Source organism: Oncorhynchus mykiss, chromosome 15 (assembly GCF_057628025.1).
Source record: "Oncorhynchus mykiss isolate SJ-2025 chromosome 15, ASM5762802v1, whole genome shotgun sequence".
In the NCBI taxonomy this organism is placed as follows: Eukaryota; Metazoa; Chordata; class Actinopteri; order Salmoniformes; family Salmonidae; genus Oncorhynchus; species Oncorhynchus mykiss.
In genome coordinates, this window is record NC_143036.1 from 32,074,724 (window position 1) to 32,363,081 (window position 288,358).

The 288,358-nt window shown below is 42.9% G+C and overlaps 2 protein-coding genes across 2 annotated transcripts; one reads left to right on the plus strand and one right to left on the minus strand.

Moving 5' to 3' along the window:
- Positions 1-1,667: 1,667 nt before the first annotated feature.
- nrn1a (neuritin 1a) lies at positions 1,668-7,595 on the plus strand. The gene is made up of 3 exons (XM_036944298.2): positions 1,668-1,923; positions 4,781-4,925; positions 6,117-7,595. The coding sequence occupies exons 1-3, from the start codon at positions 1,869-1,871 to the stop codon at positions 6,343-6,345; spliced, it is 429 nt and encodes a 142-aa protein (XP_036800193.2). The 5' UTR covers positions 1,668-1,868; the 3' UTR covers positions 6,346-7,595.
- Positions 7,596-67,978: 60,383 nt separating this feature from the next.
- On the minus strand, positions 67,979-187,749 carry fars2 (phenylalanyl-tRNA synthetase 2, mitochondrial). Its single transcript, XM_090199015.1, is given in 14 exon segments — positions 67,979-71,287; positions 129,452-129,542; positions 129,545-129,576; positions 138,576-138,586; positions 142,519-142,673; positions 160,691-160,712; positions 175,065-175,180; positions 175,593-175,643; positions 175,646-175,718; positions 176,351-176,473; positions 176,475-176,752; positions 176,755-176,804; positions 187,389-187,467; positions 187,587-187,749. Coding segments are annotated over 14 exon segments (1,383 nt in total). The 3' UTR covers positions 67,979-71,148.
- Positions 187,750-288,358: the final 100,609 nt, after the last annotated feature.

Here is a 288,358-nt window from a genome sequence, read left to right on the forward strand (position 1 = left end):
ACACGCCCGCACACACACACACGGCTCAGCTTCCCATAAGACACCTTGCGACAGACACTGAATCTAAAATGAATGTGTAAGTGGGTTCGTCATTCACATCAGTGTTAATTTCGAGGAAAGGTTTTCTTTTCCTTGTCGGTAGCTAGGTTTCCATCCAATTGGCGACAGATTTCCATGCGAATATAATAAAAAAAATCTACATAAAAACCAAACGCGCATTTTCCCACCATTTGTGTTTCCATCAAATTGACGTGTTACGGATAAAAGTATGTGCGTGATGAGGTAGTGTACATAAAAATACCCTTTGCAGTAAAATTCCCATGTACCGAATAAAAAATACATCACATTTTCAACTCTACTGATCGTTTTCTCACAAAAAAATGTTGTGTTATATAGCGATGTGCCCACTCTGGTATTGTCACTTGCGCTCTAGCCGCAGATACAATGCAGGTAAAACCATACATGATGTGATTATTATGGACAAAAATATAAGATAATTTGTATTTGTCAAATGGCAGCCAAGCATCAATGATCACGTCACCAGAATAAGATATTTATTGGACAGGAGCATCAAGCTCATCACCTTGCACTTTACCTTTCAAGTTCATCATAACTTGTTTCATCTGTAGCCTAATAAACTGCATGCTTTCTCGACGAGTCATAGTGGAACGACCACCAAACGTGTAATCGCGTGAATCAAAGTTTACTTCGATTTGATGATTATTATATATCAATAGTTGCGCATAAAAGCGTTTCCACCGACATTTCTCGCATAAATAATTTTACTGACAAAAAAATCCCATTGTTTTCGTAGATGTTTGGAAGGTTTACCGACACATTTCCTATTTCCATCAGGCATGTCATGACATGTTTTATCCGACATGTACAGTTCTCGCATAAAAAGGTTCGACGGAAACCTGGTTACAAATGTGAAGAAAACATTTTGCGAATATTTACACTCTGTACCAGCGAGGGCTTTCCAATAGGCATTTCAGAATAGCCTACGACTAAACAAATTTGTCAAATGTGAGAGAATATGTAGTTTATCTGGACTTGGATTAAAGTATTTTAACAGCATTCGTTTCCAGAGGTCAGACAGGATAGCGTTGCTGCGTTGATGAATAAAGAATTGCATTCCCATGCAATGAGCTATATCTGGGCTACATCTCACATATGGCTGTCCTAACTCATCTGCTTTTCCTATCATAGACTGTCGTGAGAAATTAGGGTTTACTTAGCTTAGAAAAGAATAGCCTAAACGCAAGGTCACCGATTTGGCTCTTGGATAATGTAAAGGCATATGGACACATTTCTAGTAGCATGATAAACAGCGTTTTTTGGCAGAAAATATGTATTTTTTGTCCATAGTAAACATAAATATTTATATATAACACCACAACTATACAAATCAGATAAATATTGGCATATTCGTATTAGTTCTCTGTCGATGGCACAAAGAAAAGGGGCATTTGGTCACTTCTGAGTCCATAGTCTCATAGTCGCACGTGTGCCCTTGACCCAGATATCACTACAGGTCTTTTAATGACTGTATGTGTAAGGTGTGGGCTAGGGGGATGAAGGGGGAGTCCAACAGTCACCTTTACGTCAAGCATGCGATGTGGGCGTGAAGCAGAGCGAGAGATGGGGAGAAAGTGAAAAAAAGAGCCATCACCGCCCTCGCTTTACAAGGGGTGCACCATTTCACTCCTCTTCGCCACACTGTGAGTGTAACAGGCAACGGGAGAAAAAGCAAGAGTCTGTGAATGCTGCTGGAAGTTGATGGCTATGTGTGATGCCCAGACCTCAACATCGTTTTTCCTTCCAAGTTTTTAAGATCTGCATACGCCAATGGTTTTACCACACGTAGAATGGGATTAACTTGGTCCGGCAAATATATCTCACTGTTTCTTGCTGTTCAGTTAGGTGAGTGACTCTTTCACGGTCGATTAGTTATTGTTTTATATTTGACTCAACAATGATTAGCGAATTGTTAAGAATGAAAGCCAAACTATTTGCAGGGTGACATTTAAGGTCATTGCTCTTGGACTGGAGGCAGCTCTGCAGATTGGTCATTTTTCAGAATTTAGCTCATTTTGATTTTGCAATTGGCTAATCTAGCGGAAATCGCACAGATCTGACTCCAGGGCAAGATTCATAATGATAAATGTTAACCTGCAAACTATTTGTAATCAACTGTTCGATCGTTTCTTCCAGGAACAAGTCTGTATTTTTTTTTATTGCAATGAATGCATGAGATTAGTTTATTATCTGGCTATATACCATGGTATGCATGAGCTAATTTCGTCCAAAAATAATAGACATAACAAACAAAAGGCTATGTTACATTTCACGTTTTTTTTCCATTCGTTATAAAGGAGATTCTAAACAAAAAAAATGATTTTAAACAAAAAATGTATTTTCTTTTTTACATTCTAGAAGAATGCACCTGTAATTTCGATTGGAAACGTGTACGGGGACGTTCGCACGAATAGGCCAGTGTTTCGTTTGCATTGCGTAACGCAAACGCTGCCGAAGTCAGACAACTGCTCCTCAGAATCCTGTAGTGGCAAGGGATTTATAAATAATTCAGCAGCCGAGCCATTGTGAAAAAAAGACTAAACATAAATGCTTTGACTTGACATGCTTTGTGAATGAAAATTTGAACTAAAAGACACGCAGCATCTAAAGACAAGCTCTTTCGAAATATGAGTGCCTAGCAGGTGCATCGTTTATTTTTTGTAACGAAATACATTGAGCATAGGTTAGCGATATGATAATTGTCTAATGTTAAATAGGATTTAGATCATTTTTCATTAACGAATATGACTATTAGACTATATTTGGTCTACGAACATAAAATGTCTTTAAAAATATAGTTTATTTTGATGAAGACGCTTTCTATTCAGCAAAAGAATGTAGGCGACTATAGAGAGAAAACAACTATATCTATGGGGCTATTTGGCCTAATCCATTTGGAGGATATATTTCGATTATAGCTATGGTGTCACGTTGTCCCGTAAAAATGTAGGCTAGCCATATCAATGTATTGCAGCGCTTATTTGAGATGTGGTATCGCTAACATTTAACATTAGCCTACGAAACGAGAACGTAATAGGCTATGGATAGTCGTTTTTATCATTTGGATATTAGGTGTTTTGTCTTTGACTGGGTCGTCCGCAGAGTTGGTCATTCTGAGGGTTTATTCTATGTTTATGTGCCGTGTACATTTTTTGCGGGTTAACGCTGCTTTACCTATATCTATAGTGTGGGTGTGACTGTTAGTAGTATTCAGGCTACTGTAGCTATATAGCTATCTATTGGAGCTGAAAGCTGAGGTAGCCTATATGATACATGTGAGAAACACGTGTGATAGATTATCTAGGCAATGTCTTAATTTCACACATTTAGCTGAAATTGTCCTTAAAAGGAAAATGGGATAGAGGGCATAGTCATTTCAACCCTGTTATTGCACGTGTAAAAATAATTAGGGTACCACATTTTACAAGAGATTTTTCAAACATGGTCTGTGCCAAGTGAGAGCGGCACACGTTGAAGTAATATATGGGGGCTATGTGTAATTTTACAATGCAAGTGCGATAATATCATCTCGCGAGTTGCCCCTTTGTAAAAATCCCTGCAAAAATAATTTGCAATCCGCTTGCTCGAGACGCAGTAACATTCATGAATTACTTGACCTTGTCAGAATCTATTACACATCTCCGCATAGCATATTTGGTGTCATTGGATTGCTTGTGGGCAACATCTTGATTCGATAGGGCATGATGGCAATGACAGTAGCCTCACATTTTTTAAAACGCAATTTAACGAATGATGCCTGTATTATCAACGCATCACCCAGACCTAAATACCTATAACCGAGATTGTTAGTATTTGCTCCTAATACTAGGCTATTCCAGGCTACACTGATGCATTTAAATGAAACAAGTCCATCGCTGTCGTTCCCTTATTATTTATTGATAAATAGCCTAACCGTGTAGCCTTCACGGTGCATTATTCTGCAACCAATCGACATAGGACAACATTGTAACAAATGATCAATCGAGCGAATCTTTTGCTTAACGAACCAGAGATGCTTGGTGCGTCCCACCATTGACAACCTCAACATTGAGCACGAGGGGGTCAAACGGGTTGGATTTAAGGCGTGGACGTTTAGCAACAAACCCTGTCATTTTCTCTGTTCAACAAATTATAAACGGAGAACGCCCATAATAAGGTTGAATAAGCACAGACACAAATATTACTACAATTTACTATAGCGTACCACAAGCCCCCCCCCCCGTCCCCCCCCACCCCCCCACACACACACACACTCACACACAAAAGCCATGCAGTGAGAAACACACCCCCTTTTCCATCTCGGCGGTGCATTACCTCATCCTCCTTTGTCGCTGTTGCACACATTTTCTGGGCTGGGATCACACAATGCCTTCTCCAAAAAGATTGTATGATCAAATGCAGATGTACAATTGTTGGATATGTTAAAACTAGCATTATATTAGGCGAACATGTTTAGACATTTCTTGACAATACGTTATAGGGTTAAGTTTAAAACATTCCCATTTAAACTACCCACAAGGCTAAATTAAGAAAATACATGAATGAATGGACAAGCTGGATCAAATGAAAACGAATCACCATGAAAATCAACTATTAACTTACCCTGTCATTATAAGGTCATAAGACATATGCTATCGAATGTTGGAATGAAAAAAAAAAACATCCTAAAAAAATAATAAATCCATTCTCCCCCCAATTCCAGCTTATCTGCTACAGGCGGTGAGAGCGACAGGGAAATGTGATACAGTATTCAAAGGGTTCTCCAACTGCTTGCTGAAACTCGGGGAGAATATGGCCAACTATCCACAGGAGCTGGACGAGAAGGAAAATCTGCAGACCATCTGCATGTAAGTTTAATTCATTTTTTTTTAAAGGGGGCGGGGTCATGCAGAATTTTATCAAATCCAAAAAGGGTCAGGCGCACTGCACCCCATATACCAAACCGGTTGGTGCCAGATGGCAGTAGAGCCCCCAGTTTAAATCGACAGCTCCATCATGAAAATCGCAGGCAGCAGGAGCACGTTAATAGGCTAGGCTACCCCCCCTATTCGCACTTCACTCCATAATTGCAATGAGATATACTATCGACGTGGCGTGGGGTTGAGGGGGTCAATATCAACAGCCTCGATTAGATTAGATACGGAGTCAGGATCAGGGGGTGCCACGCGCCACTGGGTGTCTCAATATGAATAAAACAATTAAGCAGTGGCTCCTTTGAAATGTATAGCCTTTGCGTGAATGGGATATTATAGCCACTGTTCTTACTATGTTAATGCAACTGTGCATGTGATTGGACGTTGGGGATGTGAGAATGAGGGATGGACGAGCATTCGTGCAGATGACTTTGGCTAGCTAGTTGATGCAAGACAGGCTGGTTGCCTTTGTGTGTGTGTGTGTGTGTGTGTGTGTGTGTGTGGGCGTGAGAGAGAGAGAGACAACCCAGATTTATTTATTTTCCCTTTTGTACTTTAACTATTTGCACATCGCGACAACACTGTCTATGGACATAATATGACATTTGAAATGTCTTTGTTCTTTTGGAACTTGTGTGAGTGTAATGTTTGTTTATATTGTTTATTTCACTTTTGTATATCAATTTCACTTGATTTGGCAATGTAAACACATGTTTCCCATGCCAATAAAGCCCCTTGAATACAATTGAGAGAGAGAGGAGAGAAATTGAAAAAGGGAGCGGTTAGATACAATCACGTGACTTTAGGGAATCGTTCTCAGAGTGTGTAGTTTACAACAAACGTGGTTTTCGTTTAGCCTTCAAGGGAGATGCTAATACTAGACTAGGCTATTCGACCGACTATAGATTACAATACAAAAATAGAATCGGATTCTTCTTCTTATTATTATTATGCATTTATTGGTGGAATTCTTTTTGGCCTAATATTATTACAACTGTGTTGAAAGCAAACTCTTAGGCTATTCGAATATAGCACAGACAACCAATAAGGAGAGAAAACAAGTTGTCAACAGTAGGCTAACATAACGTAAAGCATTTCTTAATTGCTTTTACATTTGATTTGCAGATATTGGGATGACTTCCACTCATGTGCGACCACTGCGCTGGCGGATTGCCAAGAGGGAGCAACAGACCTATGGGAGAAGCTCAAAAAGGAGTCCAGAAACTTGGAGTTCCGAGGGAGCTTGTTTGAACTCTGTGGTGGGGGGAACGGGGCCTCCAAATCCACAGTTCCTTTTGGTCTCACGATGCTTCTAACGGCACTTTCAGCCTTAGTGACTTGGCTTGCATTTTAGCAGAAGAAAAAAAAAAAAAAAAAAGCGGGGAAAAAATTACAAAGAAGAAAAAAAGAAAACGAGTGCTAGCTATCCACACACAAAAAATACAAAACAAAAGACGTTTGAATTCATCTACACCCAAATGGATTTATAGGCTACTTCATCCGGAGAAGGCGACCTGATTTTGCAAGAGACATTGGCAGGCCGTCTTCTGGGACTGCTCCACCATATTTGTCTGACCTGGGGTCAACTACATTAAATATTTAGCAGGTGTTGAGTTGGAATGATAATGAAATTTTGATGGATCCTTGCCCGCATACAATCGTGGAATGGCATAGTATTAAAGTCGACAATGAATTATTTATATTAGTAGCCTTAGACTAGACATCCCTGTTATTTCAGGTGATTGCAGATTGCAAGCTGCTCATACTCTGTAGGCTAATGCGAGACATGCTTACCTCAACGAAATCAACAACAGAAAGGCAATTTGCTCCAGGTCGGTCTCCTATACTCACCATTTAGATATTTTATTTTATTTAATTTGCCAAATTTATAATGTCGAGCCAAGTATAAATCGAAAAGGTTGTTTGTGGATCTGATATTTCTACTTTCATATGATGTCTATAACCATCACCCTAGGAAAAAATAAATATAAATAGCATAGTAATAAGAATGAAAAAAGAGATCTCAGGAATGACTACAGGCATTCAATGGTACATTTTGATGGTTGGTTATTACGTAAAAATGATGGCAATACGATGACTTAAACTTGGCCAATGTAGCGAACGAAAACAATGGCTGAAGAGTGATATGACTGTTGCCATTCTATGTTAGCACATTACCATCCATTTATGAAGAAATATAGGCTACCCCTAGGCCTAGGGTATAACCTACATGAAACCATACATCCCAAAAGAACAGTAGCACGAGAATACTCAGAATGCGAAATCAATCGCTGGATGAAGCGACATTTTGCTAGCTTTTATTGATGTTGCCAAGGCATAGACCCGGTTTCACTGCCTTCAAAAATATGTGTATTATGTTTGTTTGTTTGTTTGTTTTGGGGATGTTGCATATAATACCTGACTATTCCAAATCATTTAAGTAAATAAGAGACTATGTATATCAAATGAATTTTGAAAAAAATGATAAGAGTCTACTTTATCCCAAACAGTTTAAAAAACAGATTGATTATTATCCAGGTATATAAAAAAAACAGATTGCTAAAATTATGAAGAATATTAAATAAAACAGTTAATGTTTGAAAATAAGTGTGTGCTTCTATTCTTAGTTATGCTCCCAAAATGTATACATTGGTGGTGTGTAAACGGCAAAGCTGATGATGACAGGTGTCTTTGTGTGTTGGGTCCATTCATGGCTTTGAAGCAATCATTTAGGATTCACACACACACACACACGCGCCCGCGCGCGCTTTTTGCATTATTAATAAGAAAGAGTCAGCCCTGCAAGAACTACAGCTTCGAGTATTGATTTGGGGAGGGGAGACACATCAACCTACCAACTATTGCTGTTTGTCTATCTGAGCAAAAGCGTTAAATCTGAAAGTGACTTGGCTAATGTGGGTTGGAAAAATAGCAACATTGAAACAGGCTACAGTATTTCGAATAAACAAATCCTTCTGTCTCTCTCCGAAAAGCATCTTAATACACGGGTCCATTGCCGTGCAAAATATTACATGGAATCGAGAATAGGAGTGGCAGGTGGCAGGTTTTTGCGTGGCATGAGCCCTAGTGTTAAAACAACACATTTAGCACGTGATTTTTTAAATATTGAGGCCTATATGTTAAAAAGTGGTAAAGCAAGATGAAACATTCATTGGTAAAGCAAATAGGCTAAAAACATTGTTTGACGAATATTGCTTACATATAATCAGAATCGGATTTGTATTTCCTGTCACAAACGGAATACAGATTCGACTTCAAAAGCGTGCTCCTGCATTAATATGGATGAAAGTTTAATGAATGACCATCTCTCTTTCCAAGAAGAGAGATAAGCGTACAATCTGCCTCTATTTTCTATTTGTTTTCTTTAAATACTTTTTTATTTGCGCAAAAGGTTGACATTGCATACAGCCTTTGTTGGTTTGATTTTCTTATGGGTAGGGCCTATAACGTCAAGCCTATTACGTCATACGCTATCTCTCTCGAAATACTATAGTCTGCTTAATTTCGTCTCCATATTTTCTACTGGATAATAGCGTAATAACAAAACCACAAGCTCAAATATAAACATTTGAGCGGCTGTTATCGCCTCGGCGAGGTATATTCCTGAAATCCTCATTAACATGCATTCTATTCCGGAGCTTCTCCCTAGTTCTATTCAAGCTCACCGTTGTTAACGAAGCACCGCCTGTTATAGCCTATAAAGAGGCAAATGTTGTGAAATGTCCTAGGAGTAGTAGCCTAATAGATATATTATTATAATGACGAAACCCCTATATCAGTACAATTTCAATACTGCATAAAAACAGCTTCATATATTTCTTCAAACGAAGCACGATACAATATTTGGTTAAAATTAAAAGTTGCATATTTCTTTTTGCATATTTAGGCTTATGAGTTGAAGAATTTAAGCAGGCTGAGTCACCATGGCAGGTGTTCGTTATTAAAGCATGACAGAAAATTAAGACTATATCGAGCTTCTTCTTAATTCAAACTAGTCGACTGATGAAAAACAACACATATTCACATTTGATTGTCTTACATGGCACATGCTTACTACATACACTATGTAAAGTATACAAAAGTACACCCGTTACTGACGGGTATACAATCGAGCACACAGCCATGTAATCTCCATAGACAAACATTGGCAGTAGTATAGCCTTACTGAAGAGCTTAGTGACTTTAAACGTGGCACCGTAAACAGGATGCCACCTTTCCAACAAATCTGTTTGACAAATATCTGCCCTGCTTGAGCTGCTCTGGTCAACTGTAAGTGCTTTTATTGCGAAGTGGAAACGTCTAGGAGCAACAACGGCTCAACTGCGAAGTGGTAGGCCACACAAGCACTGGACAGAGCCCTGACCTCAACGCAATCTAACACCTTTGGGATGAATTGCAACGCCGACTGCGCGCCAGGCCTAATCGCCCAACATCAGTGCTCGACCTTACTAATGCTCTTGTGGCGCAATAGAAGCAAGTCCTTGCAGCAATGTTCCAACATCTAGTGGAAATCCTTCCCAGAAGAGTGGAGGCTGTTATTGCAGCAAAGAGGGGACCCACTTCATATTAATGCCCATGATTTTGGAATGAGATGTTCAACGAGCAGGTGTCCACATACCTTTGGTCATGTAGTGTCTATCAGAATTAGCCTATATAGGCCTATACAATTTTATCAAAGTATAGGCCTATACTTCTCTAATGCATGTTTCTATCCACGTTTAATGCTAGGTCATTTTGTTTCTTCGGCTATTTTATATTTAAGCAATAAGGCCAGAGAGGGTGTGGTATATGGCCTATATACCACCTCTATGTGCTGTTCTTAGGCACAATGAAATAAGACACCCCCGAGGTGCCTTATTGCTATTATAAACTGGTTATCAAAGCAATTAAAGCAGTAAAAATAAATTATTTGTCATACCTGTGGTATACGGTCTGATATACCACGGCTTTCAGCCAATCAGCATTCATGGCTCGAACCATACAGTTTATAATTGTCTGTGAATCATTCAATCAATCAAATGTATTTATAAAGCCCTTCTTATATCAGCTGATGTCACAAAGTGCTTTACAGAAACCCAGCCTAAAACCCCAAACAGCAAGCGTGTGCACATGAACCATGTGCAGTCAGAATACTAAGTAACCTATTCCTATTTGAACCATGTGATTTAATGCAAAAGATAGCTTACCATATTCCAAGTTCAAAAAGAAAAAGCAACCAAAAAGATATGAAAGATTAACAAGGGAAAAAATGTCCATGCACATCAAAAAAAGATAAAGAATAAGCTATTTATGTTTTCAAAAGATATAGTTCAACAAGATCAGAATATAATGCAGACTGAGGAATTTTGAAGAGCAAGAGGACGAATACCCATTTTGGTCACTTCAGCAAACAATTACATATTTCAAGTTGATGTTGGCAGACATCCAATGTACCTATGCCTGTGCCAGTCTCAATAAGATTCTGCCTCACCTTTCAAGGTCTCCTCTTACAAAGAGAGCCCTCTCACTGTATCAAAGTAGCATATTGCGGCCAACATGGCCTTAGGATCTTGCTTCAGCAATTAACTATTTACCACGAGTTGCATTGATGTACCCAGTAGAAGCTTCCTGTAGTAGTTTCTCTGAAGAACATCTGATCTTTGTTTGAACATGGTAGATAAGAATGGCAGGTTGTAGCAGCCAAAGTATTGAACATGGGAGAAGATATGGTGAAAAGCCCTGCTTTCCGTTTAGTACCTGTAGTCTTTAAGGACCCACCCAGTCCTGCTGTTCATTCAGCACCATGTACATGTAGGTCTAAGCCATAGAGATAGATAGAGGACACATCTTTATATCTGTTCCATTATAGCGTCTGTGACAGCATGTGCAGCACCATTGAGGCTACAAGCCATAGGAATCCCCACCTAGCTGATAACTTTGACTACTTTAAAATAGTGGAAGCGTGGTGGAACCCTCAATGGCCACAAGTGGCACTGCATCTCAGTGCAAGAGGCATCACTACAGTCCCTGGTTCGAATCCAGGCTGTATCACATCCGGCCGTGATTGGGAGTCCCATAGGGACCGCACAATTGGCCTAGCATCGTCTGGGTTTGGTAGGCCGTCATTGTAAATAAGAGTTTGTTCTTAACTGACTTACCTAGTTAAATAAAAATTCAAATAAATGAAATAAAAAATGGTGCTGACCATGCTGAAACGGCCTTTTGGCCACTAGAGGCTTCTATCATTCTTTATTGTCTTAGCCAATCGTTCAGTCAGTTAGGACCAAGGAGAGTTCCTACATTAACAAGCCAGGGATGGGCAACTCCAGGGCTGCATTCAGTACAAAAAAAAAACACAATAGAACGTTCAATTGAACGGAAACAGTGCTGTACTGAACGACCAGTTGAAAAAATAGGGAGGGGTTAGGTTTTGCGTTCAAAATGCACCACCATTTAAATACGTCACTCATTGCTTAAAGCCACAATGGAGGAAACGTATCTCAAAGTCTGTTCAAGAACGTACAAGAATGTTTTGGGAAAACGTGTCATTCAGTCCAAACCGTTCCGTTCCGCAAAGTAACAAACATTGATTCAACCTCAGTCCTCAGGGGCCTGTGAGGTGTCACACCACTTTTTCCCAATCCCTAGACTAAGCTAAGTGCATTCTAAACAGAAGATCCTGATTAGTTGATTATTGGAGTCAGGTGTGTTAGTTTGAGCTAGACAGTTCCTAGCCTTACTTGCAAAGCTTAGTGCAGAGCAACAACTACAACTCAATCTTAGCTCACAACACCGTCACTCTCCTGCAGTAGACGAGTCAGTAATAGGCCTGATAGAGAATGCAAGGGTCCTCACAGTAGACACTTATCCCTAAGATCAACAATGGCATGAGAACCTCTGCTAAGTTTGGTCTTTGCTCAGAAACGTATCCCAATACTCTTTTCCAAAACAGTAGAATCCTCATAAAAAATATGACATTCAGATATAGTTTTTCAAAATACACAGTTGTCTGTTCTTAGAAAAGATTTAGGCTTGTATACATTCTCGGCAATGATATTGTACTATCATAGGTTACACAAACATACAGAAGCTGTACAAACTATGTAATTTAAAAAAAATGGTTTTATGGTTTGGGCCATAAAATAGCTTGGCATCATTGCAAAAATGAACTGGTGAAACCCTTTGGAGATCCTTGCAGAGTTCACAGAAGAGGACATTGACATTACAGCAGAAACTGGGGGCAGTGAAGTACTGGTAATCCGTGTCTTAACACAAATTGATAGGTGTCAGCAATCATCTGTCACATAGTTTTCACCAATCCAGCCATGGCAGATCAGTGAATTCCTCCAGGAGGAGAGGAAGGAACGACCTTCGAAAAGGGCCTGTTTCTTCTGGAATGCACCCCTTTCAAAGAACACAGGGAAATGACACTCACAAGAGAAAAAAAGCCTTCCTCTACAAACCAGTTCTGCGTATTGACTCTCACCTGAGAAACCATAACTGCCATTAATCATAGGGCTGGGACGATACCGGTATTGAGCTACTCGTTAGTATAGTGGCAAGGAAACAAAACAAAAAGCAGATTTAACTTCTTTAGGAGAACCCCCACTGCTGGAAACAAACATCATTACGTTGTCATCTAGAGTTACATTTTTTTTCAAGGTATATCACATAATATTTTACATACAGCAGGTTTTTAGAGGACCAAAGAGTTTGATCTGCTTCGTGTTTTCATTTTTCCCATGGAAAAAATATTGCGATATTGGTATCGTCGCAGCCCTAATTAATCATCTGTCACTTTTGGGGCTTTGTAGGGGGGATAGGAGCGAGAGAGTGAGAGCTAACATTTGTCCTCAACACAAAAGCTCCTGGCTGCTGGGGTGTGGGGAGTCGACTAATTACTTTATTAATCATAGGGCTGGGACGATACCGGTATTGAGATACTCGTTAGTATAGTGGCAAGGAAACAAAACACCAAGCAGATTTAACTTCTTTAAGGAGAACCCCAACTGCTGGAAACAAACATCATTACGTTGTCATCTAGAGTTACATTTTTTTTCAAGGTATATCACATAATATTTTACATACAGCAGGTTTTTAGAGGACCAAAGAGTTTGATCTGTTTCGTGTTTTCATTTTTCCCATGGAAAAAATATTGCGATACTGGTATCGTCGCAGCCCTAATTAATCGTCTGTCACTTTTGGGGCTTTGTAGGGGGGAGAGAGCGAGAGAGTGGGGGCTAGCATTTGTCCTCAACACAAAAGCTCCTGGCTGCTGAGGTGTGGGGAGTCGACTAATTACTTTATCACATTTTGTCTTCAGACAATAAATGAACAAATCAATGAAGCGAACATCTGTGGAGCACCTTGTAATAGCACATGTGCCTCCTTAGCAGATTTCACACTGGGAGAGAATGGGCTGGACAGCGAAGGTGTAGGAGATATTTTTTCGGATGCCAGGTGTCAGTGTCAAGGGATGGGCTTCGACTCAAATATGTGATCAGCAGGACAATGAAAACCAGGGATCTATCCCAAATGGCACCAGATTTATAGTGTGATTCTTTTGAAAAGGGCCCATAAGACTATGTTAAAAAGTAGTGCACGAATAGGGTGCCATTCGGGACACTTTCTAAGGAATAAAATAATATTAGTTTGGAGGTAGGTACATTTCAAAGGATGTAGGACTAGAAGGTGCTATAGGACATCAGAAATTCAGAATAAGAGAACATTTCATCTTTTTTGACTGTATTTGGTAAGCAAACACATTGATCTAATATAAAAAGACTGAGGTGAAGATTTTTAGATATGAACCTATTATTTCTCTTCTTGGTATGATACATCAATGTCTGACCAGAGGTCTCTCTCAACTGGACAAGTTTATAATCATATTTAATAAAGAACCTGGGCTGTGTTCCCACATAAAACAATTTGCAACAGAAAGAGAACATGAGTGATTATTACTGGAACAAACCCAGGTTGACCCTCCACTTTCTGCCTTTAGGTACATAATGTACACGACACTGATGACTCATAAACATTAGCGGTAGTTTAACCCTCCTTATTGAAACACATTTATTTCATACCAAGATGAACCAAGACAAACCCAATTGGAACATGTTGATGTGATGATTGATTGGTCAAGATAAAGACAAACGTAAAAGGGATCTATAATGCACAACATGTTATCCAATCTTAATTAGATATAATTTTATCATGGACATATTAAATTAATTAGGCTTATACTGTTTGCCCCCAAGCATTACTAGTGTTGTCTGGTAATCCATCAAGATGTCATTTTATCAGCAAGTTCTCTCAGTACTTTCCATTGCTATTTTTTGACATAACATTTTGATTTGAGTATTGGCTGTATGTTTCGTAAATATAATTGTAATAATGGGGCGTTGAGTCAGAAGCAGGTGCAGGTGAAACTTTTGAATAAAACAACAAAACCAAGAACACGCCACTAACATAAGGCAGACCACCGATACACAAGAACAATGCCAACTGGTGAGTGAACCTGGGAGAGTGACCTATAAAGGGGAGGAAATAATGAAGGTAATGGAGTCCAGGTGGGAATCATAATGATTCACAGGTGCGCGTAATGATGAGTGCCAGGTGTACGTAATGATGAATCCCAGGACCGGTGGTTAGTACTCTGGCAAAGTCGTACGCCGGAGGGGAGGAACAGGAGCAGATGTGACCCCCCCCCCCCCCCCCCCCCCGACGTGCGGCTCCAGCCGCAGGACGACGCCGACCAGGGGGACGACCCCGAGGATGAGGAGCGGGTCTGTGGAAATCACGGATGATGTTGGGGTCCAGAATGTCCTCCACCGGAACCCAACACTGCTTCTCTGGGCCATACCCCTCCCAGTACACAAGATACTGGAGCCGACCCCCACAACATCGGGAGTCCAGTAGGGATCTGACAGAGTACGCCGGAGGGGAGGAGCAGGAGCAGACGTGACAATAATATTAATCAATTTATTAACTCATGAAATCACACAAATCCTTAGTTTCAGGTAAATGTATATATATTTTCTCACGGTTGTGGGGAAGTGTGCAATGAGGTATTTTATGAACAATATTCCTGTCCATATTGAGGATCCTTTTTGCACCCCCAGAAGCAAAATATTGCCTTTTTAACGTACTGTTGTCATAGTATATTTGACATGACTACAATTGTTTTCAGTAAAAAGAGCAGAAACACCCAAATAAAGAGAAACACCCAACTGCATTCGCCATCCACAGTCATAACTGACAACTCCTAATATCATGGCTGACTTAAGATGTGCTCGTCACATCCGCCCGGCGACTAACCTTCTCTGGCCAATCTTAATCGGATAAGAAATCCTCCCAATGTCCTGCCTGCTTGTCCTGAAAAGGTGAGTGTTTTGGAGATGATGTAGGTAGAATCCATAACCAAACCTTAGCCCACTTTTCAATTTTGTTCACGTCCCTCTTATCGGGTTGGGAAACTCCAACCTGATATAAGGGACGTGTTCATTCAGCACCAAATGAAGGGACTACCTTGACTTGTCCAATAATAAATTCTCATTTTTGTTTTCCGTTACAAATCATTTCAAAACGTTTCCATTATTTATTTAATTTATTTAACATGTCAGAACATTGTGAGCTTCACCCCCTCTAACCAGCTGAAGTAATGTCAACCACCACCTGAAACCAGTCAAACCTATCAACTGCCTTTTCTCTCAGCAGTGCCAACATGAGAACATGAGTTTATTTTATTTAACTAGGCAAGTCAGTTAAGAACAAATTCTTATTTTCAATGACGGCCTAGGAACAGTGGGTTAACTGCCTGTTCAGGGGCAGAACGACAGATTTGTACCTTGTCAGCTTGGGGGTTTGAACTTGCAACCTTCCGGTTACTAGTCCAACCACTAGGCTACCCTGCCGCCCCATTATGTGCCCTAATAAACATAAGCCACACAGGAATATATCTCCACAGCAAGACACGTCCCCTCAGTAAATTGCCAGTGAGATTGTATTAAAAGCAAGCCAGCATCATGGGGTTCTCTGCCAGTGAAAAAATTACATTTTGACCTATTGAACATCAGTGGGGAGGCTCGTCGTTGATTTCGGAGAGCGGCCGAGTGCACTGCGGTGGGCTTGATTAATGCTGAGCTCCCTCCCACTTCAAATATTTCCCTGAGTCATTAAGAATTGCACTTGTTAAAAGTGGAGTTTTCTGTCGACAATGAAACTTTCCCTCTCTCTGCCTATTACTAATTGACGAGGTCAATTCCACTTGTCTATAAGGATTCACTCAGGAGTCTAAAGATGTCTTTCCAGAGTTCTGAGTAAAGAGACACCTCTGTCATCCAAATGACGCCCTTGAAGTGTTAATCCTGCAGTGACTGATGTCTTTGTAATGTCTAATTGCTGCTGAAATAATTTTTAGATCATGAGGTATCAATCTCAAAGACTCAAACTACTTTGACTGAAAGGAGAACAAGGGGTTGTCAAAAATATCCCAAATTAACTTGATTGCAATAATGCACAGTCAAAGATTTACAGAGATTTTAGAGTTTATGTGAGCTTAAAGGGGTAGGTCACCCAAATTACAACATGATATATTGGTTTCCAGTCTACGGACTAAATGCTCATGTCTGTCCCATGACTTGAATGGGATTTGTGCTACTAATGCTAAAATATGAAAACGCTGCCAGGGAAACTAAACCAAAGCATGAATTGCTGTCATGCCTTGTCCATAGACTGCTTACAGGGTAAGGAAACCAATCCCAATGGGCGCACACTGGTTGAATCAACATTGTTTCCACAGCATTTCAATTAAATTACGTTGAACCAATGTGGAATAGATGTTGAATTGACGTCTGTGCCCAGTGAGATGTCATTTTGTAATTTGGGTGAATTATCCCTTATCCCTAAGTCTACAAGATAAGTTGTATTGTCAAATATAAGTGTAGGAAACTACAACCCAATGCCTTATATTGACTCCAACCACATCCAAAATCTGGCAACTGTGATTATGTGTGTGATTTTGCAACGATCAAGACATTGTCAACTCATCCACTCAAGGTAACCGTGGGTAACTTTTGTGAGATAATTAAGTGTAGAATCGTTCCACAAGTTCCATTCCCCTGAGGTCAGTTTCATTGTTTACATAATTTCCCCCCCTCAGACACGGGCTCTCTCTCATCTACAGGAAAAGCACTTCGTCATAATCGTCTTGATTGAGAGAGATGGGAAGAGAGAGAAAGAGAGATGAAGAGAGAAAGAAAGCGAGAGGGAACGAATGAGATAGATAGTGAGAGAGAGAAGATTGACAAAAAAGAGAGCGAGAGATAAATAGATAGATAGAGAGAGATTAATAGATACCAAGAGGAAAAGGGAGATGCAGAGCGAGAGAGCAAGAGAGAAAGATGAATAGCTGCGGAGAGGAAGAGAGAGGAAGAAACAGAACGAGAGAGAGGTAGAGGGAGGGAAGCTGCACTAATTGCCTGGGCTCTGGGGGTGCCCGGTCGTCTGAAGCTGCGCGGTGACATTAAAATTGATTTCTTCTCTCCTGCGCAGCTGCCACGGATCACCTGCACCCTGGGAGATAAATCACAGTCACGCCACAACCTCGGCGCTGCCGGCCAGGAGGACAGGAGAGGGAGCAGGGGGACACGAGGTCAGCACTGCAGCCCTCGGCAGCTGCGCATGCAGGGATGCAACGTGTGTGTGTGTGTGTGTGTGTGTGTGTGTGTGTGTGTGTGTGTGTGTAAGAGTATGAGTGAGTCTCTATGTGTGTGTGTTTGTATGAGAGAGAGAGAGAGTATGAGCGTGTATGTTGTATTTGTGTCAAAAGGATATCTACAATGCAAGTCTGTGGCATGGGCAGCTATCAAGGATGTGTTTCTTGCTTGTACAGTCGAGGGGTTGACATGACTTATGTAGACCACAAGTTCTCTCTTTAAACCCCTACAACTTTCTAATTCCCTTACTGTAAATTGCAAACCAGAACCCCTACACTGGGTACGATTAGTGGGCCTTTCTGCAATAACATCCTCTGCCAACTTTATAGTACCTTTGTCTGGCACTAAGGCTGCTAGCCTGCTACCTTTACAGCTCTCTTTTCTCAATCTCTCCATCTTATCTCTTTCTTTCTCACTCACCATTCTGAAGGGGGATAAAAGTTGTGCGGAGGTTCTCACATCTGTTGCATCTGATCAAGAATTCCTCAGCTGTGCACCATGGTAAAACGTCTTCATCAGTATCTGTCAGAAGAGAGCTTTGCTGCGAATCCAGACCTCTTCAGATGCTCAAGGCAGAACACGCCGCCATGTGAAGTGAGATGCTGCTTCCTTCTAAAAAATACCTGCTCTGAATTTGCTAAACTAACACCCAGGAAGCCCCCCATGGGACCAGCGAACCTCAAACCCACTGAGCGCGTTCGCACTTCTGTTGACGAAGATGACAGCTAATGGTCGGTGTTCCTCATTTTTACAAGGTGGTGCGCTCTAATATTTAATTGTTTGGTTGTGAGTGATTTCAAGGAACCAAAAGAGCTCTCTTGTGATCAACTCCCCCATAAACTAGTCCCGGTGAATGAGGATTACTCAGAGAGGGAGATGAGAGGTTGTGTTAGGGAAGAACACTGATAATTACTCACAGTATTGTTTCTGTAGGCTACTGAATTCATACAAAGCATTCATTACCATTCAATCTGTCAGTCTATTTGGAGCTCCTCTATAGGATATCATATGAGAGAAAAATATGGTATTGATATCAGTATCAATTGGCTGGTGTGAACTCTGCAAGATATAGGTTTATCACATCCAATGTGCAGCAAGGATAAATTAAATCAGTGTATAGCCATGATGTTCACAATACATTGCAATGAAATATTAAAAGGTACAACCTGGTCTCAGCTCATTTCGTATGATTCTGTACATAAATCAGAGACACTCCATTTAGTATGATATGTTTTGTTTCGTATGGTACGTATTCATTTGTGGATGTCCATAACCCATTTTGTATGATATGTTATGAATTACAATTCTTATTATATGTTACGAATTTGCAAAACGTACAATATGTTATGGTTTTGAAAAACGTATGATATGTTACGAATTCTATCTAGGTGGCTAGTTGGCTAATGTTAGCTAGCTCGCATATGTTAGCTAAGGGTTAGGGGTTATAGGTTAGGGTTAGGATTAGGGGAAGGGTTAGCTAAAAGGGTTAAGGTTAGGTGAAGTGTTAGTCAAAAAGGCAAAGGAAGGGTTAGCTAACATGCTAAGTAGTTGCAAAGTAGCTAAAAAGTAGTAAGCAGTTGAAAAGTTGCTAATGAACAAAAATGCTAAAGTTGTCCGTGATAAGATTCGAACTCGCAATCTTTGTGTTGCTAGATGTTTGTGTCATACTCCTACCCACGCTCCTTTGGTTTTTGCTTTAAGTAATCATCTGTCTTATGTAACCATACCAAACATAACATATGATTGTAAATGTGACCCAGCACCTCTTTTCAGTCTTATGTAGCAACATTTTAAATTGTATTTTTTACATTGGATAAAAGTACAGACTCAGAGCTAGAAAATTGTATATCATACACTGCAGTTCAGGAACAATGGGGAAGTAATTCTGCTTTGAAAGTTGATAAACTTGTAACCCCACTTTTGAGAAAATTGCCCTTGATGTTTTTTACACCTACTAGAGCGCTCTTCTTTGTCTACACCCATTCAGCGTTGTTCACACCCTCTTAAGCCTTAGCCCCAGGTAAAAATACACTTTATCTAGTCCTTAGCCTATATCCTAATCTGACTTTGGTGCAGGTCATGTTGTTCTCCACATTACCGTCTCTGGAAAACACACACTATATCAAATAAAATATAAGTGTATTTCTCACAAGCACAGGATACAGACGGCATAAACAGTGAAATGGCTAGCTAGTTAGCGGCGGTGCGCGCTAATAGCGTTTCAATCGGGTGACGTCACTTGCTCTGAGACCTGAAGTAGTTGTTCCCCTTGCTCTTCAAGGGCGGAGGCTTTTGTAGAGCGATGGGAAACGATGCTTCACGGGTGTCAGTTGTCTATGTGTGCAGAGGGTCCCTGGTTCGAGCCCAGGTTGGGGTGAGGAGAGGGACGGAAGCTATACTGTTACATTGATGCTATTGACCCGGATCACTGGTTGCTGCGGAAAAGGAGAAGGTCAAAAGGGGGGTGAGTGTAACGGATGTGAAATGGCTAGCGATGGGTAACGATGCTTCGTGGGTGTCAGTTGTCTATGTGTGCAGAGGGTCCCTGGTTCGAGGGGACGGACTAAAGTTACACTGTTACAGTAGCTGTATCAAAAATAGAACGTGTCCAGATGAAAACATTTTATAATTATTAGATGATGCTTACCCAGACACACTTGTCTAAATTGATAGGTCATGTGAAAGAAATTCTAACCACCCCCCAGGCCAGAAGTGGATGGGTCACTATTGTCTAGACATGTACACACGTGCATGAAATGCAATAGATGACCATAATAACCCCCAGACACACCAGACTAACTTGATGGGTCATGTGAAAGAGAGGCTATAAACACCAAACAGCCTTTTCTAGCTAAGTGGATTGGAATCTACATAAGGTGTAAACGGTACAGTGTAATGGTTACTTGCATATTTGTATAGTAGCAATATCAACAAACAAAAAAAGAACACAAAGCGTCAATGCCAGTAGAGAAAGAACAAAATAATATACAGTATGTAAAAGAACAATATCAGTGATATTGGTGATAGTTTGAGGTACTGTAGTTATATGCATACAATCTGGAGTAAAGTGGCTGAGCAGCAGGATAAAACAAAATAGTACCAGCAATGTATGGCGTGTGTTAGGAGAGAGTCATGTGAATGTGCGTAGATGCACTGCAGATAGTCAGTTTGACTGGGAACACCCCCAGTGGTGAAGTGATCTGTCCGCACCACGAATGAACAAGGAAATCTATATTCGGAGAGCCAGTTTCTGTCATGCCCTTGACTTCGGTGCACGGCATGTGATGTCCATGCCCTGTTCTTTGCAAAACTCCCTGACTTTCTCAAAAAGATACAAGTACGTTTATCTAGTTGTGTCCATTCCAGGTGGTGCTTGTACAGGCAGACCATCTATCGGAGGAAGGACATCAGCGTTGCGCAGCAGCTGAAGCTTGTTCCCAACTGAGTCAGAACGCTCCTTGGAAACAACACCACGCTCCAGAGCATTGAAGCGGTAAAACAGGAAAATAGACCCCCAAAAATGTAGAAGACATTACAACATTGCATAACATCAGTTCACTTCCCAAGTTTAGATAATAAGAATAACTTCCTACAATGCAATGAGAATGATATTCACTTGAAGTGCTGGAAAACTTGGTGTGGCCTGTGATCAGGAAGTGAAGGTTACAGACTGTGGTGGAGCTTGTGCATAATACAATTCCAGCAGTACACTGTGATGGAACATTTTATGTTTCTGTTTTTCTAATAACATATTTCTGTGTTCATGCAAGTGACTGATTGAACAATCCTCACTATCAGTATCTGCAACTTGGCAGTATGCCCAAAACCTTGTTTGAGAACGAAAGGATATCTCAGTTTCAAGTTCTCAGCTTGGAGAGAAGAAGCCTCGTGAGGTATTGGTGGGTCACATGCATGAACCAAATGTTAATGATAAATGAATTATGATTAATGAATAACCTAATCATGCAAATATAACTTGTCTGTGTAAGCAGTATATAAGAGAACTAACAGGACTGCCGCAGGGGAGCCATCACATCAGACCGGTACTTTATGCATCTAAGTTTGACTGTGACCTAAGTTTGACTGTGTTGCTGATAATGGGCCTCTGTACACCTATGTATATATTCCATAAAAACATCAGCTGTTTCCAGATACAATAGTCATTTACAACATAAAAAATATCTACACTGTATTTCTGATCAACTTGATGCTATTTTAATGGACAAAAAAATGTGTTTTTCTTTCAAAAACAAGGACATTTCTCAGTGACCCCAACCTTTAACGGTAGTGTACAGCATATGGTGCATAGGAAGTAACACCAGAGAATTTTTGATGATGCACATGGGGTAATAAAGGAGAATGCCGAGTGTGTTTGGGAATAATACTAAGTGAATGAAGATCAGCTCTACTGGTAGAGGATAACATGTCTCAGGATCTCATTCGATGGAAACATGCCTCAGAGGATAACATGTTTCATTAGTAATGAGGATAACATGTCTCAGAGGGTAACATGACTCATTAGAGATAACGAGGATAACGAGGATAACATGTCTCATCAGTGGAGATTGATGGTAAAACATTATTATGTATGTGGAGATAAAAAAGGAGAAAGTACTATTCCTGAATACGCTGTTACTAGAGAACACTAGTGTAAAGGAAGTATAATAGTTTACTAGAGATAAAGTAACATATGAAGAGTATAATCGCTTACGAGATTTCATGAAGTAGAAATAGAAAGAAATATAATAATATACAACTTGTACACCCACATGTAAGTGGTGCAAAAACTATTAAGATAAATTAATAGTATAATGGTTACTAGATTTGATAAAGTAACAATGTATGAATATATAATGGGTTACTAGAGTTTAACTTGCTAGGTAGAGACTTAGTATGGACAGAGCACACCACCTATTGTGACTCATAGACAGTGCCAGCCCACTTATTGTGAAAGTTGATCCCAGAAAGAGACTCTAGTCTTGAGAGCGACCTTAAAAAAGGAAACTCCCTCCAAATCTTCTCTTCCCTTCTGAATTGGCTGATGCATTTTCTAAATTCAGCGCATTACATGTTAATCTTAAAATAATAGACATTTAATAAGTGTGACGCAGAAAGTGAATATCCAACAGAAATTGGTAAAAAATACATAGAGTAAAACTGTTAGGGTAGACTAAAATTAAAACAATGCCTTCCGATATGGAGAAAGTTATCATGTTTGTTTTGTATTTAAACCTTGCAATAGGGGGGAAAGCAGACCATTTGAGAGTGATCCGACTATATTAGCAGTAGAGATTGAGAAGGTCTTCCTATGGGGAAGAAGGGAGCCCTAGTTGAAGGAAACAGATATGGAGACAGGTGAAAGTAACAAAGTGAATGGTAAAGTTAGTGGCTTTCAGATAGCACTCTAGTAATGCAATGTCTTAGTAATTTGTAAAAGTAAAATTAAATGTTTCAACAAAAGGTCACATGACAAACAGAGGGATTGAGCATTGGGACTGATATTAAATTAGAGGCCGCCATCTGTTATTTGGGTTAAAGATCAGCTTCCTGTGGAAAATAAGTAGTACTCACTGAACTCAAACAGGCTGTAAGGGACACAGTGGGACATTTGGTTTAAATAATTGAATAAGAGACATTTTTGACATTTTCAAATTATTATTACTGAATTCTATAGTTTGGGTAGCACCAGTGATTTAAGTTAGAAGGTAATGTCTTCTAAAACAATAATTTGTTTTGATTACATGGAACTGTGTCCAGAATTGAAGTGGCTCCAAGTAAATGTTTTAGTACCGAATATTGAGCTGATAAGCTAGCACCAACATTTTGAAGGTCGTAGGAGATTTGTTAAACAACAGGTTTCATATTTTGACTATTTTATGTCCCAGGTACCAAATTATTATCCAACAGGTACAAAATTATAAGATTAAAAGAGAGGGGCTCTGGGATTTTTACTTTAGAAGGTGCCTATTCCGCTTGTCAGGACACTGTATCATCTGATGTGTCTGAAGTATAATTCTGTATACGCATGGTTTAATCGAGACTCCCTGCCCAAGATGCAGTAAACTCAATTAAGATTAAGAATTTTTAGGACTGATTCAATTTTTTATTTTCTTTCTTCCAAGATGTAACGACAGATTTCCTCTTCGTCTGAAGAGGAGTAACAGGGATCGAACCAAAACGCAGCGTTGTAAGTGTCCATGTTTTAATAGTATAAACTGAACATGACAGAATACAAAATAACAAAGTGAATATAAATGAAACAGTCCCATGTGGCACAAACACTGACACAGGAAACAAACACCCACAAACAAACAGTGAAACCCAGGCTACCTAAGTATGATTCTCAATCAGAGACAACTAACGACACCTGCCTCTGATTGAGAACCATACTAGGCCGAAACCGAAACCAAACATAGAAACACAAACATAGACTGCCCACCCCAACTCACGCCCTGACCATACTAAATAAAGAAAAAACAAAGGAAATAAAGGTCAGAACGTGACAGTACCCCTCCCCCCCAAAGGTGCGGACTCCGGCCGCAAAACCTGAACCTATAGGGGAGGGTCTGGGTGGGCGTCTGTCCGCGGTGGCGGTTCTGGCGCGAGACATGGACCCCACTTCACCATAGTTCTAGTGCGCCTCTTTGCCCGCCTCCGTGGCCTCTTTAAAGCGGCGACCCTCGCCACCGACCCTGGACTGGGGACCCTAGAAATGGGTCCCGAATAGGCGGGAGACTCCGGCAGCGCCAGACAGGCGGGAGACTCTGGCAGCTCCGGAGTGAAGGGCGATTCTGGCATCGCCTGGCTGACTGACGGCTCTGGCAGATCCTGGCTGACTGACGGCTCTGGCAGATCCTGGCTGACTGACGGCTCTGGCAGATCCTGGCTGACTGACGGCTCTGGCGGCGCCTGGCTGGCTGACGGCTCTGGCGGCGCCTGGCTGGCTAGCGGCTCTGGCGGCTCCTGGCTGGCTGGCGGCTCTGGCGGCTCCTGGCTGACTGACGGCTCTGGAGGCTCCTGGCTGACTGACGGCTCTGGCGGCTCCTGGCTGGCGGCTCCTGGCTGGCTGACGGCTCTGGCGGCACATGGCTGGCTGACGGCTCTGGCGGCACATGGCTGACTGGCGGCTCTGGCGGATCCTGGCTGACTGGCGGCACCTACAAACCAACAGTGAAACCCAGGCTACCTAAGTATGATTCTCAATCAGAGAGAACTAACGACACCTGCCTCTGATTGACAACCATACTAGGCCGAAACAGAAACCAAACATAGAAACACAAACATAGACTGCCCACCCCAACTCACGCCCTGACCATACTAAATAAAGACAAAACAAAGGAAATAAAGGTCAGAACGTGACACAAGACTTATGGAATGTTCACTATCAAGTTTTCTGATCAGTTTAACATTGATTCTGTATCTCTCCCTTTGAAATGCTTTCTGAGGCAGGTGCCTTGGGAGAACAGTTAGTATAAAGGTACCCAGGACCGGTTGTTAAGGGAGCTCTCAAATTATGTAAGGCCTGGCCATTTTGTTTGTTTTTATCCTACGTTTCACCACACACAACATTTTCTGAAGTATCTAATGTCCGAGTTTTGGTTGCACAAATGTTCATTCTCTTGATAAGAAATATACTGAAAAACCCAACATAAACCTGATTTACAAAATGTTTGAAATATATTTAAATAATTTCTGAGGTACAGGGAAAGAAACACCCACTTAATGGGGTAGAATGACTTCGGACCTCTGTTCTGACTTTCTGGTGAAGCCTGGTCACCCTTACTAGATAGACAAGAGACATTGGGTGAGATTTAAATGGACTATGTACACACTAATAATTAGGAAGAAGTTTATAATTCATAAATAGTCCAATGTGTGATTCGTACCATGAGAACCACAGAGAGAAAGCGCTGCCCCTGAATGAGGGACACCTGTCTCTAGTCCTTGAATTACCTTTTGGGATACAATTAAGTTAAGGTGGAGTCATCAAGGGTTATGATTCTAATTTTATCTGTTATATTGATTTAACAAGCAGTGTTGTTGTTTTGTTTGTCTAAAGGGGGAATTACCAGTCCCCCGGGGCCCTTTGGTAAATATGCAAATTTATTTTGTTCACATCCCTGCCTGTAAAAGGAAGTGTATTGCTGTTGTTTGTTTTGTTTTTGTCTTGCTTCATTATAAATCTCACCAGATTGGGTCTGGTGGATCGTTGGGATTTCTCCCTAAGGATTAGCCCTCTAGCTCCCTGACCCTGTAACTCTGCGTAGAGGTCCTCAAGATGATAACGGAGGCAATATAAAGGCAATTTGAAAAAAATATTGTTTCAACTATGACATTTGTCTTAGACATTTGTATTAAGAATACTGGTAGTAGAAATAATTTGTTGTCTGGATTTCCTGATTCAGTAATTCCCAAAACTAAACTGTTGTTCTGGTCTGTCCTCTCTCGGGGTTATGGCGAAGGTGACCCCAGATGGTATCTAGACGCATGGAGGCAATAACTCAACTGAGAACATTGTGAGCTTCACCCTCTCTAACCAGCTGAAGTAATGTCGACCACCACCTGAAACCAGTCAAACCTATCAACTGCCTTTTCTCTCAGCAGTGTCCACCGTTTTTATTTGATTTAACTAGGAAAGTCAGTTAAGAACAAATTCTTATTTTCAATGACAGCCTAGGAACAGTGGGGTTAACTGCCTTGTTCAGGGGCAGAGCAACAGATTTATACCTTGTCAGCGCAGGGATTCAAACTTGCAACCTTTCAGTTACTAGTCCAATGCTCTAACCACTAGGCTACGCTGCCGCCCACAGTGGGCATGGAGACAGATCCCGTCCAAACTTCTCTCATGCAGCTGGTGTACTGGTAGGAAAATGGACTGGACATAATGGACCGTAAACAACATTGGCGGCTCAGGTGAGAGATTCGTCTGCTTTGAAATTGGGACATTGTCAAGGGCCATCCACTTTGAACATGTGTGCCATTGGGAGGACGAACTGTAAAGCTATCTGAAGAAGAAAATTAAAAAACGGCAGAAGAAAGAGTGCCTTGGAGGGGGTGGTCAATCGTGCCCATAATTGATTTAGGCTTGTCCAAAATTGTACATTTGGGGTATCAGGTTGATTGTGGAGGTCTGCACACTGCAAAATGTATAGTAATTTAGACTAAGAATGCATTGAGATACCAATCTGTCATTATCACAAATGGGGGCCGTGATGAGAAAAGTTTATGCTAAAAATATATGAATGACTTCTGTGCAAATGTTTTTGTGGCCGGAGGCGAAGTAGAAGGAGTCCTGAGTGAAAGGGACCAATGCTGGTCATCGTGTGTCATAAGTGTAGAGAGAAGTAAGCAGTCACAGGTTTAGAACTACAGAATTTATTAACGCACTATATAGTATATAAAAGCAGGACGAAACCCAAAGTGCAAATAATAAAGTACTCAGGAGATAGTAGGAGAGATTTCTCTCAGGAAAACAAGAAACATTTACAATGACCGACAAAGGCAAATGACAGAGGGAGTATATATACAGTGATAGATTGGAGATTGGAACCAGGTGTGTGTTATGATGACGAGACAAGTCCGGGGTTGATGAGTGAAACACGTTTGCCAGCAGGAAGTTTGGCAGCAGCTAGAAGGCCGGCGACCCCGAATGCCTGAGCTGGACAGAAGGGGGAGCCAAAGTGAAGGCTGGTGTGACAGTACTCCCCCCTGAGGCTCTGTGCACCGCCGACCTTGTGGACGACCCCGGAGACGCGGTGCAGGTCAGTCGGGACGATGCCTGTGGAAGTCCCGAATGAGAGAACGGTCCAGGACATCCCGTGCCGGAACCCAGCACCGCTCCTCGAGTCTGTACCCCTCCCAGTCGAACAGGTACTAGAGAGACCCCCCACAAGGCCTGGAGTCCAACAGGCTGTGGACGGAGTACGCCGGGGCCCCCTCGACTTCCAAGGGAGGAGGAGGTGTGTCATGGGGTCCAGCACTAATCAAGGGATCAGCTGCCACCGGCTTGAGGAGAGGTGCATGAAATGAGGGTGAGATACAGTAATTGACAGGGAGCTGTAATCTGTACTCCACATCATTGATTCTCCTCGGGACTTTGAACGGCCCCACAAACCGCGGGCTCAGCTTCCGGCAGGGCAGGCTGAAGGGAAGGTCCTTTGTAAAAAGGCAGACCCTGCCACCGGGGTGAAAGACCGGGGCCACACAGCGGAGACGATCAGCCTGCGCCTTCTGCTGGAGGACGACATGCGCTGTATTCCATACCTCCTCGGTGCGCTGGAACCAATCGCTCAACCCCGGAGCCTCGATCTGACTCTGGTGCCAGGGTGCCAGGGCCAGCTGATAGCCAAGAACACGCTGAAACGGTGTGAGGTTAGTGGAGGAGTGACGGAGGGAGTTTTGTGCATATTCTGCCAAAAGAAGAAATGCAGCCCACCCCCCCTTGCCGGTCCTGACAGTAACTATAAAGGTACCTACCCAGTTCCTGATTTATCCATTCCACCTGCCCATTAGATTGGGCACTGTACGCGGAGGTGACCCCCAGTCGTTCTATGAAGGCCTTCCAGACACGGGAGGTGAACTGAGGACCACGGTCAGACACAATGTCCTCCGGGATCCCGTAGTGCCGTAAGACGTGAGAGAAGAGATCCTCCGTGGTCTGCATGAACATTGGGTAGACCAGGCAGAGAAATCCGAAGAGAGGCTTTGGAAAATGGGTCCACAATAACCAGGAAGGTGGTGTGCCCCTCCGAAGGGGGAAGACCTGTGACAAAATCCACAGAGAGATGGGACCAGGGTCGTTGTGGAACTGGCAGTGGGTGGAGTTTGCTATAGGGGAGGTGTCTCGATGTCTTACTCTGTGCGCAGGTGGAGCAGGAAAAGACGTCCTGGGCCAAGGTGGGCCACCAGTACTTTGCAGAGAGACAGTCGATAGTACAGGCTATACCCGGTGAGAGGGGCCACCACTGTGCTGAAACCCTTAATGAAGCACCTGAACTAGTTGGCCAAACGTAGGAAGCGCTACACCGCACTTATGTTGGATGGAGCAGGCCATGACCGTATTGCACTGACCCTCTGCTCTTCCATCTCCACTCCCGTGGTGGATATCCGATAGCCCAGGAAGGAGACCACCTGCTGAAAGAAAAGGCACTTCTCCGCCTTGGCGTACAGGTGATGCCCTATCAGCCTCTCCAAAATAGACCTGACATGGGAGAAATGTTGCTTGCGAGTAGTACACCAACATGTTGTCTATGTACACCACTACACAGCGACCCAACATGTCTCTAAACACCTCGTCAATGAAGGATTGAAACACAGAGGTTGCATTTGTCAGGCCGTAGGGCATCAACCTATATTAATAGTGCCCGGTGCTGGTGCTGAAGGCAGTCTTCCATTTATCCCCCTCTCTGATGCGCACCAGGTTGTAGGCACTGTGTAAATCCAATTTGGTAAAGTACTGAGCACCGTGCAACTGTTCAATTACAGTGGGTATGAGAGGCAGGGGATAAATGAATTTAACAGTAGCCCTATTCAGTGTCCAGTAATTGATACAGTGGCGGAGACCTCCGTCCTTCTTCTTCACGAAAAAGAGGCTGGAGGAGTCCGGAGAGGTGAACGGACAGAGTAATCCTTGGGCCAGTGCCTCCTGGACGTAGGCCTCCATGGCTTCGGTCTCTGCATGTGAGAGAGGGTAGATGTGCCCCCGCGGGAGGGTAGAACCAGGCAGTTGGTCGATAGTGTAGTCCCATGGGCGATGAGGGGGAGGCACGTGGCACGAGTCTTCGGAAAAGCCACCAGTAGGTCCCGGTATTCCTCCGGGGAGACACCTCTCCTGACACTCCTGCGGCCAACCCAACAACCTAAGCTCTGTCCACAATATCCTGGGGTTATCCTGGGGTTACCAGGGGAAAGCTAATCCTATGGGTTGTGCAGAAGAGTCTAAGATGAGGAAAGTGATACGTTTATGGTGGTTGTGAGCACCTGTGAGGGAAATGGGAATTGTGATCTGGCACACCAGTCCTAGGGGACGGTTGTCTAGAGCATGGACTGGGATAGGGTTTTTTAAAGGGACTAGAGGAATGCGTAATGATAAGGCCACTGGCCGGTCTAGGAAAATGCCTGCAGAACCTGAGTCCACTAGGGCAGGACTCAGTGGGGGGCCAGGATAGTCAGGGAAGGAGATGGCAATGAGGCTATGGCAATGAGCTGGTCCAGCATGAGGTCCTCATCGCGACAGGCCAGCTTGGTCTGGACGTCTGTCTGTAGCACGCTGCGGAAAACCATCAACAGGGCCAGGTCGTTCCACCCAGTGGATGCAGCCACCGTCCATAAATCCAGAGTGTACTCAGACGCTGTCCTAGAACCCTGGCGTAGTCGGAGGAGACACTCACCCCCCTCTCGGCCCTCTGTAGGGTGGTTGAGAGTTGGGTGCGCTCATAGGACTGCACTTCTTGACCGTCCCTCTCCCAGACAGCGTGCACCCACTCCAGAGCCTGTCAGCACCAAGATCACCAAGGCCACCTTGTCCCTCTCACAGGCCGTCCTAGCATGACGGGCAAGGTGAAGGTCACACTGAAAGAGAAACCCCCTACAGTGAGCTGGGGTGCTGTCAAACTGCTCCTGGAGGGGCAGGTGGACGTTGCTGATCGGACTGGGCGATGTAGATGGTAGTGGGGTGGCTGGAACGACCTCAGGGAGCTGATAAGGTGGTGGTGTAGCTTGCAGCTGGCGTATGGTCCGAAGCACCTTGTCCATGGCAGTCCTGAGGTGCTCCACGCACGAGTCGCTGCTATAGTGGAGAGGTCGGATGTCCTGCTGCTTCCTGTTTTCTTTGGTCGGTCATTCTGTCACAAGTGTAGAGAGGAGTAGACAGGAGGCAGTCGCAGGTTTAGAACTACTGAATTTATTAACACACTATATATATATAAAAGCGCGACGAAGCCCGAAGTGCAAAATAATAAAGTACTCAGGAGATAGTAGGAAAGATTCCTCTCAAGAAAACAAGCAGAATTTACAATGACCGATGAAGACAAATGATGGAGGGAGTATATACAGTACACAGTGATAGAGTGTGGATTGGAACCAGGTGTGTGTAGTGATGACGTGACAAGTCCAGGGTTGATGAGTGAAGGGCGTTTGCAGCAGGTTCGGCAACAGGTAGGCCTGTAACGCTGAATGCCTGAGCTGGACAGGAGGGGGAGCCAAAGCGAAGGCTGGTGTGAAGGAGAGCCCTGTGTGGCCCTGGGTTGTGTCCGGTTAAGTGGTGAACTGTGCTTTAGCATTGAAAAGAAAAATGCCTTTTAAGACTCTGACAATCAGTGCCCTAGACCAAATTCAGAAGATCTCTAGAGACGTAGAGAAAATTGGGAATGTTAAAAGAATTGCGTACATTGGTTCTGCAAAACAGAGAGGCTTTTGGCGGGTGAAGGGGGCACTTGTGCAATCATTGGCGATGAATGTTGTACTTTTGTCCCACTTCACTCTTCTAATATGACTGATCTCGAATACACTGCCACTGTTGCTGAGAAAAATTCCCCACAACCAGAGTGGACGCCTCCAACTTGGTTGGAATCCCTGTTTGGAAGTTGGGGACCCCAAATTGCCAAATGGGCACGTGTTGATTTTCCTTACTTCAATAGAAGTATAGAACCAATTGAAAGAAGCTATAATCTAATGCTTACCTTAACATTTCATTATATTTATCACAGATTGAGTGATAAGAGGAGGGAATGTGATGGAAAATATAATGTTTGTGCTCACCTAATAACCAATTCCTGGGTTCTATGTTTGTGGTTTTCTAATAACCAATTTCTGTGTTCATGCAAGTGACAGATTGATCGAATCCTCACTATCAGTACCTGAAATTTGGCAAATGCAAATGGATTTCTGAGATACAAATACTATTGCTACACAGATCATACACTTACAGTGGGGCAAAAAAAGATTTAGTCAGCCACCAATTGTGCAAGTTCTCCCACTTAAAAAGATGAGAGAGGCCTGTAATTTTCATCATAGGTACACTATGACAGACAAAATGAGAAGAAAAAATCCAGAAAATCACATTGTAGGATTTTTTTAATGAATTTAGTTGCAAATTATGGTGAAAAATAAGTATTTGGTCACCTACAAACAAGCATGCTTTCTGGCTTTCACAGACCTGTAACTCCTTCATTAAGAGGCTCCTCTGTCCTCCACTCGTTACCTGTATTAATGGCACCTGTTTGAACTTGTTATCAGTATAAAAGACACCTGTCCACAACCTCAAACAGTCACAGTCCAAACTCCGCTATGGCCAAGGCCAAAGAGCTGTCAAAGGACACCAGAAACAAAATTGTAGACCTGCACCAGGCTGGGAAGACTGAATCTGCAATAGGTATGCAGGTTGGTTTGAAGAAATCAACTGTGGGAGCAATTATTAGGAAATGGAAGACATACAAGACCACTGATAATCTCCCTCGATCTGGGGCTACACGCAAGATCTCACCCCGTGGGGTCAAAATGATCTGACTAAATACTTTTTTGCCCCACTGTATGCCCCCTTTATTTATCCCACGGTTCTGACTTGGTGTACAGGGAGAATACTGTGATAACGGCCCATGTTCTGAATTCTATCGCTTTAAATGTCTAAAGCTCTGAACAAATAGTTATATTGACTATGTCCGTCTTAGCTCGCTCATTAATGTCTCAATCGAAATTACAGATGGCCTCTTATCCGCTCTTCTTCCCCTTATGCTATAGTTTGTACTTCTTAATTGTCAGCAGAAACCAAGTTTGTTTAAGCAAGTCAGCCATATCAGGTATGTTTTTTAAAGGCAGTAAATTAGTCTGAATGAACTGTTTTGCTGCCAGACAAGGCTCAGTTGATAGCCAGGTGAAGCAGTGGTAAGGTGTTGGGACTCTGCTGTTGGGACAGCTTTATATAAGGGCACAAGGCAAGACTTAAAAAATGCAGACACAGGAGGCAGATGGTAGAGTGCCGATATTTATTATAACAAAGGGAGTAGGCAAAGGCAGGTCGGGGAAAAGCAAGAGTTCATAAACCAGGTCAGAGTCCAAACAGTAACAGACAATAGGCAGTCTCGAGATCAGGCCAGGCAGGGGTCAGAAACCAGGTCCAAGTCCAAAAACAGTACAAAGGGATAGGCAGGCTGGTAGCCAGAACAGGCAGAGTGGTCAGGCAGGCAGGAGGGTTCAGAGTCAGGACAGGCAATGGTCGAATTCAGGAGGACTAGAAACAAACAGAGACTGGGGAAAAATAGGAGCAATAAAATCTGCTGGTTGACTTGGCAAACAAGACGAACTGGCACAGAGAGACAGGAAACACCGGGATAAATACGCCGGGGATAATAAGCGACACCTGGAGGGGGTGGAGACAATTACAAGGACAGGTGAACCAGATCAGGGTGTGACACTTTATGTAGATCCTAACAGTCTGTGGGCACCGTTTGTCACCGTTATAGCCCAATGAATGTATTGTTTAGTGTTATGTTGTGTAGTGATTTTGCTGGCATGCGTAAAACAATTATAATAATGTTTGCCCCACCAAGGTTTACATGCTAAAGTCCCCACTGATCTATTGACATCCTACGATGCAAAACGCATTATCATGATGATGTGGCAAGTGACACTGCTTCCTGACAATTCTATATATAGAAAACTTGACTGCTGACAAGTAATTTTTTTTTGTTGTTAAAATAAAAATATTTCTGAACTGTTCTGCAAAAATCTGATGAAATAAATAACATTTTGGTAACCACAGCCTTCTTCTGTGGATCAACTCCACATGTTTTGAATACAAATTAGCCAGGCATTAATTACGGTGATTGAAATGTTCTTTTTTTTGTATTTTACCCAGTTTTTATCCCCAATTTCGTGGTATCCAATTACGATCTTGTCTCATCACTGTAACTCCCAAACGGGCTTGGGAGAGGAGAAGGTCGAGTCATACATCCTCCAAAACCTGACCCGCCAAACCGCACTTCTTAACACCCGCCAGCTTAAACACCCGCCCGCTTAAACCGGAAGCCAGCTGCACCAGGAAACACCTCTATTCAACTGACGACCGAAGTCAGCCTGAGGAGTCACTAAGGCGCGATGAGCCAAATCGGACCAAACGATTCAAATAAATAGTACAAAAATTGGACATATGGTGTCAAAATAAGTCAGCTTCAACATTAACACATGAGTTGGCACTCATACGCATGGTGGGGGAAAAAAAACTGTTAGAAACAACTGTGAGCTCATCCTTTTCTGGGAAAAAAAGGAGCTGGATGTAAAACGAGCTGAATTACCATGGCAACCTATTTTAACTGCTCTAGCTTCCAATTTCGTTACACCCATTCCTTGTCTTTCTGGCTCCGTACATATGGTGTCAAAATAAGTCTGCTTCTGGCTCTGGAGCGTCCGTGCACAAAACGATGTGAGGTTAAGTCATTCATCTATTGCCAAATCACGCAGCTAGCTATCGCTAGAGCAGATCTTCTATTAGTTTGTGGCTGTGGTACCCCATCTGTTTAGGTAACATCCAGAAAGCTTAACTTCTTAGCTTTGTATGCCCATATTTCTTTAGTGTTGCAGTCTTAGGTTTCCACAACAATCCTCTTCAATCATGTGATGTATTACTACTTATTATCAGTTAATACTACACAGATTACTACACAGACTACTTGATCTTTTTTTGCCTTGCAATGCAATAAGAAATGTAGGTTGAGTAATAGGGCTACAGGTGATCATGGCCTGCTATGCCATGGCTGAGATATGAGTCTATGGCTACATGAGCCCAATGATCGCTTGTAGACAAGCCTATGTGTGAGATCAACACCTGTCTGAGCGGGTGGGTTTGTGCTGTCGCCCTGTGTAATGCTTATAGATCTCAGTCAAAACATTCAGGGGAATTTATGAGCTGCCAGGCCTGTGAGATGTGACATAAAATGACTGCAGACCACAGTTGTAGTAGCCTCTTGTTACAGACGAAAACATTAAAATGTCTGTCAGTCTATGATCATTACTCCAGTCCAGTGAGCTGGATTTGCATCAATGTAATAGTTGGACAAATCATTATTTTGCATAGATGCCCCCTACAGCTAACACCTTTGGAATTTTCAGAAGGGGAGAGGTATTTTGGCAGAGGTAATCAAGGGCACTTCTAGCCACCAAAGAGGTTATTAGCTGACACTTTAGCATTTAGTCCAAACCTCACATTCCATGTCCAGTAACAAATCAAGTAGCTGCAGCGCTCACATAAGATTTGGTACTGGGCTGCCAAGCTTACGGTTAGGTCCAATTCCATTTCAGTAAATTCATTGGTATTGAAATTTCAGGTTACTTTCTGAATTGACTGAAATAAAACAGAACACAAATTAACTCCCCTTCCCCTTACGCCCGACTGCTATCTGCGCTGGTTTGCAGGGAGCTTTGTCTTGATCCTAGTAGAACCACATGTCAACACATCTCCCCAATGCCTCCAAACCAAGGGGAAGAGGGAGTCTGCAAAGCACATTGGACACCAGCTCTCTTAAAAGTCACAGAAAGCTGAATATTAATGTATCAATTACTAACAGGCTATTTTTAAAAGCGATGCCATAAAGCAAATGAAGCAAAAGCTCATTTTAATTGCAGAACAAATTAACTCGCTGACACATTCAAGGGTAAGGTGGCCTGAGCTGAACTGCTTGGGATGCTAAAAATGGCAAGGATGCGCCATACTCATTTCTGTACAGGCATAATCCAATACAGATTCTAGCAAGCTTTTAATATTGCATTGTAAGATTTAGGCACACACTCAACCCATATAACCACTCCTCTGTTTAATGAACAATGTTTATTCAAGTCTGTTTAGTCTAAAATGGAATCTTGCCCTCCCAGCAAAGCAAGGCTCAAATGTTCTTTTCCTCCCCTCTACAGAATTATCTGAGCTTTGTATATTTGGTGCTATATTTGGTTCAGACAATTTAACCCCTGCCATATTGGAAACAGGTTACTGCGGGGTTAATGGATGAATTCTGTGGTGGCCCTGAATCTACAAATACATTTTAAACCATGTTCTAGCTGTGTAGGAAATGTGGTGCTCCATAACTAAAGTCACAATCCAAAAACATTGCTGCCCCACTAAATATCATTATATATCTATTGGTTAAGCTTCCAACATTCTAATGTTGAATGCAGTATTTTGTCAGTTTTTTTTTAACAATAATTGCAGCTTTTGCTTTCAAAGTTGGATATATCATTTGAAAAGGTAATTGAATGACCTTTTGGAACCACTTGTCAAACAAAGTTTAAAACTGAATAGGGCTTAATTTTTGTTATATTACCCAGAGGTCATAGGTTCTGATCACCTAAACATTGTGATCTAAGTATTGCAATGATAGATGATTAAAGTTGCAACCCGAACAAATTCACATAGAAATGTGAGTTATAGATCTATCACTCTCATTGAAACCAAGTCTAAGAAGCGGTAGATCTGTTCCATGTGTTTCGTTTTTGCATTTTTTACTATCGGTTTTGAACAGCAGCTGAAAATACAATATTTGAAGTTATTGAAAATATATTTCACGGTGGTTTAGATGGTACAATGATTATCTACACTATACATGCTTGTTTTGTCACATTTAAGCGACTTGTTAGAATTTTAGCAACCGGGAAATGCCAGAGTGATTTCTTCATACTGCACATTTAAAGGGTATTTTGAGCAATAACTTGTTGTATAGTGACATTGTTCTTAATAGGGTAAAATCCTTATGGGAAAAATGAATGGGATGGAGGTAGGAGTGATAACACTTAGAAAGCATAGATCTTAAAAAAAAAAAATCACTATGAGACATCTTCACCCCAAGTCAGGGCTCTTCAACCCTGGGGCCTCATTTATGAAACAGATTTACGATACATTTAGAACTTAAGTATGACTTCAGCAGGAAACCACGTATAAGTAGTTAATTATAAAATCTTACTTTGACGTGGAAATGATCTTATCTCTACGCCAAGTCTAGACTTGACGCAAGTGATTTTCCTGCTGGTTGTAGGGGTATTGCAGTTCGGGACGCATATGCTTCCAAGCCTGTGATGAACTTTGCATTAGCTTTATGAACAATTTGTTAGGAATGATCCATTTAAAGGTGTGAGGAATTCATTGCCAGATGCAAGGTGTTTTGAATTAAAAACTGGATGCGATGTTCTATAAATAGTGTGTCAAATGAGAAAAAGTAACCATGGCTGTTCTTGCGTTATTGGAAGACATTGAAAGCTTTTAGAAGGGAGAGAGTTTTCAGAGACCGAAATGACATTTTTGCGCATGATGATTCATGGCTTATAAATTGCTATCCTCTCCCAAGAAATGTTCTGTGAGATTTGTGCATAGATTTAGCCCCTAATCTGGAAAGGAAGACATGCTGTAATCATGCTACCCGTATCTATCCAAGTACTGTCCACTCTGGGATTCCTCCCTACTGGGACACTCCAGAGGGAAATGAGTCACGGGTCGGGTACATCACAGCCATCATTCAGCCGCATCCTGCCACAAGTGATCGAGGCCATTCTACACGTTGACTTGAGCCGAGTTTGTCCGCTCATTTTATTCCCCAGGGGTCATAGGTGCAGTTGACTGCACGCATATTGCCTTGCGCATACCGTCTGTAGATGAACATGTATTTGTTAACAGGAAGAATTTCCATTCGTTGAAGGTTCAGATCATCTGCGATGCCCGTATCCAACTACTCAATGTATGCTCCATGTGGCCAGGGTCTACGCACGACTCTTTCATTCTGCGCCACAGAGGAGTAGGCCTGTGTCTAGAAGCTGGTGAGAGTGGAGGCGGTGGCGTTGGATTGATGCATCAGCTGCAACATATACCAACATTATATGTTTAGCATTTTATTGAAATTGCACACCCAAAGGTTCTGGACAAATAGCTGAAAAGTTTTTAATTTGGCCCTGCGGTTACTGTCCCCTTGAAGCTTGTTCATTTTGTAACAATGCTAGTGTAAACAAATGGAATCAGCTGATTCTTATCGTTTCCACTAGCATTGCAACAAAATGCGAACAGATTTCAAGGGGACATCTCAGCAACTGTAGTGTCCATTAGTAGTGCAAGTTTGTTTGACAAGATCATTGTGGTGTGCAATTTCAAACCCAAAATATAAGACGTTGGCCTGGTTTAAGAATGACTTCCCTCCCCAATCAAAGGTGACACGCATAATACTGGCATGCGGTGTGCTCCACAACATAGCTTTGAGGTATGGTATTGAAATGGATGGGGAGATTAGAATGGACCCCCAAGAGCCTCCTAACCCACCACCCAATGGAGCACCCTCCCCGGCTGATGCAGTGAGGAGGCGGCAGCTCATACAGAGATTGGTGATAAGAAACAGAATGCCAGGCAATATACAAAGCATAGATTTTTAAATTATTGTTGTGGAAAACGTTCAACAATTGCATTATGTAAATGAATCAAAACCCTGCATATTCTTCCGAGTTCAGTCACAATCTGCCCAAACAATGTGTGCAACACTCATCTGGTGCACGGGCTGCAATGCAGCTTCCCCCGTTTCTATGTGAATAAAATAATACAAATCAGTGCATGTCTTCTATAATAAGTTACTGACAACCAAGTGTCACATTCTCTTAATTACTTACCGTGATCCAGTGATGCAGTCGTGGGGGTTTTGCCCGCCGACTTCACCGTTTCAGATGTTACTGCTAAACAATGTAAAAGTTGGGATTAAATCATATGAAAAATAAAAATGATTGCCCCGATGCGCTTGTCCATTTGGGAGAGCTCCGGTTTGCCAGGCCCCCATCACCCTGTGCCTTAATGCTGTGGTTATGCATGACTTATTATTTTTTATCCCTTGCAGTTTAAGGTCGAACAATTTCTTTTTCACATCAGCCACTTTCACATCAGTCTTGCTGCCCCCGCCTCGTTTACTGAAGCGGCGACACACTCCCAAGCTACCTGTTTGGCTTTGTTTGTCAACCCACTATTTAGTGCACCGAAGAATACGTGTTGCATGTCTTCAATCTCCTCTACCATCGCTGTGATCTCGTCTTCCAAAAAGTAGGCTTTTCTCTTTTGGTCCATGGCTATTCCTGACTAAACCCTCATTTGTGCTAGCATTCTATAAGTGGAAATCCCTGACTGTAAGGCACGTTCAGGTGCCGTCAATTTTAAGTTAATTTGAGATTTATAGATCACAAGTGTGTAAGTTATAAATGGGCTTCTTAGAACCCGTGTAAGCAAGGTTTTTTATGCTCAGTCTGTTTTATGAATCGAAAGTAAGCACACCGTCGGAAATTATCTAGGGTCGAAGTGAAAACCTAAAGGACGGTAGCTCTCTGGGAACAGGGTTGGAGAGTCCTGCCCCAGATGGTACCGATTGGGCAGGGCCCTGCCCCAGATGGTACATTTGGGGGTCTGGCTCATGGACAATAAGGTTAGTTGTGCCCTTCTAGCTCCTTCTCCCCCTCCCCAGATGGCTGTGCATTTCTCCACCTTTCTCTCGTCCCCTACTATCCCCCACTCCCTAAGGTTGGATGTGTCCTTCTCCCTACATGGTCTATGCTTTCTCCCCCTTTCTCTCCCTAAGGTTGGCTGTTCCTTTCTCCCTCTTTGCCTTCCCTTTTTCCAGAGTTAGTTATGTCCCCTCCCCCCTCATATAGCAGTGCATAGGCCAGTGAAGGGGTGAGATTCCAGATGGAGCTGAAGCCTGGGCGAGATCAATGCGGGTGTCACCAGCGGAGGCGAGTCACCAGTTGGCGGGAGGACCGGGAGAGACACGGTGGGCCTCTTAAACAGCGACTTCCCCTAAAAAACAACTATTCCCTTTGAAAACATCCTATGTGGCATCGACATTTCTAGTATCAAAATTTACTACAGAGTAAACATAGGATAATCTTGGTCATAAAGTCAGTCTCGTCTAAAACTGAGTTTGTAACTTCAGTGCGTCACAATGAAGTTTGGATTACAAATATGTCAACAAATCATGCCCCCTTTGGCCAAGCTGCACGTGTAAATCATCACTCCACGCATGTCACTTCCCTTCATTGAATGGGTCTCCGTCGTTTCATCGCCCCCCCCAACCAACGTGTTCAAATGATCACTGCCAATACGGATTGACCATGCAATTCATACTTCCAGCAGGCTGCACAGCCAACAACTATGGTTTGCTTGCCCTGCCGAACGACTCTATCATCATGATAATCATGCAAAATAGGTGGTTGGGGTTTGTAGGTCCCGAGTGGTGGTGAGTAGACCGGTAATGTTAGCTAGACCTTAGACTGCTGATTATGTATCTGGTTGTGTACTGTATATTTTGATCATCCTTATCACAATCATCACTAGCTAGATATCAACTAGCTAGCCTACCTCACTATAACTTGGATTTGGCTTGGTTACATGGGAGCATTTCAAAAGAAGGCAAATAATATGTAGGAAAAGGTTTTGTCATGATTGGGATGTTGCCAGACTGACTTTAGATTTAGTATAACTTTAGCTAGCTAACTAAGTTTTAGGGGACCACCATATTTTAGCTAGTTATTTGTGGACAAACTTTGCTAGTGAAAGTAATGTCAACATTATAATTTTGACGACATCATAATATGGCAAAGTTGTTTCCTACTAATTATTTGCCTACTTTAGCCATCATTGTATTTCCATGCCTATCGAACATAGTGTAATTTAGACAAAACAGTCCCATTAGCCTCTGAGGTGCAACCCATGTCTAGGGCACAAATAAATATTGGATGCAGCTACTTTATGCTGGTACTAGCTAACTCAAGTCTGACTACAACAGTGTACTAACTAGTAGCAACAAACTCAAACCAACCCAGGGCCATTGCAAAACATGTCACAGTTGGTTGCATAGTATAACGACGTCACCGGCCTGAATGTAATCCAATCTGGAGCCAGTCAGTCTACATCTGTAAAGCATAGAATTAGCTTCCAAACGAGGTTACATTATTTCTCGAGCTATGTTTCTAATTGAGAGATGATGACAATTGTTGACCTGTTTTTCTGTTACACAAAGTACACAGTTGGGTACCAGAGTGATCCCCTGGTCATGAATAGATGCTGGGACCTACCAGAAAGAGCAAAGATGGGTAACATAAGTGTCACGCCTGCTCTTGCTCCCCGTCTCTGGTGCTCGAGGGCGCCAGGCTGCCCGTCATTACGCACATCATGTCACATCTTAACGCGCAGCTGCGCAATATTGGACTCCATTACTTTATTGATTACACCCTCTATCTGTCTGCTCATCAGTTTGTTCCCTGTGTCAGCATTGATGTCGATATTTTTCCCCTGTCCAGACGCTGTTCCTGTCCTGGGTCATGCTCGTTGTTTATTAAATATTCTCCCTGTACCTGCTTCTCATCTCCAGCGCAGATCCTCACAGAATGCTGGCACCACTAAAGGAAGCATAAGGGAGATTTTGTTTTGGTTGGCGACGTCGCGTCTGGGTGCCGTCACCGATGGAACCGGGGGTGCCTCAGCTAGCTTCCACGCCTTACCTGGCTCGAGGTCTTCTTGCCTCAGTTGGCTTGGCAGGCCCCACACCTACCCCACATCGTGCTTCAGCCGGCCCATCAGGCTCCTACGCCTAGGTTTGATCATCAGGATTTCACGCCTCAGTCGGATAGTCAGGCTCCCATGCCTCTACTGGTTCGTCGGGCTTCTACGCCTCGGCCAGCTTTTCCAATGCCCATGCCTTGGCAGGCTTGTCAGCCTCGCCCAGGTGGGACGCCGTGTGGCGCGCCTAGAGGGCGGGGTACTGTCAGGCCTTCTCCCACTCCCCCTCTCTGGCACTCAAGGGCGCCAGGCTGCCCTTCATTACGCACACCTGTCACCATCATTACGCGCAGCTGCGCAATATTGGGTTCACCTGGACTCCATTACTTTGTTGATTACCCTCTCTATATCTGTCTGCTCCTCAGTTTGTTCCCTGTGTCAGCATTGATATCGTTATTTTTCCCTTGTCCAGATGCTGATTCTGTTCTGTTTCAAGTCTGTTGTTTATTAAATGCTCTCCCTGTATCTGCTTCTCATCTCCAGCATCAATGCTCACAATAACATGTCCAGCAATGGGATTGCAATGGTTCAGCCACCTCCAAAAATTATTGTTCAATTGCTTTTTTCACAGCTTGTCAGGAAAGACCTCAGAATAAAAGTGTGCTATGCGCAGTGGCAATTTTAGTATGTAAATCATGGTGGGGCAAACTCCCCATTTTTTTATTTTAGATGCATGCAAGCAAAGCTACTAAACAACACAACACTAAACAATGCATTAATTGGACTATAACAGTGACAAACAGTCCATGCAAAATGTTAGGGCCTCCCTAAAGCTGTCCCAACATCAGAGTCCGACTCATGGTATAATTATAACAACATACAGGAACTCAAGTCCTTTTGTTCACCTGACTTTGAATTCCTAGAAACCATATATCCTGAGGCTGCATTTGTTGTAGTTGGGGATTTTAACAAAGCAAATTTGAGAAAAAGGCTACCTAAATTCTATCAGCATATCGACTGTACCACTCGTGATGGAAAAACACTGGACCATTGTTACTCTAACTTCCGCAATGCATACAAGGCCCTCCCCCACCCTCCTTTTGCCAAATCTGACCACGAATCCATTTTGCTCCTTCGTTCCTATAGGCAGAAACTCAAACAGGAAGTTCACGTGCTAAGGACTATTCAACGCTGGTCTGACCAATCGGAATCCACGCTTCAAGATTGTTTTGATCACGCCGACTGAGATTTGTTCCGAGTAGCCTCAGAGAATAATATTGACGTATACGCTGATTCGGTGAGTGAGTTTATAAGGAAGTGTATAGGAGATGTTGTACCCACTGTGACTATTAAAACCTACCCTAACCAGAAACAGAGAGACTGAAAAACAGCTTCTATCTCAAGGCCATCAGACTGTTAAACAGGCATCACTAGCACAGAGAGGCTGCTGCCTACATACAGACCTGAAATCTTTGGCCACTATAAATGGAACACTAGTCACTTTAATACACTTTAATACTCATCTCATATATACAGTATGCACTGTATTCAATACTATCTATTGCATCTTAGCCTATGCTGCGCTGAAATTGCTCATCCATATATTTATATATTATTTTTCCATCCCTTTACTAAGATTTTTATGTATTGGGTATTTGTTGTGGAATTTTTTAGATATTACTTGTTAGATGTTGCTGCACTGTCGGAACTAAAAAAACAAGCATTTCGCTACACTCGCATTAACATCTGCTTACCATGTGTATAAAATGTGATTTTACATTAGCACTCACCTGGCTATCACCGGAGCCTTGTCTAGCAGCAAAACAGTTAATTCAGCCTCATTTACTGCCTTTAAAACAAACATAGCTGATATGGCTGACTTGCTTAAACAAATGTGGTTTCTGCTGACAATTGAGATGTATAAACTATGGCATAAGGGGACAACGAGCAGATAAGGTGTAATCCGTGACGGACGTAGTCAATATAACTATTTGTTCAGCACTTTTGAAATGTACAGCGACAGAATTCAGAACATGGATCGTTCTTACAGTATTCTCCCTGTACACCAAGTCAGAACCATGGGATAAATAAAGGGGGAATATAAGCAGACAACAAAAGCTCTTACAATATTCGATGATGACATTTCTCTAAAACAGGCTATAGGCTACACGTGCACCACCAAGTCAGAAAAATAGGCTAAATTGTGAGAGGAAAAGGGACCAAATTATTGTGTGGCACATGGGCTACTAACAGCTTACTACACAGCGTGCACTTAGTATTACTTTCTTAACTAAAGTAAACATATCTCCCTTGCATATTACATAATTTATGCAGCAGCATACAATACATTTTTGGGCTCACCTTGTTGCGCTATGCTCACTTGAACAGGAAGGTGTGGCAGCGGTCATTCGTGGCCAAATTTTGTCATCAAACTTTGTCATCAAAGTCTGGCATTTTCTGGATTTATGGTGCTTTCAAGACAACTGGGAACTCGGAAAAAAAACAAGGTTGAATCATGACTTTGGTGATCTTCAGGTCGGAGCTCTAGAAAGGTGGATGACCGTTCAAAACGTATTTTCCCAGTCGTGATAATTTTTTTCAGAGTTCCCAGTTGTCTTGAAAGTGTCAGAAGTCATACTGGATTGACAACATGGTCAATGTTGAATGTGTATCCCCTTAAGCTTGGAAAAGAGACCCTTAAACCCAGGCTTGGACCACACATCCACTCCACTGAATAGCAGGCTTGTGATTGCTTTGCAATGCTTGCAGTTAGACACTGATTCCTTCCAAACCACTCATTGATGAATTTGCGATTTTCATCTTGTTTTGTAATGTTTATGTCCAATGGCTGATGAGCACCGATACGTTTTATCTATAATTTCTCTTCATAATTTCTCTTCACATGGCAAGGATTTGCCAGTGGATTGTCGACTTGATTCATGATGACTGCTAGCTAAGATTTTGAAAGTATGATGTTAACGTGATCAGTCCAATCAAAACTACTACAGATATAACGTGATTTGACATCATTCTATCTGTGGTCAATGACCTTGAGCCTTCTTGGATGGGCACTTCTAATGTAACTCAATGTCAGCCCCTAAGGGGCTTGAATTTTTTTGTGCAACCTGTAGATTTTGTGGTGACGTAGTGTCCCCATGAGTGACAGAACACTGAGCCAATCACGGCACAACTAGAGAACATGACCAACCCCTACACTCCGTATTTTCTGCTGGCTGCCCAACCACCACAGAAAGCATTGAGCTGGGCCAAAACACCTACATACAAAAAAAGAGACCATGTTTGTATGCGGCTTTATTAACTCAATTACATTGTTTGCAAACTAATATGTGACACGTCTTAATGCCAAAATAACATGCACAACTGGTTTTATGCTAAACAGGTGGGGCTCAAAACAGGTTGTTCTCCGTTGTTGCCAGAATTTCCTTCGACTCCTATGAAAAGGACATGTCTTCAGGAGACCTCTGATAGTGACTGCCCTGATGACACAGACGTTTTCATCAACAACAGGTAATGTGTGTTATGTGAAATGTTGTTTAAAAAAATACCTGACTTTATTAAACAGTAGGCTAATTCCCCAGCCAAGCAGATACAACTAGTAGAGTCATTTTGGTTGTGAAGTGCATCAGCAAAACACTTGGTCCTTTCTTTAGAACAAAATGCAATTTACCACTTGGCTGTGTATTATATCACCGTCACAGGCTCTCCCAGTCAACACCACCTCATCAGATCGCCTGCTGCAGTTGTGCTAGAGATGTCCAGTTTGCAGCAGAACATGCAGCATAGAGAAGACCAGCAAGGGGGCCCCTCATCAGCTTCATGCAGGCATGCCCTCGACGTGAGCGTTCCTATGAATGGAACAGTCAGCTACATGTTGACAAGTATCCGGTCAGCAACCTTCACCTGTAAGCAACAATAGCTTTTCTACAAATACAGAAGGTAACCCACTTCATTACTTTGATACGTTTGATAACCCAATTGTGAAACAATTTATGTAAACTGACATTATTTGTTTCTTATTTTCTTCTTCTTAGATGCATATAATGTCAAGGGCATAACCCCACCACCAGCCTAATCTCTGTGTTCATCATTCTATTTCACTTCACATTTTATGATATTTGAAGTGAAATAGAAAGGTGAATACAGCGACCAGGTTGGTTCCACCAGGTTAATCATAACCACCATTGATAATGCCATTAGTGCTCTCTGTGTGATGTGGGGTCAGGAGCTGATCTATGCTGCTATGTTCATCAATGGGGCTCTGGCAAAGACCTCCCCTTTTTAGTCTGACTTGTTCAAACTTCAACATAGTATATGTTTGTGTGTCAGAGATATCACCCATCCCTCTGCCATTGGTAATAGAACAGTGACTGTGTGTGTATTCACAGATGCATGAGATGCAGAGAGACCTGGCACTCAACTCATCCACAATGAGGTGATTATAGAACAGTAACTATGTGTGTGTGTTCACAGAAAAATGTACAGTGCCTTTAGAAAGTATTCACATCTGTCACACCTTGACCATAGAGAGCTTTTTATTCTCTATGTTGGTTAGGTCGGGGTGTGACTAGGGCGGGTCATCTAGGTGATTTATATTTCTATGTTGGCCTGGTATGGTTCCCAATCAGAGGCAGCTGTTTATCGTTGTCTCTGATTGGGGATCATATTTAGGCAGCCATTTCCCCTTTGTGTTTTGTGGGATCTTGACTATGTACAGTTAGTTGCCTGTTAGCACCATTGTTGGCATCACGTTTTGTTTTGAGATGTATTGTTTTTGTTGTGCTGTGAGTTTCACCTAGTAATAAACGGATGTGGAACCCAGATCGCGCAGCGCTTTGGTCGACTCATTATAACGATCGTGACAACACCCTTTGACTTTGTCCACATTTTGTTGTGCTACAAAGTAAGATTCAAATGTATTTAATTGTCATTTTTTGGTCAATTATCTACAGAAAACTGAAATGTGAAAGTGGAAGAAGAAATATTTTTTAAATGATTTTTTAAAACATTTTATTATGGAAAATAAATCACTAATTTATCTTGATTAGATTAGTGTTCTACCCCCTGAGACAATACATGTTAGAATCACAATTGGCAGCGATTACAGCTGAGAGTCTTTCTGGGTAAGTCTCTATGAGCTTTGCACACCAGGATTGTGCAACATTTGCCCATTATTCTTTTCAAAATTTGTCAACTGTGTCTGTGGCACAAGAAAACGTTAATGGTTACCAAAGTATCCATCTCAAGACAAGGGTTTAGCTGTCCTAAATTTAAGCACATTTCCAAGAAGAAATCCTAAAACATTATTTTCAAGAATCCCATTTCTTCTTGCCTTTTTTCTTAGGAAGAAACATAGGGAAAAAATTAAGAACATTTCCAATAACTTTATTGAGGAATAGCAACTTTGCATAACTTTCTTCATAAGTCTACAGTTAAGGTCAAAATGGCAGTTAAGAAGACATTTCTTCTTAAGAAGGTTTTGTGAATCCGGCGCCTAGATGTATACTGTTTTGAATGGCATCTTATAGATTTTATGCATTTCTATCAAATCAAAAATCGAATTTGTATTATTCTTTAAAAAAAATATTCAAGCTCTGTTAAGTGTGCTGTTGATCATTGTCAGACAGCAATTTAAGCCTTGCCATAGATTTTCAAGACAATTTCAGTTAACTGTAACTAGGCCACTCAGGACATTCAATGTCGTCTTGATAAGCAATGTATTTGGCCTTGTGTTTTAGGTAATTGTCCTGCTGAAAGGTGAATTTGTCTCCCAGTGTCTGTTGGAAAGCAGGATTTTGCCTGTGCTTAGCTCAATTCCGTTTATTTTGATCCTATAAAAAGTCACCAGCCCTTGCAAATGACAAGCATACCCATAACATGATGTAGCCACCACCGTGCTTGAAAACATAAAGAGTGGTACTCAGTGATTGTGTGGTTTTGGATTTGCCTCAAACATAACACTTTGTATTCAGGACATAAAGTTAATTTCTTTACCACATTTTCTGTTGTATAAACTTGCCTTATTCCAAAGAGGATGCATGTTCTGGAATAGTTGTATTCTGTACAGGCTTCCTTCTTTTCATGCTGTCATTTATGTTAGTATTGTGGAGTGACTACAACGTTGTTGATCCATCCTCAGTTATCTCCTATCACAGCCATTAAACTCTGTAACTGTTTTAAAATCACCATTGCCATTGGTGAAATCCCTGAAAGGTTTCCTTCCTCTCCTCTATCTATGTAGTGACTGGGTGTATTTCTGTACCATCCAAAGTGTAATAACTGCCCCATGCTGAAAGGGATATTTAATGTCTATTTATTTTCTTTGCGAACCTTTGGAAAACGTCTCTGGTCTTTGTGGTTGAATCTGTGCTTGAAATTAAGCACATTTTTACTCCTGAACATACTGTATTTAGGCTTGCCATAACAAAAGGGCTGAATACTTATTGACTTGGAACATTTCAGCTTTTCAGTTAAAATGAATTTGTAAACATTTATAGAAACATAATTCTACTTTGACATTATGGGGTATTGTGTGTAGATCAGTGACATGAAATCCAGGCTGTAACACAACAAAATGTGTAAAAAGTCAAGGAGTGTGAAAAAAAATGTAACCTTTATTTAACCAGGTAAAATACTGTCTGAAGGTACTGTATGGAGCCAGCACATGGAGACTTGCAAGATGATGTGATGGTCCAGACTGACAGACAGGCTTGATACTGATGTCTCTGAATGGAGAGAGACCTGGCACTCAGCATAAACATTTTACTAGACAACTTTTACTTGTACTGTCTTTTAATTTTTTTTTCTTGGTATCAGTCAATATTGGGAGGGAGAAACCCTGTGTGTTCTGCTCCGGGATCAGGGAACTCCTGTTGTATACAGGACACGACACAGGAAGGTATGCCCACTCTGACATGTTTGCCAGGGTAGCCCCAATGCCACCAGACAAGATGCCGATGGGCACAGTATCTGTATCGGCTGGGAATGATGATGAAAGGTGTACATTGTTATATTAGCAGAACACTATGGTATTATATAAATAGTTGTTTATTTTACATGGACCTGTTACTACATTTGAAAGTTATCAAAGCACTTAATTTAGAATATCTTGTTGATATTACTGGGTATTTATTCCTTGTTATTTTTCTCTCTTTTTTTCTCTGCATTGTTGGGAAGGGCACGTATGTAAGCATTTCCCTGTTAGTCTACACCTGTTGTTTACAAAGCAATTGACAAATACAATTATTTAAAAAAAATTGATCTACATACAGTGGGGAGAACAAGTATTTGATACACTGATGATTTTGCATGTTTTCCTACTTACAAAGCAGGTATGTCATTTTTATCATAGGTACACTTCAACTGTGAGAGACGGAATCTAAAACCAAAATCCAGAAAATCACATTGTATGATTTTTAAGTAATTAATTTGCATTTTATTGCATGACATAAGTATTTGATACATCAGAAAAGCAGAACTTAATATTTGGTACAGAGACCTTTGTTTGCACTTACAGAGATCACACGTTTCCTGTAGTTCTTGACCAGGTTTGCACACACTGCAGCAGGGATTTTGGCCCACTCCTCCATACAGACCTTCTCCAGATCCTTCAGGTTTCAGGGCTGTCTCTGGGCAATACGGACTTTCAGCTCCCTCCAAAGATTTTCTATTGGGTTCAGGTCTGAAGATTGGCTAGGCCACTCCAGGACCTTGAGATGCTTCTTACGGAGCCACTCCTTAGTTGCCCTGACTGTTTGATTCGGGTCGTTGTCATGCTGGAAGACCCAGCCACGACCCATCTTCAATGCTCTTACTGGGGGAAGGAGGTTGTTGGCCAAGATCTCGCGATACATGGCCCCATCCATCCTCCCCTCAACACGGTGCAGTCGTCCTGTCCCCTTTGCAGAAAAGCATCCCCAAAGAATGATGTTTCCACCTCCATGCTTCACGGTTGGCATGGTGTTCTTGGGGTTGTACTCATCCTTCTTCTTCCTCCAAACACGGCGAGTGGAGTTTAGACCAAAAAGCTCTATTTTTGTCTCATCAGACCACATGACCTTCTCCCATTCCTCCTCTGGATCATCCAGATGGTCATTGGCAAACTTCAGACTGGCCTGGACATGCGCTGGCTTGAGCAGGGGGACCTTGCGTGCACTGCAGGATTTTAATCCATGACGGCGTAGTGTGTTACTAATGGTTTTCTTTAAGACTGTGGTCCCAGCTCTCTTCAGGTCATTGACCAGGTCCTGCCGTGTAGTTCTGGGCTGATTCCTCACCTTCCTCATGATCATCGATGCCCCACGAGGTGAGATCTTGCATGCAGCCCCAGACCGAGGCTGATTGACCATCATCTTGAACTTCTTCCATTTTCTAATAATTGCGCCAACAGTTGTTGCCTTCTTACCAAGCTGCTTGACTATTGTCCTGTAGTCCATCCCAGCCTTGTGCAGATCTACAATTGTATCCCTGATGTCCTTACACAGCTCTCTGGTCTTGGCCATTGTGGAGAGGTTGGAGTCTGTTTGATTGAGTGTGTGGACAGGTGTCTTTTATACAGGCAATGAGTTCAAACAGGTGCAGTTAATACAGGTAATGAGTGGAGAACAGGAGGGTTTCTTAAAGAAAAACTAACAGGTCTGTGAGAGCCGGAATTCTTACTGGTTGGTAGGTGATCAAATACTTATGTCATGCAATAAAATGCAAATTAATTACTTAAAAATCATACAATGTGATTTTCTGGATTTTTGTTTTAGATTCCGTCTCTCACCGTTGAAGTGTACCTATGATAAATGACAGACCTCTACATGCTTTGTAAGTGGGAAAACCTGCAAAATCGGCAGTGTATCAAATAATTGTTCTCCCCACTGTATATTCAGCAATTGCATTCCTCTCATATTACTCTCTATGCTACTGACCTATTCAACTTTACCTCCGGCATCTCACCATACATCTGCCTGTAGTTATTGAACTAAACCTGCAGGAGGTTTGTTTGTTGTGATTGAGTGGGGGAAAACAGCTGCGGGCAAGGTTCTGACAGATGGGTGTGTCTTGGTGGTGCCAAGGAAACACCCAAAAAACACCTAAATTAAACCACACCCCCAAGCCAACTCACATTTGGCTTCTATCATGGCTGCCAGCATTTCTTGAGGAGTTCCCCTTTAATGGGACCTGATCTGAATACAGCGCAATGCTTAATGTTTTCTCCCTTTGCTGCTGCGGCATCTGCGGTTAAAAACCCTTACCCTGCCTGCACCAGAGCTCCCTCCTGGGTGTAGTGGATAGATATAGGGATACATCATGATACGTTATCATTATGTTTGATAGACCTCTAATAGAAAAAGATAAATGGGACGAGAGGAGAAACACGAGACAAATGATGAGTTGGTGTTGTGTGCTTCGTGACAGTGTTGCCCTTTGGAGGAGAATAGGGGCCTCTGATGCATTGGGGCCTCTGATGCATTGGATTTCTTGGTGAGTTGTTTGCCCGGGCTCTGTTTGAGCATGTCGAGCTGTTGAAGCATCTGTACGCCTTAGCACCACATTCGCCCAATTAGAAAGATCCTTTACCAGGCAAATATTTACTAAGCACGGTCATGACATAGATAGAAGCACAATATAATAAGTGACAATATTTTAAGCTTACTGGGAATGTATATTTTCTAATGTGGAAACTTGCTATTTAGTTCAATGTACATTTGAAATATTGTACATACTGAGCAATACTGTGGGCATGGCCTCCCAAGCGGGATACTGCAGATCAATCTATTTTCATACAAGGTGCACTAAAATGTAAAGATACAAGGATAGTGTCATTTGATGGCACAATTAAAGGGATAGTTTGTGAGATGTTTTCATTCCTCAAATCACTACACAGCTGGTTCATGTACTGTAGCGTCAGTGGCAACCCGTCATTCAGGGCTGTTTTGAGCACCACAGGCTTACCTGTTTTGCATGTTACTTTGGCATTAATACGTGTTACATATCAGTTCGCAAATATTGTAAAAAAAAATTGTTAATAAAGCCACATACAAACAGGCAGCTCCAAAATGTAGGTGCTTCAGCCTACAGTAGCCCAGTGCTTTTGGTGGTGGGGCAGGCCAACAGAAAATAGGAGCATTGCACCATGATTCGCTCAAAGTTCGGTCACTCATGGGGACACTACATCACCTGCCTTTAGTAAGGGTAGACATCAAGAATGTGAGCCCTTTGGGTGCTGCCATAGAGTTACATTAGAAGTGCCCTTCCAAGAAGCCTCAAGGTATTTTGCCACAGATAAAATGTCAAATCTACAATAGCTTTGATGTCATCTTACTTTCAAATCTTAGCTAGCAGTCATCATACATCAAGTAGACAATCTACTGGCAAATCCTTGTCATATGAGAAATGAAAATAAATTATAGATAAAAATGTATCGGTGCTCATCGGCCATAAGCATTACACAAGTTGGAAATCGCAAATTTAACAATGAGTTGTTTTGAAGGAATCGGTGACAGGGGCTAAACGCAAGCATTGCAACTGGGAAGTCAGACTGGGAAAATAAATTTTGAATGGTCATCCAACTCGGAATTGTACATCTTTTTCTTTAATGACAAAATTTGCCAAAAGAGGACTGCCGCGCACAACAAGGTGAGTCCAAAAATGTCTTATATGCTGCTGCATAAATGATGTAATATGAAAGGGAGATATGTGCGCTGTGTTAAAGAAGCAGCGGCTTGGTTGGTCTGCCAGATCAGCTATGTTTATTTTAAATGAGCAGTAAACAAGGCCGAATGATTTGTTTTGCTGCCAGACAGGTGTAGCGGTGGTAAGGATTCACTCCATTGTGCTGGAAAAAAAGCTCTTCTGTGGGCACTGCTTGTCACCATTAATATATTGTTTAGTGTTGTGTAGTGGCTTTGCTGGAATGCATATAAAACATGTTTTGGGTGGGTGTTTGCCCCTCCAACATTTACATGCTAAAATCGCCACTGTGTAGAGTTACAGATGATGGTAAACATGGGCACACAGTTCATCAGATGGTTCAACTCCGTCCCCATAGGGTATGTCACAGATCCTGCTTCGACTGCTGATATGCTCAACAGCACCATTTACTGTCCATGCAGATAAGCTGCCAACACCACAAGCCTTCATTTAAATGAGACCGGATTGGCGAAACAAGATTAATGACTCGCAAATTACAGAGACTGCACACACTGATTGTCGCAACTGTCACTCCAAGAAATTGCCTCCAACAGTTTAAGACTTCCTTCTGGTTATCAATGTCCACTTACCCTACAAGGGAAATGCCATTCGTTTTGAGGTCCCTGATTGGGTGAGCCCGGAAGAGGAAACATTGCCATAGGTTTAAAAGATAGGGGTAAAGAACTTTCAGGGTTAGATGTTCATGGAGTACTTAACGAGGTCAATGCATAGTGAAGGAGAATTCACAAGTCATAAAAAATAGCAGTAATACCAGTGTCATGAACCAGCTTGAAGCCCGTAACAAAAAGGGAGACCACTTTGAGATATTTAATATACCAAATTAATATACCAAATACCAAACAAAATAAACAATGGTCAGTCGCGCAGGCATTCAGGAACAGGGCACACGAGAGAGCGCGTCAGCAACAAGCTCCAACGAAAAGAACGTCTAAGGGCCCTTCTCATAAACTTTTGGCAACAACCGTAAGTTTCCAACAATATTCAATGAGTCCGGGGCACGACCGAGAGAGGAGCAACCGCCAGGTAAATCTGGGTCACCTTCCCAGAGCAAACTGTCCCCCGAGAGCTTTCGTTCCCTAACCAACTCTAGCCGCTCTTGTTGCAACTTGAGTTTAGCGCGCTCCAAATCCTGTTTAAATACCAATTCCTTCTCATATTTTACACGATCGATCGTGCTCTAGCTTAACACGATCATACGCTAGTTGTATGAGAAGCAGTTCTTTCTGGTGTTCAAAAGAAAGACTACTAGGGCTAACAGACGGAGCGGACACGGAAACAAAACGAGGAGACGTCGGGGTCCTCCTCAGAGGCTGCCCAAGTGGTAACTTCAAGAATTACACCCTCCATCAGACTGGCTTTCAATATCAACCTAAAATAATAATATTTTAGACTTGTAGGGTTCAGCGTTCAGCAGCTGTTCTTTTGTACATCATTCTAACAGTTCCTCTGATGGAAAGCGACTGAACGAGTCTACATTAGAGGCCATAGTCAAGTAAATACAAAAGAAAATTCTCACTCTTCCCCTCTGCTGAGACCGGACCACAATAGAAACACCAATCACACTGGGCACCACAGGAGAGAGATGAGATATATGGAGCTTCCCCATATACTACAACAACTCAACCCTAGTCTTCATGCGGATTCGTGGTGGGTAATTACTCACTGTAGCCCGCTGGCAAGGAAAAACCACCCAGCACGCTGGCAGATTCCCCCCAAGCCACAGATGTGCCCCGAGACAACTGCTCAGTCCACGGACACCACACAAAAATAAACAAAATAACCATGCCCAAAGTGAAACACATTGCTAAGCCTAACAGGGGAAAAAGAAAGGCTATAGCACCGGGTAGCAAGTGGCTCTACCCTACCCAAATCTCCCACTGAGGTACACAGCAGATTGCATTCACCGCAGACCAATGTCCCAACAGCGAGTAGAGCAAGAGTTTCCAGCCTGGGCAGGGGCCTGGAAACGAACCAATGTACTTTCTCCAACGCAGCACACAACCAATTATCCATCGCAGTGGCAAGTTTACCAAACAGGCAACCACCACTGGGCCCACCAAACATTACAACTCAAATGCTATAACAAAAGGTGCAAACAAAGCACCTACAGTCCTCAAACATTAACTCCACCTTTTCTCCCAAACACAATACAACATACCAGTAAGCAACACTAGTATTAGGCCCACTGGCATACTCTACCAGAGAACACACTTGTTTAATGACGTCACCGGACAACCAAAATCACGGATACGTATCTAAGGCACTATACCAAACACTTATAAGAATATGCCGTGAAGACCAACCAAAGCACATTCCAATAAGCATTAACCCATCATAATGCAACAAAATACTATACACAAAAATGTCTACAACCAACCTTATGATCCCGGATGACTCACACCACAAAGCGAGAATCATACCTTTCAGATCCCAGACAAGCCCCCACTTGTCACGAACCGGCTCGAAGCCCGAAACAAAAAGGCAACGTGGAGATTAGGAATAACAAAAATATATTTATTAACGGAGGTAACCCATATACAAGTAAACAATGGTGTGTGTAGTCAGTAGTGTAAGTGAGTGGTTGCTTGTATATATGTGATAATGAGCAGTGTTGAAAGACACCAAAGCAAGCCGGCCGGCCGGCCACAAAGCTACCACAGCCAAAATCAAACAGCATATCTGCATGGAGAGTCTCTCCACAATGAATGGGGAAGAGGTGAATTTATCCCGGGACAAACCCAGGCCCATGTGTGTCCCGTTTCGCTGACGACCCTCCCGGCTACACCCACCGACATCCTGATAAGGAAAACAAGAGCAAAGAGAAAGAATTCGTCAGACAGAGTGGGAGGGTCATCACACCAGTAAAAATACTTTATTTTAAATCCCGGTTTAAGATGGTACTGTACTGTACTATAATGTACCCGGAACTACATGGGACTATAATGGATACTTTCGGGTACTTACCTCAAATAATTTAATTGTAACTATGCGATACCAAACAGTGATGCTTGTGTCAAGAAAGCTCAAACAAATTGTGTAATTACTATGGAGTTATTAGGTAATTACTGATTTTTAAGTAATTTCTAAGTAACTACCTGGAAAATAGTGGTAATTAAAGGGCTATTGAAATGTCTGTAAACATGACTGTCCACAGGATACCTGCCACAGACATTCGTTGACAAGCAGGGCTATTTACTGTCTTTTGGAGCATAATTAAAGTTTTTGAGTATCTTACGCATAGATATCTGAGTCATGTGGCTAGGGCTGGGTATTTTCTCTGGGGCCTTCTTGGTTTCATAACTCTGCATGAATGCTAGCCAACACACCTGAAGACAAGACGATGATTACAATTGATTAATTGAATCATGTGCAATAGCTGGGGCTAGGGCAAAAGTGTGACACCAAACAGTCCCCTGATGTTGTTTCTCCCTGCACTAGGCTATTTATTATGTTTAATGTCTTTAAAAAGGTTTGACTTAATTGTGCCATTGATTCTTTATTTTATACCTCTTGAACTATTGGGCTTCACAACACAGGTTTGAGACAAGAAGCAACATGTCTTTGCAACATGTCGATGTTAAGACAAGACAGGAGAGCATCCTGCTGCTCCTCACTTACCTAAGTGTAAAGCTTTGGGCTTCTCAGTGTGCTGGAAACATAAAACCCTTTCATGTTTAAGATAAATACCACATGCTCTGCTGAAGTGCAGTCTTCAAAGATGTAATGGCAGACACTGTGTGTGCACGTGTATGTGTGTCAGAAGGAGGTTAAAGGGGAAATCTGCAGTTAAACAACAAAGTAGAACACCTTGCCACTGTTTCGGTAAACAGCTGAGGGATTGGGCTGGAGAAGCCACTTTTAAAATCATAGACAGCGCTATGGATGCATGGACTGCCCACACAAAATTATATGTATTTAGTGCATTCGGAAAATATTCAAACCCTTTTGACTTTTCCACATTTTGTTACGTTACAACCTTATTCTCAAATTGATTAAATACAACAATTTATCTAACAACAATACCCCATAATGACAAAGTGAAAACATTTTTTTTAAAACATTTTGCAAATGTATAAAAAAAACTGAAATACCTTATTTACATAAGTATTCAGACCCTTTGATATGAGACTTGTCACGGCTCCTCCTCTGCATTGCAGGGGCGGTTCCTCCTGCTGGCAGAGGAGGGTCGTTAGTGATTGGAGTCACCTGGGATCAGAGTATTTAAACTGTCACTAATCTCTCTCTCTCTCTCTCTCTCTCTCTCTCTCTCTCTCTCTCTCTCGCTCTCTCTCTCTCTCTCTCTCTCTCTCTCTCTCTCTCGCTCTCTCTCTCTCTCCCCTCCTCCAGGTATGAACCTGTTTTGTTTGTTCTTTTGTAGTTTTGCATAGTTTTCACTCAGTCATTCGCACACACAGGTTCACACATCCATGCACTTTACATACACCTTACATTATGATACTTCCACACCTCATTCCTTTTTCTTAGTTTAAAGTTAATAGTTTTGTTTATAAAAAAAAAGGTTATTTATTGTAAACAAAACTATTAAAGTCATGAGGGGCCGAAAAATTAGCAATCGGGAGAGAAGGGGCTTGGTCAGGGAGGTGACCAAGAACCCGATGGTCACTCTGACAGAGCTCCAGAGTTCCTCTGTGGCGATGGGAGAAACTTCCAGAAGGACAACCGTCTCTGCGCCACTCCACCAATCAGGCCTTTATGGTAGAGTGGCCAGACGGAACCCACTCCTCAGTAAAAGTCACATGTCAGCCCACTTGGAGTTTGCTAAAAGCACCATGCTGTTCTCGGGGTGATGAGAGGTTAAAATTTTCCTTGATGGCCAAAAGCTCAATTGTAGTCTCATCTGACCAGAGTACCTTCTTCCATATGTTTGGGGAGTCTCCCACATGCCTTTTGGCGAACACCAAACGTGTTTGAGTATTTGTTTCTTTAAGCAATGTCTTTTTTCTGGCAACTCTTCCGTAAAGCCCAGCTCCGTGTAGTGTACAGCTTAAAGTGGTCCTATTGACAGATACTCCAATCTACGCTGTGGAGCTTTGCAACTCCTTCAGGGTTATCTTTGCCTCTCTGATTAATTCCCTCCATGCCTGGTCCGTGAGTTTTGTTGGGCAGCCCTCTCTTAGCAGGTTTGTTGTGGTGCCATATTCTTGCTGCATACCATTTTGTGCAAATATACTGTAGGTATGATCGAGTCAGTATATAAGCAAGTGCAACTGTAGTAAGGATGGTTTTGTGAAACAACTTGGATATTAAAAATTCCTCGTAACATGCTGACCAGAATGTCCATGTAAGCCATTGCTGATTTTGTCCACCCATACCAAACGCGATCAGGACTCACAGGTTGAAATATCAAAACAAACTCTGAACCAACTCTATTAATTTGGGGACAGGTTGAAAATAATTAAACATTTATGTCAATTTAGCTAGCTAGCTTGCTGTTGCAAGATAATTTGTCCTGGTATATAAACGTTGGTTTGTTTTTTTAACTGAAATGCACAAGGTCCTCTGCTCCGACAATTCATCCACAGATAAAAGGTTAAACCGAGTTCGTTTCCAGTAATCTCTCCTCCTTCAGGCTTCTTCTTCTTCTTCTTTAGACTTTATATTGCAGTTGGCAACCAAATTTGATGGTGCATTACCACTACCAACTGGACTGGAGTGTGGACCTTAGTTCATCTTTCAATCACCCACGTCGGTTTATGCTCCTAAAAACCAATGAGTAGATGGGAGAGACGTAACTTGCAGCACGTCAAGCATCACAAATAGAACCAAGTTCTATTTTAGCACACGACTACGCAGATGCTCGTTGACGCACTTGAGCAGTGTGGGTGCAATGATTGAATAACATGTACAGTATGTGTACATTTATTTTGCAACGCGAGCAGTGTGGACCGAATGTGAGATGGGTTCTAATGATGATCTTAACGCTACGAAGGCTCTGGGAAACGAGAACCTGGGCTCCTAAGTACTGTCTTTAATTTCCTACTGTCACGTTCTGACCTCTATTTCCTTTGTTTTTGTATTTATTTAGTATGGTCAGGGCGTGAGTTGGGTGGGCAGTCTATGTTTGTTTTTCTATGTTTTGGTCTAGTTCTATGTTCGGCCTGATATGGTTCTCAATCAGAGGCAGGTGTTCGTCATTGTCTCTGATTGGGAACCATATTTAGGTAGCCTGGGTTTCACTGTGTGTTTGTGGGTGATTGTTCCTGTTTTTGTGTTTGCACCAGACAGGGCTGTTTTGAGTTCTCACGTTTCTTGTTTTTTTCCGTTAGTTTGTTCATGTATAGTGTCGTCAATAAATACAATGAACAACCACCACGCTGCGCTTTGGTCCGCCTCTCTTTCAACAAACGAAGAACGCCGTTACAGAATCACCCACCACAACAGGACCAAGCGGTGTGGTAATGGGCAAAGGAGAAAGCAGCAGCAGGAGCAGCGCGAGGAGGTATGGACATGGGAGGACGAATTAGACGGTAAAGGACCTTGGGCTCAGCCAGGAGAATATCGCCGCCCCAAGGAAGAACGGGAGGCGGCGAAAGCGGAGAGGCGCTGGTACGAGGAGGCAGCGCGGCGTCGTGGATGGAAGCCCGGGAGTCAGCCCCAAAAATTTCTTGGGGGGGGGCTAACAGGGAGTATGGCTACGCCAGGTAGGAGACCTGAGCCAACTTCCTGTGGTTACCGGGGGGCTAGAGAGACCGGGCAGGCACCGTGTTATGCTGTGGAGCGCACGGTGTCCCCAGTGCGGGTGCACAGCCCGGTGCGGTACATTCCAGCTCCGCGTATCGGCCGGGCTAGAGTGGGCATCGAGCCAAGTGCCATGAAGCCGGCTCTACGCATCTGGTCTCCAGTGCGTCTCCTTGGGCCGGCTTACATGGCACCAGCCTTGCGCACGGTGTCCCCGGTTCGCCTGCATAGCCCAGTGCGGGCTATTCCACCTCGCCGCACTGGCAGGGCGACCGGGACCATTCAACCGGGTAAGGTTGGGCAGGCTCGGTGCTCAAGAGCTCCAGTGCGCCTGCACGGCCCGGTCTATCCGTCACCACCTCCACACCCCAGCCCTCCGGTGGCAGCTCCCCGTACCAGGCTGTCTCTCCGGCCCATCCGTCCAGAGCCTTCCTCCTCTCCAGCTCTGCCGGAGCCTCCCGCCTGTCCGGCGCCTCTGCCGGAGCCTCCCGCCTGTCCGGCGCCTCTGCCGGAGCCTCCCGCCTGTCCGGCGCCTCTGCCGGAGCCTCCCGCCTGTCCGGCGCCTCTGCCGGAGCCTCCCGCCTGTCCGGCGCCTCTGCCGGAGCCTCCCGCCTGTCCGGCGCCTCTGCCGGAGCCTCCCGCCTGTCCGGCGCCTCTGCCGGAGCTTCCCGTCTGCCCGGCGCCTCTGCCAGAGCTTCGCGTCTGCCCGGCGCCATCGGAGCTTCCCGTCTGCCCAGCGCCGCCAGCGCCGCCCGTCTGCCCAGCGCCGCCAGCGCCGCCCGTCTGCCCAGCGCCGCCAGCGCCGCCCGTCTGCCCAGCGCCGCCCGTCTGCCCAGCGCCGCCAGCGCCGCCCGTCTGCCCAGCGCCGCCAGTGCCGCCCGTCTGCCAGGAGCCGCCAATGCCGCCCGTCAGCCAGGGGCCGCCAGTGCCGCCAGTCAGCCAGGGGCCGCCAGTCAGCCAGGGGCCGCCAGTGCCGCCAGTCAGCCAGGGGCCGCTAGAGCCCCTCCGCCCGGAGCAGCTGTCCCTCTGTCCCGAGCAGCTGTCCCTCTGTCCCGAGCAGCTGTCCCTCTGTCCCGAGCAGCTGTCCCTCTGTCCCGAGCAGCTGTCCCTCTGTCCCGAGCAGCTGTCCCTCTGTCCCGAGAAGCTGCCCCTCTGTCCCAAGCAGCCCCTCTGTCCAGTGGGGTCATTGAGAGGGGTGGGCATGGTGAGTAAGCCACGGAGGCGGACAATAAGGCGGACTGAGACAATGGCGAAGTGGGGTCCGCGTCCCGCGCCAGAGCCGCCACCGCGGACAGACGCCCACCCAGACCCTCCCCAATAGGTCAAGGTTTTGCGGCCGGAGTCCGCACCTTTGGGGGGGGGTACTGTCACGTTCTGACCTCTATTTCCTTTGTTTTTGTATTTATTTAGTATGGTCAGGGCGTGAGTTGGGTGGGCAGTCTATGTTTGTTTTTCTATGTTTTGGTCTAGTTCTATGTTCGGCCTGATATGGTTCTCAATCAGAGGCAGGTGTTCGTCATTGTCTCTGATTGGGAACCATATTTAGGTAGCCTGGGTTTCACTGTGTGTTTGTGGGTGATTGTTCCTGTTTTTGTGTTTGCACCAGACAGGGCTGTTTTGAGTTCTCACGTTTCTTGTTTTTTTCCGTTAGTTTGTTCATGTATAGTGTCGTCAATAAATACAATGAACAACCACCACGCTGCGCTTTGGTCCGCCTCTCTTTCAACAAACGAAGAACGCCGTTACACCTACACTTTCAGTGGGTGAAGAATACCTTATGTTTCTCTTCAACTTTCCCAAATATCTTGGTGCCATGACTTCATGCTCTAGATTGGTTTTGTATTTTTTGAGAAGGTCAAGTTTCTTACTTCCCATCGGTATGTTTGAGGTATGGTCATGCACTAACGGCCAATTCTCAAAATGGCAAGTTGTCTCTTAAAGGTACACATCTCTTTCAGACTTAAGAAGTAGTCTGGAGGTTAGGAATCCCAGATCTGAACCAGTTCCAGATAAGGTAGGAAGAATGTACCATATTTAATATACCTATGATTTTTTTCAAAACTCCAGTACCAAAAAACATTCATTTCAAAACTCTCTCTACTAAATGTATTTAAAAAACATATTATCCATTTAAAATCGGATTTAATTGCCACCCACGTACACTTATCACGTCACAATTGAATTTGTACTCCCAAGTGCTTTTTGTTCTCTCGGTTCCTCTTCAACCCATTCAAAAAAAGAAACACAAATAGAAACGTTGTCCTAAAGAATGGGCCCTTTCTTTCCCAGGTCTTTTCTGTTGGGTAAGTTTGTCAATCTAGCGCTGTGTAAAGACTACATACCCAAATGGCAGCAGTGAAACAACAGGGGAATCATGTTGATCCCGAACGAAGATTTAGATTCAGGGGATGATGATGTGGGAACACTTCAAATGACTTCTTAATGAAGAGGCTTCCAGCGCATAAAATAAATACGGAACTCAATAGTCTCATCTTGTATTTATATGGATTCTTACAGTCTTAAATGGAATAGCGTGGGGGGGATCTAGTGTGAATGCATAAACACTCTGTAAACAAGACAATTATCTAATGAGGGCACAGGTTGTTCCAGTATAAAATGTAGTATAAAATCATTACTGCAGCTCCTCAAATATGTGTGCTCTGCTCCGAAACAACGATTGCCAGGACTTTAACCAAACGTCACCGTTTAAAAAAAATCACCTGTTAAGCAAACGGACATGAAGGACACTCTTTGTACTTTCGCCCAGCACTGAGACAATACCCACTTCTAATATTCTCAAGTAGTGCACCAACACCAACCCATACCCTCCTCCCTCCCCACTGTTAATAACACATCCTTTAGGAATATACTACTAATACAAATGTACAAAATGAAAACTCAAAAGGACTGTATTGTCAGTTGTGTTTGTTTCGTTGGTCTCTCTTGCCAGGTTGGCGAGGAGCCAGTGGCATGAAAGGCTGTAGGTGATGGCATATTACATCAAACACGTTCCCCCTCTGGCGACACGATGCTGTGGATTGAGCTATTTAGGAACGGCCGCCTGCCGCTTCACATGAAAGGTTACTGGAGGCTGTAATGATAAGAGTGGCTTGGTACTGCAGTGGTGGTAGACCCTAGAGTGGATCTGCCTCTCTGTCCATAAGAATTATCTAATCATTTCATATACTGGGGTTGGAACTGACATTATTTTCCATTTGTTCTTAACAGAACCATAATTTCTGTTCATCCCGTTCCGCTGTTTCGATCAGCAAAGTAAAGTTCTGAACCGGGTCGAAGCAAAAAATAAACTATTTTATCAAAATAATTAATTTTATTTTTTTATATTTAGCTCAACATTAAATGACTTCAATCATTGTGCAAAGAGCAGCTTGCTATGGAGCGGCTTGCTATGGAGCAGCTTGCTATGGAGCAGCTTGCTATGGAGCGGCTTGCTATGGAGCGGGCACGCTATTGTTGTTTAAATGCATTGGACAGACCAAGTGTAGGGCAAGAGATGCGGCTGAAATTTTGCAGGTGGGGAGAGAGCGAGAGAGTGCTGGGATTCTTGTTATTTGGTATTTGGTATTTTGTTAGGATCCCCATTAGCTGTTGTAAAAGCAGCAGCTACTCTACCTGGGGTCCACACAAAACATGAAACATAACACAGAATGACATAATACAGAACATCATTAGACAAGAACAGCTCAAGGACAGAACTACAGTACATACATTTTTAAAAACGCACACGTAGCCTACATACCAATGCATACACAAACTATCTAGGTCAAATAGGGGAGAGGTGTTGTGCTACGAGGTGTTTTTTTGAAACCAGGTTTACTGTTTATTTGAGCAATATGAGATGGAAGTTCCATGCAATAAGGGCTCTGTATAATATTGTACGTTTTCTTGAATTTGTTCTGGATTTGGGGACTATGAAAAGACCCCTGGTGGCATTTCTGGTGGGATAAGTGTGTGTGTCAGAGCTGTGTGTAAGTTGACTATGCAAACCATTTGGGATGTTCAACACATTGTTTCTTATAAAAAGAAGAAGTGATGCAGTCAGTCTCTCCTCAACTCTTAGCCAAGAGAGACTGTCATGCATAATATTTATTTCAGCCCTCTGATTACAATTAAGAGCAAAACGTGCAGCGTTTTGGGCCAGCTACAGCTTAACGAGGTCTTTCCTTGCAGCACTGGACAATAATCAAGATTAGACAAAACTGGAGCCTGCAGAACTTGCTTTTTGGAGTGTGGTGTCAAAAAAGGAGAGCATCTCCTTATTACGGCTTCACCTCTCCCCATCCTTATAACCATTGAATCTATGAGTTTTTACATTTTACATTTTTTATTTCACCTTTATTTAACCAGGTAGGCCAGTTGAGAACAAGTTCTCATTTACAGCAGCGACCTGGCCGAGATAAAGCAAAGCAGTGTGACAAAAACAACAACACAGAGTTACACATAAACAAACCTACAGTCAATAACACAATAGAAAAATCGATGTACAGTGTGTGCAAATGTAGAAGAGTAGGGAGGTAAGGCAATAAATAGGCCATAGAGGCAAAATAATTACAATTTAGCATTATCACTGGAGTGATAGATGTGCAGATGATGATGTTAAAGTAGAGATACTGGGGTGCAAAAGAGCAAGAGGGTAAGTAATAATGTGAGTATGAGGTAGTTGGGTGTGCTATTTACAGATTGGCTGTATACAGGTACAGTGATCGGTAAGCTGCTCTGACAGCTGATGCTTAAAATTAGAGAGGGAGATACAGTGCCTTGCGAAAGTATTCGGCCCCCTTGAACTTTGCGACCTTTTGCCACATTTCAGGCTTCAAACATAAAGATATAAAACTGTATTTTTTTGTGAAGAATCAACAACAAGTGGGACACAATCATGAAGTGGAACGACATTTATTGGATATTTCATACTTTTTTAACAAATCAAAAACGGAAAAATTGGGCGTGCAAAATTATTCAGCCCCTTTACTTTCAGTGCAGCAAACTCTCTCCAGAAGTTCAGTGAGGATCTCTGAATGATCCAATGTTGACCTAAATGACTAATGATGATAAATACAATCCACCTGTGTGTAATCAAGTCTCCGTATAAATGCACCTGCACTGTGATAGTCTCAGAGGTCCGTTAAAAGCGCAGAGAGCATCATGAAGAACAAGGAACACACCAGGCAGGTCCGAGATACTGTTGTGAAGAAGTTTAAAGCCGGATTTGGATACAAAAATATTTCCCAAGCTTTAAACATCCCAAGGAGCACTGTGCAAGCGATAATATTGAAATGGAAGGAGTATCAGACCACTGCAAATCTACCAAGACCTGGCCGTCCCTCTAAACTTTCAGCTCATACAAGGAGAAGACTGATCAGAGATGCAGCCAAGAGGCCCATGATCACTCTGGATGAACTGCAGAGATCTACAGCTGAGGTGGGAGACTCTGTCCATAGGACAACAATCAGTCGTATATTGCACAAATCTGGCCTTTATGGAAGAGTGGCAAGAAGAAAGCCATTTCTTAAAGATATCCATAAAAAGTGTCGTTTAAATTTTGCCACAAGCCACCTGGGAGACACACCAAACATGTGGAAGAAGGTGCTCTGGTCAGATGAAACCAAAATTGAACTTTTTGGCAACAATGCAAAACGTTATGTTTGGCGTAAAAGCAACACAGCTGAACACACCATCCCCACTGTCAAACATGGTGGTGGCAGCATCATGGTTTGGGCCTGCTTTTCTTCAGCAGGGACAGGGAACATGGTTAAAATTGATGGGAAGATGGATGGAGCCAAATACAGGACCATTCTGGAAGAAAACCTGATGGAGTCTGCAAAAGACCTGAGACTGGGACGGAGATATGTCTTCCAACAAGACAATGATCCAAAACATAAAGCAAAATCTACAATGGAATGGTTCAAAAATAAACATATCCAGGTGTTAGAATGGCCAAGTCAAAGTCCAGACCTGAATCCAATCGAGAATCTGTGGAAAGAACTGAAAACTGCTGTTCACAAATGCTCTCCATCCAACCTCACTGAGCTCGAGCTGTTTTGCAAGGAGGAATGGGGAAAACATTTCTGTCTCTCGATGTGCAAAACTGATAGAGACATACCCCAAGCGACTTACAGCTGTAATCGCAGCAAAAGGTGGCGCTACAAAGTATTAACTTAAGGGGGCTGAATAATTTTGCACGCCCAATTTTTCAGTTTTTGATTTGTTAAAAAAGTTTGAAATATCCAATAAATGTCGTTCCACTTCATGATTGTGTCCCACTTGTTGATTCTTCACAAAAAAATGCAGTTTTATATCTTTATGTTTGAAGCCTGAAATGTGGCAAAAGGTCGCAAAGTTCAAGGGGGCCGAATACTTTCGCAAGGCACTGTATATCCAAATCTGACCACATTGTGGGCCGTTATAATACACAAATCATGACGGATTCGATGAATATCCACTTTGTAAGTCCAATCTGGTCAATTGATCTATGCTTTTAAAATAGCGGTTCTGTTCAGGAAAAGTATAGATCACTTTCATTCCCGGTTCTGATTCTGTTCCTCAAAAAATTCCATTATTTTCCGGTTTTCAGGTGCTCCTCCCTGAACCGGTTCCAACCCTTGTATGCCACTTAGCATAAATGTTTATTCAAAGCAACTTACAGTACAGTGAGAGCACATATTTTTTGTATGTGATCCATGCAGTAATTGAACCCACTAGTGCTAAGCTCTTACCAACTCTGCCACACAGGACCACTATCTAACAATCACATGGAAGGACACCTGTCCTTACACTTTCAAGGAGGTCTAGTAGGTACTACAACCAGTTCCATTCTCACACTTGAAACATGGAGCTCATGCTTAGGGCTGTGGCGGTCATGAAATTTTGTCAGACGGTGATTGTCAAGCAAATAACTGCCAGTCTCACGGTAATTGATCGTAAATTAACATAAACTCATTCAGCATCTCCTGGTTTCCACACATAACTTACAAGCTACTGACGCAGACCTTTGGAACATCTACATTTTAAAAAGTAAAATATATCCATTTAATATAGCCTACACATTAAATCCAATATTTATTTTAGACAGGTTTAAGGAAACATGATATGAAGAAAATGTAGTCAATTTCAGAAGAACCGAATAGCATATTCTGAGTTGTGCTTATGTTAGGCCCTGATCTGGCTATGCCATATGACTGTGGGCTACACTAGTTCATTTAGCAGACAAGACTTGCTTAGAATTCTGTGGAATGATTTTGCATAATTTTTCACAGTATGACCAATACAATTGAACATAGCTGAATAAAATAGAAAAGGAGATTTTCGCCAAACGATTTGAGGGAGTACACATGTGGCTATTCTGTGTTGAGCTGTTAACAAAAAAAAACAGGTCCTCATTTGTTTTGGTACTGTCCATATGTAGCTTGTTTTTGGTCACAGGTCCACGAATGGCTGAAGAATTGCAATAGTTACCTGGAGCTAACCCTGCAGATAGCTCTACTGGGCGATCTGAAAAGTCATCCTCAATCGATCAATAATATTATAATACTTTTAGCAAAAAAATATATTTTCAATTCGTAGAAACAATGAGAATAGAAAGGTTCAGAACTTTTTTGGAACATCACAGCACAGTTGAAAAATATATGACAAATAGAAATCCAGAGACAGATGGCAGGTTTTGAATGGAGCTGAAGGTTGGGACTAATAACAAGATAACTAATGCAAAACATACTGTGCCCGTAAAACGAATATAGAAAACTTTTTTGAAAGACCACAGTTAGAGATATGGCAAATAGAAATGTTGTGGTAAGATTAAGAGTAACAAATGTTGTGGTAAGATTTTTAATACATTCTAAGGCTGCATGATGCGACTCTAATGATGATCTAAAAAAAGACATGAGCTGTTACGGTTTTCTTCGGGTGAGGTAGAGTCGGACCAAAATGCAGCGTGGTATTTTTGATACATGTTTAATGAAGACGAAAAAACGAACAATACAAAACAACAAACGTAACGTGAAAACCTATACAGCCTATCTGGTGACAACAAACACAGAGACAGGAACAATCACCCACGAAACACTCAAAGAATATGGCTGCCTAAATATGGTTCCCAATCAGAGACAACGATAAACACCTGCCTCTGATTGAGAACCACTCCAGACAGCCATAGACTTTGCAAAAGAACCCCACTAAGCCACAATCCCAATACCTACGAAAACCCCAAGACAAAACACACCACATAAACAAACCCATGTCACACCCTGGCCTGACCAAAATAATAAAGAAAACACAAAATATAAAGACCAGGGCGTGACAGAACCCCCCCCAAGGTGCGGACTCCCGACCGCACAACTAAACCCATAGGGGAGGGTCCGGGTGGGCGTCTGTCCACGGTGGCAGCTCCGGCTCGGGACATGGACCCCACTCCAACCAAGTCTTAGTCCCCTTGTAATGAGTCCTTTGATTGGCGACCCTCGCCACCGACCTTGGCCTACTACCCCTCACCAAGGACCCCACTGGACTGAGGGGCAGCTCGGGACTGAGGTAGCTCGGGACTGAGGGGTAGCTCGGGACTGAGGGGAAGCTCGGGACTGAGGGGAAGCTCGGGACTGAGGGGAAGCTCAGGACTGAGGGGAAGCTCGGGACTGAGGGAAAGCTCAGCACTGAGAGGAAGCTCAGGCAGGTAGTAGGCTCTGGCAGATCCTGGCTGGCTGGTGGTTCTGGCAGATCCTGTCTGACTGGCGGTTCCGGCAGATCCTGGCTGACTGGCGGATCCTGGCTGAATAGCGGATCCTGGCTGAATGGCGGATCTGGAAGATTCTGGCTGACTGGCGGCTCTGGCTGCTCCATGCAGACTGGCGGCTCTGGCTGCTCCATGCTGACTGGCAGCTCTAGCTGCTCCATGCAGACTGGCAGCTCTGGCTGCTCCATGCAGACTGGCAGCTCTGGCTGCTCCATGCAGACTGGCAGCTCTGGCTGCTCCATGCAGACTGGCAGCTGTGGCTGCTCCATGCAGACTGGCAGCTCCTTGCAGACTGGCAGCTCCTTGCAGACTGGCAGCTCTATGCAGACTGGCAGTTCTGAACAGGCGGGAGACTCCGGCAGCGCTGGAGAGGAGGAAGGCTCTGGCAGCGCTAGATAGGCGGGAGACTCCGGCAGCGCTGTAGAGGAGGAATGCTCTGGCAGCGCTAGATAGGCGGGAGACTCCGGCAGCGCTGGAGAGGAGGAAGGCTCTGGCAGCGCTGGACAGGCGAGGCGCACTGTAGGCCTGATGCGCGGTGCTGGCACTGGTGGTACTGGGCCGAGAACACGCACAGGAAGCCTGGGGCGGGGAGCTGCCACCGGAGGTCACAGGTCATAATGCCCTGTAAAAAAATACATGCCTTTTGCGGACAGTGGCCATTGTGCCCTTGGGCTGAATATAATAATTAGAATTCCCTTCTCCTGCGTGCTCCAAAGCACCTCTCACTCACATGGCTCTCTCAGATATCTCAATTCTTATTAGCCAATTCCAGTCACGTGACTGGGTCCTTCTCACAGCATCTCAGGTTCTTATTACAGGCTACAAGTGAAGACAGACACATTTGGGAAGCAACGGCACGCGTCCTTATTGAATTCGGACAGGGTATATTGAAGATGTTGGATGAACTGTCCACATTTACTTTCGTCACCCAACAAGATGAGAAGGCCAAACGAACAGCAAAATTACTAGCCTATGTCGATCTAATATCCCCCATAGTACAAAAGTTGACCTATTTTATTGGTCAACTTGTCCTTCTGTGCGAGAAACAAATATTCCCAACATAGTCTGGGACAGTTGTGGAATGCGATGGATCCCAAATGATTACAATCACTAGCATTAAAACATATTTTAAAAGCAATGAGGCTGATGCAACAGATCAGAACGGTAAGCTTAAAGTGGCGATAAACTATTAGGATATTTATTAACATTATAAGTGCAGCAATGTGCAGACGGCAGTAGGATGTAAGCGCGAATGTTCCAAAAAGCAATCAATTAGTGGGAAAACACCATTCATTTTTATGGTGAAAATTATCTTCCCCAAATTTGAAACTCACTCGCCATCAATGCATTTGGAAAGTATTCAGACCCCATTACTTTTTTCACATTTTGTTACGTCACAGCCTTATCCTTTTTTTCATCAATCGACACGCAATACCCCATAATGACAAAGCAAAAACATCATTTATTTATTTTTGCAAATGTTTAAAATAATAAAAACAGAAATACCTTATTTACATAAGTATTCAGACCCTTTGCTATGAGACTCAAAATTGAGCTCAGGTGCATCCTGTTTCCATTGATCATCCTTGAGATGTTTCTACAACTTTATTGGAGTCCACCATGATTTGGAAATGCACACACCTCTCTACATCTCACAGTTGACACTGCATTTCAGAGCAAAAACCAAGTCATGAGGTTGAAGGAATTGTCTGTAGAGCTCCGAGACAGGATTGTGTCATCGCACAGCTCTAGGGAAGGGTAACAAAAAATTTCTGCAGCATTAAAGGTCCGCAAGAAAACAGTGGCCTCCATCATTCTTAAATGGAAGTAGTTTGCAACCACCAAGACTCTTCCTAGAGCTGGCCGCCCAGCCAAACTGAGCAATCAGGGGAGAACGGCCTTGGTCAGGGAGGTGACAAAGAACCCAATGGTCACTCTGACAGAGCCATATCTGACAGAGCCATATCCTCTGTGGAGATGGGAGAACCTTCCAGAAGGACAACCATCCCTGCGCCACTCCACCAATCAGGCCTTTATGATAGAGTGGCCAGACGGAAGTCACTCCTCAGTAAAAGGTACATGACAGCCCGCTTGGAGTTTGCCAAAAGCACCTAAAAACTCTTAGACCATGAGAAACAAGGTCTGATGAAATCAAGATTGAACTCTTTGGCCTGAATGCCAAGCGTCTGGAGGAAGCGTCTGGAGGAAATCAGGCACAGCTCATCACTTGGCTAATACCATCCCTACGATGAAGCATTGTGGTGACAGCATCATGCTGCGGGGATGGTTTTCAGCTGCAGGTACTGGGAGACGAGTCAGGATCAAGGGAAAGATAAACGGAGCAAAGTACAGAGAGATCCTTGATGAAAACCTGCTTCAGAGAGCTCAGGACTTCACACCCGGGCGAAGGTTCACCTTTCAACAGGATAATGACCCTAAGCACACAGCCAAGACAACACAGGAGTGGCTTCAGGACAAGTCTCTGAATTTCCTTGAGTGGCCCAGCCAGAGCCCGGACTTGAACCCGATCAAACATCTCTGGGGAGACCTGACAATATCTGTGCAGCGATGCTCACCATCCAACCTGACAGAACTTGAGAGGATTGGCAGGGAAGAATGGGAGAAATTCCTCAAATATAGGTGTGCCAAGCTTGTAGCATCATACCCAAGAAGACTCGAGGCTGTAATCGCTGCCAAAGGTGCTTCAACAAAGTACTGAGTAAAGAGTCTGAATACTTTTGTAAATGTGATATTTCAGTTTTTATTTTTAATACATTTGCTAAAATATCTAAAAAGGTTTTTGCTTTGTCATTATGGTGTATTGTGAGCCGATGAGGGGGAGAAAACGATTTAATCAATTTTAGAAAATGGCTGTAACATAACAATTATTTAATTAGGTATTTCTGTTTTTATTTTTTCATAAATTTGTAAAAAAAATCACCAGACCTTTTTTGGTTTGTTATGGGGTATTTTGTGTAGATTGCTGAGAAAAAAAAAAGATTTTATCAATTTTAGAATAAGGCTGTAACGTAACAAAATGTGGAAAAGGTCAAGGGGTCTGAATACTTTCTGAAGGCACTGTACTAATTAATATATGTGTGAAATTTGTTTTTATTTAGAATGGACCACTATCATGCACCTGTCTCGAAACATGGACAGAGGAAAAAGTACATGTCATCTATGCACTTAAATAGCAAATAGATTATGCTTTTCCCGTGGTTCATTTTCATGCCATTTTCATGCCTACCTGGTGTATGCTATAATCCTGTTGTAAAGAGAGGCAATGTGCTTAATATTCGGAAAGTTGAGAAATAAATAAAGTAGCCTATAGAAAGCTGATGGGATCCTCCTCCTTTTAATAGAGGCCATCAAAACATGTTTTCTCAAGCAATTTCATAGCCTATACAATTTTTTCCTAACATGAGCTCATGGGGTCTCATGAAGTGTTTGATTAGATTTTCGATAACATTTGCATTGATGTCAGAGTGATCAGAGGGAACATAGAGTGCTGAGTACCAGGCAGTTAGCAAGTTTGGTAGGCTAGTTAGAAGCCTAGTTACCGTGACTAAATGGTCATGTGGAATTTGATTGCGGTCATGACTCGTGACCCCTGGTGCACCATATCTAGCCCTCCTCATGCTTATGTTCCGTAGGGCACACAGAAACAAACAATTTAAAAGAGTAAATGAAAATACATTGTTCAAGGTTGTGCATGTTTTTAAACAATCCCCCTCCCCTTTCGCTCTCACAAAACAAGACCCATTGGAAGGGGCAGCGGAGGGTGTCTCAGTACTGCCACTTTACGCGCAGTTCCTGCTCGGCAGTGTGCTCTATGGCGGTGTTGAGAAAGCGCACCTCCTCCTGGGTTAGGGTCCTCTCCATGTGGCGGTAGGTGATGTGGTAACAGTGGCTGTGCTTCTGCATCCTGTTGAGAGAGAAGTAGAGAGGGAACATGGTTAGGAGGACAGAGAGCTCAAGGGAGGTTGTAAGTCACGGAATCGTAGTCGATTTAGGAATTTAAACTTCACGAACATGATTCAAAAATACATAGATTTTTGGAAATCTGTAATGCAGAATAATGAACACAAAAAAAACTAAATGCCAGAGCTATGTTTGACCTCTCCAGTGAGAGGCCATATTGACAATCCCAATTAGATCACACGATGCTTAATTAACAATATTCAATTGTCACATGTCCCCCTATTCCTGATAGGCATGAAAAGACATTATACATTCACCCAGAGCAACTTACAGTATTGAGGGCATACATTCTTTCAGAATGGACCAACATGGGAATTGAACCCACAACACTGACATTGCAAGCTCCATGCTCTACCAATGGAACTACATGGGACCACAGTAGTTAGGACTAGCCTACAGTAGTCAAGATACTGGATTGCGCACACATGCACGCACACGAAAGCCACTCACACACAGTCCCTGTCTCTCTCGGGGACAGAAATGACGATCTTCAGAGTACAGCGAAAGAAAAAGACATGAACAACAGTAGTATTAAAAGGCTAAGCATGTGCCTTTTGTCATTTCCATATTTCAGGGCTCATTGAAACCAATGGCTGAGATTTTGTATTGTGCCCCAGAGCACCTAGCTAACACAAAATGTCTGAGAGAAGACTTCTGAAAGGCAGAGCCTTGGGATTCCACAGCCCAAACCCCATGGGATCCCCTAGAAAAGCCTATTTAGAATCGGCTTCATACCAGCAGAGTCCCACTGTCAGGACAACACATCTGGTGTCTACTGCTGCAGAGATAATAATGCAAACAGAGAAGTGGTGACTAAGGGCGCATGTCAAAAGCCTTCCTCGGCACAGCACCACCCCTCAAAAGGGATGCCTTTCGAGAACTAACACTCGCACTTGACTCTCTTCCCCCTACTATCTCTAACTCCACTGATTTATTGAGGAAAAATGTACTTACTATAACTGTGATATAAGGTTGTCCCACCTAGCCACAGTATCTTAAGATGAATGCACTAACTGTAAGACGCTCTGGACAAGAGCGTCTGCTAAATGTCTAAAATGTAATGTAATATGCAAACACTGGGTGTCAGAAAGCTGTTTATACTTCCTACTACCAGTTCGGTGAGACTACACAAGACAATTAACTCTTCATTTGTCAAGGCTACAGCAGAGACTTCACAGACTCTGCCTGTGAAGTGTTACGGAGTAACAACATTCAAGTTGCCACTCATCATAACAACACGGGGGCTCATTTTCTAAAACGGTGCAGACGATTGCTGCTCATTACTGTGAAAACATAGGCAAGCTCTTTTCCCTGACACTACAGACATCCACTAGAAATGAGACGATGCTGCAACTACGAGGACGCAGGGCGGCAACACTCGGGCCGGGATGAAATGGAGCCTGGGCCTTAGCTACGTTTAATCAGGAAACCCTTCAGACCCATAAACGGGAGATACACTCTTGCCTTTCACTTCTCTCCAGCGGACAGGAGAATAGATTAGGTTTTTCCATCTTTCGCGACTTTACAGTGTTCTATACGGTGGCAGGGGCTGTGCCGGCAGTGTCTCTTGCTCCCGTACTCTACTCTCTGAAAGGGCAACCTTGTTTCACAGATAACTCCCCCCTTGTGGGCTGCCACGCTAAGAATAGCAGTAGCCTGAGAGAGTGTGATCTCCGGGGAACATCACCGGGAGGTGACTGACAGATTAGAAAATATAATTTAGAGGAAAGAGATAATTGGTCTATCGGGCCGACATCCTCTTTATAGGGAAACACAAGGAGAAAATACATGAATTAATACGGGGAAGAGAGCAGAGGAGAGAAAACACAGAAAATAACTAGTTGAGTTGGTTATTAATAGGCTGGAAATGTTTTTTTCCCCCTTAAAGTGGCAGCAGAAACAGGGGACACAGTTTACCAGCCCCCCTCACTAGCCTATGGATTCCAGCACAGCTAGCTGGCCGTCCCTCACCCTCTCAGCCAGAGAGCTACTATGGGCAGCTTCGCAAATATCAACCCTGACAAATTTAGGCCACCACTGATTGCCACTGGGACACATATGCTTGCTTCACATTGCACACACACACACGCACACGCACACGCACACACACACATGCACACGCACACACACACACAGCCAAAAGCAGCTCTGAGCTTTCCCACTGTTCTTCTCCCTCTCCCTCCATCATTGACTCGACATGTCAACAGAGGACAATACTTCATGTAGAAATGCAAATTAATGAGCTAATGGAATTAGCTCCAAACCAGAACTGTGAATCAATGATAATAGCAAGCAGCCCAAAACTATACGGGAGAGGAGGAACATTTCCTGAGGCGATTCCGACTTGATAATGGAGAAATAAATTATTCAGGGTCCAAGCCCATTGAAAATAATCAATGATCAGCTATGACGCCCTGTTAGAAAAGGCATTTTTTGATGGAGGATGGTTTACGCATAGTTTCTCTTGTTTCCCCTCTCTTTCTCTCCCTCCTCCTCCCCCCTCTGTCTCAGCAAAAAGAGCATCTGACATTTCCACCAAACGCACAGGTGTTCAATAATTCAGCGAGCGCAGGAAGAGAACAGTGATCCAAACATACACAACAATTGCTTTTTATTGTAGCAGTCTCCATTTTTATTGCCCTGCAGAATTTTGTTTACAGTGAGACACCCGGCTGTGGGTTATTCACAGAGGCTTCTTCCAAAGGGAGAAAAACAGACCTGTCCAGGAGCACGGAGGATGGGGCAGATGGGAGAAAATAATCTGACAAAGATTGGAGTACTGTAATCGGGAATGTATGTTCAGAAAGAGTTATGTAGTGAAGCAAAACAAGCTTTGTCGTCACAGGAAACTCTAGTCAGACTTACAGCACATCAGCTGACAATGTCAAAACGAAATGTATTATCATTCTTCAATAAAATATGAGGTCAAACAAATGCAGTTCTCCGGACACACGCTGTGATTTTGTTAATTACCTGTTGTGTGACTCTCCAGGCTACTCTTTTTAGAAATTCAGGAGTGAGAAGACCTATTTTCAGTGAGTGAAGAGGGTATCCTGCAGACAAAGTGTTACAAACTGCGATACAAACTGACTTACAAACTGGTTGTAATGTGGTTGTAATCATTATAACCAGTTTTGTCTATTGGGTAAAGGGCTCAGACTTGTTATGTATCTACAGTCACAAGAGCGACAGAGCGAGTGACAGAGTGATGAGATCAGCGATGTTTAGGGGGATGTTTGGAGGAGTTGGGCTGGGCTGAGGGAAAAAAGCTGGGAGGAGGCCCAGTGCCAAAGCAGGAAACCCACTCTAATTGGTTCCAGTCAGCTAGAGAGAAGACTGCTCCTATTAGCCTGGGACAATCATGCACCCTTTTCTCGCTCTCTCTCTTCCCCTCTGTCTCCAACACTCTGACTTACACGCACGCACACACACACACACACACACACACACACACACACACACACACACACACACACACACACACACACACACACACACACACACACACACACACACGCGCACACTTGGAGTCCATATACTGTATGTCTGGTCGGTATAGCACAACACACTTTAAATGTCCTATACAGCCACTCCAGTCTCTTCACATTGAGATGTTTTCCCACCCTCAAACAATCTTTTTTTGTTTTAATGTTGATTGCAAGTCATGTCATACTAAACATGCTATATTTTCAAGTAATTCATCTATAGTCCGGAAGGATGTTATCCTATACGCACCAATGTAATTGCGAAATAATCTTGAGTAACTGCGGCATACAGGATTCGGAACATCCTCTGCATTTGCATACACTTGTTTGTCTTTTCAGTTTGCATTTTTTTCTTAAAGCTTTGTTTTCTATTGTCTCCTTTTCTCTCTGTTGCTTTTTTACACTGATGTCATACTGAGCGGAGCATAGAGACTCTCTGCATCCAATTTACATTATTCTCGAAACCCCTCAAACAAGAACTGGGGGGATACATCTAAGCCATCCTTCATCCTTTCTCTGAAAATAACCATGATGAAATTGGTGCTTCAAACCCGACACATTATAAACATGCATCATAATATGTAGGCCACCTCTAAACTGAGACAGTTCATTGACTAAGGGAGCATGGGATTTGCATTATCATGCAATGTAATGTATCGGCAATCTTGCCAAGAATAAATTTATTTGACACAAGTCTTACAAAAAAAAAAAAGCATAACGGTCATACAAGGTATATCAATCACATGCCCCATCAGATCGAGGGTTATCTGAGGCAATTTGCAGATCCAGGGGGATTTTGGGGCTGCAGGAATAAGCATTCATTTTCATGTTGTGTATGTTGCTTTAGGCCTGGGGATGGGCAGCAAAACGATGAGTGTAGTGTTTCATTCACAAGAGGGAACGGGGGAAGGCTGCTCACTGAGACAACACCCATGAAAGGGCTGTTAGTTCTTCCTGTGATTATATTCCGAGATGAGAGGAAAAAGGAGCAGACCGGGGACTCTCCAGACTCCATGCTATGCGAATGGTGCCAAGCAGTACTGCTAGTAACCCACAAGGCACTGGGGTAGTCATGCGATACACATTTAGCGATGCTGGATCAGGTTTTCACAACGTGGATGTGTTTGGGCTTCTTTTGTCTTTCTCTTGGTCTTTGGGATGAGTTTCTGTACAGTCTGTACAGTCTGTTGAAGAGGAAATCTCAATATCTTTTCACTTCAAAGACTCTAAGACGGGCTCTCTTTTTTTCATGATGGCGTGGTTTTGCCAATGTGGTTGTGAGAGTGAAAAAATTGCTTTCTATAAATCACACACACAGCCACCCCAATAGTACATGCGATTTCCAAACTGTGGCGCTTTGTTGAACAAAAGAGATGACATCGCAGTCTGGCAAAGAACACACAAAATGTGAGTTCAGTTACTGAGAAATCACAAATGAGGGGAAAATGTGTGTCTCTCAAGATGTCTACCCTCATTAGTGCTAGATATAGATGACAGCTACGTGTTAGCAGTAGAAGAAGACATAGTGGTACCTCTGTAAGAGGATCTGGCTCAGGTCTGAACACTAATCTGCGTCCGCCGGCCCTAATGAAAGGTAGGTGGCGGAAGAAAGACCTGTTCCCTTGATGGCAGCCTTCGGTTCACATCTTCACCTAGCTTGGAAGAGATGTGGGCACAGAAATCAATTTGCATTCCATTAAACGTTCCTATTCCGCCCTCTCGACTTTCTTTATTAATCCGACAAGTCATTCATTTTCTAATTGGACCCAACAGACAAGTAGGGTTACAAAAACAACACTCCCTATTTTTTTCAGAGCGGGAGAACTCATCTTCGTCCAATGGTTACACAACAGGGCCAGGAACCAGCAACAGATTCTCACAGCTAGCCTATAGCGAGCTACTGCACAGACAGCCATGTGATGGTAGCTAGAGTAATAAAGCATGTCTACTTTTCTCTATCAGTAACCACAGTGACCAGGAGGAAAAGGAAACATTGCTTGCCAAGGTTTATCATACTTGTAACGTTGGTGCCTCCTATATGGGCCAGTCTTTTCTTTTTGCAGTTTTGCTGTTAATGGCCCACTTCTGGTCAACATGTGGCCCCTAACACTTGTTTTGGAGGGGTGGGGAGGAGGGTCTTTGGAAATACCAAACCAAAGAAGAGGAGAAGCCGGAAATCTTTGTGTGCGCTTGTTTGTCCAGTCACGCAAATGGGTAAAGAAAAGCTGTGCAAAGTCAGTGTGCAAAGTCAGTGTGCAAAGTCAGTGTGCAAAGTCAGTGTGCAAAGTCAGTGTGCAAAGTCAGTGTGCAAAGTCAGTGTGCAAAGTCAGTGTGCAAAGTCAGTGTGCAACACATATGCTAAAGTAACTGACAAGTATAGCTTTCAGTCCAGGGCAATTAAATGTTTCAGTGTCATGCAAGGTTACTAATGATGTGAGGACTTGGCCCACCTTGGTTTAGACTAGATTTACTATAAGTGTGCATAGTTGATATTAGCCTTTAATCTTGACAGATTTTGTTAACCCTTCGTACTGTAAAACAAGGTGGGAGAAAGTGCTGAAACACTGAATCTCATTTAGACACACAAATCCGGAGGAACCACCTGGTGCACCAGTCGCTCACATTCCCTTCATGTTAAATTCAACAGCATCTCTCCTCTATCTGCACCGACGCCCCAGATCTCCAAGACAATGAGTGGAAGAGACACATTGCACATGACGAAATAATGTGCCTAAATAAAGTGAAAGAAAGAAAGAAAGAAAGAAAGAAAAAGAGAGGAAGAGAGCGACAGGGAGAAATTCGAGAGAAATCGAGAGAGATTCTCTCACGATGAGAACAAGGAGCTGTGCTGAGGCCCCGAATTAAAATTCAAGCTCAGACGAGCAGGAGAAGAAGTCTCCCGGCGGAACGGCAGCGATTTAATTATTAAGATCTCCTGTCACAAAAGAGGGGGAAACACTTCTATCTATCAATAGATGGATCTGGGGAGAAAGAGATAATACATGTGCTTCCATGCACATCACGGTGGTGGGGCCAAATGAAGCAGGCATCCAGTAGGGCCAGTGGGAGGCTGGATACAAGACACACAAGGGGCCACATGATTATGAGTATGATAATCATTCCATAAATGCATCGCTGCCTGGAACAGAGCGGTAGGGGTTTGATGTCACAGCTAGCTTACCACTGACAAGGTCTCTGTAGATGGATATACCATCGGAGATGTTGATGTGTTTTTACAAACATGTTACCCTACTCATCGGCTCTAGGTGTGTGGGTGCCCCACTAAAATCACCTCTATTAAAATGGATAACGCCATTGTAATGATGTCCTTCCAACAGGAGACATTTATTTTAGGTAATGACCAGATGAAGACCTAATAATGGGAACGCTGTTTTAATTGCAAGACACACAAAAAAAAGAAAAATAACCAGCTGAAAACCTTGGTGAAAAAGATTGAACTACAAGTCCAGTTCAACTCACTGTCAATGACTATGGTTACATGCACACAATAATGTGATTACTGTGGATAGTCAGATTAATATAATAGTTTGATTAAAACATTTACATGCTTTGCAAGAAGAACGATTTACCTATTAATCCTATTTACATGGACACATCTAAAATCTGGCTACCTGATAATATACCGTGATAAATGCAGGAAATAGCCAATCAAAATGAACATTCTACCACAGAGAACATATTATTTTTGGGAAGCATACTTGGGATCTCAGTTCGGACATATGAAGTTTTTATGTGAAAACCACTAAGATCAGTTGTTTCCGAACACACTTCACTCGCGCTAAAGAGGGAGACTCGCTCGGCTGGTGCTAGCACATTCACAGATCCGCAGATTAAGGAGTTTACATGTCCTAATCATTTGAAAGATTGCTCAGAAAAATGTGGTGTTTTAATCGGCGTATGCTTACTTTGATTTTGACCTTACACCGACTAAGAGAAGCAGAGCAAAGTGTTCACATGACTGTTGCATAATCTGCCTACTGCCATAATTAGTTTAATATCGAGTTACTAGTGTGCATGTAAACGTACTCAATGAAGGAGTTAGAAGAGGCACCAACGTTACGACGTACAGTATACAAACTATGAGCAAAAAAAATCAGCTTATAGTCAATTAGATGTATTCTTTTTCAGTATGAAATGTAGCAACTCTGGGTACTATCAGCTTTCATACTACTAAAATAAAAACAAATTAAGAAAATCAAAATCTTATCTGTGTTTGGGCCACATATCTATTATTCCATGTACTCTATCTTGTTGCAGGTGATCAGCGTCAGTAGAGTCAAACGGTTTGCAATGTGCATGTGCTGCTTTTTGAATTAATTTGTTTTTAGTGTGGGTTGTTTGCTGAGGAAGAGGGGTGGAGATGAGCGGGAGAGGTGTCAATTAAGGCATTAAAGACCGTCATAGTTTTAAAAGGTAGCCTGGTCCCAGATGTGCTGCTCTCTTGCCAACTCCTTATGCCATTGTCATACCAAGGGCAAGACAGCATAAACAGATCTGGGACCAGGCTTCCGAAAAAAGCAAAGCATTAACAGGGAGATGTCAATGATTTAACAGGTGACTATTCATCAGGAAATGTACTCATGCTCAGGGATGGTCTGTCAATTATTTGCCAATATGAAAGCGCTTCCGTCGCTCGCTTACACAGTTGTCTACTTGCCATCTGTTCCGATCGCAAGCTGCCGTTGAGTCTTTCCTGTGAATCAGAGACGGGATGGGCCCCTGCTTTGAAGACGGTCCATAATGGGACAGTCGCGTGGTCCACAACATGCCCATACCTGCAGATGGATGGAGCTTTTTATTTGGATGAGCGAAAGCAGTGCGGATGCTGTTACCTTGAGATACAGTACCAGAAGCATTTACACAGAAAATAATGATCCGATCCAGCCAGCATGGATATGGTGTCGCCATGATTAGCCTTTCAAAATGTTTGTTCATTTCCGGTGTCAGAGATGGAGTCTTGATCTCGACAGTCTTGGCCCTATTATAGTCTTGGTATTGGCCTGTATCTCCAGAGTTCTTTATCTTGACTTCCTCACTGGTTGGCCTTGAGGAACCAGCAACAGATTCTCACAGCTAGCCTATAGCGAGCTACTGCACAGACAGCCATGTGATGGTAGCTAGAGTAATAAAGCATGTCTACTTTTCTCTGTCAGTAACCACAGTGACCAGGAGGAAAAGGAAACATTGCTTGCCAAGGTTTATCATACTTGAAGACACTAACTACCTTTAAGAGGACAACGGTACATGGGGACGCCGATTGTTTGTCGAAGGATCAGAGGCTAACACGCGGCTGCTGCTTCCTCTTTGACTGGGGTCTTGCTTCGGCACTGTAAATAACTCAAAGCCCGGGATCTCCGTGGGGGGGGGGGGGGGGGGGGGCTGCACTGCAGGGATTTTCCAGTATTTGCCTTTACGACTTGAACCTCCAGTCGGGGCCTGGAGTCCCAGGCTCAGAATATATGAGTAATAAACCCTCCCTCCCCTAGAAGCGAGGCCCCGGCCAGTGAGATATTGATGGTCTGGGATAAATCCCGCACGGGCAGCAGGAGTGCAGTGGCGGCTCTGGATGGAGCGGCGAGCCAGAGCTCAAGTAATAACGTGGCCCTTACTATCGTCATCATGGCAGGCTGCCGAGATAAAGCTTAGGGGGAGAGTGCAGAGATCAACAGCCGACATGATTCACACCACAACGTGGCAGGTGGATAGGGCCTTGCTTCTGAGTGTGTATGCAACTAGATTGTGTTTGTGTGTGTGTGTGTGAGTAGGTCAGTGAGGGGTTAGAAGACATTACGCTTCTTTCTCCATCTGATTGAATTCCCCTGCCAGAGACCAAGACACATTACAGTGGGAGGAAAATGATGTGAGCAGGTCACACACAGTTAGCCTGAACCCACCAAGGCCCTCTGCTGTACTTTGCATCCACTCCCTTCTCATTACCCAGACTACGGAGCTCAGTTCAATCAAACTAGTTGAAGCAATGTTGTTAACGCAGTATCTCTGTTTACACACACTGACAGCACACACCTCTTTTCTGGAACCTGCTGTAGAGTTCATCTAACGTTCATTTTACAATTGTAGAATGCCTGTGAGAAAGTCAGATTTAGTGACTTTTATACTCCAAAATTAATTTAAATAAAACGTGATTTTCCCTTCTAGAAATCATGTATCCTTTATTTAACTAGGCAGTCAGTTAAGAACAAATTCTTATTTACAATGACAGCCTACCCCTGCCAAACCCGGACGATGCTGGGCCAATTGTACGCTGCCCTATGGGACTCCCAATCACGGCCGGATGTGAGATACATGATATCAGCCACCCCCATGTTATCAGGCTGCTGTGCTATTTAGTAATAAGCATTATCATCTGTATCATAAATTATGCAGCATAGTGGCTATAAAAAAAATAGGCTGAAGCATGTGGTTGCCCATCTGTATTTGTGCTAATTATTAGCTAGATCAGTGCTTGCTCAACCTTTTAAGTTACGCCCCCCCTTTCATCATGGGAGAGCATCCTGTGCCCCGCCCCCCCATTCCCCCTTTTTACCTCCCCAATTGAATGAACAGCTACAATTTTTACACAAAAATATGGTACAAGAATAACACAATTGTTCGCATTTAGTTAATAAATTTGCCTTATACTCATCAAGAAACACTTCATACAAACACGAGAACCTGATTTCCCTTCCATATTGAAATCAATTAGAAACATTTAATAAAGGACAAATAAACTAGCTTACTGCTTTGCATTGTGGCATGCATCCATACACACTAAATACAAATGGTTCTATATAGTGCCAAATAAGAGTTATTTGGCTTGTAACCATAGCAGATCCCTTTAAGGTGCTACATATAAAGCGAGACCGATTCAAGACCAAGACCGAGCAATCGAGGCAAGACCGAGACTGGGGGGGGCGAGGGTTCCAAGACCGAGGCAAGACCGAGACCCCAGAAAAATGTGAGTCCAATTCAAGACCGTGATTGTAATTGTGTCAAATCGCCACCAAAACAAAAGTTATTCATCTCCAGTATTTCTGTTTTAATATTTCAGAAGAAAATATGGATTCTTTAGACCAAGGGTATGTAAATGTTTACAGCCTAAGACCCAAATTAAAATATGCCCCCTTTTTGCCATGGGGTATAGAGAACATTTAGAAATGTTATAACAAATTTCCTGCAATTCTACAAATTTTTTGCCATGAATCATGCCCTGTTAATATGATATCTAAATGAGAGTGACTAAGAAAATCAATGTGTGGCCCACCTGGAGGTCAGGGCCCCTGGGCACATGCCCTGCTTGCCCGGTCGGTATTCATCGACGATAACTACAAGTGTAGAAAGCTGGCTAGACTAACTTACCAATCAAAAACTTGTTAGCTGACATGACTAATTGAGTGACTGTCATGACAAGAGAAAAACTGCTGAGGCACAACCAAATTTCGAAATTGCACCTTGAGTCTTCTATTATTCAACATGAAAGGTGTGATCCGTTGTAGCTCTGCTGGTAGAGCATGGTGCTTGTAACAACAGCATAGTGGGTTTGATGCCCAGGACCACCCATAAGTAAAATGGATGCACACATGACAGTAAATTGCTTTGGATTAAAGCGTCTGCTAAATGGCATATGTTATATGTTCTAACTCTCAACAGTAATTTGAGACCTTGACCGAGTTCCTAATTATTATGTCTGCAACCCATACTTTTAAGAAATGCTGCTTTAGACATTCAGAATGGTGGGGAAAAGGCATGCTGGGAGCAAATAAAGAGGCATTCTGCAAATGATCACTAACCCAAACGTAAAAAGACAAAAAAAAGTTACAATTTCCCCCGGTCCCTTCCCAATTTCCCCCCTTCCCTTACTAATAGTGAGCCTACTCTTCCCTACCAGCGAATAAAGGAAGTTCCGACGAGGGAGACAAAGTTTGAAGATATTTTACAACAAAAGTAAAGGACAGCAATGTTACGGGTAAAGTAGGAAGCCCGGGTGTCGATAGGCAACAAAATATTGATGTGTCATGAAAGAAGTGTGGATATTTGGCCTGGTAAACATCCACGTGTGACTAAATGGGAGCTGATAATTGACGTTTTGACTCCGCTGGTCGCCGGAAGAAATCCAGAGTCATCATCGTCCGAGACCGAGTCGAAACCAAGTCAAATGATATCCCACACCGAGACAAGACCGAGACACAGAGACCGGTCTCGAGTACTACAACACTGGAAGGTTCTATAAAGAACCATGCTCATGTGGTTCTAAATGTAACCTGTATGGCTGTGGTATTCAAAGTTAGAATCAAACTGCAGTGGGGTCGCCAGAATGCAACAAAGAGAACAGATTATTGATCCTTTGAACGAAGTACAACAATTTAAGGTTGTTTCGTTAGATTTGGGGTGAGGTGGGGTCGCAAGAAATTCTTGGGAAAAAAACAGGGTCCCCAGAAACTCTGGCAGAAGAAAAGGGGTCCCCGCTGAAAAAGTTTGAATACCACTGCTGTATGGTGCTATAAAGAACCCTTTCTTGGGTTCTTTAAAGAACCATTATATATTTACAGTAGCACAAAACAAGGTTTCCGCTATGGTTACAACCCTTAATAGGGGCTATATAGAACCCTTTTTGTGGCTCTATATTTAGAAACTTTTTGGGAAATGGTTCTATAAAGAAACTTCCTCAATCTCAAAAGTTCTTTGTAGATCCTTTTGAAGAAACATACAGTTTAAAAAAAATTCTGGTTAGCCATGTTACATTGTTACAATTTCATAGGCGTTATTATTGTGTTAATTGACAAGTTGAATCAGTTGTGCTAGCTCTGGAACAGCTGGAGGTCACTGAGGAGAGAATTGAAAACCACTGACTCAGTCAACCACTCTCCGTTGATAAGGCCATAAGAGAGTCGTTCTCAAGATACACTACATGACCAAAAGTATATGGACACCTAGCTCGTTGAACATCTAATTACAAAATCATGGACATTGGGCCCCTCTCTGCTGCTATAACAGCATCCACTATTCAAGGAAGGCTTTCCACTAGATGTGGGAACATTGCTGCGGGGACTTGCTTCCATTCAGCCACAAGAGCATTAGTGTGGTCAGGCACTGATATTGGGCATTCCAATTCATCCCTAATGGTGTTCAATGGGGTTGAGGTCAGGGCTCTGTGCAAGCCAGTCAAGTTCTTCCACATCAATCTTGACAAATTATTTTGTATGGACCTCTCTTTGTGCCCGGGGGCAGTGTCATGCTGAAACAGGAAAGGACCTTCCCCAAACTGTTGCCACAAAGTTGGAGGCACATAATCATCTAGAATGTCATTGTTTATATATTACATTTTTTATTTCACCTTTATTTAACAAGTTCTCATTTACAACTGCGACCTGGCTGAGATAAAGCAAAGAAGTGCGACAAAATCAAACAACACAGAGTTACACATAAACAAACGTACAGTCAATAATACAATCGAAAAAATCTATGTATAGTGTGTGCATATGTAGAAGAGTAGGGAGGTAGGCAATAAATAGGCCATAGAGGGGAAATTATTACAATTTAGCATTAACACTGGAGGGTTGGATGTACAGATGATGATGTGCAAGTAGAATATTGTAAATATTGTATGCTTCGGCGTTAAGATTTCCCTTCACTGGAACTAAGGGGCCTAGCCCGAACCATGAAAAACAGCCCCAGACCTTGTTCCTCCTCCACCAAATTTTACAGTTGGCACTATGCATTGGGGCAGGTAGAGTTCTCCTTGCATCCGCAAAACACAGATTAATCAGTCGGACTGCCATATTGTGAAATGGGATTCATCACTCCAGAGAACGCATTTCCACTGCTCCAGAGTCCAATGGGAGTGAGCTTTATACCACTCTAGCCGACGCTTGACATTGCGCATGGTGATCAATGTTATACACCTGTCAGCAACAGGTGTGGCTGAATTAGCCGAATCAACTAATTTGAAGAGGTGTCCATATACTCTTGTATATATAGTGTACCATTATTGGCCATAGTCATAGAACAGGTAATGTCAGAACACAACAGATTAGATCAATTGGTATTACACTCTCATTCACGGTTGCACAAAAAGAGCTGTGAGAAAACCACGCCACAAAAATATTCCAATGAGTCACCGCCCATACATTTGAATTATCACTATAAGAGCAAAGAACCCTTTTGTGAACTGCAAATAACGATTGAAGGGCTTACAGGGTTCTTTGAGTTATTATGGTTCCACATAGAACCATCACCCTTCCCAAAAAACCCATACTGTTTTATGGAGCTGGCGCGAGATATGGCTCAGAAAAACTTACCACAATCCAGGGATGAGAAATATACTGTATTCTAGTTAGGCTTGGGCAGTATCCAGATTTTCATATTGTCAAACTATCCTCTCATAGCGGTATTTACGGTGTTACTGCACTAAAAATGCAAGAAAAGCCCATTGGGCCTCTAATACCAGAATGCTAACAAAATGAGCACAAACTAATTGCGAAATCACATAGTTAGCTTAAATTCTAACGAGCGAAAACTAACAAACTTACCGCAAAACAGGCAAAATCAGCTCATAAAGTTATACAAGCATAGCTAATAGCTACCAAATGTCATTTTCGTTGAGTGTGGACATTTACAAGCAGAAGTGAATGACAGAAATTGTGCAAATGAACAAAGTTGTGATGCATGCTTTTCTGAAAGAAAAGCTCCATGTGTCCTAGGAGCAAACAGGAGAAGAAAGGAAGAGAAAAAAAACACTAGTGGGAAAAAAAGCAACTGTACAGATAACTCATCCAGAGCTCTTTGACTTATGGCAGAAAGACATTATAAGATATCTGATGGCAAACATTTAGTAGTGAATTGCATAAAAGTATATCATCAACTCATGTGCGCCACACAACAAGAGACTCACCGATAGATGTAGAACTCTATGGACTCACCAGCTCGCTTTCTCCCATTGTGCTTTTACAAACAAACACATGACTCGCTCAACTGTTCTGGGGAACTACGATAAACTTCATAATTAAGGATTATGTGACAGGTGAAAAGAAAAACGCAATCTGCTTTATTTCATAAGGTATTGCACAAGTTGACTGGAGGTAATATCTCAAAAAGTAGATGCAAATATTCCCATTTTTCTTACATTTTTACCCCATTTTTGTCTCCAATGTTGTGATATCCAAATGCTAGTTATGATCTTGTCTCATCGCTGCAACTCCCGTATGGCCTAGGGAAAGGCGAAGATCGACAAAGAGTCCTCAGAAACATGACCCGCCAAGTCGCGTTAATTCTTAACATGGAAGCCAGCCGCACCAATGTGTCAAAAGAAACACCGTTCGACTGATGACAGAAGTCAGCTTGCAGGGGCCTGGCCCGCCGCAAGGAGTCACTAGAGAGCAATGAACCAAGGAATGCCCCCCAGCCAAACCCACCCCCAACAGCGTTGAGATTGCCTGCAATGACAACAAGCTCAGTTTGATGATGCTGTGACACACCTCCCCAGACCATGACGGACCCTCCACCTCCAAATCGATCCTGCTCCAGAGTACAGGCCTCTGTGTCACGCTCATTCCTTTGACGATAAACGCGAATCCGACCATCACCGCTGGTGAGACAAAACCGAGACTCGTCAGTGAAGAGCACTTTTTGCCAGTCTTGTCTGGTCCAGCGACGGTGGGTTTGTGCCCTTAGGCGACGTTGTTGCCGGTGATGTCTGGTGAGGACCTGCCTTACAGCAGGCCTACAAGCTCTCAGTCCAGCCTCTCTCAGCCTATTGGGGACAGTCTTAGTACTGATGGAGGGATTGCGCGTTCCTGGTGTAACTCGGGTAGTTGTTGTTGCCATCCTGTACCTGTCCTGTAGGTGTGATGTTCGGAGGTACCAATCTTGTGCAGGTGTTGTTAAACGTGGTCTGCCACTGCGAGGACAATCAGCTGTCCATCCTGTCTCCCTGTAGTGCTGTCTTAGGCGTCCCACAGTACGGACATTGCAATTTGATGCCTTGGCCATATCTGCAGTCATGCCTCCCTGCAGCATGCCTAAGGCACGTTCACGCAGATGAGCAGGGACCCTGGGCATCTTTCTTTTGATGTTTTTCAGATTCAGTAGAAATGCCTCTTTAGTGTCCTAAATTTTCATAACTGTGAACTTAATTGCCTACCGTCTGTAAGCTGTTAGTGTCTTAACGACCGTTCCACAGGTGCTTGTTCATTAATTGTTTATGGTTCATTGAACACGCATGGGAAACAGTGTTTAAACCCTTTACAATGAAGATCTGTGAAGTTATTTAGGTTTTTATGAATTATCTTTGAAAGACAGGGTCCTGAAAAAGGGACATTTCTTTTTTTGCTGAGTTCTCTCAACCAGGCATTCTCTCAACCAGCTTCATGAGGTAGTCACCTGGAAAGCATTTCAATTAACAGGTGTGTGCATTTGTGGAATTCCTTTCGTTCTTAGTGCGTTTGAGCCATTCAGTTGTGTTGTGACAAGGTAGGGATAGCCCTATTTGGTAAAAAACCAAGTCCATATTATGGCAAGAACAGAACAAATAAGCAAAGAGAGATGACAGTCTATCATTACTTTAAGACATGAAGGTCAGTCAATCGAAAAAAATCTGAAGAACTTTTAAAGTTTCTACAAGTGCAGTCGCAAAAACCATCATGAGGATCGCCACAAAAAAGGAAGAACTAGTGGTACCTCTGCTGCAGAGGATAAGTTCATTACACGTAATTGCACCTAAGAAAGTGCAGCCCAAATAAATGCTTCACAGAGTTCAAGTAACAGACTCATCTTAAAATCAACAGTCCAGAGAAGACTGCATGAATCAGGCCTTCATGGTGGGATTGCTGCAAAGAAACCACTACTAAAGGACACTGATAAGAAGAAAATACTTGCTTGGGCCAAGAAACACGAGCAATGGACATTAGACCAGTGGAAATCTGTCCTTTGGTCTGATGAGTCCAAATGTGAGATTTTTGGTTCCACCCGCCGTGTTTTTATAAGATGCAGAGTAGGTGAACAGATGATCTCCGCATGTCTGGTTCCCACTGTGAAGCATGGAGGAGGTGGTGTGATGGTGTGGGGTGCATTACGGGTGACACTGTCAGTGATTTATTTAGAATTCAAGGCACACCTGCTGCATCAGATGACCTGGCCTCCACAATCACCTGACCTCAACCCAATTGAGATTGTTTGGGATGAGTCGGACCGCAGAGTGAAGGAAAAGCAGCCAACAATTGCTCAGTATATGTGGGAACTCCTTCACAACTGTTGGAAGCTGGTTGAGAGAATGCCAAGCGTGTGCAAAGCTGTCATCAAGGCAAAGGGTTGCTCCTTTGAAGAATCTCAAATATAAAATATATTTTGATTTGTTTAACGCTTTTTTGGTTACAACATGATTCCTTATGTGTTATTTCATAGTTTTGATGTCTTCACTATTATTCTACAATGTAGAAAATAGTAAAAATAAAGAAAAACCCTTAATTTAATAGGTGTGTTCCAACTTTTGACTGGTACTGGATATTTATATTCCGGAATCTGCCATTGCTAGTTCTTATATTTCTTCATTTCTATCTTTTTATTTTGGGTGTTTATGTGTATTGTTATGTACTACAATGTTAGAGCTAAAAACATAAGCATTTTGCGGCACCTGCAATAACATCTGAAAAATATGTATACGCAACAAATAAATGTTGATTTGAGGAACCCTCTTAGTGTGTATCAATGAAGACTAGGGTGGCTCAATTTCTATTGCAGATTCTCAAATTGAAATAAAACATTTTGTTAGTTATGGAAGTATTTTAATGGTGATTATTAGGTTGCATAAACATGATTAGTGGTTTCCCCCCACAATTGTTGCCTTCAAATTGGCATAATTAAGGAGGATAGGCTGTTGCTGTTGGTCAATGGTCAGGGTCTGGGAGACAGGCAAACTGCCTCTGACTGGGGAGAGAAACTAATGAACACAAGGGGAGACAGAGAGCTGGTTTCAAGTGCAGGGCGCAGCAGGTGTTTATTGCAGAGGACCACAGGAGGAGGCAGGTAGCTGGGTCCAGGGGCATGCAGGAGGTCATACACAGGGGGTCCAAAAGGGCAACAGTACAGGCAGGGAAAAGGCGAGTAATGTCGTCCGGGAGATCAGGCAATAGGTAGATAACAGGAAATACGATAGGCTAAAGTACAGGCAGGGAATAGGCAAAAGGCATCCTTAGTGAGGCAGGCAAAAACGATCATATATAGGCCGAGTAAATCACAGGAAACCCAGCACTCTGAAAGCCGTGTGTCACAAAACAAACAATACCTCTCAGTGATGGGATGCAACGAACTGAACTAAATAGTGTGTGATAATGACATACAGGTGTGTGAACAGGTGATTATAATTAAGGTGATTGGGATCTGGAGAGTGAGCTGCGTTCAGGGGATCTAGGTGTTTGAGAGTGTGAGCTGGATAGTGGGCTGGAAAGTGAGCTGCATTCAGGGGATCTACATGTTTGAGGGTGTGAGTTAGAAGCAGACGTTACAGAAACAGGCTTGCTTGAGCCTACTGCCTAAGATTAATAGAAACAACCCTTCTCTAATAGCCTAATACAAACTCAATCTTTTAAAATTCAAAATACGGTCAAAAGTTTCCTTTGAACACTCAAAGTTCAGCCCAATATGGCCAATACCAATTACTAGTTTTGAGAAATAGTGCTCGAACGTGCTTAGCCATAATATATTGAGACCCTTCCTGTTTAGATTAAGACACCACAAAGCCGGTGCGAGATAATGCTCGGAGAAATGTACCTCAATCCAGGGCTGATAAATGTAGTGTACTCTGAACTATCCCATTATCCCAACTGTTACACAGAGAAGATTGAAGAACTGCTCGTTTTTAAGTAAACTACAATTTTCGTCCTAGTCCCCTTAGCTAGCAGTAGCCACAGCAGCCATTATGGAATGACATGTTGCGTTGCAAAACAAAAGGAGCTGATTGGCTGACACTGCCATTCCAAAATGGCTGCTGTGGCTTCTGCTATCTATCATGAGGACGAAAGAGCAGTTTTCCAGAAAACTACCAGTCATTCAGTCTTCTCGGCGTAACAGATAGTTATCACGACTCAGGGTATGACCCAGATGCAGACACGGGAGGCGGATAGTACAGTTCTCAGATGATTTATTAGAAACACGGGGCAGGCAAAGTGCAGGTTGAGGGCAGGCAGAGGTTGGCGATCAGGTCAGAGTCAGTCAGGTACAGGATGGCAGGCAGGCTCGGGGTCAGGGCAGTCAGAGGTTCGTAATCAGGTCAAAGTCAGGCAGGTACAGGACGACAGGCAGGCTCGGGGTCAGGGCAGGCAGAATGGTCTGAACCGGGAAAAACTAGGAAACAGAATTAGAGGAAATGGAAGGCGGGAGAGAACGCTGGTAAGACCTGACAAGATGAACTGGCAACAGATAAACAAAGAACACAGGTATAAATACACAGGGGATAATGGGAAGATGGGCGACACCTGGAGGGGTGTAGAGACAAGCACAAAGACAGGTGAAACAGATCAGGGTGTGACAATAATGGGACAATTCGGAGTACAAAGCATTTGTCACCCCTGGATTGAGGTACGTTTTTCTGAGCCATACAGTCCCAGTCAAAAGTTTGGACAAACCTACTCATTCAAGAGTTTTTCTTAATTTGACTATTTTCTCCATTGTAGAATAATAGTGAAGAAATCAAAACTATGAAATAACTCATATGGAATCATGTAGTAACCAAAAAAGTGTTAAACAAATCAAAATATATTTTATATTTGAGATTCTTCAAAGAAGCCACCTTTTGCCTTTGCACACTCTTGGCATTCTCTCAACCAGCTTCACCTGGAATGCTTTTCAATATGGAACATTGTAAAAATAAAGACAAACCCTTGAATGATTAGGTGTCCAAACTTTTTATTGGTACTGTATCGCGCCGGCTCCAGGGTGTCCAACCCCAGTGCAGCTGTAAGAAAGTTTAGGGTCGGAATCTATTCTGGCTTATAGATGTGTGCATTTCGTCACTTCAAAATAGAAACATTCTCCATTTGAAAACATATCACTTTCTATATAATTCTTATTCATGCTTATGAGTTTACCATGTTAAATTTGACTGTAATATTTTTAAGTTTTAAGTTTTAAAGTTAGCTCACAGATTTGAGGGTTTGTTAAGAAGAGAGTGAAGTTCATGAAGTTCATGAAAGTTTATGAATGTGCTCATTTCATGTATGTCTCATTGACACTGCATGCTGAATAAGGCGAAGGCCAAAACCCGTCCGTTCAGGGCAATACATTAATTATTGAAGATAACCTTTTGGACTGCTGTCCATTGAACTTTCTATGTTTCCCCACTTAAATGTGAATGAGATGCCTATGGCAATTGCACAAGAACAACACTTAGGAACGTCCATCATGGTAGGCTTGTGTCACTGGGCAGCTCTCGGATGTGCTTCCCTTAGTAGTCTGTAATAGTTAGCAAGCCCTGCCACATCTGACGAGCATCGGAGCCGGTGTAGTATGATTTGATCTTAATCCTGTATTGATGCTTTGCCTGTTTGATGGTTTGTTGATTCCTTATAAGCTTCTGGGTTAGAATCCCGCTTCTTGAAAACGGGAGCTATACCTTTTTAGCACAGTGCGGATGCAGGGCTTCTGGTTGGGGTATGATTGTACAGTCACTGCGGGGGGGACGTCATCGATGCACTTATTGATGAAGCCAGTGATTGATGTGGTGTACTCCTCAATGCCATCGGAAGAATCCCGGAACATATTCCAGTCTGTGCTAGCAAAACAGTCCTGTGCTTAGCATCTGCTTCATCTGACCAGTTTTTTATTGCCTGAGTCACTGGTGCTTTCTGCTTTAATTTTTGCTTGTAAGCAGGAATCAGGAGGTTAGAATTATGGTCAGATTTTCCAAATGGAGGGCGAGGGAGAGCTTGCATACGTCTCATTGTGTGGAGTGAAGGTGGTCTAGAGTTTTTTCCCTCTGGTTTCACATGTAACATGCTGATAGAAAATAGGTAAAACAGATTTAAGTTTCTCTGCATTAAAGTCCCCGGCCACTAGGAGCATCGCCTCTGGGTGAGCGTTTTCATGTTTTCTTATGGTGGTAAACAGATCATTGAGTGCGGTCTTAGTGCCAGCGTCGGTCTGTGGTGGTATGTAGACAGCTATGAAAAATACAGATGAAAACTCTCTAGGTAGATAGTGTGGTCTACAGCTTATCATGAGATACTCTACCTCAGGCGGGCAAAACCTTGAGACTTCCTTAGATATCGTGCACAAGCTGTTTACAAATATACATAGATTGTACCCCTTGTCTTACCAGAGGCTGCTGTTCTCTCCTGCTGATACAGTGTATAACCCGCCAGCTGTATGTTAACCATGTCGTTGTTCAGTCACGACTCGGTGAAACATAAGATATTACAGTTTTTAATGTCCAGTTGGTAGGATATACGTGCATTTAGCTCGTCCAATTTAGTTGGTCCCCTTGTTAGATAATGTGCAAACGTATGGCCTGGTAGCAAATGTCGTCGCCATTGAGCTAGTTATCATAGTAGCATGAAAACAGCAGCCAGGAAGTGGTATTTGCGATGGAGAGCGGTGTGAAAGGGAGAGGAGTTACAGCCTCACTCTATCCAATCGTAGCAATAGGATCAAGTTACAACCTGCCCATTTCTTGACAGATCGCTGAACTAGCCAATTGAGTTGTTTGGAATTTAGTCCTCGCTGCTAAGTTGTTTGGAGATGCGCAGGGCCAGATGTATTACCAGGAGGTGTAGTCTGAGCATGCGCTGAGCAACTGGCAAGTGTCTTCACTGACATTTTCAACTTCTCCCTGTCTGAGTCTGTAATACCAACATGTTTCAAGCAGACCACCATCGTTCCTGTGCCCAAGAATTCACCTCACAGTGAATTATTTAAAATGTAAATACTGATCTGTTCTGACTACTATATTGCTAAACGTGTTCATGTTAATTAACGGTCAATTACCGTGAGATCGGCAGTCATTTGATTGACAGCTACTGTCTGGCTGAATTTCATGACCGCCACAGCACTATCTATCACCTGAGAGAATTTTTCAATCAAGTTTTTTTACGTTTTCTAGAACATTCTCAAAATACAATGAGCAAATGTCATCAGGACTGGCAGTTGACTGACTTTGACATGTCGTTTTCACAATCAGTCCAAGAATAAGTGACAGAAATTATATGGTCACCCGCAAAATATTAGATCCGACAATGGTAGTGTAATGACAGCTCCAGCTTTTCAGCAACTTGACAGCTGTGTCAACCCCTAATGTTATCTCGCAGTCCAGCTTTCTGATGTGGCATTGACACAACATTGTGATTTCCATCCCAAACATACAAGCTATAGTAGATAATTTGAGCCTTTAACACAAAGTTTGTAAAAAAGTAATTATTGAGAATGAATTATTGACCGTGCAGCAGTGTGACTACCTTCCTCTCTGCAATAACCATCAGGCACCCGCATGGGTAGCTGCATCTTTGGTAATGTGGGCTCCGGTGAAACGTCGACTTGGATTTCCGTAAAATGCCTCAGGCTCTCGTTTGTTGGATTTGTTTGTTTTCTGCCAGGATCTTAGTATTTTCTAAAGACAAACATTGTTTTTATGTATGTGCTGTATTAGCATAAGCATTGCTCTACTCTTTCATTGGAGTAACATTGGTCTATTTTTGGTAATTTGTCATTATGCCTACACATGGGCATTTTTTCAATTCATAGCCTGCATAGAGCAGCACATCTATGGCCCACTCATATTTGTATATTGTGTCATGCATCATCTTGCACATAATATTGGCATTGCCACTAGAGAACGTGTTAATGCATCAATTTTAAAATCGAACAATACATTTGACTTTTTTATCAACCTAACTACATAACATAATGGTAATACTTTTATTTGAATGGTAAATCTCTTGATAAACTTGGTAAATGAAGATGGCATAGGGCAACTCACAATACAGCTGTATGCATATTCAATAGGAGTGTGTATGCATGCATTGATTTATTCTGCTTATATTGGCTGATCAGTGGAGTCTATGGTGCTACAGATGACAAGTTTGCCTTTAATGTGGGACTTATATTAACCTACTGCTAAACAACATTTGCATAGAAGCATCAGTTCAGCATGTCACGCTTGTATGGAAGGACATCATATAGGCACTGCTGTTGGTTTGAGAATTTAAAATATCTATTCTTTGCAAATGGGTCCAATGTATCGACATGATTTGTGATCACGGAAGCTTCTGACATTTCTTGTCATTTTTCGTGATCTGGGAAAATATATTTTTGATCAGATCTACAGTTTTCAGCTGTGCTAACATAATTGCAAAAGGGTTTTCTAATGATCAATCAGCCTTTTAAAATGAGAAACTTGTTTTAGCTAACACAACGTGCCACTGGAACACAGGAGTGATGGTTGCTGATAATGGGCCTCTGTACACCTATGTAGATATTCCATTAAATAAATCAGCTGTTTCAACCAACAATAGTCCTTTACAACATGAATAATGTCTACACCATATTTCTGATCAATTTGATGCTATTGTAATGAACAAAAAATAATTTCTAAGTGACCCCAAAGGTCACCCCTTCAGTGTAAATTCAGCTATTTCAGCCACACCTGTGGCTGACAGGTGTATAAAATTGAGCACACAGCCATGCAATCTCCATAGACAAACATTGGCAGTAGAATGGCCCATACTGAAGAGCTAAGTGACATTTAACATGGCACTGTCATAGTATGCCACCTTTCCAACAGGTCAGTTTGTAAAATTTCTGCCCCGCTAGTGCTGTTCAAAGTTGCTGTTCACTGCCACTCCTCGTCTAACTTCACAGAGCTTGAGAACATTTGCAAGGAAGAACGGGAGAAAATCCAGATGTGCAAAGCTGATACAGACATACCCAAGATGACCGAAAGCTGTAATTGCCGCCAAAGGTGCTTCTACAAAGTGTTGGCTCAGGGGTGTGAATAATTATCTAAATGAGATATTTCTGTATTTTGTTTTAAATAAATTTGCACAAAACAAAAAAATGTTTTCCCTATATTTTTATGGGGTATTGTGTGTAGGTTGGTGAGAAAAAAAATACTTAATACATTTTTGAATAAAGGCTGTAACACAACAAAATGTGGAATAAGCCAATGGGTATGAGTACTTTCTGAAGGCACTGTAGTTCAATATCTTTCCTGCATGCTTTCTATCTGGTTTTGGACGTTTAATTTCACACAAACTGTTTTTCCATCCTGTAATTAGCTCCAATGACTGTCATTTCCTCCATACTAAAGGTATAGTTCGAGATTTTAGCAATGAAGCCTGAGTCGCATGAACAGGAACAGCTAGCATGGTAACTATTCCTGCAGACTTCCAATCATTGAGCAAACGCGACTTAGCGTTGACTTGTGAAACTAGCTCTAACTTTCTTCATATTGGATTCAGAGACATAAAAATGGTATCCACGATGGTATTCTTTTGCAGCTAGCGATATTCATACAATAATTTATTTCCCACACAATTATTATTATTTTTTTTTACATTTAAGGACTCCCTGCTGTACTTCCGCGGAGCCCCAGGGGGCCGCAGACCCCAGTTTGAAACCCCCTGGCATAGCCTATAGAAATGTTGCGCAATGACTGGGCTTATAAGAACACTTATTTAATTCCATGCATCAACCAGCTATTTGAGGAGCTGGCTCTTGCTGCACTACAGTTTTAAAGAGCACCGTTTTGGAGAAGACTAGTTACGTGACTGAATAGTCCGCGTGAAATTTGAATACAGTCATGACTTGTGACTGTCGGTGTGACGGTAATACGGTCACCGTAACAGTCCTAGTGATGGACTACAGCCCTAGTTCTGTACATTAGCTCATAAACAGGCAATCATGTCTGTGTACTGTGCACTCCCTTAAGGTACTGTAAACTGCAACAGTCAAGTTACTAAACAACTAATTGACCGAAGTCGGTTCAATTACTTGAATTCCATTTAGTTGGGGTTTTCATGTGTGCCCAAAGTGCTTTCTCTAGAGCGAAATCAAATCATTCAAGTGAGAAATTAAGTGAAGGACTATATGTCCAACAGGTAGCCTAGTGGTTAGAGCATTGGACTAGTAACCGAAAGGTTGCTAGATTGAATCCCTGAGCTGACAAGGTAAAAATCTGTCATTCTGCCCCTGAACAAGGCAGTTAACCCACTGTACCTAGGTTGTCATTGTAAATAAGAATTGTTCTTAACTGACTTGCCCAGTTAAATAAATATGGGATGCTAAAGGGAGTTGTAGTTTCCTTAAGAAAATATTTGACAAAGTTAATCAGAAATATGGTAATTAAATACAATGACCGTAAACCATTGCGCCTGTTCTTTTCCGGCTCGGACACATATGGATACACTTTTAGCCTGCTACATTAGGTTAGATACACACACAATGACCAGAGAGAGGGATAGAGAGTTCATGAAAATATGACTACCTACTCTGAAGAACTAGTAAAATGATAACATCAGACAACGTTCTTAGGCTAGATTAGCCAAACTAAATGGGATGACTAAAGACAGTGGCCTACAGTATGAGGAGAACAAAGATTACATTGGATAGTTGTCTGGCTGGCTGGCTGCTACTGCTTGAGCAGAGTTAAAGTGAGATTATGACTATAAGGAATGAAACATTTTATAGTCCTCAAATAAAATATACACAATTTCAATATTGAATTATCGAATAGTAATTTCCTATGTTTCTATGTGGATCTGACAGACACAATGGGCTATTTTCAATGTTTTAGACAAATTAATGTTCAGGATTTTTGGCTTTGGCATTTCCATTAAAATGCTCTAATCATGTCTTTATGTCACAATGCATTTAATGTAAAAAAAAAGAAAATTGAAACCCAAAAACCGTGATTAGTTTGTAATAATCGAACCGAAACCGAACCAACACCGAACTAACCTTAAAATGTACTAATTGGTCAGCATTACAGTACAGTAGCAACAGGTGCTTCAGGGTGGAACTAGTTGTAGCACACCATTAGGACTAGTGCTTAGCTATGCTAAAAACAGTGCTAATGGTAGTCCTGGTTGTATGAGGGGGCTGTTCAGGACTGCCACACTGTTCAAACCATAGAAATATTATTACTAGAATGGACATTCCCATTTAAATGAATCCTCTGATGGGAGGAGCGGCGGCCATATCGTGTGTACCCAAGGAGTGGTCAGGTCAAATTGCTGGGGTCCGAGGGGCTTTTGTCTGTTCTAGTAGTTCTATTTCCATGATTCCAACACCATGGCCAAACAGGAGCCCAGCAAGGATAATAAGTCATTAGGCCAAAAGAGTCCTGGGTTTGTGAACGCACTTGACATTAGCCTGGATGATTCACCCAGAGATTACCCCTGCTCATTCCTGTTATTTCATTGAATTATTTATGCCTATATATTTTATAGCTGCCAATTCCAGACTGGCATTTCCTCCTGTTAATTACTTGTTAAACATTCCACTTGACCTTTATTGGAAAATAAAACAATTCTGGATTCCATCTTGCCTATTTTTTTTCTTTAAAACACCACAACTTTCACAGACACTTTCTGTATTTCTTACTCTGGTTTTAAGAAACCACTTCTTTGATTGAGACAATGCATGATATCAACACGGGATTGGGGGCTAGCTATCTGTTCACTGTCCATTCCCCCAGTGAAGTAGACTAAATTGGGACTGAAATAGATTCCGAGTCCCCTGACCTCTACTGACAGCCATCTTTCAGTCGGTGAGACTGTCAGGTATTGTATCGCTCCCGAGGTGCAGGCAACAGTGAGGGTGACAGCAGGAAGCAGCATAGGTAGTCACCGGCATAAATGTTTAATACGGCTGCGGCATTCTGGCAGATCAATAATGGCTGGCGACTTGAGCATTATGGGTGATTGCCGAGACAGGGGAGGACCCCATGCAGTTATTGAGGTCAGGTTTTCACGGTCCGTGATTGTTTTTGGGCTTGTACACCCATTGATATTGCAGGTGTTATTTGCATAAACAGATGAGATAGCAATCAAACCGTAGCTTTCTAATGCGGCCCGTGATTTGTGTTTCCCAATTACCCGGCAGGTCAATCATTTCATTTGGTCTAGACTAGACTGGTTAGCACTGGCATGACTCACTTCTAATCTTGCGGGGCCATAAGTATCCAGGTAATGAAATTGGTGGCTACAGCACATAAACAAGTGGAGGGGAGTGTAAATACTCTCAGTAAAACTCCTAATTTTGTCTCCCGATAAACTATTCTGAAGTTCGTTACAAGCGGCGGTGACGCAAACACACATCGACACACACACTTACTTGTATACGGTAAGACATATAAGAGTAGACATACTCATAGAAACTGTAGAGCACGTAACAAGAGTTAGTGCAATCATAAATACAGATTCACTCTTTAAAAAGAGAAGAACTTTGGAAGAAGTGGAGGGGAAAAGACAGCCATCATGTCAAATGTCAATCAAACTGATGTTAATTTCCTACAGTACCACTTGGGCAGAGATGAACAACAACTAAATACTGGCTGATGAGGAAGATTCAAGACATAAAATGGCTTCTACAGTAGCACTGCATACAGAGATATACCTTAACCCGGGTATCTTCCCAGCCTCACCCTGGAGTCTCGCCAGTGCAGAAGCCCAGAAACCCAAGCTCTTGATAATTAGTGAGCCAGAGCCGCAAATTGATGCTGCACTTTCCACTACCTGGGACCCTGGGGGACACAGTGTGGGGCGCCAGGACTGGACTGTCTGAAACGTTTAACCGTCTCCCAGGCCGTGGATAAAGCCCAACGGGCCTGGTGCTGGCGGCCACAGAAACATACGATAGGGTCGGGCGGGTCATGAACTGGATATCCTTCAGCCTCCTGCCACCTCTTCAACTCCACATAGCTGTAGCCTACTCTACTAAACGCTGAGCTAGTTGTACAGTGTAGTCTTACGGTCATTATGCTGCAGTGGCCCTCCCATTGAGAGGACATGGAGGATGGGAGGCATACACCATTAGATGAATAAAGAAGGCTTCCAGACCTCACAACGCTTACATAAAGCATATTCTAACAAAGCCTGAGCCTTCTAAGATGAAGAATCACTTACCACGTTTCCATTCACATGTTTTTATAAAAGTAAAGTCATACCGTATAAAAACTCCCCCACAACAGTTGTGATGGAAGCAGGAAGTTTCTGCACAATTTTTTAAATGCCTACATATACACTATGTGGACACCCCTTCAAATTAGTGGATTCAGCTATTTCAGCTCACAAAACGGGACCGCTGAGTGCTGAAGCACGTAGTGCTTAAAAATCATGTGTTGCAACACTCAATGCCAAGTTCCAAACTCTGGAAGTGACATCAGCACAAGAACTGCTCGTCAAGAGCTTCATGAAAAGGCTTTCCATGCGCAAAAGCCTAAGACAACCATGCGCAATACCAAGCGTCGGTTGGAGTGGCGTAAATCTCACCGCCATTGGTCTCTGGAGCAGTGGAAACGCATTCTCTGAAGTGATGAATCACGCTTCACCATCTGGCAGTCCGATGGACGAATCCGGGTTTGGCAGAAGCCAGGAGAAAGCTACCTGCCCGAATGCATAGTGCCAACTGTAAAGTTTGGTGGATGAGGAATAGTGGTCTGAGGATGTTTTTCATGGTTCGGGTTAGGCCCCCTAGTTCCAGTGAACCAAAATCTTAACACTACAGCATACAATGACATTCTAGACGATACTGTCCAACTTTGTGGCAACAGTTTGGTGATGGCCCTTATTTGTTCCAGCATGACAATGCCCCCGTGCACAAAGCGAGGTCCATACAGACATGGTTTGTTGAGATCATCGTGGAAGAACATGACTGGCCTGCACAGATCCCTGACCTCAACCCCATCGAACACCTTGGGATGAATTGGAACGCCGACTCCAAGCCAAGTCTAATCGGCCAACATCTCTGCCCATCACTTTCCAGAAGAGTGGAGCTGTTATAGCAGCAAAGGGGGGGACCAACTCCATATTAATGCTCATGATTTTGGAATGAGATGTTCCACGAGCAGTTGTCCACATACTTTTGGTCATGTAGTGTAGTTTGTTCATTTGACACCGTGAGCTCTTTTTGTGTCTGTACAATTAATTATGCGAGCAATGGTGATGGTAGCACCTCTATGCGCAAATATTGATATAATAAGCATCATATCAAAGTAAATTTGGAGTCGCACAATGATATACCGTGTGGTCCTCCCACTACAACTTGGAAAAGCATACAGTTTATTAGGCTACAGATGAAATAACTTATGATGAACTTCACAGGGTGGTGAAAGTGCACAGTGATATTGATGCTTCTTTCCAATAAACATTGCTAATAAAAAATCCATAATAATCTCATCATGTAGCCGACCCGCACAGCCTACCAGCACTGTATCTGCGAGCTGTTGGCTAGAGCGCGCTTGCCAAGACCAGAGTAACACATTGAACTTTAGATTTTTATTCGGTACATGAAAACATAAGCAAAATAGTACATTATGTGTGCACTATGTCATCACACACTGATTTGTATCTGCAACAAGTCTGTTTGGTGGAAACACACCACTGGTGGGATTTCTGAATAATTCACATTCAAATCTGTCCCCAGTTGGATGGAAACCTAGCTTCCGACTGTGTAATTTTGAGTGCCCCAACGCCTTTAACCATAAATTTGTCCAATTGGTTGTTTTTATTTGGTAAACCCTATTTTCATATTCTAATCCCTTCAATCCAACTCACTGGCTGTGTCTGACAAGAGGAAAGATGGCTGTGTGCCATCTGGAGGGCAGAAGCAGAAAGGTGTGAAATGTTTAAACAGAAAGTGCACATGTAGCATCCGTAATGTCTTGTGATGTGCTAAACAATGGCCCACTCTCATGGAGAGGCAAGGGTTAACTCCCCGGCTGTAATCTATCCTGTTACAGCGAGCTGAACCATCAATCATGTCTTCACATTTACTTTCAGCCTGGTTTGCGCAGCCTTCCTTGGTTTACGAATGTAATATTTACTTGGCTTAAAGAGGCTGCCTTTCCATCGTTTGGTGGAAGCTTTCCTCTTTGGGCAAACAGTTGGCTGGATTGATCAAGCCTGGTCTTGGTTATGCTCCAGTGGAGAAACGTGAGTGTGCCAATCAGGACTTGGCTTTGTAAAGTATGTGTCAGTGCACAGATTGCACACCCTTGCTTTTGTGACGAATCACTGACGCAGTGATAGCGTCACAGCATTGCAGACTGACATTCTAAGTGAGGTTGCGTACAGCATAACAAATAAGGATGACTAAGGATAAGAATGATAAGAATGGCTGGCTCTATCTTTGGGGAAAGGATCATCTGGGGGAGAGGAGGCAGTATCAGAAAATTTTTAAATTGAGTGGTGAGGAGAATATTCACATGAGGACGCTGAGTTGCAGAGAATGCTGAGTTGCAGATCTGTTACGATTGCGTTAGCAATTATGGTTCTGGTTAAACTTGTAAGCAACCGCTAGCTGATTGATTGGCCAATGAACATAACAAGCTAAACTTTCTGCAATAATTGATCTGTGATATGAATTTCAGAGAAATGGTAGTGGACATAGAGGTTGAACCTTTGGTAGAACAGAACATTATGTATGCCCTGTGAGTCTGAGCAGAAGTTCTTCAAACTCTCTGCAGGTTTAATGTGATAGGATAGTACCTTGCTAGCATTGTTGCTTAGAAACCAAACAGTGACTGTGGCAGGGAACATTGTGACCGTTCCATTTTGTGTTCACGAAAATGTCAGTAGATCTGAAATACTGGTACAACAGGTGCCTTGTTCCCTACAATGCACCTCAGCAGGGCAATGTTCCCCAAATAGCAAAGCCTCATACGCAATACGAAATATCCATTCATCTGAAACCTGCAGACAAGCATGGTGTGTCAAAGGGCTACAGCCTTTTTAATCACTTAACTCTGACAAACACTCAGCAAATGCAATTAGAAGCAAACAAACAAGCTCTCTTCCTTCCTCGTTGTCGTGTGCCCTGGAGTGAGGCCTCTCTCTCTAATTATGAGAGGAATCAGTGGGGCAGGGAGGCGGTCGATAGGGTTTACAGAGGGTGTGTGGTATGGGGGGGTAGAAGAGCTAAGGGAAGCTTAAGAGGGGTACATCCTCTCTTTACCATCCCCCATCGCCACACACATCCTAATTGCAACAAAGATGGCCGATAACAATCAGGAAGACGCTCATCATTACTGTAAAATGGAAATTATATCATCTTTCCACTTATGATCACATGGCCACAAGTCCGGGGCCACACCTCTCTCCCCACGATGAAATTCATTCAAACGCTTCCTCCGCGAGTGCACAGGTAATTTGACCGTGTTGTGCTTCGGATGGCTGCTCGGGAGTAGGTAATCAATAGCTTTAATGCTGGGTTAAGTTAATCCACCTTGTGTATTAGAGCGCCTATTCAAAAATAGATTTGTGCTAAATGGACTCGGGTCCTGGAACCGGGAAGCAACAGGTTCGGAGGAGGAAACAAAAAGCAGATACCAAAGTGGGGCTTGGTTTTTCTGCTGTTGTTGCATGTGTCCTGCCTGCACGCACATCCATGACGTGCTCTTTGGTTGGAAACAGTGGTCGGTTTCTGTTGTCTGCCTCTCCCGAGCCTCAAAACCGACATCTCCGTTGATAAGGGAGTGGTTGTCCGTCACCCATCATTGAGATAATATTATCACTATTTCTATGATCTACATCCTTAGCCACTGCTTAAAAAAAAAACTATACAGATCAGTTAACAGTGAAAACAGCACAATAAAAAATATCAGAGCATATGCAGCTGTACTGCTCGCTTATGGAGAGTGATGGGGCTTGGAGGTGGGTGGTTCTGCAGCAGTGGTTCCTATTTACACACACACCTGTAGTTCAGTGGCACTGGTGTCTCGTTAGCGGTCTGAGCCCCGTTTGTGCCCAGAGCCCCAGATGCCGGTAAAAGCCACAGTCACAGGCCAGGGTTTGGTTTAAGGAAGTGCAGTGTCAGAGGCCTTTGACTGAGAGAACAACATTACCCTTGAACCAGTATCTCAATGAGCTCCTGCATGTTCACAGCAAGTTTTATAATAATTTCTGTATGCACTGATGAAGGCTAATATAATAATCCATGGGCTGTTCTAAATGGACAGGAGGTACTATACATGAGTTACTGTACCTCATAGAAAGTGTTATAATCCCAAATAACATGCCCACACAAGTATCAAATGAAAGTACTGATCTTGGTTTGTAGATTAAAGGGATAGAAAACTTTTTGAAGTTAGAGCTTATTTCAAACCTAGGGCGTTATATTGTTTCAACAAACTGTTTTTAAGTTTGTTAGCTTATTATTGGTTAAAAACAATGAAAAACTATAATAATTTAAAAAAACGAAAAGAGGTGGGTCATTGGTGAGGGGGAAACTAATGGAACACTGCCAGGCACTATTTAGAATTCACATCTGAATAGGAAATTACTTTTTTCAATTACGAGGAAAGTTTGCTTGTGTGTGGTGTATCACAAAGACATCATATAACCTGAATTTGCATTTCCTGCGTGCATTGCTCGCTTTTTTTGTTGGGGGGCTGAGGACAATCAGGTGTGCAACCGTGTTTTCCTTTTCTACCCAGCTTCCTATTGTGCTTTCGGCGATGCAAATTGCTTTCTCCGCCCAGATCTAGTTAACACACAATTCTCCATAATGAAGCAAAATCCTTTTTAATGAAAGCCAGAGACTGCTAAATAATACAGGGGCGAGACAATGCACCCGTCACCCGAGTGATTGAGTGAGAGAATAGTCCAAATCACTGTGCAATCAATCTGTCAGCGAGGTATCCCTCCAACACACACACACACACACACACACACACACACACACACATCCCTCCATTCCCCCCTGAGCGAGGGACGAGGGTTACAGGAAAATAACAACACTGGAAAAGTCAATGTAGCATCAGCAAGCCTCAATTATGATGTGAGCTTATCCCAACCTGTCTCTGTACCTTTCATCTTCTTCCTGTCTGTTTCCTGCTTTCCCCTAATTTCTCAATCTATACGTACAAATCAGAGGATGTGAGCAGAGTGGAGCTGGAGTGGAGCTAGGATCATTTGGCTGGAGCATGTGTCTGTCGGCTCTGGTACCGCTCAGCCACAAACTGTTAGCCTACCCCACCACTAATGTGCAGAGACATTGATATGAGTCGACCAAGAAATATGTCACAAAGCCTTTGTAATTGGTAGCAAGACAACAAATGAGCCCATGCAGCAGTAATCGGAGACGTTTTGATTTCTAGATAGGCTATAGCTAAAAAAAAAAAAGAGGCGTCCAAGTTTGTAACAGTGCTAAAGTTGTCTATCAACTGTAAAATGTGTTAGGCCTACAACTGAAGTATCTGATCATCAATAGATTAGAGAAAAAGCTATTCGTTTTTTTAACACAGCGGCTGCAAATCATCAGGAAGGTCCTTTTTTAATAGCCTACGACATGTTGTTGAAATGTTGAAGCTTCTTACGATAGCCTACTTAAAAACACAATGGTACTGTACATAGTCACAAGAGAAGATGGGGTGTTTGTTCAGTTATCTTTTTAAACAAATAATGAATGGAGTAGAGGTGGCACCACAGGTCCCAGAGTGGTGTGACAAATATTTTTAATCCTTGGCCCAGTTTTTTCTGATATGGTAATCTAACCAGGTAAAATGCCGGACCTCATTCGGTATGATGTGATTAATCTGTTGTAAAAAGGTTTCATATGACTTTTTCTAATAAAGGTCACATGGTTTTAAAAAAAATCCTTGAAAAACTCCTGGCCTTGGGGAGGATGAAAACCCTGTCAAACTGCAGCAACCTTGTACTTGTTCATATAAATTATATTTTAAAGAAGGACTAGGAGGATTTCCTATACACAAACTCAGAGAAGGGCAACATGATTGGACAATAAAACTCTGAGTTTGCTGATTGAAAAGTGCTGTGGTACACGCTGCCTCACCACATGTTTCCCTGCAGCCCTGGAATGGAGTGAATTTGGAGGGAGATTTTTTTCTTCTTCTGTGAGCTTTGAGCTATTTTCTGCGCGTGGGAAAGGATGTTGAGTGCCTGAGCAGTGTGCAAAGACCGCTCCCAAATGCTCAAGTCCACTCACATACTCTGGTGTGAATGAGCTCCAACTCCTATACATCTTCAATATCATCTACTACTGTATTGTCCATTGTTTCCAACTCTCGCCATTTCGGTTGAAGGATCTACAATCATGCCTGACAAGGCCAATAAGATCCATGCGTCGCTGGCGGGAGGCTCTGATTCATTCCTTCTATTATTCTGCTCTTCACCTCTGTGTGAACAGGAACAATTCAAGCTACTAAAACAAACAATTGAAATACGAGAATGTCTTACATTGCGCTAATGGTAGAGCGTCCACTGTCTCTTAGAGGTAGAGCGTGCTCAACCCCTGGACGTTGTGTGCTGAAGTTTGTATGGTTCTCTTAAGTTATTCTTTGAATTGCTTGGCCTGGCTATAGCAATAAGTAATATGGCTAATACGACAAAGACAAACAAGCCATGTTCGGTTTCACAACCATGCCCCAAATGAATAAAAAAAGTATTGTATGTCTCGGCGCATGCTCGGGCTGCCCTCACACAAATCAATTTGTGTGTGAGACTAGGGGAAGGCTGGCACTGTTCTCCTACTGGTCCGTGGCACAGGTTTTCTTGACAATCGTGTAGCATTATTCATGGGGCTTGGCGTTTCTGATATTGGCACCCTCTCCCGGGTGCCCGTACCTTGGCTGAGCCTGAGTTGCGGGACGTGTCGAATGTATCCTGTGCACTCTGTCACCGGTTACGGAAGGTTACTCGAAGAGATGGGTGACCAGGTTCTGTGGATATCCCCCTGCCGCCCATGTCTGCCTCAGTTAAGCACTGCTTGCCTCTCTTCCCAGAATGGTCCGACCTCTGTGATCCGTTTCTACGTAGCCTGTGGAGACCATGGCTAGCTAACAAGCGTTGCAGAGTGTGCTAGCCAGGTTAGCTATTCCTGCCTGCCCATGGTGGAGTTGCTTGGGTAGCTCTCTTGTTTAGTATACGTAGTGTTAAACTTGCTTCGTTATTCTTAACAGACCGTGCTGCACTTGTCGTGGCTAATCATTTCAAAATATGACACTTGCAAGAACCTGTGAATTCAATAATAGACTTTTAATACAAGAGTACCGCAAGCCTGAGTGGTCCGCGGAACACACCCTTTTTCAGAGCACTCGCTCTGATTTATACACATACAACCCATCCCACATGCAAATGACGTCACTTCCCTCAGTCCATCTGCCACCATTACATCCCAATTTGTGCATCCTGCTTGTTCAGCTCGATAACATCCACATCTGCTTTCCGTTAAATTATAATGGTGACAAGACCCTTGCTTTGACCTAAAGATAATATACGTCCCTCTATCCTATATGCTTTGACCCTGTAATTAGCTCCATGTGTTCCTTTGTATGTGTGTCTTTTATCTCGGATCAGCAGACTGTGTGTCTCCTCTAGTTTTAGTGTGTCCAGCTGTCCTGGCGCCTATGTGTCACCTTCTCTTCATGTGGTTGTCTAATATCAGCAGACTATGTGTCTCCATTTTTAGTGTTTCCAGCTGTCCCATACTCTCATGGCCTTACTCTGGCTTCCTGTCCTATACAATAGACAATGCATTTTACCAGAATGGCAAATGCACTCTATAAGTGTATCTCTCTCTTGTGTTACAGTATTTATGTTCCTCCATATATGTACATAATTTCTCCCATACACTCAAAGAGGCGAGTTAACCTAGCTTAGACTAACGGACGGATGTGATACAGCCGGGATTGGAACCAGGTACTATAGTGATGCCTCTTGCATTGAGATGCAGTGCCTTAGACCGCTGCGCCACTCGGGAGCCCTAAAGTCGGCTAGCATGCATAACTTCCAGTGAATGAAGCTTACTGGCTTTCCCACTGGCAACCCCATTCATATTTTCAATTCCTGGAGTTGGAGGTAGTAGAGAAAGGGTGGGCTTTACTTCCTCCGATGAGGAAGTAGCCCCCGTGCAGCTGCACCCCCACATTTTGTTACGGCAAACAGGGTACTACGCCAGTCATTGCCAGAACCCTCTGTGCCCATAAGGCTATACAGTCTCGGAAGCACAACTTGTGTTGAAAGCTTGTGTTGTGTTGAAAGCTTGCCAATCTGGTACCCCGTGTTCCACGGTGTTCATCAATATCCCCAGCGTGGGAGCAATAAGTTCCAGTTGCTCTCTGTTCACAATGGGGCACCCCTCCCCCATAGATGCCTCATTAATGGGATTCATTGGGGATTCCTGCCTATAGCTCACTAGTCACTATGTGGTCTGTAGTGATACAGGTTATGGGCCCTGTAGGCAAATGGTGGTTGGTAGCGGCTTCGAGGGAACAAGCAGGATTGGACACGGCCATGCGATTATCATACACATGGTTAGCAGATGTTAATGCGAGTGTAGCGAAATGCTTGTGCTTCTAGTTCCGACCATGCAGTAATATCTAACAAGTAATCTAACCTAACAATTTCACAACTACTTTATACACACAAGTGTAAAGGAATTAATAAGAATATGTACATGAAAATATAATAAATATAGTAGATGGTATAGAGTACAGTATATACATATGAGATGATTAATGTAGGGTATGTAAACATTATATAAAGTGGCATTGTTTAAAGTGGCTAGTGATACATTTATTACATCAATTTTTCCATTATTAAAGTGGCTAGAGTTGAGTCAGTATGTTGGCAGCAGCCACTCAATGTTAGTGATGGCTGTTTAACAGTCTGATGGCCTTCAGACAGAAGCTGTTTTTTGGTCCCCGCTTGATGCACCTGTACTGACCTCGCCTTCTGGATGATAGCAGGGTGAACAGGTAGTGGCTCGGGTAGTTGTTGTCCTTGATGATCTTTTTGGCCTTCCTGTGACATCAGGTGGTGTAGGTGTCCTGGAGGGCAGGTAGTTTGCACCCGGTCATTCGTTGTGCAGACCTCACTACCCTCTGGAGAGCCTTATGGTTATGAGCGGAGCATTTGCCGTAAAGGGCGGTTATACAGCCCGACAGGATGTTCTCGATTGTTCATCTGTAAAAGTTTGTGAGTGTTTTGGTGACAAGCCAAATTTCTTCAGCCTCCTGAGGTTGAAGACGCACTGCTGCGCCTTCTTCACCACACTGTCTGTGTAGGTGGACCAATTCAGTTTGTCCGTGATGTGTACGCCAAGGAACTTAAAACTTTCCACCCTCTCCACTACTGTCCTGTCGATGTGGATAGGGGGCTGCTCCCTCTGCTGTTTCCTATAGTCCACGATCATCTCCTTTGTTTTGTTGACATTGAGTGTGAGGTTACTTCCTCTCACCACACTCCGAGGGCCCTCACCTCCTCCCTGTAGGCTGTCTCGTCTTTGATGGTAATCAAGCCTACCACTGTAGTGTCGTCTGCAAACTTGATGATTGAGTTGGAGCCTTGCATGGCCACGCAGTCGTGGGTGAACAGGGAGTACAGGAGAGGGCTGAGAACGCACTTTTGTGGGGGCCCAGTATTGAGGATCAGCGGGGTGGAGATGTTGTTACCGACCCTCACCACCTGGAGGCGGCTGTCAGGAAGTCCAGGACCCAGTTTCACAGGGCGGGGTTGAGACCCAGGGTCTCGAGCTTAATGAGGAGTTTGGAGGGTACTATGGTGTTAAATGCTGAGCTGTAGTCGATGAACAGCATTCTTACATAGGTATTCCTCTTGTCCAGATGGGTTAGGGCAGTGTGCAGTGTGATTGCGATTGCATTGTCTGTGATCCTATTGGGGCAGTAAGCAAATTGGAGTGGGTCTAGGGTGTCAGGTAGGGTGGAGGTGATATGGTCCTTGACTAGTCTCTCAAAGCACTTCATGATGACAGGAAGTGAGTGCTATGGGGCGGTAATCATTAAGCTCAGTTACCTTAGCTTTCTTGGGAACAGGAACAACGATGGCCCTCTTGAAGCATGTGGGAACAGCAGATTAGGATAAGGATTGATTGAATATGTCCATAAACACACCATCCAGCTGGTCTGCACATGCTCTGAGGACACGGCTGGGGATGCCGTCTGGGCTTGCAGCCTCGCGGGGGTTAACCCGTTTTTCTCACGTTGGCTGCAGTGAAGGAGAGCCTGCAGGTTTTGGTAGCGGGCCGTATCAGTGGCACTGTATTGTCCTCAAAGTGAACAAAGAAGTTGTTTAGTCTGTCTGGGAGCAATACATCGTGGTCCGCGACGGGGCTGTTTTTTCTTTTGTAGTCCGTGATTGACTGTAGACCCTGCCACATACCTCTCGTGTCTGAGCCGTTAAATTGAGACTCTACTTTGTCTCTATACTGACGCTTAGCTTGGAGCTACACTGAAAGAAAAACATTTTTTTTGTCTATTAAAATAGCATCAAATTGATCAGAAATACTGTGTAGACATTGTTAATGTTGTACATTACTTTTGTAGCTGGAAACTGCATATTTTTTATGGAATATCTATAAAGGCGTACAGAGGCCCATTATCAGCAACCATCACTCCTGTGTTCCAATGGCACATTGTGTTAACTAATCCAAGAAATTGCCAAGAAACTGAAGATCTCGTACAACGCTGTGTACTACTCCCTTCATAGAACAGCGCATACTGTCTCTAACCAGAATAGAGAGAGGAGTTGGAGGCCCCGGTGCACAACTGAGCAAGAGGACAAGTACATCAGGGTGTCTAGTTTGAGATACAGCTGCCGTCTGCCGTGAAGTGTTCATCCATGTATACGGGTAATAATCTAGTCCTCAACTGGCAGCTTCATTAAATAGTACCCGCAAAACACCAGTCTCAACGTCAACAGTGAAGAGGCGACTCCGGGATGCTGGCCTTCTTGGCAGAGTTGCAAAGAAAAAGCCATATCTCAGACTGGCCAATAAAAAGAAAAGATTAAGATGGGCTAAAGAACACAGACACTGGACAAACAAACTCTTCACTGGACGGAGGAACTCATCCCGGAATTGCCTCTTCACTGTTGACGTTAAGACCGGTGTTTTGCGGGTTATCCCAATGTGTCATGTGGGAATTGTGGGAGCCTCACCTGGTTGTGCAGTTCCTGGAAGGTGTAAGTCGTCTCTTTTTGTGCCCACATGGGACTTGTCGCTGGTTTTGGAGGCACTCTGTGCACACTTTGAGCCTCTGGAGTATGTGGATCTGAAGATCCTCTCCTACAAAACCTCCCTGCTCATGGCTTTGGCCTTCGCTAAACGTGTTGGGGACCTCAATGCGTTAACCGTACACTTTTCCTGTACACAGTTCGCCCCCGGCGACTCTAAGGTGACGTTGCCTTCCCCCTGAAAGTCATGGCTAAGTCAGGCCTTAGCTTTTGACCATTTTTACATTTCGTCTCCCCCTTTTGCTTCTGAAGCGCAACAGAGGTTACACTGTGTCCGGTGCGAGCTTTATGAATATACATTGAACGGACCCGGGATATCCAGTTATGTGACCAGCTTTTTGTCCCGTTTTGATAATTCAGCTTGTAGCAGGGCACTTTGCTACGGTGAGTTGGTCATCACCAGACACTTTCGTGAGGTTTTAATCGCTTGAATGTCACTGATCCATGTGTGCTTACAGCTGAGACAAGGGAAAGTCACTAGGCAGTGCGCTGTGTGTGCACTCAGACTGATGCAACTGGCAGGGTCAGGTCTGGTTGTTCTGCCATGGGCTGTTTCCTTTAGTATCCATTGGGTCAGCTTGGGGTGTGATTTCCCCATAGTATGTTGTACTGAAGTTGACTGACTTAAAGGGAACGTAACGTTATGTATATAACTCCTGTTCCATGAAGGAAGGAAACGAGGTACAACACCTGTTTGGCCCCGTTTCCCTCCTTCAGGGAACAGTGGTTATAGTCATAACGTTATGTTTGTATACTCCCCCATGTGTTTGGGGAGAACGTGTGTGGTGTGAGAAAGTGGATGAATGGATCTCCTGTTCCTGTCCATCATCCTCTTCTCTATTTCTTCCTCCACTTCCACACATTAGCAGTGACCTTCCTCGCTACCCCTCCCTAACCTCCCTTCTCCTGTCACTCCCTCTTCTTTCCTCTCCTCCCTTCCCCTCGCCCTCACTCTTCTCTCCTGTTATAGGCGTGTCACTCATGCTGTGATTGATGGCCTCTGGACTGTAGACTGTTCTACAAGGCAGTGGACAGTAATGGGTATATTCAGCTCGCTGTCTATCTTCAGAGGCTGTAAGGTCGAGAGGGACAGCTGCAGGACTGGGTGTGTGTCCGTGTGTGCATGCACGCCTGGGAGTGTTGTTTGTAATGATGATTACTGAGCACGGTTTTGCCGAGTGAGTTCCAGGCAGAGTCCCCCGCGACCCTCTGTTTATAAGAGCAGAGTAAAGAGTGACATTCAACTTGACCTTTTGCTGGCAGCATTAGCCCCCTAGACGCCTAGCCAATGGCCAGCACTGAAGCTGCAAACGCCAAATTCAACCAGGAAGATGTCATTTCCCTTGCTCTAATGTGAAGTATTCAAACAGCCTCTCGCTTACATGCTCTCTGTTGCTGTTTGAACTCAATATTCCATCGGTTACCTGCCATCCCGGACCAGTGCTTTGCCCTGGATGACAGTCTGGGGCCAAAAGCAAAACTTTTTAAGGTTTTCCATTCCAATACTGCTTCTCAAACTCACTAAAGACTATTGTGGTTGACCATAGCTGATGAACCAAACACATCAATGCACAAAGTCACAAATACATACACCCACACAATCACAAGTCCTACATTTCAAATCATCTTTCCATGATCCCTCAGAGGAGGAAAGAGACATTCCAGTCTGGCTTTTGTCGCCTGCCTGCCTTGCCACTGCTCTAATTACTGAATTGATCCAGTAGATAGCCCTAAGCCCCAACTCTCTCTCACCCTCTCTCTTTCTTTCTCTCACCCTTTCCTCCCCTAGAACCATCCTACTCCAAGGACCCTCTTCAGTCTGGCCGGATCGAAGTTCATCTCCACCTCGACACATCGGAACAAGGCCCCACTTCATTTCTTAGAAACGAGCTAAGTGAGAAGTCCTTGTGAAGGAAAGAATAACTTTGTAGAATAATGTCATGAAAAAGAAAATGCGGGCCCCTTTGCTCAACAGACAACCGACTCAATTGGAGTGTTTCTGAAACGGCACTTAATATAAGTGCTTCCCTCACCGACTTCTTTCAGTGGGATGAGGATAATGGCCGATAGGATACAAAATCTAAAGTAATGGCGGCAGAGATTAGAGTAAAATGTGGCAGGGGCTCCCATTCATTTTAGCGTTCTCCCAGGGCCCAATACTCATTACATAGACCCCATTCACTACCCACACACATTACCCCAACCATGTCTTCCGCTAATTAGTAAACACTATAATTATAGAGAAAATTCCATTGATACTCCTCTTGGACCGCGGAGCTAACCCGGTGCATCTCTCTTCCTCGCTCCGCGGTAGCTTTTTTGCGTCCGTTGTTAACCATTTATTTGATTTCCATGCCATTTGTTAAGGCACTTGACATACTGTACAAATCACATTTTTTTTACCTGTTAACTGTATAGTCAATAACACGAAACCAGGTAATCATGTAGATTCAGGCTTCAGTCAGTGAACAAATAGTACCCCTATATGGGACTATGTTTACTTTCAGATTTTTTTCTGTATGATTTTGTTAATTTCGGGTTGTCGGTCCCTAGTCAGCTTCCCTATAGCTTTCCTAATCCATTTGGCTGTCCATGTCATGGAACCCTCTCTGCCCTGTTCCTTGTTTGTTTTATTGGGAGTTCCACTAGAAATCCAAAGTGGGATTTTTTGGGCAATGTGCCTAGTCAACAGGGTCGTAGTTTTAAGCCTGGTACGGCCATTTAGTTGGCTCATGCGACTGGAGAGCGAATCATTTCCCCCCTTCGTTAAGTGTGTACACTGTGCGAGTGTACAGGGAGAGAGTGGCTGCGACTGGGCACCAGTGAGAGAAAGCGAGGACTCGCGGTAAACAAGCACTTTGGCCACGCTACACCGGTTTTCATCAGATGGCACAGCACTTCATGAGGGGATGAATCACCACGGCTAAACTCTCAGGGATCCACTACTACGGACTGTGACTCAGCGCCAAAAGCAGTGATTCAAGGAAGCTCTTGTCCAACTGTGGTCTTCATCATAAAGCAACCTTACATAAACTGTTTGCGATGCGAACGGGACGATGAATCATTGCTGGACCAAGGACAAGAAGCACCTGCCTCGCTGTGCTAGGAGGAGGAGGGCGTACCGCCGTACGCATGACTTCCCAAACAAGTTACATCTCTCAAAATGGCTGATGTCCGTCCCTGAGGCAGTAGACGGAGATTCCTTGTCCGTATTCTTTACGACAGCTCGGGGGCTTGTGGGGCGGATGAACGTGATGAATTGGTCAATATCTTGACAAAATAATAAGAGGGGACAGTGTAGAGTCAGCAATAATTGATGAGTGTCGGTTGTCTGAAGGATCTCAGAGAACTGTCCGACATCCTCTGCTCTTAGCCAAAGACGCAGCGGGCCTCAGCCAGCTAGGGTGGAGCGGCATCTCCACCGATGGGCCGGATGTTCCTAATCAACACCGCTTAGCTACGACGTTGACGAACAGCGGTTATGACAGGCTGAAACTCCAGACTGCTCTTTCCTAGTTCTCTTTACCTCTTCTCCCCCCACCCCCCACCCCCCATCTCTCTCACTCTCCTTCCCTGTCTCTATCTCTTCCTTTTCTGAGTTTCAAATTGACAGCTCCATTTGAAGCCTCTCACCCTAACAGAATGGTGTTTACTGTTGGAAATCAATGGGAAGCTGCCTGCGGGAAAAGGTGCACCTGCATCTGCAGCGATTTTAATTGAGGATGCCCGTGCACCGGGCGGTCCACCTGTTAATGAGGAAATAAAACCAGCCTTTATTTAATAAAACCAGGGCAAGAACATTAGCAGATGAAACGGTTTATTGGTTATTGCTGACAAAATGGCACCATGTGCACACATATCAAACTGATCACAGAATAGCATGCTTGTAGAAAGGAAACTTACCATGAGGATTTACAGTACACCACTTCTTTCCCTCTGTCAAAGGGTCACTCACTATAGCAGTGTATTACTACTGTGTGTTCACCTATGTCAGGAGCCACAATACTGGAAAAGTCTGCACGGCACCAAAACAGTGCATTGTGGCAGACCTGTCAGCCCGAGGGGCTCTTCCCCTGTGACCCCCACTCTCAATTACATCCAGATTACCCAGCTGCCCCGGGCCGCTTGGCAGCACCTTCAGCATAAATCTGGTCGAGCTCCCATTACGCTCAGTTCAGCCGGCTAATGTCATAAAGCACTGCCTGTTAGAAAACTCTGGGGGATACGGTGCACTGTGCACTAATGCTGTGGGCTAATAAAGACCTAATAACTTGGGATACTGTATACGAACAGGAGATCATAAAGACGTTGGGATTCTATTACGTACAGAAGGGAAGGGAGACTGGGAATTTGTAATTTTTTCTTTAATGATTTTGAAAGGGTTGCCATCTCTAAAGTACGGAATGTTAATTTCATAATATGGATCCCCCTAATGATTTCAGATTTTTAATTGGAGAAATGTAATGTTATGTAATGGTTCAAATTTCACACTCGACAAATCATTTGAAGGCAAATGTAATTTCCTTTTTATAACGTTTTGGCAAATACCATTGCCATTGCACTGTAATTTGCGTTCTATATGCATATGCTTTTAAACATCTTACATTTTGTGAGTAACAAATTGTGTGTGATATAGAGTAATGCACTCTGCACCGTATTGAAGTGTACACGGTAAACAACGATGCATTATTCACAGGCGTTTCCTGCAGTAGCTCCTCTCAGTGCTCCATTAAACTCAATCCCCTCTTTCTCCCTCCCTGGTCTCTCTCTCTCTCCTGTCTCTCACTCTCTGCCAGCCCCCCACCCCCCTCCACATACTGTCGCTCCCAGGATACCCCACTCTCCCTGCCAGTTATCCCTCTCTCTGTCATGCCCCTCTCTCTCCCTCACTGGGATTTTCTCTCTCTCTCTCTCTCTCTCTCTCTCTCTCTCTCTCTCTCTCTCTCTCTCTCTCTCTCTCTCTCTCTCTCTCTCTCTCTCTCTCTCTCTCTCTCTCTCTCTCTCTCTCTCTCTCTCTCTCTCTCTCTCTCTCTCTCTCTCTCTCTCTCTCTCTCTCTCTCTCTCTCTCTCTCTCTCTCTCTCTCTCTCTCTCTCTCTCTCTCTCTGGGGCGGTGCTGGGCATTAGCCTGCTGCTTCGCCTCGCCTTCTGGAAAGATCCCTGGAGGGTTCCAACAAAGAGGGCAGATTTTTAACAAGTCTAGCTCTCTACAACAACTCACTGCCGAAGACAGCCATTTGTCAACCACACACACACACACACCTCTCCTCTGCATTTATCTCTAAACATTTCACTGATCCCGTGACAGGACGTGTATGGCTTTCCCTCTTTCATACACGCACGCACGCACTCACTCCCTCCATGTTCCTGTTGTCTAAATCTCTCACCCTCCCCCCGTTTCAGCTTTTTTCTCCCTGAGTGTGCAAGCAGTATATCGTTCATTCAATCCAAAAGATGGCGGCCTGGTGTTTACTTTCCTGCTGAGTAGAGGAGAGATGCTTGGGCCTTGTAAGGGACAGACGAAGGGTCAGGCCACGTGTGGTGGAGGTGAGAGGTGCTTTGGGTCATACTGAGTTAAGGCCAGACAGGGTTAAAGAGTACACACACAGGGACGCACCCACTCACACACGCGTGTGCCTTTACACACACACTTGGTCATGTGCGTCACACATAGAGAGCATGCAGCATACCAGACAACAGCCTGGCATACACCATGACGACGCACATTGGTTTTGACAATCCATGCCACAGCCTCTTCTCGTAAATATAAACCTAACCTAAATATAAACCTAACATGTTAATATAATGTTACTAATGTTACTAACCGACTGTGCCATTCACTGACTCAGGGTACGAGACCGGTATCGAAACAACACCGGAAGAAAAAGAAAGAAAAAAAACAGCCCACATTTTACTACCTTCCCTGGGAGGTTGCAAAACACCTCATCTGCTGCAACGCAACATCATCCGCGCGGGGGCTCAGAGTTAGACCTTTCTCACCGCTCACCCGCCTGCCCGCCACTGGCGTACAGAAGTACTTCCTGTCCAAGCTGTCAGCTTGATTGACAGCGCAGTCGACTTTCCAAATTAATCTGTCCCGTTTATATCTGACAGCGTTACGGACCAATAAATGCAGATTTGTGTTACATTTGAGTGCCTATCAGCTTTGATTTGTAGCGCAACGTCCGAGGAATACTCCGTGCAGGTCAGTAAAACGGCTCACTATTGACTACAGAACGGCACAAAGGCAACTCAAAACATTGTTGTCTTTCCAAAACGGCATTCAAACGGAATTCTCAACTTTGAGCTGATTAGACTTTGATGTGACATTTCTGGCAATGCAACTTGTATTTCACCCCATCAAAATCTTGAGAAAGATGGAATGGTTTGTTTGAATGTCAGGTGCTGTACATCACCTGGAAGAGTTTCTGCGGTGATGTGACATTTAAAGGAGTTACGCATGTCTGTCATACTGCGATTTCAAAGGCTATAATAGAAGAATACTGTTTGGGGCCTTTGAGGCCTTTTAGACAGAACGAGACGCAGACCTTTGAGTCGGAATGATGAATTGATGATTTTAAGGATCAGTTGGCTGATTGATTGATTGATTTGATTGATCAAATGACTCTAGCTGTTCTTTTGTCCAATCCCTGGACTTTTAGAGGTAGTTGAACTAATAGTATGCTTAAAGGCAGACTCAGCAATGTGACATAATCTTACACTGTGGGGAAACGTCTTGCTTCAAAGGATTACCACCATTGGCAAACTGGGAAGAGGCAATAGCATGCATCATTTTCCAGATTTACATTTGAATATTGTTGACATCTGTGATCAGGAAGTCACCCAGTTCTACATGATGTCAGATGACTGAGTCTGTTGTAACCTAACATGTTGGGCAACACTATTTTACAGTGTTCATATCACAGATTTCATCTTGATCCTCCCGTCTTATAGGCAGAAACTCAAACAGGAAGTGCTTCTGCTTCGAACTATTCAACACTGGTCTGACCAAACGGAATCCTCGCTTCAGTGTTGTTTTTATCACGTGGACTGGTAGTGTGGGAAAATAATCAAGCTGTATACACGGATACGGTGACTGAGTTTATAAGGAAGTGTATAGGAGATGTAGTACCCACTGTGACTATTAAAACCTACCCTAACCAGAAACCATGGATAGATGGTAGCATTCGCGTGAAACTGAAAGCACGAACCACCGCATTTAACAATGGCAAGGAGACTGGTATTATGGCAGAATATAAACAGTGCAGTTATTCACTCCACAAGGCAATCAAACAAGCTAAACGTCAGTATAGAGATGAAGTGGAGTCACAATTCAACAGCCCAGACACGAGACGTATGTGGCAGGAACTACAGACAATCACGGACTACAAAAGGAAAACCAGCCACATTGCCGAGACTGACGTCTTGCTTCCAGACAGGTTAAACACATTCTTCGCACACTTTAAGGATAACAATGTATCACCGACATGGCTCGCTCGCTACCAAGGACCGTGAGATCTCCTTCTCCGTGGCCAACGTGAGTAAAACATTTAAACATGTTAACCCTCGCAAGGCTGCCGGTCCAGACGGTGTCCTCAGAGCATGCGCAGAACAGCTGGCTGGTGTGTTTAAGGGGATATTCAATCTCTCCCTATCCCAGTCTGCTGTCCCCACATGCTTCAAGATGGCCACCATTGTCCCTGTACCCAAGAAGGCAAAGGTAACTGAACTTAGTGACTATCGCCCTGTAGCACTCACCTCTATCATCATGAAGTGCTTTGAGAGACTAGTCAAGGATCATATCACCTCTTACCTGCCACCCTAGACCCACTTCAATTTGCTTACTGTCCCAATAGATCCACAGACAATGCAATTGCCATCACCATGCACACTGCCCTATCCCATCTGGACAAGAGGAATACCTATGTAAGAATGCTATTTATTGACTATAGCATTCAACACCATAGTACCCTCCAAGCTCATCATTAAGCTTGAGTCCCTGGGTCTGAACCCCGCCCTGTGCAACTGGGTCGTTGACTGGGTTGTTGACTCCCTGACGGGCCTCCCCCAGGTGGTGAAGGTAGGAGACATCACCTCTACTCCGCTGATCCTCAACACTGGGGCCCCACAAGAGTGTGTGCTCAGCCCCCTCCTGTACTCCCTGTTCACCCATGACTGCGTTGCCAAGCACGCCTCCAGCTCAATCATCAAGTTCGCAGACGACACAACAGTAGTAGGCTTGATTACCAAAGATGACGAGACAGCCTACAGGGAGAAGGCTCTGGGAGTGTGGTGCCTTGAAAACAACCTCTCACTCAAAAAAAAGGAGATGATCGTGGACTTCAGGAAACAGCAGAGGGAGCAACCCCCCCATCCACATCGACGGGACAGCAGTGGAGAGGGTAGAACATTTTAATTCCTTGGTGCACACATCACTGACAAACTGAAATGGACCACCCACACAGACAGTGTGGTGAAGAAGGTGCAACCTCAGGAGGCTAAAGACAATCGGCTTGTCACCTAAAACCCTTTACAAATATTTACAGATGCACAATTGAAAGCATCCTGTCGGGCTGTATCACCGCCTGGTATGGCATCTGCACCGCCCACAACCGCAAGGCTCTCCAGAGGGTGATGTCGTCTACACAACGCATTACCGAGGGCAAACTACCCGCCCTCCAGGACACCTACAGCACCCAATGTCACAGGAAGGCCAAAAATATCATCAAGGGCATCAACCACCCGAGCCACTGCCTGTTTACCCCGCTATCATCCAGAAGGCAAGCTCAGTACAGGTGCATCAAAGCTGGGAACGAGAGACTGCAAAATAGCTTCTATCTCCGTGTCATCAGACTGTAGTCATAGACTAGGAATCACTGGCCACTTTAAGGAATGGAAGACAAGTCACTTTAATAATGTTTACATATCTGGTATATACTGTTTTCTATACTATTCTACGGTATCTCATTCACTTAATAATGCTTACATATCTTGCATTACTCATCTCATATGTACAGTTGGAAGTTTACATACACCATAGCCAAATACATTTAAACTCAGTTTTTCACAATTCCTGACATTTAATCCTAGCTAAAATTCCCTGTCACTTTATTTTAAGAATGGGAAATGTTAGAATAATAGTAGAGAAAATTATTTATTTCAGCTTTTATTTCTCTCATCACATTCGCAGTGGGTCAGAAGTTTACATACACTCAATTAGTATTTGGTAGCATTGCCTTTAAATTGTTTGACTTGGGTCTGTCACACCCTGACCATAGTTTACTTTGTATATTTCTATGTTTTGGTTGGTCAGGGTGTGAGCTGAGTGGCCATTCTATGTTTCATTGTATAGTTTGTCTATTTCTATGTCTGGCCTGATATGGTTCTCAATCAGAGGCAGGTGTTAGTCATTGTCTCTGATTGGGAACCATATTTAGGTAGCCTGGGTTTCACTGTGTGTTGGTGGGTGATTGTTCCTGTCTCTGTGTTGTTCACCAGATAGGGCTGTTTCGGTTTTCGTTACGTTCTTTGTTTTGTAGTGTTTGTATCGATTCGTGTTTTACGTTTGTTTATTAAACATGGATCGCAATCTACACGCCGCATTTTGGTCTGACTCTCCTTCACATACAGAAAACCGTGACAGGGTCAAACGTTTTGGGTAGCCTTTCACAAGCTTCACACAATAAATTGGGCCCATTCCTCCTGACAGAGCTGGTGTAACTGAGTCAGGTTTGTAGGCCTCCTTGCTCACACACGCTTTTTCAGTTGTGCCCACAAATTGTCTATAGGATTGGGGTCAGGGCTTTGTGATGGCCACTCCAATACCTTGACTTTGTTCTCCTTAAACCATTTTGACACAACTTTGGAAGTATGCTTGGGGTCATTGTCCATTTGGAAGACCCATTTACGACCAAGCTTTAACTGATGTCTCGAGATGTTGCTTCAATATCTCCACATAATTTCCCACCCCATGATGCCATGTATTTTGTGAAGTACACCAGTCCCTCCTGCAGCAAAGCAGGATTCTGCCACCCCCGTGCTTCACAGTTGGGAATGGTGTTCTTCGACTTGCAAGCGTCCCCTTTTTCCTCCAAACATAACTATGGTCATTATGGCCAAACGGTTCAATATTTGTTTCATCAGACCAAAGGACATTTCTCCAATAAGTACAATCTTTGTCCCCATGTGCAGTTGCAAACCGGTCTGGCTTTTTTTATAGCGGTTATGGAGCAGTGGCTTCTTCCTTGTTGAGCGTCTTTTCAGGTTATGTCGATATAGGGCTCAATTTACTGTGGATAAAGATACTTTTGTACCTGTTTCCTCCAGCATCTTCACAAGGTCCTTTGCTGTTGTTCTGGGATTGATTTGCACTTTTCTCACCAAAGTATGTTCATCTCTAAGAGACAGAACGTGTCTCCTTCCTGAGCAGTATGACAGCTGCTTGGTCCCATGGTGTTTATACTTGTCACGCCTTGACCTGAGTATTCTTTGTTTTCTTTATATATTTTGGTTAGGTCAGGGTTTGACATGGGTGATGTATGTGTTTTTGTACTGTCTAGAGTTTTTTGTAGGTTTATGGGGTTGTTTACCATCTAGGTGTTTATGTATGTCTATGGTTGCTTAGATTGGTTCTCAATTAGAGGCAGCTGTTTATCGTTGTCTCTGATTGGGAACCATATTTAGGCAGCCATCTGCTTTGGGTATTTTGTGGGTTATTGTCTATGTCTAGTTGCCTGTGTCTGCACTGTTTATATATAGCGTCACGTTCGTTTGTTGTTTTGTAAGTTTGTGTTAGTGTTCTTTCTTCATTGAATATAGAAGATGTATTCATATCACGCTGCGCCTTGGTCTTCTCACTACGATGAACGTGACATAATAACCCACCAACAAAGGACCAAGCAGCGTAGTAAAAAGCAGCTGCAGCGATCGCAGGACTCATGGACTTGGGAGGAAATTCTGGACGGCGGAGGACCCTGGGCACAACCAGGGGAATATCGCCGCCCCAAGGCAGAGCTGTGGAGGCAGCGAAAGCAGAGAGGCGCCGGTATGAGGAGGCAGCACGGCAGCGTGGAGGGGCAGCCCCAAAAATGTATTGGGGGGGGGGTCACTTGGAGCAGTCGGCAAAGTTGAGGGGTGAGCCTGAGATTGTCGAGGAGTTATTGGACAGATTGGAGGAGAGTGAACGGAGGGGTGATTATGAGACATTCGAGGAGTTGACGAAATTGGAGGAGAGTGAAGAGAGAGGGGTTGGTTTGGCGTAGTATGCACGGCATTCGCCCTGAGGAGCGTGTTAGCTGTCCGATGCCACCTGTGTCAGCTCCTCGTACTCAGCCTGAAACTTGTGTTAAAGTTCCGGAAGATTTGATGCCGGCTATACACAACAGGTCTCCAGTACACCTTCACAACCTGGTGTGTCTTGTTCCTGCTTCTCACAGTCATCCTGAGGTGCGTGTTCTCAGCCCGGTACCAACAGTACCGGTACCACGCACCAGGCCTATAGTGCGCCTTGGCAGTCCAATACGCCCTGTTCCTCTTCCCCGCACTCGCTCTAAGGTACGTGTCCTCGGCCCAGTACCACCAGTGCCAACACCATGCACCAGGCTTCCTGTGCGCCTCGGCAGTCCAGTACGCCCTGTTCCTCCTCCCCGCACTTGCCCTGAGATGCGTGTCCTCAGCCCAGTACCACCAGTACCGGCACCACGCACCAGGCCTACAGTGCATCTCACCAGTCCAGAGCGTCCGGCGACAGTACCCAGTCCAGAGCGTCAGGCAACATTACCCAGTCCAGAGCGTCCGGCTACAGTACCCAGTCCAGAGCATCCGGCAACAGTACCCAGTCCAGACTGAACAGTCTACAGACCGGAACCTCCCACGACGGGCCGCAGACCGGAACCTCCCACAACGGGTCGCAGTCCGGAACCTACCACGACGGGTCACAGTCCGGAACCTACCACGACGGGTCACTGTCCGGAACCTACCACGACGGGTCACAGTCTGGAACCTACCACGACGGGTCACAGTCCGGAACCTACCACAACGGGTCGCAGTCCGGAACCTACCACGACGGGTCGCAGTCCGGAACCTACCTGTCCGGATCCGCCAGAGTCTCCCTCCAGTCCGGATCCGCCAGAGTCTCCCTCCAGTCCGGATCCGCCAGAGTCTCCCTCCAGTCCGGATCCGCCAGAGTCTCCCTCCAGTCCGGATCCGCCAGAGTCTCCCTCCAGTCCGGATCCGCCAGAGTCTCCCTCCAGTCCGGATCCGCCAGAGTCTCCCTCCAGTCCGGATCCGCCAGAGTCTCCCTCCAGTCCGGATCCGCCAGAGTCTCCCTCCAGTCCGGATCCGCCAGAGTCTCCCTCCAGTCCGGATCCGCCAGAGTCTCCCTCCAGTCAGCCAGGACCCGCCAGAGTCTTCAGCCATCCAGGAGCCGCCAGAGCCGTCAGCCAGCCAGGAGCCGCCAGAGCCGTCAGCCAGCCAGGAGCCGCCAGAGCCGTCAGCCAGCCAGGAGCCGCCAGAGCCGTCAGCCAGCAAGGAGCCGCCAGAGCCGTCAGCCAGCCAGGAGCCGCCAGAGCCGCCAGCCAGCCAGGAGCCGCCAGAGCCGTCAGCAAACCAGGAGCTGCCAGAGACGACTGTCACGCCAGCGATGCTGGAATCTCCCTCCTGTCCGGAGCTGCCAGAGTCTCCCTTCAGTCCGGATCCGCCAGAGTCTCCCTTCAGTCCGGATCCGCCAGAGTCTCCCTTCAGTCTGGATCCGCCAGAGTCTCCCTTCAGTCCGGATCCGCCAGAGTCTCCCTCCAGCCAGGACCCGCCAGAGTCTTCAGCCAGCCAGGAGCCGCCAGAGCCGTCAGCCAGCCAGGAGCCGCCAGAGCCGTCAGCCAGCCAGGAGCCGCCAGAGCCGTCAGCCAGCCAGGAGCCGCCAGAGCCGTCAGCCAGCCAGGAGCCACCAGAGCCGCCAGCCAGCCAGGAGCCGCCAGAGCCGTCAGCAAACCAGGAGCTGCCACAGACGCCTGTCACGCCGGCGATGCTGGAATCTCCCTCCTGTCCGGAGCTGCCAGAGCCGCTCCTCAGTCTAGAGGCTCCTTTCCGTCCAGTGGCGCCCTCTACAATGATCTTCAGTCCGGGGCCCGCTGCGAAGACTGAGGTAGAGCGGGGTCCACGTCCCGCACCCGAGCCGCCGCCGTGAAAAAGGACCATCCGGACCCTCCCCTTTTGATTAGGTTTTTGCGGCCGGAGTCCGCACCTTTGTGGGGGGGTACTGTCACGCCCTGAACTGAGTATTCTTTGTTTTCTTTATATATTTTGGTTAGGTCAGGGTGCGACATGGGTGATGTATGTGTTTTTGTACTGTCTAGGGTTTTTTGTAGGTGTATGGGGTTGTTTACCATCTTGGTGTTTATGTATGTCTATGTTTGCCTAGATTGGTTCTCAGTTAGAGGCAGCTGTTTATCGTTGTCTCTGATTGGGAACCATATTTAGGCAGCCAACTGCTTTGGGTATTTTGTGGGTTATTGTCTATGTCTAATTGCCTGTGTCTGCACTGTTTATATATATCGTCACGTTCATTTGTTGTTTTGTAAGTTTGTGTTAGTGTTCTTTCTTCATTAAATATAGAAGATGTATTCATATCACACATATCCTTGGTCTTCTCACTACGACGAACGTGACAATACTTGCGTACTATTGTTTGTACAGACCAAAGGACATTTCTCCAATAAGTACGATCTTTGTCCCCATATGCAGTTGCAAACCGTAGTCTGGCTTTTTTTATAGCGGTTATGGAGCAGTGGCTTCTTCCTTCTTGAGCGTCTTTTCAGGTTATGTCGATATAGGGCTCAATTTATTGTGGATAAAGATACTGAACGTGGTACCTTCAGGTGTTTGGAAATTGCTCCCAAGGATGAACCAGACTTGTGGAGGTCTATAATTTTTTTTCTGAGGTCTTGGCTGATCTCTTTTGATTTTCCCATGATGTCAAGCAAAGAGGCACTGAGTTTAAAGGTAGGCCTTGAAATACATCCACAGGTACACCTACAATTGACTCAAATTATGTCAATCGCCTATCAGAAGCTTCTAAAGCCATGACATAATTTTCTGGAATTTTCCAGCTGTTTCCAGCAGTCAACTTAGTGTATGTAAAATCCTGACCCACTGGAATTGTGATACAGTGAAATAATCTGTCTAAACAATTGGTGGAAAAATTACTTGTCATGCACAAAGTAGATGTCCTAACCAATTTGCCAAATCTATTGTTTGTTGACAAGAAATTTGTGGAGTGGTTGAAAAACGAGTTAACGGCTCCAACCTAAGTGTAATGTATTCAACTGCATATACTGTTTTCTATACTTTTTAAAAACGTTTTCTACTGTATCTTAGTCTGTTCCACTCCGACATTGCTCGTCCATATGTATATAGTCTTAATTCATTCCTACTTAGCTTTTTGTGTATTTGGTATATGTTGTGTAATTTGTTATATATTACTTGTTAGATATTACTGCACTGTCAGAGCTAGAAGCACAAGCATTTCGCTACACCCACAATAACATCTGCTAATCACGTGTATGTGACCAATAACATTTGCTTTGATTTGGCAGTGTAACAGGTATTACACTGACAGTACAGAAGTAACCCTAACTCTAAGTACATTGTAATAATAAGTAATCACAGTACTTGTTGCTCTAAACAATGATTGTTATCTGGTTGTTTTACCTACTTTAGTTGAATTCACTGATGGTAAGTTGCTCTGGATAAGAGCGTCTGCTAAATTAGTCAAATGTAAATGTACTAAGAACACTAAATGGTTTACCATGTAGTGGACAGTGACAAGGAGAAAGCTTGTGCTTTTATTGATTTGTGGCGCAGTGTCCTCTTTTCACAGGACACTGTGTACACCAGGGAGATGGGGGAAACAAGGCTCGGAAGACTCCTCTCTCCTTGTGCAGGTTAAATATAAATGACGTACAGACAGAGACACAAGGGTACCGGCACCCGTCCTCTCTCATCAGGAGCAGCTTGCCCAACTCCATGAGTCAGCGTTTCTGCTGGGGGAAAAAAACAATTAGCCAGCCATTTTGTTCATAAAAGTGACATTTCTAAAGGTTAACAGGGAGGACATCTGTCACGTAGCTGGGGCTAAAATGGAGTTTGATATCACGTGGCGGTAATTTCAGTAATTGTGAAGTTTATTGTCAAAGGGGGGGCTGCGTATCGATGAGAGCATGGCCCATCTCGGCTCATCTCTTTGTGGGTAAAAAAGGGGGTATTGCAGGGGCTCTGATGCATTGGTGAAACTGCACCACAAATGATCCCAAAATGCTGATGACTTTGAGGAGGTTCATTGTCATAAAATGCTGTTTCAAATTCTCACATACTAACACCCTCAAAGACACACATATACCTGATAGACAGGAGAACAGACAGACATACAAACAGACAGACATTTACGTATTGTGAAAGTAAGAGATCATGTTCTGTCTGAAGTTCACAATAAACACACACACACACACACACACACACACACACACACACACACACACACACACACACACACACACACACACAGACCCATTAGACCCTAATGCCACCACGGAATGTATCATATTTATGGATGTCATTAACGGAGTGTAGGGAAAAGGTTGCTATTTAAAAAAGATTAAGCACAGGGACAGAGATGAATGTTCACTGTGGTTTTTACGAACTGTGGGCCCCTTGTTTCGCCATTAAACACAATCCACACACTCTCTGATCGGTAAACCAGTAGGACGCGGGGTGGGCATAAGTCTTTTGCCACACTCTGTCCACCACCCGCCCTTTACGCCCTGTATTTAAAAACATCAACCACTGAGGCTCAGGGGTGAACGCCAAGGACCGGTTTGTGGAGGAAAAGGAAATAGCTTTGTCACTACAGGGAGGGAGGGTCCCTCTCAAGAGTGCATCTCAATAAGTTGGTAAAGTGACTTCCTCTCTTTGTCACACATCCAAAGAGTGTGAAGAGTGGATTGGTGAAGTGAAGACATCTGCCATATTGCTTTCACCGATCCTGTGTTTTCAGGTTTATTGCAAATTTCAAACGTAAAAATGGGGGCGAATAAGGCAACGTCCTACTAAAAAGTTGATACTGCTACCTAGGCTTGGGAGGTATATCATATATACCGTATACCGGGGTATTTGGAAATAGTCACGGGATGGTTTTTCTATACCGTCACTATCGTTGAAACTATTTCTTGGAATTTTTTACATTTTTATATATTTGAATATTTGTAGCTACTTATATAACTTTATGAGCTGGGATGTCTGTCCTGCAAATATTTTAGGTCAGAGACTTTATACAATTAAAAAAATGTGCTTGTTAGCATTTAGTTAGTATTCTCTATTTTACATGTATTTGTTAGCATTGCTGACCTCCGGAATACAAAGGCTCAGTGAGGATTGAAAATATCGCCCCTTGTGTTCAGTGCTGGTATGGCACAAGGTAGGTATGAACGCCCAAGCCTGCTGCTACTTTTCAACACGGAGCCTTCATTGTGTGCAACTCTAAATCCTTGATAGGAAAGAGATGGAATCAGGCCTCTGATGTGGTAATTCATTAGCCAAGGCAAAGCCAATCAGTCTTTGTGATTGATCTGTCACTGGGCCAATCCTGTTTGTTTCTGTCAGTACTGGGATTTGTCCAAAAGGCTCTGTCTGTTAATTGTGTGTGTGTGTGTGTGTGTGTGTGTGTGTGTGTGTGTGCAAGAGTGAGTGAGAGAGAAAGAGAAGTTTGTGTCTATGGCAGAGAGAAATAGAGACTAAGAGAAAGAGATCAAAATAGACAGCGAGGGAGAAAGAGTAGGTGTGTGCGTGAGTGCAAAACAAACAGAGCGAGCCTCATGTCGGCGATGCGAATCAGATCAAATGAACATGTGCCATTAACAAACATTGACCCTTGGTTCTTCATTGTCATTAGATTAAGGGCTCCACTCAGAGCAAACAACACTTAGCTCAGTTGGGCCACATTATCTTGCATAATAAGTAGCTGTCAAAGTGGAAAAGATAGATAAAACATAAGGAACAAAAATGTAAATGCAACAAGTAAAATGTTGGTCCCATGTTTCATGAGATGAAATAAAAGATCCCAGAAATGTTCCATATGCTCAAAAATATTACTTCTCTCAAATTTTGTGGACAAATTTGTTTATATCCCTGTTAGTTAGTATGTCTCCTTTGCCGAGATAATCCATCCACCTGACAGGTGTGGCATATCAATACTGATTAAACATCATGATCATTACACAGGTGCACCTTGTGCTGTAGAAAATAAAAGGCCACTAAAATGTGTAGTTTCGTCACACAACACAATGCCACAGATGTCTCAAGTTCGGAAGGAGCGTGCAATGACATGCTGACTGTAGGAATGTTAGAGAATTTGATAGTACGTCCAACTGGCCTCACAACTGCAGGCCTCGTGTAACCATGCCAGTCCAGGACCTCCACATCCGGCTTCTTCACCTGCGAGAAGCAAGCCTCCTGGCAGCTGAGGAAACTGTGGGTTTGCACAACCGAAGACCTTCTGCACAAACTGTCAGAAACCATCTCAAGGAAGCTGATCTGCGTGCTCGTTGTCCTCACCAGGTTCTTGACCTGACTGCAATTCGGCGTCGTAATGAACTCCAGTGGGCAAATGCTCACCTTCGATGGTCACTTGCACGCTGGAGAAGTGTGCGCTTCATGGATGAATCCCGGTTTCAACTGTACCGGGCAGATGGCAGACAGCCTGTATGGCTTCGTGTGGGCGAGCGGTTTGCTGATGTCAACGTTGTGAACAGAGTGCCCACTGGTGGCGATGGGGTTATGGTATGGGCAGGCATAAGCCTACAGACAACCAACACAATTGCATTTTATTGATGGCGATTTGAATGCACAGAGATACCGTGACGAGGTCCTGAAGCCCATTGTCGTGCCATTCATCCGGCACCATCACCTCATGGTACAGCATGATAATGCATGGTCCCATGTTGCAAGGATCTGTACAAAATTCCTGGAAGCTGAAAATTTCCCTGTTCTTCCATGGCCTGCATACTCACCAGACATGTCACCCATTGAACATGTTTGGGATGCTCTTTATCGACACCAGCGTGTTTCAGGTCCTGTCAATATCCAGCAACTTCGCACAGCCATTGAAGAGGAGTGGGACAACATTACACATGCCACAATCAAACAGCCTGATCAATTTTATGCAAAGGTGATATGTTGCAATGCATGATGCAAATGGTGGTCACACCAGATACTGGCTGGTTTTCTGGTCCAGGCCCCTACCTTTTATTTCAGACATCTGTGACCAACTGATGCATATATCTGTATTCCCAGTCATGTGAAAAGCATAGATTAGGGTCTAATTTATTTCTTTAATTTGACTGATTTCCATATATGAATTAGGGGTAACTCAGTAAAATCTTAGAAATTCTTGCATGTTGCGTTTATATTTTCATTCAGTGTAGATGCTATGAGACACATTCGCTATAAAACAGCAGACAAGCCAATCCCGAGCCCCTCTGATGAATTGAGTATAGCTTAACCTTTGCTCTCCGAGCCTATTTGTCAAGCAGAGGAATAGATCCAATTTACCCCTAATCTCAAACAAGCCTGTACAAACCAAACAAAGAACATTCACTGCATCTTGCATCGTTATAATTAGTCAGTTTAACATATTTTGATACATTTTCATAATATGTAATGCATAGAGTCATTTGTTTTTAGTAGTTGTATACGTGTTATATGTGGTTTTTTTTTGTCTCTCACAACAAGCACATTTTATAAGGGTGAATGGGCATGGGGGGAATGAGGAGGGGCATGGGGAGGGTTGTCTGTGTTTTTGGGATAGTGAAAACCTCATCACGGTGGTAGCAATTCATGAAACAATTCAATTGAAAGTAATAAACCAATGTTACAGCTTTAATGCCCTCATCTGAGTGTGACAATATGCCCATTGTTGTTCAGTGGTGGCGCCCTTGGCCTGCTGTTTGAGTACCACTGCTGTACATCTTGTTGAGGGAATGCTGTCTTACCTTGGATGTGTGATGGATGAGAGCTCTGTTTCTCAAACCTCTCGAGTACCCCCCTGCAATTCTACTTATTTGTCTCAACTGGTCAACTAATCATCAAGCCCTTGAATCAGGTGTGAGTCAAGTAGTTGAATCCGATGCGCTAGCTAGTACTGCGAAACACTGTGTTAAGAGTAACCAGGGTCGTATTCACTAGGAACCAAATGGAAGCAAACTGACTGAACAGTGGTGGGACTACCTGAACTTGTCCAATAAGAAACGCTTGTTTTCGTTGCAAAACAGTGCTACGGTGTGCATAATGAATACGACCCAGGTGTGCTAGTACTGGGAAACACTGTGTTAGAGTATCACAGCTGTCTTGTGAAGAACATGGCGTCTTACTTTGGATGTGTGAACTTGTCGATCTTCTCCACTAGGTCTCTTCCGATGCTCCTCACCAGGTCATAGAAGTCATTCTCCGTGTAGCCCTCGGCCAGAAGTAGATGTCGTTGGTCAGAGGTGGGTTCCTTACTGAGAGGTTGAGAAGGGGAGGAGGAGGAGGGAAGAGAACAAGAGAGAAAAAGAATTGAGTGCACTTTTAGAGAAAAAAACTAAAAAGGAGAGACTGCAATTCACACTTTGGGTTTGTCTTCGCCACTGCCACCAATCACGTTGTTTTAGATTTTAAATCAATTTCTAACCAACAGCCAATGGAATTCATGCTTTGAATTTCCTACCCAAATCATCTAAGTCACTTCAAACCTAGTTCTAGAGCTGCTACACAATCACCATGAAAAAAAGCTACGTTTAGATCATTTTAGACCAATTATTTGGCTGATCCATTTAGGGTAAAGAGTTTCCACACAGAGAAACTAAGAGGAAGATGAAGAAGAGCAAAAGAGTGGGTGATAAAGAACCGTCAATGACAAAAGAGTAGAGACGCTGTGACAACATTCCCTTTCGAATCGTGTTGTGGAAAGTAGAGGTTGAAACAAATCACGCCAACATTTTCGGTGGAGGATAGAACAGGAAGACAAAAACACATTCAAATCTGTGGAACTTTTCACAGGCTACACTGGAACAGACTGCAGGGAGGTAAACCAGACAGGCCTGTGTGTTGTGAAGCCATGAGTCGGAGTTTGACTCATACCCGATGGGAGTTGCACAACATTAGGGCTTTGGGGATCCCTGGTCTCTCCTCAGACCCCTCACACTGGGGAAATACGAGGCTAATTAGACAAGCTCGCTAAATCCCAAATCAAACTCTAGCCCCTCTTCACTAGGCACTTCGGTAGAAGGCACTTCTGTAGATCTGAAGAGAATGGATAGGGGTAAGCAATATGGAAAAATTCCATCAAGCCTATCTGAGGGCAAAGTGAAGCAAGTAGCATATTGCTTATACTTATCACTTCAGATCTACAGGAGTGCCTAGGGGTTGATTTGGGATTTAGAAGAAACGTAAAGACATAAATGGATCCCCTTGTCTTTGGTAGTACTGTACAATAATGGTATTTTAGCAAAGGCTTTCATCTGAAGCAACTTCCAGCTAATGCATATACTGAAACCACCAACTATGCTGCATCAAATACCACAGTCCAACCGAGCCATAAGAAATATGGGTCCAAAAAACACCTCCCCTGGCTGTAAAGAGGAGGAATAATCCCAAGTGTCAACCAGTCCAGAATGGTGTTGGTCTCTGGGGCCAGGAGGGTGGACCAGGCCTCTGCCACCGGTCTTGAAGTGTATTCAGAGGGCAGTGGAAAACACAGAGGGGGTGAAAGGAAACTCTGCTGACCTCCCCGGTCACACCTCATTACCATTCCAGCGTTTAGAGAGAGGATTGGGGGAGGAGGTGGAGGCAGGAAGAGAAGCCGTGACCAAGCGCAGCGAGAGTGCACAGGCCCTGGGCAGCAGCAGAGGTGACAAGTCAGTCCATCCAAACCCGGTTCCCGGTACAAGTTGGAGAGCACGAGCTATAAATAATGCCAACAAGGTCATTAGGCATCATGGAGGGTGGGATGTCTCTCTTCTCCTACCCCTTCCTGCTCCTTCCTCCTTTACCACTGTGGGCCCGGAGTGAGTGATGGAGGGAGGCTGAGGGGGAGATGGGCTGAAAAATGAGCGGGAGACGGAGTGTACTCTACGGCCACAGTCCGGCCCTGCCATATTGTGGGTAGTAGAGTGTCTTACATAGTGTGGGCATGATCTAGCCCTGCCATATTGTGAGTTATAAAATGTCTTGCATAATGTGGGTGTTTCATAGAAGGCCTGCAGAATACCGATATTGAAAGGTGGTGGCTTTTTGACAACAGAAACCTTCCTTGACTAATTAAAATTACTTGTGAAAAGTGGACGTCTGCCATAATAAAAATTCCACATGATACACTGTGCAGTGCAGCGTCTGCCATATTCAAGAAGTGCCGTATGGATAACCTCGGTCAGGTAGGTGTCGACAAAGGTCAATGTGAACGTCTCATCATGTACCAACTTCAATCAAATCCAATTAAATTAAGTGTAATTATGTTCAAAGTAAGCATGTTCAAAAAGTCCCCGGTTCTGCCCCCCCCAAAAATCGATCAATACTTAGTTAAAAAAAAGGTAGTTAAAAAGCAATTAAAAGCGATATTAGTTTCTGGCCAAATCATTCAACAATGACGGCTACCGTCGAGTCCTCTCAGCAAACAGGTGACGTCCTAAGGACAATAGGCGATGTTATGTCCCTTTAAGGGTTTCGGCGAGATGTTATCCCACTGACGTTCTCGGGACCGTAAGTGGACGTTCAGTACAGATCCTGGTCTGGTCGCAGTATAACATTATAATAATGTATTTTGATGTTCATTAGGGAACGTTACGAAAAGGTTCCTGTTTGGTTCTGATAGGACGTTATCCATGTGACATTTAATGACCTAAAAGGGACATTTCATGATGGTCAGTGGTTCTCAACTGGTCTTGAACCAGGCTGTTTCAGTCGCGATCCAATATTTGTGTCGCAATTTAGTTTTTGTCAGGACCTTTTTAGGACGTTCTCAGGACTTTTTACTAGTCCTTAGGACGTTGTGTGATAGACCCAAGGTTCTATCACGCTCTTGAGGACCTTTGTCTAGTTCCCTGTAAGTTACCAGGAAGTCATTGAGGACCAGGTCAGGACCTTTTTAGGAATTTGATTTTACTAGTCCTTAGGACGTTGCTTAACAAGGGAATGTTCTCTGGGGGACCTTTGTCTAGTTCCCTGTAACTTACCAGAAAGTAATTGAGGACCATGTTAGGATATTTGTAAGATCTTCTCAAGATATTTATTTTACCAGTAGTCAGGATGTTATGCGATGGTCCCAGGTGTCCCAAACCATTATAAGTAAATTAATTAAATGGTATGGGGGTTTTAAGGTAAGTGGTATGGTGTTCAGCTAAAACTGTGTAAAAATCTTTCATCGATGATGATTACATTTGACATGATAATTTAGTATTATTGACTTTTCAATATGACTCCACCTCAGATTTGAACTCACAACTAGGGCTGTTACTGTGGCCGTATTACCGCCACACCGGCAGTCACGACTCATGATGGCAGTCAAATTCCACGTGACTGTTTAGTCACGGTAACTAGGCTTCTTCATATGCTCTGATGCTACTGATGTAGTAGCCTACTAAACTTGCTAACTGCCGGGTACCCGTAATTGTCCCTCTAATTACTCTGACATCAATGCAAATGTAATCGAGAATCAAACACTTAATGAGAGCCCATGAGCTGATGTTGCACAACATTTCTATAGGCTATGCAATTGTGTGAGAAAACACAGTGATGGCCTCTATTAAAAAGAGGAGGATCCCATCAGCTTTCTATAGGCTAGGCCGACTATATTAATTTCTCAACTTTCCTAATGTTAAGCATATTGCTTCTTTTTAAAACAGGAGTATGGCCTACCTGGCTGGCATGAAAATGAACCATGGAAATGTGTCCTCCATTTGCTATTTAAGTGCATGGATGAAGCTGCCCCTCTTTCATGATAATGGTCCATTCTAAATCAAAACAAATTTCACACATACAGTTGAAGTCGGAAGTTTACATACCCCTTAGTTAAATACATTTAAACTCAGTTTTTCACAATTCTTGGCATTTAATCCTAGTAAAAGTTCCCTGCCTTAGGTCAGTTAGGATCATCACTTTATTTTAAGAATGGGAAATGTCAGAATAATAGTAGAGAGCATGATTCATTTCAGCTTTCATTTCTTTCATCACATTCCCAGTGGATCAGAAGTTTACAAACACTCAATTAGTATTTGGTAAAATTGCCTTTAAATTGTTTAACTTGAGTCAAACGTTTCGGGTGGCCTTCTACAAGCTTCCCACAATAAATTGGATGGACTCAGTTACACAGAGCTGGTGTAACTGAGTCAGGTTTGTAGGCCTCCTTGCTCGCACATGCTTTTTCAGTTCTGCCCACAGATTTTCTATAGGATTGAGGTCAGTGTTTTGTGATGGCCACTCCAATACCTTGACTTTGTTCTCCTTAAACCATTTTGCCACAACTTTGGAAGTATGCTTGGGGTCATTGTCCATTTGGAAGACCCATTTACAACCAAGCTTTAACTTCCAGACTGATGTCTTGAGATGTTGCTTCTATATATCTACATCATTTTCCATCCTCATGATCCCATCTATTTTGTGAAGTGCACCAGTCCTTCCTGCAGCAAAGCACCCCCACAACAACATGCTTCACGGTTGGGATGGTGTTCTTCGGTTTGCAAGCCTCCCCCTTTTTCCACCAAACATAACGATGGTCATTATGGCCAAACAGTTCAATATTTGTTTCATCAGACCAAAGGACATTTCTCAAAAAAGTACAATCTTCGGCCTCCCGGGTGGCGCAGTGGTCTAAGGCACTGCAATGCAGTGCTAGCTGTGCCACCAGAGACTCTGGGTTCAAGCCCAGATTCTGTAGCAGCCAGTCGTGACCAGGAGGTCCATGGGGGTGACGCACAATGGCCTAGCGTCGTCTGGGTAAGGGAGGGTTTGGCCGGTAGGGATATCCTTGTCTCGGGCCGGGCGCAGTGCACGCTGACCAGGTCGCTAGGTGTACGGTGTTTCCTCCGACACATTGGTGTCGTCCCTCCCGAGCCCATACGGGAGTTGTAATGATGAGACAAGACAGTAACTACTAACAATTGGATACCACGTAAAAGGGGTTAAGAAAAAAAGAAGTACAATCTACAGTGCCTTGCGAAAGTATTCGGCCCCCTTGAACTTTGCGACCTTTTGCCACATTTCAGGCTTCAAACATAAAGATATAAAACTGTATTTTTTTGTGAAGAATCAACAACAAGTGGGACACAATTATGAAGTGGAACGACATTTATTGGATATTTCAAACATTTTTAACAAATCAAAAACTGAAAAATTGGGCGTGCAAAATTATTCAGCCCCTTTACTTTCAGTGCAGCAAACTCTCTCCAGAAATTCAGTGAGGATCTCTGAATGATCCAATGTTGACCTAAATGACTAATGATGATAAATACAATCCACCTGTGTGTAATCAAGTCTCCGTATAAATGCACCTGCACTGTGATAGTCTCAGAGGTCCGTTAAAAGCGCAGAGAGCATCATGAAGAACAAGGAACACACCAGGCAAGTCCGAGATACTGTTGTGAAGAAGTTTAAAGTCGGATTTGGATACAAAAAAAATTCCCAAGCTTTAAACATCCCAAGGAGCACTGTGCAAGCGATAATATTGAAATGGAAGGAGTATCAGACCACTGCAAATCTACCAAGACCTGGCCGTCCCTCTAAACTTTCAGCTCATACAAGGAGAAGACTGATCAGAGATGCAGCCAAGAGGCCCATGATCACTCTGGATGAACTGCAGAGATCTACAGCTGAGGTGGGAGACTCTGTCCATAGGACAACAATCAGTCGTATATTGCACAAATCTGGCCTTTATGGAAGAGTGGCAAGAAGAAAGCCATTTCTTAAAGATATAGGTGTCATTTAAAGTTTGCCACAAGCCACCTGGGAGACACACCAAACATGTGGAAGAAGGTGCTCTGGTCAGATGAAACCAAAATTGAACTTTTTGGCAACAATGCAAAACGTTATGTTTGGCGTAAAAGCAACACAGCTCATCACCCTGAACACACCATCCCCACTGTCAAACATGGTGGTGGCAGCATCATGGTTTGGGCCTGCTTTTCTTCAGCAGGGACAGGGAAGATGGTTAAAATTGATGGGAAGATGGATGGAGCCAAATACAGGACCATTCTGGAAGAAAACCTGATGGAGTCTGCAAAAGACCTGAGACTGGGACGGAGATTTGTCTTCCAACAAGACAATGATCCAAAACATAAAGCAAAATCTACAATGGAGTGGTTCAATAATAAACATATCCAGGTGTTAGAATGGCCAAGTCAACGTCCAGACCTGAATCCAATCGAGAATCTGTGGAAAGAACTGAAAACTGCTGTTCACAAATGCTCTCCATCCAACCTCACTGAGCTCGAGCTGTTTTGGAGGAATGGGAAATGGGAAAAAATGTCAGTCTCTTGATGTGCAAAACTGATAGAGACATACCCCAAGCGACTTACAGCTGTAATCGCAGCAAAAGGTGGCGCTACAAAGTATTAACTTAAGGGGGCTGAATAATTTTGCACGCCCAATTTTTTAGTTTCTGATTTGTTTAAAAAGTTTTAAATATCCAATAAATGTCGTTCCACTTAATGATTGTGTCCCACTTGTTGTTGATTCTTCACAAAAAAATACAGTTTTATATCTTTATGTTTGAAGTCTGAAATGTGGCAAAAGGTCGCAAAGTTAAAGGGGGCCGAATACTTTCGCAAGGCACTGTATGTCCCCATGTGCAGTTGCAACCCGTAGTCTGGCTTTTTTAAAGAGCAATGGTTTCTTCCTCGCTGAGCGGCCTTTCAAGTTACGTTTTACTGTGGACATAGATACTTTTGTACCTGTTTCCTCCAGCATATTCACGAGGTCCTTTGCTGTTGTTCTGGGATTGATTTTCACTTTTCACACCAAAGTACGTTCATCTCTAGGAGACAGAACGCGTCTCCTTCCTGAGCGGTATGACAGCTGCGTGGTCCCATGGTGTTTATACTTGCGTACTATTGTTTGTACAGATGAACATGGTACCTTCAGGCGTTTGGAAATTGCTCCCAAGGATGAACCAGACTTTTTTTCTGAGGTCTTGCTGATTTCTTTAGATTTTCCCATGATGTCAAGCAAAGAGGCACTGAGTTTGAAGGTAGGCCTCGAAATACATCCACAGGTACACCTCCAATTGACTCAAATGATGTCAATCGTCTATCAGAAGATTCTAATGCCATGACATCATTTTCTGGAATTTTCCAAGCTGTTTAAAGGCACAGTCAATTTAGTGTATCTAAACTTCTGACCCACTGGAATTGTGATACAGTGAATTATAAGTGAAATAATGTCTGTAAACAACTGTTGGAAAAATTACTTGTCATACACAAGGTCCTAACCGACTTGCCTAAACTATAGTTTGTTAACAAGAAATTTGTGGAGTGGTTGAAAAACGAGTTTTAATGACTCCAACCTAAGTGTATGTAAACTTCCGACTTCAACTGTATTATTTAGTACATGTAAAGACAAGATTAAATAAACAAATAGTGAGATGGGTGACAATATTAGCCTATCACTTGTGAATGATATGCTGGCAGCTTCATTAAATAGTATCCGCAAAACACCAGTCTCAACGTCAACAGTGAAGAAGTGACTCCGGGATGCTGGCCTTCTTGGCACAGCTCCTCTGTCCAGTGTCTGTGTTCTTTAGCCCATCTTAATATTATTATTTTTTTGGCCAGTCTGAGATATGGCTTTTTCTTTGCAACTCTGGCTAGAAGGCCAGCATCCCGGAGTCGCCTCTTCACTGTTGACGTTGAGACTGGTGTTTTGCGGGTACTATTTAATGAAGCTGCCAGTTGAGGACTTGTGGGGCATATAGATAGAGTTATGGCCTGAAGTCAAAATGAACATTTAACCTAATATTGAGGCAATACTGTATACTGTTTGTTAACAGAGACATTGTTTACACACAATGGATTAAAACAACTTTCTGGGAGGTTATGATGGGGTAAAACAGTTGAGCTAAGCTCACGAGGCATTTATAGTTGACAGGCTATTCTTTAAGAATCAATAGACCTATATGGTATAATTCATGTAAATGATCAAAACAGCTGTAAATATCACCTTTTAACATAGTTTTTAATTGACCAAAGGGCCCGGTTAAAAGGCCCCCCATAACGGTACAGCAGTGGCGGCTTCACCTCTGCCTGAACCGGCACCTGCACTCCACCTGTCTCTACACAGTGAGAAGGACTCATGAAAAAAACATCCCAACAGTGGGATAGCGTTGAGTGACATGCGCAAGCCTGTCCTCTCGACCCGGGCCGTGGAGAAAAAAAGCCTGAGGTAAAGTGAAAAAAGAAAGAATGCAGTAGGTAACGTAAGAGTTATGAGTGATGCTGAACTGAAGTGGTACTTAGTAGTTCTTAGCAGTATGTTACTTGAAGCGGATGTGGTTCAATGTCTGAGCTGAGTGTCATTCCCTGGGGCAAACCAAACAGGATATACAATTTAAGAAGCTATTACGTGCAGTTGCCACACCCCTGTGGCAAAAACAAATGTTCGGAAAATACATAAATGCAAGATTATTTGACGGAAGCACAATGTGTAAGCGAATTAGGAAGCAGGCAAACAATGACAGTCATGCTGTGGTCAACATGGATAAGCTAAACTGCTTCGGCAGCTCTACATTGGTCCTTTCCTGGCGAACAGAACCTTGGTTTAGTGGGATAATGGGCATGCTTGGGCATTCTTATTCACACAACCGAGGAAAAAACAGCTCACGAAAACACATTACAGTAAACACGGGCGTGACGAGGAATACCAATGGTCCCAGACGGCACAGAGGGCATTAGGAAAACGAGAAACTCTCCTCCAGGAAAGAGAAAAGAAGAGGGGGATGGAAAAGTTAATGTGCTTTCAAACAAGAGCTATGAAGGCTATAGGCGGTCAGGAGGGAAAATGTAAAACGTGTGTGTACACGTTTGATGAGTGGGTGGGGGTCAGGGTCAGGGAGACGAAGGCAGAAGCAGAGACGGAGGGTGTAAAGCAGCAGTAACTAAACAGAGACTGTCAAAAGGTAGAGGAGGAGAGACTATTAAATATCTACCTATAGTGTCTGAAGTGGAGCATAATGTAGCCTGCCTGAGCAAGAACCTCCATTGAATGAAAACTAACGAGCCATACACTATCTTCAGGTATGAAGTATGAAACCGTGTGCTCCTCTGTGATTCGACATGAGTATTACCTAGTGTCAATTCGAGAGAGATTTTGGCCAATCATTCTTCATCCATGCTTTCCTTCATTCATTAATTCTTATATTCAGTTTTGGGGTTCTAATTGTATAGTTTGATTGTTATTGTTTATGATCCAGGAACTAGAATGTAAAGAAATTCCAGAACACTATGCTTGAAAAGTATGGCTTATTTATTTGACCTCTGCAGTGCCTTCAGAAAGTATTCACACTCCCTGACTGTTTTCACATTTTGATGTCTTACAAAGTGGGATTAAAATGGATATAATTGTCATTTTTTCGTCAACGATCTACACAAAATACTCTAATGTCAAAGTGGAAGAAAAATGTGAACCTTTTTATTTTTTATGGAAAATAAAAAAAACTAATTTATCATGATTTACATAAGCATTCAACCCTCTGAGTCAATACATGTTAGAATCACCTTTGGCAGTGATTACAGCTGTGAGCCTTTGTGGATAAGTCTTTAAGAGTTTACACACCTGGATTGTGCAACATTTGCCCAAATTGTCAAATTTATTAGATTTTTTAAGGGGTAGATCAGCTTCATTACTGCAGATAGATTGTGGCTTCTACCAATGTAACTGTCTTCATCATTTCCAATCCCCCATTTATTTTTGGGGTAAATATAGAAAATACATATATCTTTAATACATTTTCCCTTAACCCTACCACCCCTCCCCAAATTGGAGTAAACTAATGGACAACAACACTTAGGCTTCTTCTTCCTGCGTATACATACTAAATACATTTTACAGACACAGTATATTTTACTATAGTTACCTTTTGTTTGTTTTTAGTCTCATCCTTCCACTCAACCCCTTCCATCTATCTCTGAACACCATCCAGTTTTGATGTCTGTCAAATTGGTTGTTGATCATTGCTAGACAACCATTTTCAGGTTTTGACATAGATTTTCAAGCATTGCTGGAACTCGGCCACTCAGGAACATTCACACTCTTCTTGGTAAGCAACTACAGTGGAGATTTGGCCTTGTGTTTCAGGTTATTTTCCTGCTGAAAGGTGAACTCATCTTCCAGTGTCTGGTGGAAAGCAGACTGAACCAGGTTTTCCTCTAGGAATTAGCTTGTGCTTAGCTCCATTCCCTTTCTTTTTAATCCTGAAAAACTCCCGTCTTTAACGATTACAAGCATACCCGTAATATGATGCTTGAAAATGTGGAGAGTGGTACTCAGTAATTGTCACGCCCTGACTTTAGAGATCCTTTATATGTCTCTATTTTGATTTGGTCAGGGCGTGATTTGAGTTGGGCATTCTATGTTTTCTATTTCTGTGTGTTTGGCCAGGTGTGGTTCTCAATCAGAGGCAGCTGTCTATCGTTGTCTCTGATTGAGAACCATACTTAGGTAGCCTTTTCCCACCTGTGTTTTGTGGGTAGTTATTTTCTGTTTTGTGTGTCTGCACCAGACAGAACTGTTTTGTTTGTGCGGCTTTGTCATTCTTTGTTCTTGTGTTCAGTTTCATTAAAAATCATGAACACGTACCACGCTGCACCTTGGTCCTCTTCTTCAAACAGCCGTTATTGTAATGTGTTAAATTGGATTATCATAAAACTTTGTAATCAGGATAAAAAGGGAATTGTTAAACTTCAAAAGTTTCCAGTAATATACCCTCCCTGTGCAACCCTAGATATCATGTTTGTGGTTGTATACAAGTGTAAGCAACGTTTGAAATTATTTAGTCAAATATTATATCTGATTGGGCATCTTGCAATCAATTTGCAGTCTACAAATGATTTGCAATTACAGTGCCTTGCGAAAGTATTCGGCCCCCTTGAACTTTGCAACCTTTTGCCACATTTCAGGCTTCAAACATAAAGATATAAAACTGTATTTTTTTGTGAAGAATCAACAACAAGTGGGACACAATCATGAAGTAGAACGACATTTATTGGATATTTCAAACTTTTTTAACAAATCAAAAACTGAAAAATTGGGTGTGCAAAATTATTCAGCCCCTTTACTTTCAGTGCAGCAAACTCTCTCCAGAAGTTCAGTGAGGATCTCTGAATGATCCAATGTTGGCCTAAATGACTAATGATGATAAATACAATCCACCTGTGTGTAATCAAGTCTCCGTATAAATGCACCTGCACTGTGATAGTCTCAGAGGTCCGTTAAAAGCGCAGAGAGCATCATGAAAAACAAGGAACACACCAGGCAGGTCCGAGATACTGTTGTGAAGAAGTTTAAAGCCGGATTTGGATACAAAAAGATTTCCCAAGCTTTAAACATCCCAAGGAGCACTGTGCAAGCGATAATATTGAAATGGAAGGAGTATCAGACCACTGCAAATCTACCAAGACCTGGCCGTCCCTCTAAACTTTCAGCTCATACAAGGAGAAGACTGATCAGAGATGCAGCCAAGAGGCCCATGATCACTCTGGATGAACTGCAGAGATCTACAGCTGAGGTGGGAGACTCTGTCCATAAAACAACAACAGTCGTATATTGCACAAATCTGGCCTTTATGGAAGAGTGGCAAGAAGAAAGCCATTTCTTAAAGATATCCATAAAAAGTGTTGTTTAAAGTTTGCCACAAGCCACCTGGGAGACACACCAAACATGTGGAAGAAGGTGCTCTGGTCAGATGAAACCAAAATTGAACTTTTTGGCAACAATGCAAGACGTTATGTTTGGCGTAAAAGCAACACAGCTCATCACCCTGAACACACCATCCCCACTGTCAAACATGGTGGTGGCAGCATCATGGTTTGGGCCAGCTTTTCTTCAGCAGGGACAGGGAAGATGGTTAAAATTGATGGGAAGATGGATGGAGCCAAATACAGGACCATTCTGGAAGAAAACCTGATGGAGTCTGCAAAAGACCTGAGACTGGGACGGAGATTTGTCTTCCAACAAGACAATGATCCAAAACATAAAGCAAAATCTACAATGTAATGGTTCAATAATAAACATATCCAGGTGTTAGAATGGCCAAGTCAACGTCCAGACCTGAATCCAATCGAGAATCTGTGGAAAGAACTGAAAACTGCTGTTCACAAATGCTCTCCATCCAACCTCACTGAGCTCGAGATGTTTTGCAAGGAGGAATGGGAAAAAATGTCAGTCTCTCGATGTGCAAAACTGATAGAGACATACCCCAAGCGACTTACAGCTGTAATCGCAGCAAAAGGTGGCACTACAAAGTATTAACTTAAGGGGGCTGAATAATTTTGCACGCCCAATTTTTCAGTTTTTGATTTGTTAAAAAAGTTTGAAATATCCAATAAATGTCGTTCCACTTCATGATTGTGTCCCACTTGTTGTTGTTTCTTCACAAAAAAATACAGTTTTATATCTTTATATTTGAAGCCTGAAATGTGGCAAAAGGTCGCAAAGTTCAAGGGGGCCGAATACTTTCGCAAGGCACTGTATGTTCCGGACCCCTGACTGTCTGCTCAAGAAAAAAATAATCAGCCAGTGACTGAATCTAGTTGATGATCCCTGCTTTAGCACCTTGTCGCAAACAGAATGCATGTTTTATGTGGGACAGCGATGATGTAGTCATTACAAAATCATGTTAAACACTATTATTGCACACAGTGTGACTTGTTAAGCACATTTTTAATCCTGAACTTATTTAGAATTAACAAAGGGGCTGAATACTTTTTGACCCAAGACATTTTAATTTTTCAAGAATTTGTTACATTTTTTAAAAACATAATTCCACTTTGACATTATGGGGTATTGTGTGTAGATCAGTAACAAAACATCTCAATTAATCCATTTTGAATTTAGACTGTAAAACAACAAAATGTGGAAAAAGTCAAAGGTTGTGAATACTTTCTGAAGGAACTGTATGAGTTTATTGGTAGTTCATAAACAAAGATGCATGGAATGTGTAGTCTGAACAAGCCACGTTTGGTGATTTACTGCCATCTGCAGTGCTGGAATGTTTGCTCAGGAGTATAATTCATTGGCTGATCCCTCCTGCTGACCTGGATGAAATTCTTGACCCCTCTGAAGTATCACCCAATTGACTACTTTAAAATGGGCTTTGTGACAAGTGCTACTTCTATCCAGATCTATGGTTGAAACCTCAACGGCCAAAAATGGCGGAGTAATAGTGTTTTAAAAAGACAAATATAATCTAGGGCTTTACCTGGAAGGTGACTGGGTTGTTGATGTTGGGCAGGCAGAACTGCTTGATGAAGCGATTATCCTGGCTCCAGAAGAAGCGGATGTTGGGGATCCCGTACAGCACAATGGCCAGGCGCTCCAGGCCCAGTCAAAATGCACAGCCCATCTTCTTAGTTGCTTCAGCTAGAAAAGGATACAATAAGAAATTAGACCAGTTGTTCCCAGACCTTTTTGGAGTGGTTACCCACCTAAAGCTAATTGGGATTTACAAGTTACCGAACATTTTTGCGACACCGACACATTGAGTATGACAATTTTAGGTGTTTTGAGAACTGATAGTCTAGAGCAGGTATTCCCAAACTGGGGTACACGTAATGCCATCGGGGGTACGCAAAATAAAAATGTGATTCACATAAAAAATTAATTAAAAAAACATAAAAACATATTTTTTATTCTTAACATTTTCAAACAGTCCATTTATATTTTCCAACGGGGCTATACATTTGGGTGAGGTTTTTCTCTTGCCTGAGTAGCCTCGTTTCATTGCCAAAAATAAAATGAAACCATCTAGTGTTCAGCGAAATAGCAACACAAGGTCAAATAGAGGTAGCCCAGTCAAATAATTAACATCCAATCACCTTAACCGTTACTCTCTTACGGGAATTCAACTAATGGTCCGTATGTAGCCAAACGTAGCTGCTGCTCATTCCGTTTGCTCGAAAATTGATGAATGGTTAAAATAAGTAAGGCCGCGTCCATAGACACATACCAGCTCTACTGATAGTACTCCTACTACCAGCAGTACTACACCTGCACCTGTTGACGACACAAATTGTTCTGCTTCCATGAGCACATCAAATGCAAGCATCAATAATTCTGCATTTGTTGTTAGCCCAGATAGCATGGACACTGACAGTTGTGAATCTGATGCAGCCGAAGAGCTACTGCCCCCTTACCCGGGAAAGCACCGAACAACAGACAGGGATGTTGGACCATCTGAGAGGCGCAAATATGATGAGAACTACATTGATATGAGGATCACTTATATTGGGAGTAGTGCCTTTCCTCAGCCACAGTGTGTTATATGTGCAAAAGTACTATCTCACAACTCAATGAAACTGTCGTGTCTTTGGCATCATTAAAGTTAAGACTGTTATTTTATCAAATCAATTCTCTGTAATTATTATTATGTGATTAAACTAATCATATAAATGTAATCAACTCGGAAGTCGGGGCACCAAGGAAAATCTTCAGATTACAAAGTAATAATTTTCCTAATAACTTTTCAGATATTTTAATATCTGATCAATTAGTCTTCTAAATAATGAATTATTCTTTACCTCACATTAGTTTAATTCCACACATCGTAAATTGTTGGTTATCTGCACGAACCCAGCCTTCACTATGAATCATCCATACATCAATTGGCTTAATCATTTATTTACTAACCAACTAAATAATCACAGAAATGCATAACAAACAAACAGTAGGTATGGTTACAAGGAAATGATAGGGGATGTGCTCTAGTGGGCTAAACCGGTATGGTGGCTTGATAGACAAAGGGACTAAGAAGGATGCGAAAGACAAAAGACACTACACAGTTGATAATTATATTGATAGAAATACTAATCCTTTGCACATGAACACTCACTCATTAGGGAATATTTGCAATCAATATATATACAGTGCCTTGCGAAAGTATTCGGCCCCCTTTAACTTTGCGACCTTTTGCCACATTCCAGGCTTCAAACATAAAGATGTAAAACTGTATTTTTTTGTGAAGAATCAACAACAAGTGGGACACAATCATGAAGTGGAACGACATTTATTGGATATTTCAAACTTTTTTAACAAATCAAAAACTGAAAAATTGGGCGTGCAAAATTATTCAGCCCCCTTAAGTTAATACTTTGTAGCGCCACCTTTTGCTGCGATTACAGCTGTAAGTCGCTTGGGGTATGTCTCTATCAGTTTTGCACATCGAGAGACTGACATTTTTTCCCATTCCTCCTTGCAAAACAGCTCGAGCTCAGTGAGGTTGGATGGAGAGCATTTGTGAACAGCAGTTTTCAGTTCTTTCCACAGATTCTCGATTGGATTCAGGTCTGGACTTTGACTTGGCCATTCTAACACCTGGATATGTTTATTTTTGAACCATTCCATTGTAGATTTTGCTTTATGTTTTGGATCATTGTCTTGTTGGAAGACAAATCTCCGTCCCAGTCTCAGGTCTTTTGCAGACTCCATCAGGTTTTCTTCCAGAATGGTCGTGTATTTGGCTCCATCCATCTTCCCATCAATTTTAACCATCTTCCCTGTCCCTGCTGAAGAAAAGCTGGCCCAAACCATGATGCTGCCACCACCATGTTTGACAGTGGGGATGGTGTGTTCAGGGTGATGAGCTGTGTTGCTTTTACGCCAAACATAACGTCTTGCATTGTTGCCAAAAAGTTCAATTTTGGTTACATCTGACCAGAGCACCTTCTTCCACATATTTGGTGTGTCTCCCAGGTGGCTTGTGGCAAACTTTAAACAACACTTTTTATGGATATCTTTAAGAAATGGCTTTCTTCTTGCCACTCTTCCATAAAGGCCAGATTTGTGCAATATACGACTGATTGTTGTCCTATGGACAGTCTCCCACCTCAGCTGTAGATCTCTGCAGTTCATCCAGAGTGATCATGGGCCTCTTGGCTGCATCTCTGATCAGTCTTCTCCTTGTATGAGCTGAAAGTTTAGAGGGACGGCCAGGTCTTGGTAGATTTGCAGTGGTCTGATACTCCTTCCATTTCAATATTATCGCTTGCACAGTGCTCCTTGGGATGTTTAAAGCTTGGGAAATCTTTTTGTATCCAAATCCGGCTTTAAACTTCTTCACAACAGTATCTCGGACCTGCCTGGTGTGTTCCTTGTTCTTCATGATGCTCTCTGCGCTTTTAACGGACCTCTGAGACTATCACAGTGCAGTTGCATTTATACGGAAACTTGATTACACACAGATGGATTGTATTTATCATCATTAGTCATTTAGGTCAACATTGGATCATTCAGAGATCCTCACTGAACTTCTGGAGAGAGTTTGCAGCACTGAAAGTAAAGGGGCTGAATAATTTTGCACGCCCAATTTTTCAGTTTTTGATTTGTTAAAAAAGTTTGAAATATCCAATAAATGTCGTTCCACTTCATGATTGTGTCCCACTTGTTGTTGTTTCTTCACAAAAAAATACAGTTTTATATCTTTATGTTTGAAGCCTGAAATGTGGCAAAAGGTTGCAAAGTTCAAGGGGGCCGAATACTTTCGCAAGGCACTGTAGTGTGTAATGTATGTGCGTTAGTGGGTTGCAATGGACTTTTGAAGCAGCTATGTCCTTGTCGGAGAGGAGGAGGGACATTTAAGACGCTATGACATTATGTGTGATATATAAACTGATGTACATGGTATTTTAAGTAGAGCTCTCGGGAATAAACGCTATTGATTCATTTTGAGACTGATCTTTGCCTGTTTCATGCAAATAAGAACCTTACAAATTCTTAGAAACGGACTAAGTGTTTTGCTTTATTATAATTGAATTGGTTAATGAACATACAGGAATTAAATTCCTGTAACAGTTCTGGACACTACAGTAAAAATGGTTAACTTTGTTAAAGCAAGGCCCCTAAACTCTCGTGTATTTTCTGCACTATGCAATGATATGGGCAGCGACCATGTAACGCTTACAGAACTGTGCTGGTTATCAAGCGGAAAAGTATTGACATGTTTTTTGAATTGAGAGACGATTTTAAAGTTTTCTTTACAGACCATAATTTTCACTTGTCTGACCACTTGCATGATGTTTCTCACACAACTGGCCTATTTGTGTGATGTTTTTTCTCGCCTGAATGATCTGAATCTAGGATTACAGGGACTCACCGCAACTATATTCAATGTACAGGACAAAATTGAGGCTATAATTAAGAAGTTGGAGCTCATCTCTGTCTGCATTAACAAGGACAACATATGATTATTTTGTGTGCAAATGAACTCAAGCTTACGGACAATGTAAAATATGATATAGCGAAGCACCTGAGTGAGTTGGGTGCACAATTACACAGGTACTTTCCTGAAACGAATGACACAAATAACTGGATTCGTTATTCCTTTCACGTCCTGCCTCCAGTCCACCTACTGATATCTGAACAAGAGAGCCTCATCGAAATTGCAACAAACGGTTCTGTGAAAATTTAATTTAATTAGAAGCCACTGACAGATTTCTGGATAGGGCTGCGCTCAGAGTATCCCGTCTTGGCAAATCGCGCTGTTAAGACACTGATGCCCTTTGCAACCACGTACCTATGTGAGAGTGGATTCTCGGCGCTCACTACCATGAAAACTAAATACAGGCACAGACTGTGTGTGGAAAATTATTTACGCTATGTTAGCAAAAGACAACATTTGAGAGTGCGCTGACCCTGGTCTTAGAGGGGGTACGCAGCTGGAGGTTGAATGTTTGAAGGGGTACGGGACTATAAAAAGTGTGTGAACCACTGATCTAGCGAATAGGAGCTTTTAAGTCCTTGGGCCTCTTCACTCTTACACATTTTTATTGAAGACCAAAGATAGCACACCCAATTCAACTATTCAAGTGCTTAACTGGACTTGAAAAGCCCTGCTCTAGGGGACGAACTGGACAAGCAACGAGGAATTTGCAGGTGAGATTCTGGACAGCAAACTGTATCATCCAGTGCGTCACCTTAATAGTGTGTCAATAATCAATGGTAAGTTGTTTTGATGTCGATTGTTTTCTGACGATCCAGAATGTATTGTCAATGCATTTAATTGCCTTAAGATCAGTCCTGTATTGATGAACTATCTACAAGCCTAATGGAACATGCTTCCGTCCTATGCGGCTGAAGTTCGGTAAAGTTAACAAACCAGACAGACTGATAAGCCTTTCATTTGTGAGGAGGAAACCAGCAGAAAACCAATTATATTCAAAAATAATAAATCAGGGAAGACTAGTGTGTTTATTAATCTGATATTGTCCATGATATTTACATTACAGAAAATGGAACAGCCCTCACATACAGTAAGGTCCAAAAGTATTTAGACAGTAATTATTATTATTTTCTTCCCAATTTGGTAGTTACAATCGTAACCCATCACTGCAACTCTCGTACGAACTCGGGAGAGGCAAGGGTCGAGAGCAATGCGTCCTCCGAAACACGACCCTGCCAAGCCACACTGCTTGCTAAACCCCAAAGCCAGCCGCACCAATGTGTCAGAGGAAACACTGTACATCTGCCGAACAAAGTCAGTGTGCATGCGCACGGCCCGCCACATGGAGTCGCTAGAGTGTGATTGTACAAGGACATCCCGGCCGGCCAAACCCTCCCCTAATCCGGACGATGCTGGGCCAATTGTGCGCCGCCTCATGGGTCTCCCGGTCACGACCGGCTGCAACCTTGCCTGGGATCAAACCCGGGTCTGTAGTGACGCCTCAACCTCTGTGATGCACTGCCTTAGACCGCTGCGCCACTAGGGAAGCGACAGTGACACATTTTTTGTTGTTTTGGCACTGTACTCTAATTTGAGGGTATTTTCATACATATCGGGTTAACCGTTTAGAAATTACAGCCATTTTTGTACATATTCCCCCCCATTTTAAGTAACCAAAAATATTTGGACAAATTCACTTATGTGTATTAAAGTAGCACACAACGACAACATCAAGCTTGTGACTCTACAAACTGTTGGGATGTATTTGCAGTTTATTTTGGTTGTGTTTTAGATTATTTTGTGCCTAACAGAAATGAATGGTGAATAATGTATTGTGTCATTTTGGAGTCACTTTTATTGTAAATAAGAAAATAATATGTTTCTGAACATTTCTACATTAATGTGGATGCTACCATGATTTTGGATAATCCTGAATGAATCGTGAATAATGATGAGTGATGGGTTCAGTAGTGCTAACATTTTTTTGATTGTCAAACAGCAGCTGTACCACCTGGACTCATCCAATAGGAATGCTGATATCGTATCATCCTTTGTCTAACTATTGTGGCAACCAGTTAGTCTAAACGACAGTGATATAGATTTTTTTGCCCTGCAATCACATTGCTACAATCACTTAAAATAGTAGAGGGCATCAGTTGTCTTATGAGTGACAGGGGAAGATATCCAAAAAACTTTAGTCTGGAGGTGAAATTTGTCGCTTGACAGGGAAGGATAGGGGTGTCATCTGTACTCTGTTTATGATGATTCTGATGATTATTTGCTTAGCGAACTCTGTGACCCGCACAGAGATGAAGGCAGAGCAAACACCAAAGCTCCTCGTTTCCACTCCAGTCTCGTACTTTTCCCTCGACTGCAGAGGGATTCTGCTTTATATGGTAATGAGCAAGGGGAGCATGGCGGGTCAATGCTGACTGAAAAACACATATGAATAAATCTGAACTTCATAAGGAGGAATCAATCAGCCTCCCTTCCTTCCTCATACACAAAGTGAATACATTTACGTGTAATAAGATATACACATTCACGGTTAAATCTCTTAGTTACTTCCGTCCGCACACATACAGTGCAGTTGAGGTCGTGTATTGCTGTAGTGCACTGTGCAGCTGTTCAAAAAGAATCATTGTGCTCTTTCACTCACTGATCTGTGAGTGAGAGGCAGTGACGCACAAAAGATAAAAGACGGGAGTAAAAATCCTGACAGACGCTTGTGTGTGGCAGAGCTGTGCTGTGAGTCTTTGGCGACGAGCACTAACATCGCCACGGGTGCCAAGGACGTCAGCCAAAGGATGGCACGAAAGACGCACAGCATTCAGCTATGACCTCAGATGAAATACAGGGGGAGTGGGTCTGGAAGGGAGCAGTGTCTTACGAGGCCTGCCCAGCCCTCCCTCCACATCACACCCCAGTACCGCATAATCCTATGACGCTAGCCGCTTTCTCTTAGCCAATCACAGTGGGCGAGAGGAGATGTGTTTGGGGTGACGGGAGTGTGGCGTCTGACGGTATATCCACCTTGTGGTGACATCAGTAGTTCTAATAGTGTTACAACACGCACACACATCCATTGGCAGGGTTTAGTTTCACAGAAACTTTTATCCATTCAGCTCTCCCTCCTTTTTTTTCTCAAAATCTCTGCCACATTCTCTATTCCCCCAATAACTACCCACCTCTCCAATATCTCTTCCTCTGTTCTCTCCAATTCTTGCCCCCCCCCCCGTCTCCTTCTCTCCATCACTCACTCACATTCCTTTTTTACCTCCTCTCCTTTCCTTCCCTGCTGTCCGTCTCTTTCCATCAATTTTCATCTTGCTCTAGTTCCATTTCCTCTCACTCCTTTGATCCCTCTTCATTCATCTTCACCCGTTTCGCCTCTCACTAAAGCCAGATTTACCCACACCTCTTCTTCCTCTAGCCTAAATCCTATTGGCGGTCCCACAACCAATGTAAGTGGGAACTATGGGTAACTCTTTACATTAAGTTGCTCCAGTTTAATAACACTAATTACACTAGTCACAACATGTTAATACAATGTTGTTACATAGTATTTGGTAACTACATTATAACTGCATATTAATGGAGGTGAGTGGTTTTTGTAATTACACAAGATGAATGATGGACTGTCCCTTATTCCACCTGTGAAATGGCAAAAACTGCTTAACACCATTTCAATGTACTTCCAAAGTAATTACTAAAATGTAAAATGTTACATTGTTTGGTATCTGGGTTACGTTGACAAGACCATGACTGCCTGGGCTCCAATACAGAGACCAAGTGAAAATGTATTCACTGAATAAATAATTATCCTGTGTCATTCCATGTCATTTCAGCAAGCCATGACACCCTCCATCTCAGATTATTCTGAAATTGTTTCTGTAGCTCGAAATAGATAAAATAAGCATTCCAGAAACATTACTTGGTTGAAATATAACTTGATCTCAGAGAAATTAAGCAAATTGATTGCACCCAAATTGGCCATTTTGATTTATAGGACTCAATAATATTATAATAATATTCAATAATGATATTAGTTAACATCTGATTTGGACCAAACTTTTTCCTAACAATGAGTCCAAAGAAATTGTCAAAAAGGTATCCACGGCCCCTCCGTACTCCACGCCAATCATCCTATGTTGTCACCCCCTGACCTTAGTTATCTATGTTTTCTGTATTATTTTGGTCAGGTCAGGGTGTGACGAGGGTGGGTATGTGAGTTCTTGTCTTGTCTAGTGTTTTTGTATATCTATGGGGTTTTAGTATGTCTAGGTAAATGTAGGTCTATGGTGGCCTGAATTGGTCCCCAGTCAGAGGCAGCTGTTTATCGTTGTCTCTGATTGGGGATCCTATTTAGTTTGCCATTTTGAGTTTTGGGTTATTGTCTTTGTGTAGTTGCATGTCAGCACTCGTTGTATTAGCTTCACGTTCATTTTGTTAGTTTGTTTAGTGTTCTTCGTTAATTAAAGAAGATGTAGTCATATCACGCTGCGCCTTGGTCTCCTCACTATGACGAACGTGACATATCTAATGTATTTTTCCTGTTCAGAGAAATTTGTCATTTAAGTTGTTGGGTTTATGTCCCATCCTACATCCTGATATTACCAGGTTCTGACCACTAGATGGTGCCGTTCCTGCTATTAGGCGATTCTTTAAAAAAGACATGAGTAAACTTACAATAGCATGCTAAATATATTATGTTAAGAGACTACAGGCACCTGCACATTTTTTTACATGGTCAATGGAAATTGTAAGGTAAGGTAATTGTGATATTTACACCGATCTTCATTTGCATAGTGTGATTAAAATGGATTTCCAAGACAATATTGGCTCAGGCGTTCTGTGGTGCCGTATTGAACCACAATAATGAATAATTAATGCCGCAACATAAATAATGCAGTTTGATTAGCAACAAAGTGCAATGTTTTTGTTGCGATTTATAAATCAATACAAGCCAAGGGAAGAGATGAGGTGGGTTTAGAAAAGAGATGGGTTTCTCCTTTCTGATAGAAAGGTAGAGAGAACATTGTATGCAAGAAGCCAGTTTTTTACATTTTGGGGTGAAAGGTAGCCCAAAGGGAGGCATCAAGTGATGAAGAAGTTATGACTGGCTACCGGAGGGCTTCTAGTGTCAGATCATTACTACCACTATCCTTGAGTAAGGCAACTCCAAAAATAACTCTCCATCTAGGGGCACTGCACCATGGCTCACCCTGTGCCTCTAAACATGTGTGTGTGTTTTGGTGTGTGTGTGTCGGGCTTAGGGAAAAGGCATTAGGTACATTTTCATTCTAATCAAATGGACAAAGTATTCGATTTTATGTTGCCAATTCACAAGCAGCCTGTGAGTTACCTGTTCAAACCCAGACCTCTTTCAGTCATCTCACTTTCAGACATTCAGGCAAAGATAAATCTACTTAAAGCAATAGAGGAAATTAAAGAGAAAGTCACATTGGCGCCGCACATATTCAAAGCCTCTGCAGGCGCAGTCAAAAGACGCTAACTTTTGTAGAGCCTGTTTTATTCATGTGACAATGAACCATGTCGTCTTTTAAATGAAAAGGAGTGGGCCCTTGCCCAGACCTCTCTATTTAACTTCCTTTACAGAGGGAAAAGTGGACATGTTCTTCCTACTCTGAGGAGCAGAGACGAACTAGCCATAGGGCAATTTCGGAAATTTTGGAAGCACGGTTTAACCCTGTCAGATGGGCTGGTTAATCTTGAGCCCAATGGGCCTGGTCGGTGTGGTGCTTAGAAGATACAGATGATACAGTCTTATGCTCAGCTGGCCCCTCCCCGGATTTTGTGTTAAACGCTCTACAACAAAGCTTTCTTAGTGTCCAACAAGCTTTCTCTACCTTGAACCTTGTTCTGAACACCTCCAAAACAAAAGCCATGTGGTTTGGTAAGAAGAATGCCCCTCTCCCCACCGATGTGATTACTACCTCTGAGGGTTTAGAGCTTAAGGTAGTCTCCTCATGCAAGTACTTGGGAGTATGGCTAGACGGTACACTGTCCTTCTCTCAGCACATATCAAAGCTGCAGGCTAAGGTTAAATCTAGACTTGGTTTCCTCTATCGTAATCGCTCCTCTTCCACCACAGCTGCCAAACTAAACCTGATTCAGATGACCATCCTACCCATGCTAGATTACAGACACGTAATTTATAGATCGGTGGGTAAGGGTGCTCTCGAGTGGCTACATGTTCTTTACCTACCAATCCTCGACTTTGGCGATGTCATTTACAAAATAGCCTCCAATACCCTACTCAACAAATTGGATGCAGTCTATCACAGTGCAATCCGTTTTGTCACCAAAGCCCCATATACTACCCACCATTGCGACCTGTACGCTCTCGTTGGCTGGCCCTCGCTTCATACTCGTCGCCAAACCCACTGGCTCCATGTCATCTACAAGACCCTGCTATGTAAAGTCCCCCCTTATCTCAGCTCGCTGGTCACCATAGCATCTCCCACCTGTAGCACACGCTCCAGCAGGTATATCTCTCTAGTCACCCCCAAAACCAATTCTTTCTTTGGCCGCCTCTCTTTCCAGTTCTCTGCTGCCAATGACTGGAACGCACTACAAAAATCTCTGAAACTGGAAACACTTATCTCCCTCACTAGCTTTAAGCACCAACTGTCAGAGCAGCTCACAGATTACTGCACCTGTACATAGCCCACCTATAATTTAGCCCTAACAACTACCTCTTTCCCAACTGTATTTAATTTATTTATATATTTTTTTCCTTTGCACCCCATTATTTTTATTTCTACTTTGCACATTCTTCCATTGCAAAACTACCATTCCAGTGTTTTACTTGCTATATTGTATTTACCTTGCCACCATGGCCTTTTTTGCCTTTACCTCCCTTCTCACCTCATTTGCTCACATTGTATATAGACTTGTTTATACTGTATTATTGACTGTATGTTTGTTTTACTCCATGTGTAACTCTGTGTCGTTGTATCTGTCGAACTGCTTTGCTTTATCTTGGCCAGGTCGCAATTGTAAATGAGAACTTGTTCTCAACTTGCCTACCTGGTTAAATAAAGGTAAAATAAAATAAATAAAAATAAATACCATTCGGCCATCAGATTTGCCACCAATGCTCCTTATAGGACACATCACTGCACTCTATACTCCTCTGTAAACTGGTCATCTCTGTATACCCGTCGCAAGATCCACTGATTGATGCTTATTTATAAAACCCTCTTAGGCCTCATTCCTCCCTATCTGAGATACCTACTGCAGCCCTCATCCTCCACATACAACACCCGTTCTGCCAGTCACATTCTGTTAAAGGTCCCCAAAGCACAAACATCCCTGGGTCACTTCTCTTTTCAGTTCGCTGCAGCTAGCGACTGGAACGAGCTGCAACAAACACTCAAACTGGACCATTTTTTTATCTCCATCTATTCATTCAAAGACTCAATCATGGACACTCTTGCTGACACTTGTGGCTGCCTCGTATTATTGTCTCTACCTTCTTGCCCTTTGTGCTGTTGTCTGTGCCCAATAATGTTTGTACCATGTTTTGTGCTGTACCATGTTGTGCTGCTGCCATGTTGTGTTGCTACCATGTTATTGTCATGTTGTGTTGCTACCGTGCTGTGTTTTCGTGTGTTGCTGCCATGCTTTGTTGTTTTATTAGGTCTATCTTTATGTAGTGTTGTGGTGTCTCTCTTATCATGATGTGTGTTTTATCCTATATTTATTTTAAATTTTTAATCCAAGCCCCCAAAAGGAAGCCTTTTGCCTTTTGGTAGGCCGTCATTGTAAATAAGAATTTGTTCTGAACTGACTTGCCTAGATAAATAAAAGGTTAAATAAAAAAGAAAGAAAGAAGCAAATAATGGGCCAGTGTGGTTCATCTTTCACCCAAGGGGCCTGGCCGGTGTGTGGGGACTAGAGGGAAAAAATAAGCTGGTGTGTTAAAAATGCCTAGGCCAATTTCTGGTCCCAGTCCATTCCTGCTGAGGAGGCATGGAAGCCACAAAGGTCAGAGGGCCCATAATGGTGGATAATAAGATACTGAGATGGATGGGTTAATCTCTCTAGGGTCTGGAAGGGTTGAGCTTTCCAGAGGAAAGCATGTTGACTGCATGTAAAAAAAAAAATGTGACACAGAATAATGAGCTTGTGTCTCCAGTACATACAGGTCACCACACAAGTGCCCTTAGCCTGCAATTGCGCATAATACACTTTTCAAAGAACCAATCCCACTGGGCACAGATGTCAGTTCAACATCTAGTTTTGATTTACATTTGGTTGAGTTAACAACTAACATGAATTCAACATGAAATCAACTAAATATTTCACCATGTCTTTAGATTTAGGTTAAAAATTGAGTGAAAAAAAGACAAAAATACCCCTTACGTTGTTGACTTTTAGCAAATGCACATAGATTTTTGGGGTTGAAATGACGTCGAAACAATGTTGATTCAACACATTTTTGCCCAGAGGGATGCCTTTATTTCCATGGCTTTAAAAAGCTGAATACTCAGCTGAATACCGTTTCCCTAATTGTCGTGTGTCTTGGTGTCAGATCTATGAGCTAATTCTGCCTTTGTCTTAAATCTCTGAGGACTTTTGACTCCAAACTTCCTTTTCGACAACGGCATCGAGAATAGCAAATTATTCATGAGGGGGATGACAACGAGGCTTAACCTGCTCTAAATGGCGGATCAAGACTAAGCTGTGTCGAGTTCCAGTTTAGGAAACTTCCTCTCTTCACTCCCCTGCCATTTACCTCTAATCCTTTTCAAATTAAATGTGCCTTTCAGCGCTGCATATCTGATTCTTCGATGTATAGGCAAACAGTGTTTTTTTTTCCTGGCATGCAAATAAAAAAATAAAAAAATAAACCCATCTGATCAAGGAGCTTTGTCAAATGTCGGTTCAAGAGATCACTGACCAGGGTCGGCCACCTTTCGAACCAAAGACGGTTGTGAAACTCCTATTTTATTATCCCAATTACAAAATTCCATATTTGTTTCCTCACTTTGTTATTCTGTGGAAAAGGACAGAGTGCAATCCACCATTCCACCTTCCGGTATGTTAACGTAGCCACTGTCACTAGCCGCTAACTTGAGCGTTTACCAACCAAATTGATCATTTGGGTAAACTATGCCTTTAAAACATTCAGTGAAATTAGCTTGTTGGGTTAATAATTAAGCCATTACGTCTCAATTAGCTTAACATGGCTGATCGTGGATGACTGTTGGGTCCCCAGTCTGCAGCTGCCAGGGGACACAGGGCCCACACACTCACAGTGACATGTTCATCATCACTCCCTCGCTACTTCTTCACGTCAGGAAGTCAATTCACAAATAGATTCATATGCAGCCAGAAAAATATGTCTGGCAATCCAATTTGGAGTTCTGACTTCATTTCCTTTTGGGAAGGGGCATAAAGTCTCTGGTTGACTTCACATCAAATTATTTTGCCATCTTTGTATATTTGAGGTTGTAGTGTACATTTACTCAGGAGTATGCAGGTTCCCTTTGTTTTATGCAGAAGTGAAAAGGGTGCTATTACTCCACTGCAGTATTTTCTATCAGCACACATTTTACTGGCAAACTAGACAAGCCAGGCTCTTTATCCAATGTAAAGCTAAGTTAATCAGTTCATGAGGAAAGTGTTTCAGTGTAAGGAAAAAGACCCGTCACTGAACACACCAAAAACAGAGATATTGATGAGTGTTGATCCCAGTGGAGTCTGCTGATGAGAGGACAGCTCATAATAATGACTGGAACGGAGCAAATGGAATGGCATCAAACCATGTGTTTGATGTATTTGATACCATTCCACCTACGCCACTCCAGCCATTACTACAAGCCCGTCCTCCCCAAATAAGGTGCCACCAACCCCCTGTGGTTGAACCCCCTTTCTGTTGGAGTGCGGTGAGGGGTAGCGTCATCATATCCACGCCCTCGCCAGCACCTTAAGTCATGTAGTCAGCCTGGAACATTCCTGTTGGCTTGTAAGTGTACACAGCTGACTCGTGAACTCTTTAAGGGTGTGGCTGGCAGCTCAATTAGCCACCATACCATTATCGTCTCACATGTCTCTGTACTAGAATCTTAGCCTAGCTTAGAGGGTTATCCTACGAAGCAGGTTTTAGGAGTTAGTGAGGTAACTTTGGTCATCCGGGGCAGGCTAACTCCACTTACCCTGAATGAAATGACTGAGCTGCGCGTTGAGGACCAATTAATTCAGATTCCCTCCCTTTTGCAAAGATTGCGTCATCATCCCTTAATTTGAGGACGACTGATTAAATAATTTAGTAATCAAATGGTATTTTTTGTCAACTTTTTGTTGTTGTTGAAATATCACATTTAGTAATGTAAAACTTCGTGTGACTTAATCAAAGACACCAAAGACGACATTAATGATAAGCAATAAAATGTCGACACTTCTAAAAGCCTCTTTCACGCCACAGCCTGCTGAATTTGTAAGATAACTTTTCTTTCATTTTGATTTCATCACAAATGAAAATGTAGGACTGACTCACCCATGGATTAATGCTTCAGCATCGTCTCAATGAAGAGTTTGGCGTTTCGACGAGCCATGTGCGACATGCACGCTCAGTTTACAAGCCTGCTCGAGTACGAGGCAGGCGGATGAGCAATATCCACCATCATAGTACGGATAAAGCCTGAGCTGGAATGTGATGCTAACAGAAGCTGTTAAGCGTTAGAAAACCCTTGTAGATCTAGCTTGCTTCGTAGGATATCCCTCTGGTCTGGGGCAGCGCACATCCCCACGTGCTGCCACAAAGTCTAGTCCCCAAATCTGGTATGTTTCTCTTATATTCAGTTACTTTGGTGTAAAAAACTGTTTCCTCTGCAATTACCCTGCAATTTGTATGTATTCCGATACCTACAAATGTTATAATGAACTTGAACTACCCTTTAACCCCTTACCCTTAGCTTTGGCATAATATCTAGCACTGCTGTAAGAGTATCCTTACATCACTTTGGTGGAGATCATGAAGAATCTTAGGAATCAACTTTCCAAAGGTTGTGAATTAACATATAATAGTTGCCGGGACTGGGATCAATTCCATTTCAAGAATGGAGAAATCCAGATTTAAAAGAAATGGAACTTTAAAATGGGACCCAATGCTGATTTTAACCATTTATTTAGGCATTGAATAACATTTCCTTTGGGATTTTTCTCCTAATGGAATGACTGAATAACCCCCAATGCTAACCCTCTCTCTAGCTAGAGATGGTCATCCTGTAAAGTTGGTGTTGTTGTGAGATTATCTTCCCCTGTCCAATCCAATCCTCTCCTCCACAATATCGATCCCCTTTGTCTTTCTCACAGAAACCTCACAAACTAATCTCTCCCTCCATGTTTATGTCTGCCTTCTTCTCTGTCTCCCAAAAATAGGCTAATTAACAGATTGCTAATTCAATTATGTCATTTAATTCAACTTCTGTTGAAATATACATTTGAAGCTCGAGGTCAACTTGTTCCTGCAAATTTGCATTCGACCTACATTCATTTCAACCACTGTAATCAATCCCTGATTATTTCATCATCACAAACACTGCTCCTGTTTTACACGGAAGAGTATAAGGACCAACAGTGTTTTTGATTAATATCAAGATTAATATGTTCATTCTTTGAGATCGAGACAAAATACTTGAATAAAGTTTCAATATTTTGAGAATAAAGTCAAAAGATTTTGAGAATAAAGTCCATTTAAAAAAAAATATATATTTGCTCAAGTGTCCTTTATAATAGTGAGGAGCCAAGTGACATAAAGGCCTATTATGGAGTACACCTTATATGAAGGATGACATACAGAATTGTGCGTCCATAATTGATTTGTGTGGTATGCATCCAAATGCTTTTTGAACCCTTTGAGTCGTTTTCATCATAAGAAAGTGAGCTACTGCACTTATACAACCATGCATATAATAAAGCAAAATAAACCTAGCAAAAATATAGCACTGCTTATTGCCAGGGCTATTAAAAGACATGGTTAAATGACTTGCTCTACCATGGACTACTTGCATTGCTGATCTGCAATATATGAAGTTGTAATTTACTTCCAAAACATTTTCCACGATAAAGATGATTGATTTTCCCAATTTCCCAAACATTTAAATAGTCCTGTGTCATAAATACGCAGACTTGCTTAATTTAAACCCATCAATGGATTGCATGATTATACAACAGAGTTGAGAGCGAGAGATCCAGGCACATTGGAAAGTCAGTTGCATCAAGAGCTATTTTCTCTCCCATCATAGCAAATGATATGAACACGCAAACAAAACCATGAGGAAAATGTAGAGTTCAAAACCGTTCTTTACCAAGGTGGAAGGTGCTGCCTTTAACGTCCAGTAAAACTACATTCCTCAAATGTGTACTTACTGGCTAAAGAAAAGCCACTATTATTAGTACAAATCTAATCCTTTTATATCCAAAACATACACATTTTGCAAGCATGAGCTAACATAGAATCAACATTGTAACTTACTAGAGTAGCTGTACTCTAGAAGCATCTGCGTTTATAACCTGTAGCAAGCTGACGTGTAACCATGACGACATTGCCTCGAATCTGCATTAGCATAAGGCTACTCCCACGGGTTACCTCTGAAATAGGATTGATGCAGATTGGAGAGATTCACTGTACAATACATCATTATGATGTGTTTGGAACAACAACTATCTATCTGGGAGCCATTCGGGCTGCATTGGTGGTGCTTGGAGAGGTGGGTTGTAAAACTACCAAGTAAATGTTGAAGGGACATTTCAACCACTGCTACATAGATCAATAATTCATGCTAGTAATTACCAATATTATTTATCTGAATACTTCCTGCACCATTCTGATCACCACAACACCCACACATTTAACAAGTGGTTTAACAAGGTCGAGGGATTGATTTTTCTGGAATAGTCTGAGATGAGCCAGCGGGGAAGGAAAGAACTAGTGTGTAACTCAACAATCTAAAGTACCTAACTCTCCTTGACTTTATCCTTTCATCTGTGCTGCTGATTTGAAAGAACTGAAAAGGCAGTCAGTCTCTCTCTCTCTCTCTGCATTCATTGTGTTTGAGGTTTTGGTGGGACAGGATTGGAGGGCAAGAGGGGACATGTTATCATATATGTCAATATCTCTACATACAGTGCATTTGGAAAGTATTCAGAACCCTTCCCTTTTTCTACATTTTGTTACGTTACAGCCTTATTCTAAAAGTGATTAAATAAAACAATGTCCTCATCAATCTACACACAATACCCCAAAATGACAAAGGGTTTGCAAATGTATTGACTTTTTTAAAAAATTCAGGCCCTTTGCTATGAGACTCGAAATTGAGATCAGGTGCATCCTGTTTCCATTGATCATCCTTGAGATGTTTCTGGAACTTGATTGGAGTACACCTGTGGTGAATTCAATTGATTTGGCATGATTTGGAAAGGCACACACCTGTATATATAAGGTCCCACAGTTGACAGTGCATGTCAGAGCAACAACCAAGCCATGAGATCGAAGGAATTGTCTGTAGAGCTCCGAGACAGCATTGTGTCGACGCACAGATCTGGGGAAGGGTACCAAAACATTTCTAAAGCATTGAAGGTCAACAAGAACACAGTGGCCACCATCATTCTTAAATGTAAGAAGTTTGGAACCACCAAGACTCTTCCTAGACCTGGCCGCCTGGCCGAACTGAGCAATCAGGGGAGGAGGGCCTTGGTCAGGGAGATGCCCAAGAACCCGATCATCACTCTGACAGAGCTCTGGAGTTCCTCTGTGGAGATGGAAGAACCTTCCAGAAGGAAAACCATCTCCGCAGCACTCCACCAATCAGGCCTTTATGGAAGATATGCCAGACGGAAGCCACTCCTCAGTAAAAGGCACATGACAACCCACTTCGAGTTTGCCAAAAGGCACCTAAAGGACTCTCAGACCATGGAAGTAAGATTCTCTGGTCTGATGACACAAACTACTTGGCCTGAATGCCAAGTCTGTAGGAAACCTGGCACCATCCCTATGATGAAGCATGGTGGTTGCAGCATCATGCTGTGGGGATGTTTTTTAGGTGCAGGGACTGGGAGACGAGTCAGAATCGGGGGAAAGATTAACAGAGCAAAGTACAGAGACATCCTTGATGAAAATCTGCTCCAGAGTACTCAGACTGGGGCGAAGGTTCACCTTCCAACAGGACAACGACCCAAAGCACACAGCCAAGACAATGCAGCAGTGGCTTCTGGACAAGTCTCTGAACATCCTTGAGTGGCCCAGACAGAACCCGGACTTGAACCCGATCTAACATCTCTGGAAAGACCTGAAAATAGCTGTGCAGCAATGCTCCCCATCCAACCTGACAGAGCTTGAGAGGATCTGCAGAGAAGAAAGGGCGAAACCCCCCAAATACAGGTGTGCCAAGCTTGTAACGTCATACCAAAGAAAACTTGAGGCTGTAATTGCTGCCAAAGATAGTTCAACAAAGTACTGAGTAAAGAGTGTGAATACTTATGTAAAATGTGATATTTCAGGTTATTATTTTTAATACATTTGTTTTTGCTTTGTCATTATGGGGCGTTGTGTATAGATTGAGGGGGGAAAAAACAATTTCATCAATTTTAGAATAAGGCTGTAAAGTAACAAAGTGGAAAAAGTCAAGGGGTCTGAATACTTTCCGAATGCACTGTACATGTGCTATTTACTCCATAAATGCCCATTCGATGCCCCCTCAGGGCTACATTGTTTATCTGGGCACAAAGCGACACAATGTTTGGTGGAAGAATTTCAGCTTGATGGGCTTTGATAACCAGCTCAGCCTCAAGCTATTTTGCATCCAGCAGGCACAATCTGGCACATGATGTCTTGACATAATTTTCTGGTTTTCTGGTTGAGAAGACATTACCAGATGACAACCAAATTGTCTCTGTTACACCAGGTAACCTTATTGTTTCTGACAACAGGGAAAGACGTCATATTTTTTACGTTATCTGGTTTGATAACCAGACTACAACCATGACAACATCCATATTGGAGACAACATCCATACAGTTTTGGCCGCCGGGGCACAGTTCATCCCTGTACCATTGAATTCTCTCTCCATATCATCTATCGGTCTTTGCCCCCACCTGGGCTTGAGACAAATGTCAATGGCTGTGTTCGTGCAGCTGCTGCTGCAGACTCGGTGGTACAGCACATTTCCCTGCAGAAAAGGCTTTTTTTCAAAGCTCCTGAAGCGGATTAACACAGTGGCGGCTCTTGTCCCATATCCCCGCTCATTAACGAGAGCCTGGACAAAGGAACAAGCTGCCACGGGGCTGTAGCCCGACATGACTAAGGGAAAAGTAGAGTTGCTGTGGTGTTGCCACTCGTCTGTTCCTTCTCCGCCTTGTCTTTGCTCGCCACTTGTGTTATAATTAGCATTCTCGTCTCTCACGCTCCCACGCAGACGGCTCCCCCCGTCGCCGCATCGCGGGCGAAACAAATTAACAAAAATAAGCTGATCGATTAATAATGCCATGACAACCGCAACAGCATCGTTTGGCGAAACAGGCTTTCGAGGCCGCCGCACTCTTATGCCACCTCGGTAAAACCGCAATGCACAAGTGGCGTGCACTCATTAAATATAATTGCTGCACTCATGTATATCTTCATTAGCTTGCATTCCTATCTCGTAGAGAATAAACATCTGTGTTAGTAAAACACACACGCTTTCACTCACACACAGACACGCACACACACACACCACCTTCACAGTTCGAAGCAGGGGTAGAAGTGTGAATGACAGGTGATGCGACACATGCTACCATGCTGTAGCACACGGTGTCTTCTCACCGTCAGTGTCTTCTATAGACTCTCCCCCTCCCTCCCTCCCTCCCTGTTCTCCACCTTTCCTCACCAACACATTTCAAGCAGTGTTTACCTGGCTCACTGACTCCAGTTTCAAACCACTAGTATTTGTTTGCTGAGCGGAGACTCGCGACTGATAGACCCTGTTTCTACGAATGACTTTTTACAAGCATAGAGCTTGTCTCCTTTTCCAGAGTGCTTTGTTCCTTGTCTGTCGATTCCCCATGCTGGCGAGGTGCCAGACGCCATCCTTCCTTCCCCGGCCCGCGTTTACGATGCGCCTCACATCGCATATCTTACTCCATTGATTGCTGAGTCAGCGAAGGGCCTGCACACACACACACACACACACACACAAAATCTCTCGCTCTCTCTCATACACAGACAAAGCAGACAGACCATTTAATGAACACTCACTGTAGATAAAGACAACATTGCTCCAAACTTCTAGCAGATATTATGACACATTATTCCAGCTCATGACCATGGACTACCACTCAAACAGACTAGAAACGTTGGATGATGTTACGTTTGAGTTCACAAGAAAATATAATCCCTTTGAGCTTTGGAAAAGCTATAATATATGGGGGAATATAATATATGGGGGCCTCCTGACTGGTGCAGCAGTCTGAGGCACTGCATCGCAGTGCTAGCTGCGTCACTACAGATCCTGGTTTGATCCCAGGCTGTATTGCAGCTGCAGCCCAGAGTCGTCCGGGTTAGGGGAGGGTTTGGCCGTCCGGGTTGTCCCTTGTCTCATCGCGCTCTAGTGACTCCTGTGGCAGGCCGGGTGCAATGCACTCTGACACGGTTGCCAGGTGTACGGTGTTTCCTCCGACACATTGGTGCGGCTGGCTTCTGGGTTAAGCGAGCGTTGTGTCAAGAAGCAGTGCGGCTTGGCAGGGTCGTGTTTCGGAGGAAGCACGGCTCTCGACCTTCGCCTCTCCCGAGTCCATACGGGAGTTGCAGCAATGAGAGAAGACTGTAACTACCAATTGGATATCACGAAAAGGCGTAAATAAAGGTGTTCATTTTTTTTTAACAAATTATAAGAATATAACATATAAGGTATGACCTTTTAAAGCTGAATTACTGCTGTCCAAAGTCCACTCCACTTCAGTAGCTTCTGCGCATCATTGGTTGAACTAAGGCTGTTCTGACTAAAAACAAGGCCTATTGAAATCAGCAAGGCATACTGTGGCAAAATTAAATCAATGTTTATCAATTTTACTTGGTTCAAAAATGTTCTCCCCCATTTTGTGCCTTTTGTCTTCTCAAAAGGGCAAAACAAATGGATAAAGACTGAATCAATAGCAACTCAGAAGGATGAAAATCTAAAATGGACAAGGGCAGGAATTGTAAGGAATCTGTCAAGGGTTCTGTATTTACAGGACAAAGGACCTGGATATGAATAACAATAGCAAATTATTCCACACTAAGAAATAAGAAAAGTTTGCATCAAAGATACATAGACCTCCACCTCGGGATCATCTTTCACGCAATTATGCATATACATGCATAATGAGCATATCAGTGAATATACTGTATATATATATATATATAACATGTTGAGCAATAGGGGGCCTAAGCCACTGCATCAAGCCGGTGTTTTAACTAGGCCACAATGACTCTCCTGCTTTTACCTCCATTTTGCCCTCTCAATGACAACCTCTCTCCCTCTCTCTATCCATCTTGCTCTCTCTGTTAGTATTTTTCTCCTTAAATGTCTGGGTCTATTTGGCCCCTGCCTCTGCAAGCTGGCTGAAATGGAACGCTGCACAAACAAATGTTCGTTCTGGCCCCTGCAAACCCAGGGGACAGGGGGTTGTAGTTGGTGTGTGCGCGTGTGTTTGTGGACCAGCTGTCTCCATCCTGTCCCACCAGTGATTGCCTCCAGTGGGACCACTGGGACTGGGGCTAGAGGAGGGGGAGGGGCCACGTGCCAATTGCTTTGGGGTTAAGGGCCAGAGAGTGGGAGGAGTTGCCACCTTAACAAAACATAAGGGGTCACAGCGTTGACTGGTTGCTTCTTGTCTCCAGTCTCTCTCTTCCCTCTCTCTGCCTGCCCTCCCGCATTCCCTCTCTGTATCTCTCTCTCCATTACAGTCTACAGATATTTTCTTTGTATACTGCCGTCTCCATCTTTGTCTCTCAGTAGAGATACCAATCACTGACTGTAAATATGTATTGTTTTTATCGATCCTTGCTTGGCTCTACCTCTATCTACATCTTTTCCCATCCTAATCACTCATCAGCAGTGCTTTATTTCCCTTTACCTTTATCCATGCATCCTTCTCCAACAAGGGGAACTGGCTTTAATAATTAAAAAAAAAAGATGGGCGCGGGTAGACAGTCAGGGGGGGAATTTAGTAAACCGTCAACGAAGGGAAATAAAATCCCCGATCTGACAGAAGAAAGTGTAATGTGGGTGGAGACATCGAGAGGGGGTGGGTCAGAATGTGCACATGATTTATTCAGAAAAAAAGGATGTGGAAAGGGGAGGGAGGCATTAAGACTGAAGGTGCCACCTGAACCAACCTCGATCCGACCAGCCTATCCAAACGCCCCACGCCCCTCTGCTATCCCTTGAGCCCTCGGGCCCTCTGGCACGGGGACTTGAAGGGCCGTTAATTGTCACCCGAACACGGTTTTAATCACATTGGCGGTGCCTCCCCCTCCACAACAGAAGACCTTTCGTGCCCTCCGGGGCGTGACTAACCTGAGGCGGAGGGGGGAGGGACGTGTGCCGTCATTAACACCGGGTCCCATATGCTGTGGCCGGTTTCTGGGGAGACCCTCAGTAGCACACCCTTTCCACCACACACACCCTTGTCCCCCCTTCAGCTCCCTGTGGAATAGATGCGAATGAGGGGATTACACACCGGCGCTCTAATGAATAACTAAGCCAGCACTAATGGAGACTGGAGACCCCATCTCCCCCTCCCTTACTTCATCCATCCATCCCTCCTCCTTTGATCCGTCCCTTAACCCCAAGCCTGTGGCACGCTTCGTCCACGTTACGCATATGGCTGGTCACGCTCGAGAGACAAATAAATAACCACCTCACACACACACACACACCCACAACCCCCCCCCCCCCCCCACCCCCGCTGGCATCCCGGCTGCTGGTCCCGTCTGGAGAGAGACCCCTGCTACATGTTTAATTCTATCGCTCTCTTTTCCTCTCTCGCTCTCACTCTGCCAGCTTTTTCTTATTGTCTCACTGCTCCAAAGAGAAAGGGGGAGTGCCTGCATGTGTGAGTGTGTGAGGGTGGGTGTGTGTGAGGGGACGGAATGAGGAGTTGCCTTGGAAACGGGAGGCACACTGATCTGCCGCAGTGAAGAAATGGGGGGAGAGGGAGAGGGAGAGAGACAGAGTTGAGAGAGTGAGAATGAGGAGCTAGTGTGTAAGAGTGTGGGTGTCTGTATGCATGTGTGTGTGTTAGAGAGAGAGATAGGGAATGAGAGTGGCAGGGTGCGGTTAACAAAGTCCCTGCAGTGAAGAGGGGAAGAATGAGAGAGGGAACTTGGGATAGAGACTTAAAGGAGAGAATGCAGGTGTGGGTCTGTGTGTGCATATGTGGGCACGTGGTTTGTGTGTGTGTAGTTTGACAAAGTCATTGAATAAAAAGCCTCTCCCATGCATTAATGTCAAGAGCATGGCAACAGAGCCCAAGGGCAGAGGGACACTTCCATTGATATGCAATCACTCTCCACTCCAGTGTGGACTGGTCCCATTAAAATGACACACAGACACACACACCCCCACCCCATCCTAACGCAGCAGGCGTAAAAAGACGCCTGAGTGGAGTTCCCACATCCGGTTTTCAGCGGAAAAGAAAGCTAGGTTGAATTAGCCATATCCCTAAAAAGTGGACGGGGTGCTCCCTCCCAGACATGCTGATGGCTCTAGAGATGGAGTTCATAGCGACATAATGTGTCACCCCAGTTTTGCATGCCTATTCATTTTCCCAGTGAGAGCGTTGCAGGTGGAATGATCAGGGTCTACAGAGCCATAAACAATCCCAATTACAGTCAATGGAACAGATGATATTTCCCACTGCAACCAGCTGTCAATTCTACATACAAACAGCCACATGAAGATAGTCAACAGTAGAACACAAAGGATCTGTGTTCAAAAGTCACGAAAGGGAAGAAAACATTCCAGAACGACAAAAAATGCGGACATACTATTTGAACGTGTCTAATAAGAAATGCTGGTGTTCGTTTTTGCGTGGCAACGCTCTTTAAAACCTTTTGCCATGGTGTGCCCTGATGAACAAGGCTACTGGGTTTCAAAGATGAAAACACTTTAATAGTGTGAGAAGAAAAATAATCACAACTATATTTATAACATAATCAAGTCAATCATGTTTGACAACAATAGTTGTTAAAAACACAAAGTTGCATTGCTGGTACAATTTAAAACACTGTGTGTGGGTTTGATTGGATAATAGAGCCTGTGCCGGGAACATTTCCCAGATTTTTTTTAGGACAAAACCCGGGAAATTACAACATTTCTCCCCAATGTCGGCACTAATGCAATTCCACAGCAGCATACGATTAGCAAAAAAAATGTAACAGCACATTATACAAACAGGTTGTCGCATGGAAGCCTTTAGCCCAGCGTATTTACTTCACACAAAGTCTGCATAAATTCAAAGCACACACATAGTTGACACTGCCGAACTACACAAGCGACCCAAATGCAGTTAATAAACCCTACAGGAAATCCCTACAGTATAGCAGATAAAAGAATGTGTCTCTTTGAGCTGTCATTGTGAGTTTTCAGACAGTCACAAATTTGATAGGTCTATGCAAAATTCACTACATATGCATCTCTGTCATAGACATGAAGTCTGCTTCCATTTCTCTTCATGCCTCTGAATTGTTATCTCCTCCTATCCTTGAGCCTTGGCTATTTTTCTATCCAGTCCCAATTCCACTGAAACCCAAAATCCTTACTCGCATGAAAACACCTAACTTTATTCTGTAATACTGTATATAGGTTGCATAACCAAAGCACGTCTCTTGCCTATGCATGTCAAGATATCCCCTGCTTCTCTGTGCTGTCTCGTATTTGCTTCCCATATGAGAGCTTGGGTAGATAACGTGTGGTCAACAAGCGGTTTTAGAGTAGATATGGATATTTTTATAACAGAATTGGTCCCCATTGAGATACCTTGATATTTAAACTATACTGAACAAAAAATATAAACGCAAGATGCAACAATTTCAAAGATTTTACTAAGTTACAGTTCATAGAAGGAAATCAGTCAATTTAAATGAATTCATTAGGGGCTAATCTATGGTTTTCACATGACTGGGTATGGTGCAGCCATGTGTTGGTGTTGGCTTTGGGGATGAACAGTGAAATATACCTGCTGGAGTGCGTGCTAAGGGTGGGTGTTGCTATGGTGACCAGTGAGCAGAGATAAGGTGGGGCTTTACCTAGCATAGACTTATAGATGACCTGGAGCCAGTGGATTTGGCGACGAATATGTAGTGAGGGCGATCCAACGAGAGCGTCCAGGTCGCTGTGGTGGGTAGTGTATGGGGCTTTGGTGATATAACAGATGGCACTGTGATAGACTGCATCCAGTTTGCTGAGTAGAATGTTGGAGGCTATTTTGTAAATGACATCGCCAAAGTCAAGGATCGGTAGGATAGTCAGTTTTACGAGGGTATGTTTGGCAGTATGAGTGAAGGAGGCTTTGTTGCAAAATAGGAAGCCGATTCTAGATTTAATTTTGGATTGGAGATACATAATGTGAGTCTGGAAGGAGAGTTTACGGTCTAACCAGACACCTAGGTATTTGTAGTTTTCCACATATTCTAAGTCAGAACCGTCCAGAGTAGTGATGCTAGTCAGGCGGGAGGGTGCGGGCAGCAATCGGTTGAAGAGCATGCACTTTACTTGCATGCTCTTACTTGCACTTAAAAGCAGTTGGAGGCCTCGGAAGGAGTGTTGTATGGCATTGAAGCTTGTTTGGTTTATATTTTTGTTCAGTGTATTGTCATCATCTCCTCATTATTCATGAGCCGATCTGCTATCTGTATAATCATCAACTCGATTTTGACAAATATAGGAGGTATTCGTCATTCGTTGAAGGAGGTTATCTAGCAAGCTTAGGGAACTTTAGTCACTTGACTTTTTGTAATTTGACTAATATTACACAGTTTGTATGAGTCGGCAATTCTATATTCTGGGTGCGCTCTGTGCATCCTGAGCGCACTCTGTTTTGAGACAGCCCACTGCTGAGGAACATGATAATGCTTGGAATTCATGAACAGGCTGTTTCGCAATTCACAACAATGTAATTGGTGATCAATGATACTTACTCTATTATTACTAAATCTACATTTAATTTGCTCTGAAATGGTTTTAAGCGCTTTAAAATGGGCACTTGCGGTATTTCTCGGGACTCTTAGGATAAATATAACTATTCCCGGTATCGAAACTGGAAAATATGAATCCCATTCTGATAGCACCTTTTTTTTACCAGATGTAAACAGGAAGTGAAGCTCTTGAGTGCTTCCTTTATGAAAAAATGCAGTTTTCAGTGGATACAAGAAGATGGTATGTGTACACCTATCTGTTAGAGCACATTAAGACACAACAGTTATCTTTTTACAGCTAGGACTGCTATTTCTTGTTCCGGGAATCCCGCTTAACAGACGGTTTAAAGCCTGCTTGACAGACTTGGTAACTTTAGCTAGCAAGCTAAGCTGCTAGCCATCAAGCTAACGAAGATAGCTGATTGGATGGAGGCCTCCCCATTCAGAGGAAGAGCTGAATGCTTCCTGCGTTGTAGGAGTTGTGTTCACTATGCCTCTTTTCTGGGACACTGTGGGCCGACCAGATTTTCAACAACTGCCTACTTGCGGAGGACTATAGGATACAGCTGTGTAGCCAAAGCAAGCAAATTTCCGCATTGCACTTCCACCATCTCTACACTTCTAATACGGTGAGAGAATCACAGCCCTGTCACCATTCTTTGACTGACTGGCCTGTGCTTCACAGTCTCCTCCGAATGTGGAAAATTGAACAGGACCGACGCTTCTAGAGGACTTAGCGCATGCCCCAGTCTCCGATCACTCTATCCAGCAATGTAATCCCATCATCCATCGTAAGCCTAATGGAAGGCAGTGGTCAATGGTGAACATGGCTTCTTTGGCTTTAGGAAGCCCAATCCAGACATAAAACATCTTCACCCCCTTGGGCTCGGAGGTTGCAGTGCCATCGGCCTCTACCCCGTTTCCAACCCAGGGTGATCCTGGGTTGGACCGTGAGGGTGCGAAACCCCGCCCCCGTCAGCCACAATGGATTATATGGCTGGCTCGGGTCTATCGGGTCTCACCTCCCAACGGTCCTCGAGGGGACTACTATAAACCCCTCTAGGCGGAAAAATAACCGTCCTTCACAGCCATTTCACCAACTGTCATCATTGGCAGCTCTATGATGAGAAATCTTGTGCTATCCTTGAGCACGAGTACAGGAAATTACAAGGCTGCTTCCTACCGTTCTATGACAGCTGCTGTGTCCTGATGTTATCGTAGTTCATGTGGGGTCAAAACGGCATTAGGAGGGCTAGCTCAGAACTGCTGAAATGGGATTTTAAAGAACTGATTCTAGCTCTGAAAGACTCCAAACAACAGCAAATTATTTCAGGCCCTGTGCTGTAGCTGGGACGCGGCTGCAAAAGATTCAGCAAGCTTCTGGCATTACACATCTGACCTCCGACCTTGAATATGTGGACATCTATAAGTACCTAGGTGTCTGGCTAGACTGCAAACTCTCCTTCCTGACTCATATCTAACATCTCCAATCGAAAATCAAATCTAGAATCGGCTTTCTATTCCGCAACAAAGCCTCCTTCACTCACACCGCCAAACTTACCCTAGTAAAACTGACTATCCTACCGATCCTCGACTTTGGCGATGTCATCTACAAAATTGCTTCCAACACTCTACTCAGCAAACTGGATGCAGTTTATCACAGTGCCATCCGTTTTGTCACTAAAGCACCTTATACCACCCACCACTGCAACTTGTATGCTCTAGTCGGCTGGCCCTCGCTACATATTCATCGCCAGACCCACTGGCTCCAGGTCATCTACAAGTCCATGCTAGGTAAAGCTCCGCCTTAGCTCAGTTCACTGGTCACGATGGCAACACCCATCCGTAGCACGCGCTCCAGCAGGTGTATCTCACTGATCATCCCTAAAGCCAACACCTCATTCGGCCGCCTTTCGTTCCAGTTCTCTGCTGCCTGTGACTGGAACGAATTGCAAAAATCGCTGAAGTTGGAGACTTTTATCTCCCTCACCAACTTCAAACATCTGCTATCTGAGCAGTTAACCGATCGCTGCTGCTGTACATAGTCTATCGGTAAATAGCCCACCCATTTTTACCTACCTCATCCCCATACTGTTTTTATTTATTTACTTTTCTGCTCTTTTGCACACCAATATCTCTACCTGTACCTGTACATGACCATCTGATCATTTATCACTCCAATGTTATTAACCTGCAAAATTGTAATTATTCGCCTACCTCCTCATGCCTTTTGCACACAATGTATATAGACTCCCCTTTTTTTTCTACTGTGTTATTGACTTGTTAATTGTTTACTTACTCCATGTGTAACTTTGTGTTGTCTGTTCACACTGCTATGCTTTATCTTGGCCAGGTCGGAGTTGCAAATGAGAACTTGTTCTCAACTAGCCTACCTGGTTAAATAAAGGTGAAATAAAATAAATAAAAATAAATATATAAAAAAAATAAAGGATTACTGTAGCTCTGTTGGCATAACTTTTATAGATAACTTTGACACCTTTTCGGAAACGGAAGATGCTCTACAGCAATGACGGAGTCCACCCAAATAATTTTGTTGCCTGGCCAGGAGAGACAATTACTCATTAGTGACCCAAGACCCGCTCAGATAATCCCTACCATTGTGTAGCTGAGTTGTTGTGGTGCTGCTGCTAATGTACAATGTCCCAGGGGTGTTGGAAGTCATAATGTAACAGTGGAGGCTGCTGAGGGGAGGATGACTGCATCACCACTTGTCTTAGTGAGAGGGATTGACATGTTGGAAGTACCAAGCTGTCTGTTAAAGCGACTAGTGCACAGCTCAGACACCCATGCATACCCCACAAGACATGCCACCAGGGGTCTCGTCACAGTTTCCAAGTCCAAAATAGACTCTGGCAGCAGCTAATGGGAAGCAATAATAAATACAAACACAAATAAAACAAGGAATATTAAACATTATATAGTATTAATCACACCAGCAACACACTCACCTATTACGATTGACCAATTTCCAAAGTTAACATAAAAAATGAGGGGTTCAACCATAGCCGCGGGAAGTAGGGGGCTGCATCAGATGACCTGGCCTCCACAATCACCCGAATTCAACCCAATTGAGACGGTTTGGGATGAGTAGGACCGAAGAGTGAAGGAAAAGCAGCCAACAAGTGCTCAGCATATGTGGGAACTCCTTCAAGACTGTTGGAAAAGCATTCCCGGTGAAGCTGGTTGAGAGAATGCCAAGAGTGTGCAAAGCTGTCATTAAGGCAAAGGGTGGCTACTTTGATGAATCTCAAATATAAAATATATTTTGATTTGTTTAACACTTTTTTGGTTACTACATGATTCCATATGTGTTATTTTAAAGTTTTGATGTCTTCACTATTATTCTACAATGTAGAAAATAGTAGAAATAAAGAAAAACCCTTGAATGAGTAGGTGTGTCCAAACTTTTGACTAGTACTGTATATATACCAAAAAAAGAGCTACTAGTCCTGTATTAGCAGACCAATATTTGCCCGTTGGCGAAAAATCGCAGCACCCCCAAACTACATCCCGCGGGTTCAACATGAGTTCTTCAAAGATAGAAGTATTGCTCACAGAGTAGCATTGCTTTTTATGAATCATAACAAACAGAAAATGGCATGACAAATGTTTTATACAACAATTTAACCCCAGTAGCAGTGTCATAAAGACAAAAGGCTTTTTGCACAGACCCTCCTACGTTAAATTGAGAGATGAAGTATAAATAGTATTGCAAGGGACGTCTCTTTTGTTAAAAAAAAAAAAAAAAAAGGAGAGAGACTCTCACATTGCCCTGACAAAAAGCTATGTTTAAGGAGGCACCATGTCAGAAATGGGTTTGGATGCACGCATCACTGATTTTACAGTGCATCCGGCTAAATTGTACCGAAAGTTGCTCCAGTTGAGTTGCTCCAAAATGAAAATGGGGGGGGCGGGAGAGCGAGAGAGAGCGAGAGAGATTTGTAAAAGAGGGAGAGAAATAAAGAAAGGGAAAGCGAGAGAGAGAAAACAAAATGTGGAACAAATGCTTTCCTTTCTCCTTTTTTTTTTGGGGGGGGGGGGGGGGGGGGTTAACAAAACAGAGTGTCTTTGTTGGGATGAGGTCAGGGGTGTTCAATTATTGACTCCCTCAAAATGCCAGAGAGCACAGTCGGCGGTAGGTTCCAAAATAAGCCAGATGATGACTGCACCAACAAGTGTACACACTTCCAAACTCCGGGCCCATCAACTAAGGCCTGCTGGAAGAAGCACTCAGCACTCAGGGAGAGCAATGTCGTCGACGCACAATATTGGAATGGAGCCGTTAGTTTTGTAGCATCCAACACACAATATTGGAATGGAGCCGTTAGTTTTGTAGCATCCAACACAAAATATTGGAATGGAGCCATTAGTTTTGTAGCATCCAACACACAATATTGGAATGGAGCCGTTAGTTTTGTAGCATCCAACACACAATCTTGGAATGGAGCCTTATGTTTTAGAATCTGATGCACAAGATTGGAATGGAGTTGTTTGTTTTGGACCATTCAACGGTGTGCTCCAGCATAGCTCATAATAGAACAATAAGACGGCTTAATTAAAACCACACAACAGGGTTAAACCTGCCAGTGTTCTCGCATTAAACTCAGGGACGTCTCACATAGAGTAGCATTGCTCACAGAGTAGAATTACTTTTCCCGAATCATAACAAACAGAAAACTGACCTTTCCAATCGAAATCTATCTGATGCATGTTTTTTTTTTCAAATTTTTTTTTTTGTACACACAACGTCTCTGGTTTTGACGCAGCGTCAGCACTTTCCATCTACTCTGCCATACTCCATCATTTTTTATTGTCTTTCTGAGAACTTTCCCGGGCTTTGGAATGGTATCTTAGAAGTTTGGGCTTCTGAGACAATATAAGTCTAAACAGTATCTAAACAGTTTTCCCTATAATGTGAAACGTCTTTTGCCTCACACTATAGGGCCGACCCAAAGCATACCGTTCTTGCCCATATATTTTCTTTTCACATTGTCCTTTACATCATGGTTCCAGCAACTATTGTGGAGGCGTAACCAGGCCAGCCCAATACAGCTTGGCTGGGCTCAGTTTGGCTCTACAATGTGAATTAGGCACTTGTGGAACAGTGTCACGAGCAGGCAGAGCCTGAGCCAATTGGACAAAACTGTTCAATCAATATGTCTGGAGGTGAAAGGCTAGGAGCTGAGTGTTGAGAGGGTTTTTCCACTGTAGTGCAGAGCTGGAATCAGGAGATCTCCAAACATATTCCCTCTTCTTTAATGCCTTTAGTAACAGTCTAGGGATGGAAGGCTCGCTGGCTGCAAGCTACTGCTGAAGCGTGAGGGGGTCATTCAAGGTCCTCTCCCCCTGGAAACAAGCCTCTGTCTGGGCCGCTGAACCAGACCCCGTCCCCTGGGGCCCCAGAGAGTGTCTCCGTCCACACACTCCCCAAACAAGAATCGCACCACCCCCAGGCTCACCTTCACCCCTCAGTTGCACAACACTGCCATCTGCTGGTGGAGGCAGGAAGTGTGACTGCACTGCAGCAGGGTCGAAGACGGAGGAGAAAGGTTCGACCCCAACGACCTCAGCCACAACAGCCTTCGTTGTGTGGGAAGAGAGCAAACACTATAGCTAAACAGGAGTCATGTTGTTTTGGCGTCCATTTCATGTATTATTGATTTCTAGACAAGTGGGATGTTTATTGAGGCATGTCAGCACACAGCTTTGTTCAAGGGCAAAACCGCGAGAGCTATCTCTTTAGTACCGCAGAGCCAAATCTGTAAAGAGTAATCTGTTGTTTTGGTTGTTTGTGTGTGTGTGTGTGTGTGTGTGTGTGTGTGTGTGTATGTGCACGCGCAAGAGTATTTTTTAAAGCATGTGTGTAAGAGTGTGTGCATGCGTACGTGCGTGTGTGAGAGAGAAAGAGTAAGTGTATGCAAGACCTACAGTACGAGTTTATGTTTGTGTATACAGTACGGGCATGTGTGTTTGCAAGCGTGTATGAGTGTATGTCTGTGTGTATGCGTTCGTGTGCGAGTATTTGCACATATGGGGGTGCTTATATTTGTCCTGTTTCACACATGTACAAGTGTGTAACCTGTACAAGTGTGAGGTGTGAAATGGAAATGTGTTTATTGCATATCCCACTCCCCTGAGACACCCTTGGAGAGTGAGGTCACGGCCAGGGATCAGCCATTATTGACGGTAACCCTGGGTCAAGTGCCTTTCTCAAGGGCAGTTCGACAGATGTTTTACATAGTCGGCTGGTTGGCAGGGGATTCGAACTAGCAAACTTTCAGTTACTGGCCCAAAGCTCTGACCGCTAGGTTACTTGCGGCCCAATGTGCATGAGTGTGTGCATTTGTCTGTGTATATTTGCATGTGTGTCAACAGCCATGCTCACCAGCTCCATCACCCCACAGTCCAACACCTCCAGCCAGTCATCCTGGAAATGCACCTCTATCTCAAAGGAGGGATGTGTGAATGGGAACTAACACTCCACCCAGCGGATCTCCAGCTCTGGCACAGAAAAGAGAGATGAGAAGGACGAAGGGAGATGGAGGAGAGGAAAGGACGGGTTGAGACAAAGGGCGAGGGACTGATCCCAAAATTATCAAAAGGTTACATTTCCCTGTATCCTTTCCTTCAAGAGACCAATGACCTAAGAGGACTATGGGCCTGTTAAAATAATTTTAAATGTATCCTTCCCTCCTCCCATGAAGTAATCATTGCTCTAAAAGGACAGTATAATCCATAAGAGTTAATCTAGCAAGCTTTCACCAATGCAGTCATGCCAGACCATTTCAAGGAAGGGAAGAAGTATTGGAACAGAACCTTGGTAGGTGAACGCTACATGGAGAATTATGTTGACTACCATGGGGTATCAATATTGTGGGTACGTGGGCATCCATGAACTTGAAACGTTGTTTACCTTCTCCAAACAGGTGTCTGACCATACGGTCAAGGGTTTGTTTCAGGTCTCCTGCTTCTGAGGGGTCTGGCTCACCCCGCTCTCGAAGAGAGACTGGTCCTCTCCGCTCAAAACCTTGGCAAGCAGCTGAAAAACATGCACACACACACATATTTCAGAGACAACTCTTCAAAACAACACTGCTGCTAATGCTGTTAATATGGCTGATGATTGGACTTCATGTAGAATGCATTATTGTATGTGTATCTAAGTTTACTTCTCAATGTCTTTGCAGTACTCAGCAAAGCATATGCAATCGATAAAACTGTAGTGCTCCCTGTTGTGTAACAATGGGATACTGTATTCATCCTACATTGTGAGTCCAACTCTTTGGCCTTGTTGTGACCCTACACAGAAGGCCGTGACTTTGTGGTCTGGAGGAGAAGCTAATCAATAAAACTGTAGCGACTCAAGGCAGTGTTATGTTTAGTTTAAATGTTCCCGTACCTTAACTCCACCAGCATTTGTTTTGATTTCAAAAGCTTTATGGGGACATGATACTGAAGTTCCCTAGTTCTCTTTTACTACAACCCTATACCCTTTTCACCTGAACCAAGCTGTCCTCTTGCTACGATTTTTCTTCTTCTTTCTTCTTCTTCACATTGTCCTTTTCAGCAGGGTTCCAGAAACTATGGTGGATGCACAACCAGGTCAACTCAGTGCAGATTGGTTTGCCTTGGCTTGGTTCGGCTCATTAGTGTGAAAAGCCCAATACTGACCTGGTGGTTAGAGAAGAGGCGCACGCCCAACATCTGATGGAACACGGGGTAGTGGCTGGCGTCAATCTCGTCCCTCGGTTACACTTCGCCCGCCAGCAGGAAGCGGTCCAGTCCCGAGCACACCCAGCTCCCTCTGGTGGGCCGAGATGTGAGCGTGCAGCATGGTGCCCCGGTTGAGGTAGTAGCTGACGCCTCGCTTCCGGCGGGAGTGGTCGGCCCGGATGAGCAGGCTGTCGAAATTCTGCTCCGTCGTCACCAGGTTGTCGTGGACCGAGTACAGCGGGTTTCCCTAGCGCATGATGCAGGCACGGTAGAAGTGGGCTTTGATTTGCTCTATGATGAGCCAGAGAGGATGGTGGGCTTGGTTGTGCAGGTTGCGGCCCACCTTGGCCAGGATCTTGTGGTCACGTTGGTGAAGTCGTCACAAGTGTAGGAATGGATTTTCTTTACTTTACTTTGGGCACGTCATTCAGGCGGAAATTGGGGAAAAAGGACCCTAGCCCTAAGAAGCTTTAGAGGGCCCAAAAATAATGGGAGATCATGTAAAGCTGGACTGAATGTCTTCATATTGGATTGAGCTGGACTGAATGTCTTCATGTTGGATTGAGCTCTACTGAATGTCTTCATGTTGGACTGGATGGTGCTCAAATGAACTTCTATGCCCTTCTTGATTAAATAATATCTCTGTGAGGTTACATGAGGCAAATAAATTAACTGATGAACACTCCGGCAAGAGGCTAGATGTTTCTGCAGGGCAGACACTATGAGCTCATCTAAAATCGGATACATACCCGTGCGTGTCCCATTTACATTTATGAGCACAGCTATAATACTGGACGGCGGGCAAAAGCAGCGATTCATTTAAGAACGACTTCATTCAATCAACCCTGTGTCTCTCTCTTCCTCTTTTTCTTTCTCTCACTCTTCTTACAGCTGTAAGCATTTTTCCAGGCAGGTTTGCTTCAGTGGAGAAGACCGCATTGGAGCACCTGGGAGAATTGAGCTGTATGTATTAGGGACTAACCGTAGCGCTCTATCGGCTGCGCTCAAATATTTGCCCTTTCCCAGCAATTTTTCATGAGCTGAGAGGAGGGGATCTGAGTTTCTTCCACCACGGTCCTCTCACTTTCTCTTGCTGGCACGCAATGGTGAAATAGACACACGCGCACGCACATACACACCGACACTAGGGACACACACACACGCACTGAGAGACTAAGGACAAAGGATGTTGCATTGCAGGGGCATTGCAGCAAAGTGGATTATGGTTCTTGATCTGGAAAGCTTTTGCCAGATCTAAATCGTAGGCTGTACAAAGTGTGGCCCTCATGAGCATAACTCACTAGCTGTATGCACGAGACACACACACACGCACACCAATCCTCACAAACATTTATTTTATTATCCTTAAGGGGACCAAACAACTGAAAATCCTATTTTCCCTAACCTAAACTCCAAAACCCTAAAACGAAACCTAGCCCTAACTCCTAACCCTAAACCCAACCCTAACACTAACACTAACCCCAGTGGGAGGTGCCGGGAGGGGGGTGACCTGGGGGCCTCTGAGGTAATAGAAAAAAAAGTTGAATACACCGGTTTTGCGTGCTGGCATAGAGCAGTGGAGTAGAGGTGCTTGCATACATGGGCCTTTTATAAATGCATTTCATGCAAATGTAGATTATTTTAGATGACTGGAGACTTTAGCAGAATCTTTTTTAATATCTCACAAATGAACGAAATGGCTCCTTTGACACTGACAAACTGAGATCAATAAAAACAACCTTTTCTTGAACCCATCAATAGCATAGACCTAGGTGTGTGGAGACTCACATATTGTATAACAAAAACAAATAATAATATGCTATTGATCCGCTGTGGCTAAATTATAGGCCTACTCCTGGTGTAGTATTCTGAAAGATTGAATTTCTTTCTGAACAGACAGGAGTAATTCTATAACTTTGGTAAATGTATTTCAATTTATCAGGGTTACCGCGGCAATGAAGTGCAACGCTGGAGAGGTGAGAGTTGTAGGGACATGTCGATCAGAGCAGAGAGGGAAAGTGAATCTTATTCTAGTTCTGTGAGAGATACAGGTGCGCTTCTTTCTCTCACCACAGCAATGGCCATGTGTTGGCCTACACAGGCTACAATGTCGCGCAAAACTTTAACCTAGGCCGGGCCCAACAAGAATCAATTCTTGGAATATCAGGCACGTTTTCACATTACGTGTTTTAATGGGCAAGAGAATTACCGAGGCAGTGGCGACCGGTCATTCAATTTTGAGCCCCACATTTTTGGCAAAATAAATGTTATTTAGGCATTAATACATGTCACGTATCAGTTAGCAAACGATGTAAAAAAATATATATATATATATACACAGTGGGGCAAAAAAGTACTTAGTCATCCACCAATTGTGCAAGTTCTCCCACTTTAAAAGATGAGAGAGGCCTGTCATTTTCATCATATGTACACTTCAACTATGACAGACAAAATTAGAAAAAAAATCCAGAAAATCACATTGTAGGATTTTTTATGAATTTATTTGCAAATTATGGTGCGTATCGGTGCTCATCGGCCATAAACATTACACAACAAGTTGGAAATCACAAATTCAACAATGAGTGGTTTGGAAGGAATCAGTGACAGTGGCTAACTGTAAGCATTGCAAAGCAATCACTAGCCTGCTATTCAGTGGAGTAGCTGTGTGGTCCCAAATCTGGGATTAAGGGGCTTTTTTCCAAGTTTAAAATTATAAACATTCAACATTGGCCATGCTGTCAATGAAACATGATTTTTGCCGCACTCAAAACAACTGTTAACTCGTCACCTGCTTCTGACTGTACCCCTACATAGCAGAGAGAGAGAGAGAGAGAGAGAAAGAGAGAGAGAGAGAGAGAGAGAGAGAGAGAGAGAGAGAGAGAGAGAGAGAGAGAGAGAGAGAGAGAGAGAGAGAGAGAGAGAGAGAGAGAGAGAAAGTCCTGCATAATTCATGGTGAGGGACACCACTTGATTCACAGCACATCTCGCTACAGAGCTTTGAATAAGACCTGAGGTAATGTCACCTGAAATAGCTGCCTTTGAGTCACAGATAACCTGGCAGATCGAGCCGGGACCTCTCATTGCAATAATGAATGAAAGGGACTTTGTTGCTGCTTGTAGTGTACTGTATGTCAGTGCGCTTGCCTAACGTACTGTGACATTCTCTGTCTGGCAGACCATGGACACAGACCAACACAAATGACACACTCCCATAGCTAAGGTGATAACTATTACCCAACCAAGGTCTTCGTTGGGCATGGGTGTGAGACTACTCCAGGTCCCAAGACGGTTGATTGTCACCACACAATGGATACTAGCAATGACACGCCTGCTCATATCTGCTACACTTGTCAGTGAGGATCACGTGTAATAGGAGACACATTTCTATTACAGACATGCAATTAGTCACGTTTGGGAGAACCGGATGCCGGTGCTACTTCCAGGATCTAAAAGCATTTGAATCCTGACGGGCCGTATTTCAAACAAAATAAATGAACATTGAATGTTTTGTTTCTCCACTTGATCTCAAACTTGTTTGATCTAAGCGCAAAGTCATTTACTAAATGCTTGATTTATGAAGGCATTGAGCGGATACTAGAATAGGTGTAAGAGCCAATAGGGTGTGTGCGCGTGCGCGCGCACGTGTATGTACACTGTGTACAAAACATTAAGAACACCTGCTCTTTCCATGACTTAGACTGACCAGATTAATCCAGGTGAAAGCTATGATCCCTTTTGATGTCACTAGTTAAATCCCCTTTAATCAGTGTAGATGAAGGGGAGGAGACAGGTTAAAGAAGGATTGAGATATGAGATTGTGTGTTTGTGCCCTTCAGATTTTGAATGGGCAAGACAAAAAATGTAAGTGCCTTTGAACGGGGTATGGTAGCAGGTGCCAGGTGCACCGGTTTGTGTCAAGAACTGCAACACTGTTGGGTTTTCCACGCTCAACAGTTTCCCTTGTGTATCAAGAATGGTCCACCACGCCAAGGACATCCAGCCAACTTGACATAACTGTGGGAAACATGGGCCAGCATCCCTGTGGAACGCTTTTGACACCTTCTAGAGACCCCCCCAAAAATGAGGTTGTTCTGAGGGGGAAAAAAAGGGGGGGGTGCAACTCAATTTCAGAAGGTGTTCCTAATGTTTGATATACTCAGACGCGCTGCAAGTCCCGCCTCTCCCATCTCCTCATTTGTTTTTAGGAGTATATACCCACATTGGGTGACTGAAAGATGAACTGAGGTCCACACTCTAGTCGGTGGTGGTAATGCACCTTAAAGGTGGTTGCCAACAGCCATATAAAGTCCAATGAAGAAGAAGAAGCTTGAAAGAGGAGATTACTAGAAACAAACTCGGTTTACCCTTTTATCTGTGGATTAATTAGAGGACCTTGTGCATTTCAGGTAAAATAACAACCCAATGTTTAAATCCCAGGACAAATTAGCTAGCAACAGCAAGCTAGCTAGCTAAATTGCCATAAATGTTGAATGCTTTTCGACCTGTCCCCAAATTAATATAGTTGATATTTCAACCTGCGTGTCCTGATCGCATCTGGTGTGGGTGGACAAAATCAACATTGTGGTCAGCATTTGAGCGTGCTTGCGTTGAGGGTGGGTGTGTGTCAGGTTGGTAGGCGGAATTGTGCAGAGGTGGCAGCAGCTGATTGTTTTGCAGTCAGCTATTCATCTCCTTGAGCCCTAAATGAGGAGGCAGATTGGGCTAAATCAATATGCACTGTCCACACCAGCTACAACAGCTAAATGCCTGCTCCAGTACCAACACTTACATAGATACACTACCTAGCTCGCGTTAGCGAGCTAACCAGGGCCGGACTAACGCATTTCAGGCCCGGGTAACCTAAATCCAGTGGGCCCCCCAACCCAAACAAGTCCTTCAGCACTCTTAAAGGTAAACAAAGTGAAGAGGTAGTAGGAGGTGTCTACACACTCCACAGTTCAGTGTGTGTGTGGGAGCTGTAAAGGGTAAAAGGTCACAAATATAAATGGGCATGATGGTCTATTACTTCACTCCCAACAGCTAACCCCCCAAAGCCGCAACACCCACTCTTTCTCCACGGGCTGAAACGCCATCTCTTTCCCACTGCAGCTTGCCCTTTCCCCTCCTAACCCCGCTCCGTGTACTTGTCCCCTTTTCTAGATCACTAGCGACTGCACACTTACTCAGTTAGCAACACCATAGAAATAGAAATCCTAGTAGGGACATTCCGATTAAAGCGATTCTATGTGCACCTATCTCTATTCAAACAGTCGCTTGCACAAGCCGCCCATAATATGACAGCACCGTTAAGAGACTAGCACTTGATCTAATTGGTGGGAAAGTCTTCGTCGTGGAACAACTCTGTAGGAGAGGAGTCTCACGTGGGGAAACACTGTGGCGCTCAAAGCCCTTCTACTCCACTTGGCAGAAGGAGCCACTGTTGCAGTCCCTTTATTGATGTCTTGGCTTAGAGAGGCGAGCAGCGCTTTGCCACATCATCGCAGCGGGTGGTGATCGCAATCTCGCTCTCCATACGTCTGCCGTGAAAAACAACTGTCGGGCAGACTCATTCAAGCAGCCACTACCAGTCACCTGAGAATTAGGATGCGATCAACGGAGGTGGTATTGATGATGACTGTGATGACAAGAGTGATGATGCCCAAGGTAATGATGATTAAGGTGGTGGTGATGGTGATGATGGCAACGGTGATGATGATGATGACAACGACAGTGGTTATGATGAATATGTGATGACAAAGCTGACAATGATCATGAGTAGGACACCAGACAATCCCTATGTTCAGTTGGGGGCTTAGGGAGATTCCGCCAACACATATTCAGTCTAAACCTAATCATGATATCCGTGATGACGTCAAAGAGCAGTAGAAATACCAGTAGCAATGTCAGCGATGCAGGAGAAGCCATGAAGAGGATAAATGAGGAGGGTGTTCAGATGACGGGATGACCCAATTTGGACAAGTCACGTCTTCTGAGCCAGCCTGCTTGTGGGGAGACTCCGCTTCACAAGAACATATCATCTCCTTGATGGCAGAGAGTCTGACGTAATCGATCATCTTTTCATCAGGCATCAAATGATATGACAGGGAGGGAGCGAAAATTCAATCTGTAGAGATGAGAGAACAGAATAAAAGGATAGACGAGGACATAACAGGTAAAGAAGGAAGTGAGAGAGACAGTCTCTGAAAGTTGGACGACAGAGTGAAGAAATAAAAAGGACAGGAGAAAAGAGGGCATCATCTGAAATGGAAATGATTTTCTACAAAGAGAGAGGGGGATGCAGGACGAGAACAACAGAGAAGCAGTGAAAGAGGGAACAGAGAAAGTCAGAGACAGTAACAGAGAGAGGGAAGAAAAATAGAGAATAAGGAAGTGGAGACACTGAGCGATACAAAGAGGGAGAGAATAAAAGAGGAAGAAAAATCACTCACAGTGGGAAGGTACAGAGAGAAATGGTGCGAGAGAGGAGGGGGAGATAGATTTGGTATTTACCGGATGGCTGCACGCTCTCGTTTACTCCCCGGCGTGCCCCGCCTCATTGAGCCACGGTAAGGCGTGTGGGTGCACGCGGATGCGGCTCACGGCTGTCGTTGGGCCCAGGAGAGCAACTGTAATTGATGGCGAGAATTACACCGGCCTTTCCCGTGGATGTCTGCTCAATGAGCAAGGCCCTGCCGAGGGGCCCAGTGGAGTCATATTTCACACCGGTTCTCAGGCCCCGACAGCTACGTGGCTGCTGAAGCACAACCACCAGCGAGGAACCAAATGGTGTGAAAGTAGTGGCAAAGCATACCACTACAATGACAACTGGAGAAGGACGCTGATAAGATACAGGTAACTTCTGAGATAAAGGGAACAACAACAGAAAAGTGTCTTCATAGGGCGTTGGGCCACCACGAACCCCCAGAACACGAGCCACCAGAATAGCGTCAGTGTGCCTTGGCATAGATTCTACACGTTTCTGGAACTCTATTGGGATATGACTGTTAAACCACACTAGTAGTAAAAAATAGACATATTTCTACCGAGACGTGCTTTTAAATGGATAGTGCAAGACTGTCAATTAAGCCCTTTTTCTACTTACCCATAGTCAGATTAATTAATGGATACCATTTTTATGTCTCTGCATTTAGTTTGAAGGAATTTGCTAATTAGTGTCAGCGCATTTGCTAACTAGCGTGCATAGACATGGAAAATATATCCATTCGTTCACCTGACTCTGGGTAAATAGAAAAAGATCAGAGTGACAAGTTTTAATGTATATTTGTTGCTAACAGAACGAGCAGTGGGGCGAATGAGCCAAGAGCATAAGGGCATCGTTTGCTCCTCATCATCGGCGTACAGAGCAATGGCGAACATTTGTTGTCAACATAATTACATTTTCATGCATTTTTGGGTAGAATGTCTTAAAAAAAAAAAAGGCATTCTACTATCGGACACATTTGGCAAATGGGGCTTGTGGTTTGTGTTCAGAATGTCCTAGTGCAGTTACTGGTCGATCTTCAAGGCATTCATAGTCGATCGCCAAAAACTTCTGTAGAAAAGCCAACATTGCGGTAGGTGCACTTGATTTAGAAGCCATGTGCACCAGGTAAGCAAAGTGCTCTCATTTTGAACCATTTCATTGTTTGAAAAGACAAACTCTGCCAACCCGGTGGATCGGGAGATCAGTGGTTAAATCCAGTTTGCCTCCTGCGCTGGCCAATCGGAAAGCTCAATTCACTGTGCCTAATACCACCATGACCGCAGAGAGACTGTCAAAGAATACAGCAATGAGCTGCTGTTTGTATGAGTGAGTTCACGTTGAAGTTTTTAATTCAGCACTATTACATAACATAAAATGTGCTTTCTCCGTACTTCCACTCGCACTGCAGTTGCAATGAACGAGTAGCCAAGTGCATCGATAGCGTTTTTATTATCATTAGCAGCTCATCGGGTCTATTTTAATATCAAGGAATATTTCACTTTCTCTGGTCATAGGACCAACATGAATTTGTGCATGAGGCAGATGGTGTCCTCTCTCCCTGGTCAGTCTCACCGGAGGGAAGGAAGGAGAGGGTCCGCCTCTCACGGTCTCTGCTGCTCTCTCCCTCCTGCCGCTGAGACTAATGCTGTGTTCAAAACAACTGTGAACTCGTAAACCTCCGACTTCCGTGCGTTCAAAACAACTGGGAACAAGATCCGACCGGTGAAAAACAGTTTTGAACGGTCATCCGGCTCAGAATTCCAAGTAGGAAACTGAGGCGTCTTTCTAGAGCTCAGACTTTCTGACCTGAAGATCACTGACGTCATGATTTGCCCTAGTTTTTTCTCTCTCGATTTCCCAGTTGTCTTGAAAGCGGCATGACCATCAGGTGTATGTACCATCAGCAGTCAAATCAAAAACGAATGATCTAAATTTATGCGCCGCAGTGCCTCGCAAGTGCCCAAACCTCATCAGTACAGAAATGTTTTTATTAGGTTAATGTAAAAAATGTTAAGTCATGTTTCAAAAACCATCTGAGCGGTAGATCTCAGGTTGCTTTTTGACTGCGAAAGTGATCTTGACTCGGAAAACCGACCACTGTCCTAGTGGGAGCATGGTGGGAGCATGGTATCATTTCTAGGGCTAGAAGTTCTAGATGCTACAAAGCCTAAATAAGTCTTATTCTTTGCTGATACACAATCAGGCCGCAGTTTACAAGTTGGTTGTGTTCTTTGTTTAAGGTTGTGGTCTTCCACCTGTCCTGTGACTCCTGTCCACACTGGTAGACGAGTGCAACTCATTCACACTGGTAGAGGAGTACTTGATGCACTCGACAGAGGAACAGGACAGCAGCCAAAGGCTACTCCTCTGCTCCCTGTGTTCTATTTTAGGCTGACCAGGCTGGCATGGTCGCTGAGCCATACGCTTGTTTCCATGGCCGCTTGGCTAACGTACACACCTCTCCTATCCCTGAGCACTACAGGCCAACTCTGAACCAACTCACCCAGACTTAGTGAGTGGCTTGGCACGGACCTGTGTCAGAGACCTGCCGGAAAGTAAAACAGGAAGAGCTACCATAGGTCCAGGAGACACAAATAGGACTTGGTAACACTTTATTTTTACAGTTTAAGATGGTACTTACATAATATTAACTAAGAAACGAGCCTGTGTGTTAACACTGGGCGCCAAGAGACTGCTAAAAGACTTCAACACAACTGGAAACTAAAGAGGACTTTCCGGTGTATTGCGATTCTCACGATTCTATATATGTATGTGCCATTCGATACTGCGATTTTATTGCAATTTGATGTTCCAAACATATTGCTCACTATACTGTGGGTCTGAGAGGGGCCGAGAGACAAGAGAGAGCCAATGCTAAAAAAAAATGTTTTTTGGGGGGGGTGGACAATCACGGAAATAAAAGTGCTTTGGAGTCAAAGTATCGATATAACATCGTCCGAAATAATATTGTGATGTGTAACTGCGTCATTATGTTTGTATTGAGGTGAATTCACGACTAACCTTGGCCCACCTCACCGCTGTATGCAGTCTCTTGGCGCCCAGTGTTTATAGAAACGTTATTTATGCAAGTAGGCCTACAACTCTGTTGTGTTGGTGTTTTTCAGGTTTGCCCTTGCAATAATTACTTCATCAGATAAGAATTGATTGATCAACAATGGTATTTGGGGCTATGCTGAGCGGAGGAGAAACACCCGAACCTCTAGAAATGGAACCATAATCCAGCTACTCAAGCATCCCCGGCCCTGCCACGAACATATATCAAATCAACAAACTAGATCAGAAACAACAGAGATCAATGCCACATTTCACCAAATTCCACCAAATTCAACGTGGTAAACAATTCAAACGCAGGAGACTTCCTGGTGCCTCGTAGTATGTGGAGGTTGGATTTCACCCCATACAACTGTTATTCGGGGGACAGTGACTGAGTATACAACATTTTAAGAATCCCTGCTCTTTACATGATATAGACTGACCAGGTGAATCCAGGTGAAAGCTACTGATCCCTGGTTGATGTCACTTGTTAAATACACTTCAAATCTGTGTAAATGAAGGGGGAGGAGACAGGTTAAAGAATTACTTTTAAGCTTCGGGACAATTGAGACATGGATTGTGTGAGTGTGCCATTCAGAGAGTCAATGGACAAGACAAAACATTTAAGTGCCTTTTAATGGGGTATAGTAGTAGGTGCCAGGCGCACGCATTTCTGTCAAGAACTGCAGTGCTGCTGGGGTTTTTCACACACTCAACAGTTTCCCGTGTGTATCAAGAATGGTCCACCACCCAAAGGACATCCAGTTAACAACTTGACACGATTGTGGGGAGCATTGGAGTAAACATGGGCCAGCATCCCTATGCCCCGACGAATTGAGGCTGTTGTGAGGGAAAAGGGGGGGGGGGGGGATCAACTCAATATTAGAAATGTGTTCCTAATGTTTGGTATACTCCGTTTAAATCAGCCTCTGCAGTCCGGGTGTAAACCATGTTGTTGTTATTTGGGGTGGCAAACCGTGGCATCATGCCATCTTCTGAGAGACATGACAGGAATTAGTAAGAGATAAAAAGCCACCCAAGGTCAATGAGGTAATAACTTGGCAACTCGGCCATGGCACCGAACGACATGCGTCAACACCCTGCTGCCAGTCGAAGTTGCTGACGTTGAAAGAGACATTATGTGTTCAATATTTTACAGGAAATATTACAAAACAAGTAACACATGACTCGATCAAGGGATTCAATGATGGCAAGGTGAGGTACAGTTGCATATGTTCTTCATACCAGTATTTCCCTTACCTTAGCCTCAACCAGACAGCACCCTTTCTCACCTGGTGCTGTTGCCACTACTATATTATTTTGATTTCAAGTAAAACTCAGAAATAACAGGGAAGCACTGCTTCTTCGCACCTCAGATGGTGTGTGGGTCGAGAGGGTTAGGCCTAAGCGGCTTCAGGAAAGCAGGAGAAAACTGCCCTGTGGTCAACGCCCCCTCACCGCACGCACAGGGATGTGGATGAGCGGATGAGCTGGCCATGGATACAGGAAGCCGTGAGGCGAGGAGCCCTCATGGCGTCTGCGGAGAGGTCACATCTGGGCACTATGCCAGTAACAGGTGGTGCCCACTCCTCCCTCCCTCTCTCTCGCCCTCTCTCTCTCTCTCCCCCCCCCACCCCCCATAGGCAGGCCCTGTACCACCAGCCAGGGAGGGGCAGCTCCACTCCGATCTCTCGCCCACGCACCCATGGATGGCGTTTCTCCTGCCACGGCCAGAACACTGCTTCCTGCGAAGCCTGTGACTCTTCCTGTTTACCTTGTTAGCCTGCTGGTGTTTCACATAGTGCTCAGAACTGACCATGTGGCCTTCTACTCGGCTCGTAAAAAAAAAAAAAAAACTGCATCTACAGTAACAGTAAGCTCAATGTCATTTGTTCTCTCTATGACCTTTAACGCAGAGAGAACAAAACAACTTTTGACTTACGATATTCGATTAAACTTGCAATGCCAGGGATACAAATGCAATAAAGAGTTTTTTTTTCCTCCCTTGCAGAAGCACCGCACACAGCAATTATCTGAGGCCAGAGTGGGAGTTGTGGGTCGAAGACAGCACAAACAAGGTAAAGTTTTATGGGGGGCTGAGAAATGTGCGAGGCTGCACTCTTCACTCATCACTCCCACCCCATATATTCAATTTGTTTCTCCTCACAACATGTCACAACCCCACACCATCAAAGTCAGGCACTACCCCACTGGCCCTTGGAGGCCAAACACATTCTATTTGCCGTGGCTCTATTTGTCCATTTTCCAACTTCATAGCACAACTTCCATCGTCGGATGCAATAACGCTAACATAACGTTAATACAAAACCATCCTCCGGTATGCAACTTACTACACACTTTCTACTTGTGGCGAAACGTTCAGGTGTGGCTCATCTTGTCACTGTGCTATCGAGCATCTCTAAGTGACTGGCATTGGATACAGAGTCATGGTGAGGCCATGTTGCTCTAAGGGGACATGGTGTACTGTAGTTGGAATAGAGTCTACATTTCCCTGGGACATGTCATTGTGAGAGGAAATAAACTGGATTTCTTCCCTGAGACTGCGGGCTTGTTCGACAGCGCAGGCGACTGCCAACTGACTGATCTACAAAGAACCCGTGCATCATAAATAACTACTCCTTATTATTTGTAGATCAGTCAGTCAGTCACAATTTAGCCAAAATACATTACTGTTTTGATCCTCTCAAACACGGCCACTATCTCAGGGTTGACAGGGGCAAACGCAACTCGATTCCTCCTGCGACAAATGTAAAAAGGGCTGATTCAATACGCGGCAGGCAGCTCTCCTTTTGAGAAGTCATTAAAGACTCCGGCAGGAGTCGGCAGGGTTTGTGTGTCGTCTGCTGTTTTTAGAGCATTCAGAGATTCTCAGCTCACTCAACTATGTCACGTACAAGATCAAAGTGTCAGAGTGTTGGTCCTGAGGGTCCTTTATCAGGATTTAAAGTCTAAATAAAAACACACGCGTGAGACACAGCACCTGAGCATTTGTTCTTGAATGGAAGTTATGGATTCAGGTGACATTCTACTCTTAAGGGATATTGAGGAATCAATTCAATCAAGCGCTCATTGCAGTATTTATGCAGTAGCATTATAACAGAATTATTCCTTTGGTGAAATACAAACATGGAATTATTTTAGGTAGGGAAGGTGTCTAAGTGAGTGTTAGTGTTGGTACAGCATTACAAAAAAAACGTATATAGGAAGCTACTAAGCAAACACACCTGTTGTGCCATCTTTGAACTACACAGAAGGGTTGGATAAGAGGTATGGACTGAGAGGGAACACTAAAATAGCAGAAACAGTGAGGGAGTTGCAGACCACCTTGTGTTGTTGGAAGTGGTGTGGGCGTACTAATACTAGCAGGGACAGGGCAGGTGCTCAAGGAGGCGGGTGATGGGAGGAGATGAGGTGCACGCATGCACACGCTCGCACGCCGGCACACACACACTTCATTTCACTGACACCACTGTATCTGATTGCTGTCACTGAAAGGTTATTGCACACTGACCACCAGTAACAAACTGCACTGCTTTCTGTCCGGAAATGGATGGTAAGGGGAATCGAAAGAGTGTAACACGACCATTGTAAAGCAAGTTGATATTACATAGTTCTGGGCTTGCCCCACAGGGAGATACGATATCCAGCTGAACCAGTGCCAAGGGGTCTGATTGGCATTGGCGCCCTCCAAAGAATACAACAGCGCCTGAACACATCCATCATTGGATCCCTAGTCTCTCTCTCTCTCTCTCTCTCTCTCAAGCTACTGTCATGCAGATGTTATGTGCACAACTCCAAACCAATTTTGGAGTTTGTCTGTTCACGAGAACCCATCTATCAAGGATCATGCTTGGGCTTTTTGTTATTCGTTTACTCATTTGGTCTCCTGCAACCTGGGAGAACATGATTGCATTGCATGTGGAACATATTGATTGCTTTCTAACAGAGAAATAGTGAACAATTCTCTGCAGCCTCGACCCAGCGACCGCTCAGCCCACATATCAACTCCTAACTACCGCCCTTGAGAACTTTTTGTGTGAAAGCCCCACAGGACACTACAAAGGGAGCCCACACAGCACAGGGATGTATTCTTACATCGCCTTAGATTTTTTAATCAAAGTTTGAGCAAAGCCGCGGTTATCCGATGGTTTCTTTTTACTCCAAATCCACTTTTCATGACCTGTGGATTTCTTTCGGGAAAAGAAAGCCCGTCTTTGAAACACAACGGTCCCCTTAAACTTACAGTGCCTTGGTAAGACTCTGATCTTGTATGTGAGCGCTAAAACTTCTCCCTGAAAAGAAATGGCAGAAAACCGAGCTAGCTCTCCAATGACTATTGCTTTGTGGACGACTGGACGACGCAAGGCTGCTTACTTATTCTGTTATTGCTTGCTTAGGCCTATGGCTTGAGGCCATTGTTTAAGGTTGTTGAAGTCAACCATCATCTCACAAATCCTAGTATATGAACAAAGATCACCTGATCTGTGAGCCAGTTGTCAAAAAATGTCCTCAAACATGATCACTCTCAAAGAAGTGAGTTAAAGTTCAGGTCAGTCAAATGAAGTCTCAACCCAGAACAGTTAGTTTCAATCTCAATGGGAATCTACCAAGAGCAGAGTTAAGCTAAATGCCAAAGGGGATAAAATCTACAGGAGCTCCGCTGTCCTTTGCCATTTGCCAAATTAAAAAACAGGTCAGAGTGTGATGAGCTACAATGGATGACTTGGCAAATGACAAAAGCCATTTACTCGCTTATCGCTTAACAAGACATGTTCTAATCTAAAAAGGTGCTAATACAACGAAGAGTTTATGATTTATGAGAGACCTGAGCAGCAACCATAACAGACGGTCATGAGCCTTAAGTCAATTAACATGATCTCTTTAAGGGAACAAGTGATGAAATCGATTGCTGAATTATGTATCGAAGCCAGGATGTGGGCCTTGACAAGCTTTTAAATTAATAATACATGGAGTGCAACTCCATGCGTGTGTGTGTGTGTGTGTGTGTGTGTGTGTGTGTGTGTGTGTGTGTGTGTGTGTGTGTGTGGGTGTGTGTGTGTGTGTGTGTGTGTGTGTGTGTGTGTGTGTGCAGTACGTGTGTCTCACAGACATTATTGTGATATGCGTGTGTGCTGTACTGTACACACAGGCATGCATGTAGGTCCCACTGTATATGCTAAGATGTATGTCATGTGCATAGAATAGACCAATAGGGTGTGTTTGTTTTAAATGGTCTTGTGTGTGTGCGTGTGTTGTTGTAGGTGAATGGGGTAAGGGCAGGGTGCGTTCCCATGTTACATCATAGGGCAGCTGGCTTTCTGGGCTGTGTAAGTGTGTGTGGCTCTGCTCGCGGGCAAAGGCTTGGTGCTGGGGGGCACAGCGGGTTCAGGAAGAGCTTTACTGAGCAGATGGGGGACACCGACCGAGACCTCGCCATACACCCGAGAGAGGAGAGACCCGCCCTCAAGGTAATAAAGCCTATAGCAACTCTAAAGGGTTGAACAAGCGTGCTTCCGAGGAATCCGTTGCGTTGCTGTGGCCAAAACAGTAACACCACACAGCAACAGAACTGAAACACTTCAAACATTCAGTGCAGCGTTTGCTCCAAACTGGTATAAAACAGGCAACATCCCACTGGTGGTTTGCTAATTACAATCTAATGTACTGCAGATGTTATCTACCACAAGCCAGAGAAAAATAATAACCAGAAACTCACTGATCCCTCCGAGAGCAAACCATTGAAAACTTGCTAGAATAAGAGTTTAGGTTTGACTCAAACCTTAAGGCCGTAGAACCGCAACCTCTAGAGAGCTTGGCCGATCAGGGATCAAGATCTTGAGGCCTACCGAAAGAGTAGCTTCAGTTCCTTTTACCAGGCAACCTCCCTGACAACCTTGGTAAAAATCAAGGTCTTATTATCTTACTCATGCGTTTGCATATAAAGGGAAATTTGCATCACTCCCAACCACGTTGAGTTTTAAGAACATGGATATGGGGCCCACTTGTGTCCCTTCTTGAGTTGGACTGGGCAATTTGAGATGCCGCACCTTGCCCCAATGCATTTCTGGCAATTTCCAACAATTATCAAACTGGCTGATTTGTCTTGGTGCCAGCTAAACAAATGCCACAACCCAGCACACAAGGTCATTACCGGGGAATTTCCAGCTTATGTATTTACTCACATCTTGCAAGACCTCCACAAAAAAAAAAAAAAAAAAAGTGATTAAGGTTCTCTGCAACACAATTACACTCAAGGGAACAGCACTCAAAACTGCCTGTGGCCCTGTAACACTATGATGTACACAGTACAATTCCGTTAATAGCCCAGGTCTACGGTCCCTTTGATAAAAGAGGTGTTACATGGTCTCTAAGCTCCTGCTTTATCAAGGTCACTTTGGATACGGCTCGAGGCGGTGGCCATGGTCATAATGCATGGACACTTGCTGTTTATCCAATACCCATGCTAATACCCTCAGTCCTACCGTGTTGCTAAGCTATAGCTCCAAAATGCTAATGGTTAACTATTGATTGCTGTCAGAAGAAGGCAGGTGTGGTTGCCTGGTTGATGGTTTGGACTCGAGCATGGATTCACATTAAGCCCTGAACTGTGGAAATGTCTAGCAAAATGCAACTGTTGTTTTTTGTAAGCAGCCTAATAATGGTTTCTGCCAGGGGCTAGGAGCTGATTTGTTTTCTTTTCCGTTTTCCCTTGGAATAAAGCGGTTAGTCCCGTCTGTTGTTTAAGTTTGTTTGCTTCCTTTCACGTCGACCTCCCTTGCCAGATGGCACTGCAGGCAGGTTGGATCAATCCTTATTTGGATGGCTTGCATTTCTTCATAAGGAAGCTCCTCTTGTTTGTTTTTGCCCTCTCTCTGGCATTTTTAATTTTCTTGCTTTCCCCCTCATCATGGGACTGGGATGATCTGACTAGTGGCTATGATTTCTCCTTGCTGGTGTACGAGAGGACAAAGAGTGAGGTCTTTTCCGATTCCCCGGGAAACTCAAGCTCTCTACGAGTGAAGAATTAAAGAGGGAGAGACACCTCCTAAATGTAGCTTGATGATGGCCTGCGAAACAAATGTGAGGTAATAAACATTTCACTGGCAATCTAGGCTCATGTCGAGCTCATCTGACTGCTTCACCGCCAAGAGGCAACAGAGTTAAGATGGACTTGTTTAATTTGTGGTAAAAGACTGGGGTGAACTAATAACCAAATTCCTCTCAGACATCAAAATAGACTCTAGGCGCTCCCGCTGTAAGCAGGTGAACTGCTTTAAAGGGAGAGTTCACTCTTTTTGTTTAAGCTTATTTTCCAGTTACCTAGGGTGTTTTCGTTTAATATAAACAGTTTTTAAAAGTTGTATTTAGCCTAGCATCTCCTAGCTAGCATTTTATAAGCATATAGCAATGGTAATGGGAAGACTCGCCTAGCAGTGCACTCAAAAACATACAATTATAGTGACCTATGACTTTAATGCATCCGTTTCCAGTATAAGTAATTATGTGGCTGTCAACGTACACAACAAGGCATTCAGAAAGATGAGGTAGTAGGGTGAAATTTTGACAGCATAAAGAGGTTACTATTTTCAAAGCACAAAAAGGCTCCAAAAACACAACTCGAGCGGTTTCCACTACCAGCTGTGCTGCTTCTCAGTGTAGCCCATGCAGCACTTTGCGGAGAAAGTTCGGAATGACACAATTTCATGTGTACAACATCTAATGACTTGCAGCACTATTGAAAGATTACTGAGAGCGTTGCTGTTTCTAAAGGGACATATTTGGGTGTTTTTGGAGCCTTTGTTCATGTTTTTATGTGCCCATACAACTGCTGAACAAGATTGAGGAAGTATATATCGCTTTAGGGGTAGGTTTCTCAAAAACAAGTGAGACTGCAAAAAAAGTGTCAACACTTCTTCTAGAACATGCTATTTACATTGAAAATAGAGATTTGCTTCATCTAAACTTCCCCTTTAAGTAATATAACCATCATAGTGTCACACTATTCAAGTCACACACCCTCCTACCGGACAGGTCACTCCAACTACTGTGCTATGTGTAAAAAGTAAAGTAAAAAAAGACAACAAAACAAGGAAATCAATACAATGTTCAACATCGGCAAAGCAGCATGCCAGGTTCTCCAGGGTGAATGGTGCAGAAGACTTTGGGCTCTCGTTCCGAAGGATGAGAGTAGCGAGGGGGACGGTGTATGTGTTATTTTCCAGTTCTGGTCACAGCCCGCACACACTGGCCTGGATCCTTCTGGGCGCCTGCACATGAGTAAAAATGTATTTGATCAAAAGCTGGTTTTGTCAGGTGTAGTAGACAGGCCTGACTGCCCCTGGAAGCAACGTCAGCACAATAACTATTTGTGGGGAACTTCATGAAATGGGTTTCCATGGCCGAGCAGCCGCACAAAGCCTAATATCACCATGTGCAATGACAAGCGTCGGCTGGAGTGGTGAACAGCTCGCCGCCAATGGACTCTGGAGCAGTGGAAACACGATCTGGAGTGATGAATCACGCTTTGCCATCTGGTAGTCCGATGGATGAATCTGGGTTTGGCAGATTCCAGGAGAAAGCTACCTGCCTGAATGCATAGCACCATCTGTATTAAGGGTCTGGGGCTGTTTTTCATGGTTCGGGCTAGGCCCCTTAGTTCCAGGGAAGGTAAATCTTAACGCTACAGCATACAAAGACATTCTAGACGATTCTGTGCTTTCAACTTTGTGTCAACAGCTTGCGGAAGGCCCTTTCCCGTTTCAGCATGACAATGCCCCCGTGCACAAAGCGAGGTCCATACAGAAATGGTTTGTCGAGATCGGTGTGGAAGAACTTGACTGGCCTGCACAGAGCCCCGCCCCTCAACCCCATCAAACACTTTTGGGATGAATATAACTGACTACGAGCCAGACCTAATCGCCAAACATCAGTGCCAGACCTCACTAATGCTCTTGTGGATGAATAGAAGCAAGTCCCCACAGCAATGTTCCAACATCTAGTGGAAAGCCTTCACAGAAGTGTGGAGGCTGTTATAGTAGCAAAGGGTGGACCAACTACATATTAATGCCCATGATTTTGGAATGAGATGTTCGACGAGCAGGTGTCCACATACTTTTGGTCATGTAGTGTACACCTATAACAATTCTATTATAGGAATTAGGAAATCAACATTTCCTACCAACTTCTCTTTTTGCTCCTAATTCATTGTAAGGGGGATGACCATTTCTCATCGCTTTTTCGAAAAGAAGCAGTAATCTCCTCTCACATACACAACCCACCATCCCACACGCAAACCCCTCGACGATGCATGCCGGGCAGAAGGCGCCACCTCTCTTGGCCTGAATCTCTCAGCAACTGCGAGCCACACTATGTCACCGGATAACGAGTGGCCCATTGGAATTCAATAGGGGGAGACTCGACTGACTGACTGACTTGTCTTCTGAAGGGGACAAGTGGCTGCAGACCTGTGTTATGGCTCTTCAATGCAGTCAGCCTCAGTGATGGGTGGCTTGAGCTTTCATTGCCCCCGCTCCACGCTACCTGGAGTTCAGACAGTCAGACAGCAGGCGGGCAGTAGGTTCTGCCTGGTGCTGGAAAGGGAGTGAGTGGGTGTGTTGCGCGTGTAGAGTCACAGCAGGCATCCAGCTGCAACGAGTGCTCTCATTGACAGGCCTACTCAATGGCAGAGGTTCTCTGACACCCTCTTGAGTAGCCTGAGGGTTCCAAGCATTCCGTTTTACAGTATAGAGCCTATGTAAGAAGAACATTAGCTTTGGAGCCATTTGATTAATTAGGCTATCTTTTATCTGCTTTGTTTTGGTGGACTTCAATAGATGACAAAGAGCTTTAGCAGAAATCAGAAATATCAATTGCCCTTGTAGTGGTACGGTAGCCAAATTAAAAGAGATATTTTGTATAGAAAGCTGACATTCACAAACTGAGTGTTTTAATTAAACAACAATGCAAGGAACACCTAATAATAGCTAAAAGATGTGTGATGGTGACCACAATAAAGAAACAATTCTTCCTCGTTGATTCGGATGTTCGGTAGCATTATCAGTCATTATTTAGCCATCTTTCTTTTCCTGCCTAACATCTTAACTCGGGGCTCTCATTTCCCCACATTAATTGGGCCTGTGGTTAATCAATTACCCCCCCCCCCCCCCCCCCCCCCCACCCTCGGGCCCTTTTTGCTCAAAGGCCAAAAGGTCAGCTAACAGGATGTGTCGGGTGAACCCATCCCCATCGTGCTAAAGAGCGCATGCCTTTAACAGCCCTCCCCAGACCTCGGCCGATGCAACACCTCATTGCAAAACATATACTGGGTTATATACTGGCCAACAGGCCTACATTTCTCAGGGGAGGGAGATATATTAGGTATCTAGCGGGGATTGAAGGGCCCGTTCTGATTGGGTTCTCAGCATTAGTGATGCTAAATCTGTTGATTAGTTGCTTGTCACTGTGTAAATGATGAATGCACAAATGTTTTGGTCATCTTGTTGAATACCTAGGATGCATGTGCACTGAAAATAAAGAGATTCAAAGTACAATTGTAATGCAACCGGGTGCAATAGGATTGTGAGATTGGTCAACAAAAATTGTTGAGCCAACTCAAAACAAAAAATGTGTGTGACCACTTTGTTGAGCAAACTCAAAATCCTATTGCAGCTGGTTACTTTACAATTGTACGTTGAATCAATCAATATCCCAGGCACCACCTGTCGTTGTGCCCTTGAGCAAGGTAAATAAACCCAAAACTGCTAACCCAGCTGTGCTGCTCCCAGCCTGTAGTGTGTAGGCTGTGTGGTATGCCGGGTTGGGTACTTAGAAGAAAGAATGTATGTGCAAATGGATGGATAAAGATGATATGCTTCATTTCACCATGGATTCCAGGCTAAAATAAATATTCTATAAGTAGCAGCCACATGTGCTCTCCTACTGGATTGTCCAAATTTCCCAATGTATTGAGCATTAATGTTTTAAAATAAAATAGGCATATCATCTGGTCAGATTCAATGCCATTTTTCAAGGGTAGCAGGTAAGTAAGCCTTCTAACTTATTTTTTTTTAAACTAGGCAAGTCAGTAAAGAAAACATTCTTGTTTGCAATGACAGCCCAGGAACAGTGGGTTAACTGCCTTGCTCAGAGGCAGAATGACAGATTGTCAGCTCGGGATTTGATCTAGCAACCTTTTGGTTACTAGTCCAATGCTGTAACCACTAGGCTACCTGCCACACCTTACAGATGTTAGCATGGCCCCACCAGCACTCTGAACTCCGACAATAGTCTACTTCTGATGTTGGTAAAGGTGAAATTACTGTGATACTAGGCTAGCTGACCTTTTCTATGCTACAGGAATTCTTGAGCACAGAGGTTTTGTTTCCCAAAGGCTGGTTACATTTTACAGCCACCCTCTGTATGGTCTGCACCATCAGAGTAGACCTAAGCCACCAACAAAAATGCAATGGTGCAAGTGCAGTGCATGACATTTCCAAGTGCACATAGAAGATTTAGGGGTGCTGAGGAGTATTTCTGTCTGTAATACAGCCCTTTTTTGGGGAAAAACTCATTCAGATTGGCTGGGTCTGGCAACCCAGTGGGTAGACTTGGCTCCCAAGTGGGTGGGCATATGCCCCTGCCCAGTCACGTGAAATCCATAGATTAGGGCCTAATTTATTCATTTTAATTTACTGATTTCCTTCTATGAACTGTAACTCATTAAAATCTTTTAAATTGCTGCGTTTATATTGTTGTTCAGTATACTTATTTAAACATGGTGCTACTATTATTTGCAAAGCCTAATGAGAAAAAAACAACGATGTTGTTCTTGTACTAATACTGCTTGCACTAGTTAGCTAAAATAGCTAATCCCATAAAGGTATGCCAAATTATTCTAGCCTATTCATGAGATATATTTAAATAACTGGAAACCTTAAAGACTGTAACAGTAAGGTAGCTCTCAAGAACTCAAGGGGTATAGCTACCCAGCCCTAGATGTAATGACATGGAATTTGAGTCATGAATAAGGGTAAACAGTAAACTAACATGCGATAACTCTGCGATATCAACAGCTAAATCGTTTTGAGTGTTATTTATAATTATGACCAATGTATTAAATGTATAGGCATGGGTCACTTGCTATATTGTATTTACTTTGCCACCATGGCCTTTTTTTTGCCTTTACCTCCCTTATCTCACCTAATTTGCTCACATCGTATATAGACTTGTTTCTACTGTATTACTGACTGTATGTTTGTTTTACTCCATGTGTAACTCTGTGTCGTTGTATGTGTTGAATTGCTTTGCTTTATCTTGGCCAGGTCGCAATTGTAAATGAGAACTTGTTCTCAACTTGCCTACCTGGTTAAATAAAGGTGAAATAAAAAATATGTTATGATGACTTGTGCCCATAAACATGCTCTTGTTGAATAATTATTCAGTTCATCATGGGAAGGTCATCTGTGGTAATCTTATTTCAAGTAAACTCATTCCTACCAGTAAGACATTGAATATCTGTATATCTGAAAAGGTGTTTTCAGTTGTATTCACAAAAAGCGCAGCAGAAAGAAAGCTCACCTTTTACCACCACTGTGGAACGGTGTGGATTGTTATGTGACTACCGAAAATATGCATATTCACAACTGTTTCAGAAAATGTTTGTGTATATTAGGAATGAAATATAGCCATTTCCGTTTCTTAGTGAACATTTGTTATGGTAATGGTTCTTAGATGCTTTCAAAAGCTAAACTTAAACGAGTGATTATATACTGGCGCTCACTAACCGCGTTTAGTAACGGTTATTTTCAAGATGGTAGCGTCCTTAAGAGCGCAGGTGCTTTCTCTGTATCGCTTGCTTATGAAAGAAAGCAAGACATTATCCTCTTATAACTACAAGTAAAGGCTTTGCTGTTTTCCTACTGTCTGTGTAGCTAAATCACACAAGCTGTCAGTGTATTTTTCTCGAGGGAGAGACCTTGTTTAAATAGCCTCATTGCTGGCCAACAAACTGACAGATTGGCTTGTGCAGAACTGACATTGGATTTGAATGAAAACTGGCTTATATGAATGGGACTTCAAATAATTTAAGCCTTGTTCACACTGCATGTGTTAATTCTCAATCCGTTTTGTTTTCCAAATCTGTTTTGGAATACTGCCTTTCCAAACAGCGTGCGTGTGCTTTCAGACAGCAGTCATTTGCTGACATGTCTAAGCTAGTTCGCATAGTAACGACGGTATGTGTAGGCTTACATGCTGACCAGACCTGACACGTCGCTTCTGACGCAGATCGCGCTGAAAGTCCTTCTTCTCCCATCTCCTCATTGGTTTATAGAAGCAGGTACCCACGTGCCATCTCCTCATTGGTTATACCCACGTGGGTGATTGAAAGACGGAATGTTTTGCCGGTTGTGGTAAAAGTGTAGACGCCAATCACCATATAAGTTCAAAGATGAAAAAGCCTGGAAGGAGAGATGACTAGAAACGATTCGGTTGGCCGTTTTATGTGTGGATTAATTGTTGGAGTAGAAAAGGTTGTGCATTTCAGGTAAAATAACAACTCAATGTTTATATCCCTGGAAAAATTAGCTAGCAACAGCAAGCTAGCTAAATAGAACAAATTAGCTAACTAGCTAAATTGCCATTCATGTTTAATGCTTTTCGACCTGTCCCCAAATTAATGTCATTGGTTCAGAGTTTGTTTTGATATTTTAACCTGCGTGTCGTGATCGCGTTTGGTGTAGGGGGACAAAATATATTTTTGCACGATAGCGAGCCGCACAGCCGGTTTGGGTTCTGTGTTATTGGTGTTGGCACTCGTGCTTCCTATCACTCAGAAGTTATGAAGCTAGTAAGCTAAGGTGACAACAATGCCTACCATTGACATTTACCAGTTGTTTTGAATGTTAAAAATAAGTGTAGGAACACATTAAAAGCCTCAAAGGATAAGATTATCCAAATGTTGTCTTTTTTTTGGCTAGCCACAGCAATCCGTTAGCTGTTTTTTAGCTTTTTTTTGGTAAATAATTAAGGTAGTTAGCTACCACATGTTCTTGTCAGAGTAGCTACCAAGCAACAAAATATGCCAAGTAACAGTCTAAAAACCGCTTGAGTGTAAATAAGATTTGATTGTTCAAATACTAGTCCCATGGCCAGGAATCAGATTTGCATCTTATTTCAAACCACCTACGAAGATGGATAGAAATATCTCATTCCATGTGCTTTTTGGCTGTTCAGACTGGAGGAAGAAGAACCATCTCCATCAGACATTCTTTTTTTGTCACTTCAAGCTGCCAATGTAGAACAAGACATTAATTGGGGTTTAGCTGTTTAGCACCCTTGGCCAATCCTGATTAATCAGACTAAGCCATGGTTTGCTTTGTGAATCTATTAAACTCAGAAAAAAATGTCTCTTTTTTTCAGGACCCTGTCTTTCAAAGATAATTTGTAAAAATCGAAAACTTCACAGATCTTAATTGTAAAGGGTTTAAACACTGTTTTCCATGTTTGTTCAATGAACCATACACAATTAATAAACATGCACCTGTGAAACGGTCGTTAAGACACTAACAGCTTACGGTCACAGTTATTAAGACTTAGGACACTAAAGAGGCCTTTCTACTGACTCTGAAAAACACCAAAAGAAAGATGCCCAGGGTCCCTGTTCATCTGCGTGAACGTGCCTTAGGCATGCTGCAAGGAGGGATGAGGACTGCAGATGTGACCAGGGCAATAAATTGCAATGTCCGTATAGGGAGACAGCGCTCCAGGGAGAACAGACGGACAGCTGATCGTCCTCGCAGTGGCAGGCCACGTGTAACAACACCTGCACAGGATCGGTACATCCGAACCTCACACTTGTGGAACAGGTACAGGATGGCAACAACTGCCGGAGTTACACCAGGAATACACAATCCCTCCATCAGTGCGCCGACTGTCCGCAATTAGCTGAGAGAGGCTGGACTGAGGGAGGCCTGTTATATGGCAGGTCCTCACCAGACATCACTGGCACTGGTGTTTTGCTGCTACTATTTAATGACGCTGCCAGTTGAGGACTTGTGAGGCGTTTGTTTCTCAAACTAGACATTCTAATATACTTGTCCTCTTGCTCAGTTGTGCACCGGGGCCTCCCACTCCTCTTTCTATTCTGGCTTAGAACCAGTTTGCGCTATTCTGTGAAGGGAGTAGTACACAGCGTTGCACGAGTTCTTCAGTGTCTTGGCAATTTCTCACATGGAATAGCCTTCGTTTCTCAGAACAAGAATAGACTGGCAAGTTTCAGAAGAAAGGTATTTGTTTCTGGCCATTTTGAGCCTGTAATCAAACCTACAAATGCTGACGCTCCAGATACTCAACTAGTCTAAAGAAGGCCAGTTTTATTGCTTCTTTAATCAGAACAACAGTTTTCAGCTGTGCTAACATAATTGCAAAAGGGTTTTCTAATGATCAATTAGCCTTTTAAAATGATGTACGTGGATTAGCTAACACAACATGCCATTGGAACACAGGAGTGATGGTTGCTGATAATGGGCATCTGTACGCCTATGTAGCTATTCCATAAAAAAATATACAGTTTCCAGCTACAATAGGTACTTACAACATTAAGTGTCTATGCTGTATTTCTCATCAATTTGATGTTATTTTAATGTACAAAAAATTTGCTTTTCTATAAAAAACAAGGACATTTCTAAGTGATCCCAAACTTTTGCACGGTAGTGTATGTTAATTTTGTAGGTGGAAGAAAACCAATGGTCCAAACCTTATGTCTATCATCTGTTCAAAAGTTATTAGAATTATTACCTTTGAAGGATGGCCAAAATAAGGGTGACTAAATCAATGGCCAGAGAAAAAAAAGTTGTAAAAAATCAGGAAAATGGCAATGCATCAGCTAATTGACAGGCTCACCATTAAACTTGTCATTTTTTCGAATCCGGAAGTAGAGGTAAGATGGATATTGATTTTGAGACGTAGTATTTTCATAATTTAGTATACACTTTTCATATTTATGCGAAATTCCTTACCTTTTAAAAAATATTTCTAATATAAACAAGGGTATTTCTGTGAAATGTCAACATAGCACTGAGCTTAAGTCTTTTACATTTTATTCAGCTCGCGTAATGCTAATTTAGCTTTTTAAGACCTGCGGAAGTAACTTGTCTATTTCAAATCTTCTCTCATTGATTGAGACAGGTGCACCCCAAAGTGCCATATGTCATGATGACACTCACATGATGCCGATTCTGTTTCTTAAATAAAGGCAAACGGAGTGAAACATGGCGGGACCCACCTAAATTTGACAAATATAAACTCTTTGTTTTGCAACTGTTGGGACTAATGATTACACCCCTGACTTGATCAATGAGAGATTTGAAATTGACAAGATGGCAGCGTACACATTTTTGGATTAGCCTACTTCATGGAGCAAAATATTTTACTTAATTTAATAACAGAACATTTTCTAAATTCAAAGGAACACCCTGCAACTAGACATGGAAGTATAAAATACATTGTTGTCATCTAAGTTGGGAATTGAGGAAGTATCGGCAATTAAAGGTTGGTCAAAAGTGATCTGTGCTACGGTTAACATTACCCACCTAATTACAATAGGATAGACTTTATTGTCCATTTACATGGAAATTCATTGTGACATCACATACAGTGCCTTGCGAAAGTATTGGCCCCCTTGAACTTTGCGACCTTTTGCCACATTTCAGGCTTCAAACATAAAGATATAAAACTGTATTTTTTTGTGAAGAATCAACAACAAGTGGGACACAATCATGAAGTGGAACGACATTTATTGGATATTTCAAACTTTTTTAACAAATCAAAAACTGAAAAATTGGGCGTGCAAAATTATTCAGCCCCCTTAAGTTAATACTTTGTAGCGCCACCTTTTGCTGTGATTACAGCTGTAAGTCGCTTGGGGTATGTCTCTATCAGTTTTGCACATCAAGAGACTGAAATTTTTTCCCATTCCTCCTTGCAAAACAGCTCGAGCTCAGTGAGGTTGGATGGAGAGCATTTGTGAACAGCAGTTTTCAGTTCTTTCCACAGATTCTCGATTGGATTCAGGTCTGGACTTTGACTTGGCCATTCTAACACCTGGATATGTTTATTTTTGAACCATTCCATTGTAGATTTTGCTTTATGTTTTGGATCATTGTCTTGTTGGAAGACAAATCTCCGTCCCAGTCTCAGGTCTTTTGCAGACTCCATCAGGTTTTCTTCCAGAATGGTCCTGTATTTGGCTCCATCCATCTTCCCATCAATTTTAACCATCTTCCCTGTCCCTGCTGAAGAAAAGCAGGCCCAAACCATGATGCTGCCACCACCATGTTTGACAGTGGGGATGGTGTGTTCAGCTGTGTTGCTTTTACGCCAAACATAACGTTTTGCATTGTTGCCAAAAAGTTCAATTTTGGTTTCATCTGACCAGAGCACCTTCTTCCACATGTTTGGTGTGTCTCCCAGGTGGCTTGTGGCAAACTTTAAACAACACTTTTTATGGATATCTTTAAGAAATGGCTTTCTTCTTGCCACTCTTCCATAAAGGCCAGATTTGTGCAATATACGACTGATTGTTGTCCTATGGACAGAGTCTCCCACCTCAGCTGTAGATCTCTGCAGTTCATCCAGAGTGATCATTGGCCTCTTGGCTGCATCTCTGATCAGTCTTCTCCTTGTATGAGCTGAAAGTTTAGAGGGACGGCCAGGTCTTGGTAGATTTGCAGTGGTCTGATACTCCTTCCATTTCAATATTATCGCTTGCACAGTGCTCCTTGGGATGTTTAAAGCTTGGGAAATCTTTTTGTATCCAAATCAGGCTTTAAACTTCTTCACAACAGTATCTTGGACCTGCCTGGTGTGTTCCTTGTTCTTCATGATGCTCTCTGCGCTTTTAACGGACCTCTGAGACTATCACAGTGCAGGTGCATTTATACGGAGACTTGATTACACACAGGTGGATTGTATTTATCATCATTAGTCATTTAGGTCAACATTGGATCATTTAGAGATCCTCACTGAACTTCTGGAGAGAGTTTGCTGCACTGAAAGTAAAGGGGCTGAATAATTTTGCACGCACAATTTTTCAGTTTTTGATTTGTTAAAAAAGTTTGAAATATCCAATAAATGTCGTTCCACTTCATGATTGTGTCCCACTTGTTGTTGATTCTTCACAAAAAAATAGTTTTATATCTTTGTTTGAAGCCTGAAATGTGGCAAAAGGTCGCAAAGTTCAAGGGGGCCGAATACTTTCGCAAGGCACTGTAAATACACATTACATGCAGTACAGAAAACTGTATAGTTGGTTCACAAGTCACACATTTCCATTTCACATATTCAAGTATCTGCGGCCTACTGTCCAACCGTGTATTGGGCCTGCATCTGTCCTATGTCCCACTGTTCAGCAGCTCGATGGCTGATGAAATGAAACTTGCCTTGCTCCTACTCTTACTGAACAGTGAGAACCGTCAGTAATCTTCAGAATCTCCTTGAGGACAGCAGCTAAAAACATTGGGCAAGATTTTGTGTGGTGTCCTCCATGATGCGTTTGGCCTTGTCCCTGGCCGTTTTTCAGAGTCCTTGAACTCCCCTCCACTGCAGCCTGCAGAGCTTGGACCCTAGGTCTGCCTGAGGAAACCCTTATTAGCCACTGACACACTGTCTATATGGCAGGTGTAGTAGTTGGAGAGTATCCAGGTGTTGACATAGTTTTTTCAGTCTGCACAGGAGGTACAGTTGTCGTTGGCATTTTTTGATTGATGTTCTGAGTGTTGGCATTAAATTTGTTTGCTGTCCATGATGGTTCCCAGGTACTTAACTCCCCATTCTCTTTACCTTTTCACCACCCAGGTCTAGGTGGCTCACTTGGGTCTAACTACCTCCGGAAATCAATGAGCAGTTTTGTTGATGCAAATTTTGTGTGGGGTAGTTGCTGTTTCACCCGTCATGAACCCTGTGTACTTCTGTTTGGAATGCCTATCAGCCAGCTGGAACAGTAATGGTCTGACTAGGTTCAAGATGCTAAGTTAGGTCATTTTGGTTTGATTCTTAAATAATCACGGTTCTCGGTTTAGAAAACATTTTTACATTATGTGGGTTGAATTCTGTAACACAGAATGAAACAATTTAATAAAATTCCCATGATGGTAGTTACTGCCCATTATCACTTATTAACCATGTATTCACATTACTTTAATGAAATATCCTCATCTCTATAGAGCTACTGCCCCTCCTGTCTTGACAAAATCACTATTTTAGTAGTTGCTGAATGGGTGCTATCTATCACTTACAGTTGAAGTTGGAAATGTACATACACCTTAGCCAAATACATTTAAACTCAGTTTTTCACAATTCCTGACATTGAATTCTACAAACAATTCCCAGTCTTAGGTCAGTTAGGATCACCACTTTATTTTTAGAATGTGAAATGCCAGAATAATAGTAGAGAATGATTTATTTATTTCATCACATTCTCAGTGGGTCAGAAGTTTACATGCACTATTAGTATTTGGTAGCATTGCCTTTTAAATTATTTAACTTGGGTCAAAAGTTTCAGGTAGCCTTCCACAAGCTTCCCACAATAAGTTGGCTGAATTTTGGCCCATTCCTCCTGACAGAGCTGGTGTAACTGAGTCAGGTTTGTTGGCCTTTTTGCTCGCACACGTTTTTTCACTTCTGCCCACACATTTTCTACAGGATTGAGGTCAGGGCTTTGTAATGGCCACTCCAATACCTTGATTTCGTTGTCTTTAAACCATTTTCCACAACTTTGGAAGTATTTATTTTTTATTTTACCTTTATTTAACTAGGAAAGTCAGTTAAGAACAAATTCTTATTTTCAATGACGGCCTAGGAACAGTGGGTTAACTGCCTGTTCAGGGGCAGAACGACAGATTTGTACCTTGTCAGCTCAGGGGTTTGAACTTGCAACCTTCCGGGTCATTGTCCATTTGGAAGACCCATTTGCGACCAAGCTTTAACTTCCTGACTGATGTCTTGAGATGTTGCTTCAATATACCAACATAATTTTTTGTTCCTCATGCTGCCATCCATTTTGTGAAGTGCATCAGTCCCTCCTGCAGCAAAGCACATCAACAACATGATGCTTCCTCCCCCGTGCTTCATGGATGGGATGGTGTTCTTCGGCTGGCAAGCCTCCCCCTTTTCCTCCAAACATAATGATGGTCATTATGGCCAAACAGTTCTATTTTTGTTTCATCAGACCAGAGGACATTTCTCCAAAAAGTACGATCTTTGTCCCCATGTGCAGTTGCAAACCGAAGTCTGGCTTTTTTATGCAGTTTTGGAGCAGTGGCTTCTTCCTTGCTGAGCGACCTTTCAGGTTATGTTGCTATAGGACTTGTTTTACTGTGGATATAGATACTTTTTTACCCGTTTTCCTCCAGCATCTTCACACGGTCCTTTGCTGTTGTTCTGAGATTGATTTGCACTTTTTGCACCATAGTCATTTCTAGGAGACAGAGCCCGTCTCCTTACTGAGCGGTATGGCAGCTGTGTGGTCCCATGGTGTTTATACTTGCGTACTATTGTTTGTACAGATGAATATGTGGTACCTTCAGGCATTTGGAAATTGCTCCCAAGGTTGGGCCAGACTTGTGGAGGTCTTTGCTGATTTCTTTTGATTTTTACATGATGTCAAGCAAAGTTTGAGTTTGAAGGTAGGCCTACCTGAGTTTGAAGGTAGGCCTACCTGAGTTTGAAGGTAGGCCTACCTGAGTTTGAAGGTAGGCCTTGAGATGCATCCACAGGTACACTTCCAATTGACTCAAATGATGTCAATTAGCCTATCAGAAGCTTCTAAGCCATGACATAATTTTCTGTAATTTTCCAGCTGTTTAAAGGCACAGTCAACTTAGTGTATGTTATCTTCTGACCCAGTGGAATTGTGATACAGTGAAATAATCTGTCTGTAAACAATTGTTGGAATAATTACTTGTCATACACAAGGTAGATGTCCTAACCGACTTGGCAAAACTATAGTTTGTTAACTAGAGATTTGTGGAGTGGTTGAAAAACGAGTTTTGATGACTCCAACCTAAGTGTATGTAAACTTCCGACTTCAACTGTAGATCATGCATTTTCAGGTAGAGATACCTCGTGAAGCAACTGCTCTCAATCACACGTTCTTCTCTTGGCTCTACCCCTCCATGTCTGCTCCACACAGACCGGACAACATTTTTAATCTAAACTATGTTGTTTCCAACAGGCCATTATTCTACAATTCTCTACTACAAAAAACATCTCGAGGCTGAATCTAGTTGCTTAGCTCAATGACACCGCTCAATGCGTTGTTTCTTAAGGCATAGGTCTATTTATGCAGCGCCTTATTTAGACAGGTGAGTAATTGAGAACAAATTATATTTGACAATAACAAAATAAGCTGTGCGCAGTGTTTCCACTCAAGTCATTTTTGAATAATGTTACATTGTGCAACAAAGGATGATGCTGTCTGCGACAAAAAACAGCCTTGATTAATAATTGAAGGCTTAAAGAAAATACTGTTTTTCTCACTGCTTAAAGAAACAATGTGTTGCACCTAGTGCTGTAAAGTGTAATAGACCTCATGGTCACAGAACCTCAAGCAAGTACAGTGCTTTTGGAAAGTATTCAGACCCCTTGACTTTTGACACAATTTGTTACGTTACAGCCTTATTCTAAAATTGATGAGGACAAAAAATAATTTCAACAATCTACACATAATGACAAGACACCTACTCATTCAAGGGTGTTTCTTTATTTTCTACATTGTAGAAAAGTAGTTAAGACAAACTACTATACAGCTATGGAATCATGTCATAAACAAAAGTGTTACACAGGTCTAAATATATTTTAGTTTGCATTTATACGGAGACTTGATTACACACAGGTGGATTGTATTTATCATCATTAGTTATTTAGGTCAACATTGGATCATTCAGAGATCCTCACTGAACTTCTGGAGAGAGTTTGCTGCACTGAAAGTAAAGGGGCTGAATAATTTTGCACGCCCAATTTTTCAGTTTGATTTGTTAAAAAAGTTTGAAATATCCAATAAATGTCGTTCCACTTCATGATTGTGTCCTACTTGTTGTTGATTCTTCACAAAAATATACAGTTTTATATCTTTATGTTTGAAGCCTGAAATGTGGCAAAAGGTCGCAAAGTTCAAGGGGGCCGAATACTTTCGCAAGGCACTGTATATACTGCTCAAAAAAACAAAGGGAACACTTAAACAACACAATGTAACACCACTTCTCAGTTCCTATGCTTCCTGGCTGATGTTTTGGTCACTTTTGAATGCTGGCGGTGCTTTCACTCTAGTGGTAGCATGAGACGGAGTCTACAACCCACACAAGTGGCTCAGGTAGTGCAGCTCATCCAGGATAGTACATCAATGCGAGCTGTGGCAAGAAGGTTTGCTGTGTCTGTAAGCGTAGTGTCCAGAGCATGGAGGCGCTACCAGGAGACAGCCAGTACATCAGGGGACGTGGAGGAGAACGTAGGAGGGCAACAACCCAGCAGCAGGACCGCTACCTCCGCCTTTGTGCAAGGAGGAGCACTGCCAGAGCCCTGCAAAATGACCTCCAGCAGGTCACAAATGTGCATGTGTCTGCTCAAACGGTCAGAAACAGACTCCATGAGGGTGGTATGAGGGCCCGACGTCCACAGGTGGGGGTTGTGCTTACAGCCCAACACTGTGCAGGACGTTTGGCATTTGCCAGCGAACACCAAGATTGGCAAATTCGCCACTGGCGCCCTGTGCTCTTCACAGATGAAAGCAGGTTCACACTGAGCACGTGACAGACGTGACAGAGTCTGGAGATGCCGTGGAGAACGTTCTGCTGCCTGCAACATCCTCCAGCATGACAGGTTTGGCAGTGGGTCAGTCATGGTGTGGGGTGGCATTTCTTTGGGGGGCCGCACAGCCCTCCATGTGCTCGCCAGAGGTAGCCTGACTGCCATTAGGTACCGAGATGAGATCCTCAGACCCTGGGTTCCTCCTAATGCAAGACAATGCTAGACCTCATGTGGCTGGAGTGTGTCAGCAGTTCCTGCAAGAGGAAGGCATTGATACTATGGACTGGTCCGCCCGTTCCCCAGACCTGAATCCAATTGAGCACATCTGGGACATCATGTCTCGCTCCATCCACCAATGCCACGTTGCACCACAGACTGTCCAGGAGTTGGTGGATGCTTTAGTCCAGGTCTTGGAGGAGATCCCTCAGGAGACCATCCGCGACCTCATCAGGAGCATGTCCAGGCGTTGTAGGGAGGTCATACAGGCACGTGGAGGCCACACACACACTACTGAGCCTCATTTTGACTTGTTTTAAGGACATTACATCAAAGTTGGATCAGCCTGTAGTGTGGTTTTCCATTTTAATTTTGAGTGTGACTCCAAATCCAGACCTCCATGGGTTGATAAATTTGATTTCCATTGATCATTTTTGTGTGATTTTGTTGTCAGCACATTCAACTATGTAAAGAAAAAAGTATTTAATAAAATTCAGATATAGGATGTGTTATTTTAGTGTTCCCTTTATTTTTTTGAGCAGTGTATTATCGAATAGATATTTGAAAAACACCTTGAGGATTGATTATAAAAAACTTTTGCCATGTTTCTGTCAATTTTATTATGGATCTAATTTGGAATATTTTTCGGTGTTGTCGTGACAGCAATTTCCGGTGGATTTCTCAACCGAACGTGAAGAACAAACGGAGGTATTTCGGCTATAAAAATAATCTTTGGAACAAAATGAACATTTGCTGTCTAACTGGGAGTCTCGTCAGTGAAAACATCCGAAGATCATCAAAGGTAAACGGTTAATTTGATTGCTTTTCTGATTTTCGTGACCAAGCTTCCTGCTGCTACCTGGACATAATGATATGCTAGGCTATCAATAAACTTACACAAATGCTTGTCTTGCTTTGGCTGTAAAGCATAATTTCAAAATCTAAGATGACAGGGTGATTAACAAAAGGCTAAGCTGTGTTTCACTATATTTCACTTGTGATTTCATGAATATGAATATTTTCTAGTAATATTTTTTGTCCGTTGCGTTATGCTAATTAGTGTCAGTTGATGACAATTCTCCCGTATCCGGGATGGGTAGTTCCACGTGGTTTAACATGCATGAAACCAAGGCTTTTACGGTTACAAAAGTCAGCAAATGAGAGCACCTGGGGACACACAGGGCCTGGGTTAACCTCTACATCACCCGAGGAACAGAGGAGGAGTAGGATGAGGGTACGGCTAAAGGCTATCAAAACTGGTCGTCTAGTGCGTTGGGGAGATAGAATAAAAGCAGCAGATTTCTGGGAATGGTAGAATAGATTCAGGGCATAATGTACAGACATGGGTATGGTAGGGTGCGGGTACAGTGGAGGTAAACCTAGGCATTTAGTGACGATAAGCGGTTGCATCTCTGGAGTCTCTAGTTATGCTAGGTGAGGTCACCCCATGTGTGGGAGGTGAGACAAAATAAATATCTGAGGCATGTTGAGTGGGGCTAGGGGCTCTGCAGTAAACTAAAACAACTACCCTAAACATTATACAAGGTATAATGAGAGACCTATAGCAATCATAGGTGTTGATTGATAGAGCTAGCTAAGACCACAACAGGTAAGACCGCAACAGCTAATCTGCTAAGACAACTACTGGTAAAATGGCGATAAATGTGCAGAGAGGGTAGGTTAACTACACACAGGGCTTGAGTTCGAGGCTGGGGCCGACAGATAAACAAAATGGAGTACCATGATTAATGAACAGTCCAGCAGGCATCCGCTATGTAGGATCCAGTGAACAGCAATAGATGAAGCAGGGAAGTCGTTACTACGCTAGCAAGTGGGAGACACTGCGTTCATAAAGTTAGCAGGCCGGGGCTAGCAGAAGCGTTTTCACCGTCTGACAAAGGCCGGTTGAGGGCACATCGGACGGAATTACGTTGGCAGACCAGTCGTGATGGATCGACAGTGCTCCGTAACGACAAAGTGTCCAAGCCAATTGGCAAAAGAGGTATTGTAGCTGGAGTAATTTAGTTTGCTAGCCGGGAGATGCGCCTGTCTCAAGGCTAACTGGTGCTAGCTTCGGGACAAGGGCATTTGCCACTCGGTAGCAGCTAGCTAGTTGCGATGATCCAGGTACAATGGTCATTTACAACATTAACAATGTCTACACTGTATTTCTCTTCAATTTGATGTTATTTTCTTTTGTTTCAAGAACAAGGACATTTCTAAGTGATCCCAAACTTTTTAACGGTAGTGTATTTTGTTTCATAGTTTGGATGTCTTCACTATTCTGCAATGTAGCAAATGGTAAAAATAAAGAACCTTTTCAAGTCAAATTGTATTAGTTAATGTCCCGAATACAACAGTGAAGTGCATACTTACGAGCCCCTAACCAACAATGCAGTTTAAAAAAATAATACAGATAAGAATAAGAAATAAAAGTAACAAGTAATTAAACAGCAGCAGTAAAATAACAATAGCGAGGCTATAAAGGGGGATGAGTAGGTGTTTTGACTGATACTGTAAATTTGCAAAAAATTCTAAACCTGTTTTCTCTGTCATTATGGTGTATTGTGTGTAGATTGAGGGGGGGGGGGGTGTATCTGTTTTAGAGTTTATTATAATGTGGAAAAGGGGAATGGGTCTGAATACTTTCCAAATGCGCTGTGTCCCCAGACATTGCACTAAATTGTAGGTAGCAGTAACACTGCATTCACCTGCAAATGTAGAAGAGGAACAAGAAAGCGCTTGAGGCCCTTCCAACTCTCACTCCCTCTTATGGATTAGCAATGGTTGAAACTCCCTCCAGCTGAAGCTTACCCCATTTCAAGCCATGATGGGGAGTGTGCATGTTCACAATTCAGAAGGGGATGTAAGGCATGCCGTGTGATAGCCATAGAATAAGACTGAGGTGGCAGACGAGAGTGGGAGAGGGAGTGGAGGAATAGCAGAGGTGCTGCACTGAGGGAGAAGATCAGGTAGATCGAGACTGTGGAAAAAAAATCAACTTGTGAGGGAGAGATGCAGAGTTTATTGCAGAAGATGAACCATATCACAATGAGTGGACTGGCAGAAGTAGGCCATCTCTTGCATATGTAAAGAAAAGTGTCTAGCCTATTAAAAATAACATTTTCCCCCGTGGCTTCTGGCGGTAACTCTACGTAAGCGTGAAGTCTGCGATGAGTCATGTGCGGCTCTGCGCCGGCTCTTAGTCATAAAGCAGACTGTCAAGTGTTAACTTGAAAAATAAGTGATTACGGCAATCCATCCTCCCACCACATGGAGTATTCCCTGTGAAATCTCTCCATATCCATCTGAGCGTTTCCCTGCAGGCATGTTGTCGCGTTTGAGGGATTGGAGTGTGTCCATATTCAGCCATGTTCACAGCTATAGGGTGCAGCGCAGACGATGTTTTGTCTTCAAACAGTACAGAATTATGTATGCCTTGATGTTTGGCCTTCACACCTTAGACTGTATTGTCATTGATTCATATTTTAGTATTTGTCAGTTCAAAGCAGCCTCTTTTTCTTTTTTTTCTGTCTACTTCTTGATTTCTTTCCCATTCCTTGTTCGGAGAGATTCATCAGGAGATCACTAATCACTGTCTCATGCTGTAGAGTGGAGCCTCCCTCAATAGGGGTGTCAGTCATTTTGGTTTCAAAGGGGCCATTTCTGTGAACTCTTAACATCAAGAATACCGCACATCAGTGCTAAAGACAACTGTGAGGCCATACATAAGCAACCATTTACATTAACATTCTACAGCTCAAATGCCTATTTGCCAGTTAAAATGGTAGATTTACTTGCACGTAACAGAATGCTAAATTGTATCTGATCCCATCAGATAACATGGCACACATTATCCCTATGCTAATCTCACCATGCGGCATTGATTGATGAAGAATTTAGTCTATCAATGATCTTCACCAACTAATGGCATTTCTTCCAGTACTAGCCACTAGAGGAATATTATAAAGGAGAAAGGGGGATACCAAGTCAGTTATTCAACTGAAATATAGCTTCCTCATTTAACCCAACCCCTCTGAATCAGAGAGGAGTGGGGGGCTGCTTTAATCAACATCCATGTCTTCAGCGCCCGGGGAACAGTGGGTTAACTGCCTCGCTCAGAATGACAGATTTTTACCTTGTCAGCTCGAGGATTTGATCCAGCAATCGTTTCAGTTACTTGCCCAACGCTCTAACCACTAGGCTACCTGCCACATCCAAGTTCAAGGTTTACTTTTGTTCCTTTGGTCTGTAACAAAATGTGTGCCAATATTACGCTGATGCATCCTTGACTAGGCTACTCACTATTACTCATGTTAAACATTTTCGCATATGACAATCTCCCGTTTTTTGTTTCTGTTTCTCACACATCCATGTACTTCATGGAAAAAAAGATGAGGACTTTACAACATGTAAGTTTATCGTACTCAATAAAAAATATATATAATAAAGCCTTATGGATTTGTCAAATGTGAGCCACCACCTTGATTCGGTCCTATGATGCAAAATTATATATATATATTTTTTTTTTACATTGGATAAAAGTAGAAAATCAGAGCTAGAATATTGAATGTCATACAAAGCTGGTGAAGAACAATGGGTAAGTAATTCTGCTTTGAAAGTTGATAAACTTGTAAATCCACTTTTGAGAAAATGTCCATTGAATGTTTTGGTACACCTACTGGAGAGTGCTTCTTTGTCTACTATGCAAATGCAGCATTGTTCACACCCTCTTAAGCCTTAGCCCCACCATTCTCAAGACTAAAAGTACTAGCCTACAATGAGGGAAAAACTCCAGGTAAAAATACACTTGATCTAGTCCTTGGCCTATATCCTAATCTGACTTTGCAGGTCATGTTCTTCACATTACCGTCTCTGAACACAAACTTAGATTTTATTAGATATCGTGTATTTGTCACATGCACAGGATACGGAAGGTGTAAACGGTACAGTGAAATGGTTACTTGCATATTTGCACTATTATCACTAGGCATGTGCACATATTCTTGAAATAAAATATTTTGCCGTAAACACCCCCAGACACCTGGCTAACTTGATGGGTGATGTAATCATCTGGTGAAGTGGAGTATTTTGGTTAGACATGTAGCTAGCTAAACAATGAACCGGCATAATCCCAACTCGTACCACTACTACTACCAATACAAACAGATAGTGTAACGGATGTGAAACGGCTAGCTAGTTAGCGGTGGTGCGCGCTAAATAGCTTTTCAATCGGTGACGTCACTTGCTCTGAGACCTTGAAGTAGTGGTCCCCCTTACTCTGCAATGGCAGCGGCTTTTGTGGAGCGATGGGTAACGATGCTTCGTGGGTGACTGTTGTTGATGTGTGCAGAGGGTCCCTGGTTTGCGCCCGGGTATGGGCGAGGGGACGGTCTAAAGTTATACTGTTACAATAGCATAGCTGCAATATTAATCTGCAGGTAGCTAAAGCTTAGCAACTAGGTTCAATGTCAGCTAGCTAACATTAGGCTATAACTAGTAATGCAAATGGGTTTCTGATCTGAATAATATTACTAGAGAGCCAGCAAGCTAACGTTCGCCAGTTAACGGTATGCTTTAACTTGCAATGAAAATGACTTTGATAATTCAACTTTTTATATCTGAAAATGCAGCTAGACTCTTAGTACATGGATGAACGCTTCACGGCAGACTGGAACCAGTAAATGGCAGTAGTTGTATAGGATGAGCCAGGTCGAGAATACATATGTACATATAAAGTGAGTAGACAATTAGCTATATTTCTCAGACATAAAATACAATTTCAACACAATGTACAGGTATACTTTATAATGCATATGTAACAAAGCAGACAATTATAAAACAATGTAGGCCTACAATGTACACATCCTTGTAATATAGCCAGTGGTGGAAAAAGTACTACATTCTCATACTTGAGTAAAAGTAAAGATGCCTTTTTAATAGAAAATTTCTCAAGTAAAAGTGAAAAGTAAAAAACTACTTGAGTAAAAGTATTTGGTTTTAAATATACTTAAGTATCAAAAATAAATGTAGTTGCTAAAATATACCTAAAATATTAATATTTTAAAATTCCTTATTAAACAAACCAGACTGCACAATATATATATATTTTTAATTATGGATAGCCAGGGTCCCACTCCAACACTCAGACATAAATTCCTTGTTTGTAAATTATGTTTTGTTAGTCCGCCAGACCAGAGGATGTAGGGATGACCAGGGATGTTCTCTTGATAAGTGTGCAAATTTGACAGTTCTGTCCTGTTAAGCATTCAAAATGTAACGAGTACTTTTGGGTGTCAGGGAAAATGTATGGAGTAAAAAGTAAATTTTCTTTAGGAATGTAGTGAAGTAAAGGTTCTTTAATGTAAAGTACAGATAAGTACTACTTTGAAGTATTTTTACTTTACACCATTGAATATAGCCTAGGCAATAGCAGTATGTTTCTGTGCAAGGATTAGAGTTTTCTCCTTATTAAATTCATTCTTCACTTACAGCTTGAAAATTAAGGTTATGACCTTTTTTCAACCCATTAACACAATACATGTAAATGTCAAAGTGCGTAAAAACTCATGTGAGATTCGAACCCTTGCCACAATCTGCAACAATTACATGGATTAGAAACTTTACAAAAAGTAATTTGACCTGTCAGTCAAATACATGTGATAGTTGCTTTGATGATCAGAACATGCTGTTCATCTGAAGTATGTTAAGGACGCTTCCATGAACAAGTGTTGGAACACGTCCAACTACTGCAATGATTTTTAATTGGCTGATGAACTTGTTCCATTATATAATCACTGCCACCTGGTGATGTTAGTTTATGGCTAACATGCGGCATTTTATCTGATGGGACCAGCTACAATTTAGCACGCTGTCACGTCCAAGTAAATGTTAATTGACTGATGCTCATTTTGAGCCGGACAAACTGTTTTAAATATAAATTCTTTGCAAGTTAGACACCAATGTCAACAGAAAAGCCTGCCATTTGTGTACCTACATGCTCATGTGGGTGTTGTTCATTAAGGCACACAACAGGAAACATTTAAAATTGTGAGCAAAAGTATTGGCCACAAATTACGCCACTTTTCACTTCCAACAACCCACTCTGCCGTTCTCATGTTTGAATGACTATGGCTCTCACTCACTCATAATAACCAATGGCCCTCATTTATCAAATGATCATAGAAATGGCCTTCTGGTAAGAAATGGCACATCTGATCCATCAACTCTTGTAATAGGTTACTAGGCCTATAGATATAGGCCTGTTTTGAGAAATTTGGGCCATGGTCTGAATTCTTTTTCATAAGAAAACCGACATATGGAATGTAGGGGGAAAATAAGCCTTTATAAATAAATAATGCAGCATGGTTTAAAGTATCATCCATAATTTATTTGCTATTATGATCACTTAGGCTAAACTCAATCTTGGAATGATCCTTGTGTCAAATCAAAGTTAGTTGGTCGTGCACAGAAAAGTTATCGCAGGTGCAGTGACATTTTCACTTAGGGGTGTACTCACTTTTGTTGCCAGTGGTTTAGACAGTAATGGCTGTGTGAGTTGTTTTGAGGGGACAGCAAATTTGCACTGTTATACAAGCTGTCCACTCACTACTTTACATTGTAGCAACGTGTTATTTCTTCAGTGTTGTCACATGAAAAGATATACTCATATTTACAAAAATGTGAGGGGTGTACTCACTTTTTTATATATATATATATATAATATAATATATATACTGCTCAAAAAAATAAAGGGAACACTAAAACAACACAATGTAACTCCAAGTCAATCACACTTGTGAAATCAAACTGTCCACTTAGGAAGCAACACTGATTGACAATACATTTCACATGCTGTTGTGCAAATGGAATAGACAACAGGTGGACATTATAGGCAATTAGCAAGACACCCCCAATTAAGGAGTGGTTCTGCAGGTGGTGACCACAGACCACTTCTCAGTTCCTATGCTTCCTGGCTGATGTTTTGGTCACTTTTGAATGCTGGCGGTGCTTTCACTCTAGTGGTAGCATGAGACGGAGTCTACAACCCACACAAGTGGCTCATCCAGGATGGCACATCAATGCGAGCTGTGGCAGGAAGGTTTGCTGTGTCTGTAAGCGTAGTGTCCGGAGCATGGAGGCGCTACCAGGAGACAGGCCAGTACATCAGGAGACGTGGAGGAGGCCGTAGGAGGGCAACAACCCAGCAGCAGGACCGCTACCTATGCCTTTGTGCAAGGAGGAGCAGGAGGAGCACTGCCAGAGCACTGCAAAATTACCTCCAGCAGGCCACAAATGTGCATGTGTCTGCTCAAACGGTCAGAAACAGACTCCATGAGGGTGGAATGAGGGCCCGACATCCACGGGTGGGGGTTGTGCTTACAGCCCAACACCGTGCAGGGCGTTTGGCATTTGCCAGAGAACACCAAGATTGGCAAATTTGCCACTGGCGCCGTGTGCTCTTCACAGATGAAAGCAGGTTCACACTGAGCACATGTGACATAGTCTGGAGACACCGTGGAGAACGTTCTGCTGCCTGCAACATCCTCCAGCATGACCGGTTTGGCGGTGGGTCAGTCATAGTGTGCGGTGGCATTTCTTTGGGGGGCCGCACAGCCCTCCATGTGCTCGCCAGAGGTAGCCTGACTGCCATTAGGTACCGAGATGAGATCCTCAGACCCCTTGTGAGGCCATATTCTAGTCTCCCCAGACCTGAATCCAATTGAGCACATCTGGGACATCATGTCTCGCTCCATCCACCAACGCCACGTTGCACCACAGACTGTCCAGGAGTTGGCGGATGCTTTAGTCCAGGTCTGGGAGGAGATCCCTCAGGAGACCATCCGCCAACTCATCAGGAGCATGCCCAGGTGGTGTAGGGAGGTCATACAGGCACGTGGAGGCCACACACACTACTGAGCCTCATTTTGACTTGTTTTAAGGACATTACATCAAAGTTGGATCAGCCTGTAGTGTGGTTTTCCATTTTAATTTTGATAAATTTGATTTCCATTGATCATTTTTTGTGTGATTTTGTTGTCAGCACATTCAACTATGTAAAGAAAAGTATTCAATAAAAATATTTCATTCATTCAGATCTAGGATGTGTTATTTTAGTGTTCCCTTTATTTTTTTGAGCAGTGTATACATACATACATACATACATACATACATACATACATACATACAGTGGTGCAAAAAAGTATTTAGTCAGCCACCAATTGTGCAAGTTCTCCCACTTAAAAAGATGAGGCCTGTAATTTTCATCATAGGTACACTTCAACTATGACAGACAAAATTAGAAAAAAAAATCCAGAAAATCAAAGGGACCAGGACGACTGATTCGTGTAAAGGAAAGAATGAATGGGGCCATGTATCGTGAGATTTTGAGTGAAAACCTCCTTCCATCAGCAAGGGCATTGAAGATGAAACGTGGCTGCGTCTTTCAGCATGACAATGATCCCAAACCCACCGCCCGGGCAACGAAGGAGGTGGCTTCGTAAGAAGCATTTCAAGGTCCTGGAGTGGCCTAGCCAGTCTCCAGATCTCAACCCATAGAAAATCTTTGGAGGGAGTTGAAAGTCCATGTTGCCCAGCAACAGCCTGCTTTAGAGGAGATCTGCATGGAGGAATGGACCAAAATACCAGCAACAGTGTGTGAAAACCTTGTGAAGACTTACAGAAAACGTTTGACCTCTGTCATTGCCAACAAAGGGTATATAACAAAGTATTGAGAAACTTTTATTATTGACCAAATACTTATATTCCACCATAATTTGCAAATAAATTCATAAAAAAATCCTACAATGTGATTTTCTGGAATTTGTTTTTCTAATTTTGTCTGTCATAGTTGAAGTGTACCTATGATGAAAATTACAAGCCTCTCATCTTTTTAAGTGGGAGAACTTGCACAATTGGTGGCTGACTAAATACTTTTTTGCCCCACTGTATATAAGGAACAGCATGGTCTGTAAAGGGTAGGCTCTCAGCCTAACAGTCAAGACTTTTGGGCTAATGGTTTCATTATTGCAATAAATAATCAATATTAAATTAAGATAATTTCCACGACATTTATAACTCCAGAGAACATTTTTTCACTGCTCCAGAGTCCAGTTGCGGCGAGCCTTACACCACTCCAGCCGACGCTTGGCATCGCGCATTGTGATCTTGGGCTTGTGTGCGACTGCTGGGCAATGGAAAACCATTTCATGAAGCTCCTGACGAACATTTCTCGTGCTAATGTTGCTTCCAAACACAGTTTGAACTCAGTGAGTGTTGCAAACCGAGGACAGGCGATTTTTACATGATTCAGCACTCGGCGGTCCCGTTCTGAGAGCTTTTGCTCCTAGACGTTTCCACTTCACAATAACAGCACTTGGGTCAATGACATGACATGCATATTTTGGCGTGTGTGTGTATATATATATATATATACTTTTTAAATTTATTTTTTAAAATTTTTTAAATGGACTATTTCACTATACGTCTGAATGGGTAAGACCGTTTAGGCAGAAAGATTTTAAATACTTTTGTCCTGTTGTCATTCGCCGCGACCGACACATTCATCATTTTGGATCAAATCACATGGTACTCACGTGACATCCATTAAGATGCCTGTTTTGGTTAAGAATAAAGATTAGCAAGTCTCTCTCGTAAATGTTTAAGTTTATACTTCCTGTCGGGTTTTATTCCCAAAAATCTGATCATGCGTTGTGAACGGTAAAATCCAATAGAAATATAATTATCTGAAAAGCTTATTTAATTTAAATACTCAAGATACATACTTGTTACACCATATGACTAAACGGTTGTACTGAATGTCAATTTGTCTTTGTTTTTAGTCACGTTTTTCTTTTTGTACACACATGCATCATTTTCTGCTTTTAAGTAAAAACACACCATTTTGTAGGATAAGGGTGTCTTTTTTGTTGTTGATAGCACATCAAGCAGCTAATACTGAAAACATGTTTATGTAAATAACTACTATCTATTAATTTGAGAGTCAATGGGCAGATGCCTTTTATCAAGCAAATGCTTTTATCATCAGGACACAGATTACCGCTGACTCAGTTGCACGGGATAGGTGATTATTTTGTGTTTCCTGGCTCCGCCTCTTTGCAAAATAACAACTTCAGAGATCTAGCTGCATAACCAGGATTGGCATTCAAAAACAATAATTGGGCAAACAATTATTGGGATTCAACCTGTAGTGTCCCTAACATTAGGCAATGTGGGGTAATGTTAGGGACACTATAGGGTGAATCCTGTAGATGTGGGACACGTACACAATCCCCACCCTTCCCCCACAAACAACCACAAGCTCAAATATTAAATAGTTGTTCCATACTCGAGCCCAACTCATGAAGACTTGATGTGCGAATGCATATACAGTTGTAGCTGTTTGTGAAGGCATGCACAATTGAGCAAGAATGGGGCAATTTGATTCACCAATGTCAAGTTCTAGCTGATGGAGCTCAGATACAACCCCCTACCCTGAAACACACATGCTGGCCCCACATTGTGACCATTTTACCAAGCATCTCTGTGCAGTCAGACTTTAATTATTTGTGCCACCAGGCCCAAAATCATTTCCCCCAGTAACAATGGCGCCGGAGAAGAAGGCTGACGTTTTGCTTGTCCCCAAATGATTTTTTTTTTGTTTTGTTTTTTGCGTTATATGTAACTTCATATTTTATTACTTATTTTGTACGTAATGTTGCCGCTACATCTCTTATGACCGAAAATAACTTCAGGACATCAGGACTGCGATTACTCACCACGGACTGGCAGAATCCTTTTTCTCCTTTAACGAGTCTGGCGACCCCCACCGCAAATTATCTACTGCTTTCTTGGGAACAGGCCCAGATCCCCGTGATTTGCATGAAGAGGTGGAGAAAAGGGACCAGAGGGCAGGCTGCCTTCTGAGAATTTGTAGGCGATCGAATAAACCTCCACTTCCTTCCATCCTGCTAGCAAATGTGCAATCTTTGGAGAATAAAATAGATGACCTACACGGAAGATTAAATTACCAACGGGACATTCTGCTTCACGGAGTAGTGGCTGAACGACGACACTATCAACATACAGTTGAAGTCAAAAGTTTACATGCACTTATGTTGTAATCATTAAAACTTTTATTGTTTTATTACCTCTCCACAAATTTCTTGTTAACAAACTAGTTTTGGCAAGTCAGTTAGAACATATACTTTGCATGACACAAACAGTTGTTTACAGACAGATTATTTCACCTATTCACTGTATTACAATTCCAGTGGGTAAGAAGTTTACATACAGTCAACTTGTGTACCTTTTGAAAACAGCTTGGAAAATTGATCTATATCCACAGTAGAACAAGTCCTATAGCAAAATAACCTGAAAGGTCGCTCAGCAAGGAAGAAGCCACTGCTCCAAAACTGCATAAAAAAGCCAGACTTCGGTTTGCAACTGCACATGGGGACAAAGATCGTACTTTTTGGAGAAATGTCCTCTGGTCTGATGAAACAAAAATAGAAATGTTTGGCCATAAAGACCATTGTTATGTTTGGAGGAAAAAGGAGGAGTCTTGCAAGCCGAAGAACACCATCCCAAACGTGAATCACGGGGGTGGCAGCATCATGTTGTGAAGGTGCTTTGCTGCAGGAGGGACGGGTGCACTTCACAAAATAAATGGTGTCATTAGGGAGAAATTATATGGGTATATTGAAGCAACATCTCAAGACATAAATCAGGAAGTTAAAGCTTGGTTGCAAATGGGTCTTCCAAATGGACAATGACCCCAAGCATACTTCCAAAGTTGTGGCAAAATGGCTTAAGGACAACCAAAGTCAAGGTATTGGAGTCGCCATCACAAAGCTCTGACCTCAATCCTGTAGAAAATATGTTGGCAGAACTGAAAAAGCATGTGCGAGCAAGGAGGCCTACAAACCTGACTCAGTTTCACCAGCTCTGTCAGGAGGAATGGGCCAAAATTCAGCCAACTTATTGTGGGAAGCTTGTGGAAGGCTACCTGAAACGTTTGACCCAAGTTAAACAATTTAAAGGCAATGCCACACTCAATTAGTATTTGGTATGTAAACTTCTGACCCACTGGGAATGTGATGAAAGAAATAAAAAGCTGAAATAAATAATTATCTCTACAATTATTCTGACATTCCTTATTCTTAAAATAAAGTGGTGATCCTACCTGACCTAAGACAGGCAATTTTTACAGGATTAAATATCAGGTATTGTGAAACTGAGTTTAAATATATTTGGCTAAGGGGGTATGTAAACACCAACTGTTCAGCTGGCTGGTTAGACGCTGTACCGGCAGGATAGAACAGCGGCATCTGGTAAGACGAGGGGCGGTGGACTGTATATTTGTAAATAACAGCTGGTGCACGATATCTAAGGAAGACTTAAGCTATTGCTCGCCTGAGGTAGAGTATCTCATGATAAGCTGTAGACCACATTATCTTCCTAGAGTTTTCATATGTATTTTTTGCAGCTGTTTACATACCACAACAGACTGAGGCTGCCACGAAGACGGCATTGAATGAGCTGTATACCTCCAAAAGCAAACAAGAAAACGCTCACCCAGAGGTGGCACTCGTAGTAGCCGGGGACTTTAATGCAGGGAGACTCTAATCTGTTTGACCCATTTTCTCTCATCATGTTAAATGTTCAACCAGAGGAGGAAAAAAACTCTGGACCACCTTTACTCCACACACAGAGACTCATAAAAAGCTCTCCCTCGCCCTCCATTTGGAAAATCTGACCATAATTCTATCCTCCTGATTCCTGCTTACAAGCAAAGAATTTAAGCAGGAAGCACAAGCGACAAGATCAATAAAAAGTGGTCAGATGAAGCTGATGCTAAGCTACAGGACTGTTTTGCTTGCACAGACTGGAATAAGTTCCGGGATTCCTCCGATGGCATTGAGGAGTACACCACATCAGTCATTGGATTCATCAATATGTGCGTCAACGATGTCATCCCCACAGTGACCATAAGTACATACCAGAAGCCATGGATTACAGGCAACATCCACACTGAGCTAAAGGGGTAAAGCTGCCACTTTCAAGGAGTGGGACTCTAACCCGGAAGCTTATAAGAAATCCCGCTATGCCCTCCGACGAACCATCAAACAGGCAAAGCGTCAATACAGGACTAAGATCGAACCGTACTACATCGCCTCTGACGTTCGTTGGATGTGGCAGGGCATGGGAAGCACAGCCGAGCCTACCAGACGAGCTAAACTACGTCTATGCTCGCTTCGAGGCAACTATCACTGAAACAACATGCATGAGAGCAGCAGCTGTTCTGGAAGACTGGAAAACTGGTCAACATTCACAGGGCCAGATGGATTACCAGGACGTGTACTCCGAGCATGACCAACTGGCAAGTGTCTTCACTGACATTTTCAACCTCTCCCTGTCCGAGTCTGTAATACTAACATGTTTTAAGCAGACCACCATAGTGCTTGTGTCCAAGAACACGAAGGTAAATGACTACCGACCCGTAGGACTCACATCTGTAGCCATGAAGTGCTTTGAAAGCTCACATCAACACCATTATCCCAGAAACCCTAGACCCACTCCAATTTGCATACTGCCCTAACAGATCCAGATGTTGCAATCTCTAATGCGTTCCATGCGGCCCTTTCCCACCTGGACAAGGAACACGTGAGAATGCTATTCATTGACTACAGCTCGGCGTTCAACACCATAGTGCCCTCAAATCTCATCACTAAGCTAAGAACCCTGGGACTAAAAACCACCTTCTGCAACTAGATTCTGAACTTCCTGACGGGCCGCCCCCAGGTGCTAAAGATGGGTAACACCACATCTGCCACACTGATCCTCAACACGGGGCCCCTCAGCGTGTGTACTCAGTCCCCTCCTGTACCTCCTGTTCACTCATGACTGCACGTCGGTGCCTGTTAATTTATCATTGAATCACAGCCTACTTTGATTATAACTTTAACTCTACCTACATGTACATATTACCTCAACTAACCGGTGCCCCCGCACATTGACTCTGTACCGGTACCCCCCTGTATATAGTCTCGCTATTGTTATTTTACTGCTGCTCTTTAATTACTTATTTGTTGTTGTTTTTTTAACTGCATTGTTGGTTAGGGGCTCTTGAATAAGCATTTCCCTGTTGCATTTGGCGCATGTGACTAATAACATTTTATTTGATTGTCTGAGTGTGACCACCTCGCCATGGGTTACTGCAGCTAGTGTTGCCAGCACTGCCACTAGCTGGGTGGGGCCACTCTGCTGTAATTCCCACTGGCTAGGTACAAGGTCATGAAGGTTCTGATTAGTAGCTTTGAGAAATTCCTTGTACATGTACATGTTTCCCTTTTAAGTCTGTGATTTTTATTGCGATTCGATGTTTCAAACATATTGCTCACCATATGTCTGCTGCAGAGGGACAAGAGAGCCATGCGAAACTAATTTTAATTAGTCATGTTAATAAAATTGCTGCACTAATAATTTAAGAAGGAGAACAAGCTATGAAGGGAAAATTCAGAAGTTTTGGTGCAGGTACAGCCAACTAGGTCAAAAGTAATGCAGTTTTGTCTTAACAATACGATATACTGTATCGATCCCCCCCCCCCCCCCCCCCCACCATTTTCCGTCACTATTTCAGTTGCTAACCAGTTTATAATAGCAATCATCCGAACCACCCAGTTTATAAAAAGATTTAGAGCCATTGTGCCCTTGAGCAAGGCACTTAACCCCCACAACATTTCCCCGGGCGCCCAGTGTGTAAGCCTCCCCGCACAGCTCCAAACAAATCTGTCATATATATCACACACACACACACACACACACACACACACACACACACAGTGGGGCAAAAAAAGTAGTCAGCCACCAATTGTGCAAGTTCTCCCACTTAAAAAGATGAGAGGCCTATAATTTTCATCATAGGTACACGTCAACTATGACAGACAAAATGAGAAAAAAATCCAGAAAATCACATTGTAGGATTTTTTATGAATTTATTTGCAAATTATGGTGGAAAATAAGTATTTGGTCAATAACAAAAGTTTCTCAATACTTTGTTATATACCCTTTGTTGGCAATGACAGAGGTCAAACGTTTTCTGTAAGTCTTCACAAGGTTTTCACACACTGTTGCTGGTATTTTGGCCCATTCCTCCATGCAGATTTTTCTATGGGTTCCACTCCAGGACCTTGAAATTTTTCTTACGAAGCCACTCCTTCGTTGTGTTTGGGATCATTGTCATGCTGAAAGATGCAACTCAGCATTCTTTGTCCTCCAAACAGTTAAATTTTTACCAAAAAGTTATATTTTGGTTTCATCTGACCATATGACGTTCTCCCAATCTTCTTCTGGATCATCCAAATGCTCTCTAGCAAACTTCAGACGGGCCTGGACATGTACTGGCTTAAGCAGGGGGACACGTCTGGCACTGTAGGATTTGATTCCCTGGCGGCGTAGTGTGTTACTGATGATAGGCTTTGTTACTTTGGTCCCAGCTCTCTGCAGGTCATTCACTAGGTCCCCCCGTGTGGTTCTGGGATTTTTGCTCACCGTTCTTGTGATCATTTTGACCCCACGGGGTGAGATCTTGCGTGGAGCCCCAGATTGATGGAGATTATCAGTGGTCTTGTATGTCTTCCATTTCCTAATAATTGCTCCCACAGTTGATTTCTTCAAGCCAAGCTGCTTACCTATTGCAGATTCAGTCTTCTCAGCCTGGTGCAGGTCTACAATTTTGTTTCTGGTGTCCTTTGACAGCTCTTTGGTCTTGGCCATAGTGGAGTTTGGAGTGTGACTGTTTGAGTTTGTGGACAGGTGTCTTTTATACTGATAACAAGTTCAAACAGGTGCCATTAATACAGGTAACGAGTGGAGGACAGAGGAGCCTCTTAAAGAAGAAGTTACAGGTCTGTGAGAGCCAGAAATCTTGCTTGTTTGTAGGTGACCAAATACTTATTTTCCACCATAATTTGCAAATAAATTCATTAAAAATCCTACAATGTGATTTTCTGGATTTTTTTTCCTCATTTTGCCTGTCATAGTTGAACTGTACCTATGATGAAAATTACAGGCCTCTCTCATCTGTTTAAGTGGGAGAACTTGCACAATTGGTGGCTGACTAAATACTTTTTTTGCCCCACTGTTTATATATGACATATCTATCTTTCAGGGTTGTTGCGTTATTAGCAGAGGTCAAATTTCAATTGGCCCTTGTGTCCAATAAAGTGATCTTAATCTTAATTTACGTCGAATTACAATTTCTAATGAATCATGGCTTCGATGTACTAAGTTTTTCTCAGAAGAACGAGTTCCATGCATCTTTTAGATTTTGGATTTGTCCTGTAGTGTTCTGTTGGTGGTTAGCCTTTAAAAGCCCTTGGCCTACTTTTTCTACTTGGTGAACTGAAAATAAAATATCTTGCGCAGTCATGTTAAAAACATATTTTGCAATGTTTTAGCAGATACAATTTTACTTCCTAAGCAACTAATAATTAGATAATGCAAGTGCACGTCAGACAAATGAACATGTTATTTGTTCGCTTCAAGGCCTTTTGAGATTCCTGTCAGTCAGAACAACAATGCTACTTTTTCTTCAGTGAGCAACTGTTTTATTTTGTCAACCAGTTTTTCAACTGCTCCTCAACCGGTTTTGAGCTACCCCTCTTTCACACTCGCCCGTTCACTCTCTCTTCTCATCTTCCACCTTGTTTTGAGAAAAAAGCTGGGTCCTGGCTGTCAATAGGAGCTGTTCATCTCTCAGCAGAAGAGCATCCCTGGGTGCCAGGAAGCCTCTTTGATCTTTTCATGGCACTGCACTTCCTGCCCGCTTCACACAGAGCTTGGGATACCAGATAAAGGGTATAACAGCCACTCATTTCCAGCCTCTTGTTTCCCAGTAAACGAAGAACCCCACCCCCATTATCCGTAACCCCTTAACTAGAAAGCTGATTTAGCATCTTGTGGCATTCACATGACACAGCCCCTTGGCTAACAGCATTTTTCCTTATCAAATTAAACGGGTTATTTGCGCCGCCAAACTCTGTATAAATGAGTCCTGTCAATGGGATTTGGGGATTTTATAATGGGACTCAATGTGCACTGAACCGGATTTGGCAGGGGTTTACACATTTTCATTGTGTGTTGCCTACATTGCAACGTTAGAGGCGTTAAATAGCGATTTAAAAATAATTTGAAAAAATCGCCCCACTTTGACAAATGCCACGTTAATCAATTGCTTCAGATTTGTTATTGATTTGTATACTGAATGCCGGATATGTTTTCCTCCAGAGTTGTATGTGTAGATTGATAATTTGTGTGTTTTCATTCAGGATGTATACCTTGCGCCCGGGTGCAGAATTCTATCAGGGCGAACCGGAGTGTAGAAGACCCTAAGACGGTTGAGCAGCTCTTAAACCAGGGCAGGGATAACCTAGACATCAACCAAAGACAGGTAGGCTAAGCAACAAACACACACACACACACACACACACACACACACACACACACACACACACACACACACACACACACACACACACACACACACACACACACACACACACACACTGGTTCATGAAAGAACAGAGTTATTCCAGCGAGGATTGTGATGCTCACAGCATCATCTTTTCCCCCAACAATCATTCATCCAAAGAAATGTTTTCTGTTAATCACCCACAAAAATGTCCCCTGGCCAGCATTTCTCTATACTGTAGTTTCTACAGTGGGGGTTCTTATTACCCATCCTCCTACGTTGCTCACTCCCCCTCGGGTAACCCCTCTACACAAACATGTCCAGATGCATGTAGATGAGCACCTGTTAAGTGTCTACCTGTCGACTCTCCCGCAGTGCCGCTGCAACAGAGTGCTAATCACAGCTGATGCCCTGCTGTTGGCTGCTTTGTCCCCATAATGCACTCCAACCTCCATACCCATTCCCAGGGGATCATGGCGAAGGCTCTCTCTTAGAAGACAGACCGATGGAGATATACCTATCTCGCTTTCTCTTTTTGCATATCATTCACTCTTTCTCTACCTGTAACGTCCTTCATACTGGACACAGAGACCTTAACATGGTATCCACGAGTTCATCTGATTCTGGGGAAGTAGATGCCAAAATCCCAAAGTATCCCTTTAACCATCAAGGTAGTTTCACTTTCACTGTAGTTTGACTGACGGCTAACACGCATTAAAATATGCCGTTAGTAAAACGGCCACGTGGTCGATAATCTACACAGACGGGCTCACACGCCATAATTAAAACGGCCAGCCATTGTCATGCCTCTGTTGTAGTGATGGGGGGGGGGGGGGGCGGGGGAATCGAGTTACATATCGCAATATTATCTTTGAACGATGAGTTTAAAAAATATATACATACATGCATACATACTGTGGGGTAGTGCTAGTCTGCTGTACCTGTGCCAAAAGGCTAGTATGTTTCATCCTTTAGCTTGTTCTCCATCTTCTATATAGTGATAATCCTCTCGGCAGTTTTATTTCCCTCAATGATCAAAACTCGTTCTCATGCTCTCTCGTCTCTCTGCAGCAGACATAGTGAGCAATAAGTTTGGAACATCAATTCGCAATACGTATCATAGAGCTGGGCGATTATATCGAATTAATTTGAGGTTGTTTTATCACGTTATTCCAAACGTCTGTCACAAGCATCGACTTGTTTTTTTTTTATGAGCACTTACGTCCGTCCGCTTGTTGTCATGTTTTTCGTCTCATCTCCTTTTGCTTCTTCTGCTGTGACTGTACACCTTCCCATTTACACACACACACACACACACCAAGCTCCTGCTACTCACAACAACAAAGATGAAAGATCACTTCCTCTTTGACAACAAGTGGTTTCAACTTACTATTTGCATTTGAGGTTTGGTCCTACCGAATCGGTCATATGGACACAAACACGTTGAGATATATTATTTTTCTATAATTGACGAGAATCACATTTCAAAAGGCACTCGCACATCTGAGCTGTCTTTGTTGTAGGTGCATGGTAAAAGTTTAATAAGATGGAGCTTTACGTAGGTGCCTCAAGGCCTTCGTCAGAGCTCTCGCACAACTGCCATATTAAAATGCAACGGAATTCCATATGTTGCATTATGACATTACAAATAATTAACAATTTCCCGGTATAATCCGGTAATAGAAGTAAAGTGGCACTGCGGAAAGACCAAGAACTGATAGGGGCTGAAAATACAACAAGCCAGGACCAAGTATTGAAGAGGGGAGATGCACGTGCAGCACAAAGTAGTAACACCTCGTAAGACACAAGAACTCCAGTCAGGAAGCACTCCACAGCACTGGAAATCTCACAGCACCTTTGTCACCTCAAGGCCGCAAGAGGGACCCATCTGATGCCACCCCAGAAACCCAAGCAACAAGATAATTAAATAGCCCAAGATGAGCAAAAACCAAGGAATGGAACCAACTAGACCAAGACCTCAACAAAGTCCTAGAGCCACTAGCGGGACAGCTTAATGGAAAGTTGACTCCTTCGCAAATCACTTATCTGGCGAGAGAATGCTCTGGCACAGTGGAAAAGGAGAACCGAACTGCACACCAGTCAACAGAGGGGAGATCCAACACCTGAGGAGTTCAAAAGAGATGAGCAGTGATCTGGCCACCACTTCTGACCCGCCAATGGGAGGGTGTTACAGTTCAGGGTCGAAACACCTGAGGAAAGCTAGACAATGTCTGATGTCATCAGCTTCTGGCCAAAGCAACAGTCATTGAAGCAAGTGAAGAAGCATCCCTAGATATACACTATATACAGTTGTTCTTCCTTTAAAAGTTGCGTCATACTACGTCACACCTTGCGGGCTGTTGCAGCATTCTGTGGCACGTTATGTCAGACATTTTTTCTGTTAATGAAAGTTATTGCTATTTTGACCACCAGAGGGCATCTTTTCCATATTACAAGCACGCGGGAGACCGGGGTTCAATCCCCCAACGGGGAGTAAGGAGTAGGCTGTCCTTGTAAATAAGTATTTGTTCTTAACTGATCCCATATGTGTTATTTCATAGTTGTGATGTGTTCATTATTATTCTACAATGTAGAAAATAGTAAAAATATAGAAAAATCCTGAAATGAGTAGGTGTGAAACAATTTCAATTATGTTTTTTTGCCGAAGTTTACTGATACCGGCCATATTCAACGGGTGTTGAGCGCTCAAATTCATTATTCTGCGCTCTGGTACAGTCAGACGAGAGTGCTCTGAAATCCGTGTAGATAGCCAGAGCGAATTTACGAAAGCACCTGAATGTCCATTGAGAACGCACAACGACTATGCCGCTAAGCTAAGCTAAGAATGAAGGGAATAATCAAGTCAAAAAACATTGGGTAGTTAGCCTATAGTTAATATACTGGCAAGTTTGATGTATAACTACTAACGTTAAGTAGCTAGCTAACATACCGGTTGTTATATGCTATGTGGTTCGTATGGACAGCGTAGATAACAAATTGTCAGCTAATATAACGTGTAAGGTAACTTATTTGAAAGTCATTACATTGAGTAGCAAGCTACCCCTTGGTCATTAGGGCAAATCTGGTCTGTGATAGGGGGGGGGGGGGGGTTCATACCTAGATCTGCTATTAGAATTTGCAGCCTTTACTAAAGAATAGTCTATTGTTCAGCTATTAATCCCCCTCCCCAATTTACAACAAATTGTTACTCCCATCTCGTTCCTCGCCCTCTTCCACAGAGTGGCTCGCTTGTGGGCAGGATATGGCAGCACCTTTCGGTTGTGCGTCAAGAATTCTGCATACAGTAGCACGTTTGTATGAAGGTGTGGTTATTCACAGGCAAATTGTTATATGCTATGGAGGTACATTTGTGTATTTTTGTCGAGAGCAAAATTAAAATAAAATAATCCAAAAATCTGGTCTGAAAGCAACTTTTTTCCGACACAAAGGAAGTCATAGCGGGCACCTACGAAGGACTGTGTGATGATAGCATCTCAGGTAAGCAGCACGGGGCGTTCTTCCGTCCAACTTCTACTTAGATAGTAGTTAGCTCCTACGATTAAGTGTTGGTTCATAACATTCTACTATATTACATACATATATACAGTGGGGCAAAAAAGTATTTAGTCAGTCACCAATTGTGCAAGTTCTCCCACTTAAAAAGATGAGAGAGGCCTGTAATTTTCATCATAGGTATACTTCAACTATGACAGACAAAATGAGAAAAAAATACAGAAAATCACATTGTAGGATTTTTAATGAATTTATTTGCAAATGATGGTGGAAAATAAGTATTTGGTCACCTACAAACAAGCAAGATTTCTGGCTCTCACAGACCTGTAACTTCTTCTTTAAGAGGCTCCTCTGTCCTCCACTCGTTACCTGTATTAATGGCACCTGTTTGAACTTGTTATCAGTATAAAATACACCTGTCCTCAAACTCAAACAGTCACACTCCAAACTCCACTATGGCCAAGACCAAAGAGCTGTCAAAGGACACCAGAAACAAAATTGTAGACCTGCACCCGGCTGGGAATAGTGAATCTGCAGTAGGTAAGCAGCTTGGTTTGAAGAAATCAACTGTGGGAGCAATTATTAGGAAATAGAAGACATACTAGACCATTGATAATCTCCCTCGATCTGGGGCTCCACGCAAGATCTCACCCCGTGGGGTCAAAATGATCACAAGAACGGTGAGCAAAAATCCCAGAACCACACGGGGGGACCTAGTGAATGACCTGCAGAGAGCTGGGACCAAAGTAACAAAGCCTACCATCAGTAACACACTACGCCGCCAGGGACTCAAATCCTGCAGTGCCAGACGTGTCCCCCTGCTTAAGCCAGTACATGTCCAGGCCCGTCTGAAGTTTGCTAGAGAGCATTTGGATGATCCAGAAGAAGATTGGGAGAATGTCATATGGTCAGATGAAACCAAAATATAACTTTTTGGTAAAAACTCAACTCGTCGTGTTTGGAGGACAAAGAATGTTGAGTTGCATCCAAAGAACACCATACCTACTGTGAAGCATGGGGGTGGAAACATCATGCTTTGGGGCTGTTTTTCTGCAAAGGGACCAGGACGACTGATCCGTGTAAAGGAAAGAATGAATAGGGCCATGTATCATGAGATTTTGAGTGAAAACCTCCTTCCATCAGCAAGGGCATTGAAGATGAAACGTGGCTGGGTCTTTCAGCATGACAATGATCCCAAACACAACGAAGGAGTGGCTTCGTAAGAAGCATTTCAAGGTCCTGGAGTGGCCTAGCCAGTCTCCAGATCTCAACCCCATAGAAAATCTTTGGAGGGAGTTGAAAGTCTCTGTTGCCCAGCAACAGCCCCAAAACATCACTGCTCTAGAGGAGATCTGCATGGAGGAATGGGCCAAAATACCAGCAACAGTGTGTGAAAACCTTGTGAAGACTTACAGAAAACATTTGACCTCTGTCATTGCCAACAAAGGGTATATAACAAAGTATTGAGATAAACTTTGGTTATTGACCAAATACTTATTTTCCACCATAATTTGCAAAGAAATTCATTAAAAATCCTACAATGTGATTTTCTGGATTTTTTTTTCTCATTTTGTCTGTCATAGTTGTTGTGTACGAATGAAGAAAATTACAGGCCTCTCATCTTTTTAAGTGGGAGAACTTGCACAACTGGTGACTGACTAAATACTTTTTTGCCTCACTGTACATACAAACATACTGTAGAATGATAAATCATGCAATTATTATTCTCAAGCTAACCAAAACCATTGAGCTACGAACACCTGTTCTTGCCATTTTCAGTTGCATTAATCTAACTTATTTTCATGGCAACTCATAAGCAGGCCATGTCATATTTGTTTCATAGTCGATATATAATCATATTTCATGACAGTTACGGTTAGCTTTTTTTACAAGTTTCAAGTAGAATTTGTCTAGTAATGACATTATCTTCTATTTTTCGACCTCGTGTCTGTTTTTCAGCATACAGTACTCTGTAACCACTTAGTGTGGACACCAGGTGAGACCACACACACACACACACACACAATAAGTCTCTCTCTTTCACTTCATCCCTCTCCCCTTTCTCCCTAAATCCTCTAGGTTATATCAGCTGTGTTGATGAAATGATTGACTGACCGACTGAGTTAGATTTTTTTTTAAACAATGCTTAATCATGCTCTCTCTCTATCCATCTGTCTCTCGCCTGCAGGTAGGTTTTGATGTGAGAGAGAAAGCCAGTCTCGTCATCGCCTCCTCACCCGCTCTTAAGATAAGATAACCTTCGGGCCAACTGGGAGCCCAAGGCTGGTTAGGAGATACCGCTAGAGACACTATGTAATTGTGATGAACTGAGAGAATATTAGGGTAGCACTGTAATTCATTAATCATATGCTGTCTGCCTCTGTTCTTACCTTTCCCTTTCTGTCTTCTACACCTCTCTCCCCACCTCATCTTTGTTCCTCTTTTTTTTATAGTGCACACCATACAGTGGGGAGAACAAGTATTTGATACACTGCCGATTTTGCAGGGTTTCCTACTTACAAAGCATGTAGAGGTCTGTAATTTGTATCATAGGTACACTTCAACTGTGAGAGACGGAATCTAAAACAAAAAATCCAGAAAATCACATTGTATGATTTTTAAGTAATTCATTTGCATTTTATTGCATGACATAAGAATTTGATCACCTACAAACCAGTAAGAATTACAGCTCTCACAGACCTGTTAGTTTTTCTTTAAGAAGCCCTCCTGTGTACCTATGATAAAAATTACAGACCTCTACATGCTTTGTAAGTAGGAAAACCTGTAAAATCGGCAGTGTATCAAATACTTGTTTACAAATACAGATACAAATACAGATTTAACTTGTATTTCTAATATTACAATTATTATAAAGCATGTATTATGTATTTATAACACCTGGATGATGAACTTTCAATAAATCATTTCACATTCTCCACTGGTTGAAATTAGGTATCTCATTGAAATACTCAGATTAATGCAGATGAAGGGAGTTAGATATGCATCGGGTTTTTTTTGTATACATGAATTACAAATCAGCTTTTAAATCATGTTTCTAGTCTATTGCAATAGTTACAATGTGTAATCATTGATGTCCCAGGAGCAGGAGTGGTAAACACTGTTGAAGTGTAATACTTGTAATACATACATGCAGACACAGCATCATTCAAATAATGGAGTTTGATACACCTGGTATTGGATACGACTGAAAAAGAATCTCACCTGAACCGCACCTTTATTTGCCAAGGAAGAGTACATGATCAGTGAATATACTCAATGTACAGGCTACAATGTGGGTGATCTCATGTGTGGTAATAACTACAGTACATGTATATAGGACTTGCATCCTTGGCACAATAAAGTTATTATATTCTACTCTATCCATAGGCTTCATTAATGCCATTCAGACTTGAAGTTGATACAACCACTATGATAGCTGAGGTTCATAGATAGATGGGTTCTGAACTAATACTCATACCAAACGTTTTAGGGTCCTTACACAGATTGGCTACATACTGTCGCTAGCTACACATCCATAGGCATACAGTTATTTTTATCCTGCACTACACAATAAGCAAGTAGTTAGCTAGCTATGTTACTTGAGCTGCATTGCAAGGCAAGTTTACACCATTGTACATTCAATTTGCAGTAAATGTTTTATCTAGCTAGATTCTTTACATCCACTGTTTCACAAGACAACAGCCTGGTTTGCTGCTTTTCTCAGGAGTCCCTAAAACATTAAACAACAAGAATGACAAATTCATTCTCCTAACACTAGCAAGCGGGCTAATGTTAGCTAGTCAGATAACTTGCTAAATAGCGATTTTCATAAATTAACTTTATGACAAATATGCACAATTGTTTGCCTCTACATTAACGAACATATTCCTCTCAATTGTACATTTTTAGCTTGACTCGTTATGATGTTATAATTACTTACATTTGCTTCCCCATAATGTTTTGTCAGCCATCTTTGCTGAAGAAAGCCACAAGGGAGGGGTGGCTCGCGTCAAATTCGCCATTGGAACCACTCGATATAATTGGTCATATAAAAACTTTGGGACCCAAATGCATAATGAGTGCTCTAACTCCCCCTTGTGGTTGCCTGGAGCAATGAAGCCCTGATGCTGGGTACCTCTAAGTCTCGCGGTGTAAGCTCGCAACATTTAAAGGAGGAATCACCATATACACAAGTATGTGGTCACCCCATCAAATTAGTGGATTCTGCTATTTCAGCCACATCCGTTGCTGACAGGTGTATAAAATTGAGCACACAGCCATGCAATCTCCATAGACAAACATTGGCAGTAGTATGGCCTTACTGAAGAGCTTAGTGACTTTCAACGTGGCAATGTTATAAGATGCCACCTTTCCAACAAGTCTGTTCATCAAATTTCTGCCCTGTTAGAGCTGCCCCCGGTCAACTGTAAGTGCTGTTATTGTGAAGTGGAAATTTCTAGGAGCAACAACTGCACAGCCGAGAGGTGGTAGGCCACACAAGCTCACAGAACGGGACCACCAAGTGCTGTAGTGTGTAAAAATTGTCTGTCCTTGGTTGCAACACTCACTACTGAGTTCCAAACTGCCTCTGGAAGCAGCGTCAGCACAATAACTGTTCGTCGGGAGCTTCATGATATGGGTTTCCGTAGATGAGCAGCCACACACAAGCCTAAGATCACCATGTGCAATGCCAAGCGTCGGCTGGAGTTGTATAAAGCTCGCCGCCATTGGACACTTGAGCAGTGGAAATGCGTTCTCTGGAGTGATGAATCACGCTTCACCATCTGGCAGTCGACGGACCAATCTGGGTTTGGAGGATGCCGGGAGAACACTACTTGCCCCAATACGTAGTACCAACTGTAAAGTTTGGAGGAGGGAAAATGGTCTGGGGCTGTTTTTCATGGTTTCGGGCTAGGCCCCTTAGTTGCAGTGAAGGCAAATCTTAACACTACAGCATACAATGACATTCGATGATTCTGTGTTTCCAACTTTCCAACAGTTTGGGGAAGGCCCTTTCCTGTTTCAGCATGACAATGCCCCCATGCACAAAGCGAGGTCCTTACAGAAAGGGTTTGTCAAGATCTGTGTGAAAGAACTTGACTGGCCTGTACAGAGCACTGACCTGAACCCCATCGAACACCTTTGGGATGAATTGGAATGCCGACTGCGAGCCAGGCCTAATCCTAAGTGCCCGAGCTCACTAATGCTCTTGTGGCTGAATGGAAGCAAGTTCGCGCAGCAATGTTCCAACATCTAGTGGAAAGCCTTCCCAGAAGAGTGGAGGCTGCTGCTATAACAAATGGGGGACCAACTCCATATTAATGCCCATGATTTTGGGATGATGTTTGACGAGCAGTTGTCCACATACTTTTGATCATGTGGTGTACTACTACATGTACACATACATAGTCCTAATGTGTTAAGAATCATACCATGTTGTGTTTTGATCCTGGCATTTGTGCCGTCCTGTAGCCACTGTTCTAGGTCATCATCGGGTTGGGGCAAGTTGTTCTCCATCCTCCCATCTAGGCTGTTGACCGTTGCAGCAAGTTGCGACTGCTGAGGTTTCATGTGCTCCATCAGTGTTAGGATGTGGAGGTCAGCTGCTGCTGCTGCAAAAAAAACAAGATTGATAGAATTTGAGTTCCATACCATGTTTCTACATAGTGAGATCGAGGGGATATGATTATTAGCTAGTCTAATACTGTATATGAATATAACTGTTCCCTCCATTGGGAGTCGCTCTGTCAGTATCTCCGTATGTCTAAAATGGTAGACAACACAGACTTTTATCAGAGTAACTTCCCAGTGGGAACATCGGGTGTATAACAGTAACATTCACACAGTACATGACAAGTACAGATACAGTACATCACACTGACTAAGGAGAAATATGGTTAACATGAATTGGCTATGTTGTAGCTAATCGTTTAAAGATGCATTACAAGCTCAGCAAATCACCAACAAGTCCAAATTAATCTGTGGGTGATGGTGATTTGAGTAAATGTGGCAAGATTTTTTTTGCTTTTTCCTTTCCCCCCTGCCTCCACCCACCTCAGCTTCGGACTGTAAATCTGACAACTCACAGGTCAACAAAGCCTTCAATTTCTGCCTGGCTCGCAAGTCATTGTCTAAAAATAAATGTGTATTCTGTTAAATACCTATTAGCAGGACACAAGGAAGATTGCAAAATAACTAACCAGTAGCCACTTCAATTGAATTGTCAACTTTGCCCAAAAGGAACATTTGTTGAATAGCATGTTATTGGAATATAAACTACCTTAAACGACCTTAAACAGTCAAGCAAAATGATTGACCATAGTGATGTACTGTGTACATCAGCCTCAACTTCCCTTACTAGGTGATGCTTCTAAGGGCAGCTGCACTTACAAAACAGATCTTCAAAAACAGAGCACACAACAAAGAATGCATTGTCAACATACCAGCTTTACTATAGACTCAAATGTGCAGTGACAATTCAGTCATCTTTCTTACAACTAGGCTAGAAGGTCACACCGTCTTGAAATCATTCCTCTGGCACAATTGGCGTCCTTGCTTAAAATGAATTGTACTAACAAAAACATCTGAAAAGACAGAACAGGAAATAAGCATTCCATAAATACAGTGATACAAATACAGCTAGTGTTAGTCATACTCTATCAAAGTGTACATATGTCTATTTTTTTGTCCAGAAGCAAGTGATGAACGCTGTGAAAGTCAGTAACATTCTAATTAAGTCAACCCTTCTAACCACACTCAAAATAATACTTAAGGGGCAGTGTTTTTTTTGTGTTTTTTTTAGAATTTCTTTTTTTTATATCAATTAAACTTCATAAAAAATATAAAAATTATTGAAAAGTGACACCCACCCCACTACTCCTTTGGCTTTATTCCTAAATACAGTGCCTTGCGAAAGTATTCGGCCCCCTTGAACTTTGCGACCTTTTGCCACATTTCAGGCTTCAAACATAAAGATATAAAACTGTATTTTTTTGTGAAGAATCAACAACAATCATGAAGTGGAACGACATTTATTGAATATTTCAAACTTTTTTAACAAATCAAAAACTGAAAAATTGGGCGTGCAAAATTATTCAGCCCCTTTACTTTCAGTGCAGCAAACTCTCTCCAGAAGTTCAGTGAGGATCTCTGAATGATCCAATGTTGATCCTAAATGACTAATGATGATAAATACAATCCACCTGTGTGTAATCAAGTCTCCGTATAAATGCACCTGCACTGTGATAGTCTCAGAGGTCCGTTAAAAGCGCAGAGAGCATCATGAAGAACAAGGAACACACCAGGCAGGTCCGAGATACTGTTGTGAAGAAGTTTAAAGCCGGATTTGGATACAAAAAGATTTCCCAAGCTTTAAACATCCCAAGGAGCACTGTGCAAGCGATAATATTGAAATGGAAGAAGTATCAGACCACTGCAAATCTACCAAGACCTGGCCGTCCCTCTAAACTTTCAGCTCATACAAGGAGAAGACTGATCAGAGATGCAGCCAAGAGGCCCATGATCACTCTGGATGAACTGCAGAGATCTACAGCTGAGGTGGGAGACTCTGTCCATAGGACAACAATCAGTTGTATATTGCACAAATCTGGCCTTTATGGAAGAGTGGCAAGAAGAAAGCCATTTCTTAAAGATATCCATAAAAAGTGTTGTTTAAAGTTTGCCACAAGCCACCAGCCAAACCAAAATTTAACTTTTTGGCAACAATGCAAAACGTTATGTTTGGCGTAAAAGCAACACAGCTCATCACCCTGAACACACCATCCCCACTGTCAAACATGGTGGTGGCAGCATCATGGTTTGGGCCTGCTTTTCTTCAGCAGGGACAGGGAAGATGGTTAAAATTGATGGGAAGATGGATGGAGCCAAATACAGGAACATTCTGGAAGAAAACCTGATGGAGTCTGCAAAAGACCTGAGACTGGGACGGAGATTTGTCTTCCAACAAGACAATGATCCAAAACATAAAGCAAAATCTACAATGGAATGGTTCAATAATAAACATATCCAGGTGTTAGAATGGCCAAGTCAAAGTCCAGACCTGAATCCAATCGAGAATCTGTGGAAAGAACTGAAAAGTGCTGTTCACAAATGCTCTCCATCCAACCTCACTGAGCTCGAGCTGTTTTGCAAGGAGGAATGGGAAAAAATGTCAGTCTCTCGATGTGCAAAACTGATAGAGACATACCCCAAGCGACTTACAGCTGTAATCGCAGCAAAAGGTGGCGCTACAATGTATTAACTTAAGGGGGCTGAATAATTTTGCACGCCAAATTTTTCAGTTTTTGATTTGTTAAAAAAGTTTGAAATATCCAATAAATGTCGTTCCACTTCATGATTGTGTCCCACTTGTTGTTGATTCTTCACAAAAAAATACAGTTTTATATCTTTATGTTTGAAGCCTGAAATGTGGCAAAAAGTCGCAAAGTTCAAGGGGGCCGAATACTTTCGCAAGGCACTGTATGTTGATTTGTAAGAGGGTACAGCCATCTGTAGTGGGCGCCTCTGTTTTAACGATTGCCTTTTTTTAGAGAGAGATGTAAGAATTCCAAAATACTGATACTGACCTCCAGCCTTTTCAAGGATGGTGTATTGAGTTTTGGTCCTATGCACAGTCCTAGCATCTTTAGAAAGGTCCCGGTGGTAGAACCATAAGACTCGGTAGAGCTGTCAAAGCAACCATTGAGATGCCAAAGTTGAGGGCCCAGTTGGATAGCCTATCAGTGAGGTTACTTGGTGGATCTAAATATGGTTAATCAGAATCCTGATTTTGAATCAGATTTCCTCCTACCAATCTACATTATCCTCATAACCACCAGGATCTCTATCCATGTCCTCATTATCTATGGGATCAGAGTTGTCTATGGGGTCAGTCACCTTCTGCAACTGATTCATCATCTACAGCTAGGCCTACGTCACTTGCTACACCCATCCTATAGTCATCCCTAATGTGTCCAAGTCACCTATCTAAGTCTACACATGCCCTCTGCCTTAGTCGAGTTAGACACTGGTGCTGTCTTCCTATTCATTTCTATTTTCTAAAAAGGAATTTTCAAAGACACAAGAGCAAGCTTTCAGCCTGTTGAGTTATAAATATAAATATTTTTGTTCAAGCAACTATGTGAAAAACTAACCTCAAACAGTTGGAAGGAAAAGTAACAGCACAGAGACTAGGTGATTGAGACTAGGAGAGAGAGGAAAAACAGTATAGTCATTCACATGTTGAGGCGAGAAGCAACTGCATAACAACTACTAGTTGTAATATCAATATTAGTAACTCACTTTGAAAGAGAGGAGAGTCGCAGGTCTTGGCACAGAAACCAGGATTGATTACCGCTCTGAGATGTTTGAGACTATCAGAGAGAAAGAGACTGAGAAAGGACAACAAAATGTAACTGTACTGAATGACTGTAGGCTTCTGTAAAGAGAATCAACTGCTATATACACTTGCTGAAATATTATTATAGCAAATTTGAGGAAAACGCTTCCGGGACACCATCTTGCTCCTGCCTTCCGATAGGCAGAAACTCAGCATGTGTACTTCTTGTTTAAGGTCTAATCAACGCTGGTCTGACCAATCGGAATCCATGCTTCAAGATTGTTTTGATAACGGGTACTGGGACATGTTCCAGGTTGCCTCTGAGAATAACACAGTGACCGAGTTCAAAAGGAAGTGTATAGGGGATGTTCCTACTGTGACTATTAAAACCTTGCACAAAACTGTAAGCGCAAACCACCGCATTTAACCACGACAAGGTGATTGGGATTATGGTTAAATGCAAACAGTGTAGTTATTTCCTCCATAAGGCAATCAAACAGGTAAAACGTCAGCACAAAGACAAAGTGGAGTCGCAATTCAATGACTCAGACACAGGACATATGTGGCAGGGTCTACAGATGATCACGGATTACAAAGGGAAAATCAGCCATGTCGTGGACACTGACGTCTTGCTCCCAGACATGCTAAACCCTTTCTTCGCCTGCTTTGAGGATAGCACAGTGGCACCGACGCGGCCCTCTCCCAAGGACTGTGGACTCTCGTTCTCCTTGGCCGATGTGAAATAAGATATTTAACCGTGTTAACCCTCGCAAGGCTGCCGGCCCAGACGGCATTCCTAGCCGTGTCCTCCGAGCATGTGCAGACCAGCTGGCTGGTATTTTACGGACATATTCAATCTCTCCCTATCCCAGTCTGCTGTCCCCACTTGCTTTGTGCCTGTAACCAAGAAAGCAAAGGTAAGTGCATTAAATTACTATTGCCCCATGTCATCATGAAGTGCTTTGAGAGGCTATCCCATCTGGACAAGAGGAATACCTATGTAAGAATTATGTTTCTTGACTATAGCTCAGCCTTCAACACTATAGTACCCTCAACTCATTGTTAAGCTTGGGGCCCTGGGTCTGAACTCCGCCCTGTGCAACTGGGTCCTGGACAGCCTGACGGGCCGCCCCCAGGTGGTGGCGGTAGGAAACACCACCTCCACTATGCTGACCCTCAACAGAGGCTCCACAAGTGTGTGTGCTCAGCCCTCTTCTATACTCCCTGTTCACCCATGACTGCATGGCCACGCATGCCTCCAACTCAATCATAAAGTTTGCAGACTACACAACAGTAGTAGGCCTGATTACCAACAATGATGAGACAGCCTACAGGCAGGTGAGGACCCTGGCAGAGTAATGCCAGGAAATAACCTCTCTCTCAATGTCAACAAAATGAAGGAGCTGATCGTGTACTTCAGGAGACAACCAAGAGAGCATGTGAAAAGCTTTAAATTCCTCTGCGTACACATCACTGACAAATGGTCCACCCACACACAGTGCGGTGAAGAAAGTGCCTCTTCAACCTCAGGAAGGTGAAGAAATTTGGCTTGGCCCCTAAGACTCTCACAAACTTTTGCAGGTGTACAATTGAGAGCATCCTGTCGGGCTGTATCACTGGCTGGTACGGCAACTGCACTGTCCGCAACCGCAAGGCTCTCCAGAGGGTGGTACAGCACCCGATGTCACAGGAAGGCCAAAAAGATCATCAAGAACATCAACCACCCGAGCCATGGCCTGTTCACCCCGCTACCATCCAGAAGGCGATGTCCGTACAGGTGTATCAAAGCTGGGACCGAGAGACTGAAAAACAGCTTCTATCTCAAGGCCATCAGACTGTTAACTTCTTAGTGATCCCTTCGACCAAATTCAAAAACAGAAATACTCATAATAATAATTCATGAATCATACAAGTGTTATACATCGGTTTAAAGATGAACTTCTGGTTAATCCAGCCACCGTGTCAGATTTCCAAAAGGCTTTACGGCGAAAGCAAACCATGCTATTATCTGAGGACAGCACCCCATCAAACAAACACATGAAAATCACATTTCAACCCGCCAGGCGCGACACAAAAGTCAGAAATAATGATATAATTCATGCCTTTGAAGATCTTCTTCTGTTGGAACGCCAATATGTCCATTAAACATCACAAATGGTCCTTTTGTTCTATAAATTCTGTCGTTCTATTTCCAAAATGTCCATTTATTTGGCGCGTTTGATCCAGAAAAACATTAATTCTTTCCTTTACACGAATCAGTCGTCCTGGTCCCTTTGCAGAAAAACAGCCCCAAAGCATGATGTTTCCACCCCCATGCTTCACAGTAGGTATGGTGTTCTTTGGATGCAACTCAGCATTCTTTGTCCTCCAAATACGACGAATTGAGTTTTTACCAAAAAGTTATATTTTGGTTTCATCTGACCATATGACATTCTCCCAATCTTCTTCTGGATCATCCAAATGCTCTCTAGCAAACTTCAGACGGGCCTGGACATGTACTGGCTTAAGCAGGGGGACACGTCTGGCACTGCAGGATTTGAGTCCCTGGCGGCGTAGTGTGTTACTGATGGTAGGCTTTGTTACTTTGGTCCCAGCTCTCTGCAGGTCATTCACTAGGTCCCCCCGTGTGGTTCTGGGATTTTTGCTCACCGTTCTTGTGATCATTTTGACCCCACGGGGTGAGATCTTGCGTGGAGCCCCAGATCGAGAGAGATTATCAGTGGTCTTGTATGTCTTCCATTTCCTAATAATTGCTCCCACAGTTGATTTCTTCAAACCAAGCTGCTTACCTATTGCAGATTCAGTCTTCCCAGCCTGGTGCAGGTCTACAATTTTGTTTCTAGTGTCCTTTGACAGCTCTTTGGTCTTGGCCATAGTGGAGTTTGGAGTGTGGCTGTTTGAAGTTGTGGACAGGTGTCTTTTATACTGATAACAAGTTCAAACAGGTGCCATTAATACAGGTAACGAGTGGAGGACAGAGGAGCCTCTTAAAGAAGAAGTTACAGGTCTGTGAGAGCCAGAAATCTTGCTTGTTTGTAGGTGACCAAATACTTATTTTCCACCATAATTTGTGAATAAATTCATTAAAAAAATTACAATGTGATTTTCTGGAAAATGTTTCCTCATTTTGTCTGTCATAGTTGAAGTGTACCTATGATGAAAATTACAGGCCTCATCTTTTTAAGTGGGAGAACTTGCACAATTGGTGGCTTACTAAATACTTTTTTGCCCCACTGTACCTCAAATCATTATATTATCAAGTTAATGGCACAGTCATATAGCCTGGCACCTACATAAAGCTGAGTGACTCAATCATTCATGGTTTTGGATCAAAATAAATATGTACCAACATTCTTTCTGATAGTCTTTAATAACTAAATGTTTTTGTTATCCTGATCTGGACACCATTATAATAGCCCATTATGGGCTATTAGCAGGACAATATACCTTTACCAACACCTCTGTGTATTTTGATGCTTTGTGGATGGGGCTTCCCCAGTGGCGCAGCTGTCTAAGACACTGCATCACAGTGCAAAATGCGTTGCTGAAGATGCAGGTTTGATACCTGTGCCTGCCGCCACCGGGAGACCCATGAGGCAGGAGGCTTTTGGTTTTAATTGAGAATCCTCCAATTCTCTATGTAATTATTGGCGGAGTGTCACGTCATATTTTTCTATATACTGCAGGCCGTAGGAGACATGAGTCTCACTAGTGTTGAGTATTGTGCTGTTAAAAGTGGTGTAGGTCTTATTTATTTAAAGAGCATATTGAAGTTAGAAGCAGTAGGATTTGAAGCAATAGCCTACAACTATTTTAGCACCGTTTCGCGCTGAGACAAGCATGGGGACTGGTCTTGATAACTCAATTAGATTTTTATTTTCACTGAATCTCCGTTTGGGTATTAGTTCGACTACAATTAGGGTGTAGAAATGTTATGCTCTTAGTGTAACCTTTAACTAGGTAAGTCAGTTAAGGACAAATTCTTATTTGCACTGTCTCCTGTGTGCCCGCACAACACAGGGATTCTTTAGCTAAATAGGCCAGTACTGTAGCCTACTCCCGACCGTCACGTTGTTTAGCTCCATATTTTCCATTCCATCCTAACGGAAACCCAGAGGGTTTTTCATTTTTCTTGGAATAGAAACACCATACTGTTAATCAAATTAATTAAGCAAAATTTCTTCAAATCAGTCCCATATACTGTTCTTACAAAAAATGTTTTCAATTCTCTAGTACAGCCACTATTGAAGGCTATCAAATGCTTCTCAAAGATGCCCTCTGCTGGTCAAACTAGCACTAACTAGCATTAATGGTAACAGTGGTTGACACTTAAATAACGCGCCATAGAATTCTGCGGCACAATGCAAGCTGTGCTGCAGTATGCTGCAACTTTTAAAGGACAAACCACTGTATGTATATAGACATGGAATCACTGGTCACTTTAATGATGTTTACATACTACTTTACTTAATTAACTTTAACCATGCACATCACTGTCTGGCACACAACTATCCACCCCACTTTCCTGGCTTCCTGTCCTGGCAAACATTATACAGTGCCTTGCGAAAGTATTCGGCCCCCTTGAACTTTGCGACCTTTTGCCACATTTCAGGCTTCAAACATAAAGATATAAAACTGTATTTTTTTGTGAAGAATCAACAACAAGTGGGACACAATCATGAAGTGGAACAACATTTATTGGATATTTCAAACTTTTTTAACAAATCAAAAACTTAAAAATTGGGCGTGCAAAATTATTCAGCCCCTTTACTTTCAGTGCAGCAAACTCTCTCCAGAAGTTCAGTGAGGATCTCTGAATGATCCAATGTTGACCTAAATGACTAATGATGATAAATACAATCCACCTGTGTGTAATCAAGTCTCCGTATAAATGCACCTGCACTGTGATAGTCTCAGAGGTCAGTCAAAAGCGCAGAGAGCATCATGAAGAACAAGGAACACACCAGGCAGGTCCGAGATACTGTTGTGAAGAAGTTTAAAGCCGGATTTGGATACAAAAATATTTCCCAAGCTTTAAACATCCCAAGGAGCACTGTGCAAGCGATAATATTGAAATGGAAGGAGTATCAGACCACTGCAAATCTACCAAGACCTGGCCGTCCCTCTAAACTTTCAGCTCATACAAGGAGAAGACTGATCAGAGATGCAGCCAAGAGGCCCATGATCACTCTGGATGAACTGCAGAGATCTACAGCTGAGGTGGGAGACTCTGTCCATAGGACAACAATCAGTCATATATTGCACAAATCTGGCCTTTATGGAAGAGTGGCAAGAAGAAAGCCATTTCTTAAAGATATCCATAAAAAGTGTTGTTTAATGTTTGCCATAAGCCACCTGGGAGACACGCCAAACATGTGGAAGAAAGGGGCTCTGGTCAGATGAAACCAAAATTGAACTTTTTGGCAACAATGCAAAACGTTATGTTTGGCGTAAAAGCAACACAGCTGAACACACCATCCCCACTGTCAAACATGGTGGTGGCAGCATCATGGTTTGGGCCTGCTTTTCTTCAGCAGGGACAGGGAAGATGGTTAAAATTGATGGGAAGATGTATGGAGCCAAATACAGGACCATTCTGGGAGAAAACCTGATGGAGTCTGCAAAAGACCTGAGACTGGGACGGAGATTTGTCTTCCAACAAGACAATGATCCAAAACATAAAGCAAAATCTACAATGGAATGGTTCAAAAATAAACATATCCAGGTGTTAGAATGGCCAAGTCAAAGTCCAGACCTGAATCCAATCGAGAATCTGTGGAAAGAACTGAAAACTGCTGTTCACAAATGCTCTCCATCCAACCTCACTGAGCTCGATCTGTTTTGCAAGGAGGAATGGGAAAAAAATTCAGTCTCTCGATGTGCAAAACTGATAGAGACATACCCCAAGCGACTTACAACTGTAATCGCAGCAAAAGGTGGCCCTACAAAGTATTAACTTAAGGGGGCTGAATAATTTTGCACGCCCAATTTTTCAGTTTTTGATTTGTTAAAAAAGTTTGAACTATCCAATAAATGTCGTTCCACTTCATGATTGTGTCCCACTTGTTTTTGGTTCTTTACAAAAAAATACAGTTTTATATCTTTATGTTTGAAGCCTGAAATGTGGCAAAAGGTCGCAAAGTTCAAGGGGGCCGAATACTTTCGCAAGGCACTGTATATCTGGAGACTTGACAATAACTCACAAAATTATTTGAAAAGGTCTGCAACGCCCCACTCCTGTCATGAGGACCTCTTCAACCCACCAAAGATATGCCTCCCCTCAAGAAAGTTGATTTGGGAAGACCGACTTAGGCTTTTTTGGGACAAATTCACTTAGTGTAAGGTTATCCAAAGGTTAATTTTTGGTTCCATATATATATTTTTGTATTTAACCTTTATTTTGACAGGGAGTCAGTGCTGAGACCAAGGTCTCTTTTTCGGATGAGCCCTGTAAAGCACCACAAAACACTCTTGCAACTACATCAAGATAACTCTTAGTGGTTGAGAACCATTCATTTAGGAGGACTTACATGTTTCCAGGAGATTCCATCATTCAGAGAGAGGAAGAGTCCGATCCGAGCAGTGAGACCAGGGTTGGTGACGGCTCTGAGATGGTCAAGACTATGAGAGAGAAAGAGACCGAAGACAAGTAAATGTGGCTGTACTGTAGGATTCTGTAAAGAGAAGCAACTGCTATATACTGTACACTTGCTGAAATATTATTATAGTAGTTCCCTCAGAGGATGGAAGACACTGGTCTACGCACAAAACAAGACTAACACAGAGGGAAGACAACTAGTGAAGGACTGCACAGCTGTAGCTTTAGAAACAAATCAAATGGCTGGTGTCTGCTCTGCACACATGACAGAGAGAAAATACAGTGGAAAGATGGCATGTGCATGACTGGCTTAGTTAAATTACACTGGCTAAGTTAAGTTATGGACCTTGGCACAGGTTCTCCTCTGTCTCAGGATTATTGTAGTTTAGCTCTGTAAACTGACAATCAGGGAGAGTGGGGAGAGAGAGAAAGGGTGGGTGAATCTTTGAACTTAGTTGGCTAAAATCTGGGACCTCAAATGACACTTCTCAATTCTGTGTAACTTGCATATCAATCAGCTAATGAACATACTAATAGCATATCTGCATAACTAGATAATGAACATACCTGGCTCTATTGTTACTAGCTAATATATAGGCTACAATATTATTCAAACCTGGTCTTGGACAACAAAACTAACGTTAGCTCGAATTACCTCAAGTCTCTTTAAGCTAGGTAGTGAGGTTTCAATTGTTTCCTGGTCTAAACCAATAATCTATTTTCGAATACAAACACATAGTTGTTTATCTAGCTACCTACCATTAGTTAGATAACGTTAGCTAGAATTAACCCAACATAGCTAGCTAACGTTAGCTAGCTAGCAGCCAACAAGTTCTTGAATTAAATTAACATGAATTGAACTCAAATTCGGTACCTGGGAATTTAACGGCAAAAGTTATTTTTATGTGCACTGCATCCCAAAAGCCTTTTATCCTCAAAAATGCAGTATTATGGATACATCTCTGGTGGGAAAATGTGCATATTGTTTTATGCAGATTTTTGAATATTCGCATGAAAATCTGTCACAAATTGGATGGAAACCTAGCTCTAGTCACCATTATTTTTGAGAAGCCCAATTTTGATTGGGTTCGGGCATAAGAAGTTCATGTGAAAACTAATTCCAAGATGTGTACTTTCGGTGAACTTCAGTTTAAATATTTTTCTCTGCTCATGCTTTGGAGTTCACAATGTATGGGGAGGTTCTAAGGGTTATGCTCGGTGGTGGACAGAGATCAGCCAATTATGAAGTGTTTTTTTTCATCCGCTCCTACCTTAGACTTCCAGTCAATTCCCATTCGGAGGTGCTGTGAAACCAGACAGTTCAACAGAGAGATGGCTGGTGGACGATATTATCGAACACCTAACCTTGATTCCCCTAGGTCCTGTGTTTTGCAGTTGTGCTGATAACCAGCAGGAATTAAAGACTTGGTCCATGACCTACAAAGAAGAATGTTTGCTTGGAAATGCTTGGAGCTCTTCCGATTTATGTATAAAAACAATATATACATCATCCCACAGGCCTATTCAATAAGAATATAGAAAGAAAATAAAAGATTCATACAATAAAGTAACAAAACTCCACATCTCGCAAGCCTTCTCAAGCTACTTGTTATAAAGAGAGACTAGTACAGTTAAGACAGTTATTTTCTGTACAGTCACTGAAATGAACTGCAAGTCTGCATAAAACAGTGTGGTTTTGTTCAGATGTGAGTGTGTGTGTGAAATAAGTGCGTAAGTGAAGCTGTGTGGGTGGCACTGCCCACTGCTCTGTCACTGGTGAGAGTGCTAAGCAGCAGAATAGAGCAGCTGTGTGTATGTGCACGTGTGTGTGCACGTGTGTGTGTGTGCTTGAATATCCCTGAAGATGCAATAGTCTTATGGAGAGGGCAAGGCCCACGCCTCCCACACACGTGCGCATATGGATGCTCAAGTGTACGTATACACACCAAGCATGTCGTGACAACCTCTAACTTGTGTGCCCAAGGAAGTATGGCAATTTTGACGCAGAGAATATTATTGGCTCTCTGCCTCTCTCTAGCAGGCACAGTGTGGGAGCCAATGCAGGTGGGCATGAGGTGGGTAATGTGGGGGTGACACCGCGCTGGCTGTGTTTGGTTGGAGTGAGTCACACTACGTCCACCCACCCCCTCAACCACACACACACACGCAGGCCCTGCTGCATACACATGAATTCTCACACGACATGGTAAAGTCATATTTTTTGTGTGTTTTATAATGACAGGTCTGTGTCTCTGCCACGTGGATGACTAAGCTATTCACTTGCTCACCAAGTAGGTCGTTCAACCAATTTGGTGCCTTTTGAGATGTTTAACTAGGTAAAACATTAAACTTTTAATTTGACCATTTTCACTACCAAATGAAAGACCTCCGGCCACCAAACCAACCAGCAGCCTCACCGCTCTCCAAGCTGGCAGTCTGACTGATCACCCTAATTGGCAGCACTTGATGTTCTTATCAATCAGGCTCAGCATCTGGACAAGGTTGCTGCTGCCCCCTGGGGGAATGTGTGTGGAAGTGGTAGTGAGCTGTAGTGTGTTGTCTAAATTGCCTAACAAGTTGCCTAACCTATTCCCTAACATTCACAAAAAAAATGTTTTCTTGTTAAAACATTTCTAGCCTATCTATCTATAGGTAACAGGGATGACGTGTTATGGGGCGACCTTGGTTTTCCACCACAAAACACCAGAAATTGCAAAAAAGAGTAGAACCAGGTCACCTGCTTCAAAATCAAATCAAATTATTGGTCACGTGTTTAGCAGATATTATTGCGGGTGTAGCGAAATGCTTGTGTTTCTAGCTCCAATAGTGAAGTAATATCTAACAAGTAATATCTAACAATTCACAACGATACACACAAATCTAAGTAAAGGAGTGGAAATAAGAATATATAAATATATGGACGAGCAATGTCAGAGCGGCATAGACTAAGATACAGTAGAATAGAATACAGTATATACATACTGAGATGAGTAATGCAAGAATATATACACGTTATTCAAGTTACTAGTGATTTCAAGTCTATGCATATAAGCAGCAGCCTCTAATGTGCTAGTGATGGCTATTTAACAATCTGATGTCCTTGAGATAGAAGCTATTTTTCAGTCTCTCAGTCCCAGCTTTGATGCACCTGTACTGACCTCGCCTTCTGGATGATAGCGGGGTGAACAGGCTGTTGTCCTTGATGATCTGTTTGGCCTTCCTGTTACGTCGGGTGCTGTCGGTGTCCTGGAGGGCAGGTAGTTTGCCCCCGGTGATGCATTAGGCAGACCGTACCAGCCTGGAGAGCCCTGCGGTTGCGGGCGGTGCAGTTGCCGTACCAGGCGGTGATACAGCCCGACAGGATGCTCTCAATTGTGCATCTATAAAAGTTTGTGGGTGTTTTAGGTGCTAAGCCAAATGTATTCAGCCTACTAAGGTTGAAGAGACACTTTTGCGCCTTCTTGGGTCCTGGACTTCCTGAAGGGCCGCCCTCAGGTGGTGAAGGTAGGAAACAACACCTCCACTTCACTGATCCTCAACTCTGCGGCCCCACAAGGGTGCCTGCTCTGCCCCCTTCTGTACTCCCTGTTCACCCATGACTGCGTGGCCATTTTTCTATAGCTTTGACGCTGTGATTTGACTGTTTGATGTTCAATGTTTCTTTTTGAAAACATTTTATTTTATTTATTTTTAACCTTTATTTAACTAGGCAAGTCAGTTAAGAACAAATTCTTATTTTACAATGACGGCCTACCCAGGCCAAACCCTCCCCTAACCCAGACGACGCTAGGTCATTTGTGTGCCGCCCTATGTGACTCCTGATCACGGCCGGTTGTGATACAGCCCGGGATCGAACCAGGGTCTGTAGTAACTACTCTAGCTCTGAAATGCAATGCTTTCGACTGCTGTGCCACTCAGAACAGTTTCACCATATTAAAACGAGAGTTCAGTTCACCTAACAGTGTTGCCTTTAAAATGGGGAACAGATGTGAATTAATCACATTAAATAAATAATAGTCAGATATGAATTCGTCAAAGCAATAAAGTAACTAGGGCTTTACAATGATGGTCAACACTTGGAGCAATGTTGGTGTAAAGTGGGTTAAAATCTTGCTAGTAGTCACAGAGGGTGCATGGAGGGACTTGTCAAAATGATGAAATTTGGGACTTTAGCACATTTTTATTCATATCTAAAAATCTGATTTATTGAATTATACATGTGGTCTACATTAAGGGTCACTTAATTTAATATAACATGCTTTTAAAATGCAATATTGGTGCACAATTTCTACTTAAAATGTCAAAGGAATGCAAAAGGCGGTGTTTTCATGGAACAACCCAAGTGCTCTCTAGTCCTTGTATCCACAGACCTCCCCAGCTTCAAAGGGAGAGGCTAGATCTTTGTTCATCCATTTGCATCAACAATCTCTGTTGCTGTCAGACAGTAACCAACCTGACACACTGCATACAGAATGGAGCAAGTGCCTTGCTCAAGGGTACAATGGCAGATTCTCTCATCAGCCCTGGGATTTGAACCAGTAATCCTCAGGTTGCTGGCTCTCCTCTTAACCTCAAGGGTATCAACCACGTTGAATTGTTTTTTTGGCAGCCGTGTCTTACCTGGGCGTTTTTGTGCCATTTGTTATTTTGTCGGCTCCACCATGATCCTTGCTTTTACACACTGTTACCAAAAATGCCCGGGAGTAAATATTAAAGTAAATGTAGGATGTATGCATTATTAACATGCCCCCTAATTCCAAATGCACTTTATTTGGCGGCGTTAGAAGCATTAAATATCTGGACTCAGGTGAAGCAATAGCACGCACACCACCACATTCCCATTCCTATAACGGCATGCTTGGCAGCGTGTCCCCACCTTGAATATAATTTTATTGTGATGCAGGCTAATGTATTTCAGATCATTTTGGCGCAAGCTAACATTTTAGCCTACTCCATTTCCCCCATTGAGAAACAGTGGGTGTCATTGATGAGCACTTTGGCTAACAACAGTATAACCAGCCACCTGAGTGAATGTGACAAACAAGTCACGTTTATAGTATAGCCAGGGCTCATGGTGACACCCTTTGACTTGGATGTGTGAATTTGTCTGCTAAAACCATGATAATGTCAGATAGTGCATTCAAAGTTCATTGATTCATGCCATGAACGTTTTTTGCCCTGCACCTTACAGTGCATGTTTCACTGGTGGCTGAGCTCAATGAGTTTGCTTTCAGGGCTACACCCATTTGTAAATCTGCACTATAGTGAGGGGGCCATTTTCAATGCGAGAGGATTTAACGTAACACAATTTAACATCGCAGGATATTTCAGATAAAGCAGTAATGTATAGGGAAAAGACAGGCTGGGTCTAGGCAGGGTAGCCTAGTGGTTAGAGCATTGGACTAGTCACCAAAAGGTTGCAAGTTCAAATCCCCAAGCTGACAAGGTACAAATCTGTCATTCCAACCCTGAACAAGGCAGTTAACCCACTAGGCTGTCATTTAAAATAATAATTTGTTTTTAACTGACTTGCCGAGTTAAATAAAGGTAAACATTTCAGCCAGACATTTTGGATCAATGTCCCCGGCTCAGGAGGACACAACTTCACCTCTCAATGGAGCTCAGAGGTGGGTTCAAAAACTGTTTTAATTCACTCCAGTGCCAGACTGGTGGGGCTTGCACTTTTGGAACTATTCTATTGGTCCATTAAACCAGGCTAGCTCAATCAAGCACAGAAAAGTATATTTAAAATGACTTCAAAAGGCATTTGAAACCAGTCTGGTTGTGGAGTATAGGACTTGACAATCTAATGTTAAGATATTCTAATATTGCCATTATCCCTATATTGTAGTCATTATCCGTGAGATTTACACTTCAAACTTCACATTCATAATGTGTGGCAAATGTTGGCCCTATGTTCCCATCAATTCAGCCACTGTGGTGGTGTTTTGTTATCTCAAACACATCAGGCCCCTGAGACCAGTCATGGTGTGCTAATCTTTCTTATGGGGCTAGGCTTTGGGGGTTTGAAAGTGCCCCTTCCCTCATGTGAGTCATGTCAGTTACTAGTCTTTCCGCTAGACACCTCTGTTTAAAATTTGCTCTTCTTCCATTCTTTCAAAGTTCCATTATTTCTCCTCTCTGCCCTTTCTTGTTCCTTTGCAGCAGTACATTGTCAGTCTTTTATAAGTCGGCTTAAATGTAATTATGATGGATGGCACCTGCAGGATGATGTTTATGTAGGGAACGGCAGGATCATCTTGCCAAAACGAATGTGACCTTTCTTTTAAGGCCTTTCTTTTAATGGGAGAACAATGAAAAATAGCTATTTGTACAAATGCCAGTAGACTAATCTGCTTTTGTACTTTCTGTTCTCTCTCTTTTCTATCTCTGTCTGTTATTATTTTTGTGTGTGTGTGTGCCCATGTGCACACTTCCACAAGTGCACGCGTCCTTGCCAGACGTCGTCCGCCAGCCCGTGTCGGAGCCTTGAGAAGGGATTTTGTCAGTGAGTGACGAGTCTATGACCATGACTTCCATTGCACTCTTGTTTTGAAATAAACTATTGATCTGATTTACCTCTCCAATGTTCCCGCTAATATTATACCCCGCAGGACAATCCATCACAAGTAGCTGCTACTAATGGCACTTGATGTCAAAGCCTTTCGACCATTCTGGGTCAATGAAGATGAAATGTCAGAGTTTAGTGAATTATATCTGACGTACTGTGCCGTGACACAAAGCTCTATAGGCTATCCGCTACTGGCACAAGATGGCTGCCCTGTTGCCAGCAATTTAGTGATGTGATGTTACACTGCATGTACACTGTGGCACGTTTATTAGAGACACCACCCATTTACTAAAATAGGTTGCTCCTATTGACAGTGAATCATGTGGCCGTGTCTTGCTATATAAAACAGGCATTGAGGCATTCAGTTACTGTTCGATTGAACGTTAGAATGAGCAAAACAAGTGACCTAAGCGACTGAGCGTGGTATGATCGTCGGGGCCAGGTGCGCCAGTTACAGTATCTCAGAAACGTCTGTCCTCCTGGGCTTTTCAAGCACGACAGTGTCTTGGGTTTGGTGCTACAAACGAAAAAGATCCAGTCAGCTGCAGTCCTGTGGGCAAAAACAGCTTGTTGATTAGAGGTCGAAGGAGAATGGCAAGAATCGTGCAAGTCAACAGGCTGGCCACAAACAGACAAATAACAGTGCAATACAGAGCGGCATCTCGGTTTGCACAACTCGTCAGTCCTTATCACAGATGGGATATTGCAGCAGATGACCACGCCGAGTTCGACTCCTATCAGCTGAAAACAAGAAGAAGCGGCTCCAGTGGGCATGCGATCACCAAACACTGTACAATTGAGTGTAAAAACATTGCCTGGTCCAACGTATCCCGTTTCCCGTTGTGTCATGCTGATGGCACAGTCAGGATTTGGCGTAAACAGAGTCCATGGCCCCATACTGCCTGGTGGCAGTGGTGTAACGGTGTGTAATGTTTTCTGGCACACATTAGGTCCCTTGATACCAATTGAGCTATGTGTCCACGCCCCACGCCTCAGCCCTCTCCTGTACTCCCTGTTCACCCATGACTGCGTGGCCATGCACGCCTCCAACTCAATCATCAAGTTTGCAGACGGCAGTACAGTGGTAGGCTTTTTACCAACAACGACGAGACGGCCTACAGGGAGGAGGTGAGGGCCCTCGGAGTGTGGTGTCAGAAAAATAACCTCACACTCAATGTCAACAAAACAAAGGAGATGATTGTGGACTTCAGGAATCAGCAGAGGGAGCTGCCCCCTATCCACATCGACGGGACAGTAGTGGAGAAGGTGGTAAGTTTTAAGTTCCTCGGCGTACACATCACGGACAAACTGAAATGGTCCACCCCCACAGACAGCGTCAGCGCAGCAGCGCCTTCTTGTCACCAAAAACACCCCACCCACTTTGCCAAAGCACAGCCCCCACACCACTAGAGGGATATCTTCAACCACCAACCTACCATCCTGAGACAAGGCCCACAAAGATCTCCGCCACGGCACGGCACGGCACAACTCAAGGGGACACCTACACCACCCGATGTCACAGGAAGGCCAAAAAGATCATCAAGGACAACATCCACCCGAGCCACTGCCTGTTCACCCCGCTGCTATCATCCAGAAGGCGAGGTCGGTACAGGTGCATCAAAGCGGGGACAGAGAGACTGAAAAACAGCTTCTATCTCAAGGCCATCAGACTGTTAAACAGCCATCACTAACATTGCGTGGCTGCTGCCAACATACTGACTCAACTCTAGCCACTTTAATAATGGAAAAATGTATGTAATAAATGTATCACTAGCCACTTTAAACAATGCCACTTTATATAATATTTACATACCCTACATTACTCATCTCATATGTATATACTATACTCTATACCATCTACTGCATCTTGCCTATGCCGTTCAGCCATCACTCATTCATATATTTTTATGTACATATTCTTATTTATTCCTTTACACTTGTGTGTATAAGGTAGTTGTTGTGAAATGATGAGGTTAGATTACTTGTTAGACATTACTGCATGGTCGGAACTAGAAGCACAAGCATTTCGCTACACTTGCATTAACATCTGCTAACCATGTGTATGTGACAAATTAAATTACATTTTATTTGAGATTGACAGTGTTTTCTTAGCTACTAATAGCTTTCTATTAGGTCACTTGTGGCGATCTTTGAAATAGTACAGAATCCATCTTTGGAGACCTTGAATATATTAGTATCACATGTATTCATTCAACGTTTTCATAAAAGTTCTCACAACCACATTGATGTGGTTAACATAGTTTTACTTACTGTAAAAAATGTATTTATAGCCTGGGTGTTTATTTGCTTAAATCATGGAATATAACAGACGCCTATTAGATACAGGCTTCTATTTGAGACAGGCAATTTCCTTAAAGCACACAGTGTTTGCGCATTTGTGTAGTTCATTGTTTAATCCCAGAATTCACTTCCAGCATTTTAGTCAGTTGTTTTATTTCCTGCACTGTGTTATCATTTACACACTGTCACATTTATTTTGTCTTATTATGCCTTATAACTTCCTTGACATAATTATTATTTTCTGACTCTGCTTTTTCCGCAGTTCTTACTTTCACCACTATCTGACGATTTCCAGGGGTCTGTCTGTACTACCACATTTTTTGACTGTTTTTGTGCTTTCCAGTTACCTAGCAGTTTATTACTGGTGATAAAAACGGATGATTGCCATCATTTGTTTGAGTCATTACTGAAATATTTAATGTAACAAGTCAAACATTAAACCTTGTAAACGATTCATGATAATTCGTGATTACCTTGTAAACAATTTTCAACCTGGCATTTATTTGAAACAGACGTTTATTTGCTGAAATGTGTGCTGTCGCCCAGCGATTTAAAGGGACAGGCAGTTGGCTATATGAGACTCATGTTTAATATAATTTTTTACGGTACACAATTTCAGTGAAAAAATAGCTTTCATAACTGCAGACACATCATTATGATAATCACTTCATTTTCATGGCTGAGATGAGATTCCAAAAGATTTATGCAAGCTCTATAGTCTACTCTAAATGAAAGAAAGATGCATCTTGGAAAACAACTTGCATCTCATTGTAGTGATAATGAGCACACAACATTTTTGTGTGTGAATATGTGTTAAAGTTAGTGATGCGCGGGTTGACTCATAACCTGCAGTCTCCGCGGTTATCCGCGGGGCGGGCTGGTTAAGGGTCATTAAATATTCTGTGGATGAAGGGCGTGTGGGTGGCGGTTCGAGATGAATAAAGAGAATATACATGAAAATCCATAAATGTATAATTCTTGTGCAATTTATATCTATAGGCAACATTGAGGTTTTTCTTTAATTATTTTTAGGCTATTCATGTATGCATAAGCCTAAGCTTTAGGGCCTAACTTTACGCTTGCCAAATCGTCAAGCACTTTTGGGAACGGGCAGAAAAAGTTAACTTTGATCCACTGAGGCAAAAAGGACATTCAATAAGAGAAAAGCTGCGAAATGGAAAGTTGATTGGAGTGCCTATGTTGTGTGATAATGGTGAGGTGCTATACAAATTCGACAGTCACAAGACGGGGACTTAAAATATGCCTATGTCACGTCAAGGGAACTGTACCCTACTGTTCAGATGGGTTAAATGGAAACTGAAATCTGGACACTGACTGTAGGTCTATAACCTCTCACATAGTGCTAATATTAACTCCTGCAGAATTTGGCATTTCTTGCAGTAAAATGATACACCAAAATGCACATTTTGACTCAGGAACAGGAGTGGAAAGATCTGTTTCTTTCTTTCAGCATCTTGAGAGAATGTGAATGTGCAGTTAGATACCATCAGTTTGAGGTGCTATCTTTATCAGCACCATACAAATCAAATCAAATGTATTTATATAGCCCTTCTTACATCAGCTGATATATCAAAGTGCTGCACAGAAACCCAGCTTATAACCCCAAACAGCAAGGAATGCAGGTGTAGAAGCACGGTGGCTAGGAAAAACTCCCTAGAAAGGCCAAAAACCTAGGAAGAAACCTAGAGAGGAACCAGGCAATGAGGGGTGGCCAGTCCTCTTCTGGCTGTGCCAGGTGGAGATTATAACAGAACATGGCCAAGATGTTCAAATGTTCATTAATGACCAGCATGGTCAAATAATAATCACAGTAGTTGTTCAGGGTGCAACAAGTCAGCACCTCAGGAGTAAAAGTCAGTTGGCTTTTCATAGCCGATCATTGAGAGTATCTCTACCGCTCCTGCTGTCTCTAGAGAGTTGAAGACAGCAGGTCTGGGACAAGCAGCACGTCCGGTGAACAGGTCAGGTGGTTCCATAGTATTGATAGTATTTCAACCACATGAAATATGCATCCAGGCCGAACTGAAATCCTATCAGAAACGTGTTAGGTCGTTTTCATAGCTTTCTATTTCTTTACAACTGGTCAAACTGATGCCATTAGGACATTTTCCGGAAATGTTTCCCTTTTTTTAATAAGTTATTGCATTTTCTCGCAAGTCCCTGAACGTCTCTGCGAAAGAAGCAGGGTTGACTGAGTGAACTGCCTGTATCTAATTATAGTTGACCAACATTTCTGAAATTAGCATCAGAAACCTATCTAAATTAGGCACACTAAAAAACCTGCACCCACTGTATAAAAATTGTTCCGCTATCTCTGACTAGCCTAGTTGCGGATGGGTTGTTAGCAATTGCGGGCGGGTGCTGGTGATCACTAGTTCACGTGTGTGTGCACGCTTGTACGTGTATGAGCCTTGAGCAGAGTGACTGGCATAACCCAGTAAACACATTAGCACATCCGTAGGAGGCAACACCAGGCGTCTACAACACTCCTTATTCAGGGCTAAACAAGCTTTAAATGGCTCTTTTCTTCGTCCTTGCTCACTGAGTAGGAAAACAGAGGGGGTTCGAGAAGCAGGCAGGTATTGAGAGAACGCCAGGATGTCACCTGTGAGTCATTACCCATGCTGCCTCGTTGCTCTAGTCGCTGCCCTCGTGAGGTCAGTTAACCTCCCACGTAGTCGCAGAGTCAGACAGTTTTGTGTCCTATGTCTAAACGTGGTCATCCGCTATTGAAGATGCTAAATAGTTACAAAGGGGGAGGGAGAAAGGGTGTGTGTGAGTGGGTGGGGTGCTTAGAGAAAAATATTATAACATAGGCTAGATGATATGTCATCTGTCCACGTAGAAACAAATGGTCAGAAGTGGGGTCATCTTGACCTGATTCGCTACTGGTCGATATATTCCTTCCGTAACTCCACTACAGAGTCCAGGAGTTAGCTACATTGCATTAAAGGTTCAATGAATGAAAAAACATGGCTCACACAGTTTCCTTCCAGGTACTTTGAGGAATCCAATAAAATTATCCCACAATTGATCCAACTGTGTTTCTCTATCGGTTTTAATAAAGTTTTGACAGCGGGATCCGGACCGCTAGCCTCTTGTCCAATAATGCATTTGAGCACCTGTGGGCCGTGAGGCTGTAAAGTGCCCAATAAAAGTGGAATTGTTTGCGGAGAGCCTGGCAGGGGCTGCCAAATACCAAATATTCTGCAGATAAAAGCTGGGCGGAGGCAGATATTCTTCCTGAGCCCCAACCACCGAACGTTGTTGTTGCTGCTGCTGCTTCAATACAGTGTTCCTCCGTCTATCTGTTCTTTTTTCCATCTATCTCTGCCAGAAAACTTAACAGATACAGTGACATTTTTCATACGATTTCCCAAAATAATATTGGTGTATGTATTAAATCCTGTAATATTAATCTGCTGTATGCAGGCGCTACGGTTATGTATGCCATTCCACTCTTCTGGGAAGGCTTTCCACTAGATGATGGAATTGTTGCTGCTGGGACCGGCTTCCATTCAGCCACAAGAGCATTAGTGAGGTAGGGCACTGATGTTGGGTGATTAGGCCTGGCTTGCAGTTGGTGTTCCAATTCATCCCAAAAGTGTTCGATAAGGTTGATGTCAGGGCTCTGTGCAGGCCAGTAAAGTTCTTCCACTTTGATCTTGATAACCATTTCTGTATGGACTTAGCTTTGTGCACAGGGGCATTGTCATGCTGAAACAGGAAAGGGCACAGAATCATATAGAATGTCATTGTATGCTGTAGCATTAAGATTTCCCTTCACTCGAACTAAGGGGCCTGGCCCAAACCATGAAAAACAGCCCCAGACCATATTCCTCCTCCGCCAAACTTTACAGTTGGTACTATGCATTGAGACAGGCACAGTTCTTTTGGCATCCGCCAAACCCAGATTCGTCTGACGGACTGCGAGATGGTGAAGTGTGATTCATCACTCCAGAGAACGCATTTCCACTGCTCCAGAGTCCATTGGCGGCAAGATTTACACCACTCCAGCCGACACTTGGCATTGTGCATGGTGATCTTTGGCTTGTGGCCTGCTCGTCCATGGAAACCCATGTCATGAAGCTCCCGACGAACAGTACTTTGAACTCGGCAGTGAGTGTTGCAACTGAGACAAACCATTATTACTTGCTACATGCTTCAGCACTCAGTGGTCCCATTCTGTGAGATTGTGTGGCCTAGACGTTTCCACTTCACAACAACAGCCCTTACAGTTGACCGGGGCAGCTCTTCAGGGCAGAAATTTGACGATCTGACTTGTTTCAAAGGAGGCATCCTATGACGGCGACCCGCTGAAAGTCACTGAGCTCTTCAGTAAGGCCATTCTACTGCCAGTGTTTGTCTATGGAGATTGTATGGCTGTGTGCTCGATTTTATACACCTGTCAGCAACAGGTGTGGCTGAAATAGCCGAGTCCACTATTTTAAAGGCGTTCATATGCTTTTATATATATACTGTATGTTAGAGTTACAATCGGATTTTGCTGCAATACAGAAAGCCCTTGTTGATTTAAAATGTGTACTTAATACGGGGCAAAACCTAATATGTTCTGTAATTCACAACAACATTTCTCATTTCTACATATTCACTCATTGGATGGCTCTCTCATCAAGGAGGTTGCAGCCTAAAAATAGCATATTTGGATTGATGAAGCGCTAACGTTTAAAAAGCATACGATGAGCTAGTTACAAAGCTTAAAAAAGTGGGCTTCTTTTTTAGAATTGGATCTGGCCTCCTCCATGAACAGCGGGAAGCAGATTGTGCAGTCATCTTTCTTGCCATTTCCTGACTACAGTGACACCATTTACCAGAATGCATCAGCCACTACTTTTATATCGTTGAATGCCGTCTGCCATTGCGCCCTTTGCTTTGTTACAGGTGGCAGTTTTAATACTCATCACAGCATTCTGAAACAGGTCAGCTAGACCTCACTAAAGTCCTGTACATAACTTCATGACTCCCTTCTTGTTTACAAAGCTCTGCTCCACAAGCATCCATCATACCTCACTTCCTTGTTGAAATATAAAAATATGACATACCATTTGCAGGGTTTGGTGGACTCATGAGGTCCAGTTTGTCTCCACAAAGTTTGGTAAATCCACCTTTTACCTTTATCATACCACAGTTATCACATACCTTACAAAACAGATTACACCTGGATTAACCTTGTGCTGATAGGGCATTTTAAACTATGTTGTTAAATGAGTTTACTGAAGTGTGGAATGGTTTCTATTGACTATTATATCTTGTTGTAATAACCTGAGGGTAATGTTTTGTAGTTTTTTATCTTATGTTGTTGTGTTGATGGTATTTTTGTCCTCAGGGCACCATTGCAAATGAGACACTGGTCTCAATTGGGCTTCCCTGAATAAATAAAAGTACAAAAATTAGGGTTTTTTGGGGGATTTGCATGCCCATTTGACAAATCATGATGTGGTAGAGCTGAGGCTCCAAATGAGCCAGGGATTTTAAATGTGAAGAACAATATGAGGTAGACGTCAGGGGAGAGAATCAGGTGTAAAAATCTAGGTTTAACCAGATGTTGTTGCCTCAGTAGCCTTACACATTCTAAGCGCGTTTGATTACAAAAACACATCAAATGACGAACTGATGAGTTTCAGCCGACGTTCATTTTGTGGGTCTATAAGATGGAGACGTTTGATTAATGACAATGATTATGCTAGCGATGTTAGCGTAGCCTCCCAGTAATAACTGTAATGGGGCTAATAACTTCTTTAGCGTGTGTGATTGGACAGCGTTAAGAATGAGTGATATTGGCATTAGCGCTGTGGCTAGGAAGAGGCTCGAGGTAAGAACCAGTAGTGAGAGCTTGCTGAACATTTTTGAAACAGCAGCATCAGGACATCAGCAAAATAGCCTAACTCCAATACCTCATCACCCTGTAAGGGTATCAAGACCTACCTACAGTATATCTGGGCCTAAAAATAATGTGATACAAGGATATGTTGCGGTTTGACTGCTCTTAGTTAGCTTTTGGAAAGCTATTTAGGCTAGGCTACTGTAGATGACGTGTGATTCCAATCTGTGTGTGTGTGTGTTTGTTTGTGTTAATCGGTGTGTGCCTGTACGATTTGCCCATGTGTGTTTGTGCCTGAGCTTGTGTGTCCACTTGTTTGCTATGTGCATGTTTAAAAATGTTTGTGTCCTTGTGCGTGCCTATGTAGGGTTACGTATGAGAGAAGGAGAGTTGGGACATAATGGAATAGGCCAGTGAATGAGCTAGGCCTAGCAGTTATTAATGCCATATTAACAGCCAAATACTCCATAAAAGTGAATGATTGTGCTCTTTGGAATTCCATCCACATGAATACAAATGGACCCATCTGAGTGGAATGAAATTCCAATGGAGTTGACTTCCATCAAGTGTGCTACGGTATATCCGTCATTCGAGGCAGGGGTGGCCAAATTAGTTGGCCAGATACATTTCTTAGTCATGTTTTTCAATCCCCCAGAACCACTTGTCGTCCACATTTATTTTTCGGTCTTCTTTCTTTCTTTCTTTCTTTCTTTCTTTCTTTCTTTCTTTCTTTCTTTTTCTTTTTCTTATCTTTTCTATTAACACACAGTTTTAATGTCTCTCATCCGTTGACTCAGAGGCTGTCGTTCACCACACGGATACAATATTGCGACTGGAGTAGGACGAGGTGGTGTGGGGAAGAAGATTTATTTTTGACTTTTGTGTTCTTCTCAAAAAGACCGAAATGTTCCTTTGTGCATGGGTTGGGCGGAGTTACGATTTGAAACGAAACCCAGGGTTTTTTGTTTTTGTTGTAGGCCAAGGGTGAAAATTGCTTTGCGAGTATATTGGCCGGTTGAACACTGCCAGTATGTGTTGCCTGGGTGGACACGTCTCATGTGGACCCCCACCGCGAGCTGCGCCAGAGAAGAAAACTCAGTAACGCAAGTCTCGCTTCCTCACAGCTTGGGCAAAATGCAAGATGTATGCAATGAGTCACCATTAATGAACTCGACCCATCTATCTACTCTGTGCTCATATGTTCTGTCTGTCTATTCTAATTGAAATACCTATTTTGTTCCCAGATACAGTATTTTGGCTTACTCTTTCCAATATCCCATTGTATACCGACCTCTCAAACCTTTGTACCATGTATTGTAACAATTTTTAGTCTATATCTGTTATATTCTAAACTAGGTGTAGGCTAGTGTTAAGTGAAATGATATGGTTTGTGTCAATCCATCCAGACGGCCATTACACCTCTGATAGTGAGTGATACAGTCGGTAGCAGGGACAGCCGCCATCGTGGCCCGTAGTGGACAGGCGCTATGCTGGATAAAGGGACTGTCGTGTCTGATCTATTGGCTTGTAGGAGAGCTCAGCAGCACTGGACTCCGGTCATGTCAGTCATTAGAGGGTCCTCTCTCTCTCTCTCTCGCACTCTCGCACACTCGCTCTCTCTTTAGATGTATCACAGGGTCTCTTTTTTTTACCTTCTCTCGCTCTCTTTAGATGTATCATAGGGCCTCTTTGTTACCTTTTCTCTCTTGATGTATAAATGAATCAATTTAATCATATTGGTTATGTGACACATGATTATTCTTTTCCTATTTTTTCAATGCTAGAAAAAATATTTTGTTATTGTAAAATGTAACTTTTATATGAAATTACATTAGAGAGAAGTTCTGGAGAAGGAGAGAATAACATGTTTTTGAAAGCTATAAACTAGGTAGCTACTAATCAGATTGTTCCCTCTTATTCTCTCCATGGTCCATCTAGCTGTGCCTGCACAGCTCACCTCGGACTGCCTCGCAGAAGAAATATGAGCACACGCAGAGCAGGAGATTGAACTTCACTTAACTTTCCACAGTTTTCCCCTTTAGTTAACACTATCAATGTTTCACTCTACTGTGGCAATTGTGATCGAATCAACACCATATTAGCCACTTGTAATATACTGAAACACAACGAACTATGCTAAATTTAGTATGCAAAACTAACTGTGCAAGAGATTTTCTTGTAGGCAGAACGCATTGGACTGGAACGACTCAAGCCCGTGTAATGGAAGCCCGTTTCATGGAATGTAGGCATTGAACACCACACGTTGGCGGCTACTGTAGGCTGAATGATAGAACAGCTATTTCCATGTTCAAATGTTATGGGAAAGCGTTTTTCTCCATTGTTTTTGATGGTAGGCCACTCTGGTAGGCCTACATTATGATCAAATTGCCACAGTAGCCTACTTTGCCACTGTTAAAACGGTCACTGAGGCTGTACCCCTTTAAGTTTTCACAGTAAACATGCCAGAAGTTACTCAGCAGACCTGAAATTTGCTCAGTGCCGAAAATAATTGGAGCAAACATCGGCCATAGGTCAGATGTACCAAAAAAAATATATATATATATTAATATACATATATATATACAAAAATATACATATATTTTCATACTCATGCTTTATCTGTTGTAGGAATTTACTAGGCACATTCCATGTTCATGGCAAACAACTGAATACAGTTGATGTCTGAAGTTTACATACACCCTAGCCAAATACATTTAAACTCCGTTTTTCACAATTCCTGACATTTAATCCTAGTAAAAATTCCCTGTCTTAGGTCAGTCGGGATCACCACTTTATGTTAAGAATGTGAAATGTCAGAATAATAATAGAGAGAATTATTGTTGTTCAGCTTTTATTTTTTTCATCATGTTCCCAGTGGGTCAGAAGTTTACATCCACTCAATTAGTATTTGGTAGCATTGCCTTTTAATTTATTTAACTTGGGTCAAAAGTTTCAGGTAGCCTTCCACAATAAGTTGGGTGAATTTTGGCCCATTCCTCCTGACAGAGCTGGTGTAACTGAGTCAGGTTTGTAGGCCTCCTTGCTCGCACACGCTTTTTCAGTTCTGCCCACAAATGTTCTATAGGATGAGGTCAGGGCTTTGTAATGGCCACTCCAATACCTTGATTTCGTTGTCTTTAAACCATTTTCCACAACTTTGGAAGTATTTATTTTTTATTTTACCTTTATTTAACTAGACAAGTCAGTTAAGAACAAATTCTTATTTTCAATGACAGCCTAGGAACAGTGGGTTAACTGCCTGTTCAGGAGCAGAACGACAGATTTGTACCTTGTCAGCTCAGGGGTTTGAACTTGCAACCTTCCGGTTACTAGTCCAACGCTCTAACCTACCCTGCCGCCCCAATGCTTGGGGTCCTTGTCCATTTGGAAGACCCATTTGCGACCAAGCTTTAACTTCCTGACTGATGTCTTGAGATGTTGCTTCAATATATCCAAGTAATTTTCGTTCCTCATGAAGCCATCCATTTTGTGAAGTGCACCAGTCCCTCCTGCAGCAAAGCACCCCCACAACATGATGCTGCTCCCCCCTTGCTTCACAGTTGGGATGGTGTTATTCAGTTTGCAAGCCTCCCCCTTTTTCCTCAAACGTCATTATGGCCAAACAGTTCTATTTTTGTTTCATCAGACCAGAGGACATTTTTCCAAAAAGTACGACCTTAGTCCCTATGTGCAGTTGTAAACCGAAGTCTGGCTTTTTTATGGTGGTTTTGGAGCAGTGGCTTCTTCCTTGCTGAGCAGCCTTTTAGGTTATGTCGATATAGGACTTGTTTTACTGTGGATATAGACACTTTTGTACCTGTTTCCTCCAGCATCATCACAAGGTCCTTTGCTGTTGTTCTGGGATTGATTTGCACTTCTCTCACCAATGTACGCTCATCTCTAGGAGACAGAACGCATCTCCTTTCTGAGCGGTATGACGGCTGCATGGTCCCATGGTGTTTATACTTGCGTACTATTGTTTGTACAGATGAACGTGTTACCTTCATTGACTCAAATTATGTCGATTAGCCTATCAGAAGCTTCTAAAGCCATGCTATAATTTTCTGGAACTTTCCAAGCTGTTTAAAGGCACAGTCAACTTAGTGTATGTAAACTTCTGACCCACTGGAATTGTGATACAGTGAATTATAAGTGAAACAATCTGTCTGTAAACAATTTTTGGAGCAATTACTTGTGTCATGCACAATGTAGATGTCCTAACCGACTTGCCAAATCTATAGTTTGTTAACAAGAAATTTGTGGAGTGGTTGAAAAACGTGTTTTAATGACTCCAACCTAAGTGTATATAAACTTCCGACTTCAACTGTATATGTGTCACGCCCTGACCTTAGAGATCCTTGTTATTCTCTATGTTTGGTTAGGTCAGGGTGTGATTTGAGTGGGCATTCTATGTTCTCTATTTCTTTGTGTTTGGCGGAGTGTGGTTCCCAATCAGAGGCAGCTGTCTCTGATTGGAGATCATACTTAAGCAGCACTTTTTCCCTCTTTCAGTGTGGGATCTTGTCTTTGTTTGAGTGCATGTAGATTGCGTGACGAAGCGTTTCGGTCGGTGTATTGTTTTTCTTGGTGGAACGTTTAAAAAAAGGATGTATGCCTACCACGCTGCACCTTGGTCTCCTTCCAACTACAAACTTTATGATATGTTATCATTTTTTTTAAACTATGAAAATAACTAAGATTTAAAAAATTTCCTCTTTCGAACCATAACCGTAACCCTGTTTTACAAAATTAACTCAAACTATAGCTAAACAGCATGTTTTCTAGAATCATGTTGATGGCTCTTTTAGAACATGCTATTACATACTGTAGTGTGTGACGTTTGAATGACAAAAAATGTTTTGTTTTCAGATAATCATGGATTTACATCCCAGTGGGGCTTTTTTGAGACCGGTCTCTACCCTAACCCTAATCTTGTTTCACAAAATGAACTCAAACGTGCTTTGGATCTGGGAACTAGTTCTGAAAAGGTGTTTAAAGTAGCTTATTAACTGTATCTCTTTCCAAGATCAAGATCATTTTGGTCATGTAGTGTATGTGGACACCTGCACGTCGAACATCTCATTCCAAAATCATGGGCATTAATATGGAGTTGGTCCCCCCTTTGCTGCTATGACAGCTTCCACTCTTCTGTAAAGGCTTTCCACTAGATGTTGAAACATTGCTGTGGAACTTGCTTCCATTCAGCCACGAGCATTAGTGATGTTGGGCGATTAGGCCTGGCTTTCAGTCGGCATTCCAATTCATTCCAAAGGTGTTCGATGGGGTTGAGGTCAGTGCTCTGTGGAGGCCAGTCAAGTTCTTCCACACTGATCTCGACAAACCATTTCTGTATGGACCTCGCTTTGAGCACGGGGGCATTGGGGCGGCAGGTAGCCTAGTGGTTAGAGCGTTGGACTTGTAACTGAAAAGTTGCAAGATCAAATCCCCAAGCTGACAAGGTACAAATTTGTCGTTCTGCCCCTGAACAAGGCAGTTAACCCACTGTTCCCAGGCCGTCATTGAAAATAAGAATTTGTTCTTAACTCACTTGCCTAGTTAAATAAAGTTAAAAAAACATTTTTTTTTAATAAATGATCATGCTGAATCAGGAAAGGGCCTTCCCCGAACTGTTACCACAAAGTTAGAAGCACAAAATCGTCTAGAATGTCATTGTATGCTGTAGTGTTAAGATTTCCCTTCACTGGAACTAAGGGGCCGAGCACAAACAATGAAAAACAGCCCCAGACCATTATTCCTCCTCCACTAAACTTACTAGCTGTCACTATGCATTCGGGCAGGTAGCGTTCTCCTGACATACGCCAAACCCAGATTCGTCCGTCGGACTGTCAATGTTGAAGCGTGATTCATCACTCCAGAGAACGCGTATCTACTGCTCCAGAGTCCAATGGCGGCAAGTTATACACCATTCCAGCCAATGCTTGGCATTGTGCATGGTGACCTTAGGCTTGTGTGTGGCTGCTCAGCCATTTGATGAAGCACCTGACGACGTTGCTTCCGGAGGCAGTTTTTCACTCAGTAGCAAGTGTTGCAACTGAGGACAGACGATTTTTCAGGGTAAGCACTTCAGCACTCTGCAGTCCTGTTCTGTGAGCTTGTGTGGCCTACCACTTCACTGCTGAGCCGTTGTTGTTCCTAGATGTTTCCACTTCACAATAACAGCCCTTACAGTTGACCAGGGCAGCTCTAGCATGGCAGAAATTTGACCAACTGATTTGTTGGAAAGATGGCATCCTATGACAGTGCTACATTGAAAGTCACTGAGCTCTTCAGTAAGGCTATTCTACTGCCAATGTTTCCTATGGAGATTGCATGGCTGTGTGCTAAATTTTTTACACCGTTCAGCAACGAGATTAGCTGAAATAGCAGAATCCACGAATTTGAAGGGGTGTCCACATGGGGTTTATCCTATTTTGTTTCATTACAACCTGTAATTTAAATGTATTTTCATGTAATGGACAGACAAAATAGTCCAAATTGGTGAAGTGAAATTTAAAAAATAACTTGTTTAAAAAAACTATACAAAATAAAAGACGGAAAAGTGGTGTGTGCATATGTATTCACCCCCTTTGCTATGAAGCCCCTAAATACGATCTGGTGCAACCAATTTCCTTTAGAAGTCACATAATTAGTTTGTTGCACACAAGTGGACTTTATTGAAGTGTCACAGGATTTGTCACATGATCTCAATATACACCTGTACTGAAAGGCCCCAGAGTCTGCAACACCAGTAAGCAAGGGGCACCACCAAGCAAGTGGCACCATGAAGACCAAGCAGCTCTCCAAACAGGTCAGGGACAAAATTGTGGAAAAGTACAGATCAGGGTTGGGTTATAAAAAAATATCAGAAACTTTGAACATCCCATGGAGCACCATTAAATCCATTATTTAAAAAATGGAAACCTGCCAAGAGAGGGCTGCCCACCAATACCCATGGACCAGGCGAGGAGGGCATTAATCAGAGAGGCAACAAAGAGACCAAAGATAACCCTGAAGGAGCTGCAAAGCTACACAGCGGAGATTGGAGTATCTGTCCATAGGACCACTTTAAGCCGTACACTCTACAGAGCTGGGCTTTAAGGAAGAGTGGCCAGAAAAAAAGCCAAAAATAAGAAAACATGTCTGGTGTTCGCCAAAAGACATGTGGGAGACTCCCCAAACGTATGGAAGAAGGTACTCCTGTCGAATTTGAGCTTTTTGGCCATCAAGGGAAATGCTAATACCAACACCTCTCATGACCCCGAGAACACCATCCCCACAGTGAAGCATGCTGGTGGCAGCATCATGCTATAGGGATGTTTTTTATCAGCAGGGACTGGAAAACTGGTCAGAATTGAAGGAATGATGGATGGCGCAAAATATAGAGAAATTCTTGGGGAAACCTGTTTCAGTCTTCAAGAGATTTGAGACTGGGAAGGAGGTTCACCTTCCAGCAGGACAATGACCCTAAGCATACTGCTAAAGCAACACTCGAGTGGTTTAAGGGGAAACATTTAAATGTCTTGGAATGGCCTAGTCAAAGCCCAGACCTGAATCGAATTGAGAATCTGTGGTATGACTTAAATATTGCTGTACACTAGCGGAACCCATCCAACGTGAAGGAGCTGGAGCAGTTTTGCCTTGAAGAATGGGCAAAACTCCCAGTGGCTAGATGTGCCAAGCTTATAGAGACATACCACAAGAGACTTACAGCTGTAATTGCTACAAAAGGTGGCTCTACAAAATATTTACTTATGGGGGTGAATAGTTATGCACACTCAAGTTTTCAGTTTTTTGTCTTATTTCTTGTTTGTTTCACAAGAAAACGTATTTTGCATCTTCAAAGTGGTAGTAGACATGTTGTTTAAATCAAATGATACAAACCCCCGTAAATCTATTTGAATTCTAGTTAGTAAGGCAACAAAAAGGGGGGGTGATGTTAATGAGAAATCTACTAATTACTGGTCCAAATCACCATACCACTTTGTGCAAAATCAACCTAGCCACTGCAGTCCAAAGCTTTGACCTACACTCCAGAAATGCAGTCCTTTAAATTGTCCTATTTCCTGAAATAAATCCCCTATGAGACGAACACTAACTGTACTCAGCAGACAAGGCCGCATAAACAAAAATAGGTTATATCCTGAAACTTTTTCACTCGGCATCAGATGTTTTTTACTGTGGAAATGTAGGGTTATTGATACGGCAAATGGCCCTATCAATTACCTCTGTGTAAAATATGAGGACTTAGTAGTAGTAAAGGCGTGCTTTGTCTCTCTGTCTCCCTCTGTCTCTCAATCTCTTTTGGTCTGCCCATCTCTCTCTCTCTCTTTCAGTCTGCCAATCTCTCAATTTAATTTGCTTTATTGGCATGATGTAACATTGTACATATTGCCAAAACTTACTTTGTACATTCAAAATATTAACATAAATAATAACGATAATCAATATTGTCAACGGGACAACAGTAACAACAATAACCAAGGGTCAAAATAACTATACATTGAACAATAACAATAAGCATAGACGACATGTGCAGGTTGGTTGGTCTGTCAGACACCATCCCTCATCTTATGGCAGTCAGCAATGTAGTGCGCTGCCAACCCACAGCTCTCTGCGTCCTCATCAGAGAGGTCTTGAAACCTTGAGTAAGGGTTTCAAATTTGGGGAAATTACACTCTTTAATTGTTTTATATTTTTTTACATTTCATCAGGAAATGCAGCTCTGTCTTGCAGTAGTTGCACAGCCTTTCCTCTACAGGGAGCCACGTTTTCCTGTCTACCCTTCTCAATGGCAAGGCTGTGCTCACTGAGCCTGCACCTTTGTCAAGGTTTTTCTAGTGTTTTGATCAGTAACCATGGTCAAATAGTTTGCCACGGTGTACTGTCGATTGAGGGCCAGATAGCACTGCATTTTGCTTTGTGCTTGTCCTTGTTTTTCCCAATAAGTAATGTAGTTTTGTTTTGACTGTGTTGTAATTCGTTTTGATCTGATTGATTGGATGTTCTGTTCCTGAGGATTCAGTGTAGGGCTGGGCGATTTGACGATATATCGTGTGACGATAGGAAAACGTCTATCGTTTCATATTATGCTCTATCGTTTATTTTGTTGTGTTGCAAATCACACACTACGGCAATATTTTCTGTCAATTGGATGCCGCTTTGCGTTCTTCCACACTGCGACACAGAGCACGGAGACCGTACCTAAAAGACGGGCTACTTTGGTCACATGGATGTGGTTTGGGTATGAAAAGTCTAACACGGACCAGAAACGCAGGCCGGTCCTGACAACAGGCTCAAACACCACTGACCTCTTTTACCACCTACGCAAGAATCCTGTGAAACAGTACGAAGAGAGTCAACGGATGAGACCCAAAAAAGTACGGTCGAGTGCTCAAAACAAACCCACGACTCATACGTTGCAAGAGGCTTTTGCCCGCGGCACACCATATGGCAAAGTATCACGAAGATGGAAGGAGATAACAGCTGCCGTTACCACTTTCATCTGCAAAGACATGGCCCCAATTTACGAGGTCGAGCAACAGGGGTTTCGTGAGTTGGTGCTAACACTCGACCCAAGGTGCCAAATGCAAATTGATATGTGATACGTATTAATGCCAAAATAACATGCAAAACAGGCAAACCCCTAAAAAAAGATATTATATATTTTAGGCCAATATTTATTTATAGTTGAAGTGTTTTCTATTTACCTTTTAAGATTTTAAACATTCATATTTTATATTTTGTTACATGCTTAATTGAAAATTTGCACAAAGGTTCTAAATGAAAGGAGACATAATCAAGTGTGAGTAAGTGTAAGTTTGTTGAGTAGAATTCAAAATGTAATAAGAAATAGGCCTTTACATGTGGTCATTTTATATAAACTATTTATTCATTGAATTTACAGAAAATGTGCTATATCGTGATATGTATCGTTATCGGGATATGAAATTACCTATATCGGGATATGAGATTTTGGCCATATCGCCCAGCCCTAATTCAGTGTGTTAGTAGAACAGGTCTGTGAACCAGTTGGATGAGGGGACTCTTTTCTTTGCTCTCTCTCTTTCGGTCTGCCTCTTGCTCTCTCTCTTTCGGTTGCTCTAGCTCTCTCTCAATATAATTCAGTCTGCCCATCCCTCTTTCGGTCTGCCCATCTCACTCTCTTTTGGTCTGCTCATCTCACTCACTTTCGGTCTTCCCATCTCACTCCTTTCAGTCTGCCCATCTCACTCGCTTTCAGTCTGCCCATCTCACTTGCTTTCAGTCTGCCCATCTTACTCGCTTTCAGTCTGCCCATCTCACTTGCTTTCAGTCTGCCCATCTTACTCTCTCTCTCTCTCTCTCTCTCTCTCTCTCTCTCTCTCTCAATATCTTTCAGTCTGCCCATTTCTCTCTCTCTCTCGGTCTGCCTCTTTCGGTCTGCCTCTAGCTCTCTCTCCTTCTCTCTCTGGTGTATGTCAAATTTTATGATCCTTTTGGTGGCAAATAAGGCCCTTCTTGCCTTGTCTCTCAGATTGTTCACAGCTTTGTGGAAGTTACCTGTGGCGCTGATGTTTGGGCTAGAGGTCGACCGATTATGATTTTTCAATGCCGATACCGATTATTGGAGGACCAACAAGAGCCGATACCGATAATTTTTTATTTATTTGTAATAATGACAATTACAACAATACTAAATGAACACTTATTTTAACTTAATATAATACATCAATAAAATCTATTTAGCCTCAAATAAATAATGAAACATGTTCAATTTGGTTTAAATAATGCAAAAACAAAGTGTTGGAGAAGAAAGTAAAAGCGCAATCTGTGCCATGTAAGAAAGCTAACGTTTAAGTTCCTTGCTCAGAACATGAGAGCATATGAAAGCTGGTGGTTCCTTTTAACATGAGTCTTCAATATTCCCAGGTAAGAGGTTTTAGGTTGTAATTATTATAGGAATTATAGGACTATTTCTCTCTATACCATTTGTATTTCGTTAACCTTTGACTATTGGATGTTCTTATAGGCACTTTAGTATTACCAGTGTAACAGTATAGCTTCCGTCCCTCTCCTCGCCCCTACCTGGGCTCGACCTAGGAACACATCGACAACAGCCACCCTCGAATCAGCGTTACCCATGCAGAGCAAGGGGAACAACCACTCCAAGTCTCAGAGCGAGTGACATTTGAAACGTAATTAGCGCGCACCCCGCTAACTAGCTAGGCATTTCACATCGGTTACACCAGCCTAATCTCGGGAGTTGATAGGCTTGAAGTCATAAACAGTGCAATGCTTGAAGCACAACGAAGAGCTGCTGGCAAAACGCACAAAAGTGCTGTTTGAATGAATGCTTACGAGCCTGCTGCTGCCTACCACAGCTCAGTCAGACTGCTCTATCAAATCATAGACTTAGTTATAACATAATAATAGACATAACTATGAGCCTTAGGTCATTAATATGGTTGAATCCGGAAACTATCATCTCGAAAACAATACGTTTATTATTTCAGTGAAATACGGAACCGTTCCGTATTTTATCTAAGGGGTGGCATCCATTAGTCTAAATATTCCTGTTACATTGCACAACCTTCAATGTTATGTCATAATTACGTAAAATTCTGGCAAATTAGGCGGCCCAAACTGTTGCATATACACTGACTCTGCGTGCAATTAACGCAAGAGAAGTGACACAATTTCACCTGGTTAATATTGCCTGCTAACCCAGATTTATTTTAGCTAAATATGCAGGTTTAAAAATATATACTTCTGTGTATTGATTTTAAGAAAGGCATTAATGTTTATGGTTAGGTACACATTGGAGCAACGATACCTACCGCATCGATTATATGCAAGGCAGGACAGTTAACTATTGATTATGATTGATTGATTGTTTTTTACAAGATACGTTTAATGCTAGCTAGCAACTTAACTTGGCTTACTGCATTCGGGTAACAGGCAGGCTCCTGGTGGAGTGCAATGTAGTCAGGTGGTTAGAGCGATGGACTAGTTAACTGTAAGGTTGCAAGATTGAATCCCCCGAGCTGACAAGGTAAAAATCTGTCGTTCTGCCCCTGAACGAGACAGTTAACCCACCGTTCCTAGGCCGTCATTGAAAATAAGAATGTGTTCTTAACTGACTTACCTAGTTAAATAAAGATTCAATAAAGGTGTAGAAAAAAAAAAAACAGACAAATCGGTGTCCAAAAATAACGATTTCCGAAAAATCGTCCCTAATTAATTCAAATTAATCGGTCGACCTCTAGTTTAGGCAGAGGTATGTATAGTTGTTTGTGTGCTCCAGGGGGACTATGGTGTCTAGATGGAATTTATATTTGTGGTCCTGGCAACTGGACCTTTTTTGGAACACCATTATTTTAGTTTTACTGAGATTTACTGTAAGGACCCAGGTTTGACAGAATCTGTGCAGAAGATTTAGGTTCTGCTTTTGTCCCTCCTTGGTTGGGACAGAAGCCCCAGAGCATCAGAAAACTGTAGACATTTGACTTCAGATTCTAGTAGGGTGAGGCCGGGTGCCTCTCTCTATTTTGGTCTGCCTGGATCTCTCTCTCTTTCAGTCTGCCTCACGCTCTCTCTCTCTCTCTTTCAGTCTGCCTCACACTCTCTCTCTCTCTCTTTCGGTCTGCCTTGTGCTCTCTCTCTCTCTCTTTTGGTCTGCATCGCTCTATCTCTAGGTCTGCCTCGCACTCTCTCTCCCTTTCGGTCTGCATCGCTCTCTCTCTTTCGGTCTGCATCTTGCTCTCTCTCTCTCTTTCGGTCTGCCTCGCTCTCTCTCTTTCGGTCTGCATCGCTCTCTCTCTCTCTTCCGGTCTGCCTTGCATTCTCTTTCGGTCTGCCTCACTCTCTCTCGCTCTCTGTCGATCTGCCTTGCTCTCTCTCTCTTTCTGTCTGCCTCGTTCTCTCTCTCTTTTGGTCTATCTCGCTCTCTCTCGCTCTCTTTCGGTCTGCCTTGCTCGCTCTCTTTCTGTCTGCCTCGCTCTCTCTCGCTCTCTTTCGAAATGCCTCAGTCTCTCTCTCTCTCTTTTGGTCTGCCTCGCCTTCTCTCTCTCTTTCGGTCTGCCTTGCGCTCTCTCTATCTCTTTTGGTCTGCCTCACTCGCTCTCTCTCTCTTTCGGTCACTCTCACTCTCTCAATATAAAATCAGTCTGCCCATCTCTCTCTCTTTTGGTCTGCCTTACTCGCTCTCTCTCTCTTTCGGTCTGCCTCGCCTTCTCTCTCTCTTTCGGTCTGCCTTGCGCTCTATCTCTTTCGGTCTGCCTCACTCGCTCTCTCTCTCTCTTTCGGTTGCTCTCGCTCTCTCTCAATATAATTCAGTCTCCCCATCTCTCTTTTGATCTGCCTCGCTCTCTCTTTTTCTGTATTTCTGTCTGCCTCGCTCTTTCTCGCTCTCTCTCTCTTTTGGTCTGCCTCTCACTCTCTCTCTCTCTCTCTCTCTCTCTCTCTCTCTCTCTCTCTTTCGGTCGCTCTCGCTCTCTCAATTTAAAATCAGTCTGCCCATCTTTCTTTCGGTCTGCCTCGCGCTCTCTCTCTCTCTTTCGGTCTGCCTCGTGCTCTCTCTCTCACTCTTTTGGTCTGCCTCGCACTCTCTCCCTTTCGGTCTGCCTCTCGCTCTCTGCCTCTCACTCTCTGCCTCTCGCTCTCTCTCTGCCTCTCTCTCTCTCTCAATATAATTAATTCTGCCCATCTCTCTATCGGCCTGCCTCTCGCTTTCAGTCTGCCTCTCGCTCTCTCTCCCTCTTTTGGTTTGCCGATAGATGTCTCTGTCTCTGCCTCTCTCTCTCTCTGCTTCTCTCTCTCTCTGCCTCTCTCTCTCTGCCTCGCTCTCTCGGTCTGCCTCTCTCTTTCAGTCTGCCCATCTCTCTCTCAATATATTTGTCTGCCATCTCTCTTTCTCTCTCTCTCTCTATCGCTCTCATTCTCACTTTCTTTCAGTCTGCCCATCTCTCTCTCTCTCAAATTCAGATTGCTTTATTGGCATGAAATACAATTTGTAGATATTGCCAAAACAGTATAGTGGTACAGCACTTTGGTAAATACAGTACAATGCAAAGAGAATAATGAAATACAGTTAATTTCAGAAAGTAATATTAAATAATATTAAGTACATAAAGTACAAGTCAAATGTTTGGACACCTACTCATTCCAGAGTCTTTCTTTATTTTTTACTTTTTTTCTACATTGTAGAATAACAGTGAAGACATCAAAACTATGAAATAACACACATGGAATAACGTAGTAACCAAAGACATGTTAAACAAATCCAAATATATTTCATATTTGAGATTCTTCAAAGTAGCCACCCTTTGCCTTGATAAAAGCTTTGCACATGCTTGGCATTCTCTCAAACATCTTCATGATGTAGTCACCTGGAATGCTTTTCAATTAACATGAGTGCCATGTTAAAAATGTATTTGTGGAATTTATTTCCTTCTTAATGAGTTTGAGCCAATCAGTTGTGTTGTGACAAGGTAGGGGTGGTATACAGAAGATAGCCCTATTTGGTAAAAGACCAAGTCCATATTATGGGAAGAACAGCTCAAATAAGCAAAGAGAAACGACAATCCATCATTACTTTAAGACATGAAGGTCAGTCAATCCGGTAAATTTCAAGAACTTTGAACGTTTCTTCAAGTGCGGTCGCAAAAACAATTAAGCCCTATGATGAAACTGGTTCTCATGATGACCGACACAGGAAAGGAAGACCCAGAGTTTTCTCTGCTTCAGAGGATAAGTTCATTAGAGTTACCAGCCTCAGAAATTGCAGCCCAAATAAATGCTTCACAGATTTCAAGTAACAGACACAACTCAACTATTCAGAGGAGACTGCGTGATTCAGGCCTTCATGGTCAAATTGCTGCAAAGAAACCACTGCTAAAAGACAACAATAAGAAGAAAAGACTCGCTTGGGCCAAGAAACACGAGCAATGGACATTAGACCGGTGGAAATCTATCCTTTAGTCTGATGAGTCCAAATTGGAGATTCTTTGTGAGACGCAGAGTAGCTGAACGGATGATCTCTGCATGTGTGGTTCCCACCATGAAGAATAGAGGAAGAGGTGTGATGGTGTGGGGGTGCTTTGCTGGTGACACTGTCTGTGATTTATTTAGAATTCAAGTCACACTTAACCAGCATGGCTACCACAGCATTCTGCAGCGATATGCCATCCCACCTGGTTTGCGCTTAGTGGGACTATCATTTGTTTTTCAACAGGACAATGACCCAACACACCTTCATTGATGGAGTGCTGCATCAGATGACCTGGCCTCCACAATCACCTGACCTCAAATCAATTGAAATGGTTTGGGATGAGTTGGACTGCAGAATGAAGGACAAGCAGCCAACAAGTGCTCAGCATATGTGGGAACTCCTTCAAGACTGTTGGAAAAGCATTCCAGGTGAAGCTGGTTGAGTGCAAACGGTGGCTACTTTGAAGAATCTAAAATAAATCTCAAATATATATGATTTGTTTAACACTTTTTTTGGTCACTACATGATATTCTATATGTGTTATTTCATAGTTTTAATGTCTTCACAATTATTCTACAATGTCGTAAATAGTAAAAAAATACAGAAAAACCCTTGAATGAGTAGGTGTGTTCAATCGTTTGACTGGTACTGTACATGAGGAAGCATGTTTGCTTTTATAAACGGTATTATCATGTATACAGGCACATCACTACTGCTGTTCTGTTATGTAATCTTCGGTCAATACATTTAATTAAATAAGATTATAAAAAAGAATGTAAGAATGGCTAATAAATAAACAACAAAATGTACATGGATGATGGTTATAGCTATGTATTACTTGTAAGTTATATACTATGTAAATAATTTAAGGAGTTAATGGTCATGGGATGTCCCTCAGGCTATGGCAATAATACTTCATACATGTCTGTCGGTAGTATTTGTGGTGAGTAAATGCACAGAAGTTGGGAATCGATTGAGATATTTTCTTGAAAAAATAGGATTTTATTTGGGAGTATTTCTCACAGTAAAATACAAATTGCATCTCTAGCTCTACTTCCTGTGTCGTGTGGTGTCTACACAGAAGCACCTCTTTGGGTAGCCATGTCTTTTTGTGTCTCCCTTTTTCTAAAGCCAATCGGTGGTCGCTGAGCCTGTATTTGATCAGGATCTGTATCTGTCTCTGTTTTGTATATCTGAAAGAGTAGAGATATTCTGCCAATTTGTATTCTCTTTTGAGGGCCAAATAGCAATTTATCTTATTCTGTGTTTTTGTTTCATTTTCCCAATTTGTCAAATATGTGGTTTGCATTTCTTTAACAATTTGATTGATTTCTCTGTGTGTTTTGGACAATAGGGTTGTTTAGTGTTTTAAACAGCTCTCTCACTCTCTCGTATTTTCTTGTTTTCGTACCCTCACTCTCATTCTCGGTCTGCCCATCTCTCTCGCTCACTCTCTTTCAATCTGCCCATCTCTCTCACGCTCTCTCGCTCTCGCTCTCTTTCGGTCTGCCCATCGCTCTTAATTGAATTCAGTAGACATTATTGACATGGCAAGTTAAATTACTTACAGTTTAAATCGGAAGTTTAAACAGCTTGTAAAATTCAAAAAAATGATGTCATGGCTTTAGAAGCTTCTGATAGGCTAATTGACATAATTTGAGTCAATTGAGGGTGTACCTGTGGATGTATTTCAAGGCCTACCTTCAAACTAAGTGCCTCTTTGCTTTACATCATGGGAAAATCAAAAGAAATCAGCCAAGACCTCAGAAATTTTTTTTCCAAATGCCTGAAGGTACCACGTTCATCTGTAAAAACAATAGTGCGCAAGTAAAAACACCATGGGACCATGCAGCCGTCATACCGCTCAGGAAGGAGACCCGTTCTGTTTCTTAGAGATGAACCTACTTTGGTCCAAAAAGTGCAAATCAATCCCAGAACAACAGCAAAGGACCTTGTGAAGATGCTGGAAACAGGTACAAAAGTATCTATATCCACAGTAAAAATGAGTCCTATATCGACATAACCTGAAAGGCTGCTCAGCCAGGAAGAAGCGATTGCTCCAAAACCGCCATAAAAAAGCCAGACTACAGTTTGCAACTGCACATGGGGACAGAGATCGTACTTTTTGGAGAAATGTCCTCTGGTCTGATGAAACTAAAATAGAACTGTTTGGCCATAATGACCATCGTGATGTTTGGAGGAAGAAGGGGGAGGTTTGCAAGCTGAAGAACACCATCCCAATCATGAAGCACAGGGGTGGCAGCATCATGTTGTGGGGGTGCTTTGCTCCAGAAGGGACTGGTGCACTTCACAAAATGGATGGCATCATGAGGCAGGAAAATTATGTGGATGTATTGAAGCAACATCTCAAGACATCAGTCAGGAAGTTAAAGTTTGGTCGCAAATGGGTCTTCCAAATGGACAATGACCCCAAGCACATTTCCAAAGTTGTGGTAAAATGGCTTAAGGACAACAAAGTTGAGGTATTGGAGTGGCCATCACAAAGCCCTGACCTCAATCCTATAGCAAATTTGTGGGCAGAACTGAGAAAGTGTGGGCGAGCAAGGAGGCCTACAAACCTGATTCAGTTACACCAGCTCTGTCAGGAGGAATAGGACAAAATTCACCCAATTTATTGTGGGAAGCTTGTGGAAGGCTACCTGAAACATTTGACCCAAGTTAAACAATTTAAAGGCAATGCTACCAAATACTAATTGAGTAAATGTAAACTTATGACCCACTGGGAATGTGATGAAAGAAATAAAAGCTTAAATAAATAATTCTCTCTACAATTATTCTGACATTTCACATTCTTAAAATAAAGTGGTGATCCTGACTGACCTAAAACTGAGAATTTTTACTGGCATTAAATGTCAGGAATTGTGAAAAACTGAGTTTAAATGTATTTGGCTAAGGTGTATGTAAACTTACGACTTCAACTGTACATTGTCAAAGTATACATACAACAACAATGGTGGGACCAACAGCAATAAGGCACAATAATAATAGTAGTAGTGGAAATGGTATTACCATTAACAGCAACTACAACAATTATTAATGAGAATAATAATACATTAAAGCAATAGTACTAGGCCAGTCTTAACATGACTGAAATGCCGCCTGGTATGAAAGCCAAATCAAAATGGGGATTATTATTGACATTACATTGCACTTTTCATTGGCCGTCCCTCAGATTGTGGCAGGAGGATACACTTGGCTGCCAAAACGGCACATTTTGGCTTTTCACCCAATAAATATTAGATTTTTTTCTTCATATTTTATAGTTTCAAATTCTTTGGACTGAATTAACATTTTCGGAAAGAAAGATTGTCTTAGATCTCAGTATTTGTCACTGTGTAATAGGAAATGTAGCTCTGTCTCTACCTCTCCCCGTACCTAATCAGTGTTTTTCTCAGTTTTCTGTCAGTCACAGTGGTCAGATCTTCTGCCACCATGTACTGTCTGTTTCGAGCCTAACAGCATTGACGTTTACTTACATTTTTTTTGTGGTGTCTTTCCAATAGTTGATATATTTTTTATTTTTGCTTTGTAATGATTTGGTTGTGCCAGAATTTCTGAGTGCTGTCCGGAGGCTCTATGGGGTTGGTTTGGGTTAGTGAACTGAGCCTCAGAACCAGCTATCTGAGGGGACTCTTCTTCTCTTGTTTCTTCTCTTGACATTATAGGGCTGTGTGATGAAATGTTTCGGGAACGCTTGTTTTTAGATGCTTGCAACATTTGATGGCTCTTTTTTCTATTCGAATAAGGAGGGGATATTGGCCCAATTCTGCTCTACATGTGTTATTTGGAGTTTTTCTTTGCACTTGCAATACAGTCTTGCAAAACTCTGCATGCAGTACTTCGATTGGCTGTTTGTCTCATTTGCTAAATTCATTATTAAGAGAATGGACCCCATTCTTCGCTGCCATATAGAGCAATTGGTTCTATAACTGATTGGAAAATCTAGCCAGATTCTAATTGGAATTTTTAATGTTCCTTTTAATGGCATAGAATGCTCTTCTTGCTTTGTCTCTCAGCTCGTACACGGCCATGTGAAACCTGTGCTGCTATTTAGTCGCATGTGTAGTTTTTACCATGTTCTAATAGAACTTTGTCCAAATAGAATTTATATTAGTGAACCTGATTTCCAGACCTCTTTTGGAATATCATTATATTAGTTATTTAGGTTAACGGTCAGAGCCCAGGTCCAACAGAACCTGTGCACATGATCTAGATGCTGCTTTAATACCTCCTTAGTGGGAAACGGCAGCACCAGGTCATCTGCGATACAGCAGACACTTGATTTCAGTGTTGTCAGTTGAGACCAGGTGCTGCAGATTCTTCAAATGTTTTTGCCAATTCATTAATGTAGATGTTAAATAGTGCTGGACTTATTGAGCAGCCCTGTATCACTCCACGTCTCCGAGAGAAGAAGTATGTTTGCTAGTTGTTAAAAAAGACCTTTGTGCCAAATTGAATCAAATGCTTTCTTGAAGTCTACAAAACATGAGTAGATTTTGCCTTTGTTTTGGTTTAGTGTGTTTGTCAATTATAGTGTGTTGGGTATATATGTGGTCTGTTGTCTGGTAATTTGTTATAAATCCAATTTGGCTTCTGCTCAGGATGTTGTGTTCATCAAGGAAATGACATAGTCTGCTATTTATGATACTGCAGAGAATTTTCCCCAAGTTGCCGATATCGCAAATTCCTAATTAATTATTTAGGTCAAATTTGTCTCGATTTTTATAGATTGGTGTGATCAATCCTTGGTTCCAAATATCAGGGAAAATACCTGCAGGATCATGTTGAAAAGTTTGAGTGTAGCCAATTTGAATTTGTGGTCTGTAAATGTAATAATTTAATTTGAAGAACCATCAGCACCACAGGCCTTTTGGGGTTGTGGAGTGTATCGTTTTTCTGATCATTCTTATTCTGATTCAAGGATTTGTCATTTTTCTTGTATATCTTGTTGTTTTGGGCTCTTTGTTATATTGCTGTAGAGGTTTGCAAAGTGATTTCTCCACATATCACCATTATGGATAGCCAATATCTCATGTGGTTTGTTTAATTTATTTCAATTCCCAGAAGTGGTTTGATTCTATGGATTCCTCAATTCCTCAATTCCATCCAGCTCATTTCTAATGTGCTGATCCTTTTTTGTTCTTAGGGTGTGTTTGTATTGTTTCCCCATATTGAAGGTGTGTATTTTTGTTGTCTGGTTCTGTGTTTTTGATTAGATGTATTTCTCAATGACTTCCTTAGATTTTTGCACTCATAATTATACCATTTTTCATGATCTATTATTTTTGATTTCTGTACTGTTTGCACTCCATCTGTAGGCCTGTTTAGTGGCATGTCATTTATTGGGCCATGATGCTTCATGGTTAGGTTCCGCTCTTGTCAGATAAACTGTGATTTTACTGTGGTCTGAGAGAGGTGTTAGTGGGCTGAATGTGAAGGCTCTGAGAGACTCTGGGTTGAGGTCGGTGAGTCTGCCTGTCGCTCTCACTCTCGCTCTCTCTTTTGGTCTGCCTAGCTCTCTGTCTCCATCTCTTTCGATCTGCCCATCTCATGCTCGCTCCCACTCTTTGCCTATCTCTCTCTCCCTCTCTCTCTCTCTCTCTTCAGTCTGCCACTCAATCTCTTTCGGTCTGCTCATCTCTCTCTCTCTCTCTCTCTCTCTCTCTCTCTCTCTCTCTCTCATTCTTTCAGTCTGCATATCTCTCGCTCTCTCAAATGGCTTTATTGGCATGGGAAACGTGTTTACATTGCCAAAGCAAGTGAAATAGATCATGAACAAAAGTGAAATAAACAATAAAAATGTACAGTAAACATTACACTCACAAAAGTTCCAAAAGAATAAAGACATTTCAAATGTCTTATTATGGCTATATACAGTGTTGTAACAATGTACAAATAGTTTACAATGGTGCTTGTATTTCACTGATTGCCCCTTTCTTGTGGCAACAGGTCATACATTTTGGATGAGGTTAGGAAGTGCAGCTCATTTTGTGGGCAGTGTGCACATAGCCTGTCTTCTCTTGAGAGCCAGGTCTGCCTACGACAGACTCTCTCAATAGTAAGACTATACTCACTGAGTCTGTACATAGTCAAAGCTTTCCTTAAGTTTAGGTCAGTCACAGTGGTCAGGTTTTCTGCCAATGTGTACTCTCTGTTTAAGGCCAAATAGTATTCTAGTTTGATCTGTTTTTTTGTTACTTGACACAATGGAAAGAATGATCTTTTTGTTTTCTCATGATTTGGTTGGCTCTAATTGTGTTGCTCATTCCCCTCCCTCTCTTGCTGTCTCTCACATAAGCCTACTCTCATTGGTTTTCTCTCTCCGTTGTTCTACTCCTCCATTTCTTACCCTTTTCCTCCCCCCTTCTCTCTCCCTTTTGCCCTCTCTCTTTCTGTTCCACTTCTCTCTCTCTCTCTCTCTCTCTCTCTCTCTCTCTCTCTCTCTCTCTCTCTCTCTCTCTCTCTCCATCCTTCTCTCTCCCACTTGGGATCAGATGGCCTTTCGGCTCTGAGAGAGCAAGTCAAGAGCCAGTCGCCTACATCTGGCCTGGCTGTGCTGGATAGGCCTTGTCGGCCAGTGGCCCCTAAGTGCTTATTGATCACAGCCACTGAAGGGGATGGAGCTCACTTAAATGGATGGAGCCCTTTTTAAGGGACAGTGCGCCAAGCCAGTGCCTGGTCCCCTGGAATTTGATCCCAACAGAGTCCAGACCTCTCACTGCAGCAAAACTCCCACATAAGTTTTGTTCAGACAGAAACATGAGAAGAGGCTGGAGATGAGGAGCCTCAGAAAGAGAGCTGGAGAACAATGAGAGTTTAACTGGGCTAGCTATTTTTAACCCGCACTCTTCGCTATGCTGTGCAGTGGACTGAAGCGAAGGATCAGAGCTAGTCTGTGTGAACAGTGGTGCTGAGGGAACTCCATGAACACACACACACACACACACACACACACACACACACACACACACACACACACACACACACACACACACACACACACACACACACACACACACACACACACACACACACACACACACACACACACACACACACACGGTGCCTGTCTTCATCTCTTCACCATCCCCAATTAGAGCATGTGTGTTCTATGTGATGAGATATGAGGCAGAGACAGCTCAGTTCTCCAAACACACATACACGCACTCACTCACTATAGCGGAGAAGCCATGCTCATTAGTTTAGTAAAGCCCGTGTGTGGATGTGGAGAAAGCTCTTTTGATTGGGGTGAAGCTTGAATGAACCTCCACTTTTATCTTGGTGACGTGGTTATACCTCATTATTAGCTGGGTGTGGTCAGACCGGGCAAGAGCTAATCGGATAGGGTGACTTCATTCGAATTAGGCATAATGGTATTTCATTGGTTCCCGTCGTTTGATCAGGCAAAGCTTATTGGGCCATGGCCTTTGTGTATGCGTGCGTGCGTGCGGGCCCAATTAGACGACAAACACACAGACGAGCTAGCTTGTTTAGCATAGTGTCCCTAATTTTCATGCAGCCTGCAAAAAGTTAGTTGGGCGTGATGCTACATCGGTCTCGAAAAATATGTTTTTGTTTAAATTTGGCCGCCAACTGAAAGTTCGTCTCCCTTTTTTTTCCCCCTTCAGGGCCGGGGATTGGGTCGTTAATAAAATCAGCTTTATCACTGCGGCACTCAGAGCGGCGTGGAGGTGGAACTTAACAGATTGCATATCTTGTTAAAAGGCGCTTCAACATGGGGAGTCATTTCAGAACAGTTTTATATGCAATTCATTATTCATCAACTGGCAACCAGCCACAGAGCAGTGACTTTAATATGTAGTTTACGGGCACGGGGAGAACGAATTCCTCGAAAAAGGGAAACGATCGCCGTTGTTCAGTCCTGCAAGTGTGTGCAGTGTGAAGCAGACCTGAAGACCTGTTAACTGGTGTGTGTGTGTGCTTGTGTGTTTGTTCTAAGGACCCTACTGGGCCATTGTCCACAACAACAGGTGTGTTCAGTTATGCCGCAGTTCTAATGGCCTTAGGCCTCCGCTATCTCCCAAAAACAAACAACACTCTCCATTTTCAGACGAGCCCCATTGCATTGCTTTTCCTCTCAGTGGAGAGCTTCTCTCCGCACATGTGTACTCTGGACATGGAACCACCGCCAGCCAGGTCAGCGTCCCAAATGGCACTCTATTCCCTTTTTTTAAGTGTACAACTTTTTGTCGTAGTGCACTATATAGAGAATAGGTGCCATTTGTGATGCGGCCCAAGTCTTGTAGCTGGAGGCTCTCCTGAAAATAGCCTTGATTCAGTAAACAGCCGTTATGCGATATACGAAACGTTAGGAAGGAGGTAATGCAGGGGGACCCAGGTATTGAATTGTACAGGAGTGCCCGAGGCTGCTGTGATATGGGCACCACCATAAAAAAATCTTCCTCCCTCTTCCTCACTCTCCTTCCTCCGTTATCAGACCTAAAACAGATATTGTTAGCCATCAGAAAACCAAGCCATGAAGACATCAGAATCACTAACACAAGCACACACACACACACACGCACTGAACATCGACACACCATCAACAACGATGAGTAAAACTAGTGGCAGGCCCGTGGCCATGAAAAACACATCATTAAACTATAATGAATGCCACCGCTGCAGAGAGATGAGAGGTGTGTGTGTGCGTGTGTGTGTGTGTGTGTGTGTGTGTGTGTGTGTGTGTGTGTGTGTGTGTGTGTGTGTGTGTGTGTGTGTGTGTGTGTGTGTGTGTGTGTGTGTGTGTGTGTGTGGAGAGGGAGATTGGAGAGGGGTGTGACCGTCAGAAAACCACTGCACACTCCCGTTTAATGTACATTTGTAAAAGCAGAGAACTGTAATCGCACGCCGGCACCAAACGCAGTACAGGAGCTGGATGCAAAAAAAGAAGATAGCATTGACAAGAAAGTCAATGTACGGTAGTGTTTCCCTCCTCCCAAAAGGTCAGTGATAGTAGTCTCACATTCTGACTGACTTGGTCTTTTGTACGTGTACTAACCTATATGAATGAATTTGTTTGTTGTTATCCATCAAGAGGGAAATCTTTCCACAGCTCACCACGTGGACAAGGAGAAATAAGAAGATAAGAAGAAATACTCCTCCCCCTTGACCGGGTGGAGCCATGACACTGACGCGTAGTGTCGTTCATTTGAGTTTACGCACATTCCCATTGGCACACATGCTAACCTATCTTGTCTGTCTTTTCATACTTCTGGCCGAGAAGATACCGTAACTAATATAGGGAAGTGGATGGCAGCCATTTTGTGTGCAGTGGCGCCGCAGCGCGCTAGTGTAACCCTATGAGGGGCAGAGTTAGCTGGGGGACAATGGGGGCATCGCTCTCCCCCGGTTTCAAAGGCTTGTCTCCACAGTCAATGGTGCCTACGGCAACTGTAGATGAAAACTGGAATCAAAGAGGTCCCAGAACCCCACTCCTGGGACACAGGAGCTGGATGAAGGAGGGTCGGGTGGAGGGGGATAGATGTCCGAAAAGGCCAACCGCTGTGTGTGATGATGTTACACCCTTCTACTCTTTCGTGGCTCCTGCCGCTCTGCACTCCATCAAGGCGCTCTGGGAGGGTCTCATTGCATTCGCTCCTGTAGAGAGGCGCTGTGCTGCAGAGTAGTGAGAAGACTTTGCGGTGTGTGCGTGCATTTGTGTGTTTATATGTGTGTCAGTGTGTGACTTAGAGAAAGTGTGTGTTTTGAGAGAGAGAGAGAGCGAGAGAGCGATAACAAAAGTAAAAATTGAAACGAGATTGAGAAGCTGTTGAGAACGTAACCAGCCCCAGCTCGTGTTTATTATTTATATTTTAAAAAACACAGACATACGCTCAAGTTGAGTTGCTTTAAAAAAATAAAAATAAAAAATCTGTTCATGTTCTGTGGCTGTGTTACCCGCAGCTTACCGCCTGCTGAAAAGCTAGCTTGAGGATGGGCAAAAACTCTGTGAGAGAGAGATCTGACAAGCGACATCTGACACGCTATACTCAGTTTTCTTCAGGGCCTGTTTATTCCACAAAAATTGTCAGTAGGAGGCAAAACGCTCTTTTTAATTGACTGAAGTCTGGGGTTTCTCTCTCTTTCTATGTTCCCATCTCCAGCTATCTTTCTCCCACTCTCTTTTCACCCGTGGACTCCATCTTGTCTGTCGCCCCTCTAGTACGTTTTCGTCACCTGGGTTGTAATCAATAGACAAGCACACAACAGAAACATTTTAAAACATTTCACAACCGAAAATGAAAATAAAAGTTTCTAATTGGACAAGTCCAGGTAGCACCTTCCCGATTCACTTGGTTTTCTTCCATTTAAGTGCCTAATGAACGCAACCCTACTCTAGCTGGAATCTTGCGTTAGTGATTGAAAGAGCGCTTACTATTAATATTTAAAATTGTGTAACACGGTCCTTGGACTCCGCTGTGCTGCAGTCAACCCCAGTGATAAAGAGATCCTCTTATTGCACATTGTTAAATGTGAAGTGGTCGGATTAAAAATAGCTTTTACCTTGAGACATGACTCTAAGGAACATGATTCTACTATGAATTCTGCATGTTAGGTTTGTAAATGATGACTGCTCTCCCATTCAGCTTCGTACCTTTTTATAGTCCCTACTTGAAACCATGTTTTTTTGATGACCTTCTGAAGATGACTAGAGATTCATACTATATCAGTTACCACTTACCAGCTCTATATTGAAATCCCCCTGGTAAAAGTACAAAGTATTGTCAAGAATCGGCCTTGTCGGGTATATCAGTACAATACCACTCCAAGACGGACAGACAGATGGATACAGAGCCCTCCATAAGTGTTTGGACAGTGAAGCTCTATACTCCATCAATTTGGATTGGAGGTAAAATGGTGAACATGAGGCAACCGTACGGAATGGCACCCTTTATTCGAAGTGAGGATAATGAGGAGGACAGGGAACGTGTATTATAGAGGGTGTTGAGGCGTACCTAGTCCAACATAGCTGACCTCATTACTCTAGTTAGGAGCTTCCCTTAGAAGAGGGGAATCCCTAATCCCTCCCTGACCTTCTGTTCTGTCTCCTCCATACACCCCCCCCCCCCCCCCCCCCCCCCCACGCACACACACACCATCCATGCCTGACACCCGATACCGGTATCTCCCAATATCTATCGTGTCTTCTCCACTTATAATATAATGTGCCTCTTCTATTTGCCGAGAGACCACACAGTCTTATTTTAAGGTTACACTGAATGCTGTGAATAATAAATAACCTTGTGTGTGTGTGTGTGTGTGTGTGTGTGTGTGTGTGTGTGTGTGTGTGTGTGTGTGTGTGTGTGTGTGTGTGTGTGTGTGTGTGTGTGTGGGCTCGGTACAGAAGCAGTCACGACTTGTGTGAAAGAGAGGGAATCCAACATTAACCTTCAACTCTGGAAGCTGTGTTGTTTGTCTTTCTGTTTGCCTTTCTGTTGTTTGAGTCGTGATTCCTCCTTTCTCCCAGCCAACCGAGAGTTGAGAGAGGAATGTGTGTGTGTGCGCGTGCATGCGAGCGTGTGACTACAGAGAGAACGGTGTTTGTATGTACTGAACATGGTTCTGTTTCTTCTTGTACCTTTCTCTGTCTGTGCACTGGTGGGGTTTTTATGATCATATGTGATCATGGCATGATGCATGGCATGGTGTGTGTGGTTCTCCTGTACAATCACATCACAGTGCCATGTTTGAAAGGTTTGTGTCTTCAGTTTGCTTGTCTTTGCACA

Bases quoted from the DNA above. Each gene is read 5' to 3' on its own strand.
- nrn1a (XM_036944298.2), top strand. From the start codon at position 1,869: ATGGGATTAACTTGGTCCGGCAAATATATCTCACTGTTTCTTGCTGTT. The intron at 1,924-4,780 runs GTGAGTGACTCT...CCCCAATTCCAG, and splicing joins GTTTCTTGCTGTTCAGTTAG to CTTATCTGCTACAGGCGGTG. The intron at 4,926-6,116 runs GTAAGTTTAATT...TTTGATTTGCAG, and splicing joins AATCTGCAGACCATCTGCAT to ATATTGGGATGACTTCCACT.